This window comes from Bos mutus, chromosome 23 (assembly GCF_027580195.1).
Source record: "Bos mutus isolate GX-2022 chromosome 23, NWIPB_WYAK_1.1, whole genome shotgun sequence".
NCBI lineage: Eukaryota > Metazoa > Chordata > Mammalia > Artiodactyla > Bovidae > Bos > Bos mutus.
The window spans coordinates 32,705,512-32,972,743 of record NC_091639.1 but is presented as its reverse complement, the minus strand read 5'-3'; the positions used below and the strand labels follow the sequence as shown (position 1 = coordinate 32,972,743).

The window sequence follows — 267,232 nt, the reverse complement described above, 5'->3', positions numbered from 1 at the left end:
GGGATGCTTGAGTCCTCGGGATGCTGGTGGCTTCGAGGGGGCGGGAGCATCTTTGCCTTTCCCCTGCCCGCAATCCTGTTAATTTACGTGGTGACAGAAATGGTTGTAAGTGATGGGAATATAAAAAACCTGCAAGGCGTTATGTGGGAGATTACGCACCTTGGCAAAAGCAACCGACGAAGTCCCGGCTCCCATAGAAGCCACACCACGGCCAACAATTTACTTTCTAGTTTGCCTCTTTTGCAGAAGTTGAAATTGAGGATGGGGAACTGCGGAATAGGGGCGATTCGGGAGCGAGAATCAAACCCAAAGCAGGCATCCGAGTAAAATTGTCGCCGTCTCAACCAGAACACTTATCGGGAACGTCGCTCACCGCTAGGGGTCCACATCGTGACAGCTAGGAGGCCTGGAGAGTTTTTGCAAGCGATTTGGAACCCTCCAGTGTGCGACCAGAATTTTCCTGGACACTTGGGTGCAGTGGTAGTCCCTGTATACTACTAAGTACAAAAGTTAAAAAATGAAGAAAAGCAATGGTCAAAATATGAAAGAAAAATGTTGACGCTAAATTGAACTCTTCAAAATAAAGTACTAATGGCTTGAAAGTTTTCCTCTATTAACTAGAAACACAAAGCCTGAAATTGGTATGAAAATCAGGTTTCTGTTTGCAAAGAAGAGGCAAGACAAAGAAAAAATTACTTACAAAAGATTTCCTTTTTTTTTTTTTGATAGAGCTGTGGGGCTTGTGCGATCTAAATTTCCTGACCAGGGGTTGAACCCTGGCCTGGCAATGAAAGCGCTAAGCCCTAACCACTGGACTGCCAGGGCATTCCCTAAGATTCTCATTTTCTAATTTATATTTTTCATATTAAATTTAGAGTCTGTCCAATTTCACATATTTGTATAATGGCATTTGCTTACCTCATAGCTTAGTAAAATTAAAATAAATTTTTACTAATTGATTTCTCTCACACCCATCTTTCTTTACTCAACATTACTTGCTTGCTCCCTATAGGCATTTGAATTTTCATTTGCTGACTTCGGATTTTGTGGCCTAAAGAGGCCTTCATCATGTCAAGATTCTTAATATATTCTTCCATATTTATTAACACTTTTAATGATTTTGTTTCCCATATTCAGTTTACATGGAATTTTATATATGAACCCTTGCATAGTCCATTAAATTAAATCTGAGATTATTTTTCACAGATGGATAGCTGATTTTGTTTGAAACATAAGTTGGGATTATCTGTATACTGGGAAGTCATCATGAGGGAATGCTGCTGCTGCTGCTGCTAGGTCGCATCAGTCATGTCCGACTCTGTGCGACCCTATAGGTGGCAGACCACCAGTTCCCCCTTCCCTGGGATTCTCCAGGCAAGAACACTGGAGTGGGTTGCCATTTCCTTCTCCAATGTGTGAAAGTGAAAAGTGAAAGTGAAGTCGCTCAGTCGTGTCCGATTCTTAGCGACCCCATGGGCTGCAGGCTACCAGGCTCCTCCGTCCATGGGATTTTCCAGGGAAGAGTACGGGAGTGGGGTGCCATTGCCTTCTCTGTATGAGGGAATGAGTTATCAGCTAATGAATGAACGCTGTCAAATGCCAGTTATCCACATCTCAATCCAGTTCTGTTGTTTTCTTTTAACTGTGTAATGTGACAGTAAAGAGCTTTCTTTAATGTGATTTCTCTGTGAAAAGAAAACTACCAGGATTGATGGTAGTAAAAGAAGTAAAAATAAAGCAATCTGAGAAAGTGATGGCTCTTAGGCAGAAAATATGAGTTATGTACAAGGTTTCTGAGCAGTCTAAAAACATATTTCATAACATGTGCGACAGAGACCTGCAATCAAAGATTTAGATACACTAGCTCAGCAGGTAAAAGTCCTATCAGAGAAGGGTGATGGCCTCTGTAAGTGAGGCTGCCATGTAAAATGTCCTGGAAATTGGTGTTAGTCATCTGTGAATGGTAAAGAACCTGCCAATGCAGGAGATGCTGGAAACGCCAGTTTGATCCCTGTGTTGGGAAGATCCCCTGGAGGAGGAAATGGCAACTCACTCTAGTATATTCTTGCCCTACAGTTTGTTGGGTTGCAAACAGTCGGATGCAACTGGGTGACTGAGCACTCGTGCACCATATCTGGGGCTCCTCTCATGCTTAACACCAAAAAAAGAATGCTTCCTTCCCCATTTCAAAAACGGGAGTCTTATGACTATTTCTAGTCACTACAGCTGTAAATGCAAGCACCTTGTATCGCCTCTGGGAAATCAAGAAAGAGTAGTTATAAAATGCTTTTTCTTTCCTTGCTGTGGAACTGAAGAAGCTACGTGCTCCAGAAAGTACAGCCTGTCAGCCTGGGTCCTAAGTGACTGTGTGGAGCAGAGTACCAATTAAAACTCTGCCAGAGGTGTACACTCGGTCTTTACTATTCTGTGTATGAATTTTGGTTACCCATTGCTTTTGGTGTGATCTAAGCAAATATGAAGAAAATGTGAATAGGTGTTTATAGCTCATTGGAGTCGATATATGCTAAATCAGGGATAGGTACACTGTATCAACTTTTCCTCTTCAATCCTTCTCTAATATTGAATAATTATTTTTATCAGGGGAGCTGGCCCCCAGGGTTAATAATTGGAAAACTCCCTTGCCTCCTCTTCACACCTGCCCTAAATATAATTCAACTCTTAACTTCATTCGAGCTAAAGGTTTGCCCCTCCTCTAGCTTTTGCCTGCTTCACGTGTGAGTCTTGCTGTGTGCCAAGGTGTGCCAAGTTTCTCCACATTCCTGGGCTTTACTCGTCAGAGTTTACTCCTGTCTTGCTGGCCAACTGCTATTTCTGAACCCCTCCCCCAGGGTTTGGTATAAGAGGAGAAGAGCTTAGGGGAAAGGGCCACAGCTTTTCCCAATTGGGGCAGGATGCTGTTATCTTCAAAAGTTGGTTCTCTGTGGACTTGGAGGACTCACAAAAGTTGGCTCTTTCTCTCTTGTGTGTGTCACTGTTGTGGGCTTTTTTTTTAGCTCTCTTACTGGGACCTAGGCAATGTCTCTCCTCTGGTTAACTGCCTATGACTCCTCTCTCCCCGCCCCCAAGTTCATGGCCTTCTGCAGGTTCTGTAAAATATACTCTCCTGAAGTTCATTTCCTCTCAGAGCATCCTTCATGGGAAGGACCTTTTTAATGACTCCAAGTCATTTCCTTCTAGGTATACTTGTCCACAGGACAACTCATGCATCTTTGCCCTACTGGCAAGAGCAGTGCAGCTCACTCTCCATGCAACCCACCTTACTCACCATCCCAGGAAAGCTGGTCAGCCAGCATTTTGCATATGGACTTCCTCAGGTGGGAGTTAGGACATGAGTCCCTGTGGACTTTCTAAATCCAGGAGATCTAAGCCAAACATTCTGCAAGGTGCTAGTGGAGGTCTCTATCTCACTTGGCTCTGTGTGTGTGTGTGTGTCTGTGTGTGTGTTAGTCGCTCAGTCATATCCAACTCTTTGTGACCCCGTGGGCCATAGCCCACTAGGCTCCTCTGTCCTTGGAATTCTCCAGGCAAGAATACTGGAGTGGGTACCCATTCCCTTCTCCATGGGATCTTCCCGACCCAGGGGTCAAACCCAGGTCTCCCACATTATGGGCAGATTCTTCACGGTCTGAGCCACCAGGGAAGTCCCCACTTGGATTTAGGCAAAAGGGAAAAACCCCCCTCTACCTCCCCACAATTCTAATTCCCTTATATTAATTCAGTGTGGATAATTATTAATAGTAATGCTGGCAGATGGGTTCACAGTCTCATCCCATCTCCCTTTGAAGTGGATGGGAGAAGAGGTTGCCTGGCATCTATTGTGTTGCTTTCTGCCTTTGAGACCTTTGCTGAAACTCCAGAGACAACAGGGAGCATCTAACTAACATCCTGTCACAACTCCTGTCTGTCGTCAATTCAAGAAACTCTTATTAGGACTTCCCTGATAGTCCAGAGTTCATCATGAGAAACGCTGGACTGGAAGAAACACAAGCTGGAATCAAGATTGCCGGGAGAAATATCAATAACCTCAGATATGCAGATGACACCACCCTTATGGCAGAAAGTGAAGAGGAACTCAAAAGCCTCTTGATGAAAATGAAAGTGGAGAGTGAAAAAGTTGGCTTAAAGCTCAACATTTAGAAAATGAAGATCATGGCATCCGGTCACATCACTTCATGGGAAATAGATGGGGAAACGGTGGAAATAGTGTCAGACTTTATTTTTGGGGGCTCCAAAATCACTGCAGATGGTGACTGCAGCCATGAAATTAAAAGATGCTTACTCCTTGGAAGGAAAGTTATGACCAACCTAGATGGCGTATTCAAAAGCAGAGACATGACTTTGCCAACAAAGGTCTGTCTAGTCAAGGCTATGGTTTTTCCTGTGGTCATGTATGGATGTGAGAGTTGGACTGTGAAGAAGGCTGAGCACCGAAGAATTGATGCTTTTGAACTGTGGTGTTGGAGAAGACTCTTGAGAGTCCCTTGGACTGCAAGGAGATCCAACCAGTCCATTCTAAAGGAGATCAGCCCTGGGATTTCTTTGGAAGGACTGATGCTAAAGCTGAAACTCCAGTACTTTGGCCACCTCATGCGAAGAGTTGACTCATTGGAAAAGACTGAGCTGGGAGGGATTGGGGGCAGGAGGAAAAGGGGACGACAGAGGATGAGATGGCTGGATGGCATCACTGATTCGATGCACGTGAGTCTGAGTGAACTCTTGGAGTTGGTGATGGACAGGGAGGCCTGGTGTGCTTCGATTCATGGGGTCTCAAAGAGTCGGACACAACTGAGTGACTGAACAGAACTGAACTAATGGTCCAGTGGTTAAGACTCTGCACTTCCAATGCAGGGGGCGCAGTTTCGATCCCTGGTTGGGAAACTAAGATCCACAAGTTGCATGGTGTGGCTAGAAAAAAAAAAGAGAGAAACTCTTTACTAAACTCTTATTAGACAGATGAAAACAGGTTACAGCTTTTACACACACACACACACCCTGTAGCAGACATATAGCAATGATAGATAGAACTTGAAAAGAGTAAAGCGATCTAAGCTTTAAAACATCAACACCTCTGTGAATTTGCTAAAGCCATAGAGCCCATGGGCTCTGAAATAAGTCTGGAAGCAAGGGTAGCAGTCAGAGATTTGTGCCTCTCAGGAGGTGGGGGACCTGGGACGGATTTTCAGCTTGAAGCCAAGGACACCCTTGCAAGCTGAACAAAACTATTGTCAACCTTCTGCTTGGGGCTATAGCCTTATGAAAAGCTGTGTGCTGAGAGGATGGGACAAAAATGTTGACAGTCCTTAGATGAGAACTGAGCCTAGGCACTCCCTGTGAGTGGAATGGCAATAGTGTGATACCCTACATATCAGTAATAATGAAACAGAGCAGGACCCTACGGTCTTTGCCCCCCATGTCCTCTGCCTGCCTTTTGTCTGTGGAAAAACTTAGGCTAAGAGTAAGTTTAATCAGAGAAGTGAGTACATGCAGAAACAAAGGAAAGCAGTCAAAGAAGACCAAATAATAATAATGTACTAATTGAGCATAGTTAAGGACCTTTAGTTCCTCCTCAAGGGCTGTAGTGGAGAAGGCAATGGCAACCCACTCCAGTACTCTTGCCTGGAAAATCCCATGGACAGAGGAGCCTGGTAGGCTGCAGTCCATGGGGTCACTAAGAGTCGGACACGACTGAAGTGACTTAGCAGCAGTAGCAGCAGCAAGGGCTATAGATAATGCTCTGAGCCATATCTATATGGCTTATAGATGATCTGTCTTATAGATATTAAAACAAAAAACACCACAATATTGTAAAGTAATTAGCCTCCAATTAAAATAAATTAATTAATTAAAAAAAAAAAAAAACGGCAAGTGGAAGAAGCTAACTGCATGATAATTAGGCTGTACCCGTGATATAAGCTGCTACAATTCCAAGAATTGGCTTCAAGAAATGGGAACAAATGAACCCTGGAACTGAAGATTAACTGTACCTAAAATAACCAAGATGATGCTGGTAAGACCACCAATGACCAATTTGAAGATGACTATCAGAGCTGACTGTGCTTTGTGTACGTAGCCCCCTCTCCCTGTCTGTAAAAGCTCTTACCCACTGCTTGTGATGGGGGGAGGGGGGCAGTTTGCCTTTGACAGACGTCTGCCCTTCCCCAACAGTTGCTGGCATCTGAAATAAAGCAAACTTTCCCTTCCACCAGCTTGGCCTGTTTATTGGTCTTTGAGTGGGGAGCAGCTAGACCCCACTTTTTGGTAATAATTGTAATTAGAAAGCATGATATTCTGTTAAATATGGTGGATTCAATTCATGCCTTTGTCACTATTAAGTCCCTAAACACCACTCAAGTGACTGTAAAGGATTTTGTTTCTTTTTTAAGATATAATCTCATATATGCAGTGTGGGAGTGTGAGAGATATTGTCCCGTGGGGTTGATTTTAGTCAATGGGAGACATATTATTAGAAATGTAAACTGCTTGCTAACATACAAATAATACAACTTGAGCTTCAAATTTCATAAGATATAGTTTTGTCTTCTCTGTTTCTTTAGCCCTTTTTATTGTCTAAATGACCATATGAAAAGGTGCTAAACAGTTATCAGAGAAGTAAGAAAAGATACAAAACAAATTTCTAAAATAATTAAAACTTAATTAAAATTAAAACTTAAGGGGCATATAGCCATGGGAACTATCATACAGGGTTGATCGGCATGTAAGTTACTATTGCCACTTTGAAACATTGGCGATAATTTTTTCTTTATTTTTTTTTTTTTTTCTATCATGCTGGGTCTTCACTGCTGCATGGGTTTTCTCTAGTGGTGAATGGGGACTACTCTCTAGTCGCGGTGCATGGGTTTCTCATTGTGATGGCTTCTCTTGTTGCAGAGCATGGGCTCTGGGCTCTCAAGCTTCAGTAGTTGTGGCTCCTGGGCTCTAGAGCACAGGCTCAATAGCTGTGGCCTGTGGGAAAATGCAGCATGTGGGATCTTCCCGGATCAGGGATCAAACCTGTGTCTCCTGCATTGGCAGGTGTATTCTTTACCACTGAGCCACCAGGGAAGCCTGGCAATATTTTTTAAAGTTGAACATATACAGTGTGATCCAGCATTTCCTAAGTATATACCCATGAGAAATATCCACATATGTGCATCAAAAAGATAAGAAAAAGTTCTGGAAATGAATTGTGGTGATAGTTGTACAATATTGTGAATGTACTTAATGCCACTGGATTTTATATTTAAAAATGAATAAAAGGGGAAATATGTATGTTTTACCACAATAAAAATGACACACAAAAGTGTTCTCATGGAATTATTTATAGTAGTAAATATTTCAACTGTAGATTGAATACTGTAGAATTTCAACTGTAGTAGATTCATACAATGGAATACCATATACCAGTGGAAAAGAAGACTATCACTAGGTGCAGCTATATGGATTTCACAGATACAGTGTTGTACTAAAGAAGGCCACACACACAAAAATACAAATTACATGGTTTTATTTTATTTATTTATTTTATTTCAAAAAGTAAACAAAATGAATTATGGTATTTGAAGTCCAGGTAGTGGTTACATGAGGGCAGTTTCTGGAACCTTTTCTATTTCTTGATTTAGATGTATTCATTTTGTGATAATTCATCAAGCTATACACTTAGGATTTTTGCAGTTTTCTGTATGTTCAGTTCAGTTCAGTCGCTCAGTCATGTCCAACTCTTTGCGACCCCATGAATCGAAGCACACCAGGCCTCCCTGTCCATCACCAACTCCCAGAGTTCACTCAGACTCACATCCATCGAGTCAGTGATGCCATCCAGCCATCTCATCCTCTGTCGTCATCCCCTTCTCCTCCTGCCCCCAATCCCTCCCAGCATCAGAGTCTTTTCCAATGAGTCAACTCTTGGCATGAGGTGGCCAAAGTACTGGAGTTTCAGCTTTAGCATCATTCCTTCCAAAGAAATTCCACAGCTGATCTCCTTCAGAATGGACTGGCTGGATCTCCTTGCAGTCCAAGGGACTCTCAAGAGTCTTCTCCAACACCACAGTTCAAAAGCATCAATTCTTTGGTGCTCAGCTTTCTTCACAGTCCAATTCTCACATCCATACATGACCACAGGAAAAACCATAGCCTTGACTAGACAGACCTTTGTTGGCAAAGTCACGTCTCTGCTTCTCAATATGCTGTCTAGGTTGGTCATAACTTTCCTTCCAAGGAGTAAGCGTCTTTTAATTTCATGGCTGCAGTCACCATCTGCAGTGATTTTGGAGCCCAAAAAATAAAGTCTGACACTGTTTCCCCATCTATTTCCCATGAAACGATGGGACCGGAGGCCATGATCTTCGTTTTCTGAATGTTGAGCTTTAAGCCAACTTTTTCACTCTCCACTTTCACTTTCATCAAGAGGCTTTTTAGTTCCTCTTCACTTTCTGCCATAAGGGTGGTGTCATCTGCATATCTGAGGTTATTGATATTTCTCCCAGGAATCTTGATTCCAGCTTGTGCTTCTTTCTGTATGTTAGGGAGAGGGATAGATTGGGTGTTTGAAGCTGATAGATGCAAACTGTTGTATTTAGAATGGATAAACAACAAGTCCTAATGTATAGCACAGGGAACTATATTCAATATTCTGTGATAAACCATGATAAAAAGAATATTAAATATGTATGTATATATATATATTTTTTTAAAGCTGGAATCTCTGGAGTCCATCTACTCTGACTCCTTCAGAGCTTGATTGTATGTTGATCCAACCCTCTTAAAACTGGTCTTCCAAAATGCAAATGAACTTTCCTGATACCATATTCTCCTTTGGTAGTATTTCAGCTAAGTATCGGAAAAATCCAACCAGGTTCACCATTCCTGTGACATATAAGGCTGGAGAAAACAATGAAACTGTCCTGCCCTCCCCCCTCAAGTTTACATATATGGAAAAGCACACAGATGAAGCTCCCCTCTAGGAAATATTCTCCCAGAAAAACCTAGAAATAAAGTTATTAGTTTTACAGGCAGAAGAAAGCTTTTCCATAGTATGATCTTTAGCAATAGTGGTCCAATAAAATTAAGTGAAATGGTAGATCAAATAGAAACTTGAAGACAAGAAGAAGAGCAGAAGCTGAAAAACAATTATTTTATGGTACTCCTATTACTATTCAAAATTTCTTAAGTTGAAAGGCCAAGTTTGATACAGAACTCTTGGAAATGTTTTTAAATGAATGAAAGTAAAGGAACAAGCAGGAAAAAGTAAATTAAGTGGGAAACAGCTGTTTGAAACAGATCATAATCCTGACACAGCTAATATCCAGTTCTTGGAGGATGCTGGATACAGCATGGAGGTAGATGAGTCACTTGTCCAGAAATTAAATGGCTTGGATCCAGAGGATAAGGAGGATGATCCAAACTACAATCCTGCTGACCAGAGAGTGATTTGACCAACTAGTAAACTATCCTCATCTTAAAGAGGCTTGACTGCCACAGCATCTGTGTCTATGCTGAGGGTGTGTATTGATTTTCTTTTCTTTTTTTCATAAGAAAAAATAATTTTTAGGAAAAAAGTCTTCTGACAGCTTTTATCATTAAGCTTAATAAACTGACCTTAAAATTTCAATCAATCAGTAAAAATAATAAACTCCAGGTAATGATATGCATGCTGAAGTCTTTAAGAGTGAAATGTGCTAATATCTGTCATTTCCTTCCCAGTGAATAAAAAATAAGACCCTTGAAATCAGTAGAAGAAAGGATGAATAAATGGAAAGTTGCACGATAAGGCAGATAAAGTAAAATCTTAACTGTAGAAATTAGGTGTTGAGCATTTGGGTATCACTGTACAATTCTTTCAACTTTTTAAGTGTGAACATTTTCAAAATTATGTAAAAGCCTCACCAGATTGTGAATCACCATATTGTACTTATATAATATTGTACATCAACTATACTTCAATAAATAATGAGTATAGAAACAATTCCTCTGTCCAAAACTTCATTAGATGCAGATAAAGTGATTTAGAGAGAAACATGTATAGCTCTAAATGTTTATATTACAAAAGAAAAGTTAAAAAAATTGCTCAGCTAAGTTTCCAGTTCAAAAAACTAAAGAAAAAAACAAACACAATAACCTTGAAGAAAGAGGAAGAGTGGCAGTAATAAAAATGAAGGCAGAAATTAATTGAATACAACAGAGATGGTAAAAAGACAAAAGATGTTTCTTTAATCGTCTATACCCCAATACAAAATAACAAGTTTAAAATTTTAAAAAAGACAGAAGAAAGTTCTTTGAAATAAACTAATAAAACAAGCAAAACTAGCAGAATTGATTGATCAAGAGAAAAAAGACAGAGGGCAAGAAAACAATCTTAGAAAAGAGGGATTAAAAAAATGGAAAGATTAGCTCAGTTCAGTTCAGTCTCTCAGTCGTGTCCAACTCCTTGCGAACCCATGGACTGTATAGCCTGTTAGGTTCCTCTCTGTCCATGGGATTTACCAGGCAAAAATACAGGAGTGGGTAACCACTCCCTTCTCCAGGGGATCTCCTGCACCCAGGGATTGAACCCCAGTTTCCTGCATTGCAGGCAGATTCTTTATTGTCTGAGCCACCAAGGATGATGGATAAGTTATAGCCTGGCTATCACTAACCCTCACAGTGCCTTTGTGAGAATTAGGAAAAGGTTTCGCCTGCGGGGCTTCTCTGATAGCTCAGTCAGTAAAGAATCCGCCTGCAATGCAGGGACCTGGGTTAGGAAGATCATAGGGTCGCAAAGAATCAGACACGACTGAGCAACTTCCACTTCGCCTGTGGGTGGCTGTAACCCTAACCTAGGGCTTGCCACTTGGAAAGCTGGATGCAGGCTGCTCCCACTCACTCCTTGTCCAGATAAGCTCGTGCAGAAAACCACCTACACAACCATATTGTCCGTAGTGGATCAGTTTGAAAAGCTATGAAGCAATATGAAGAACTTTGTGCCAATTAATCTGACAATTTACACAAATGATTAGTTCCCATTAAAAATGCAATTTACCCAATATATCAAGGAGACATAGACAACCTGAATAAACCTATAACCATTAAAGAAATTAAAGCAGTAGTTATAAGATCTGCTTATAAAAAGAGCTAAACTTTCCCCCCCTATATTCTAGCATAATTAAACATCACTGGAATCATCTCTTCGCTAAAAGATAGATGTGATGCAGCTGTGAAACCATCTGGTTTTGGCGCTCTCTTTAAGGTTAAATTTGTAACTATCGTCCTGATATCTTTGGTGATAACTTCTCTTTTCCTTTTCTGTTTCTTCATAGGTCAGTTTCAGTAACATTTTTTCTTTAAAATATCCATTTCCTCTAGTTGTTCACATTTGTTGCCATATAGTTGCAAGTAACTTTCAACCTCTTTTGTGTTTGTGAGTGTATCTCTTTTCTTATTCCTAACCTCCACATTTTTGCTCTCTTTTTTTTCCCCCTAGCCAGCCTGGTGGGCTACAGTCCATGGGGTCACTAAGAGTCAGACACGATTGAGTGACTTCACTTTCACTTTTCACTTTCATGCATTGGAGAAGGAAATGGCAACCCCCTCTAGTGTTCTTGCCTGGAGAATCCCAGGGACAGGGGAGCCTGGTGGGCTGCCGTCTATGGGGTCACACAGAGTCGGACACGACTGAAGCGACTTAGCAGCAGCAGCAGCCTTTGACTGTGTGGATCACAATAAACTGTGGAAAATTCTGAAAGAGATGGGAATACCAGACCACCTGACCTGCCTCTTGAGAAACCTATATGCAGGTCAGGAAGCAACTGTTATAACTGGACATGGAACAACAGACTGGTTCCAAATAGGAAAAGGAGTATGTCAAGGCTGTATATTGTCACCCTGCTTATTTAACTTATATGCAGAGTACATCATGAGAAATGCTGGGCTGGAAGAAGCACAAGCGGGAATCAAGATTGCCGGGAGAAATATCAATAACCTCAGATATGCAGATGACACCACCCTTATGGCAGAAAGTGAAGAGGAACTCAAAAGCCTCTTGATGAAAGTGAAAGAGGAGAGTGAAAAAGTTGACTTAAAGCTCAACATTCAGAAAACTAAGATCATGCATGGGAAATAGATGGGGAAACAGTGGAAACAGTGTCAGACTTTATTTTTTGGGCTCCAAAATCACTGCAGATGGTGACTGCAGCCATGAAATTAAAAGACACTTACTCTTTGGAAGGAAAGTTATGATCAACCTAGACAGCATATTCAAAAGCAGAGACATGACTTTGCCAACAAAGGTCTGTCTAGTCAAGGCTATGGTTTTTCCAGTAGTCATGTATGGATGTGAGAGCTGGACTGTGAAGAAAGCTGAGCACCAAAGAATTGATGCTTTTGAACTGTGGTGTTGAAGAAGACTCTTGAGAGTCCCTTGGACTGCAAGGAGATCCAACCAGTCCATTCTGAAGATCAGCCGTGGGTTTTCTCTGGAAGGACTGATGCTAAAGCTGAAACTCCAGTACTTTGGCCACCTCATTCAAAGAGTTGACTCATTGGAAGAGACTCTGATGCTGGGAGGGATTGGGGGCAGGAGGAGAAGGGGATGACAGAGGATGAGATTGCTGGCTGGCATCACCGACTCGATGGACATGAGTTTGGGTGAACTCCCGGAGTTGGTGATGGACAGGGAGGCCTGGCGTGCTGCGATTCATGGGGTCCCAAAGAGTCGGACACGATTGAGCAACTGAACTGAACTGAAAGTAATTAACTTGATTTGTATACACATGCACACATACACACATACACAAACATTCTCTAGACCTAACTGTCTTTTCTGTAACATCTCAGAAACCATGATGTGTTAAGAATAACAACATTAAACTAATTGTATGCACAGGGGTAAATAAGCCTGAAGGATCTTACCCTTGCAATAACAAAGAGTTTTCCTATAGAAATTCCAATTTAAAGTGTTATTCTGTCATTTAAATAAATCTTGATTTAAGACTGTAAACCTGAGTTAATCTAGCTTATTTTTAGCACACTTGGTATCTATCCCAATAATAAACTAGCTATTTAGCCTAGTAACAGATAGGTATTCCCTGAGGCTTCCTTCGTGGCCCAGCAGTAATGGAAACTGCTTGCTGATGCAGGAGACACAGGTTCCATCCCTGGGTCAGGAAAATCCCCTGGAGAAGGAAACAGCAGCCCACTCCAGTATTCTTGCCTGGGAAACCCCACGGACAGAGGAGCCTTGTGGGCTACAGTCCATGGGGTCGCAAGAGAGTTGGACACGACTTAGTGACTAAACAACAATTCCCTGAGGCTAGCCATGTTTCCTAATTAATCCTCATTTCAATTTTTATTGCTTTTCTTCTTGTTGTTGGGTTTTTTTCTTATTTTGTATTTCTTACACATTTTTATTTTGGAAAAAAGTGAAAATTGTACAAATTGTAGAGCTTTTCCTGTTTGTGAGCAATTTGAGAGTAAATTGCTATTACCCACCGCTCCTGAATACTTTAGCAGATGTTTTCCAAAATAAGGACATTCTCTTACATAACTCCAATTCAAAACAAATTAGCATTGATACATAAATACCATTTAATTCTCAGGCTCCTTTCCAGAGTCTCTAGTTATCCCCCAAAGATCCAGATCTAAATTATACACCATATTTTGTTGTCCTATCTCTTTAGTCTTATCCATCAAGAACAGTTCTTCACTCTTTGCTTGACATTCCTAACCCTGACATTTTAAAAGATTACAAGTCTGTTATTTCATATCCATCAGTTTGGCTTTGCTGAAGTTTCCTCGTGATTGGGTTCAGATTATGCATCTTTGGTTGGAATGATGTAAAAGATGGAATGTTGTAAAAGAGACGAAGCATTTCTCTCATTGCATCCTCTCAGGTGGGGCAAGATTTCAAACATTCCCTTCCAGTACTGATAATGTCTGCTTCTGTTGCTTGATTAAGGTAGTGTCTACCAGGAATCTCCACTGTGAAGTTATTTTTTTTTTTTTTAGTAATTAGTATTTTGTGGAGAGGTATTTGAAATTGTAAATATCCTATTCCTCATTGTACATTCAATTCATTTACATCACTATAGACTTGTGGTTTCCTATTCTAGTCCATGAACGATAATCTGTTACTATCATTATCTCCATTAACTCATGAATGATTAAACAAAATGTAGTATACACATACAATAGAATGTTATTTGGCAATAAAAAGGAATGAAGTTTTGATATATGCCACAGCATGGATAAACTTTAAAAATATTATTTTATGAAATAACGCAGACACAAAAGGACACATATTATATGATTCCATTTACTTTAAATGTCCAGAGTAGGCTGATCAATAGCAACATCAAGATTACTGATCATCAGAGACTGAGGAGAAGGAGAAACAGGGAGTGACTACTATTAGGTTTATGGCTTCTTTTTAGGGGGATGAAAGTCTCTGGAATTAGTGCTGATGTTTGCACAACTCTGTGGATATACTAAAACCATTGAATTGTAAACTTTAAAATAGGTGAATTTTACGGTATGTGAATTATATTTTGATAAAGTTGTTATTTTGAAAAATAAAGTCAATCTGCCCTTTTTCACAGGAGATTGTAAGGGAAACTGCCTGTTTAAACTCTTACTGCTAAGCAGGAAAAAAGTTCCTTTCCTCAAAATTTATACCCTCAATCTTAGCCCTTTAATCTATAAAAAACACCTACAATTTGTTGGGAGAAAAATAAAGACCTCAGTAGAAAAATAAGCAAAATATATGAATGGGCAGTTCACGAAAGAGCAATATAATTGCCCCCAAAATGAGTAAAACCACTAAAAGATGATCATCAACACACATTGGATTGTGGTTTTGTGATCATTAAAAGAAACAAGCATTTTCAGTACCAGATTCCTTCCTGTCTTTATACTCATTTTCTCCACAATTCCCTATAATTGGCTTCTACCTCTACACTTGACTGGAAATGCCCTTGGTCTCAAGACGTCTCTCTCTATCCGAATACTATACACTATTACTCTCCCTAGAACTTGCCACAGCTCTTGGCCTCTAGCCTTTCCTTCCTCAAGCGCTCCTCCCAGGCTTCTTCAAGTGTCATGCCTGCTGCCCTGGGCCACTTCTTCATCTCTTAACTAATCAGCCCCTTCCTTTTTCTGCCCTCTAGCTTCAGCCAACTGTAAGTGGACACTTCTATCAGGGCAGGTGGGTGGGTGAAGGCTGCTCAGCATCTGAGAATGTCCAATCTAATAAATCTTCTATGAAGCAGACCCTACGTTTCACTACAGAAGCTGAAAATGCCAGATACTTGCTCTCCCAGCCCCCTCTGGAAGCTGAGTGCTGGCCTTGACCTAGGCTGGGTCAAACAGACACAGCTATTTCAGACTTTGACTCTGGAGTTATTGGTGGAAAGCGGCAGAGTCAATGGAACAGTGTTCCTGGCAGCAGCAGCTTCCCGTTTCTATGGCAGAGGTGGCAACAGCGCCAAGCTCAGCCTGATGGTGTCAACAGTGTGAGGTGTGACATCTAGTGGACAGTGGTGTCCTCACCAGACACCATTTATGGAGTGGTTTTGGCTGTGGTGATAGCTGTTTAGGCTCTGAGCCTGGTTTTCCAGCTTTCCCAGTGATTCTATGAGCTATTTTAGCTTAACTTAAAATCAGAGTCTATTTCCATTGCTTGCAACAGAGAACTCTGACAAATATAGCTTTGTAGAAAGCTGTCCTCGGTTCTCTCTTTTTCTACCCCACCTAAACCCACAGTTTTCTCTATATTTTCTGAGTTTCTATTGCATTATTAAAGAATCTGTGCAATTTAGCACATTAAAATTTGCTGTACTTAAAATTTTCATTTTCATATGTTGTTTATGTATATTTATAAACCTTGTTGAGCCTTTAAATTAAGTCTCTCCAACCACATCATGAACCATGAGAACAATTAAAGGTGAATAATACTATAGCCTTACGTATTTGCTGATGGGAATGGGACAAACTAAAGGTAGAGTGGTGAATGGCTGACAGGCCCAATGTTCTTGAGTAGTTGAAAGGAAAAGAGATCTTTCTTTCTTTTTTTTATTTTTTGGACCACACCATTTTTCTGTGGGATCTTAGTTCCCCAACCAGCGATTGAACCAGGGCCCTCAGCAATACCAACCACAGGACCACCAGGGAATTCCCAAAATGAGATCTAGTACTCAAGTCAAGGGTTTGATACCTGGATCGGGAAGATCCTCTGGAGAAGGAAATAGCAACCTACTCCAGTATTTTTCCCTGGGAAATCCCACAGACAAAGGAGCCTGGTGGGCTACAGTCCATGGGGTCGCAGAAGAGTTGGACATGACTTAGCAACTAAACAACAATAGCTCGAGTCAAGGAGTTGGCCTTGGGAGCAGAGGAGGAGGGCAAGCAGAGTGTATGGGTATAGATACTGTCAGTGGGTAGATGGTTGGTGGTTGCCTTCATTTTCTCTGTAGATTAGGAAGCAGTGTCATCAGCGGAGAATGAGAAGGGGAGAAAGTGTAGGAGGTTGGAGAAGTCACAGGACTGTCGTTCAGGATTGCAGTCTGGGGAATAAAGCAACCTCTCAAGAGGTTCACAGTATGGATAATTTTAAGAGACTCAGTTTCCAGATGCTCAATTTACAAATGTTCTCTTCCTAAAATTGATCTGTTTTCTTAACCTTGATGCTGAGAAAGACTGAGGGCAGAAGAAGAAGGGGGCAACAGAGGATGAGACGATTGGATGGCATCATTGACTCAATGGACTTGAGTCTGAGCAAACTCTGGGAGATGGTGAAGGACAGAGAAGCCTGGCGTGCTGCAGTCCATGGGGTTGCAAACAGTCAGACACAACTTAGCGACTTAACAACAACAATAAGATGCCACCTGCCCTTCTTTCTGCCCCTTCTGATGTCTGTGTCAGAAGCTTTCTCTATCTCTTTATACTTTAATAAAACTTTATTACACAAAAGCTCTGAATGATCAAGCCTCGTCACTGGCCCCAGATTAAATTCTCCTCTGGAGGCCAAGAATTCCGGCATCTTTTGTGGTTCAGCAGCAACCTTTCATTTTGGGGGCTTGTCCAGGATTCTTCCACTCCAGCACTCTTGCCTGGAAACTCCCATGGACGGAGGAGCCTGGTAGGCTGCGGTCCATGGGGTCGCTGAGAGTCAGATACGACTGAGCGACTTCACTTTCCCTTTTCACTTTCATGCACTGGAGAAGGAAATGGCAACCCACTCCAGTGTTCTTGCCTGCCGCACAGAGTCGGACACGACTGAAGTGACTTAGCAGCAGCAGCAGCCAGGATTCTTCAGAACAAGGTAAGGATGCTTGAAACTCTAGTTCTTTGTTCTCCTAGCGAACATGTTTTCTGCTGTACTTTACTAACTCTACAGTGTGCTTGTGTGAATGTATGACACGCCCTGTGAGAAGCAAGTGAAGGAGCCCTGCTTTGCAGTTCCACGGTGACCTCATACAGCTTATGGCAGAAACCCTGTCAGGGGTTTATACCAACCTGCCAATGGGCTTGCCTGGTGGCTCAGATGGTAAAGCGTCTGTCTATAAGTGGAAGACCTGTGTTCAATCTCTGGGTCAGGAAGGTCTCTTGGAGAAAGAAATAGCAACCCACTCCAGTATTTTTGCCTGGAAAACCCCATGGATGGAGGATCCTGGTAGGCTACAGTCCATGGGGTCGCAGAGTCAGACACAACTAAGTGACTTCACTTTCTTTCTGCCCTTCCTCAACTGCCCTTCACCCATTTTACAGAACTCATATTTCTCACTGGCCCAAATCTCCCCAAAGTTAGGCAGTGTGACACAGTGATTATGACTTCCAACTCAGATTTCCTTGAGTTCAATCTCAGATCTGCTATTTATCAACTGTCGTAGCCAGTCTCCAAGACAGCTTGATTCCTGATATTCCTACCCTTGAGTTGTGCTGTACCTCACTGAATCAGGTCTGGTCCATGTGGTTAATGTATGACTATGGAGGCTAGGTCATAAAAGGGCATTGCATCTTCTACCTTGTTCTTTTGAATGGCTTGCTCTTGGTAAAGCCAATGAGGCAATCATGCTGCTGCTGCTGCTGCTAAGTCACTTCAGTCATGTCCGACTCTGTGCAACCCCATAGACGGCAGCCCACCAGGCTCCCCTGTCCCTGGGATTCTCCAGGCAAGAACACTGGAGTGGGTTGCCATTTCCTTCTCCAATGCATGAAAGTGAAAGTGAAGTCGCTCAGTCGTGTCTGACTCTTAGCGACCCCATGGACTGCAGGCTACCAGGCTCCTCCGTCCATGGGATTTTCCAGGCAAGAGTATTGGAGTGGGGTGCCACTGCCTTCTCCAAATGAGGCAATCATGAGGACACTCAAGCAGCCATAGGAGAGGTCCATGTGGAGAGAAACTGAGACCTCTGGCTAACAGGCAGCACCCACTCACCCACGATGTGAGTGAACTGCCCTGCAAACAGAACCATCCTGCAAACAGATTCCCTCATTCCAATAGAGCATTTAGCTACAAGAACCCCAGATAATATCTGCCTGAAATTGAATAAACGACTCCCTAGGCAGAATCTCCCAGTCAAGCCATTGTTGAATTCCTGGCTCACAGAAACTGTGAAAGATAATAAATATTTCTTGTTGTTTTAAGTCACTACATTTGAGGGTAATTTTTTCCCTCTTTCTGGATTTTTTGTGGGGAGGGGGTTGTTGTAGTTGTTTTGGCACACCTGGGGAGGGAACTGGCATTTAGTTTAACCACTCAACCGCAAGGACTAATTTTTACACAGCTGTAGGTAACTGCTGGAGAAGGAAATGGCAACCCATTTGAGTATTCTTGCCTGGAGAATCCCATGGACAGAAGAGCCTGGCGGGCTACAGTCCATGGGGTCGCAAAGAGTCGGAGATAACTGAGCAACTTATCACAGATAACTGTAGGGCAGATTACTCGACCTAGCCTCAGTTTCCTCATGTGTAAAATAAGAATGATAACACAACAGAACCTGATTCAGGATTGTTATGAGTGTTAAATGAGTTAATGTTTGTAAAGTGCTTAAAACAAAACTGTAAAATGTACAGATTTCTTAAGTTAAAATATATATAGTCTGTTCAACACAGCACTAATACTGGAAGATCTACATAGTTCAGTAAGGCAAGAAAAGGGAGTAAAAGGTGTACAGACAGGAAAGGAAGAGATAAAACTCTTTCTATTTGCAGATGACACAATATCTACATAGAAGATCTCAGGGAATCTACAAAACCCCTCAGATCAGATCAGATCAGATCAGTCGCTCAATTGTGTCTGACTCTTTGCGACCCCATGAATCGCAGCACACCAGGCCTCCCTGTCCAGCACCAACTCCCAGAGTTCACTCAGACTCACGTCCATCGAGTCAGTGATGCCATCCAGCCATCTCAACCTCTGTTGTCCCCTTCTCCTCCTGCCCCCAATCCCTCCCAGCATCAGAGTCTTTTCCAATGAGACAACTCTTCACATGAGGTGGCCAAAGTACTGGAGTTTCAGCTTTAGCATCAGTCCTTCCAAAGAAATCCCAGGGCTGATCTCCTTCAGAATGGACTGGTTGGATTTCCTTGCAGTCCAAGGGACTCTCAGGAGTCTTCTCCAACACCACAGTTCAAAAGCATCAATTCTTCGGCACTCAGCCTTCTTCACAGTCCAACTCTCACATCCATACATGACTGCAGGAAAAACCATAGCCTTGACTAGACGGACCTTTGTTGGCAAAGTAATGTCTCTGTTTTTGAATATGCTATCTAGGTTGGTCGTAACTTTCCTTCCAAGGAGTAAGCGTCTTTTAATTTCATGGCTGCAGTCACCATCTGCAGTGATTTTGGAGCCCAAAAAATAAAGTCTGACACTGTTTCCACTGTTTCCCCATCTATTTCCCACGAAGTGATGGGACCGGATGCCATGATCTTCATTTTCTGAATGTTGAGCTTTAAGCCAACTTTTTCACTCTCCACTTTCACTTTCATCAAGAGGCTTTTTAGTTCCTCTTCACTTTCTGCCATAAGGGTGGTGTCATCTGTATATCTGAGTTTTAAGATATAAGGTAATTGCACAAAATTCTGTTGCACTTCTATAATCTAGCAATGAACATATAGAAACAAAATTTTAAATACAACACAATTTGCAATCACTCAAAAAAATTAAATAGGTGTAAGTCTAACATAACATGTACAGGACTTGTATGCTAAATACTCTAAAACACTGATGACAGAGATCAAAGAAGATCTAAATGAATGGAGAGATGTACTGTTTTCATGGGTTGGAAGACTTAACATAGTAAAGATGTCAATTCTTCCCAAACTGGTATACAAGTTTAACATAATTCTCACCAAAAAGCAAATATTTTTTAATGTATACAAGAGTATTTTAAAACTCATATGGAAAGGCAAAGGAATTAGAATAGTTAAAATAATTTTGAAAAAGAAGAATAAGTGGAAGGAATCACTCTACTTCAAGACTTATTATATAGCCACAGTTATCAAGAATGTGTGGTATCAACAGGACAGTCTTTTTCTAAAGGCTTTCTTTTACTATATATTTATATATAGGAGAAGAAAATGGCAACCCGCTCCAGTATTCTTGCCTGGAGAATTCCATGGACACTGGAGCCTGGCGGGCTACAGTTCATGGGCTTGCAAAGAATTAGACATGACTGAGCACAAGCGCACGCGCACACACACACACATATACATACATGCATATATATATATGTATATATTTTGGCCTTGCCAAGCAGCATGCAGGACTTTAGTTCCCTAACCAGGGACTGAGCCCACATCGTCCTGTAGTGGAATCACAGAGTCTTAACCACTGGACCACCAGGGAAGTCCAGAAGGACAGTCTTTCAACAAACGATGCTGGAGCAACTGGATATACATAGGCAAAAAAGTAAAAATTGAATCTCAATCTAAATCTCACACCTTAAACCAAAATTGACTCAAAATGTATCACAGATTTAAAAGTAGAACATGAAATTAATAAACTTCTAGAAGAAAGGAGAAAATCTTTGGGTCCTAGGGCCTGGAGAAGAGTTGTTAAACTTGATACCAAAAACGTGCTCCACAAAGAAAAAAGATCGATAAATTGGAATTCATCAATTTAAAAACTTTTGCTCTGTGAAAAGCCGTCGAGAAAATGAGAAAACAAGCTGTGGTTTGCAAACCACATATCTTACAAAAATACTATCTAAAATATACAACTAGCTGACTCATTTGAAAAGACCCTGATGCTGGAAAAGATTGAAGGCGGGAGGAGAAGGGGACGACAGAGGATGAGATGGTTGGATGGCATCACTGACTCAATGGACATGGGTTTGAGTAAACTCCGGGAGTTGCTGATGGACAGGGAGGCCTGGCACGCTGCAGTCCATGGGGTCAGAAAGAGTCGGACATGAGTGAGTGACTGAACTGAACTGTACAGTAAAAAACAAATAACCCACTAGAAAGTGGGCAGAAAGCATGACGAACTATTTCACCAAAGAGGAAATACAGGTGACAAATAGTATATCAGAAAAAATGTTCAACATCACTAGCCAACAAGGAAATGCAAATTAAGACTATAATGAGAGGAGAGGGAATTCCCTGGTGGTTCAGTGGTTGGGACTCCACCCTTCCACTGCAGGGGTCAAGGGTTCCTTGTTTAGGGAACTAAGATCCTCCAAGCCACACAATGTGACCAAAAAAAAAAAAAAAATTGGGCCTATTAAAACAGATAATTTTTTTAAATGATGATTCCCAACGCCTTGATGATGCAGAGAAACTGAATTTCCAAATGCCTCATACATTGTTAATGAGAAAATAAAATGGTATAGTCACTCTGGAAAATAGTTTGGCAGTTATTCAAAAAAACAAAGCATGTATTTACCGTATAACAGAGGCTTCCCAGGTAGGGCAGTGGTAAAGAATTCACCTGCCAAAGCTGCAGACACAGGAGACAAGGGTTTGATCCCTGGGTCAGGAAGATCCCCTGGAGTAGGCAATGGCAACCCACTGAAGTATTCTTGCTTGGAAAACTCCATGGACAGAGGAGTCTGGCAGGCTGCAGTCCACGGGGTCGCAGAGTGGGATACGACTAGCGACTGAACACACATGTATACACACACACACACATCATACAACACAGCAATCACACTCCTATATGTTTATCCCTCCCAAATAGCAATTTCTACCCACGTAAAACTGAGGCATGAACGTTCATAGCAGCTTCATTTGCAGTAGCCAAAAACTGAAAACAACTCAGATGTCCCCCTGTAGGCGAATGGTAAAACAAGCTATGGTATATCCATATCATGGAGTACTACTCAACATTAAAAAGGAACAAATGATACATGAAACAGCTTGGGTGGATCTCAAGGGCATTATACTGAATGAAAAAGAAGACCATCTCCAAATGTCACATGATTTCATTTGTATAACATTCTCAAAATGACAAAATTACAGAGGTAGAAAGTTAATTACCAGAAATTAAGGACAGCAATTGGGGGTGCAGTGACTATAAAGAGTATCAGGAGAGAGATCTTTTTGGTAAGTAAGTAGTTTTGTATCTTGGTTGCAAAGCTGGTTACGCAAATCTACACTTGATAAAATGATATGAAACTTTACATGCATATAGTACCAATCTGTTTCCTGGTTTTGATATTGTACCATAGTTATGTAAAATGTAGCCATGGGGGTGGGAGAACTGAATGAAGGATACAGGGGATTTCTCTGTACATCCTTTGCAACGTCTTGTGAATCTATAATTATTTCAAAATAAAAAATTGAAAAAAATCCAACAGAAAAACGTGATTTAATTCCCTAGTGTGTAAAACTTTGTGGAACAAGAACAAAAGCATCCTGTTTACTCAGGGTTCTAGGTTGGACTTGCTGCCTCTTTCTGACTTATACAGTAGGCGCTATGTATCCACATATGCCAAACCCCAGATACAGATGGCTGAGGGCACAATGCCATTTTATACCAGGGACTTGGGCCTCCTTGGGTTTTAGAATCCATGGAGATCCTGGAACCAATGCCCTGCAGATGAGAGAGATGATTGTATATGTTTCTGTCGTGGGCAAGCATGATTACAAACAGGATATTTTGGCCCATGATGAGGTGTTCTAAATTCAGATATGTTGTGGAGTGTGGTTGCACAGATGGTAATTTTTACCCACCCATCTCCCCTCTTCTGCTCCCTGACTACCATCAGAGACCCTTCAGAGTGGAGGTCCTGTGAGAACAGAACAAAGAGAAAGTAGGTAAGAAACACAGCAGATGACGTCACCTTATTTCATTCAAGAGTAAATTCATGGCAAGAGGGCATATATTCTCAATTTATTTAGCATTAAACTTTGGAGTCCATCAAGGCTGTATATTGTCACCCTGCTTATTTAACATCTATGCAGAGTACATCATGAGAAACGCTGGGCTGGAAGAAGCACAAGCTGGAATCAAGATTGCTGGGAGAAATATCAATAACCTCAGATATGCAGATGACACCACCCTTATGGCAGAAAGTGAAGAGGAACTCAAAAGCCTCTTGATGAAAGTGAAAGAGGAGAGTGAAAAAGTTGACTTAAAGCTCAACATTCAGAAAACTAAGATCATAGCATCCGGTCCCATCACTTCATGGGAAATAGATGGGGAAACAGTGGAAACAGTGGCAGACTTTATTTTTGGGGGCTCCAAAATCACTGCAGATGGTGACTGCAGCCATGAAATTAAAAGACGCTTACTCCTTGGAAGGAAAGTTACGACCAACCCAGATAGCATATTCAGAAACAGAGACATGACTTTGCCAACAAAGGTCTGTCTAGTCAAGGCTATGGTTTTTCCGGTTGTCATGTATGGATGTGAGAGTTGGACTGTGAAGAAAGCTGAGTGTCAAAGAATTGATGCTTTTGAACTGTGGTGTTGGAGAAGACTCTTGAGAGTCCCTTGGACTGCAAGGAGATCCAACCAGTCCATTCTGAAGATCAGCCCTGGGATTTCTTTGGAAGGACTGATGCTAAAGCTGAAACTCCAGTACTTTGGCCACCTCATGTGAAGAGTTGACTCATTGGAAAAGACTCTGATGCTGGGAGGGATTGGGGGCAGGAAGAAAAGGGGATGACAGAGGATGAGATGGCTGGATGGCATCACCGACTCAATGGACGTGAGTCTGAGTGAACTCCGGGAGTTGATGATGGACAGGGAGGGCTGGCGTGCTGCGATTCATGGGGTCGAAAAGAGTCGGACATGACTGAGCGACTGAACTGAAACTTTGGAGTGAGGGTGTTGTCATCACAGGGCCATTACTAATCTGTTTATTTGTTTAAGATGCATTGATTTTTATTTATTCTATTTTTGGCTGTGCAGGATCTTCATTGCTGTGCTTGGGCTTTCTCTAGTTGGGGCAAGCTGGGGCTCCTCTCTAGCTGCAGCGTGCGGACTTCTCAACATGGTGGCTTCTCGTGCTGTGGAGCGTGAGCTCTAGGTGCCGAGGCTTCACTAGTGGCGGCTCATGGGCTCTAGAGAGTGAGGGCGCAGTAGCTGTGGTGCACAGGCTTAGTTGCCCTTTCGGCATGTGGAATCTTCCCGGACCAGGGACCCAGCCCGTGTCCCTGCATTGACAGGTGGATTTTTACCCACTGGACCACCAGCGAAGCCCAATTAACTTGCTGATTTTAATTGGAAGGTGAAGTATTTGACAAAGGGAACTGACTTTGCCAGTGTATTGAATGAGTTTAAAAGTACACTACAAGATCTGGAACCAAAAAAATGTATGTTTCAAATGTGTCAGGGAATTCCCCAGCAGTCCAGTGGTTAGGACTTCATGCATTCACTGCCAAGGACCCATATATAAAGATAAATATACATATATATATATATAAAGATAAACATATTGTAATGTAAATATTTAAATTGTTCAGTATATTATGATGATTTTACATCTTAAAAAAAAAAGACTATCTTGCTGGGAGAAACCACCCCAGCAAGATAACAACTTGCCTGGGCTTCCCTGGTGGCTCAGTGGTCACGAATTCACCTTCAACTCAGGAAACCCAGGTTCGATCCCTGGGTCAGGAAGATCTGCTGGAGAAGGAAATGGCAACCCACTCCAGTATTCTTGCCTTGGAAAATCCCATAGCAGAGGAACCTGGGAGGCCACAGTCCCTGGGATTGCAAAAGAGTCAGACGTGACTTGGCAACTAAACAACAACAAGTAACTTGCTTACCAGCACGCCTTTCATTGCAAACCAACTAATCCAGGGTCTATATCCCCAGTTACCTTCTTATCTAACTCTCACACACCAAAGCAATATTTCCCCTACCCTAAATTATGTCAGGTCTAAAGGCCAGCTAACTGGAGACTAATCTACAGCTTACAGCACACCAAAATTGTTCAAACTTGCCAATCTTAAACTGTTTCTCTTGCTCTTCCTTGCCTTTCCTGTGCAAGTCCCTATAAGGGCCATGGATATGCTTGGCCCTCCCTCCTGTTCAACATTAGAGCCACCAGGGAAGCCCCCTATTATCCATCAGGGAAATGCCAATTAAAACCGAAATGAGATACCATCTCACACCCATTAGTATGGCAAAAATAAAAAAAGAGAGAAAATAACAAATGTTGGCCAGGATGTGAGGAAATGGGAAATTTTAGACACTAGGAATGTAAAATGGTACAGCAACTTTGGAAAACAATTTATCAGTTTTTTAAAAAGATAAACATAAATTTACCATAAGACTTAGCGATGTCATAATTAGGTATTTACCCTAGAGAAATGAAGGGGCTTCCCAGGTGGCAGTAGTGGCAAAAACACCCTCCTGCCAGTGCAGGAGACATAAGAGACCAGGGTTGGATCCCTGGGTCAGGAAGATCGCCTGGAGGAGGGCATGGCAACCCACTCCAGTATTCTTGCCTGGAGAATCCCATGGACAGAGGAGCCTGGCAGGCTACCGTTCATACGGTCATAAAGAGTCAGACACAACTTAAGTGACTTAGCACGCATGCAGACTAGAGAAATGAAAACCAATGTTCACACAAACACTTTTACAGGAATATTTATATTAGTGTTATTCATAATAGCCAAAACTGGAAACAGCCCAGATTTCTTCCAGCAGATGAACAGATGTACAAAATGTGATCTATTCATTCAATGTAATACTATTCAGGAATCAAAAGGAAAGAACTGGGGTGCAAGATTGGTTCAATATCTGAAAAGCAACTAATGTAATACATTCTACCAATTGAATAAAAAACAAAATTTACATGATCATCTCAATAGACAAAAGATGTATTTTACAAAACCCAACACCCTTTCGTCATAAAAAACTCAACAAATTAGGAATAGAAACTTCTTCAGCCTGATAAGGGACATCTATGAAAAATAAACAGCCAACATCATACTTAGTGGTGAAAGACTGAATGCTTTCCTCCTAAGATCAGGAAGAAGACAAGATATCTAATCTCACCACTTCTAGTTAACATGGTAATGGAGGCTCTACCCAGGCTGATTTAGGCAAGAAAAAGAAATAAAAGGTGGGAGGCATAGTTCTTGAGGCTCTAGTCTGCTGTACTCCCCCTTTGCCTGACAAGGAAATGGAACGACTGTTTCTTTCTCCTCCATAACTCTGTCTCCATATTTCTGTTTGGCATCGGAACACAGCGAGCAAAGATTTTGACATCATTTTGCCTAATAGACCTCCGCCATCCTCTAAAGGAAAGCGACCTTACAATAACAAACCTGCTTTTTGGTATATCATAACTTCCTTGATCCCGCTTCATTTGGCCAATAAAAGTCTCATTTTGTACAGCCCCTCGGAGTGTGTTTCTGTCTGCTAGGTTGGATGCTGCCTGATTCATGAATTGTGGAATAAAGCCAGGAAGATATTTTTAAAAGAAAAAAAGGCATCCACATTGGAAAAGAAATAAGCAACACTATTTCTATTTACAGATGACATCATCTTGTATATAAGAAATCCACTAGAAATTATTATAACTAATAAAAAGTTCAGCAAGGTTACAGGACACAAGATCACTATAAAAAATCAATTTTATTTTTATACTCCTGTACAGAACAATCCAGATGAAAGTAAATATCTATGAAAAAGTAAAATAGGCCAGTCTCAAAAAGACAAATATTGTATGATTCCACTTACATGAAATACCTAGACTAGTTAAATTCGTTGAAACAAAAAGAATGGTGGTTGCCAGGGTTTGGAGAGAGGGGTAGAATGAAGAGTTAATATTTAATGGGTCTAGAGTTTCAGTTTGAGAAGATGGAAAATGTACTGTCACTGGTTAATGATTATGTAAGGGAATGTATTTAATACTCCTGAACTATACACTTAACACATTTAAAATGTGTTAACATAACTTTTATGTTGTGTTTATTTTATCACAATAAAAAGAAAAAACGAATGAAGTACAGACACACGCTACAACAATTTGTAAACATTATGCTAAGCGAAAGAAACCAATCACAGAAGTCCACAGAGGAAGTTCCCTGGTGGTGCAGTGGTTAGGACTTGGTGTTTTCATCACTGTGGCCCCAGGCTCAATCCCTGGACACGGAACCAAGATCCCACGAGCTGCATAGCCAAAAAACCCCCAAAGTCCACATATTATATGACTGCATTCACATGAAAATTCCCTGGTGACTCAGATGTTAAAGAATCTGCCTGCAATGCAGGAGACCTGGAAGATGCCCTGGAGAAGGGCATGGCAACCCACTCCAGTATTCTTGCCTGGAGAATTCCATGGACAGAGGAGCCTGGCAGGACACAGTCCATGGAGTTGCAAAGAGTCAGACACAGCTGAGTGACTAACACACACACATTTACATGGAAGGCTAAAATAAGGAAATCTATAGAGACAGGCTAGGACTAGAAATGAGGGGGGTGAGGGGAAATAAAAGACTGATAGCTAAGGGGCATACATGCTAAGTCACTTCAGTTGTGTCCAGCGCTGTGCTACCCTATGGACTGTCCCTCCAGACTCCTCTGTCCATGAGATTCTCCAGACAAGAATACTGGAATGGGTTGCCATGCCCTCCTCCAAGGGGTCTTCTCCACCCAGGGATCCAACCTGAGGCTCTTACATTTCCTGTACTGGCAGGCAGGTTCTTTACTACTAGCGCCACTTGGGAAGCCCGATAGCTAAGGTACAAGGTTTCTTTCTTTTAACTGTGCTGGACAGCTTGCAGGATATTAGTTCCCCGACCAGGGATTGAACCTGGGGCCACCACCCGAGTGAAAGTGCCACGGGACCAGCAGGGAACTCCTACAAGGTTTCTGTTTGAGGTGATGAAAATATTTTAAAATTGACTGTGATAATGGTTGAACATATCTATGAATACACACTAAATACCATTGAAGTGGGTGGATTATCTCTCACTAGAGCTGTTTTTAAGCCAACTTTTTCACTTTCCACTTTCACTTTCATCAAGAGGCTTTTCAGTTCCTCTTCACTTTCTGCCATAAAGAACTAAGATCATGGCATCTGGTCCCATCACTTCATGGGAAATAGATGGGGAAACAGTGGGAACAGTGTCAGACTTTATTTTTTTGGGCTCCAAAATCTCGGCAGATGGTGACTGCAGCCATGAAATTAAAAGATGCTTACTCTTTGGAAGGAAAGTTATGACCAACCTAGATACAATATTGAAAAGCAGAGTCATTACTTTGCCAACAAAGGTCTGTCTATTCAAGGCTATGGTTTTTCCTGCAGTCATGTATGGATGTGAGAGTTGGACTGTGAAGAAGGCTGAGTGCCGAAGAATTGATGCTTTTGAACTGTGGTGTTGGAGAAGACTCCTGAGAGTCCCTTGGACTGCAAGGAAATCCAACCAGTCCATTCTGAAGGAGATCAGCCCTGGGATTTCTTTGGAAGGACTGATGCTAAAGCTGAAACTCCAGTACTTTGGCCACCTCATGTGAAGAGTTGACTCATTGGAAAAGACTCTGATGCTGGGAGGGATTGGGGGCAGGAGGAGAAGGGGACAACAGAGGATGAGATGGCTGGATGGCATCACCAACTCAATGGACGTGAGTCTGAGTGAACTCCGGGAGTTGGTGATGGACAGGGAGGCCTGGCGTGCTGTGATTCATGGGGTCACAAAGAGTCAGACACGACTGAGCGACTGAACTGAACTGAACTGAGAGCTATTTTTTAAAAAAAGAGAAACAAACTATTGATTTATGCTACAACATTGGTGAATCTCAAAAACATTGTTCTAGGGACTTCTGTGGTGGCCCAGTGGCTAAGACTCTGGGCTCCCAATGCAGGGGGCCTGGGTTTGATCCCTGGTCAGGGAATTAGATTCCACGTGCTACAGCTAAAGATCCCACATGCCTTAAAGAAGTTTGAAGATTCCAAGTGCCACAACCAAGGCCCAGGGCAGCCAAATAAATAAATTAAAAATGAAACAAAACAAAAAAACATTGTGCTAGGTGAAAGAAGTCAGACAGAAAAGGCCACTTGTTATATGACGCCATTTGTATGAAAGGTGGTTTGGGGGAAAGAAAAGCAGACGACAGGTTGTTTTGGAGAAAGAAAAGCAGACGACAGGTGGTGTGGGTAGGCCTAGTTCCTGTTCCCTTCCCAGCCTTAAGACTAGAACCGCTCCAGGGGACCACTCACACGGTGACCTGGCAGTGAGATGATGTGGGCAGAACAAAGCCTGGGTGTGTCCGGGGCCTTGCCCAGGTTCAGTCTTAACCACACTTGCCCTCTTGCCCTCCAGCAAATTATCTTGCTTGCAAAGTGCAGGCAGAAAAGAGAAAGTGAGCCAAGAGGGGACTAGCAAGACCGAGCTTGGTGGTGGTGGTGGTTTAGTCACTAAGTCATGTCTGACTCTTGTGACTCCACGGACTGGAGCCCACCAGGCTCCTCTGTCCATGGGATTTCCCAGGCCAGAATACTGGAGCAGACTGACATTTCCGTCTCCAGGGGATCTTCCCAACAGGGATTGAACCCAGGCCTCCTGTATTGCAGGCGCATTCTTTACCGACTGAGCCACCAGGGAAGCCCCCACAACAAAACCTACCGCCTTGGAAAATAAACACCTAGGAGAACTCTTCTTCACTCCTCAGAGCTCCTCCACTGCCCTCCTTTCCCTGCCCCTCTCCCAGGCACTCAGCTGCCTTTGCCCACCGCCACTCCCACCAGCTCCAGGAGGGTCTGGTGTGCTCAGCTTACATCAGTCGCAAAACTGAAGTCAGTTTTCAAAGTTGTAGAGTCTTTCTTTGGCCATTCAGGTCTCAGAAAAGTTGGTCATCCTTCCACTCTGTGGACTGCAAATCTAGTGACCAATGATTTCCTCCTCTCCCTCTTCAGCTCTCCTCTTGTTACCTAGCTGTTACTCCAATAGTTCCCCAAAGTGGAGGGAAGGGGACAAAATTGTACCTTTGGCCTCATTTTTAGAAACCATGGTGTAAAATTTCTCCAGAAAACTGGGTGGAACTAAGAGGCTGAATTTATATATATATATATATAAAATTTCTTTTGGCTGTGCTAGGTCTTCGTTGCTGTGTGTGGGCTTTCTCTAGTTGCAGCAAGCAGAGACTACTCTCAAGTCGCGATGTGCCAGCTTCTCATTGCGGTGACTTCTCTTGTTGTGGAGCATGGGCTCTAGGGTGCACGGGCTCAATAGTTGTGGCAGATTCTTAACCACAGGGAAGTCTGCCAAACGATATTAATTGGAGGAATTATTGGTTTCAAATTATCTTTCCTTCTCTATCTGCTGCTGCTGCTAAGTCACTTCAGTCGTGTCCGACTCTGTGCGACCCCATAGACAACCCACCAGGCTCCGCTGTCCCTGGGATTCTCCACGCAAGAACACTGGAGTGGGTTGCCATTTCCTTCTCCAATGCATGAAAGTGGAAAGTGAAAGTGAAGTCACTCAGTCGTGTCCTACTCGTAGCAACCCCATGGGCTGCAGCCTACCAGGCTCCTTCATCCATGGGATTTTCCAGGCAAGAGTACTGGAGTGGGTGCCATCGCCTTCTTCATTCCTCCTCTATCTGGGAAAATGTAAATTGCTTGTTTGTGGCAGTCAGAAAGGATCCTATTGGTTGTATGACTCCTTGGCCAAAATTCTTACTGAAAATTAGGACCCTGGAGGGTTATGAAAATGAGGGGACTACACTCTGCACTACCTTCTCTGGATGGTCAGTGGGAACTAGAGCCTTTCAGATGTTCTTGAGCACCAAGCTGGCCATGGCTGGCAGTGGAAGGTGGTAAAGGAGGAGGAGTCATCTTTAACAGAAATGCCTCTAATGTTAACTGCCCCTCTATTCAGAAGTGGCCTCTCTAAACAGCCCTCCTGTCCTCTGATTCTTAGATTCTCCACAGTTAACTTCACACAAGCCTGCTCATACCCATGCAATGAAAAACACTTACCTTTGTCTAGGATGACATATTTGTTTACAGTGACTAATGTAAACTTGCCTGTAGCTCTGTAGTATTGTTTTGCTGTGTCCTGTATTTCTTGTAACTACATAATTATAGTCCATGTCTTGATCAATTCAAGTTAAGATTTTTTTGGCAAAAGTATTTTATTTTTGATAAGGAGGCACACAACTTCTGGGTATCTCTCCTTTTGTGAGTTAGCAGCCATTGATGATCAATGCCTAAATGATACATAAATTATTAGGGGGTGTGAAATGCACACCTTCACATCTTAATTTGTAAAAATAGGACCATTAATTTCACTTAAAATTTTTTATTAATTTATAGTTGACTTACAGTGTTGTGTTAGGAGCATTAATTTCTGACATTAGAGATTCTAGGCTTCTCATTGAGATTAAAAGGGATAATCTTAGTTATCTGTTGAGCTACTTTTCTTTGGGTGCCGCACATACTTGTTTGAGGTATTTACCAATACCATGCCCCTTAAGTGAAAGTCGCTGAATCCTGTCCGGCTCTGCCATCGGATGGACTATACAGTCCATGGAATTCTCTAGGCCAGAATTCTGGAGTGGGTAGCCGTTCCCTTCTCCAGGGGATCTTCCCAACCCAAGGATCAAACCCAGGTCTCCCACATTGCAGGTGGCTTCTTTACCAGCTGAGCCACCAGGGAATGCCCCTTAAACAAATAATAAAACTAAGATACAGAAGTAACCTGCCCAGGATCACGCTTCTAAATGTTGGTGGGCTCAGGATTCAAGCTCAGTTTCGTTGAACTATCAAACTTAATGTTTTTCCACTGCTTCCTTAAAAGATTCATTTCTTGTGTTACTACTCTAAGCAAGACACTTGCCCAGCAGCACTCCAAATTATTCAACTCTGTCAACATTACTTTGGTAGTGATATTATTGCCCCCTTTTAATGATAAAGAAGCTGAGGTTCACAGAGGTTAGGTAACTTCCCTAAGGCCATCAGCCTTGGTGTAAGGAAGGAAATGGTTTAAGTGTCCCTAAGTGGCGCGGGTTCCATCCCTGTGTCTGGAAAATCCCCTGGGGAAGGAAATGGCAACCCACTCCAGTATTCTTGCCTGGGAAATCCCACGGACTGAGGGGCCTGGAAGGCTACAGTTCATAGTGTCGCGAAGAGTCGGACACGACTTAGGGACTAAACAACAACAAAAAGTGGCACGTAGCTCGCCCGTCTAGCTTCGCATGGCTGGAAGCTTTCAGAATTACTATGAAATGCATGTGCCTGCTAGTAAACAGTAAACAGATGGGAGCGAGTACTCCAAGTGAGAGAGTATGGCTGACGCTGCACTAGAGCTGAGATCAGTCCATTTGCAAGTGAGGCAGCAGAAGCGCACGTAAACAGCAGTATAACCGTGAGACCTGCATCAGTGCGCCTCGTTACAGAGAACACCACAGAAAGTGGGGCGCACGCGCACAGAAGTCCTGAGAATGGGAAGGTCGGTGCGCACTTTGGAAGGTCATCCCGCCTCTAGGGGGTGCCAAGCGAGCCTGGACAGGGTCCCACGTCGGCCGCAGGCTCTTTCGCTTCCACCAGTGTTCGGGATTTCAGGATCGGGTGGAAAACAGCTTTCTCAAGTTAAACGTTCCGGATCTCTGGGGATGGGGACACAAGGAGTGGTGAAAAGCGGAACCCCGCTAGCGGACCAGTACAGAAAGCCGCCAGCTTCTGGGAGCCAAAGCAACTCGCTTTCTACCGCTGAGGTAACGCAAGAACTGCCGGAGTCCAGATTCCAGACTGAAGCAAGGGAAGGTCCCGGGGGTTCGTGGGCGGGGTTGGAGGCGGCGAGGTCCGTCAGGGGTCGCGCTGTCACTCTGGCTCCACCCCGCTTCCTGGTCGGCGTCCCGCCCCCTCGGGTGCAGGTTCCCAGCCTGAGCTGGGTCCTTGGGAACGCGGATTTCCCTCCTTCTGGAAGGGACCTTCCCTCCCTCCACCCTCTGCTCTCCCCGCAGGTGAGGCCTCGATGGAGAGGTTCCTGGCCCGGTTGTGCGGCACCAGCGCGTTGCAGCCGCTCCCGGTGTGGGAGGGGGACACCACCGGCCACTGCTTCACACAGCTGGTGCTCAGCGCCCTGCCCCACGCGCTCCTGGCCGTGCTCAGTGCTTGCCACTGGGGCCACCCGAGGTGAGTAGAGACAGGTGCAGACATCTGTCCGTATGTGCCTGCAGACTTCACTCGAAACCCACGTCTCCGCGGAAGTGTAACCGAAATAGTGAGATCTCTAGGGAAAAAGGAGAATAAAATGTGGGCATTACCACTTTGCAGCATTGTGTCTGTTTGAGGGCAAGTTAACCTGTTTTCCCTGCGCCTCATAGCACTGTTAAGAAACTTAAATTAGATAATGCATTTAAGTATATAGTGCAGAGTCTGGCACATTTTTAAAGGCCCAATGCATGGTAGCAATTATCACTTTTGTAGATTGTCAGATGCCCAACCACAGTTGTCACGAATTGGAGACGAAAGTGGGTGAACAGTGTTTTTAAGCCAAAAAGGTTAATGTGTGCTGAAGTTGTTAGACCAGTTTCTCACCCCTGCCATCTAGGAAACTTCAGTGTTTCTAGGCCAAGAAAAGCATAGGTACTCATCTGGAGAGGAAGTGGTAGGTAGAAGAGAAGAGCAAAATTAGAACCTTAATCCTTCCTCCAAATGGGGCTATAAGATGCAGGTGCTGAACTCACCTTGATTTTGTGCTTAGTTCCTGTATAGCTGGATATGGTAAAATTAATCTCACTCTGGCTACTGATTAAGGCAGGAGGAAAGTCTAACTTGTCTAGTCCAACGGACAAATGCGTCCTTACTTAAGATGAGTTACAGGGATGGCGAATCCCTTCCTTGGGTAGCTTCAGATCTGCTTGGTCTTGGAGGAATCCTGATTTGTCCCTTATGCAGAGACAAAAGTCTGGAGATGGCACAGAGGGAGACCGACTGTGCTGAGACAAGTATCTTTTTAAAATGGGCATAGTCCCTTCAGAACTCACGGTGTAAGGAAAAGGCAAGAAAGACCAATATGTAATCCATAGAAATTATGTTTATCTCACTTCACCTAACAGACTCTTTGCAAGTTGCTCAAATGGGTAAGAGAGATCCAGAATCTCAGACAGAAAAGAATCTCAGAGGGCTTTGGGTCCAGACTCCTTACTGCTCACTGTGCTGATGAGAAAAATGAGATGCAGAGAAGCGGCTTGCCCATGTTCATAAACCTGGTTAATGACCAGGCTTGGAGCCAGTGTACCAGCCTCCAAGGGCTCACAATGTTTCTTATTCTGTCCCCGCATCTTAAGAAATAGAATTATGAAAGATTGACTTTTACTCAAATATAAACCCTTTTGTATAACTGTGATCACTGGACTTTTTAAAGGAAACTCCAAACATTTCACTCTACAATTAAAATTTTCAGTCACCCAGCCCTGCCAACAACAAAGGGAGTGTTTTTTAATGCAAATAGTTCACTCTTTTGTTTATTAAAAACATTTTTTGCAAACCAAGAAGATACAGACAAAACTCAAAAGATGTTTTTCTTCAGCTAATGGAGCTGTAAAAATGATCCACACCATTTTCTACAACCATTAGAGAGACAGAGAGTGGAATATCCTGAGGCTTCAGCAAGTTTAAGCTATACTAATAGAGTATAGAGGCTGTGTGTAAGTCAAATTTTTATTCATCTAATAGTGCTTCAGGTGAATTTAAGGGCTCTTTTTCAGTTAAGTTGAGTTGCTCAGTCATGTTTGACTCTTTGCGACCCATGGACTGCAGCATGCCAGGCTTCCCTGTCCATCACCAACTCCTGGAGCTTGCTCAAACTCACGTCCATCAAGTCGGTGATGCCATCCAACCATCTCATCCTCTGTCATCCCCTTCTCCTCCTGCCTTCAGTCTTTCCCAGCATCAGGGTCTTTTCCAGTGAGTCGGCTCTTCGCATCAGGTGGCCAAAGTATTAGAGCTTCAGCATCAGCATCAGTCCTTCCGATGAATATTCAGGACTGATTTCCTTAGGATGGACTGGTTTGATCCCCTTCTTGTCCAAGGGACTCTCAAGAGTCTTTTCCAACACCGCAGTTCAAAAGCATCAATTCTTCGGCACTCAGCTTTCTTCACAGTCCAACTCTCACATCCATACATGACTACTGGAAAAACCATAGCTTTGACTAGACAGACCTTTGTGGGCAAAGTGATATCTCTGCTTTTTTATACGTTGTCTAGGTTTGTCATAGTTTTTCTTCCAAGGAGCAAGCGTCTTTTAATTTCATGGCTGCAAAAGGGCTCTTTTGAGTAGATACTTTTGTAAAAGTGAAAACTCACCCCTTAGAGGTTATCTGTAGGAAATTTAGGTTGAGGTGAGGTGTGTGTGTGTGTTTTATTTGTTTGTTTTATAATTAGGGTCTTCATGTTCAGTACAACCTTAACTCAGAACTGTTTTTATTTCTGTGGTGAAAGAATGATCAGAAATGGTAGAGAAATGAGAAAATGGATTAGGTTAATCCAGGAAGATTTCCTGGGAGAAAAGACCATGAGTTCCAGGATAAAATGGGATGAAAATAAGGTATACAAGGCAGGAAAGGGAATTGATTCCCTCCGTGAGTGAGTTGCTGGAGGTCTCTCTGGGCCCTAAGTCAGCTGTGATGTGCCTTCTTTTCTCTTTCCCCCCTTTGTCCCCAGGTATCCAGATTACACTCCACGCTGCAGTCCCGGCTGGCGCCTCCGACTCACAACCTCTGTCCTGCTCGCCGTCTTTCCACTGCTCGACCTGCTTCCAGTCATTTTGCCACCAGGGGCAGGCCCAGGGCCCACAGGGCTCGAGGTGCTGGCAGGGGGCGTGGCGGCTATGGCCTGGATCAGCCACAGCCTGGCCCTGTGGGTGTTGGTTCATACCCCATATGGCCACTCCCGGGGGCCCCTGGCCTTGGCTCTGGCTGCCTTCCTGCCAGCCCCGGCCCTGGTGCTGACCCTGCTGTGGCACTGCCAGCGAGGCACACTCCTGCCTCCACTTCTCGCAGGGCCCCTCTCCCGCCTGTGTCTCCTCATCCTGCAGCTGGCTGCTCTCTTGGCCTATGGACTGGGCTGGGCAGTCCCTGGGCAGCCACGGGAACCCTGGGCCCATGAGCCCCTCCTCTCTGAGGGCCAGGAGCCCGAGGTGGCTGAAGATGGGGAGAGCTGGCTGTCCCGCTTTTCCTACGCCTGGCTGGCACCGTTGCTGGCCCGCGGGGCCCGGGGAGAGCTCCGGCAGCCCCAGGACACTTGCCGCCTCCCCCACAGGCTGCACCCAACCTACCTAGCCCGTGTCTTCCAGGCGCAATGGCAGGAGGGGGCCCGGCTGTGGAGGACCCTGCATGGGGCCTTTGGGCACTGCTACCTGGCTCTTGGGCTGCTCAAGTTGGTGGGGACCATGCTGGGGTTCTCAGGGCCCTTGTTGCTGTCCCTCCTGGTGGGCTTCCTGGAGGAGGGGCGAGAGCCACTAAGCCATGGCCTGCTATATGCCCTGGGGCTTACCGGAGGAGCTGTTCTGGGAGCTGTGCTGCAGAATCAGTATGGGTATGAGGTTCGGAAGGTGGCTCTTCAGGCACGGGGTGCTGTGCTGAACATCCTGTACCGAAAGGCTTTACAACTGGGGCCCAGACGCCCTCCTGCCGGGGAGGTCCTGAACTTACTAGGCACTGACTCTGAGCGGCTGCTCAACTTTGCTGGGAGCTTTCATGAGGCCTGGGGCCTGCCCCTGCAACTGGCCATCACCCTCTATCTGCTGCACCAGCAGGTGGGTGTGGCCTTCGTGGGTGGTCTGATCCTGGCGCTGCTGCTGGTACCTGTCAACAAAGTGATTGCCACCCGCATCATGGCCAGCAACCAGGAGATGCTACAGCACAAAGACGCACGAGTTAAGGTGAGGGGCTGCCTGGGGTCCCTCAGCCATCCAGAGACCCCACCCAGCCTTCTGGTGCCCAGGTCTCCCATGCACAGTACCTGAGAGAGTGAGTGTGTGCTCTAAAAGTTAGGAGCTCAGACTAGAGAAAGACAGATGGGGTTCACATCCTGATTCTACCACTTACTAGTTCAATCACATCAGACAAGTCACTTCACCTCGTTGAGACTCCCGTTTCCTCATCTGTGAAATGAGGGTAATCATAGCTTGCCTCATAGCACAGTTGGGAGGATTGTGCAAGATGCTGCTCATCACAGTGCCAGTTACAAAGTAAACACTAAGTTAATGTGGCCTGTTAGTAATATAGTATTAGCTTCTGCAGCCCTAATTGCAACCCTGAGAGAGGTGGGAACTGAGCTGTCTGGGCCCAAATGGGATTTTAGTGTTAGAGCCAGGATCCAAGTCTCCAGCCTCCTCCTCATCTCAGGTATGGAGTGCCCCATAGCCGCATGTGGAGGCCTAGGAGAACCCCAGCTGCCTCTTCGGGATGGGCTATGGGGAAAGGAGCAGCTGTCTCCCCTGCCTGGGCCAACTCTAGGTGTGAGGGTCTGGCTGAGTCAGTTCTGGAATGTACAGTGATTGTGGTACCTTTTCAGAGGGGATGATGTGCTTTGGGTCCATATAGCATAGTTGTCCATCTCTCACTGGCATAGCTCCAAGTGCTAATGGTGAGGGGGTGTCCCTGATAGCTGGTATGGCATGGTCTTTTCCCCTACCCATGACAGCTACTGACCAGTCTCTAGGGCCTCCTTGGAAGGCTCCCAGTACCTCCCTGGCTTGCAGTCTGGAGATGTTTGAATGTTAGGATCCAAGGAGCTTCTCTGGCCCTAGCCTATCTTACTTGGGTCTATCAGCCTGCCCAACCCTGGGCTGTGGTGTGTACTTCTACAGAAATGGTTCCTATACCCAAGCTGTTGATCAGCCCCTGAAACCCACATCTTCTGGCTTTGGGAATGGTTCTTTGTCCCTCATCTAATGGATGGAGTGCTTTTACCCCAGTGTGGTGACCTCCCCCCACTGCCCCTGTACTTTCCACCACTTCATCTTCTAAGAAGGTGGGGGATTCCAGCTCCAGCCTGCCCCCAGCTGGGGCATAGGGGAGCTCCAAGTCCTTGACATCCCGTGCCAGGAGCCTGGGGGAGGCTGGGCAGAGGAGAACGCACGTGAGCAGCATCTCCACTTCTCACTGCTCTCTTGTCCCTGTCCCTAGCTCGTGACAGAGCTGCTGAGTGGCATGCGTGTCATCAAGTTCTTCGGGTGGGAGCAGGCGCTGGGGACCCGCGTGGAGGCCTGCCGAGCTCGAGAGCTGGGGCGACTCCGGGTCATCAAGTACCTGGATGCAGCCTGTGTGTACCTCTGGGCTGCCCTGCCGGTCGTCATCTCCATTGTCATCTTTATCACCTATGTCCTCATGGGGCACCAGCTCACTGCCACCAAGGTGAGGGCCAGAAATGGGGGGATGGCTGCAGGGAGATGTGAGACGGAAGCAGCAGCAGAGAGACTGCAATGCAGTGGGGGGTGGGCCAGGGCCCTCGTGCTGCTGGGAAGGAGGAGTGGAGGGTCCCTGTCTGCCTTCTTCCCCTACTGAAGGAAAGTTCTCTGAAGGGACCTTTCATCTGGGGCCTCGGATATATGACCCTTCCCTCTGCAAAGGAATTACTTCTTTTCCCCACCTCTTCCTCCCCAACTTCTGGTTAGGTCCCCTTAGCCTCATTCTGATGGCCCTGGGGGAAAAACTCATGATCCTGTGCAGGATGGATCGAATGCTGGGTCTAGCCGGGAGATGTTGCCCCTTAGAAATTCTGAGAAGGTCTCATGAGCGTGAGTTGGGCATGTGTGTTTATCAGGGAGTGACCTGGGTCCCTGGAGGATATCTGGGATTTCTGATATTCTTGGAGTGGCCACCTCTACCATCTATAACCCAAATATCAGCCAGCTAAGCCCTCAGTTCTGTTGCTGCCTGTTCTCCCCTCCACAGACCTGTTTGCAGGGCCACCTATAGAGCAGGCCTTCAGATAATTCCTAAGCTTTAGGTGATGCTTCAACCCCTCCCCCCCCCCACCTCTGACCCCACTTAGGTGTTCACCGCCCTGGCATTGGTGCGCATGCTCATTCTTCCCCTCAACAACTTCCCTTGGGTGATCAATGGCCTCCTTGAGGCCAAAGTGTCCCTGGACCGGATCCAGCGTTTCCTCGACCTTCCCAACCATGACCCCCAGGCCTACTACAGCCCAGGTAATGGGAAGCTAGTGGGCAGAACCTGGCACAGGGGAGCAGAGATCTGTAGCCCCTCAGTTGCGGTACACAGATGCTGCCAAGAGAAGCCAGAGGAGAAGAGTCTAGGTGGGGCAGGTGGTCATTTCCCCGGGGTGAATCCTCAGACCAAGACTGAGGCCAAACTATCCCTGGGCAGGTAGGTTGTGGACTAGAAGCCCAAGGTAAGTGGCTTCTTCCTTGTACAGATCCCCCAACAGAGCCATCTACAGCCCTGGAGCTACACGAAGCTCTGTTCTCCTGGGACCCAGTTGGAACCAGCCAGGAGACCTTCATCAGTCACCTCGAAGTGAAAAAGGTTCGTTGGTCAAACGCCCTAGGAGAGTCTCCAGACTAAAGAAAGACAGGGAAGCTCAGTGACGGATAGACAAGGACAGAACCAGTCATAGCAGCCCCCACTGTGGCTCTTATTACCAAGGGGAAGACCAGAGAGGTCTTGGTGGGCAGGCTTGAATTGGAGAGGTGAAGAGATTTTATCTCAGGATGTCATTTTTCTAACACTTAGCTGCTTCAGAGCTGTCACATCCATCCCTGGTCACCAGACCGCTCATGTCCACCTAGTCCAGACCAGCAATTGCATTTATCTCTCTCTGTCCTGCAGGGGCTGTCAAGTTCAGAACAGACCCCATAACTTGTCCAGCATCTTCCCCAGGCTGGGGAGCCCCAGCAGCCCCTTCTCAGAAGGATGTTGCAAATGGTTTAGATAATCCTCTGTTTAGGCTGGTGAAAAGGCATCACACCCTGTGACTCACACCGGGGCACACATCGTCAAAGGAGCACTTGTAAGAACGTTCCTGGCAAGACGGCAACTCCTGCTCACCAAGTCCTAAGTTTTCACTCTCCCCTGACCTGTGTCCAACCCTTTGCCCCACAGCTCAACCCGGTGTTCTCCAGCGGTTCCTGAACCGCCTCAACCACATTTGGCTCACATTTCTGGCTTGGGCTACATGTTTTGTTTTTTGTCTTAGTTCGGGCAAGACAAGGCTGGAATTTTTCAAAGGAATTTTACTAACGTGTCAGTTGGGGCTTTTTTGGACTTAAGTCATAGAAACCCGCTGGAGCTAGCTTAAGCCAACAAGAATTAGTAAGATGGATATAGAGATGAATTGCAAAATCCACAGTCAAGCGCCTGGACAGATCTCGGCAGCAGCTCGGAGCCAGGCCTCGACTTGCCAAGCTGGTCCTTCTGTTCGCTCCTTCTAAATCTGCCTCCTTCCCTCTCTGTGGATCTGCTCTCCCCCAAACAGAAGTAGACCTGCAGAGAGCCCTTCCACTTACAGGCCCTGGACAGAAGGAGGGGGGTTCCCAGGGATAGGTCTCAGATTGGTCTGGTAGCCACTCAAAGACAGGCTCACCCTGGCTGCCGGGGTGGGGCACCACAGACAGCTGCTAGGATCCCGCCTTTTTTCTAGAGAAGGAATTTTTTCCTTTGTGAACCCACTCCAGTATTCTTGCCTGGGAAATCCCACTGACAAAGAAGCCTGGCAGGCTACAGTCCATGGGATCCCAAAGAGGGGGAGATGACTGAACATACAGACATACACACAGATAGCTCCATGAATGTATGTTACAGCCAAGCAAGGAAGGGAGCACAGAAAATTTTAAACTGCAGGTCACAGAAATGGGCATCTGTGTAAACATTGCTTTTTGCCCTGAGCCTTTAGAAGTCTGGCTGCAGTGGGCTTAGCCAGCCCATTATGCAGGCCCCAGAGCCTGCAGTCCTTCCTTCCCCTGTACCCATCCTGAGTTGCCTGTCTCAGTGCTTTCCTGGAAAGTTCAAGGGCAATTTTCCTCCCATCTCTCTGGCACACTGTTCCTCTCCAGAGGCTCTTCACACAGTGAAACTGTTGCTTCTCTGAGTGGAGAATAAAACACCCTGCTCCCCTGGGGCCAGCATCGCATCAATCACTGAGGCACACCTCAGTCTGTGGGCCGGGGAAATCTTTCCCCTCAGGCTTAACTGGGGCCTAGAGAGAAACCTCCATGCGGTGACTGGCAGCCCAGGACCTCTGGACAGAGGCCTGACACTCATGCATGTGGCTTCCTCGCAGGGAATGCTGGTGGGCATCGTGGGGAAGGTGGGCTGCGGGAAGAGCTCGCTGCTGGCTGCCATCACCGGAGAGCTGCACAGGTAAGCAAGTGCTGGCACCCCCGTCCTTAGTTCTGCCCTTTGCCAGCGCCTCCCTGGCCCCTGCTACGTTTTAGGGGCCAGAGATGCCCAGATGAGCAAGACCTGGTCCCTTTCTTGGGAGAGTTTCCAGTCTGGAAAGGGAAAGGCAGTCGAGAGTAGGTTCTCATAACCATCACTGGAGAAGGCAATGGCAACCCACTCCAGTGTTCTTGCCTGGAGAATCCCAGGCACGGAGAAGCCTGGTGGGCTGCTGTCTATGGGGTCGCACAGTCAGACATGACTGAAGTGACTTAGCAGCAGCAGCAGCATAACCATCACTGCAGAGTGTTAGAAGTACTGTAACAGTGAGTGAAGGAATAAATGGAAACACCTTAAATCAGCTGCTCTCAGAGAGTGTGTAGGAAGGGGTCCAGAGAGGAACAGGAGTGAGCGAGGGCCTACTTGTTTCACTGTGAGAGTGAACGCGTGCGGGGCGCTGGCCACACTCTTTTCTGAGCACCTTGACCTTGACAGCTCTTTGACTGCAGTCAAAGAGCAATTTCTGCCCTACCGGTCCACAGGGGGCCTCCAGCCTCCTCAGGACCCCTTGATCTCAGTGGCTGCCAATCTAGAGAGTCATGTGACGTGAAGGGGGCCCCCCGTGCAAAAGACAGCCATCAGGAGAGGCTTCTGAGAGGCAGGGGCTGGGCCGGGAGGGGACCAGCAGGGAGCCGGCCCCCCACACTGCTGGCCTTGGTCTCTGCAGGCTCCGAGGGCAGGTGGCAGTGTGGGGGCTGTCCAAAGGCTTCGGCCTGGCCACCCAGGAACCCTGGATCCAGTTTGCCACCATCCGAGACAACATTCTCTTTGGGAAGACGTTTGACGCCCAGCTGTACAAGGAAGTGCTAGAGGCCTGCGCCCTCGATGAGGACCTCAGTGTGAGTGCCTGGCCACCCGCTTCCCCATGTCCCTGACACCGCAGGTCAGAGACTTGCTTCTCTGGGAAGGGGTTGCTTGTGCTCAGGCGTCATTTACCCAGGACTGGCCGCCAGGCTATGGTCCTCGCAGAGTGTCCCACGTCTGCGCAGCACCTGGCAAGGGTGGGGGCTGGTGACCAGGTGCTCCACACAGCAGCCGGGGGAACTCTGAGGGTCTCTGAGACTATGGGCGGGTTTCCCATGAGGTTTAGCTCTCTGTAGATCTGGCTAATGGTTCTGATTCAAGAGGCCTTCCCCTACCTCCTCCTGGAAGAGTCAAGGTCATTCTAGAGAAGTCTGGCAAGGCACTAGAATCCCTACATCCAGAATGCTGAATTTAGGGGGAATGAGAGTCCAGCTTTGTCCCCTGACTTTTTCTCCGCAGGACTGTAGTCAGCACCACCCTGTCCAGGTAGATGTGGAACATCCCTGGAAAGGAAGACCTTTGACTGACCGTGGGACATCCTCTGTCCACTTCTCATTTGCTTCTACCTTGGAGACATTTCTCGCATGTCTCCTGGGTGCAGGGAACTGCTCTGAGCGCTAAGAGGTGAATCACAAAGCTTTTCCCTCAGGGAAGCCACTGTCTGGTAGACCACAAGTGTTTCCTCTGGCATGAGGACCCCTTAGCAAAGGAGACCACTCCCCAGGCCACAGGGAGGTTCAGGTACCTTCCTCCTCTAAAAGCCTAGGGAAGTTTCACTTTGAATTTGCCCATCTTCATCCTTGCCTGTGAAAAAGGCAGGGTAGTGAGTGTGACTACCTGTAGTCAGGGTAGTGCGTGTGGTTAAGAATCTGCATTCGTGTCCTGCCCTTTACTTGCTATGGAATGACCTTGGACAGCGTATGTACCCTGAGCTTTGGTCTTACCTGTGAAATGAGATAGTATCAACATCATAAGGTTGTTGTGGGGTTGGGTGAGAGGATGCATGTAAACTGCTCAGCACATAGAACGTGTTCAACAGGGGGTTCCCTGGCCGTGCAGTGTTCAAGGCTCTGTGCTTCTACTGCAGGAGACACAGGTTCGATCCCTGGTTGGGGAACTAAGATCTCTCATGCCACAAGGGATGGCCAAAATAGAAAAATAGAAAGTGTCCAACAAATGCTTGGTGTTGCTGGAGTTGAGGTTTGCCCCCTCTGGCTCCGACACCCCAAAGTTAAGTTCAGTCTCCTCAAACTCCCTGGCTCTCTCACCCCCGCCATTTCTTCCCAATGGAGGGATGGGAAATGGGGCAGAAGGTACTGGGAGCTCACTGACCAACACTGGGAGGCCTGTCCTGTCAGATTCTGCCTGCTGGGGACCAGACGGAGGTGGGGGAGAAAGGCGTGACCCTCAGCGGGGGACAGCGGGCCCGCATTGCCCTGGCTCGTGCTGTCTACCAGGTAAGTTGAAGACAGAGGTGTCTGGAGCCTCAGGACTCTGAAGCTTGGCTGGGGGGTTGGGGGGTGGTGTGGAGATATTTCCATCAGCATCCGGTTTCTTCCTTCCCTCCTCCATGCTGCTAAGGTATTGGTCCTTTGGCCATCCCATCCTCCTTTTGCTGATTCAAGGCAGCATTAAAGACCCTTTGGAAAGCATTATGTGGCCTGAGGCACTAGAACCCAGCACAGTTGAGCATTTGGCCTCACTTTACTGGAGGCAAATCCACCCTCTGGTCTCACTTCCTTCTTTACTGCTTTAGGGGTAGCCCCCAGAGTTCCCCTCAACCCTCCTGCCTGACGGCCTCAAGATCACATGCTTGGAGAGGTCTGGGTTCTGGCCAGAGGACCTGGTGCCCAAGGTGTCCCCACCCCCCTCCCCAGGAAAAGGAGCTATACCTCCTCGACGACCCTCTGGCCGCCGTGGATGCAGACGTGGCCACCCACCTGCTGCACAGGTGCATCCTGGGAGCGCTGAGCCACACCACGCGGCTGCTGTGCACCCACCGCACCGAGTACCTGGAGCGGGCTGACATGGTGCTGCTGCTGGAGGCTGGGCGCCTCGTCCGGGCCGGTAACGTGGGCCACCAGGCCGGGCGGGAGCCGGGCTGAGTGAGGGAGCCACCTGCCAGGGTGCGACAGATGGATCACCAAGGGGAGACTCGGCCACCCGCCCCATGTGTGTCCTGGGTCCCCCTCATCCTTCTGTCTGACGGGAGGCCCTCTCCTGCCATCACAGAACTGGTGTGAAGGACAGAGAGCAGGAGGGAAAGGGGCCATGGATCTGGGACTGGGGGCTTGGGGAAACCTAGAGGCCCAGGATCTCTGAGGGCAGTCTGATGTCCTCAGAGAAGAGAGAGTCAGGTTTAGAATAGTCATTTTATTTAAAAACAGATACACGGAAACTCTGATGGGTTATTATCCAGAGGAACGTGACCATCTGCAGGTTCACTAGATAGAAGCAGGAGGAAATGAAGCTCCGGCAGTGTTAGGAGTTGCAGGAAGTATGAGGAGAAAGCCCAGCGGTAGTGAGAGGACTGGGTGCTCACAGGTGGCCATAACTGTCCTCCCAGGGGTGGACGTTTTCTGTCTCTGCTGATCCAGACACAGAGGGAGGGCCGAACTTGACGGTTCTGCTCAGGGTCTGGGGGTCCAGGGCAGAGGCCTGCTAGGGGAGGTCAGGTAGGGCTTCCAAAGAGCATGGAAGGTAGACTGGCTGACACGTTTAGAAACACGTAGACCCCTCCTAATCTCTCCTGCTGCCTTCCAGGGCCTCCCTCTGAGATCCTGCCATTGGTACAAGCTGCCCCCAGAGCCTGGGCTGAGGATGGACAAGAGTCTGACCCAGGTATGGTCTGGGGGTGAGAGGAAAGAGTCTGCTCTTCCCCACCACGCTTGTGGAGACAGGTTTCTAGGAAGCTTGCCTGCCCTTGAAAACACTGAGGTTTTCGGCTATCATCCTATAAGCTGAATTTCCCACCCCCACACAACCCGCCACCTCTCCGATCCTCGCAGCCACAGCCTCGTCCATGGAGAACCCAAAGAAGACAAAGGAGGGGCTGGAGGTGGAGGAGAGCGCATCTGGCCAGCTGCGACAGGAGGAAAGCAAGAAGGAGGGCGCCGTGGCCTTCCATGTGTACCGCGCGTACTGGAGGGCCGTGGGCTGGGGCATGGCTCTTGCCATCCTCTTCTCTCTGCTCCTCATGCAAGGTAGGAGTCATCTCTGCAGGCCTTCATTCCCCTACCAGCCCTGTTGCCTAGGTCCCTGTCACTCCCCTCACCTTGTGCTAATCGTGACAAAGCCCAGAGGCTCACCAGGTGTGGGCAGCAGCTGGGACCAGAGGCACATCCCTAATTCTGAGAGTCCCGGTGATTGGCGAGGGGCAGGGAGGGTGGGCTCCGTAGCCATCTTCTGACCTGCCCGCAAGGCTGACTTCCCATTCTGCAGATTCAAGATCACGCTCTCCCCAGAGCCGAAGGGTGATGGGCCCAGGAAAGACGCGTGCACTAGTGAGGACACGGTGGTGGCAAGGTCGGGAGGGCTGGGGGCCAAGGAGGGTAGAAACCAGAGTCGAGGGCAGAACAGGGTGTCTGAATGGAACGAGGAAGGTGAGTCTGTCCGGCAGCTTTCTCTCTCCCATCCCCCAGCCACCAGGAACGCAGCCGACTGGTGGCTCTCCCACTGGATCTCTGAGCTGAAGGCAGCCAAGAATAGCTCCCAGGAGGCGCTGGCCCCCACCAGGCTGGGCTCCATGGGGCCGCTGTCCGCCCAGCTGCTCCTCTTCTCCCCCGGGAGCCTCTGGTGAGTGGCTGGGCCCCAGGTCTGGGGCTCTCATTGGTTCCTGGGCAGGGAGTGAGCTGGGGGCTGGCGTTACAGGGCCTGTGTCTTCTGGAAGGTGGGGAGAGGTGGCGTGGGGGCAGGGAAGGGAACCCTGAGTGGCCCCACTTTTGGTTACCCACAGCCCCCTCCCCACCACCCAGCACCTCAGTGTTCCCACTGCCCAAAGCTGCCCCCAACGGCTCCTCAGACCTCCGTTTCTACCTCACTGTGTACGCGACCATCGCTGGTGTCAACTCCCTCTGCACCCTTCTCCGGGCCGTGCTCTTCGCGGCAGGCACCCTCCAAGCGGCCGCCACCCTGCATCGCCGCCTCCTGGGTCGAGTCCTCATGGTGAGGTGATAGGAGGGTGAAGGTGGCCTCAGGGGGCCCTCCCAGTACCTGGCTCCATCGGGGGGCCCATCCCATCCCCCAGTCCTCAGGAGAAATCAGCTCCTCTCAGATGGGTGCAGCACTTGACACCTTGAGACCTGAAGAGACGAGAGCAGAGCAGCTGCTGGGTTCAAACCCAGTTACTTAAGCCTATGGCTTTCTCCTCTGTAACATGAGGAGAAGAGACTCTTCCTGAGTCACTTCCAGTTGAACTTCAAGCTCAGAGGACTGAGTTAACCACCCTTAGTTCACGTGAGGTCCCTTTTGCATTTTATTTATTGATCCATCTCTTTTTATCTGCAAACCTTGTTTCCATTTCCCCTCCTTTCCTTGATAAACAACCTTGTGAGGTATGTTTAGTATGTATCTTTTTGTTTGCCTTTTTACAAAATGGCTATATTTTGTGCCCAGGTAGTTTTATAAATGCCTGGAAAATCCCATGGGCAGAGGAGCCTGGAGGGCTGCAGTCCATGGGGTCGCGAAGAGTCAGACACGACTGGGAGGCTTCACTTTCACTTTTCACTTTCATTCATTGGAGAAGGAATGGCAACCCACTCCAGTGTTCTTGCCTGGGGAATCCCAGGGACAGAGGAGCCTGGTGGGCTGCCATCTATGGGGTTGCACAGAGTCGGACACGACTGAAGCGACTTAGCAGCAGCAGCAACAGTTTTATAAATGACATTCTTTTCTTACAGTTTTTATTTAGAGCTCATTTTAAGATCCATGCCTGTTGCTGTGTGTATATATTGTCTGTTGCTTGCTCTATAGTACATTATGAGGATTCATCAGTACATGGAAAGTACTTAGCATAGTGCCTGGCATATACTGAGTGCTCAATTAGCAATTATTATTATTAACCATGTTGTTATTATTGCAAAGCTCTTTTTTGTCTGGTATCTTATTAGGGCCTCCTTATAACCCTGTGAAATGAATACTGTTATCCCCTTTCTACAGATGAGGAAACAGGCTCTGAGGGTGTATGTGACCTGGGCAAGCTAGTCCTGTGACGTGGGCAAGCGAGTCCTGTGGCCATGAACCCAGGACTGTGTGGGTCTTTCCCTTGCTTCTCAGGGAGCAGCTGCCCACTGTCTGCCCACATCTTCAGGCTGTGAAGGAATTGATTTTATCATAAGCTGACATTAGGGGTGACATTTGCAAGTCCCTTTGACCTAGTTCCTTGCCTTAAGATAGGACTGTTCTCCCAGTAAAGGCAGAGAGTTGGGAGACAGGGAAGGCAGGGAAAGGAAAAGGATTGTCTTTGAGACGGCACCTCCCAGTAATGAGTAGTCTAAATAGCTCCTGAGCCCCTGCTCCATGAAAGGCAGACTCCCCTGAGCCTCTGACTGCCTGTGCAGTCAGCTCCAGGATGTGTGGTTCCATTGCCGTCCCCCTTTTGGAGATGAGGGATGGGGGCCTTGAGGAGAGGAAACCCCCTTGGCGGGGTCTCACATCTGGTAAGCAGCAGGGCTGGAATCAAGGAGCAGTCTGACTCCAAAGCCTGAGCCCTTGCCATGAGACAGCATTGACTTGACCGCTGTCCTCACCACTCTGTCCAGCCATGGGCAGTCAGGGTGTTCTTCCTGACCTCGAAATCGTACTCATGGCCTGAAGTCTCCATCTTCTGGAATGGGATTAGCTCCCTGCCCTCGAAAGCGGAGTAGGCATGTGTAGCACAGAGGTGGAGAAGGCAATGACACCCCACTCCAGTCCTCTTGCCTGGAAGATCCCATGGACGAAGGAGCCTCGTAGGCTGCAGTCCATGAGGTTGCAAAGAATTGGACACGACTGAGTGACTTCAGTTTCACTTTTCACTTTCATGCATTGGAGAAGGAAATGGTAACCCACTCTAGTATTCTTGCCTGGAGAATCCCAGGGACAGAGGAGCCTGGTAAGAGGCTGTCTGTGGGGTTGCACAGAGTCGGACACAACTGAAGCGATTTAGCAGCAGCAGCACAGAGGTAGGGAGTGGCCAGCCTAGGACACCAGCCAGAGGGACAGACAGCCTCAGGGTCCCCACCAGCCAGAGGGACAGACAGCCTCTATCATGCCCACCCTGGGGTATTGTTCTAAGCTCTTCCATTCCCTCCTCAGTGCCCTGAACTCTGGGAACACTTTACTGCTTTCCTGTTCTCTACCTTGGGCCTCTCCCCTCAGCCCACCTTCCCTGGGCATGGCCTCCGAGGCTTTTCTGCCTTGTCCTACCCTGGCCCAATCACATCTCTTCTCCCAGGCTCCAGTGACTTTCTTCGACTCCACGCCCACGGGCCGGGTCCTCAACCGCTTCTCCTCTGACGTGGCCTGTGCAGATGACAGCCTGCCCTTCATCCTCAACATCCTGCTGGCCAACGCGGCAGGCCTGCTGGGGCTCCTGGCTGTGCTGGGCTTCAGCCTGCCCTGGCTGCTGCTGCTGCTGCCGCCTCTGAGCATCATCTACTATCGCGTGCAGAGCCACTACAGGGCCTCCTCGCGGGAGCTGCGGCGTCTGGGCAGCCTCAGCCTGTCTCCCCTCTACACCCACCTGGCCGACACCTTGGCCGGCCTCCCTGTGCTCCGGGCCGCCGGGGCCACCTACAGGTGTGTGAGTGCCTCTTCCAGCCAGAGCCACAGGCGTGAGATGCTGGGATGGTCAGAGGGAGTGAAGTTGGGGTGGGGTGGTCGTGGATCTCAGGTCTCCTGAGAAGAGAAAGGTGGGTGATGGCACTAGGGGAGAGAGGAAGGAAACGGAAAAAACAGGTTAGTGAGGCCAAGAAGGCCCCCGTGAAAGAGTGCACTGGTTCCTCCGTAGCCCTGAGGCAAGGCCTGTGGGCGTGCGGGTCAGCGCCAAGGAGGGGGTGTCCTGCAGGGAGGAAGTCTGGGCGGGCCAATGCAGCCACAGCATGGCCTCCTCCAGGTTTGAGGAGGAGAACCAGAGACTCCTGGAGCTCAACCAGAGGTGCCAGTTTGCTGCCAGTGCCACGATGCAGTGGTTGGACATCCGGCTACAGCTCATGGGGGCCGCAGTAGTCAGCGCCATCGCGGGCATCGCTCTGGTGCAGCACCAGCAGGGCCTCGCCAACCCAGGTGCCACCCCAGGGCCCTGCGGTCTCACCTCAGAAGCCTGTTATTCCTCATCCCCCTCGACTACCATGACATCTCCCTTTACTGCCAAGGATTTTCACCTCTTGACCAGGGTTCCCTGTGAGGATATGTTGTCATTCTCAAGACCCCCATTTCAGAGTTGGGGACGCTGAGTCTCGAGGAGTCCCTTGCCGGGTGGTGGTGGATCTGGGGCTAAACAGGTCTTCTGATCACCACCCGTGCCTGCTCGCCCCATCCTCAGCGCCTAGTACCCCACCCCAGTCCACCTGCCTTCTCCCGTCCCCCTGCGCAGCCTCTCCAGGCCCACCCACTGCCTTGCATCCAGCCTCCCGTGGGCCTGGCCTGGCTCCTGCATCTTCTTGCTTCAGTGCTAGCTTCCTTCACATGCCCACGGTCCACAGCTCAGGGTTCGCCCATTCTGCCCACCCCCTCCCTACACGCACCCCAGTGTCCAGGCCTCCCCTAGCGCTCTGTCCTCTGTCCCCTCCCCCAGGACTGGTGGGCCTGTCGCTGTCCTATGCCCTGTCCCTGACGGGCCTGCTCTCAGGGTTAGTGAGCAGCTTCACACAGACAGAAGCCATGCTGGTGAGTGTCGAGCGGCTGGAGGAGTACTCCTGTGACCTGCCCCAGGAGCCCCGGGGCCAGCGGCCACAGGTAGCCCCAGCCTGGGTGCTGGCACCCTGAAGGCCCCCCAGTTCCTCTCCTTGTGCCCCTCACCAACTTTTCTCCACTGTAGTGTCCCTTGTGATCTCCCCATTCTACATGCCCATCCCCCATCCCTCCTAACTCCCCACCTCTCCTCTCACACCATCCGTCCCTCCCTTCCACTCTCCAACCTGTCCCTCTACCCTTTCCCCCCGTCTCACCCGTCTCCCGCCTTCTCCCATGCACGGACCCTACCAGCTAGGCATCAGCTGGCTGAGCCAGGGGAGCGTGGAGTTCCAGGATGTGGTGCTGGTGTACCGGCCAGGGCTGCCCAACGCCCTGGATGGGGTGACCTTCCGCGTGCAGCCTGGAGAGAAGCTGGGCATCGTGGGCCGCACGGGCTCCGGCAAGTCTTCCCTGTTGTTGGTGCTTTTCCGGCTGCTAGAGCCCAGTTCTGGGCGAGTGCTTCTGGACGGCATGGACACCAGCCAGCTGGAGCTGGCCGAGCTCAGGTGTGGGGAAGTGAGAAGAGGGGACACGGCCACTGGCAGGGAGAGGAAGGCCCAGCCAGGAAGGCTTTATATAAACCCAGCAGCCAGGGTGGATCAGGTGGTGAGACAGAGGGTGGGACAAGCAGGCTAGAATAGTGAGCTCCCTGCACTCAGGCCTGGATTCAAAGCTGTGGCCTTAAGGCTTTCACCTTCCCAGCTTCAGCTTGGACTTCCAGCACACGATGCCTTCCACTTTAGACCACTGGTCACTATCTCCTGAATCAGAGCCTCCCAGGTGCCGTGCCCTGGGGCTTGGGACAGCTGGTGACCTGGGCCAGTAGCCCCTAGCCACAAGTGGCCTCATCTGGAGCCAAACATCCCCCCGACCACATTACTCTTATCATTTTCTCTTAGTTCCATGACATGGGAAAAGGTAGGGGGAAGCGCTATCCTCAAGCAATTACTGACCCCAGGCCCTGGCCCTTCTCTCCTAACCTGTGCCGGCCTCCCCTTATGGCTTGACCAGAGAGCTCCTCAGGACCCGATTTGAGGCCTGCTTTCAAGCTGGACGCGTGCCCTACCCAGTCACACTCTCTGGCCGTTCCTTGCCATCCACTCCTGTCCCACGACACTGGCATCAGTGCCACACAGTTTGGCTTATGCTTGTTCTGTTTTTGCCCCTCAGGCCTTTGGTTTCCTTGGTGTTCCTCGTAGCACCAGCACAATCCTAGGTTCATGCCTGACCAAGCAGGGAGCAGGATGGGGGTTTTAATCAAGTCTTACCCCACGCTCTCCTGAAGGGCTGGACCTATAACTGAGACCTGTGCTGGGAGCAGAAGTGGTCACATCTCGAGTCTCAACCCCTGTCCCCCCAGATCCCAGCTGGCGATCATCCCGCAGGAGCCCTTTTTGTTCAGTGGGACCGTGCGGGAAAACCTGGACCCCCGGGGTCTGTATGAGGATGGGGCCCTATGGCAGGCACTGGAGCAGTGCCACCTGAGTGAGGCGATCGAGTCTATGGGTGAGTGTCCTGTCCTTCGTGGTGGTGGGAGGAGTGAGCAGAGAGGGGCTGGAGGAGGCTTGGAACCCTGGGGTAAAGATGCTGTGCTTCACAGGTGGTCTGGATGGTGAGCTGGGCGAGGGGGGCCGGCGCTTATCTCTGGGGCAGAGGCAGCTGCTGTGTCTGGCCAGGGCTCTCCTCACAGATGCTAAGGTAAGACAAGAAGGAGGGCCATTTGAGAGGGCCAGGAAGAAGGCAGGGGACAGGTGAGGGCTGAGGAAGTAGACTAAGGAGAGGTCTCAAAGGACCAAATTCATTTTCCTTTTAGAGCTGGAGGTGGGGAGCCGTGGGCTGGCCTGGGCCAGACCAGGAGGTGGGGGCTGGAGGCTTGGGTAGCAGCCTCGGCTAACCCTCTTCTCCACTCTCCTCCCTAACCCTCCCCACACACTCCAGATCTTGTGCATTGACGAGGCCACAGCAAGCGTGGACCAGAAGACAGACCAGCTACTCCAGCAAACCATCAGCAAACGGTTTGCCAACAAGACAGTGCTGACCATCGCCCACAGGTGTGTGGCATCCAGAGTGAGAATCTAAATCAGGGGTGTCATGGACCCAGAGCCCAGCTTCCTTTCAGGGACCCCGGGAGTCAGGGCTCCGGAAATTCCAACCCCTGTGACTCTCAGTTCCTCATTCTCTAGGCTTCCACCAGGCTCCTTGGAGTGCTCGGTCTCAGGGAACATGCAGCCCCTCCCCTAGCACAGAGCCCGCCCCGGGGGCTGAAGCCTGTGGGGCAGGGGGGCGCTGTGCAGGGGGGAAGAGGAGGAAAAGGAGGTCAGCCTTCTGTAGGGTGCTGTCTTCCATCCCCGCATTGACCACTCCCTCCCGTGCAGGCTCAACACGATCCTGAACTCCGACCGGGTGCTGGTGCTGCATGCAGGGAGGGTGGCGGAGCTGGGCTCCCCTGCCGCCCTGTGCACTCAGCCCCACTCGCTGTTCCAGCAGCTGTTGCAGAGCAGCCCGCGGGGAGTGCGCTCCTCCCCGTGAGGGCCCGGCCCCCACTGCCGATGGTTTACACTCCTCCATGTCTCTACCTCTCCCCCTCCTCCACAGAGAGGAAAGGGCGCCCTGGGCTCCTCTTCACAAGCCACTCCTTGTGCAGGCAGAGTCCCATGGCTTCCCCAGAGGCAGGCCTCTGCTCTGGCGCTCTGGCATCTGGGACTCCAGGCAGACTTTTTCTGGCAAAGGAGCCCACATACACGTCCATTGTTTTATTTGATAAAATTCCCATTTTTACATTCTGTGTATTAAAAAAATAATATTTGTGGCATGAGGCTGAGGTCCCTCAGTGTGTGTACCCTAGCTGAGGAGTGGCGAGAAAGGGCCACTCCAGTCCAAGCGCCCTAGGAGGTGAAGGAGGGGCCCAGAAAGCTCCCACTTCTGTCACAGAGCGGTGGTCTTCCCAGGCTCGGGGGGCAGGTCAGGCGGCAGAGGGAGCCCCGCGGGCAGCATGCTAACCTGACACTCCTGGTCCTGGCGTGCTGGGGCGTAGTGTGGGGCAGGGTAGCAGCAGGGTCCAGGGGGACAGAAGCCCCGGCGCCAGGCCCTCAGGGTCAGCAACACCGTGGACAGGACCAGGGCGGCAGTGACGGCCCCAAACACCACCACGGCCACCAGGCTGGGCTCGCCCAGCCCGGCCTCCTGTCGCCGCACCACCTCCTTCACGGAGATGCGCAGCAGCCCGGCGCCCGCGCTGTGAGGGATGGGCCCCGTGGCGGGTACAAGCACAGCCAAGGTGGGCCCTGGGGGGCTGTCCGCTGTGGCGGCAGGACCCGGGACCGGTAAGACTAGCTCACAAGTCTTGCCACCATAGCCGCTGGGGCAGAGACAGTCAAAGTCGTGGACCCGGTCCCGACAGCGGGCCCCTCTGTGGCAGGGGCGGCTGGCACAGTCATCCAGGTTGATGGTGCAGAAGCGCCCGGTGAAGCCCTCGGGGCAGAGGCAGGAGAAGCGGTTGATGCCGTCCAGGCACGTCGCGCCGTTAGCACAGGGCCGCATCAGACAGTCATCCACATTCACCTCGCAGCGGGCACCCATGAAGCCTGCCAGGCAGCGGCAGGTGAAGTTGAGGGCAAAGCCCTGGTCGTCCTGGCACTGCCCACCGTTCCGGCACGGGGAGCTGGTGGGGGAGGCAGGGAGGGTGTTTTATCAACTGCCACCTGCAGGGTAGACCAGGTCGACATCCGGATCCCTGCTCCCACCACCCCTCTCTAGCTCTGTCCCCTCGAGCCACTCTCTCTGAGCCTCAAATGCCTCCTTTAAAAATGGGGTCAGAGCAGTACCTGGCTTCCCAGGTTGTGAGGGTTAAATGAGATGATCGAGGTCAAGCAGGTAGCAGAGGGCCTGACCCAGAGTCAAGACCAAGGCGAGTGTACTGTTTGTGTCCTCTTAGACCCTTAGACCCGAGGCGGGAATGAGGACAAATCCAGCCCCACAGGCTGTCTCCTCATTCACCATGAGGCCTAGTCTGCCGTGTGGGACAACTTCAGGGGCTGCACGCCAGCTTTCCTGGGAGGATGAGGGGGGTCCTAGGCCCACAGCCTCCCCAACCAGGGAAGTCACGCAGTGATGTGTTACACCTCCAGCCTGTCAATTTTTGTCGTTGGAGAAATGGTTCAGATGGTGTCAAAAAAGCTGAGAAGCCCTTGGGATACTCTGGCAGACTGGGGTTTTATCCTCGAGTGTCCCCATGTGGGACTTTAGACCCTCAGCCCTAACACTGCCCCGCCACCCCCCTCCACAGTCCTTTCTCCTCTGTCGCCAGATTCTCACCTAACCAGGGGGCCAGCACTCACCCTGCCTGCTCACAGGGTCCAGCCTTGCGCTCACAATCACGCCCGTGGAAGCCTGGTGGGCACACACAATGGTAATCACCGCCCCCGTCATACACGCACTGGCCTCCGTTCCGGCAGGGGGACTGCGTGGTACAGATGTGTTCATCTGCAGAGGAGACCGGGAGGGCTCTGGGACAGCCCCTCGCACGTGGCACCCAGACCTGCCCAGGCCCCACCCAGAGCTCTGTGGGGGTGGCTCATACACAGTCCCAACCTGGGCGGAAAACAACACTGCATTTGGAGTCAGGAGGCGCCTGGTCCTAGCCCTGTCAGTGTTTCAACTTGCCTTTGGGTGAGTTGTATTTCATTTGTGGATCTCAGTTGCCTCATCTGTGATATGAGAACAGTTTCCTGCAGGTGTCTTACCTACCACAGAGGGTTGTGTTGAGAACCAGTTCAGATAACAGATAGGTATAAAGTCTACAACTATAAAATACTACAGGCTTCCCTTGTGGCTCAGCTGGTAAAGAATCCGCCTGCAGTGTGGGAGACCCGGGTTCGATTCCTGGGTTGGGAAGATCCTGTGGAGAAGGGAAAGGCTACCCACTCCAGTATTCTGGCCTGGAGATTTCCTGGGACTGTATATAAAATACTACATATTTGAGGGTTTGAGCCAGACACAAGAGGCACTCAATAAATAAGGATGGATGTTCCTCCCAAGACACGTGGGGCCCCCAGTCCAACAGCTGCCCTCTCTACTCCCCTACCTTTGTCACAGAACTTGCCTGCCCAGCCAGTGTGACAGATGCACTGCCAGGGCTGGTGGCAGGTACCGTGCTGGCAGCCAGGCATTCTCACACAGCGCTCACAGTGCAGCCCCTCCCAGCCTGGGTCACACCTGACGGGGGGAAGCACAGGGTCAGGGCTCTGGGTGGAAGGAGGTGAAGACAGGGAGGAGGCAAGCTCAGAGTTTCCAGGAAACAGGAGACAAACAGGACAGCCCCTAAGGGAAAGCAGGCCTATCCTGGGTGGATAGAGAGCTGTGCCGGGTCACCACGCCACCAGGCACCAGCGTTGCCGTTCTGGTTGTGCAGTCTGTCTATCCTTTCCAAGCCTCAGTTTTCTCATCTGTAACCTGGGGTGACACCTGGCAGGGGTGGGTTGAGGAAGAAATGAAGATGAGGGACTTCCCTGGTGGTCCATTGGTTAATCCACCTGCCAATGAAGGGGACACAGGTTCAATCCCTGGCCCAGGAAGATCCCACAGGATGAGGAGCAACTAAGCCCATATGCCGCAAACTGAGCCCACGCACCCTAGAGCCCGTGCTCCCCAGCAAGAGAAGACACCTCAATGAGAAGCCTGAGGACTGTGATGAAGAGTAGCCCCTACTTGAGGCAACTAGAGAAAGTCCATGTGCAGCCTGAAGACCCTGCACAGCCAACAACAAAAATAATCATTTTAAAAAAGAAAAGACATTAAGATGATGTCTGTTAAGTGCCCCTAGCACCGTTTCTGGTATATCTGAGGTGCTTAGAAACATTTTTGAAAGAAGAGTGACCTTGAAAAGTCACCAGGACCATCTTCCTACGCTGATTCCAGGGCAAGGCCTGCTTCAGAGAGTCCCCAACACCCCCAGCCCCTCCAGCAGCTTGCCTGTCAGCTCATGTTTTTACATCCAGACACACTTTCCTCCTGCTGCGGGATTTACCCGACCCCTACCCCAGTGTGTCAGTTACTTAAATTCATCAAAGAAAGACCCCCTTGAACAAGTCCATCTCCCCAGCAACCCTGGCAAAGCCTTTCTTTTCCAGGCTGAGCCAATTCTCCGTCTGTCTTATCTTTATCTCCTCCTTTTTGCCTCATGGCTCCCACTCTCCACTCTCCCTTAAGCTTCAGATCTTTCTCCTGGTATCTTGAAGAGGAAAGTTTTAGAGTTCCTGGATCAGACTTGGGAGAGTAAAGTGGGGAGCCGTAGTTAGAAGACGCAAAGGAGAGGCAAGGCAAAGAGGAAGAGGGAAGGGTTGGGCACGGTGCCCGGCTGCCCATATGCCCTGTGTGCCACAGCTTTGAAGGGATGGGGAGGGCCTTAGACGTTCTGGGTCAAGCTTGGGGCTTGACTCGATTGTGAATATGGAGGCCTAGGAAATGGGGAGCAAAAGATTTGGGACCACCGTGCTCCAAGGAGAGGTACCTGCAAGAGCCGTCAGGCGCGCAGCAGCCGTGAGCCAGGTCACAGAGGGAGCTGCAGTCATTGCCTGCAAGAGATTGATGTGGGAGGGGTGAGCCCGGGGGTCAGGGTTCGGCTGCCTGAGATGCCGGGCCAGGGAAAGGACGCAGGGTCCTGGTAACTGGAGGGGCCCAGCTCTGGGGCAAGGTAGAATAGAGACTAATCGCATTCCAAAGGGAAGTAAGTCCTGGGTGTTGCCAAGCCCGCGGTCGGAGCGGCTTGCAGTGCCATCTCTGGCCGGCAGAGGTCAACGTGCGAGCGAGGGACGGCCGGACAGGGCCGCGACCACATCCCCAGGGGGAGCGCTCACCTCTGGCAGGCTTTACGGGTGCCCCCAGGATGCACAACAGGCAAACGAGATGTAGGCAGCGGCAGCCGCTGGGCATGGTCAGCGCCGGCCCCGGGACGGACAGACGGATGGATCGCCGGACGTGCGGACACCTGTGGGATGGCATGGGTTGAGAGACGGCCGGACGTGGAGACAGCGGCAAGGATTTCGGTTTGGTTCCGAGTGACAGGAGCCAAGGGGGAGAGGGGCGTCCAGACGGGAGAAAAAGGGTGGGGGGAGTAGTGCAGCGAAAGGGCGGGGGCGAGGAAGGTGTGAGCAGGCGAGGGGATTGGAGACAGAAACGCGGAGCCGGCTACGTGGGAAGGAGGTGAAGGATGGACAGCGCGAGAGAAGCAGGACGCGGGAAGGGCCGGGGCTGGGAACGCAATCGGGACGGAGCGGTACTGGGGTACCGCCGAGAGGTGACACGGGGACCCGGCGGCGCGCAGTCTCTGCTCCCGCCTCTGACTCCCCGCGTCCCCCTCCAGTCTCCGCCGCGGCGCGGGGCCTCGGATACCCAGCGCGCCCTCAGCCCGGCTCGTCCCGCGGTCCTCACCTCGGGCTGGGAGACTGCGCGCCTCGGGGCGCAGAGCGAGGCGGGATCCGACGGACTCCGCCGAAGGGCCAGACCAGACCCGGGCGCGGGGCCGCCCCTAGCGGGTTGCGTGGCCGGGCGCCCAGGCGGCTGCCATGCGAGCCGAGCGCTGGGGAATCTGGGCCTCGAGGCGACCCGGAGAGGCTGCGGCGGCTCCTCGCACGCGCTCAGGCCGCCTGCCAGGGGCGGCGTGTGCCGGCGGAGCCCGCCTCCCCGCTCCGCTCCCAGGCTGCCGCCGCCGGCCCGCCCCCCACCCGCCCGCGCCCGGCGCCCCCACCCCCAGCGGTCACCCCTTCCTCGGGGCCTCGCGCTCCCCTGGGCCCCCGCCCGCCGCAGTCACCCGACCTCTCCGAACCTCGCCCTCTCCGCTGAAAGGAGGAAATTACGGGAGGCTAAATGGGAGCCGACTGTAAAGGGTCGGCCAAGTGTGCGCAGCCGTTATTCTCCATCTCGCATCTCCGCCTTCGCGACCCGAGCAGCTCACCCCGCGCCCCACCTCTGCTCTCCCCAGTCCGCCGCCCATCACGCCTCTCAGATAAATCTCGCGCACGCTCAGGGCACACGACGCTCCCGGCCCTCCTCCTGTCACCAGCCCACGCCTCCTCCATTTGTAAATCCTACATCACCTGCTTAATCTGTCTGCTACTCTCCTCCTCCCCGCCGTCCGCTTCTTTCTCCCCTCGTGGCCATCAACAGCCTTCCAGGGTCGATCCCTGCCTGGGTATTAGCGTGGCCCACTCACCCACCCCTCCATCCCTCCTCCCGCCAGGTGTGTCTTTGCTATCTCTTTGCGTTCCGCTACCACTACTGGGAAGGTTCCGTGCACTGGGAACGCCCCCGGCTCTGTGTGCGCCCCAAGTTCCCTCCGCTGTACCCCGGACCACCTCCATTCTTGACCTCAGGCTGATCGTCGACTGCCCAAACCCAGAGCTAGACTGAGTGTTTTGTAGAGGGAGTGAGGAAGCTCTGTGTCTCCAGGCTAATGGCTCAGAGACCTCTGTCCCGGGAAAGGACGGGAAACCGTTTCTTGTTTGCCCAAGGCAAGAGAGCAGAAATCAGGACCACCTGTCCCCACCTCTAGTCCTTCAAATCAAGATTTTATTTCACCATCCTTAAATTCGTGGTAAGAAGTAGTCCCTAACCCGTGCAGAGCAGCTTTCTACAGACAACCCCCACAGGTCGGAGCCCCTGAACTAATTTTTCTTGCATTCTTCATTGAACGTAGCCACACCCACCCCATCTGCCTAGCCATCTTCCCCGAAACGCTGATCACCTCTTTCTTTCCTCTAGAGCTTTCTAAATTTGAGTTGAACAATGCCATAGCTCTGACCATATGTTTTACTATTTTTTTTTTACTGAAAAATTGCAAACAACCTATACTGTCCAAAATGATTGTAAACAAATTATGGTATACCAACACACTATGTGACTATTGAAAGTCACCTTTGGGAAGTCTAAAGACTTTTAAAATCTAAGAATAGATTAGGTGGAGGGAAAAAAGCAAGAAACAGAATGTGTCTCAATGTTGGCAGTGATTTTTTTCCCCCAGATGATGGAATTACAGGTAATTTTTTCTTACTGATGCTTTTCAACATTTCTCTTTTCCCCACAATGAGCATGTTTAACTTTTTCTTATTGTAAATGAAATTCAATAACATTAAAGAACTTTTAGAATAAAGTAAAAATTTGGGGAATTTCCTGGCGGTCCAGTGGTTAGGATTCGGCACTTTCACTGTCCTGTCCCCAGTTCAATCCCTGGTTGAGGAACTAAGATCCTCAACCTGTGCAGCCAAGCTTCTCTGTGCAGCCAAGAAATAAATGAATAAAATAAAAATTTAAAAAAGTCACCCATGGTCTTATTTGCTTGATAAAACCACTGTTGTTGTTTGACTCCTTTTCCTATCCAGCTGTTTTTACCCAGAACCTGTAATGTTATATCCTGTTTTTTTTTTTTTTTTTTTGACGCATCATATATCAATAGTTTTCAAAAGCTACACTATGGATACAATGTATAAAAATACAACTAATGAGAACCTACTTTACAGCACAGGGAACTCTACTCAGTGCTCTCTGGTGACTAACTGGCAAGGAAATCCAAAAAAGAGGGAATATGTGTGTAGCTGATTCACTTTGATGTACAACAGAAACAAACACAACATTTTAAGGCAACTATAGGCCAATGAAAATTTGTTAAATAAATTAAAAGCATAATTTTTATGGCTCCATGATAGCCTGTAAAATAGATACACACTAATTTATTTAATCTGGTATTCCCAGGTGGCGCAGTGGTAAGGAATCTGCCTGCCAATGCAGGAGACACAAGAGACACAGGTTCAATCCCTGGGTCAGGAAGATCCCCTGGAGTAGGAAATGGCAACCTGCTCCAGCCTGAAAAATTCCATGGACAGAGGAGCCTGGCGGGCTACAGTCCATGAGGTCGCAAAGAGTCAGACTCAACTGAGTGACTGAGCACACACAATTTATTTAACCTAGCCTTCATTACTAGATACTTAGGTTGTATTTACTTTTCACCATTATAGATTCATTCAACAAATATTTACTGAGCACCTATCTGCTACTAGAGAATCCCATGGACAGAGGATCCTGGCAGGCTACAGTCCATAAGGTCGCAAAGAGTCAGACACAACTGAAGCGACTTAGCACACAGCACTCATGCAGCACGTATGTGCTACTATTCCATGCCAGACATCATCCTAGACACTGAGCTACAGCTCCAAGATAAAAAGCAGTGCTACAAATTTTCATATAGTTTTTTTCCATCTTTTAGATTCCTTCCTTAAGATGGAGTCTGAATTGATGAGTGACTGAGTCAAAGAATTTGTGAAAAATAAAGAGTTGCTTTCCATGAATGAAATTCACTGGCAATCACTGATGAAACAATAAAGATATCTGAAGCTTTGGAAGTTGATGGCATCAGATTGTATCACTTACTACGTGTTTGAAGATTTTAGCACCTGGCATGTCACTCTCTTCACCCTTCCTTCTGCCAAACTCTTGGTGATTTTTTTTAAAGACTTTTTTTTTATGTGGATCATATTTAAAGTCTTTATTGAATTTGTTACACTACTGCTTCTGTTTTATGTTTTGGTTTTTTGGCCTTGAGGCATGTTGGATCTTATCTCCCCAACCAGGGATCGAGGCTGTACTCCTTGCATTGGAAGATGAAGTCTTAGCCACTGGACCACTAGGGCAGTCCCTCTTGGTGATTCTTGATTCAGTACCACATAGACAAATTTTCCAGTAAGTGTGATAGTCTATTTGCAAAGATGGCCACTACACTTCCTCCTGTCCCACATGACCTTTAGCAATGATTTTGCTGCTCCTCCCAGCAAAAGATGGAAGCCTACTTCTCAGGCTCTTGAATCTGAACTGGTCTTAGGACTTGTTTTGACTAATAGAATATGGTGGAAGTGACGTTATATGAGTCCCCAGAATCTGGGTCCCAAAAACTGTTGCAGCTTCTGTTTGCTCCCTTAGAAAACTTCCAATATCATGTAAAGAAGTTCAGTCTGGCATGCTGGAAGACAAGAAGCCCCATGAAGGAGACCTGAGATGCCCTGGTCAATATCCACAATATAGGAGGTCCTGTTAACTGCTTCAGTCAAGCTTCCAGATGACTCTAGCTCATGAATGAGCCCTGGCAAGACTAACAAGAACTGCTCAGCAGAGTCCAGCCATATTACCAGATAAACAGTGGATGAGCAATTAAATGGTGGGTGTTTTAAGCCACTCTCTTTTGGGATGTTGTTACTATAGCAATGCTGTTGTTCAGTCGCTCAGTCATGTCCAACTCTTTGTGACCCCATAGACTGCAGCACGCCAGGCTTCCCTGTCTTTCACCATTTCCCAGAGCTTGTTCAAACTCATGTCCATTGAGTCGGTGATACCATCCAACCACCTCATTCTCTATTGTCCCCTTCTCCTCCTGCCTTCAATCTTTCCCAGCAGCAGAGTCTTTTCCAAGGAGTCTACTCTTCACAACAGGTGGCCAAACTGATAAAACCAGCTTCCCATTTCCTTGATTTCTTCCTCTCCACCAATAAGAAGGATGTTCCCACCCAAACCTTGTTACTACCAATTGTTTCACACAGTCCGTAATTTTAAGTATTACACTTTCCTATAACCAGATCCTCTCTTTGCAGCCCATAGTACCTGGACTCAAACAAGCACTTTTGATATTTAGGTTGTGTTTACTTTTTTTTGCCATTATAAATGCATTCAACAGGGACTTCCCTGGTGGTCCAATGGTTAAGAATCCACCTACCAGTGCAGGGAACATGGGTTCAGTCCCTGGTCTAGGAAGATTCCACATGCCAGCAGGGCAACTAAGCCCATGTGCCACAACTACAGAAGCCTTTGTGCTCTAGAGCCTGTGCTCTGCAATAAGAGAAGCCACTGCTATGAGAAGTTCGAGCACCGAAATGAAGAGTAGCCCCCACTCGCTGCAACTAGAGAAAGCCCACTCGTAGCAACGAAGACCCAGTGCAGCCCCAAATAAATAAATTAATATTTTAAAAATACATGCATTCAACAAATATTGAATTTGGATCTGTTGATTTGGGATCACTCATAAGGGCTACATTACAACTTTAGTGGGCCCTAAACACTTCGCCTGCATAAGCCTCTTCCTCCATGAAAGAATATTAAACGTTATATTTTATGATTGCCTTGGTATCAAGATAAATTTAATCCAGGCTGGATTCATTATTATTTTTATTATATTCACTTTTTTCTTCTGATTTTACAGAAGAAAAATTAAATTAAAATATTTTGTGGGCCCCTGAAAGTATTGCAGGCCTTTGGCACTGTGCCTCCTGTGGATACGACTCAAGCCACTTAGCAGCAGCAGCAGCTCCTGTGGATAAGCTGGCCCTGTCTCTCATCCATTGATCTCACCTTCTTTTCAGCAGCCCCTACCCCCATCACAGCCGCCCTTCCCTCCTTACCCAGCTTTGATTCCACGATCTATCATGATAATCAGCACCTTGTCTATACCAACTCTCTGGCCCCTCTCTCCCATCATATTCATCTGGTAAAACCCCACCATGGTATGTTCTACAGCCAACACCCAAGCAGCTGAATGTGGCTGAAAATAACACATATCTAGGCTGTCTGGTGTCACTTAATTTCGTATCCTCAAGCACTCTTTGTGTTGAACACTCATGCTTCTGCTTTTCCCCAGTGCTGTGCACTCTCAGCCTCCTCGATGGTTATTTTTACTTTCTCCTTTCTCCTCCAACTGCCAACCCCTCGGTTCCTCCTCCCCCTGCTGGTGGTCTCGCTTCCAACTTCACGAAGAAAATAGAAGCAGCCTGAAGAGAATTTCCACATGCTTCCTCCGCCTACCTGCATCTGTCTCCGTATACTCACATCTGTTACCATTGATGCGATGCCAGTTCTCTTACACAGGTGAACCCCTCCCTCCACCTGGGCACTAGTTCCCCATCCCTTCTTACCTGTGTCCCTCAGGGGCCCCAGCAGTTCTCCTCATCCCCTCTGCATAATCAGTCTGCTCTCTGTGAGCTCATTTTCATCATCCTGTCTCCCATCTTAAAATAAATGTTGTTGTTCAGTGACCAAGTCAAGTCCTACTCTTTTTGACCCCATGGACTGCAGCACTGCAGGTTTCCCCATCCCTCACCATCTCCCGAAGTTTGGCCAAGTTCACGTCCATTGAATCAGTGATGCCATCCAGCCATCTCATCCTCTGTTGCCCTCTTCTCCTGTTTTCTATCTCTCCCAGCATCAGGGTCTTTTTCCCAAGGAGTTAGCAACCTCCCTCCATTCCATATTCTCTTGCAGCTATGTTTTTTTGGCTCCTCTTTACTGAAAACTCTTCAAAAACATTTGTCAACACCTACAGTCTTCACCTCATTTCCCCCATTTTCTCTTGGACCCACGCTCGCCCTCCACTCCACCAGAATTCCCCTTGTCAAGGTCACTGATTCTATCGCCATTGCCAAACCCAATGGTTGTTTCTCAGTCCTCATCTTGGTGGCTCTGTGAGCTGCATTGGACATGGTGGTTCCCCAGGCCTCTAGGGCTGATCTCACAAGATTTTCTACCTACCGCAATGGTTGCCCCTCCTCAGTCTCCTTTGCTTCATCTTTCTAATTTCTTCCGCAGCCCCAGGGCTCCATCCTCAGACCTCTTCTCTTTTCCAGCTGCAGCTACTCCTTTCATGATCTCATCCAGCCTAATGACTTTAAATACTAGCTGTAAGCTAATCACTCCCAAGTTTATATTTCCAACTTAAGATGGATCCTTAAAATCCAGACTCATGTATCCAACTGCCTGCTCGATTGACATCTCCAGCTGGGATTCTCCAATAGGTGACTCAGAGTTGGCATTTCCAAAGACGGAGTCCTGATTTCAGCCCCAGATGGCTTCCTATGTCGGTCTCACCTGTATCAGTGAATGGCCAAGTGTTTTAGGCTAAAATCCTTGGCATCATACTTAACTCTCTTCATTCTCTCACATCCCATGTCCTGCAAATCCTGTTGACTCTGCCTTCAACTGAGAATTTGTTCGCTTTCCACAATCTGACCTCTAACACTTGGGTCAAGCACCACTATTTACCTCCTGGATGACTGTGACAGCTTCCTAATGGGTCTTCTATTATCGTGTAGCAGCCATGGTGATCCTGGTAAAGTGGAAGCTGGCTAAATGCCATGTGGTTTCTAAATTGAATCTTGAAACAGAAAAACAAATCATTAGTGGAAAAACTGGTGAAGTCTGGATAAAGTCTGGAGTTTAGTTTGCACAAAGTACCAGTGCTGGCTTCACAATTTTTAAACAATAGTTTTATTTATTTATTTTGGGCTGTCCTGGGTCTTCATTGCTGCACAGGCTTTTCTCTTGTTGCAGCCAGTGGGGACTATTCTCTAGCTGTGGTGAGCAGGCTTCTCATTGTTGTGGCTTCTTTTGTTTCAGAGCACAGGCTGCAGAGGTTGTAGGCTTCAGCAGCTGGGGCATATGGGCTCAGTAGTTGTGGCTCTTGGGCTCTAGAGCACCGGCTCAACAGCTGTGGTACACAGGCTTAGTTGCCATGCAGCTTGTGGGATCTTCCTGGACCAGGGATCAAACCTGTGTCTCCTGCGCTGGCAGGGGGATTCTTTACCACTGAGCCACTGGGGAAGCCCTGACTTCATAGTTTTGACAAATGTACCACAATACTGTATAATGTTAATACTAGGATAAACTGGGTGAATGCTATATGGGAACTCGCTTTACAATTGTCCTGTAAATTGCAAATTACTCAAAATAAAAAGTTTGGGTTTTTTTGGTCATGTCCTGAAGCATGTGGGATCTTAGTTCCCCAACCAGATATTGAACCCACATCCCCTGCATGGGAAGTGTGGAGTCTTAACCACTGGACTGCCAGGGAAGTCCTTAAAAAGTTTATTTAAAAGGTAGAGGTCAGATTGTCACATCTCTGCTCAAACCCTTCCAATGGATCTCATCTGACCTTGTCCCCTACATTCCCCATCCTTGCTCTGCTCCAGCTAAATTGGCCTCTGTGTTGATCTTTGAACACATCAAGCATGTTCTCTGCCTCAGGACCTTTGCACTAGCTGATCCTTCTGCCTGTAATGCTCTTACTCAGATATTTTCATAGTTCACTCCCTCATTTCATTCAGTCCTCTGTTCAAATTTCATTTTAGCAAAGAGGCCCTCCCCAGTTACACTATAGAATAACCCCGTTTCTACCCCAGGCATATTTCCATTCCCCTACTTAATTTTTCTCCATAATTCTTATCCCCACCTGGCCTATATATCTATTAGCATGTTTATATATTGGCTGGCTCCTTCCATTAGATTATAAACTCTGTGAGGGCAAGGACTTTGATTTTCTTTTTTCTTTTTTGGCTGCACCTTGTGACATGCGGAATCTTAGTTCCCCGACCAGGGATTGAACCTGTGCTCCCTGCAGTGGAAGCATGGAGTCCTACCCATTGGACCACCAGGGAAGTCCATCACAGCCCTGCTCTTATCCTTGTGAAAACTGATTGGTATGGGCTATCTGGTGCTAATCAACCCTTGGCTTTGATTTCTGCTTCACAGTACAACTTAGTGGCTACTCTTTGGAAGACTTTGGGAACACTTAGGCTAAAAAACGTGATGACTTTGGGGTTCTCCTAAGCCTGCCTGATTAGTGAGTGGCCTGTTTTAGAAGGGTGCTAGTAGACATCTGAGGTTCATTTCTGGCTTTGATCCCAGACCCCACCAGTAACTATTGCTTTAGAATACCCAATCTTCCAACCTTCTGGATTCCCCACTTTCCGGAGCATTTCCTTTCTGAGTACCAGACAGTCAACCTCTCCTCCAGGGCCCCCAACCATGTGGATTCATCTTTCTTGGCCTTCCCACCTATCACCTTGGGGCAGGTCCCCAAGTCCCCTTCCTCTCTCCCTAACTTCCTTTCAAACCAAAAGTTTTGTATATTACCAACACCAAATGAAGACGCAGAGACAAGAGAATGTGGAACAAGAGGAAAGCCTCATTTATTTGCACATTCATGGACCCACCCACAGATATTTCTCTTTCTCCCTGGCAGAGCCTAGCATGTGGTCAGGAGCTGGGAAAGGACCCCACACACTCAGTAAGCATCAGTCAAATGTGTGCATGAATTAATACGAATGAAAACAGATACTGGGCCTTGACCTCAAGTAGCTGACAGTCTAGTAGGGCAGGCACACCCACTCCATGTAAACAGGGGTCCGGGTGCACCTGCAGGGTTAAGACCTCGTGGAGACCCAGGGGCATGCAGGCCTGACCCTTGTCCTCACCAGGTAAGGGACAATCATCTGCCTGCTTGTTCCGTCCTGTCACGGCTTCCCCAAGCCAGTTCTGGCCAGTCCACCAAGCCGGGGCTGCAGAGGGAAGCTGGGTTGGTGCAGGTAGGGAGTCAGGCATGTTTGTGTAGTCCCACCCTTCGCTGGGGCTTTCTGCCAGCCCAGGGCCCTGCACAAATGCCCTCCCCCTCTGGCTGCTTCCTGTCCTCCACCCCTACCTCTCCCTCAGAGCAGGAGTGGAGGCAGCTGCTCAAGGCCTGAAAACTAAACCAGCTATTGTGCCCCTCCTTTTGGCTTTGTTTGACTGTGGGGGAGGGGGAAGGGAGGGCTTATTATGTGCCTCAGGGGCTGGAGTGCCAAGACTCAGGCCCCAGATGCCATGCTTGGGGTATCTGGGATACCTGCTCAGGGAAAGGGAGGAAGCTGAACTACGGTTGATGCTGACTGTGGGCTTCGGGGTTAGTTGAGAAGTGGCAGAGAGGGATGCTTTGCCTGCTGATGAGCTAAGTGCAGTCACAGGGCTCATGTCCACATGTCAAGAGAGGGGATGCCTCTATTTGGAGCCATGAGAGTGTGCAGTTCCTGTGCACAAGTCTGGAAGGACAAGAGGCTCACCCACATCTAGAACTATGAGTGTAAAGCTCAGTGGCACCAAGTGTTCACACAGCACCCAGTGCCCATGATGGGTGGGGGAGGCGATAGCCCAGGCAGGTCCTGCTCTAGCCCCTCCAGCAGCTGCTAAAGGAGCCATCCCCAGAGTTTTCCTTGAAGGCTCTGGGAGCTGGGCCCCTCTTTTCACATTTCATGTAGAAGCCCCAATCACTTGATCTGTAGGACAGCATACACGTTTGAGGCCGAGTGTCAATGCACACCTGGGATGGATGGAAGCCCTTGTGATTTGGCAAAGAGACAGGGGGTGGCAGAACTACCCAGCTGATGGGTCAGAATGAAGTAAGGCCTAATGAATGGGCCCCAGTGTGGTCCAGAAATGGAGATAAGCTATTGCTTCCGCACCTTTTTGAGCTTGCCCAGGACTCAAAACCGAAGTCTGAGAAGGGAAGCATTTGCCTGAAGTCTGAATGTGGGAAATAAGCCCTGCCCTTAAGGAGTCCCAGCCTTGGAGCTGACTATGGTGGGACTCCACCAGAAGCCAGAACACAAAACTCAGTATCATATAAAGATGTATGGGTTGTGTATTTAAAAATAACTTTTTACTGGAAATGTTTTTATTGTGGTAAAATATTTATGACATTTTCCATTTTAGCCAACTTTTTTTTAAAGATTAGTGGTTGGTTGCTGGTAGAAGTGGGAGTGGGGGAGATGAATAAACAGAGCACAGAAATTTTTTTATTAAAAAAAAATATATATATATTTATTTGGCTGTGCCAGATCTTAGTTGCAACACACAGGAACTTTAGTTGTGCATATGAGCTCCTAGTTATGGCATGTGGGATCTAGTTCCCTGACCAGGCATTGAACCCGGGCCCCTTGCATTGGGAGCTCAGAGGCTTAGCCACTGGACCACCAGGGAGGTCCCTTTAGCTAATTTTAAGCGTACAGTTCAGTGGCATTAACAATGATCGCCAACATTCACCTTGTTGTACAATCACCACTATCCAGGTCCAGAATTTTTCATCTTCCCAAACTGAAACTCGGTACCCATTAAACACTAACTCCCCTATTCCCCAGCACCTGGCAACCACCGTTCTATTTTCAGTCTCTAAGAACCTGAATACGCTAGGCCTCTCCTAAGAGTGGAATCATGGAGTGTTCGTCCTTTTGTGACTGATTTATTGTACATATTGCAGTGTCTTCAAGGTGCATCTGTGTTGTAGCATGTGTCAGAATTTCCTTTTAATGGCTAAAAAGTACTCCATTGTATGTATATGCCACATTTTGTTAATCCATTTGTCCTTTACAATTGGGTTGCTTCCACCTTTTGGCTGTTGTCATAATCCTGCCATGCATAGCATCATTCTATATATCAGTATAGAAATATTTGTTTGAGTTCCTGCCTTATCTTTAACAGTTAAGAGGCTTTAAGAATATTAAAGAACGCAAGATCCTATCCAGTTTCAAGGTCTTTAAAATTACATTTCTTAGACTTACATCAAATTCAACATCCAGAGATAGGAAAAAAGACATTTAAATGTAATAAAAGCGTATCCACCAGGGTGGCAGCTGTGGTATTCTATTAATAGATAGAAGAATTATGAAATGTGTATAACTTAAATCTAGGGAAGCAGACTAAGTTATGACCTCTTGAGGTTTTGAAAGCATTGTCAGAAAAAACATGTAAATGGAGTTCAGCATGTCTAATCAGGTCACAAACAAGACGACAGCCTCCTAAACTATTAGTAGATAAAGTCAGTTGCAACTCAAATGACTGAATATGGTTTAAGGCCCTGCAAGCTAACATAACAGGGACTTCCCATGATGGTGGCCCAGTGGCTAAGACCCCATGCTCCCAATGTAGGGGGCCTGGGTTTGAACCTTGGTCAGGGGACCAGATCCCACATACCCCAACTAAGAGTTTGCATGCCACAGCGAAGATGGAAGATCTTGCATGCTGCCAACTAAGACTCGGTGCAGCCAAATAAATAAACATTTTTTAAAAAGCCACACACACTTGTTCATTTGCACACCCACAAAGAGAGGAGTGATGATGTCAACCAGTTCCTTCATAGTAAAAATAACTTTATCTTGCTTATGCTAAAAGTTAAAAACTCTGGAGGACTGTGACTTCTTTTCTTTTCAAAGACATGTTTATGTTTACTGCCACTTTCCCTGCTTACAAACTATAAACTTAAATAGTTTTTCAGGTTTATTTACACTAAATTTGTTTACCTGACAGTTCACGGACTTTCCTCTCCCTATGGATCCCAAGACAATTTCGGGAAAGGTAGAGAGACGATCTTTCTTTTCTCTTTCTTCCTTCAGGCAGATTCCTTTCAGAAAACAGTAAAAGTCATTTCAAAATAATCTGTTGTGGTCTTATATCACAACAAATGTCACATTTTGAAAGTACTGTATGGGTAATTTTAAAATTATTTTTAAAGAAATATGTATTTATTTGGCTGTGCTGGGTCTCAGTTGCAGCCTGTGGGATCTTCCATCTTTCCTGTGCCATGCAAACTCTTAGTTGTGGCAAGTGAGATTTAGGTCCTTGATCAGGGATCAAACCCAGGCCCCCGGCATTGGGAGGAAGGAGCCTTAGCCACTGAACCACAAGGAAGTCCCTGTATGGGCAATTTAAAGGGAAACATGCAGAAATGTGGCTTCCCAGGTGGCTTAGTGGTAAAGAATCTACCTGCAATTCAGGAGACGCGGGTTCGAACCCTGGGTCAGGAAGATCCCCTGGAGAAGGAAATGGCAACCCACTCCAGTATTCTTGCCGGGAAAATCCCATGGACAGAGGAGCCCGGAGAGCTATGGTCCACAGGGTCTCACAGAGTCAGACACGACTGGGTGACTGAGCACACACACATGCAGGAATGTACAATGATGTATGGCAAAAACCACCACAATATTGTAAAGTAATTAGCCTCCAATTAAATAATAAAAAAAGAAATGTACAATGATTGGGAACCCTTATTTGAAAAGCTCTGCAAGAACCAATATAATTGATTCATTTAGTATAAGTTTATTAAATTAATAACAATACAAAGTTGGATGGGATTGAAAAACATAGACAGGATGAGAAATAAGGATGGCTGACCTCTCCTTCCAGGGGCCTGGGAATCTCTGCTGAGGTTTTATTTGTTGTGTTGTTCAAGGAGTGAGTGCTTGAGGCCAGTTCCACCAAGGGACAAATCCGACTCCCAACCCTCGAGCCCAGGGAAAGGGGACACCTCTCCACTCTGAAATGTTGATGAGCTGTGGAGGGGAGAAGGACAGGGGAGCAGATGGAATTCCTGGACAATTGTTCCGGCTGTCACCAGAGAAGACAGGCAGGAGGCAGCACGGATAATTTACAGAGGAACAGATGCCTAGGCTCCTCTAGCACCATCTGGCCAAAAGAGGCCTGGGCTTGGGGTGGATATTATCTTTAGATCTGAGTAAACTCCTCAGCCTCCGGCCCATCCTATTTCCTCAACCTAAACTGGAGCTTTCCCAGGAGAGCTCTATTCCCTGAGGACCTTGCTCCGGAGTTCTACCTGGCTCTCATCCTGCTCCCTCCCTTCCTTCCTGAGTCTGGATTCTGTCTTCACTCCCATACCGGATGTGGCCAAGTCTGGCCTTGGGGACCTGTACCTTCCATTTATGCATTCTCTATTTTATAGTATTTTCAACCTCTTCTCCCCATCACTACATTCCAAAATTCCTCCATCACTTCTTTCCATGCCATTTATGCATTCCACAAACATTTATTGTGAGGAGTTTCCTGGTGGTCCAGTGGTTAGGGCTCCATGGTTCCAATGTAGGGGGCACAGGTTCGATCCCTGGTCAGAGAACTAAAATGCTGCATGCCATGCAGTGCAGCCAAATAAAATAAATAAAATAGACATTTATTGAGTATCTACTATGCCAGGCATTATTTTAGATCCTGGGGATACAGTAATGAATGAGAGAAAGTTCTTGAGCTCTGGAGTTTGCAGTATAGTGGGAGATGATCAACAAAGAAAAATATGTCAGATAATAGTAGGCAGGGTAAGGGAGCAGTAGTAGTAGTAGTGTGGTGTAGTAGTGTGTTGTAGTGTTCAGTTCAGTCGCTCAGTCGTGTCCGACTCTTTGCGACCCCATGAATTGGTGTAGTGTTAGTCACTCAATTATGTCTGATTCTTTGCAACCCCATGGACTGTAGCTCACCAGGCTCCTCTGTCCACAGGATTCTCCAGGCAAGAATATTGGAGTGGGTTGCCATGCCCTTCTCCAGGGGATCTTCCCAACCCAAGGATTGAACCCCAGTCTCTTGCATTGCAGGCATATTCTTTACCATCTGAGCTACAGGGAAGCCCCAAGCAGGGAGTGATTGGGGATATTGTCTTAGACAGAGTGGCCAGGGAAGGCTTCTCTGAGGTGGTAACATTTGAGCAGAGACACAAATGGGTGGGACTGTCTGGAAGTAGCCCATCACAGGCACAGGGAACAGTAAACCGAAAAGTCCTGAGGCAGATATATGCTTAGCACATGGGATGTTATGTTATTTATTTGTTACACATTTATTGTGAGTCACACACCTGCCAGGGTGTGAAGATATAATCAGATTCAGGCTTTGCCCTGAAGGAGCAGCAAGTTTAGCAAGGGACACAAAGTGCAAATAAATAATTACAGCATAGGGTAGCTACAATGAAGTGTAAGTGGCTACAAGAAGTGAAGTCGCTCAGTCGTGTCCGACTCTTTGCGACCCCATGGACTGTAGACTACCAGGCTCCTCCGTCCATAGGATTTTCCAGGCAAGAGTACTGGAATGGGTTGCCATTTCCTTCTAGTGGTTAGAGATAACCAGCAAAAGAGCACCAAATCCAATCTAGGAAATTGGGGAAGGCTTCCTGGAGGAGGTGATAATCTGATTTGAGGGCTGAAGGAAGAGCAGGAATTCACAGTGCAAGGGGAGGAGAGGACTTGCAATGGCGAACAGGAAATCCCAGGCAGAGGTGGAAGATGAGGCTGGTGAAGGGGCGAAGAAGCTAGGTCTTGCCTATTTCCACGTGACAAGCTGAGAAGCTGCCTTTTACCCTTTGAGTGATGGGGAACCATTGCTACAACTCTCACTACATTTTTGTGCTGTTTTCCTCCCATTGTTTTTTGTTTTTCTTTTTGAATACCAGAGTCTTTCCCCACCCTTCTCGCTATCTCCCTACTCCTGACAAGACACCGCCTTCCTTGTGCAGCCAGCCCACAAAATCCTGCTTTTACAGGATCCGCGGCTTTCCTCCGGGTCCCGCGCCCCAGTGCCCCAGTCGGAGGCCACACCCCATGGCCACGCCCCCGATGACGCGCGGCGCCTGGTGCGTGGGGATTCCCGCGGCCGTGGCCACTACCCGGCCTGCCCCGCGGCAAGATGGCGGTCTGAAGGCAGTGGGCAGCGGCAGAAAGTTTGTTGTGGGATTGGATTAGTCGGGCTGGGAGTCTATACTTGTAGGGGGTCGTGAGGATGCCAACGGGGAGTTGGGGCGGAGGGAGTAGCTCTGGGGTTGAGAAGAGGAAGTGGAGTGGTGGAAGGTTGGAGGCAGAGAAAAAAATGAGATAGGGATGGAGGGGAGGGGGCCTAGATTCCAGTGGTAGCCTTGGGGGAGGGGATTCCAGGCGGGGAGCTTGAAGTAGGTGTGCAGGGAGGGAGAAGCAGCGTCACGAGTTGGAGCCGAACTTCTTAGCCAAGAGTAAAAAGCCCGGAGCGTGGAGTGGAGGCCCTAGCGCAGGCTGGTGGGAGAGGAAAAGGGGTCTTTTCCATGGAGGAGAATAGTAGGGAACGGAGGAAGAGAGACCTGAAGCAAAGAGGGAACTAAAGCCAAACAAATGGCCCTCTTCTAGACTTAGATCAGCCTTTCCACAGTTCTTATAGCAGCATCTGCCCCAATTTCAGCTGAAGACTCAGGGGCCCCAGGGATTGGAAGAAATCACAGTGCCTGCTTGGAAAGAAGAAGAGGTAGCGACTTGCCCCAGCTCAACCCCAGAGCGGGTAAGGTGGCCTCCGTTGACAGGCTGGCATGCTCCCTGGAAGCAGGATGCATGGGCTCCGAGTGATGCTGAAAATCATTTATTTTGAGAAGGGCGCTCTTCTCTAGAGGCTGCCTTTTGCCTGTGGTCCCTAAGTTAGTCTTCTGCTTAGATCTCACGCTGATTTGTTGAGAGTTGGGTGTAGTACTGAGCCTTGTATGCCTTCACCTGTGCAGGCGAACGTGGGCAAGAGCCTAGAGATCAGACTGAAAATATTTTAACACATCCCTGTCACAAGCAGTTTCCTTCACGGTCACTGTATTTTCTTTGATCTCCCCATCACATCTTCAGTTTGGTCTCCTGCCCAAAGTGGAGATTTGTGGGTGACAGATGGTGGGCAGCCATAAGAAAACAAACTTCTGGTTGGTGTCCATTAACCATTTAGGCACCTGCTGTCACCGATTCCTGAATTCATTCTTGCCACATGTCTGCCTCTTTTGATCTTTTCTTTTGGTAAGAAGGGCTCATTTATTTGGGCCCGTGTTATTTGGGGATGTGGATTTGGTGCCTAGGTTGGGTCAGAGGAGTGAGGCAGGTAGGTTGGGATTAGGGAGGAGAAACCCAGATCAGTTTATAGTAAGAGGTCAGGCTGACTGGTACAAAGCTCTGCACATGTTTTTCACATCATTCTGTTCCTGAGACCCCTGATATTTGAGAGTTGCTTTACAACCTGGAGCAGTGTGATGCAAGGAAAGGCTTGTAGAACTTGCCTTTTTCTCTTCTGGTAGTTTTTTTCTTCTTTCTTTATATCTTCCTATCAAACGACATTAAAAAATATATATATATATATATATATATATATATATATATATTTTAAGTTTTGGGACTTCCCTGGTGATGCAGTGGTTAAAATTCCATGCTTCCAATGCAGGGGTCATGGGTTTGATCCCTGGTTGGGGAACTTAGGACCCACAGGCTATGTGGTGTGGCAAAAAAACAAAATCAGTTTTATTAGCAAAACTAACCATGGCTTGAGAGATAGTGGATTTGGGTTTGAGGAAAGAGAACAGGTTTGGAGGCACAGAGCGCAGTGAGTATGGTTCCCACTTCTTTGATGCCCTTTGGTTATGCCTAAGCCAGAATTAGGAGCATGCTTCTTACTGGAACCTGCTCCAGTAAGAAGGTTCCATGCTTGGATCAGCAAGTCTGATTTGATCTAGGACTCCTTACTAACCATCTTCTGCTCCCTACTCTCAACCCATCCATGCCCCCAAAAGTCTCACTCCAGGCAGACCAGCCTAAGTCACTGTCACTAGACTAACTTCAGTACCTTCAGGTATCTGAAGAACTGGTGTTGTTATTGAGCTGTGACTTCATTTCTAGAAGGTTGAAAAACTTCTCTTTCTGAGAACAATTTGTGGATGCCTCTAGAAGATTGTAACCAGCAAGGACAGTGTGGTGAGCCAGCACAGAGATTAAGAGCACTGACTCTGGAGCTAGATTGCCTGTCCAAATCTAGACTTTGCCATTTGTGACTCTGTGACCTTTAGATATTGCACAGCTCTCTGCCTCAGCTTTCTCATCAATCAAATGGAGATGGTTGGAGTACCTATCTAATAGAGTTGTGCGAAGGTCAAATAAGTTAGTACATTAGTGTATTTAGAACAGTGCCTGACATTCAGTATATATATTTGTTGTTATTATGCTGGCCAGATCTCAGCCCTAATTTCTGCTTCATGATTGAACTTGATGTCTCTCTGTGGCAGACCTGTACTGGTTTGAGCTGCTCTCCTGATGTGAGAAGAGGATAGTATAGATTTTACGTATAGTGAGAATATCCTCATTAAGCTATTTAAAGTGATATTAAAATACCAGTCATTTCCTTGGCAGAACACATTTGAAACTGTGAGGCTGTAGAATGATCAATTTACCATCGAGTGATGAAGATAATAATAGTGCTTACTGAGCACGTTCTGTATGCTTGGCACTTTTGTAAGTGGATTAGTAGTTTAATACTGTTAGTATCCCCATCTTACAGAAGAGTAAATAGAGGTGCAGCATTGTTAAGTGATTTGCTCAGCATCACCCAGATAGTAAGTGGCAGAGCTGGGATTTGAAGCTAGGCAATGAGGCTTAAGCAGTTGAGCTTTTTTTTTTTTTTTTGCATTTGGTATGAAGTTAACTTTTAAATATGCCTTCTGGCAATTTCTGTCTCTTGTTTGCTTGTCATGATGGTTAGATGTGAACCCATATTGTAGTAAACATTTTTCTGATTGTTTAAAAAATGTTTTAGGAGTTGAGCTCTTATCTCAGCTCTCCTCTTCCTCTCAGAGTTAATAACCCTTGCAGGCACTGGTGGGATTTCCCTGGTGGCTCAATGGTAAAAAATCTGCCTGTGACGGAAGAGACCTGGGTTTGATCCCTGGGTCAGGAAGAACCCTGGAGGAGGGCATGGCAACCCACTCCAGTATTCTTGTCTGGAGAATCCCATGGGCAGAGAAGCCTGGTGGGCTGCAGTCCATAGGGTTGAAAAAAGTCAGACACGACTCAAGTGACTTAGCACACACACACGGACTGGTGTGGGAGTGCCCTGTGCCATGTTCGCCCAATCTAAACTCTGTCATCATGATTCAACTTGGTGACTGCTCTTTGGAAAACTTTGAGCTGGCTGGGGTGAGCAGACAGAATGACATCGAGATCCATTCTTAGCATGCATTGACTGTGTCGGTGTTTGTGTTACTGACACGAACCGTTGAAGGAACCATAGTGTTAAACTCATAGACAGTCTGCTTGCATCTTTCTTTAAAAAATAGCAAACTACAAAAGGGGAAAACTATGTTATTAACGTGAGAGGAAGTTGGAAAATAAATGTGCTTCTGCTGAAGCTTGTGTTGTAGAGGAAGGCCCTGGTGCCACGCCCAGGTCTCTTTCCTTTAAGCCAGGCAGGAGGCAGAGTGTGTGTAAGGACTGACTGATGACTGGCTTTCCTTTGCCCAGTATTTAAGACTCACCCTTTCCCTCCTTCTGAGTCATGCCCTGTCTATTTAACACATGCCCTCAGGGCCCATCTTTTTCTTTAGTAAATGACTCTTCACTCTGCCATCAGGGCAGGCACACGCCTGGGCTCATGGTGTCGGGGGCTCCGGACCTAGGACTTGCCCCATGATGAAACTTTCTGTCTGTTGTAGCATAGCACATGTGCTTTTAAGAGCATCTGTCAGTCTCTGCTCCCCTCCTCCATCAACAGAGGAGCCACAGGCCTCAGGATGGTGTGCTTTATCTTGATTTGCGCTGCAGTCAGCATGCTGAAACGTGTTATCTCTGTACAGTACATGTTTGTGTTTTGGTAGTTCTCTGACTTCCTAGATTCGGGTCACATTTTAGCAAATGATTGAACTTCAGGGTGAAGGCTGATGGATTTTAAGCCAGTTCTCCCCTGTTACCATTCTCTTTTTGTTGTTGTCTAAATCAGTTTGTTCTCATAACACCCAGTATTCATTTGTTATCTTTGAATCAAATTCCTTCACCTCCTTTTCGCTATCATATTTTGAGTGCCAAGTCCTATGAGTAAACTGGGTCTTCATTTCTCCAGTAGGATTCAGCCTCTTAACAGCTCTTTAAAAAAAAAAAATTATTTTTAAAATTTATTATTAGTTTTGGTTGCACTGGGTCTTTGTTGCTTTGCAAGGGCTTTCTCTAGTTGCGGGGAGCGGGGGCTACTTTTCGTTTTGGTGCATGGGCTTCTCATTGCGGTGGCTTCTGTTGTTGTGGGACACGGGCTTAGTTGCACTGTGGCATGTGGAATCTTCTCAGATCAGGGATTGAACCCATGTCCTCTGCATTGGCAGGCAGATTCTTATCCACTGTACCACCAGGGAAATCCCTTAACAGCTCTTTAAACTTACCTTGTTCTCTAGCTTCTGGGTCTTTGTACACGTTGGTTGTGCTGCATTCCAGACTCCCTTTTCCTTCTTTATTGCTCCTGTGGTCTCATTTTAAATGTCACTTCCTTTGGGATCCCACTGCTCTTTACTGTCCTGTGCTTACTTCTGTTTTAACACTTGGGCTGTATTGTAATTGCCTGTTTATTTGTCTGACTCTCACAAGACTGTAAGTGCCCTGAGAACAGACACTGTCTTACTCACTGTTGTATTCTGGCATTTGGGATAGTGCAGGGTAAAAATCCCATGGATGGAGGAACCTGGAAGGCTGCAGTCCATGGGGCCGCTGAGGGTCGGACATGACTGAGCGACTTCACTTTCACTTTTCACTTTCATGCATTGGAGAAGGAAATGGCAACCCACTCCAGTGTTCTTGCCTGGAGAATCCCAGAGAAGAGGGAGCCTGGTGGGCTGCCGTCTATGGGGTCACACAGAGTCGGACACGACTGAAGTGACTTAGCAGCAGCAGGGTGCGTAAGAGATGCTTTATAATGCTGTGGTGCATATACAATGAAAGAAATGTGACGGGCAGTCTCTCCCTACTCTATCTTCCATGCTGCTGTAAAAATTTACTTTCCTATAAAACACATACTGCCTCTTCCCTTTAGGCCGTGGTTTCTCTCTTGTTTGGGATAGAGTCCACAGTCTTCAGCCTTGTGTACCAGAAGGCTCAAACTCAACTCTCTAGCCTGAGTTACTGCCGCTCTGTTTCATCTGTCCTGTGTTTCCTTGCTCCTGAGTTTCCTACTGCTCCGGAACCTTTTCTGAACATTTGTTTACTTTTTTCTTCTCACTTGTGCATTTCAGTCTCTGCATCGTGCTCACCTTTGTCTCTCAAACTCTGCTGACCTCTTGAGACCCAGCTTCTCTTCCACCCTGGTTGAGAAGACTTCTCTGTTTTCCTTTCTTCCTCTCGGTCCCTACAGCACTTTGAACCTCTGTCCTGACACTTGTCTACCTGTTTACCTGTCTATCTCTTTCACTGAGCAACAAAAAAAGGTGAGATTGGGGAACAGTGTCAGTGTGCAAAGGAAGTTTGTTGAGGCTTCTTCCCATCTTTTACGTTGAAATGACTCCTTTGATGGATTGTGACAAGCATGTGAAATTAACAATGACTTTGGTAGATACAGGTAGGAGTGAGTAGGTGGCGGATTTGTTATGTAGTTAAGGCCGGAGATGACTAAATGGGGTGGGTTTTTGCTGCTGTTGTTCTTCTATTAAACTTTTATTTTGTATTGAAGTATGGCCAGTTAAAATGTTAGGATAGTTTCATGTGGACAGCAAAGGGACTCGGCCGTACATGTGCATGTATTGGATGGGGTGTTTGAGGTTCCGTGTTCCCTGGTATTTTGTGGACTGAAAAAATGTTGGGTGAAGCTGGTGGTCTATGCTTTGAGAAAGCCAGACTTCTTGTCCCAGTTTTTTTTTTTTTTTTGGGGGGTCACAGAACAGGCTTATGAACTCAGGTGCTCCCCAGAAATGGGGTGGAAGGCTGAGGGTCGCTGTCCATTCTTTGACTTTTTGTTTTCAGTATAGCTGATGGGAATAATTCTTCAGCACCAGTTCTGAACAAGCGCCAGAGAAGTTTGTTTCCAGAAGTCTAGACCTCTTAATTGTATAATGCCGGGCCGCACTCCAGTGGGAGTTTGCAATCACAGGAAGATTCGTCTGGATTCTTGGGAGGGCAACCTTTCTGTCTGGTGTTTAACTCCCTGCCCCAGCCAGATGCCTCTCCTGTTTGCTCTCAGAGCACTCACCACACTGTGATGCAGGGGGGCTGTTAACCTGTCTCTCCCCACCCAGGGGTCTTTCTTAGGGGCAAGGTCATTTATTGAAGGCTGAGCGTTTAGTTAGCCCAACATAGGAGGTGCTGAGCAGTCCTATTCCCAGTCTAGTCCTTTCTTAGACTAAAGCAGATAAAGTCTATCTGGTGAAACTCTTCGAACTCTCAGGAAGGAAGGTCCTGCATAAACAAAAGGTGAATGTATTAACAGTCACATTACTAATTATTTTCCAGAGTTGAGTTAATGTGGTTGAATGATCTAGGTGCTTGGCTTCAGCTGTCTCCCTCTTCAGCCTTATATTCTAACCGCACATTCCTAAGCCAGCCAGAAGGAGTTGAGAGAGGCACTGGAGTACACACAGGTGTATTTTCTTGCTTAATTAGCATCTTAAAAAGGCTTTGGCTGCCGGCACCCTCTTTGTTATTCATCGAGCTCCTTTTAGTGCCTGCAGTCACCTGCTGGCTTTTCTGTGGTATCGCTGGTCCTCCCTTGGTGTGCTCCCCGCTCACAGCCAAGACATCTTGGTACAGCCTTGTTCACGCCTAGAAGAACCACAGGGATGAAACCAGTAGTTAGAGGTGGACTGAAGGAGTTTTCCCTGGGCTCTGCCCCTCATCCCTTGGTGTGGGGTGCGCACTGCAATGTGGCCCGTCTTCATGATGGCATCTTGGCAGGAGTGATAAGCTGTGTTGTACGTTAAGCAGGTTTGAGAGGAGATCAGATGAGCCAGCTGGACTGGATTGTGTTGTGTGCTTTTAGGTCTCAGAGGGACTGCGTCTGGTGAGGGTCCGTGAGTAGAAGAGTGAGACTTTCTTTGTTCGGTCTATCTTGTAAGTGCCAACTGTCTACTTGGTGACGTTTGGGATCTATCAAGGACACGGCCCCCTATTTGTGAAGCACTTTTATGTTCTCATAATAAACTGGCAGAGAACTCCCAGATGGGGGGACTGCCTTGCGGAGAGTCAGCCTAGACCCGAAAGCCCTGGGCTTCCATTAAGCTAACCAGCGGGATAGAACTCTGCACTTATCCCCTTGGGTGCTGAGCAGTGGCCTCTTTGCCCCTTTCCAGGTGAGCCAGATGGGGAATTCGGTCTCAGATGTCTTTGAGGGTCTTTACATCCGGGCAGAATTGTCATCGTTTTCCTTGGCTCCCGGGAGAAGACAGCTTTCCAGGCTTTGAACTGGAATTGGAAATGGAGGGTTCTGTCCCCTGTGTCTGTGGCCTTGGGCAGATCTCTTGTCCTCTGTGTCACTTCAGAATGGGAGAACGCCACCTGTTCTGTGGGCCTCACTAAGCTACAAGGATTGAAGGAAATACAGCTGAAGGGAAAGCACTTCTGGGAGGGTACAGCACAGGGCAGATGGAGTGATTTTGTCCGTTTGTCAAGGAACAGTGCATTGTCATCATAAACATGGTGTGTTACCTCGTTGAAAATACCAACCGTACAGAAAAATCTACAAAATTTAAAGCAAAAAGACCTTCCCTTTCTTCCCCTACTGCTCCTGTCTAAGCCCTTTCCCAAAGACAGGGAATACTGTTAACCATTTATCCTGTATCCTTCTGATCATTCTAATGTATTAATACTTCCAGACATTCCCTATCATGTATTGCCTGTAAAATAAACACAACTTAATAGTAATACATATTGTTCTTCAGCTTGTTCTGCCCTCCTAACAATTAACCCTGGGTGGGGCAGGGAGGGGGGAATTAGTCCCTGCTGGAGCCTTCAGCCTCCAGTCCAGCTTGGTGTGTTCCTGGGGGGCTGGCTGGCTCCTTGGGAGGGTTGGAGCAGCTTTCCCAGAGGTTCTTGCCACAGCAGACACCCTGCTTATCTCTGAGGGATTGTCTTTTATGCTGGGATGAAGTTTTCTGGTAGGAGAGCCCTGGAGTGGGAATCAGGATGGGTGTGGGCGTGATGTGGGCACCAGCACCCCTGGCTCGCATGTGTCTCTCTCTCTCACTCTTCTTTCATCTCTGGCTGGGAAGGGCGGAGACTTACCTGATTTCTCAACCCCTGCTGTCTGAAACCTTGGATTAACCAGGTCACTTGCTGCTCCCCATTTGGAAAACAAACCAGACCCAGCTGGTGCGTGTTTGTTTATTTATTAGCATGTCTGTGTCGAGGATTCAGAAAGTAGTCGCCCATGGCCACGCTTCCTTGCTAGTCCAGGGAAGAGATCAGAGCCCGCAGGAAGAGTTGGCATCTTCTCTGCTAGATGGCTAGCTTACTCTTCCTGGTCAGGCTTCGGCCTTTTGACCTCCAGGGCTATCAGAGCAAGGCCGGGAGCCCAGCAAGGGGGCAGTTGGGAAGCCTGTTGGAGGCTTCTCTTGCTTGTGTTCAGCGTTGGCCTGGGCTTGGGAGAAGCCAGGCCTATGTGTGGGGCCTGGGTGGTCTCTGTTTTCCCCTTCCTACCCCGAGTCATCTCATCATCAGACTGCGTGGGGGTCGTTCTCCTGCTTTTTCCCTGCCAGCCCTTCTCCATCAATCACAGCCAGTATTTGCTGATGTCTGTGCTGTAACTTTCCTGTCCTGCCTCCCCAGGGGTCGCATCTTGGCCAGGGCAGGGGGTCTCTGGGACTCCGCTGCTGTGGCACATTTGCCTGGAGATCTCTAAGCCAGGGTGTGTCACTTTCCCTGGGTGATTCTGGAGGCTTCAGGGAAGAGTGTTCCCTGGGCTAGCTGTGTGAGAACCTTAGCCTTTCTGGGCTTTGCCATTCTGAGGGGGTGGGGAGGCCCTCTCAGGGTCTGGGGAGTCTGACTGTGGCCTTGCCCTTACCCTTGCCCCATGGGTCCCTTTGGGGCCAGCTCCCTGGGAAACACCACCCCTGGCCCTTTCTGCAGCTGAAAGGTGGCAGTGTGTCACCCGTTCCCTGGGCTGGCATGGCTCCGGGCCGGGCACACACTGCCCCATTGTGCTGTGCTTTCCACGCAGCTCTTGTTGCAACCTCCGGTCCCTGGGCCAGTTCTCTCCCAGCGCCTTTCCTCAGAGCCCGTGGGAGGGGGTGTGGTGGACTCTGCTGGCACGGGCTTGGGCGAGGTGGCAGCTGCAGCTGTGGGTGGCTTTGTTCTTAGAAGCAGCTCTCAGGGCTGTGGTCCAGCCTGGCAGCAGTGTTCCGGGAATAGGTGAGACAGGAGAGCTGCCCCCTGGTAGCAGTGCCCCCTTCCACCACGGCAATGCTCTCTTTCTGTTGACAGCTGGAGAGCCTTGCTCCCTGGGGTCACCAGCCAGGCTCACTGCTTGGCAGGGTGGGTGTTGTGCTTGCATGTGGCCTGCCTTCCAGAGGGGAGAGGCCCTGCAGGGTCTGGCGGTAAGTCCGGAGGAGCGTCCCTGTCGGGAGAGGGCAGTGTGTACCCTCGGGCATCCTGCAGCCTGGCATTCCTTCTGCTCTCTTTGCAGCTCCGGAGTTGGGCTGCTCACAGACCAAGCTGTCTGTTTGTATGGAGTGCCTGGAGGGCGTCTGCCACGAGTCTGGTGCTAACCGTGCTAACCAGGAGAGCTGGCTGGTTGGGGAGAAGACACTAACCCTGTGAGTCTGACCCGGGCCAGCTAACCCACCCTGAAGGTGCCTCCAGCCACGCCTCTCGTCTCCCTTCCTGCCCCTGGCCTCCTCCCCTCTGCTTACACCGAGCCATCTCCTCTGCGCGCTTGTCCTTACCACTGGGTTCCCTCCGTTTGCCCGGTCTCCTTGCCGTAGGTGGGGCTGTGCACAGGTGCCTGTCCACCTGCCAGCCGGCTGCTGGGCTCTGCCCCCATTCCTCCCCTCAGTCAGTATGTGCCTCTCAGTTCTCCCTTAGAACAGCATGTCTCTTTAATCTGCTTTTAGCACCATGGAGTTTGAGAGCATCCCTCAGCTACCGTGCTGCTGGTTTCATGCCTCAGAGACAGATGGAAGGAGAGTAGGAAGGGAATTTTCTGCTAGACTGGATAGTTTCCTCCCTTTATCAAGAGGGGAAGATGATGGAAATTCCTGTGGCAGTCCAGTGGTTAGGGCTCAGTGCTGTCACTGCCGAGGACCCAGGTTCAATCCCTGGTCAGGGAACTAAGATCCCTCATGGACATAGCCAGAAGGAAAAAGGAGAAGATGATATCCCCATTATTCCCATCCCAGGATAAGATTTGAAACTGCAGGTTCTTCTTGGGGACTGGGAGGTTGAGGAAAACCTTGACCTGCCTGTGAGAAATGGCCTGGACAGAGGAGTGAAGCTCTGTCTGAAAGTTGGAGCCCAGAACCGGATACCCATCTGAGATGTAGCTCCCGTTGGTGACCATTGCTCTGGGAGGTGGAGTGGGAGGAGTTGGTTCCCCCACCGCCTTCCACCTCTGGAGCTTCAGGTGGACTTTAACCAAAAAGAGCTGGGAAGGGCGCCTTAGTCAGAGGGGGCAGGACCTGGCTCTGGACTCCACAGTGGGCCTGAGGGAGGCATTGGCCTCAGCTTGCCATGGAGAAGTTCCCAACAGGCTCCCTCCTCCCTCCAGGCTGGGAAAGAAGGGGCGTCCAGAGGTTGCAGGAAGGCTGACTGCGCGGGGCGCCCTGGTGGTCTGCACAGGTAACTAGACAGACCCTGTCTGCCGCCTCTGGGGGCAGTGCCCGGGGAGGGGGGCGGAGTGTGGTGGGCTAGATAGGGGGACCTGAGACCTGGAGGCCCTCTAAGCCGCCTCTGTTTCCCCTGAGCCAGGAGGCAGAGGGCAGGAAGCTGCCAGTGCCCACAGAGTGGGAGTGTGTAAACAAGAGACGGTGTAGGGGCTCCGCGGATGGTGTGGACCCTGAATAGAGAGTTAGCAAGCTGGAGGGAAAGGTTGAGGGCGGGAGGAGAAGGGGACGACAGAGGATGAGATGGTTGGATAGCGTCACCAACTCAATGGACATGAGTTTGAGCAAACTCTGGGAGATGGTGACAGACAGGGAAGCCTGGCGTGCTGCAGTCCATGGGGTCACAAAGAGTCGGACATGACTGAGCTACTGAGCAGCAGCACCCTAGAGGGGCCTGTGGCTTGGCTCTGACGAGGAGAGCAGAAGGGGCGAGGAGTGGCAGGTTGCTTCTTCCCAAGGGGCGAGCATGGGACGAAGGTCAAGTGCTGCTTCTGATCTGGGGACTTCTGAGCGCTCCGTTTGGTTGGGGGTTGGTTTGCTTGGCTCATCATCAGGAATCTTCAGCCGCTTTCCTCCTGTCAAGTGTTGGCTTGAACAAGAGGCCCGGTGGATAGACTTGAGGTATTTGCTCTGGTGGGAGCCAGGTAAGCTCTCACAGGCCACCAGCACTAGTTCTGAGACCTCAGGATGACTCTGGGGAGGAATATTCCCACCCATTCTGGTTTTTTAAATACCTGTAGTCTATTCCGCTTAGAGTGGGCAGGGGGCCAGGTTAGGGCCGCAGGCAGCATGTCCCAAAAGGGTGACGTTGTGCTTTCCCAGAGGGGTGGCAGGCCTGCCTGGGGGAGGGGCAATGGGGCTGGTCTGGGCACAGACTGGCATCTTCCAGCCTTGTCATCGGCCCAGAGGAGAGCCTGCCCGGGCCCCACCCGTGTTCTGCTGGCTGCTTGCCTGCCACGCGCCCAGGATCGCTCAGGGCTTTGCTCAGGTATCTCGGGAACAGCTGTGCCGGAAACTGGGGGCCAGGGCTGGGAGGACTGAACCCAGGCTGCCTCAGTAGGATCAGCTCTCTGTGCGGCTGTTCACTGACAGTCAAGGGGGAGAGGAGCCATCCTGATTAGGGGTGGGCATGGGAGGGGTCCTTATGGGCAGTCTCCGGACCCCCTGCTGGCCCCCCTGGTTAGGGGGCTGGCCCTTGCACGGTGGAGGCTTGTGTTTCTTGGTCCTTAGTTGGAGCCAGAGCCCGGATTTCAGAGGCCTGAGAAGCAGTTGGACCTGCACTGTGGAGTGTGTCTTGCCCCCCACCCCAACCCCGCGAGGCACAGCTTCCTCCAGGCCTGCAGGGTTCAGAGACCACTTCACAGCTGAGGACCATTCCCACAGGGGAGGCGCTCGTCCCTGTGACCACATGCTCCTGTTTAGTGGTTCACCAGGGGGCTTTAGGAAGGGCCCATATTTGGGTTTATTATTAATTTATATCCTGCTGGGGTAAGGCAGCATACAACACAGCTGGGGTATTCTGAAAAGGGGCCAGTTTTCCTTTCATTTTAAAAGCAGCAATGATTGCTACCTTCCATTTGACTTTCTTTGGGTGAATTATGAAAGAAGAGCATTAGTTAATGATTTTTGTGATGTGTATGCCTTCCCTGATTCAGAAGATTGGGTTCATTGGCCCCTCAGCGTCCTTCACTTGCTTGATTTCAGTGACAGCTGGGGACAGAGACATCAGTAAGTACAGAAATGCTGAGCCCAGATAAACTGCTGGGGTCATCATTTCTTAAAGAGAATGTGGGTGATGGAAGTCGTGGAGGCAGGCGGTTTCTTTGGGTAGGCAGCTGAACTGTGTAGGGGCAGGGGTGTGGTGCAGAACTTGGGGGCTAGAAGAGACCTGGGGTGCAGGGGAGGGCAGAGTTTGAGCCACACCTGTTTTGGATTCAGTTGTCTGCCTCTGCTCGGCCAGTGTCGAGGGGGTAACCTCTGAGCCCTGAGCAGAGAGAAAGCTGGATGCTGGGAGCTCCCTTCCTCTCCTGCACCTTTGGCTTTGCCCTGGGCCTTGGGCAGACGCACAGATGGGACGGCAGAGGGAAGTAAGGGGGTGTCCTTGGCTCTTGGAATCGAACCTTTCACTGTTGCCTCTGCGGGTGTTTGCAGGGAGGAGGAGAAAGGATAGTGGTTTGGAGAGAATCAGATTCTGAAGAGGGCTCCTCCTCCTCCTGCTCCGTCTCCAGCAGCATCAGGACTGACTTCGGGGGGACCCCTGGTCATATCCACACACGTTCATTGTCCACACAGGGGAGCGAGTCGGAGAGCTGTCCCCTGGTTCGAGAGAGGAGCCGCCAGCTCCTGGCATATATTGCTCCTTATATCTGCCTCTGATACACGCTTTGCTCAGCTGTTCAGTGGGTTCAGAGCACAGGTTCACTGTGCGTGCCGAGTCCCATTTCTAATGAAAGTAGACTTTGTTCTCTGGAGGCAGCTAATCATGCCCGTGGGCTGTAATCAGGGAGAAGGTATTTAATACAGGGCAGGCGGCAACAGGGGCCTGCGCCGACTGGCAGATTGCAACATGGCAATTACAAGGCTATCACCCCCTCACTCCACCCCTCAGATACGGTGGAGTCCTCTGAGCTGCTCCTGAGTGAGTGAAGAATGAATACTCTGCAGGAGAGGGAGGAGGAGGCAGGGTTAGGGGGGGTGGGGGCGGTGAGGAGAGCTGCTTTCCTTTCACCTCGCCTCCGTGACGCTGCGGGGGTGTCTCCCTTGACAGTGCCTGCAGGTGCAGCCCCGAGAGCCCCAGACCAGGTCAGCCGGGGGGATTGACTCAGGTCTCAGCCTTTCTCCCAGAAGGGCTTCCCTCATAACTCAGCTGGTAGAGAATCTACCTGCAATGCAGGAGACCCCGGTTTGATTCCTGGGTTGGGAATATCCCCCGGAGAAGGGATAGGCTACCCACTCCAGTATTCTGGTCTAGAGAATGCCGTGGACTGTATAGTCCATGGGGGTCGCAAAGAGTCGGACACCACCGAGCCACTTTCACTTTCACTTTTCTCCCAGAGCACGGCTGTTGTCGCACAAACCCAGCCTGAGATGAGGTAGCCCACATCCTGAGTCTTCTGCTTCCAGTTCCTTGAAGCTCAGGTAGTTTGTGGTGAGGGGTGGGAGTGGGATTCTTCCTTGTCAGTTTCTAGACTTTCTAGAAGAGCCTTCTCGTGGAGGTGCCCTGGAGCCAGCGCAGCATCCAGAGGCTAAGAGACCGGGCTGTCTGCCCGCTCCTCGTGGCCTGTGGCCCATTTGGACTTATCCAGCCTTCCCTGGGGGACTCTTTTTCTTGCTGTGGGATTAGGAGTCGACCTCGGGTTGAAACACTCCAAAGCAGCTTGGAGATCTTTGGGTGAAGGCCGTGTGCCAGGGAGGCAGCCTCTAGGAGCTGGGTCTTCCTGGAGGGGCCGCTCCGCTGCTTTGTAGCCAGCCCCTCCTCTCCTCCTGTGACCCTGTTGCCCGGCTGCTGCTCCCTGTGTTCTCCAGTAGGCCTGGCGTTGCGCTCACCCCTGGGGCTGACCTTCCCTGCAGTGCCAGCGTCCTGCCAGGCCTGTGTGTGCCTGTTCAGTGCTGGAACTGTGGTCCCCTCCAGGCTGGATCTGAGGCCCTTAGCAGACCTCAGGAGTTGGGACCAGGGCCCCAGCATGCACTGGAATTTAGGGATGTGGGGCAGGGAGTGGCATGGAGTCTCCCTCCTGGACTTGTGTTGGGATCGCTGAGGCTCCCTGGTGGACTGTCCTCCCTAGCAGGGTGTGGCCTTCTGCCTCCCCAGTCAGGAGCCATGTCCCTCCCTGTGACTCTGATATGTATGAAAAGAGCGGACTCTGGCTGGGGAAAAGAACCTCCAAAACCACTGTCGTTCATCTGAGAGTCCTAGTCTGCACTTTGACCCGTCTCACTGCTAGCCACATCCATGCTACCTGTCCCCTCAGCAGGCCAGATTGTCTGTGCATGAAAGCCCCAGGAATATGTGCTGTGGGGCCGTGAGGTTGAGACAGGGCAGGATGAGCTCGTAGGACATGTGACAGCTCGAGCTGGGGCAGCGGGGCATGGAGGGAGGCTGCTGCGTCTCCTCACGGGTAGGATGACTAGATACCCGGGCACGGTATTGTCCTCCGCCCACCGCCCACACCAGTGTCCCAGGGCTTGGAGGGCAGTGTGGGTGCTGGCAGGAATAGGGAAGGTGGGGGAAGGCAGATGCCGGCTCTGGACTTCATGGGCACTCCTGGCTACCAGTATCTCTCACTCCTGTGGTCTGACTCTTCCTTTTCTAACATATATACCGCCCCCCCCCAACTTAGACCCTCTGAGTATCAGAATCCAGGTACCCGTGCTGGCTTGGCACTTTCTGGGCCTGTTCCCCAGGCCAGAAGAGCTTCCACCCAGGGCCCCACTGAAGGGGTAGCCCCAGGGAACTGTGGGGGTGACTTGTTTGCTCCCCCACACCTCAGGAATGTGCTGTCCCTTCAGGCCTGCCCAGATTCCTGAACAGGGAGTCAGCCCGACACAGCCCGCTGTGTGTGCCCTGTGGGGACACGCTCTGCCTCGCCATCAAAGGGCTGGAGGTTGGCGGCTCGTGCCTGCTGCCACACCCCAGAACCCCACGCCAGAGGCCAGGCTGCCCAGACAGAGAGGGGAGGCCACTCCTCTTCCCGCCCTCCCCACCCCCTCACCATGCCTCCTGCCTCAGGCCCTGTTGGAATGTGACAGGAGTTGTGGCCAGGGCATGTCCCAACAGCGGGAACACACGCTTCAGCCCGCAAGGCTTCCCTCAGCCCCCAGCTCTGGTTAGGTGGATGGCGGAGGCAGGACTGCTGATGTCCGGAAGGCCACCTGAGGTTGCTGCCTCCACTGGTCCCTGTGGTAGCTGCTGCCCCCATGCTGCAGCCCAGCTCATTACAGGTCGGGGAGAGGTCGGAACCCCAAGGACTTGGAGGGGACCTCACAGGCCACTCATTCCAGCCACCTCTCTGCAGATGAGAGACAAGCTTATCCAGTGAGGCAGGGACTTACCCAGGGCCACATCGTGTGTCAGAAGCAGCACTGAGCCCGGAAGCCAGGTGTCTCAGCTCCCCAGACTGGGGCTTCCTACACAGGCTTTCCCAGCCTGGGCAAATCAACACTGTGCCGATAATGCCTTGTCGTGGGAGGCTGCACTGTGCTTCATAGGATGTTAGCAGCAGGCCTGGCCTCTACACATTAGATGCCAGTACCACCCACCCCTGGTGTGACAAGCAAAAATGCCTTCAGATATTTGCCAGATACCAGGGGTGGGGAAAGGAGGAGGCCGGGGAAGACCCAAATCACCCTGGTTGAGAACCGTCATTGCTCTAAAATGCTGCCTTTTCCAGTTCTCTCTCCTGGACCTTCCCCTCCTCTTGCAGTCTGTTTGGGCTCCTCTGGAATCATTGCTAGGAGCTTTTTTTTTTTCCCCCAGCATCTTCTTGGGCCTCTCCTAGGCTTTTTCCTGGTGTTTTCTTCTGCAACCCATGTCCCCCAAATCTCTGAGTTGTTGTTTCTAGACTCTGAGAGGCCCTGGAGATGAACAGGAGAGATACAGGGTAGGATAGGGACAAGACAGCACCAGGCCTTTTCTGGAATCAGGCGTGTGGTAAGCCAAGAGCATGGCCACACAGACACACCTGTGTCTCCCTGGGCCCGGGATGCCGTTCATGCAGAGCCCAGTGCTTCCACTCTGGTCCCGCCTCCATGGCTCTCCTGCGTAGCTCTCCTGGGGGCACTGACAGACAGGCCTTGACACCTGGTTTCTGTTTTCTTCCCATCTCCGGTTTCAGGAGCTGTTGGCCAGAGGAAGTGGCTGGGCCGTGGGATGCAGAGAGCCACAGGCTGACTCCCGGACAGCGGAACAGAGAGTGCTGCCGACGGACAGACGGTATGTTCGCAGTGAGGCCTGCGCCCCCCACTGGGCCCCCTCCTGGGGAGGCTGGCAGGTGAGGGGGCAGCAGGTGGCCCCTTTTGGTGGGGGCTGGTGAAGAGAGCGCTGGAGGCCAGAGAGGCTTGACTTTCAGGGCCCCCAAACCTGGTGACACCCCGCCCTGAGGGGTCCAGGCTGGGCATACATCTCAAGCCCTTACTTTCTGCTCACAGTTTGCTTTAAAGCTAACATTAGTCGAGCATCTGAGTGCCAGCTTCTGTTGTTAGTGCTTTCCATAATCATTACAACAACCCTATGAAATTGGTTGTTGAAGTGAAACTTAACCCAGTTTGGAATTGAGGAAACTGGTTTTTGGAGAGTCGCTCTTCCCTCTGCGGCGGCCCTCCCACGCCCGCAGGGGCCAGGGGTGGGTCACTCCTCCGGCCCAACCCGTGTGCCCTGCGCCCAGGCCCTGGGCCCTGCCTTTCCCCTCATGTAATCCCACTGGCCCTGGACGCCTCTCCTGTTCACCATTGACCCACAGGCAGTGGCACACCAGAGCTGAGCACTTCAGATAACCCTGGGAGTGGCCCAGGCCTGTCTGCCTGCCTGGTGGCTCCTACCTGTCCCCTTTTTCCCTCAATTCAGAGGCCTCTTGCCACGTCTCTGAGCCTCCTCCCTCCTTATTTCCCTCAGCAGGTTGAACAGCTCTCATCTCCCAGAATGACCAGTGCAGCCCCTGCTAAGAAGCCCTATCGTAAGGCACCACCCGAGCATCGTGAGCTGCGGCTGGAAAGTCCTGGCTCCCGGCCCGAGCAGGAGGTCAGCAAGAGTGGTCCCCCTGCCCCAGCTGGCAGCTGCAGACCTCTGAGGCGGGGCCTGGCTGTCCTGAGGGGGCATCTGGTTCCCCCAGTTGGGGTGCGAGTGTGGCGTTGCTGGTACCCGCTTGGGCTCTCAGCTGCCACCATGCTCGTGGGGGCCATGCAGACCAATGGGGGATGGCTGTGACACGTTCACACATCCAGGAGCCCCAGAGTCTGTAGTGCAGCCTAAATGATCTGTGCAGTATTATTCTTGGTGTGGGAGGCCGCCCATCAGACAAAGGTGTCTGACCTGCCCGGAGCCGGGGACTCTGGCCCTCCACTGGCGGAGCAGAGCTGTGCAACCTGCGGCCCCTCTGGGCACCTTTAGGGAGCTCCAGCTGCTTGCCCTCAGCCTAGCTGTTCTCCACTGTCCCCGAAAGGCTGACCTTCGTCCAGCTTTGTTTTGTCTGGCTGACATTTATCAAATATGTGCTCCCTGCTAGGGACCACATTAGATACTTAGGAGGCCTTCTTCAGGCAACCGCCAAACATTCTCCAGATCTGTGTTCCTCTCTCGTTAAGCTCTTGCAGGAAGAGGAGAGTTTATTCTCCTTGATACTGTGTCTCTACCCTGTTGAAGTTCATGGAGCACATTTGGAGAACTTGAGAGATGGCCAGCGTGTGCCAAGCGCCCAGGGCAGAAGTGCCATCCACGACTTGCCCATTTTGAATTTAGGAAACATTAAAAGGCCAGATACTGTGCGAGGTGCCGCCCTCTGGGCACTCCCCCCAGTTTTGTAGATGTGGTCTCTAGGGTTCAACAAGATTAATGAAACCAGTCCAGGTGTCAGTGGCTCCCAGGTCCATAGTCTGGGCCATGCACCTCATTGTCCTGCCTGCGATGAGCGTCCTGAAGCTGTGAGGCCAATCAAATGCCACTCGACATTTCCCTCCTGCCGTTGCGCAGGCTCGCTCTGCCTTTTGGTTGGCTGAGTTCTGGCCCTTGGGCTCGTGACCCATGTGGGGGCTTGAGGAAGATGCTGCAGGAGGGAGAAAGCAGGACGAGACGCTTCACTCCCCTCCGTCTGGGTTACCCCAGAGGCTGTCCTGCACTCATGCCTCCCAGGGGGCCCGCAGGGCTTCATCAGAGCTCTGGACTCTACTCCATCCCACCTGGCTTTGTCACTTCCCTGGAAAGTCTTCAGCCTTGCCTACAGGGCCCGCTAGGAGCCCAGTGAAGAGCTGAGAGGCTCTTTAGCCCAGGGAGAGGTGGCATGGCCTCTAGGACTCAGAGGGCTTGGAGCTGGTGTGGGGAACGGCAGGGTTGGAGTCTGGTGGCATGGGCGAGGGTAGTCTCGGCTGGTCCAGAAGTTACTAGACGGCCCCATCTCTGGGGGGCCCTGCAGCCCACTTGTGCCAGACACGTATGCTGCAGACATGACCCTCTCTGGGGCTGTTTGGAGCTGTTTGGAGGCGGTGGGAGTGAGCGGGAGGCAAGTGGTCCGGAGCCGAGCCTCAGGCTTCTGTTTTTTTGTGCACAGGAGCCGCTGACTGACGCGGAGAGGATGAAGTGAGTACCTGCTGCCCAAGAGCCTCCCTGCCTCAGCTCGGTCCCCTCAGCCCCAGGCTGTTGGTACCATTGGGCTTTTCCTTGGATTAGGTAGAGGTACAAGTTGGGGGATTTTAGGGACTCTGGAAGGCAGCTTGACGTTTGGATATTAGTCCTGGAAAAACATCTGTTTGATGAGAACCTGGCATTGGGGAGGCGAGTGCCTCTGAGGGGCTGCTCGGGCGAGTCCCAGCTCCCGCCTCCCGTGCCAGCTGTCTCTTACAGCCTTTTCCGTCAGCCCCGTGAGGCCTCTGCAGAGCAGGGCCCTCCTGGGCTGGGTTTCCACAAGTTGAATAATGGAGCAGCTTGACTGTGCAGTGGAGAAACCGGAGCTGGGGGCCGGCTGGCTTGGGTTGTAACTAGAGACAAATGGCAACTGTGGCCCCTGCAGTTCTGTCTTCTCCAGTGAGGGGGGCCGACTGTCCCCCTCCATCCCCTCTGCTTCCCCCACCCTCCAGGCCCAGCCGTGTTCTCAGGGCCAACAGGCCTGTGGGATACGCTTCCCTGGACTCCTGTCACCCCTACTTCCTTCTGAATCCAGCCTGGGACTCCAGGGTGGCCCTAGCACCTCTGATGCCCCTCTGCCCTTGAACCCTCACCCTCCCAGGCTTTTGCAGCAGGAAAACGAGGAGCTTCGCCGGCGCCTGGCCTCAGCCACCAGGCGCACTGAGGCTCTGGAGCGCGAGCTGGAGATCGGGCAGGACTGCCTGGAGTTGGAGTTGGGCCAGAGCCGGGAGGAGCTGGACAAGTTTAAGGACAAGTTCCGCAGGTGTGGGACCGGGGGCTGGGACATGCATGCATGCATCTCCCCGTTCACAGGGGGTTGTTAGCCAGGCGTGGCCTCAGAGGTGATCCAATTCTGATGCGAAAACTGAAGTTCTGGGAGGGGCACCTGCCCAAGATCCACATCAAGAAGGGACTGAGCAGGGTCTGAAGAGCGGCATCTTGACCCGGAGGTCTGCCTTGTGTTTCTCTACAGGCTGCAGAACAGCTACACGGCTTCCCAGAGGACCAACCAGGAGCTGGAGGACAAGCTGCACACGCTGGTAATCTGTCCAGGAGGGCAGCTTGGCTAGCGCTGCACTCACAGCACAGCACGGGGCTAGGACTTGCCAGGGGGCCCCCCGTCCTGCCCTGGGCTCGGGAGGGGGCGGCTGTGGTGGGGAGGGGCCTGCCACGTGCTGTGCGAGTCAGGGTCGTCTTAACGCTCACACTGTTTCTCTTCTCTCGTCTTCCCCTCATGCTGCCACCGTTGCTGCTGTACTCTTCTCTCAGGCCTCTCTTAGCCACAGCTGGATTTTTGCAGTTGCGTCTGAGTTTGTGTGTTTTCTCCCTTGCCCTTGCCTCCTCCTCAGCTGAGATCTGGGATGGCTGGGGTCTGCCCCTTGCCCTCTGCCCATTCCTTTCCTGTCCTCATGGGAGGCCTGGTCAGCAGTCAGTGCCTCGCTCCTGGGGGCAGGTGGGGAGCCTGCTCTTGGCTTGGGCAGAGGTACTGATTGATGTCACCACTGAACACTCATGGCCTCTCAGCTGCAGTGGCAGCCAGCCCCGCCGCTTGGAGGAAGGGGGCCTGTGGATCCAGTCCCTGAGCTGAAGATCAGAAGACTGTAGCTCCCTCCCTGCTTGACTAGATAATCTCCCAGGCGCCCCCAGCTGCCACCCAGCCCCGTTCTGTGCCCAGCCTCCTCCCTCTCACCCAATGGCCTGATCCTGGAAACAGCTACATGCAGCATAGGCCTGAGCCCCTGGGTTTGCAGTTCTTGTCTCTCAGGGTAGAAGCTCCTTCCCCTGGTGTGTAGAGCCCCTTGTGCACCCTCCAAGGCTGGGCAGCTCTTAGATTGCTCTGGGCCTGGGCAACTGTCGGTCATGCTCAGAAAGCCCCTGCCCCACAGCCCGCCTGCATTGCAGGAGAAGTGTCCAGTCTCCTTCTGTCTGTCCATCATCTGTCTCTACTTCATGTGCCTTGGCTGCCCTAGCACCTGTGGCTTCCTGTGTCTCTGGGCTGGGAGGAGGGGAGGAAGAGCTGGCTGGGGCCTGGGCTGGGTTCACTGTGAGTCTTGTGCCTCAGATCAAGAAGGCTGAGATGGACAGGAAGACGCTGGACTGGGAGATTGTGGAGCTGACCAACAAGCTGCTGGATGCCAGGAACACCATCAACAAGCTGGAGGAGCTCAATGTACGGCATCTTGGGGCCTCCCTGCCTGTGCCACTGTGTCCCCACCCCACTCCCCGGGCGGGGCTGGGCGCTGAGCTGCATCTGTGTCTGCAGGAGCGGTACCGGCTGGACTGCAACCTGGCCGTGCAGCTGCTCAAGTGCAACAAGTCCCACTTCCGTAACCACAAGTTTGCCGATGTGAGTAGCGGGTCCTCCTAGCCAGTACCCGTCCACCCTTTCTAGGACCCTTCCAGCTCCAGTTTCTACGCCTCTCTGTCCTGTCCTTGCACCTCTGGCTCCCCGCCTTTCTGCTTTGCCTTCCCCTCGCCTTCCTGTTTCCCCTCAAGCCAGGCAGCTCAGCCTCTGGTTGGTGTCCTGCATGCTCTCAAGGGCCATCACTAGGGGCAGGGTGAGGACTGGCCCTATGGGTATTTCTGGAACAGAGATGGGGAGAGGGTCTCAGTTTCCAGATCTGATGCAGGAAGGAGGGGGATGCCAGAAGTATGGGCCATAAGATAATTGAGAGAGCCCCTTGCTCCAAGGGGAAGCTCTAGACCCCAGAGCTCCAGCCTAGGGCTGACAGGGTCGACAGAAGGAGTGGGCCTTAGCACCAGTTCTGGGGTCACATCCTGGCTGTGTTGATCAAAAGCTTCAAGTCATTTCACTGCAAAATGAGGACATACCTCGGTGTGCTGTGAGAACAGGTGATAGCAAAGTGCCCAGCACACTGTGAGGAGGGAGCCTTGCACATGGCAGCCTTTATTTTTGCCCTGAAGCAAGCTGTCTTAGGCTGGGATCCTTCATGTCTCTTTCCTTTTCTCGTTCCTGTACCCCAGCTGCCCTGTGAGCTACAGGATATGGTTCGGAAACACCTGCACAGTGGTCAGGAGGCCGCCAGCCCCGGGCCTGCCCCCAGCCTGGCCCCTGGGGCTGTGGTGCCCACCTCGGTCATTGCCCGCGTGCTGGAGAAGCCGGAGTCTCTCCTGCTCAATTCGGCCCAGTCAGGCAGCACCGGGCACCCCTTGGCTGAGGATGTCTTCGTGCATGTGGATATGAGTGGGGGTGACCCGGGTGACTCAGCTAGCCCCCCAGCCCCGAGCAGCCCCAGCCCCCAACCCAACGGGGAGTGCCATTCCCTGGGCACTGCCGGGGGCTCCCCAGAGGAGGAGCTGCCCCTGCCGGCCTTTGAGAAGCTGAGCCCCTACCCAACCCCATCTCCGCCACATCCACTGTATCCTGGCCGCAGGGTGATTGAGTTTTCTGAGGATAAGGTGCGGATCCCCCGCAACAGCCCCCTGCCCAACTGCACATATGCCACTCGCCAGGCCATCTCCCTGAGCCTGGTGGAGGAGGGCAGTGAGCGGGCCCGCCCCAGCCCGGTGCCTAGCAGCCCTGCCTCAGCCCAGGCCTCCCCCCAGCACCAGCCCCGGCCTGCCCCGCCGGCGCTCAGTGCCCCGGCCAGCTCTGCCAGCTCTGAGGAGGACCTGCTGGCCAGCTGGCAGCGGGCGTTTGTGGACCGCACTCCGCCCCCGGCCGCTGTGGCCCAGCGCACGGCCTTCGGCCGGGATGCACTCCCTGAGCTGCAGCGCCACTTCGCCCTTGGGCCCGCTGGTGGAGATGAGGTGCAGGCACCATCATCCCCACCTGGTGAAAGCGGGCTTCTGCTGCTGCCCGAAGCTGACCCTGGCTTTCCCAGGGAAGAGGACGAGGAAGAGCTGAATCTGCCTGTCAGCCCAGCGGAGGAGCGCCAGAGCCTGCTGCCCAGCGATGCTGGCACTGAGGAGGGGCCCAGCGCACCTCGCGCTGAGGGCAGGGTGTGGGCACTGCCCAGCCCCAGCCGCCCCCAGCGCAGCCCCAAGAGGATGGGGGTGCACCACCTGCACCGCAAGGACAGCCTGACGCAGGCCCAGGAGCAGGGCACCCTGCTCCACTAGCGCCTGGCTCGCCTTCCGCCGCTGCTGCACTGGGACTGCAGGGCGCCCCTGCCCTTGCAGCTCAGGGTCTCCGCCCAGCCCAGGCCTTTGGCCTCTGCTCCTTGCGTGAACAGGGTCAGGCCACACCAGGCCTTTCAGCTGCATTGACTGTAACTGGCACCAGCTGGCCTCGTGGTTTTTCCCTCCTGGAATATTTATTTTCCAATGGTAACGTGCAGCTGGGGCTCATGACCTTCCAGTCAGCCCAAATCGGTCTGTTCTGGGTCGCTGGGGCGTTTATTACATCAGTGTTCATCCTCCATCCTCTTTTCATAGCCACCAGTTTTTTTTTCCCCCCCGAGTGTAGGGGGTCATTGGGATTATTAACCTCTAAGTTCTAGTTTTTGACCTGTTTCCCTCTCCTTCAATCCTCTGCACGAGCTGTTGCCTTCAAGGGGCCTAGCACAGCAGGCCCTCGGGGGTGCGGGAGAGGACTGACTCAGGGCTCCTCAGATGTTCCTCCTCCCTCTGGAAGGGAGTAGAGGGTGGGATTCAGGGGCCTTAAACTGGGCTCTCGGTGAAGCCTAGCCCCGCTCCCAACCTTGGCTCTAGACTGTTACTCCCAGCACTGGGAAATTTTCACATCGGTAACTATTTTAAAATTAAATAAAACTATTTTACTGGAATGGCCTCATTTGTATCACTGACCTTCCTTTTCCAGTCTTCTCCCCATTCTTGGGTATCCCCAGTCCTAGTCATGTCCTAGTCTTTGCTCCTGACTCCCCCTGCCTCCCTCTGCCTGGGGCTTCCTTGGCCACAGAGCATCAGGCAGGGAGAGAGTGTCCCTCAATTAACCTTGGCAGGGCTCTTGAGTCTCCTTGGGGTAGGGTTCAGCCAAGTTTTGGGGGCGCTTTACTTCACTTATGGTCCTTACAGGGCCTGTGTAAGGTGTCACCCCAAAAACCCAAGTCCTAGAAGTCAGAGACCTGAGCCAGTGAGACATTTGGGGCCAGTGGATACTGCCTAGAACTTGGGCCATGGGGTAGCACTGCCACCTAGTGATGTCTAGAGGTATTTGCAATTCCTGCCCTACTGCCAGCCCCCAGTGACCAGAGCCACACACCAGGTTATAGAGTTCATAAAATCTCTTCCGAGCCAGCGGGCTGCAGCCAGAGCTGCCAACAAGTCCAGAAGCATTGCCTTGGGTTCCAGTGCCCCCGAGGATTTTGTTGAGTCACAGCCTCCAGAGCCTCCCACCACACCGCCAGGAGCTGCCAGAGCCCCAGGCACCACCCCCCATCCCCAAGCCCCAGGGTCTGACCCTGACATCTGGGGCAAAGTGCTGGAGACACAGATGTAATGATGCGCAGAAACAGAGAGTCACATCTCAGTCTCAGCCAACAGACTGTCCCCTAGTCCTGATGTCATTAGCACCATCTGAGAGCTGGGATCTGTGGAAAGCGGAGGGGTGTTCAGACCGCCGTGCATCCCTCCTCTGGGGACCACAAACAAGTGGCCTAAGTTCCCCACCCCGTCTCCCTGGTCTCAAGCCTCCGATCAAGCCCTGGGGGATCTTACCACTGGGGCCCGTCCAGGAGCTGCTGCTCCTCTGGTGGGCAGCAGGCTCCCGGGCTCGCTCTCGTTCCTGGGTGTCACCAGGCCCTCCTGCCACCTCCTCCTCCTCCTCCCCCTCAGAGAGGAGGTCACAGATCTGCTGCTGCAGCTCCGGGCTAATGCTGTTCTCGGCCAACACCAGACTCCGCAGAGCTGTAGGGTAATTTTCTACCATGTCCAGCAGGGTCTGTGGTGGGGAAGAATATGGAAAAGGATGAATGCAGTTAACGTGGCTCCTCAGGCTCCAAGCTGCCACCCCTTTGGTATGTCCACAGGATGTATGTTGAGGCTAACCTCAACCTCTGGTCCATCCCCCAACATGAAGACTTCTCACCTGAGCTGACTGGTTGGTGAGCCCTGTGCCCTCCAAGTCTAGGACCTCTAAGGTGCGGCTGGAGGCCACAGCTACAGCCAGCATCCCTGCCACGTGGTCACCTGGGGAGACAGCACACACACACACTCACCTGCAGTCATTTGTGGGCCTGCTAACTCTGCCACAGCCTCCCCATCACCCTAAACACCTGAGATCCCACCCCAAGCCAGGAAAGGCTGGCAATTGGTAGATGGCCAGGAGGGGAGCATTGTGACTGGCTAGTAAATGGATGAAGCCAGCCAGGCCCTGGGGGTGGTGATGGATGCTCTGATCTAACTGTTGGTCAGCTGGTCCTGCACACCGGTGGCTCCTGTACTTCCACCCACAACCCCCTTTTTCCTTTGCTTCTCCAGTGTAGTGGTTACCATGGCAACTGATGATCCCAGGTTCTTGGAGGTGGGGTGAGGGGCGTGCTGAGAATCAAAAGGGACTTTTGTGAGCCTCACCCAGGGGGTTGTAGTCCAGATTGAGGACGCGGACCTGGGAGCTGTGGGCCACGGCAATGGCGAGGCGGCTCCAGCCCTTAGGGGTGATGCCGGGGTTAGCGCTCAGTGTCAGCTCCTTCAGGCCTGGGCAGTCACAGTGAGAAGCCAGGATGGGGAAGGTCAGGCCCTTCCCCAACCCCTCCCCCACCTGGGGATCTTTGGGGTGTCCCTAGTGACTGAGAGCCACGCCACCCCCTCCACAGAGCTTCAGGGACATTAGAGCCCCATGCCCTTCCTGCCTGCTGTAGCCTGGATTCCTGGGTCTCCATTCCTGCTCAGCTCCAACCCTCCCTCCTTGAGAGGATCTGAAAAACATTCTCACCCACACAGTTAGAGCCCTCTTCTCCGGGCCAGGCCCCTTCCCCTCTGCACTTAGTTTTTCGCTTTTCATCAAGGCCACATCAGCCCTTGCCCCCAGCAGGGCCCCTGCTCACCAGACTTGGCCCCGTCAGGCGGGAGGAGGCCACAGATGAGGTTGATGGCTTCATCACCCAGCATGCAGTCCCCCAGGTCCAGTGCCACGAGGGCAGGGTGGAGGGCCAGGGCTGGATTCAACAAGGCCAGACCTGCATCTGTCAGAGGGCTCCCATGCAGGCTTGGAGGGTAAGAGCAGAGAGCAAAGGTTACTGCCAACGTCAGCCCTGTCTGTAAGGGGGAAGGGGCACCCTCCCTGATGGTGAGCCCTAGAGGTGAGAAGGACATTCGGTCACAGCACATGGGAGAGGCCCTGGGAAGGAAGAAAGTTCTAGATTCTGAAAGAATGCAGTTAGAAGAGGAATGTGGCTTCTTTTTGTGGGCAGGGACTAGGCTCCAGATCAGAACACAGAGAAGGGGCATGTGGGGATGGTATTTTGGACAGAATGTATGGGCAGGGATCTAGTCCTCAGGGGAGGATTTCTTCTCTGGGGACAGAGCAGCTGCCCTGGAGAAGCCACTGGGGTGATCGGGTTGGGAGGTACATGGACCCTGCCAGGAAGAGGGTGGGTATCCTGTCTCACTTGGGGTGAGGCTCGTGTCACAGTCTGGAGATGAAGCAGGAGCTTGGAGGGTGTGGTGGCGGTATGGTCAGAGAGAAGAGGTGCCTGAATAAGGGGTGAGAAGGTAGGTCAAGTGCAAAGACAGGTACAAGGTGTGGGAAGGAAGGAACAGGAGGTGGCAAGAGGAGTGCGAGGAAGGGGTGTGGTGCCCAGGACCCCCTTTCGAGAGAGCACACTCACAAGAGGGACTGGATGGAGCGGTTGGTCCGCAGCGCCTCCGCCAGCTGCTTGATGCGGCTGGGGCTGGACACGACGCCCAGGTTAAGGTTGAGCTGCGCCAGGGACGTGGCCCCGGCCAGGGCCCGGCAGATTCGGCCGAAGTCGCGGTCGCAGAGACGGCAGCCGCGCAGTGAGAGCAGGCGCACGGCGTTGTCGCGCAGGCCGCGGCAGATGTCCCGCACCTCGGCGCCTGACAGAGGCTCCCCCGAAATCTGGATGGAGCTGGGCAGCATCGTACCCACGGCTGGGCGGCCGGGGCCGGGGCCCGGGCCGCGGCCGAGGTTGGCGGGGCCGCGGGAGGGGTCGGGGCTGGGGTCGGGGCCCGGGCTGGGGTCGCGGACGCAGAGGGGGTAGCGGGGGCGGCAGAGGCGCAGGAGGCGGCGGCGGCGGTGGGGGTGGCGGGGGGCGGCGGCGGCGGCGGCGGCGGAGAGGAGCGCCGGGGCCGGGGCCGGCCGGGATTGCGAAGCCGCCGAGGTCGCCGGCCGGGCTGAGACCGCGCGGCGCTGGAGCTGGGACGGATCTTGTGGTCCGTGTCTGGGCGACGGGCCGTGGGGCGCGTTCCGGGGTCGGGCGGGCGCTGCTCCGCGCTGGTCCTCGTCCCTCGCGGTTGTGGCGGCGGCTCAGGGACCTCAGCTTAGGACGCGCGGGACCAGTCTCCGCTCGGAGGCCGCATCTGCTCTCTCCCTTCCTCCAGCCCCGCTCCCCCTACCGCCTCGTAGGGAGAGCCCGAGGCGGGCAGGCCGGCGGGCCGGCAGGCTGGCAGCGGGCGGCGGGCTGCAGCTTCGGCTGAAGCTGCTGAGCCGGAGCGGGCGGCGGGTTCCCATGGCAACGGTCGCGTCACCACCGCTCGCCCCGCCCCCTGCCCGGCCTAGGCCACGCGGGCCCGCGAGGTTTGCGCACACCCGGCGTTCAGGTGGGGACGCCCGTCCCCTGGGTGTGGGGCCAGACGACAGGTGGAGAGTAGGTAGCTGGGTGGAAGCCTGGGTCGGGCAGGGGATGGGGAGAGGAGAATAGAGGCACGTCACGTGGAGATGGCGTTTGGACTATTAGTGTACTGGGTCCTTTTGCTCATTTTTCCGTCGTGCCTTCGCCGGGATCCAAGGCACGCCTCTCTCCCCGCCGCCTACCGGCTCCGCCATCCAGTTTCGAGGTCCCTAGGGCCCTTTAATCTGCGCCTCGCCCCGCCCGCGCGACGAGAGGCGCCGCGTGCGTGGGGATTCCAGCCGCGTGCCCCTTGCCATGATGGCTGCGGCGCAGCTGCGGCCCCCGGGGTCCTGTCCTGGCTGAGACGGCCTGAGTTGACAGGCCCAGTGGAACCCTCAAAGGGTCCTTGGAGCAGGTGAGCCGCAGGTAGATGCAAGGTGCTGGTGCGGCTTCTTTCCCAGGTGATCAGGGCGCTGCTGGTGCTGACATTCTCAGTACCCGTGGAGACTGGAGTGGCCAAAATGAAAGGGGTGCCAGGATGGCCGCCTGGAATGGCTTTGTGGCCGTGGAGGGTGGCTGGAGCTTTCAGTAAGGGCACACTGCTTAACACAGGCAGTGCACTTACAACTTGGTCCACTGGTAACAGTGTATCCTGTATGGTCACATAGGGCAAACCCTAGGCATGTTTCTTAGTTCCCTTATTAGAAAGGAGAAATGCTGACCCAGATTTACTAGGGTAATGAATTTTTAAAAAATGAATCATACACGATGCACGATACTGGATGCTTGGGGCTAGGGCACTGGGATGACCCAGAGGGATGGTATGGGGAGGGAGGAGGGAGGAGGGTTCAGGATGGGGAACACATGTATACCTGTGGCAGATTCATTTTGATATTTGGCAAAACTAATACAATTATGTAAAGTTAAAAAAAAAAAAAAAAAAAAAAAAAAAAATCATACAAAGTAGTGAAGGGAGGCCAATGATGCTGTTCCTTCCATTAACCACCCTAAGTAACTCCTGAGGTGGAACAGATGAAACAGCTAGTGGGGGTGGATGTGCTGTGTTTGGGGTGGTTGTTGCTTTTAAGAGGAAAGACTACGAGAACTGAAGAAAGCTTTATTGCTCTGGCCCCATATAACCAGGGCAAAGCCAACTCTGACTTCAGATGTGAGCTCCCACAGGAACATTATCCTTACACAATGACCCAGGTGCCAAAGGACCTTGTCATGACATGGGGATGCATCTGGAAATTTGTGTCCAATTGTCACTGCTCCATAAGCATCCCAAGAGTAACACGGAGCCCAGAGTCAAGTTGGGTGCACTGTTCCATCAGATTCATGGTTCTTGAGCTAAGGCCTCCGTGATGCTGCATGGATTCTCATTCCCTCTGCCTCAGGGACAAGCAGTCTTCAATGTAGTCGATGCAGTCTGGACTGTCGCACTTGATTAATATTTTTGGCTACGCCATGTGGCCTGTGGGATCTTAGTTCCCTGACCAGGGACTGAACCCATGCCCCCTGCAGTGGAAGTGCAGAGTCTTAACCACTGGTCTGCCAGGGGAAGTCCCTGGGCTGTCTGACTTTCATTCTGCTGCAGAGGCTATACTTAAGGGAGGGACATGTGACATGACCACCACTGACGGAACAGGGAAGTGCACAGGAAGGAGGGTGGCAGGGAGGACCACTGAAGGGGTAGCTGCAGGCCCAGACTTCAATCAATATTTTAATTACCAAGTCTATATTTAGCAAGACAACTTGGGAGAGAGAAAGAGGAAGGAAGGGGTAGGTGGTGAGAGGGCCTCTGAGGAGCTGACCCACTTTCTGCACTGGCTGCAGAGCCCTGCAGTCCTGGCCAGGAGTTCCTGGCCTTGTGCCCCCAGAAGCCCGACAGGCATCGAGGAGATACTTAAGTGGCTACAGCTCTGTGGCAGCTGCAGACCCCATCAAAGAGACACACGTCATCAGTACTGTCCTTTAATCTTCCTCCGCTTCACCGCTGGGGGAAAGGGGCCGGCCGGGGATTTCAGGTGGGGTCAGTGTGACTGCAGGGTCACGGCGACAGCCCTGGCTGTGGCGTTGAGCACGGTGGTGGGAAGCCTGGCAGCAGGGAGTGCGGCAGGGATGTCTCTGGGGACCCTCTGTATGGGCGGGATGTTGGGGCCCTCCAGCGTGTCCAGGATCCCTGAAAGGAGGAGGATGCAAAGTGAGTGAGGGTTGGCAGGGTCCTGCCCTAGGCAGCTATCCTTCCCCTCCCTGCAGCCAGGCCCTCCTGTCACTCACCCTCTACCACCTTGTGGTAGGCAAAATGCAGATAGAGTAGGAAGAGCATGTGCAGGGTAGCCAGGGTGCCACAGAGGAGCAGCCGTTGTGTGGGGCCCACGGTCCGTGACACCAACACTGCCACCTTGGGCAACAGGAATAGAGCTCAGAGGCCTGCTCCAAGCAAGTGATGTGAGGAAGCCACTCTTACCCAGAGCAGAAACTTTGTGGGATTGGACTTGAGCTTTGAGCTGTTTTCCCAACTCCCTGGTAGGGCAGCCCACCCCTAGAAACCTCCTGCCCAGCTTACCATGCGCAGGGTGGACAACCCACCCACCAGCAGCCAGAAGAGGTAGAAGAGGGCATGGAGGTGGATGTTATAGGTGATGAACAGGACAATGCAGTGTCCGAAGAGGCCGTAGCCCTAGGAAGGAGGATGGTGGAGAGGAAAGTCGCTCAGACTGAGCTGGCCTCGTGGGGACCTTGAAAAATAAATGGTCCACTGGCCAACTCACCCCATTCCAGACCCTGGGGCCCTAGGACAGCTGCAGACCAGAGCCTGGTTACTCTTTTAGATCACACTTGCCCACCACTGTGCTAGACTCCTTACCAGCAGTGCCAGCATCTGGAGCATGGTGATCTGTGCATTGCACAGGTAGGCGAGGAAGTAAATGAAGGACGAGACGCCTAGCCAGTAGCCGAAGCAGGTGCCAATGGCTGTGCCCATCAGGGTGCCCTCCCGCTGTGGGGTGAAGGCTCTAATTAGTTCTGTGAGGCCTCTGGTCTCAGTCTCGCCCAGGGCCTCCTCCCTCAGGGCCTGCTTCTATCCACCATGTCTCTGTGGGCAGCTTTCAACTCATTTCAGTCACCCCCCACAAAGTCCTCTGTCCTGCTTACGATAATGGTGTCAGATGTCTTCATCCCGTGGAGGAGGATGGCCACCAGCGTGAAGACAAGCATGAGAGGTCCGTAGAGCTCACCTGCGATTTTCTGTCAATATACCAACTCATTCAGGCTGGGGGGTACAATGGCTCTTCTGTTGATGTCTTCCCGGGCTTTGCCTGGTGGCCCCACCCTCTGCCCCAGTTCCTCCCCCGGCTCTTTCAGACATGCTACACACCCCTACTCACCTGGGGGAAGCTGACCATCTTGATAGGGATCATGGATTCCAGGAGCCTGGGAGGGGAGAGGAAAGAGGAGAGCAGATGAGAGCAGAGGCAGCACTAGGCCATGAGGTTCTGGAAAGCCTGATTCTTACTCATCTCGCTACCTGAAGAGAACACGCTGGATGGTAAGGAAGAAGAGGGTAGTAAAGACAGATGAACGAGGAAATCACTACCCTGCCCTGAAAATGCTTCCAGGAAGAACAGCCCTGACACTGTGCCGACTGATGCAGCAGCAACATGGAGAATCCTTAGGGCCCCCTGGGCCTTTGGGAGAGCTTGACCATTTACCTATGTGACCTGTTCCCCTTTAAAAGACATGCAAACCTCAGCAGAGATGTAAAGATAAACCCCTGGGAAATGTTTAGAAGGAAAAGTTGTCACTTGTGAGAACCAGGGTGCCTCCTACCTCTTCCTACTTATCATCCCTCCAGATACCACTGAGCATTTTCTTGAGAAATATATTTGAAGTGGTATTAAAATTCCAGGCAAGACAAACAGAAGTACCAAAACCTTCCCCACTTCTTAAGTGACTCACTAGTAGTACCTTAGATCTTGACTGGATTTTACTTGTGAGGAAGCTGCCCTGTCCAACCCTCCAGCCAACCCTGGGTCAGGGGTCCCTCCTGGGTGTGTCCCTTCATGGCAAATGAGTGCTTGAGGGCTGCCCTTGAGTTACGCATCCCATCTTGTGTCTAAGGCTCCCAGACACAACTACTACAGCACCTGATGCACAGCCAAAGCTTAGTAAATACTTGCTAAGTGGTAGTGGGTATTTGATAAGCACTAGTTGAATTAAAGGATGAACAAAGAACCAAGCCAAGATTAAATCCAGTTCTTGAAGTCATTCAACAACTATGTACTGATATTCAGATTCAGAGGCTGTTCTGGTCCTGAGAATTAAGAAGTAAACAAAACAGAGCCTGCTTCTGAGGAAGTCTTTGGAAAGAGAGACCCAGGAATAGGGAAGTATAGCACTGCTGAAATGTTACCTGTTGGCAGTGCAGAGCCCTACTGGAGCACCAGGACAGGACACACTGGGAATGGGGAGCAAAGGAAGTGACATTTGAGCCAAGCTTTGAGGGAAGAGGAATAGTTTATTAGATGGAGAAGAGGAGGAAGGCAGTGTGTTGTCACCACACCCTGTTCTATGACAAGAGGTATGGTGTGGCTGGGTCATGACGAGGGGAGTCTAAGGGTTTGATGTCCGGTTGTAGTTTGGATGTTAGGAGGGCAGTTTCTGTCAGGAGGAGGAGCCTCACCTGCTTCGCACCTGGGCCGGCTCCACATCAAAGTAGGGTCTCAGGATGTCGATGTTGGCATACAAGCTGAAGGCTCTGGAAGCTTGTCTCTTCCCTGCCTGCCACATCTATAGCAAGGAAGATGGGTGGAGTGGAAGGGTTCTGTCAAACTCTTGGCTCTATGCTCTGTTACTTATTTTTTATCTGATTTCAACATGGTTTGAACTGGACAACCTGGGGTGAACTTTGCCAACTCTAGAACCAGAGGTCTCCTGGGTATACTTTTCCACCTGTCAGGGAGCCAATTGTGCTTACCTGATCAGCCACCTGCCGGCTCAGCTGTCCCTTAAAGCCCTTCATCCCCAGGAACTCCCCATCCTCTTCTTCAGCGGCAGCTGCATCAGCATCCACTTCTTCCTCACGCAGGCGCTGATGCAGCTCACCCATATCCTCGAAGCTGGAGCCCGAGGTATCATCCATATTCTCCATGTCAATCACTGCTGAGCCCCCACCCTGTGAAGACAACAGATCCTAGAGTGCAGGACCTTTCTGCTTCATCCAGTTAAGTCCTTCTTTGTTCACCACAAGGTTTGGGGCTAGGAGACAGGACTTGAAATCACCACAGATGATGCCACTCTCCTCCCCTTATTTGGTCTCAGAACCCCTGCTTGTTTGGTTCTCTGTTCTAGTCTGGGGAACCTAGTCCCTGTCTTTTATACACGGCTTTTTCCTACCTTCCCTACCAAGGCCCCAAAAGGCTGCAAAGTGCCCATTTCCTTCACCTCTCCCAACCCCAAATCAAGGCTATGCGCACAAAGTGTGGTTTTGGCTAGTGAATCCCATCCACCCCCAAGTCCACTCCCGCCTCCCGCCATGCCTGACTCCGACTGAGTTTCTTTAACTTGTAGAAAGCAAGAGCAATTGGGCCTAGATACCTAAGGCCCCTGGCTGGAGTACCAGTCTGGACCTTTAAGATCAGCCAGCACTAGTCCCACTGCCTTTCTTGTGCACGAAGACTCAAAAAAGAGAAAAAGTGTTGCAAATGGACCAGACTTCCAGGCTCTGAGGGAGAGTCCCCACATGACTTCAGGACGGCTGCCGGCCCTGGGGCTGCGGGCAGCCGGAGCCGTGGGGCCATTACCTGGATGTTTTCTTCGAACCCTCCCCATTCCGGGCCGACCCCGTTTCGGGCGCCGCCAGTCGGCGCGGCTGGAGTTGCCATGTCCCTCGAGGGCTCCCGTCGCTGAAGCCCGCGCTTGTCCCGCGCGCGGAGGAGGAGTGGGAGAGACGTGGGCCTGAGAAAGGGACAGGTCTAGGGACAAGAAAGAAAGGTACGATGGGTCGGAACGCAAAAAAAGAGAAACCCGGATGTTTGGCTCAAACTGACTTCCGGTAGCTGGGGACGTGGACGGAGGCAAGGCACAGTCTCGCGATATTTAAGATTCTAGGAGGTGGTGCGTTGCTACAGAAACAGAGGCGGACGACTAGTGCGCACGCATCAGTTAGGTACTCTGGTCGCGTGGAGGAGTTGAAGATGGCGGCGGCCCAGGCTGTGGAGGAAATGAGGACCCGCGTGGTTCTAGGGGAGTTCGGGGTTCGCAATGTAAGTCTTGTGGCCTTCAGCTCGGGAGCAGAGTGAATCAGGGATGAGTTGGGGTCAGGGTGGGGACGGGCTTGGCCTCGCTGCCCCTTCGCGGACATTCTCGTCTCTGTTTGCTCTAGGTTCATACCACTGACTTTCCCGGTAACTATTCAGGCTACGATGATGCCTGGGACCAGGACCGCTTTGAGAAGGTAGGTGGAGCTGGAACTGTGGGATCGGACTTTGTGATATGAGCAACCTGTACCTTAGAAGCTGTTCTTGTAATTTCCAAGGCGCAGCAGCAAAGGGCAGCTTGCGGCAAGCTGCAGAGAGCGGTAGCTGGAAGCAGGGTCTTAGTTTTCCCCACCGGTAGTCCTAACCACGACCACAGGAGCCAGCAGTTAGGGCTAGAGTCTCTAGTACCTTGTCTGCCTAGTCAAGAACGAATTCAGGCGAGAAGGTAGAAGGTACAGAGTAAAGTACGAAGTTTATTGAAAAGAAAAGTACATGTAGAAAGGCACACGGGCAGGATCCTCCCATGGGGTACACACTCATCTCTCAGCCAAGATGAATCTGGAAGTGAAGGCTTCCGGAAAGAGCAAGACTCATTATGGCCTGAATTATCCTCTGACTTTTGACCTCAAGTAGCTTTTCTGCACTTGTGATGTATCTTCCTTATCCTAAAAAGAGGGAAGCGGAGATCCCTTAATCCTTACTCAGACGAGGGATTTTGCATTGCTTTGTTCTTGATATAATTATTTCTTCAAGATGTTTACAAGAGACAAAGACTGTTTATTCTGTTTCTGTTGTTTCTTCTGTTTCTGGAGGGCAAACAGGAGGCTGAGAGTAAATTCCTCAATGGGAGTCCGTCTGTCTCCTACCATACTTGTGATGTGGGACAGGCTAAATTAAAGGTCCAGGTTCTTATTCTACTTGTCCAAAGGAATTTGGACAGGGAGTACAAAAAAAAGTCACACAGAGAAACTGAGGTGTAGAGAGAACAAAGAAGCAATTTATAAGGAGAAGGGAAAGTAGGCACTCACAGAAGAATACGGGTGTCCACACGAGTGAGGAGCCCACCCGAGGGTCTTTCTAGCCCCCCTCCTTTAATTCCTTGAATGGGTGCAGGTTTCTTTGTTGTTGTTCAGTTGTGTCTGACTCTTTGTGACCCCAGGGACTGCAGCACGCCAAGCTTCCCTGTCGTTCTGTATCTCCTGGAGTTTGCTCAAACTCATGTCCATTGAGTCAGTGATACCATCCAACCATCCTATCCTCTGTCGCCCCTTCTCCTCTTGCCCTCAGTCTTTCCCAGCATCACTCGTTTGCAATGAGTCAGCTCTTGGCATTACGTGGCCAAAGTATTGGAGCTTCAGCTTCAGCCTCAGTCCTTCAGTGAATATTCAGGGTTGATTTCTTTTAGGATTGACTGGTTTGATAGTTTGATCTCCTTGTTGTCTAAGGGACTCTCAAGAGTCTTCTCCAGAACCACAATTCGAAGGTATCAATTCTTTGGCACTCAACCATCTCTCACATCCATGCATGACTACTGGAAAAACCATAGCTGTGACTATATGGACCTTTGTCAGCAAAGTGATGTCTCTGCTTTTTAATGTGCTGTCTAGCTTTGTCATAGCTTTTCTTCCAAGGAGCAAGTGTCTTTCAAGGCTGTAGTCACTGTCCACAGTGACTTTGGAGCCCAAGAAAATGAAGTCTGTCACTGTTTCCATTTTTTCCCCATTTGTTTGTTATGAAATGATAGGATCAGATGCCATGATCTTAGTTTTTTGAATGTTGAGTTTTAAGCCCGCTTTTTCACTCTCCTCTTTCACCTTCATCAAGAGGCTCTTTAGTTCCTCTTCAGTTTCTGCCGTCAGGATGGTGTCACCTACATAACTGAGGTTATTGATATTTCTCCTGGCAATCTTGACTGCAGCTTGTGCTTCAGCCAGTACTCTGCATGTAAGTTATATAAGTTAAATAAGCAGGGTGACAATACACAGCCTTGATGTACTCCTTCCCCAATTTTGAACCAGTCCATTGTTCCATCTCCATTTCTAACTGTTGCTTCCTGATCTGCATACAGGTTTTTCAGGAGGCAGGTAATGTGGTCTGGTATTCTCATCTCTCTAATTTTCCACAGTTGTGATCCACACAGTCAAAGGCTTTAGTCATTGAAGCAGAAGTAAATGTTTTTCTGGACTTCTCTTGCTTTTTCTATGATCCAGAGGATGTTGGCAATTTGATCTCTTGTTCCTCTACCTTTTCTAAATCCAGCTTGAACATCTGGAAGTTCTTGGTTCACTACTGTTGAAGCCTAGCTTGGGGAATTTTGAGCATAGTCTTGCTGGCATGTGAAACGAGCTCAGTTGTGCAGTAGTTTGGACATTCTTTGGCATTCCTCTTCTTTGGGATTGGAATGAAAACTGACCTTTTCAAGTCTTGTGGTCACTGCTTAGTTTTCCAAATTTGCTGGTATATTGAGTGCTGCACTTTAACAGCATCATCTTTTAGGACTTTAAATAGTTCAACTGGAGTTCCATCACCTCCACTAACCTTGTTCATAGTAATGCTTCCTAAGGCCCACTTGACTTCTTTGATTAGGGACAGTCTATTTATTATTGGGAGGATGGGTGGTTTCTTGATTGCACTTTATAACAGCTTCTCTTGTGTGTCTGTCTCCTAAAGCCACCACACTAAGAGCCTTTTTTCCCCTTAATTTTCCCTTAGAGTGAAGCACCAGGTGTGGAAGGTTGTACAGAAGCCTGTGCCTCTTTATTGCGCATGCTTGGCCAAGCTCTGTTGGGTTTCTAGTCAGGGTTTACTATACAGGTGTCACAAAGTTTAATCAAGGCTTAATTCCTATTCCTGATGCCATTCCTCCATGCTTCATCATCTCATTCAGTGCAAAACAAGGAGAGGTGGCTTTGCCTTTTGCCCAGTGTCTGTGTATGATGAGGCCAACATAAACAAATGACTCCAGTGTAATGCAGCAAAGGCAGCTGGAAGCAAGAAAGGATGATGGGGGTGGGTGGAGGTCCAGATTTTTTTGGGGGGGGTATCCCACACAGACACTTAATCCAGAATGGGAATGGGGAGCAGAGGTATGGAAGATTTCCTGAAGGAGATGACATCCAAGTTCAGCCTTGAACAAGGAGCAGAGGCTGAGGAGTGTCCAAGCAGCTCAGTGGTAGGCAAGATTGAAGTGTATTTTAGGCACCAGAGGTGATAGGGAGCTCTGGAAGAGTTCTTAAGCAAGTAGGATCATATCTGCAAGTTTAGAGATAGAGGATTTGAGGCTTGTCCTGTGGGGTGTGCACAATTTGTGACAGTTGCATAGGGAAGTTGAGGCTGAAGGCAGAAATGAAGATTGTGATGATGAAATAGAGCACAGGGGAGATGAAAGGTAAATTTGGTGATTGCTTGGATATGGGCTGTTAGTGGGGGAGTGTAAAATTACTGCTCTGATGCGTGGTGGTCATTTAGCGATGAGAAATCAGTCTAGGGAAGGGGAATGTTGAGGCATACAGTTTCCTGTGAGTGAAGTCCAGCAAACTGATTATATATATATATATATAAAGAGTTGTTCATACAGATAATTGCTGAAACCATGAGCAGGGTTGAGGTCACCCTGCTGCTGCTGCTAAGTCACTTCTCATGTCCGAGTCTGTGTGACCCCATAGACTGCAGCCCACCAGGCTCCCCCATTCCTGGGATTCTCCAGGCAAGAACACTGGAGTGGGTTGCCATTTCCTTCTCCAGTGTGTGAAAGTGAAAGTGAAGTCGCTCAGTCGTGTCAGACTCTTAGCGACCCCATGGACTGCAGCCTACCAGGCTCCTCCTTGTCCATGGGATTTTCTAGGCAAGAGTACTGGAGTGGCTTGCCATTGCCTTCTCATGAGGTCACACTGGAGAGAGAGAAAAACTTGGGAAACAGTAACATTTATATAGTAGGTAGAAGACTGTGAATTTAGAAGGATTGGTCAATGAGGAGGAGAAGATTGATGCTCTGAAATCAAGGCAGCTGAGTTTGGAAACAGGCTTCTCTCAACAATGCCAGGTGTAGCAGAGGTGTATAGTAAGATAAAAATTGAGTAGTGTCAACTGGGTGAGCAGTGTGTGAGCCTGTTCTTAGTAACATAGCCTCTGTGAATGTGGCTGGAAGCCATATTGCAGAAGGTTTTATTTTTTTAAGGAATTTGTAAAAAAGTTTTATTTCTGGTTGTGCTTGGCCTTTGATTCATATGCCTGGGCTTTCTCTGGTTGCAGTGAGTGGGGGCAGCTCTCTAGCTGCAGTGGGAGGGCTTCTTATTGCAGGGGCCTCTCTTCCTGTGGAGCATGGGCTCTAGAGTGCTGGCTCCGTAGTTGTGGTTCATGGGCTTAGTTGCTCCATGGTGCGTGGGATCTTCCTGGACCAGGGATCAAACCCGTGTCCCCTTTGCATTAACAACTGGACCACCAGGGAAGTCCCTGCGGAGGGTTTTAAATGAATGGAAGATAAAAATGAAGGCTTTTCCAAAATCAAATGAAGGATTGGGGGAGAAAGTAAGGTCTAATGAGGGACATCTGGGCAAAGGGAGGTTTTTGAGGGGAATGTCAGGTGGGGGGAGGTATTGCGTGTACAGAAACAGGCTTCATTTAGTGTTTCTCCTATCCCTTTAGAATTTCCGTGTGGATGTGGTACACATGGATGAAAACTCATTGGAGTTTGACATGGTGGGAATCGACGCAGCCATTGCCAATGCGTTTCGGCGCATTCTGTTAGCTGAGGTATCGGTGGGCACGGTGGCAAAGGTGGGGTTTTCGGGGGGCCTCACTTGGGGAATTGTCTCAAGCGGTGTTCTTGCAGTGTTGCTGAGCATTCCTCCTGCTCATTCTTTGTAAACTTTTCATCAAGTATCCTAGGATGAGGTCTCTGTCTCCCTGTATCTGGAGACGGGGGAGTTGATGGGGGGACTGCAGGGTTTCTTTCCTTGGGCAGGTGCCAACCATGGCTGTGGAGAAGGTCCTGGTGTACAACAACACGTCCATCGTCCAGGATGAGATCCTCGCCCACCGCCTGGGCCTCATCCCCATTCATGCCGACCCCCGTCTTTTTGAATATAGGAACCAAGGTGAGGGTTTGAGAAAATGACATTTGGGGAAAAGGGGGGCTGTGCTCCTCTGAAAGAGATTCTGGAATCAGACTGCCAGTGTTTGAATCCTCTATTATCTACCTTGGGACCCTGGGTCCATTACCAATCTTGGGGTGCATCTGTGCTCTTCTCTGTGGGAACACTTACCTTTGCCCTTCCTGTGTTTGCCAAGAGAATGAGAGAAATGTGCCAGGCAGTCGGCGTGGTGCCTGGTGCTGATGTTTCCGTCAGCGCTGTGAGCCCCCCACCTCCCCCCTTTGTGCAGGAGACGAAGGTGGCACAGAGATCGACACCCTGCAGTTCCGGCTGCAGGTCAGGTGCACGCGGAACCCCCACGCTGCTAAAGACTCCTCTGACCCCAATGAGCTCTATGTCAACCACAGAGGTGCGCGCCGGGGGCTGCGGGGGGAGGGGGGCTTGCTCCCTGGTGGGCGCGTTTCAAGGGCTCGGGTGTGATGTGCTCCCCGCAGTGTATACCAGACACATGACGTGGGTGCCTCTGGGGAACCAGGCCGACCTCTTCCCGGAGGGCGCCATCCGCCCGGTGCACGACGACATCCTCATTGCACAGCTGCGGCCTGGCCAGGAGATTGACCTGCTCATGCACTGTGTCAAGGGCATTGGTGAGACCTTTTGACTACACTGTGAGCCATGATCAACTCTGCTGAGATGTTCCCAACAGGCAGAAAGCCGCTGGGCCTTCGCTCAGTAGCTTAGGGAATATGAAGAAGGGTCTCCTCCCAGGCTCTGAGTGCCCTCTTTCCTCCAGGCAAAGATCATGCCAAGTTTTCACCTGTGGCAACAGCCAGTTACAGGCTCCTGCCAGACATCACCCTGCTGGAGCCTGTGGAAGGGGAGGCGGCGGAAGAGCTGAGCCGCTGCTTCTCACCTGGTGTTATTGAGGTGCAGGAGATCCAAGGTACAGGATTTGGGATGCTGTGTAAGCCCGGCCCTAAAGCATATTTCCTTTGAAGGTAGCAGAGAGAAATTCAAGTTGTGGGCTCATGTATTTATAATATGGTTTGTTTTCATTAGGTAAAAAGGTGGCCAGAGTTGCCAATCCCCGGCTAGATACGTTTAGCAGGGAAGTCTTCCGGAATGAGAAGCTAAAGAAGGTTGTACGGCTTGCGCGTGTTCGAGACCATTTTATCTGTGAGTTTCAAGTTGAGGGTGGGGCGGCAGTGGTTCTTTGGTGCTGCAGTTTGCTGGAGGTCAGATGTGGAATCTAGCAGTGTGTGTAAGGCGCGTTTCTCTCTGGTCCCCAGTTTCTGTTGAGTCCACAGGGGTGTTGCCACCAGACGTGCTGGTGAGTGAAGCCATCAAGGTGCTGATGGGGAAGTGTCAGCGGTTCCTGGACGAACTGGATGCGGTTCAGATGGACTAAGGCCACGCTGGATGGTATGGCCGGGATTGGATATTCCTGAGGCAAGCTGGACACTTCAGGTTCTGCCCTGCCCCTGCAGGACTGCTGCTGAGAGCCCAGAGAGACTAGGGGGCCTGGGTTTTCTTGGGACAATTCCAGCTTTATTTCAGTCAATACATTTTGTTAAATGTGCCACAAAATGTGACTTTTATGCCTTTGTAAGGCCTTGGTGTAAATAAATTCACATCCAGACAAAAATCCTTTTCTTGGAGACAGCTTCTTCAGTTTCCATCCAGAAACATGGGGCCCTCAGAAGAGGGCCTCAGAAGAGATTTGGCATTATTTAGCAGTTAGGAATTTTGGCCTCAGACATGACTGCAGGTCAGGGCCAAGTACCTCTGAAGCCCCAGGAGAATGCCAAATGGGGGCACAAGCAGACCACAGAAAAACAGTACGTGCTGCTCACCTATTTCCTGGATAGGAAGAGGTGAGGACGTTCCTGAGAGAAGAGGCTGTTCCATGGCAGTCAAGTCAGAGAGCCATCGAGACACAGGCAGGAAGAGCAGTCCTCTTTGGACAGCCCCTCTGGGTTAGGTCCAGCGGCCACCAGTGGCGACACTTGAGGGTGCAAGGACTACCTGGTCTACATGTCACGGAGAGAAATCCTCCGGCTGGCGTGCTATTCTTAGTTCGGAGGGCGGGCCTGGTGGAGAGGTCTCCTAGTCAGTTCCTCCTGTCCAACCCCCTTGGCAAGATGCTCGTGAAGAACAGCGACCCTGGAGTGTGTCACTGGTTTGAAAAAGGCAGATTGGGGCCCTTTCTGTATGAAACTGAGATTTTTACTGACATGCAGATGTGCTTCAGTTAAATGTTTCTACAAAAAAGTTATATAAACAATAGAAAACTTCTAGCATGAAGTCACTGGATGTTAAAAATATTACAACACAATAAATACAACTATACCCTCCACAGCCCCACCACAGAGAAGAGTGGGCAGCTGGTAAATCTGGAGGGAAACATGCGGAGATGGCCTTCACAGTGGACAGGAAGCCCAAAGCACCACCCAGGAAGAGGGGACGGACTCAGCCTGTGCCACAGAGGGTGCTACGTGGACGCCAAGTCTTTTCCAGCTTCACCTCTTTCTGCCCCCGCCTGACCTGGGGCCACATCAGCTAAGAGCTGCAGCTTCAGTCCATGCTCTCACTGAAAAGCCTGGTCAGTGGATTGGGCTGATGCCAGGCCTGTGGGGAGCTCGTGAACACTGTGTAGATTAACTTGATTCCCACACCCCTGTCCCCTCTGCTTATAGGGCCATCCAGTGATGTCTAGAACAGACTGGAGACTCACAATATAGGCTCTGATGGGAAGGCATGTTTTTTTCTTCTGGAAATGGCCCATGAGGGAAGTGACCAGGACCCGAAAAAGACCATGAGATTTTTGAAGGCACCTGGACTCAGCTAGTCCTAGGAGAGCAGACCAGTGGCTAGCTGCTTGTCACAGATATAGCCTAGTTGGTCTGGATTTATCCTTGAATGCCAGTGACATCACATGACACTAGATAGGGTACTGTGGCTCTTGTGTCTGAGTGGACCCTGGGGGCTGGGGAAACAACACTGAGGATTCGTGGCGGGACAAAACATGTGAGCTCTAAGGGATGTTAGAGCACTACAGACCCTGGCCCAGCCCTGGCCCCTGAAGGGACGAATGTTTGATACTGTACCCAGAGCTTAGCAGTGGCTCAGACCACGGAACCCCTCAGGTGACCAGATTCTTGCTCAAAACAAAGTGGCAACTGGCCAAATTCAGTTCAGCACCTGACCCAGATACGCCCCTGGAGAATGGGGAAGGCTCTTGTCAGCCCAGCAGCAAGGGGGCTCAGTGGAACTCGCAACAACCCAGGAAAAACTCTGGCACAAGTAGTTCAGGGCTGAGCCCTTGCCGCAAGCCTGGCTGGCTGCAGCATTGGGTGCAGCGCCCCTAGTTACCACTCTGCACAGGTGTATGGCTGCCTGGGAGCAGGAGGGCTTGGGGAGAAGGGCCGCTCTGCTCTAGCTTCTCTTTCTGGGAAAAGGCAAAACTCCAAAGAGGATGGGAGATACCTGGGAAATCTAGACAGAATGGTGTAAGCCCTGACTCCCTCTCTTGATACTTGAGCACAATGACTTCCGGCCCTAAACAGGGCCCGCTCTCTCCAGCTCCAGCCCTGGATCTCTCTCCAGGCTGACGACGGTGGAAAGTGAGGTGGCAGTGGAGAGGGGCCTAGAGATCAGCTACACAGGGGAAGAAGAGATGACAATAAAGGTTGAGGAAGGATGCGCAACAGCTTGATTTAGGGTTCAAAGATGGTGGCCAGGCCGCCCTCCTCGTCCAGTGCATCTGTCTCCGGCATTGGCTTTGGTTTTTTGAAAAGTGAGGGAAGATTCTTAATGTGAACTTCTTTCCGGAATTGCTCGCCCAGGGGTTTCTGTGGAAGACAGAAAGAACTAATGCTGGGGCTCGAGTAGTGGGTTACTTTAGGGCTTATCTTACCATAATGGGCAGGACCACAGCTGGCTTCTGAGGCGACTGCAAAGGTGGTTGGGAGCACTAAGGAAAATGTGAGACCTACCCCAATGCACCCAGCAATGAGGCGCTTGAATTGGTCCTTCCGGCGCTTGTCAGCCACTTTCTGCAGAGAGGGGTTCAACAACTTGCAGTCAAACTGGTCCAGACAGTCCTTCTGAATTTCTGGAATCTGCTCCATCACAGCTCTTATCTCCAGGTACCTGGGCCGCTGAGAAGTAGGGATAAACCCACTCAATGGCATGGGTCTGGGCCCTGCCACACCCACGTCTCGGGCAGCACTAGCAACTTGACAACTGCCTGCGTTGAGTTTATTAAGGCCCAAGTGACTGGAAGCGGCCTGTGAGGAATCAAGCTGCAGCCATCCTGCCTGAAGGCTTTCTCCACTCACCAGCGCCTCATATATCTGGAAGGCCAGGTGGACCAGGGAAGCCATGCAGCCGTCGTGCTGCCCATGTGTCTGTAAGCCCTTCAGCACGCTGGTGAACAGCCATGTAACAGCATCTGCGAGCAGTGTCCCTGACAGCACCTGGGGAGACAGCTGTGCTCAGGGTGAAGGGGGACTCTCTGAAGGCCCCAGCACTCCAGTTCGCCCAACTGAGTCAATCCCCATGACCCCAACGTTTCATAAGGGGTGAGAAGGAGGGATGAGGAACCATACTTGTTTGAGGAGAGGCCAGCAGAGCTGTGTGGTCGTCCTCTGGCAGGACAGAGTGTCCTTCCAGGCCAGGGAGTTGAAGGCCGTAATCAATAGCGCTGTACAAACATCCTAAGGGAAAAGGATGAAGGAATACAATGAGAACTCAAGCACAGTGTTCTCTGTTATGCATCAGGGGTTAGCGTTTCACTAGGTAAGCAGGAAAATGACAAAAGCAGCTACTGAAGAGATGTGAGTTTATTTCTGCTATGTCTATCAGGCCATCAAAAACAGGAACCAATCAGTATAGAAAAGAAAACCTGTGCAGGAAGGAGACAGAACCCAGGCTCGGGGAAGCTGAACACCGGGGCCTGGTGGCGCTGTGCCTGGGTGTTTATCTGAGCCTTGACCCACGCCAGCATGGTAACACCGGGGCCTTGTGCCTTTACCATATGAAGAAATATTACCAAGATACCCTCCTGGTGGTACCAGAAAGTGAGTAAAGTGGATGCAGGCTGCCCAGCAGGGCAAGGAGAGAACCTCAACTGCCCCTCCACCCACCTCATGCTTCATCAGGCATTTCCCCAGGTCTGTAAGCTCCGCCATGGCCGAAGGGGCTACCTCTGTGGCCATCATCTCTTCATCTGTAAGCAGAGAGCAGAATGTTAAGGTTCATCCTTTCAGAACAGAGGCTGTCCTTTCTGACAGAAGCCTGGAGTAAAGCAGAGTGAGGATCCTGGGCTGACTAGTGGTTCTAGGTACTAGGACATCCCCTTAGGCTCACGAGAGGGTGTAGAAGCCTGGCCCATGGCAGATCTAGGGATACACCTAACTATATACTTGCAAAACAATTTTTTCTGGACAGTTACTTAAAAAGCCACAAATGCTGAGGCTCTTTTATCATTGAACCAATATTTGAGCACCCACTGTAGCAGACACTGATTTACGTACTGGGGATATAACAGAAATAGGACAAAATCCCTACTTACTGGGGATATAATAGGACAAAATCCCTTCCTTGTTGAGAGTTAAGTTCTAGTGAGGGAGAGAAGTAATTGATAAAATATAAGTAAAACATGATGTCAGGTAGTGATCAGTGCTGGTAAGGCAGAGCAGAGGAGGAGACCAGAGGCTGGCGTTGCTGTTTTTGATAAGATAGTCATAAAAGACACCCCTCAGAGGTGACATCTGAGCAGAGACCTGAATAAAAGCAACAATATACTGGGATGGTCCAGCATATAGTTAGGAGAACAATCATTCTGGATGGATTGATCCAGAATCTGGATAGAGGGATCACAAGTGCAGAGGCTCTGTGGGGGGATGGTGCTGGGAGAACACAGCAAGGGGGCCAGTACAGGGGAAAGCTACATGTATGTGTACAAAGTCTCCTCCACACCAGTCTGCTAGGGACATGTTTTCTATGGGAACTGACCTGGTTACAAAAGTAACAGTATTGAGGAGAAGGAGCTTAAAGGCTGACCTCCAAGGGCTGCAACAGCCTCACTTACCATCTCCATCTGCAGGGGGAGCAGCAGTGTGGTCAGCACCTTTCTTTGAAACACAGCACACAGCTAAAGCAAGAAAGCAGGGTTACTGGGCTGATCACCACCAGACAACAGCCATCTCAGGCCAGTGGATCCCAAACTGTCTCTGGGCAGGCGAGGACGGGGGAAGGTAGAGGACCGTCCAGGCACAAAGTCGGCTTCACCAATAGAAACCAAAGCATCTGACCAGACCGTGTTCTGGTCCCTCTTCAAGTTCAATCAACTGGAGGGAAATTACAGAATGACCTAAGAGTAACTGACTGGGAGTGGAGGTCTCATAGGTATAACTGGTGTACTATGGATGTCAAACAAATGAACTAACCAAAAAGTAAAAAATGTAATCACCTGCATGTCCAAGAATTAAAAGTTTCCCCGTTTGACAAAGCTAGGAAGTTACTCCTACCGTTCATCCAAATCCCTCCTGCTATTTGAACCATTTGTTTATGTACTGGCCTTAGTATGAACAACTACGATTCAGTTCACAATTCACAACACGTCTTTAAGTTGACTTAAAGGCTACCTAGTCTCTATTTAGTTCATTATTTCTTATCAGTCTGTCCGTGTTGCTGCAAACATGTAGGTGAGTGACCAGCTGTTTTTCCAGAAAAAGGCCCGTCTTCGACCCCTGGTTCCCACGCCACTTACTGATCAGGTCCATGACTTCTCGGGTTAACATCCTCACCAGTTGTTCCTCCAGCATCTCTTGCGACTCTGGGTTTTCATCTGTCGTCTCATCTTCTCCACTGCACAAAATCAGGGACCAAGGCTCATGGGAATGCAAAAGCAGCAGTGACCCTAGCCAGGCCCTCTGTGCCCACTTCCTCCTCTGACTTCCCTGGTCGACATTCCACTCGGACGTTAGGAATGGGCAGCAGTGGACTTCCAGTGGTTAAGAATCCACCTGCCAACCCAGGGGACATGGGTTCGCTCCCTGGTCTGGGAAGAGCCCACATGCCACAGGGCAACTAAGCCCATGTGTCACAACTACTGAGCCTACACACCCTAGAGCCCAGGCTCCACAAGAGAAGCCACTGCAATGAGAAGCCCAGGCACCGTAACAAAGGGTGACCCCTGCTCTCCACAGCTGCAGAAAGCCTGTATGCAGCAGCAGTGATCACTGAGGGGCATTATTATAATGCTTGTGACTATCCAGTTGGCTCGAGGGGACTCGATCAAAATCCTAAGTGGTAAGAATGTCTCAGCATTCACCTAAGGCAGCTGAAGGTATCCCCAACGAAAGCTTGAGCTGAGTCTGCCTGTGAGAGAAAGGCCATCTACTGTTTCGGCTGAGCGTAACTATAACCCACTATTTTAGCCCTGGGATGGTAGAACCCTTCCTTCTACCATTTAGGCTGAGCATGACTAACTATAACCCAGTACTCTTCTAGACCTGGGATGGTAGAATCCTTCCTACCCTATGGCTGCCTTCTCTCACCCCAAACCTGGCTGCCAGCTCATCCATCAAGGAGAAGAGATACTCCCTTACCAAAGCAGGCTCCTCTGGTTGATGACTTGCCATTTTTGGGAAAGCCTCTGGGAAAACAAAACAGAAATAAGCACTACACTGGGGGCAAGGCTGGAAAAGATAATATCTAAGGCCCACTCAGTGGTTAGAATTAGCTGAGGATGAGTCCAGGTAACAATTGCAGAGCCTTAGGAAATCTCATAAGGTTAAAAAACCAGATATGGTTTCTGTAACCTCTCCCAAGGTGGCTCAGTGGTAAAGAATCCACCTGACAATGCAGGAAACATGGATTTGATCCCTGGTCTGGGAAGATCCCCTGAAGAAGGAAATGGCAGCCCATTCCAGTGTTCTTGCCTGGAAAATCCCACGGACAGAGGAGCCTGGCGGGCTACAGTCCATGGGGTTGAAGAGTGTTAGACATGACTCAGCAATGGAACAACATCCCCTCCCAAACCCGAGTGAAGGGCAGCATATCAAACATTTCTTTGCTTGGCAAGGATCAAGAGCATTTTAGAAATCCTGAGTCTCTTCTGGATGCACCAAATTCTCTGCCCAGCTGGTCTCCTTGCTTAATTCGAGTTGGGGAAACAATTCCAGAGGAGCACTCTGCTGACCACCTCTCCTCAGTTAACAGGAGGACAGGAGCAGAACCTGAGTCTGCATGTGCTCGGTGGGCAATGGGACCAGTTTAGTTCTTGGGTGAGCTGCTCTATCCAGTGCAGGGTGGGGGTGGGGGGCAGGGTGGGGCAGATGTGCAGCTGTCCTGGCAGGGTGAGCAGACGACACTTCTGGGAGCTCTTAGCTTGTGAGACTCACAAGAGGCCACCCACTCTAAGAGGTCTTTGTGCTACCCTTTCCTGACTGATCTCTTACCACGTGGAGGTAGGTGAAAAGAGGTCCAAGGATGGGAGACACCAGGGCTTCATAGTGCTCCGGGGGACAGAAGAGCACCAGAGGCTTCACAAAGACCCATGCCGACGCAGGTTAAGGAGCCTTAGCATACGAGCGCATACCCTGTTGTTCTGAAGCACGGCTCCCCTGTGAGGCTGGAACTACAATAGCTCTCCTTCACCACTCTCCTTATATTGTCACTTCAGGAAAGAAAGACACTCCCCAAAACAAATGAAAACAGAGAATCCGAATGAGAATGCAGTATAAGAGTGTCTTCAAAGAGAGGCACCCGACAAAGTACAGAAAAGGGATAAGAGCTTCATCCTCCATCTTTCTAAGCAGTGGGAAGGTAAAGATATCTCTAAGGAGAAAGAGCTTTCAAGACCCCCTGACTGCTTTCAGGTTTTCCCTGCTGTTTACTTCAATCTTCTTGTCTTTTTAATGTGGTTACTGTATACTGAATAGAAATGACTCCATCTGTTTCACGCAGCTCAGCTCTGCCTCCTCTAGTGCCTGTGAACAGTTCCTGTCTTAACCTTCTAGCCCTTTGGGGGTTTTCCAGGGACTTTCGAAAGGATATGAAGCATGGGTCTGAGTCGGTAGTCAGGAATATTGTTCAAGTTGACAAAGGCGGAGCTGAGGAGCTGGGTGGCCAGGTGCTCCACAGTGTAGAAGTCCTGCTGCATGGAAGGGCCTGCCTTCCCGAGGATGTGGAAACTGCAAGGGAAAATCATGGGCAAAATCAAATCCATGATCTGTCACCACCATCCCTGACTCCCCTGGGAATCTCTTGTCTACGAGAAGACTTCTCAGCTAGAAAAGCAATTGACTGTATTTCCTTCTTAAGAGAACTTCAGTTTAATCACCATCCTTTGAAGATGTGGACTTAATCTTCTATCAGAAGTGAAAATATCAGCCCCCACCACTTTTAAGGAAACTTGTTGACAGCAGAGCCAGTTACCCCCTACCCCTGATGCCACAACCAGGACCCCAGGCCACCAAACATGGCCGCCACCTTCTAGTGTCCCACGGAAAGTGGGCTATGAGTAGTGAGGTCTGAGAACATGCATCCCCATCTTCTACTCTGATCTCATCATCATATGCACTGGAAATAGACAAGGTGGGCATTAAAATATCAAGTCATGGCTAGGATTAAAGGCACATGTGACAATTAAAAAAAAAGAAAAAGGAGGAAATCAGCCTGTTCATTTTGATTTGACACTAGAATCATCAGTCAAATTTTGTCGTCATATTACCTGTACACTAGAACGCTGGATCAGATGTAAAACCCAAGGCCATTCCTACACATGGCATGTCTAGGAGAAGAACATGAAAAGGCAGCATGGGTTCCTTACCAGTTTTCATAGAGGGTGCAGAAGAAACGCTGCATTCTTTCCAAGACCGTTTTATAGACAGGAGAGTCATTCAGTTCCAGGAGAGGCTGAGGTAATCCTACAGACAAAGATGGGTCAGGAACCTGCTGCTCCACTGCCGAGGGCTCTCAGCCTACCAGCACCCTCCGCAGGCAGAGGTGGTTTGGGGAGTGGGGGGTGGGGTGGGGTGCTATAAATGCAAAGCAGCTAACCAAGTCTTCTACCAGCAGGAGACGCTAACAGCTTCCCTGAAGGGACTGTTACATTGCCTTTGCAGGCAAAGGTGAAAGCCATTTAAATGTCCAGGTGTGAAGACTCCAACTTTCGCCTGGGTTTCTCCAGATGGAACTTGTACCGAAGCACACAATGACAGCCTCAAATGATCTCTCCATAAAGCACCTGGAATGTACCCCTTCCCTTTTAAGTCACAGAATCTCTTTTTCAAGCAAAAATTTATGCAAAGGGTCGAGATGTATAGCAGATCAAAATGAAGCCCATTTATCTCAAAGAGCTGCCGTCGAAGATCTGTACTTCTAATCAGAGGCAATTTTGTTTCCAGCCTTGCTTCTGCCTGGCAGCTGCCAGAGGGAATTGTTTACCCATTCTACTATGTTTTGGTCAGTCATATATTTCTACAGCACCAGTTCTTGGCTTACTTTGAATAACGGAAGTGGGATGGAAGAGGAATAGGCGGTGAAGCAAAACCTACTTTTTTTACTAACAGTAAGACATTTCTTGGATGTTCTACCTTCACTGGTGTCTGAAACAGGGAGCTTAAATAGTGGGGCCAAAGGAAATGGCCCAGGATCATTTAGGTCAAAACAGATGGGCCCTGGAAAGGGAAACCAACAGTCTTCTTGTCATTAAGTCACGGCTGAGGCATGCGCATTAGATTGCTTAATCATGGCCAGGCCCAGGCAGAGGTGACAGCCGGGGCAAGAAACACTGGGGGGCTGTGATGGAGAGCCAGCCCGAACTTTCAGAGATCAGCACACAGTTTAGACAACTCTGTTGTCTGCAGTTCCAACTTCTAACTGATCACCCTGCTCTGTGTTCCAGCCACACGAGTCGCCTCCCCTTCCCTGGATGTACTGAGCTCTCTGCCTAATGCCTGGGGATCGGGATCTGCCATTCTTGTCTGCTTAGAATGCTCAGCATCTCCTTTTGCCCCCCGTCTGGTTGGTTCCTGTGCATCCTAAGTCTCCACTCAGAGGCAATCTTGTGACTCCTCTCCACGACTGGGTTGGGTTTTCCAATAAACCCTCTCTCCCAGTCACTTTCCTACACAGCACGTATCATAATTATGATTGTAAAGTCATTTCCTAATGGGAAATACGAGTTAAAGCAACATTCTGATAAAGGCGAAACCTGACTTAGAAACGATTCCTTTAAAATTTTAATAATAAATATAGTATTTTACTGATTGAAGCTATTTAAGCTTAATTGTTTTATTACTTTTCCCCTTCCCCCTGCCCTCCATACAAAAGACAGGAAAGTAAGCTAATATGCTTCAGGGCAAAAAAACCATGGTTTATTTACAATCTAAACGCTCTAACATGTACCACCAGCTGGTAGCTAAAGCGGAGGAGGGGTTAATGTGGGTTGTGTATGCTTCTGGAGACCTCTGCATGTTAAGATAATGAAGTGAATGCGTTTGTTTCCAGAGAGCCTGGAGGAATTCCATATGTGCATTTCTGAACAAACTAGTGGTCCAGGTACTGCCAGGTGAGGAGAAAGGGACACAAGGCACACTGAAGCTGCATTAGGGATAAGCTGAACTTCAAGAAAAAAAAAGGTTCAATTTCTTACCTAAAATAGCAGATTTTTCCACTTCAAGCATATCCAGAGCCCTTGTGAAAGGTTCTGCCATTTTGGCTAGCATTTCTGGTGCGTATAACGTATTGTGAGTTCTGAAAAAAATAAGAATGCTGTGTGAACTTTCTTAGCCTGCTGCAGAAGGAAAGAGTGGATTTTACCTTATAATTCAATGATGTTGCATTTCCACACAGACATCTTCCTGTCAGCACTATTCTTGGTAGAAGAATTTAAATGTTTCCCTGGAGAAGGGGTTAGACTTGAAGCTATTAAGTTTATCTGTATGGTATACAACACCTAACAGCAATCGACCACAAGAATCGAATTCTGAGAGAGCTGGACAACATCTCAGTCTAAAGCTGGAAAACAAAATTCTTTCAAATCTGAGACAGTGCCTGGGCGCTCTGTTTTCAGACTGCCAGTGACTAAGGATGAAATGTCAGAGGCATTGTGGTGCAGGACCACAGGCGGGAACAGACAGCAGGTAGTAATATACCCCCATCTTTAGGATTTTTTGTCTCTCATCCAGCAGGGTGGACCCAACAATGTTCTGACAGCTGTTTAGCCTCCTAGAGGCGCATCGCAATTCCTAACGTGAGCATTTCTTCCTCACCAAAAATGACTCACCTGAATAGTTATACTTTGTTAGAGTACGGACCTGATCTGTCTTCCACAGCAACGGCACCCCTGAACACGATAGCCAGAGAGCAAAGCTACCTATTTTTCTTTCAAAGGTTAATTATAAAAATTTCAAATGTACAGAAAATTCTAGAATATAAAATGGACCAGGCAGATTAAATATTTAAGAGGAACACTGAGGGACTTCCCTGGTGGTCCAGTGGTTAGGAAGCCATTGTTCATTGCAGGGGACCCGGGTTCGGATGTGATGTGCTCCATCCCGTATGTGATGGAGCAACTAAGCCTGAGCATAACTAGAGTCTGTGTGCCACAACCGAGATTCTACACGCTGCGACTAGGGGACCTAACACACCCACATAGATAAACAAATAGGTAACTTTTAAAAAGATGGACATGATTATTTTAGACCACACTTATTCTTTGAAAACCTTCAATAATTTTTAAAAAACCTAACCACATGCATTCATCACTACACTCCTTTAAACTGCTTTTTTGTGACTGGCTTATTCCACTTAGCATTAAGTCAAGGTTTACCCATATTGTAGCATGTTGCAAAAACTCCCTCCTTTTTAAGGCTGAATGATATTCCATTGTAAAGATCACATTTTGCTTACCTACTCATCCACTGATGGAACATTCTGGTTGCTTCCACGTTTTATGTAGCTATTGGGAGTAATGCTGCTATGAACATGGGTGTATAAATAGTTCTTTATGACCCATTTTTAATTCTTTTGACTATATACCTTGAGCTGGAATTGCTGCTTAATATGGTAATTGTTTCCAATTTTTAATTGTTTAATTACATTTTTTTGGTGGGGGGTGCTGCACTGCAGGATCTTAGTTCTCTGATCAGGGATTGAAACTGGCCCCCCTGCAGTGGAAGCAGAGTCCTAACCAGCGGACTACCAGGGACTCCCACTATTTTTAATTTTTGAGGAACTGCCAAGCTGTTTTCCACAGCAGCTGTACTATTTTACATTCCTACCAACAGTGTAAAAGAGTCCCAATTTCCCCACATCCTTCCTAACACTTATTTTCTGATTTTTGGATAGCTGCCATCCTAATGGGTGTGAGGTTTCTTTATTTTAGTTTTGATTTGCATTTCCCTAATGACTAAAGCCTTTGACTGTGTGGATCACAATAAACTGTGGAAAATTCTGAGAGAGATGGAAATACCAGACCACCTGACCTGCCTCTTGAGAAACCTACATGCAGGTCAGGAAGCAATAGTTAGAACTGGACATGGAACAATAGACTGGTTCCAAATAGGAAAAGGAGTACGTCAAAGCTGTATATTGTCACCCTGCTTATTTAACTTATATGCAGAGTACATCATGAGAAACACTGGGCTGGAAGAAGCACACGCTGGAATCAAGGTTGCCGGGAGAAATATCAATAGCCTCAGATATGCAGATGACACCACCCTTATGGCAGAAAGTGAAGAGGAACTAAAAAGCCTCTTGATAAAAGTGAAAATGGAGAGTGAAAAAGTTGGCTTAAAGCTCAACATTTAGAAAACGAAGATCATGGCATCCGGTCCCATCACTTCATGGGAAATAGACGGGGAAACAGTGGAAACTGTCAGATTTTATTTTTTTGGGCTCCAAAAATCACTGCAGATGGTGACTGCAGCCATGAAATTAAAAGACGCTTACTCCTCGGAAGGAAAGTTATGACCAACCTAGATAGCATATTCAAAAGCAGAGACATTACTTTGCCAACAAAGGTCTGTCTAGTCAAGGCTATGGTTTTTCCTGTGGTCATGTATGGATGTGAGAGTTGGACTTGAAGAAGGCTGAGTGCCGAAGAACTGACGCTTTTGAACTGTGGTGTTGGAGAAGAGTCTTGAGAGTCCCTTGGACTGCAAGGAGATCCAACCAGTCCATTCTAAAGGAGATCAGTCCTGGGTGTTCTTTGGAAGGACTGAAGCTAAAGCTGAAACTCCAGTACTTTGGCCACCTCATGTCAAGAGTTGACTCATTGGAAAAGACTCTGATGCTGGGAGGGATTGGGGGCAGGAAGAGAAGGGGACGACAGAGGATGAGATGGCTGGATGGCATCACCGACTTGATGGATATGAGTTTGAGTGAACTCTGGGAGTTGGTGATGGACAGGGAGGCCTGGCGTGCTGCAATTCATGGGGTCGCAAAGAGTCGGACACAACTGAGCGACTGAACTGAACGGAATGACTAAAGATGTTCAGCATCTTTTCATGGCCATATTGGCCGTTTGTATATCTTCTTTAGAGACATGTCTAAATGGCAACCCACTCCAGTGTTCTTGCCTGGAGAATCCCAGGGACAGGGGAGCGTGGTGGGCTGCTGTCTATGGGGTCGCGCAGAGTCAGACACGACTGAAACGACTTAGCAGCAGCAGCAGCAGCAGCAGAGACATGTCTAGTCAAGCCTTTTGAGCATTTTCATGAGATTATCTGTTTCCATATGTCTACCCTTCTCAGTGGGCTTCTCAGGTGGCTCAATGGTAAAGAATAGGCCTGCCAAGCAGGAGATGCAGGTTAAATCTCTGTGTTGGGAAGATCCCCTGGAGGAGGAAATGGCAACCCACTCCAGTATTCTTGCCTGGAAAATCCCATGGACAGGGGAGCATGGCGGGCTACAGTCCATAGCATCGCAGAGTCAGTCGGATACAACTTAGTGACTAAAACACCATCACTATCCTTTCTCAGTTACAAACTATTTTGACTTCTCTAGCTCTGCAATAAGTTTTGAAATTGAGACATCTGAGTCTCCCAATTTGGTGCTTCTTTTTCAAAACTGTTTTGGCTTTTGGGGGCTCCTTGCAATTCCATATGAATCTGAGGATCAGCTTTCTGCAAAACAAAACACTGCTGGAAATTTGTTTGTTTGCCGTTCAGCCTGGGGGACCTTATTTCCTTGACCAGAGATCAAACCTGTGTCCCCTGCAGTAGAGGAGATGCAGTCCTGACCACTGGACTGCCAGGGAATTCCCACTTTTGGAATTTCAATAGGGACTGCATTCAACATTCAGATGGCTTTGGGTAATATTCCATCTTAATGAACTTGAGTCTTCCAATCCATGAATACAGGGTGCCTTTCCCTTTAGGTCATCTTTAATTCCAGGAATGGTTTTTAGTTTACAGAATATGTCTTTCATATCCCTTGGTTAAATTTATTCCTAGATACTTTATTCTTCTGAATGCTATTACAAATGTAATTAAGTTCTTAATTTCCTTTGGGGATCATTCATTGCTGGTGTATAAAAACACAACTGATTTTTGTATGTTGATCTTGTATTCTATAACTTGGCTGAATTTATTTATTGGCAATAGTAGTTTTTGTTTTGTTTTGGGGTTTTCTGGTGTTTTTTTGGGATCTTCCATGAAATGGGAGGCTCATCATTTGTGCATAGAGATAGTTTTGCTTCTTTTCCCATCTGGACGCCATTATTTCTCTTTCTTATCTAACTGCTTCTGGTACACAATGTTAAACAACAGCGGTGAGAGTGGACATCCTTCTCATGTTCCTGATGACAGAGAAAACCTTTACATCTTTCACCACTGAGTATTAACGTAAGCTATGGATTTTTCGTAAAAATCATTTTCATGTTGAGAAAGTTTCCTTCTAGTCCTAGTTTGCTGTTGCAAAACAACACTGTTGACAGGGTGTTGGATTTATCATGAGAGGGTGTCGGATTTTGTCAAATGCCTTTTCTATCTCAACTAAGATGATCAACTGGCTCGCCCCCTTTTTCTATTAATATGGTATACTATGCTGATATATTTTCTTAAGTTGAACGACTTCTCACTAAGGAGGTGGCACCATGGTACTGCACTTCTAACTCACATGCAGTGGAAGAAGGACTCAGTACATACTGCTCTGGTATCTCTGACTCCAGATCATGTGTTCATAAGCAGGGTGTCCAACAAGCCCTAGTAATAGTCAGATTCCTAAAATATCGCCTTTCCTGACACACATGCAAGTTAGAGCACTATGCTTCCACTATTAAGAGGAACTAATCATTGTTTGGCAAAGAAAAAGACAAGCAATAAAAATCTTAAGTTGTGCATGATCTGTACCTATCTGAAATATTCTTATTATCATCAGCTAAGGATGTAGCCATCATACCACAGGTATATATTATTCAGCCACAATAGAGGAGAAAATCTTGCTCTCTGGAACATGATGGACCTTGAGGGCATTATGTACATGAAATACACCAGACACTAAAAGACAAATAGAGTATGATATTACATATGGAATCAAAAAACCCAAACACATAGAAACAGAGCCAGTTTGATGGGTGCCAGATGGAGACGGGGGTGGGGAAAATGGGTGAAGGTGGTCGGAGGCACAAACTTCGGTTAAAAAGATGAGCATGCTCTGCAGAGGCGATATATACACACAGCGACCACAGCTAACAATGCTGTGTTATGTGTTTGAAAGAGAGATCTTACAAAAGAGATCACAGAAGGGGAAAAAACGCGGTGAGGTGATGAAGGTAACTAAATCTACTGTGGTAACATTTCAAAAGGTATACATATATCAAACAAACAAACAAAAAAGTATAATCACTAGGCTAACCAGGGCTTCCCACATACAAAGATTTCAATAAAACATTGCAGATATATGGAAACAATGTAACAAACTTCAAGTTTATCAGAAAACTTGTTATTCTAACAGATAGCGAATGATAATGAACCTTTTGAGAACCAGAAAATTCTATCCCCCACATCTATCTTCCATCCAATCCACTAAGAACAACACTGTCCGGTGGAAATAAAATGTAAGCCACGTAAGCCATTTAAAGTTTTCTAGCCAGCCAAACTTGAAAAGTGAAAAGAAATAGCTTAAATTAATTATATTGTTATTTAACCTGACACATAAAAAGATCATCATTTCAGTGTTAGCAATATAAAAATTAATGAGGTATTTAAATTTTTTGTACTAAATTTCTGAAATGTGGTGTGTATCTTCATACCTACAGTTTATCTCAATTCAGACAAGCCATATTTTAAGTGCTCAGCTGCCAGCTGTGTGGCTAATGGCTACCACACTGGACAGTGCAGCTCTAACACCTTTGATTATCAGTTGATAAGGAATTAAAACAGGAATTTTCCAACAAGGAGTTAATACAGAAACTGGCAGAAATGAAAATTAGGACAACTTTTGAAAACTATCTGATTCACTCTATGAAAGCTGAAAATACGAACACCTTATAAACCAGGAACTCCATTCCTTTATGTAGGATTCTATTCCTACCCAACACAAAAAGATATTTGTAAGAACATTAATAGTCATAAATGTTCTTTGTAATAAAAAAAGGATTTATTACATTCTTTGTAATAAAAAAAAATGCTGGTAACTACCCAAAAGTCCACCAGCACTAAGTGGATCAATGAGTTAGAGCATACTCACACAATGGAACACCACACCAGCCATGGAAACGGACAAGCCGCAACTACACACGATAACACGGATGCCCCCACGAACGTTGACACTGAGCAAGAGAAGCCAAGACACAAAGACTGCGTGCTTCTGACTCCATTTATTAAAGCTCCCAAAACCAGATAAAGTGTTAGTTAGAAGTCAGAACAGTGGTCACCCTTGAGGGGCAGAGAAGGACTGAGAGGCACTGGGTAAGGCTGTTTATTGATGTAGGTGCTGATTACATGGAGGTGTCCACTTTGTCAAAATTCATCTGCCTGCACTCACAATTCGTGTCCTTTTCTTATGTGTATCTGTACCATTAACATTATACTTCAAGATAAAATTTATTACAAAAATAAGGCGAAACTTTTAACAGCTCCAGAGGCACACTTCTCAAGCAATCTCGCTACTTTGTAACTACAGTCAACATTTTTCAAATACCTTTTGATTGACTTCAGGATTTTCCAAAAGCACTGAACTCTCTGACAACTGTCTTGTTTCCTTGCCCGACCAGGGGTGCACCCTGTTTTCAAGTCTAGGTTCCTACCACAGGGACTCTGGCCACAGGCCTGAGAAGTCAGTGAGTCTCCTGCCGCCTGACTTCATCACCTTCTTATTTCTCTAAGCTATAGAAGATGCTTCTGGTCTTAGAAACATATATATGGTAACAAACCTTTCCTTGACTAAATATTCTACTACCCTCTCAACTTGCAAGCCATACTTCTTTGAAATCTCTTTTCTCCTTTTGAAATCAGAACAAAATATTATCTATTTCCACAGACATGTCCATAATGACAACTTGTTCAGACACTCCAGCCCTCCAATTTGGTCAACATTAACTTAAAACCTTGGATTCTGTTGCCAGCAGAGCATCCCTAAGACATGAGTAATTTGGTCTGCCCAATTGCGACTGTGGTCTTACACCACAGGGTAAGAGGCCAAAACGCAGCGGAACAGAGCTCTCACCTGAACTCAGAAACACTCTAAGATGTAAAAAAGCAATCACATTTTGCTTTGGTCAGTAAGAACTGCTTCTCTCCAGAAGCTCTCTTGCGCTGAAGAGACTATTCTTGGATCATCAAACATATATCAAGTAATCAGTAAGTCTAGATTTTGTGTGTCTGGGGTGAAACCCTAATTCTACATTTTAACCAAGCTCTCAGGTGACTGCTGATGCTGCTGGTCTGAGGACTCAGCTTTGAGAAATAAAAACTGAGGACCCTGCCGTGGAAGAGGTGCCATGCCTTCCTTTGGCATGACTGGTCCAGTTGAGAGCATAGTCACTACTAATAAATCCAGATGAGCTCATGTGAACATCTAACCCAGAAAAGCACCACCACAGAAAGCAACTGCCCCGCTCCCAATGAACAATTCCCTTAGCGGCAACATTTTAGACTAAAGAAAACTTGGTAGGGAATGAAGTTTAAAGAAGTAAAAGAACTCAGGGGGCGCTCAAAATGAGAAAAGCCATTTTGAGATTAGAACCCATGGATGTGTTCACTTGGAACGCAGGACTTAGACAAGGGAGAGCCAATGTTATTTTTAAAAAAGAAAAGCCCTTCCAGAAAGAACCAAGACTTAATCTCTCATTTACCACCAAATGGTCTGAAGAAATATAAACAAATTAAGCTTTGGAGATTTGTCAGGTAAAGAGTCTTAAATACAACAGAGAAAAACCCTTAGTCTGACTCACCTTATAAGGGCAAGCAAATTGTCAAGAAGTTTCAGGATCTGTTCTGTGCAGGGGTTACGGAATATTGGGTTCCCAGTGGGTGTATAAGCCACCACAAATCCCCCAGCTTTGGCCTCTTCTAGGTCAGTGGGCCAGCAAGTTCGTTTCATAACACCCAGGATGCTATAAACACAAAAGCTCATCTACAGAAAAACAGAAGATGAGAAGTAAACATAAAAGGGGAAGAAAAGACCACAGTGCTATTAGATCTTTGCAAGATTATGGGGAAAGTGATACAAAAGTTGGAGAGAAGGAAAGATACTCCCCACCCCCCACCATTCTTGTTTCTTTCTTTAAGGTCAAGTCCAAAAGGGACCCATTCAATGCCGTCTTCAAGACCAGTGGTAGGTTCCAGAAGCATCCCTTTCACGAGGATGTCCTAGAGGCTGTGGTGACTCTCCTGAGGACCCAAAGGTGGCCTGGACATGCTTCAGATGAGATTGGGCACATTCGGGGTGGAATGGCGGTAGGCTGGACATGCTTCAAAACTGTGTTTACCCTAACAACATTTCATACTGGTTTTGAGTGGGTCTTGCACCCTCGAGTTTAGGCCTTCATAGGTTTGCCTTAATCCTCACTCATAGTACTTTCTAGCAACTGACAACTTGCCAGGTTAACTAATAAGACTTTTTGCCATAATGGAGCCAGGCACAATGCTCATTTGAAAAGCAAAGAACTGGAAAATCTCAGGTTTGCAAGTCAGGCCACCATTTAGGACTTTACGCTGTGTTGTGTTTTTGTGCCCAGTCATGTCCAATTCTTTGCAACCCCACAGACTATAGCCTGCCAGGCTTCTCTGTCCACAGAACTTTTCGGGCAAGAATACTGGAATGGGTTTCCATTTCCTTTTCCAGGGGATCTTCCCGACCCAAAGACCGAACTTGTGTCTCCTGCATTGGCAGGCGGATTCTGTAGCACTGTATCACCTGGGAAGCCCAGGAGTTTACATGCCAGAGAGCAAAGGCACGGAGAACCCACCCTGCTGACCAAGTTCTGACCTGCTTCCTCATTACACCTTTAGTCCTCTGAGCTACTTAGATATCCTTAAAATCAAAATAACGGCTTCATAAAAAGACCACCAGCTCTGTTGTGAGAACTAACTCAAGAATTCAAGACCAAAGAAAAGAAAGGAGACATTCAGGAAAGCGGAGGCTCCCAGATTTTTCAGTCGTATACAAAAAATCTCCACAAACCTGGATGAATGACAATACCCTACTTCTATCCAAGGCTAACACACCTTCCCACTCCCAGGAGAAGCTTACTTACTCGTGCTCGGTTTAAGCCACAGGGATCCTCCAGGCCCGGGTCACAGTTTTTCCGATCGGCGCCCACGTAGGCAATAAAAGCATCGACATCTGAGAGCACTCTACAGGTCGGCAGGGGAAAGACAAGTTACACCGTGATTCTAACCAAGGACAGTTACTTCCTCAAGAGATAATAAGCTGTATTACTTGAACCCCAAAGAGCAGTTGTTACAGTGAGAGGAGTCTAATCATATTCATTGTCAGCTGTCATGTGAGGATTTATTAAACTTCTCTTCCGCCTTCTAAATGTGACCAGTGACACTTGAGGAATCACAGAGGATGCAAACTTGAAGATGCTGTGTGGGCACAGAGGGCATCCGTGCAGCTCCTACTTGCAAGGCCCCCACCAGCTGTTCCCACTCCTTTACATGTGCTGGGGCTGCAGCCTGACACCACAGCAGACCTCCCTCTGGGGCCTCCTGCCCCCCCCGCCCCATCCATCTTTATTCATTTCCTCTCTGTTCCACTACCTCTGCAGAGCAAGGTGGTATTTTCAGCACTTCACTCCAAGACTGCCTTTAGATACCCTCACGCATCACCGGGAGCAATGAGAATAAACAAGCCATGACGCACATCGCAGCGTACTGCTGTCTGACACCTCCATATCCTATGCCCAACCCCAGGCTCAGCTCTTGGTAAGAGCGCGGGTGCTCAAATGCAGTGAAGGTCACGAGCAAAGGCTCTCCTCTACCTGTGCATGTTTTCAGAAAGCCAGATGCTGGCTACAGGTGCCATCAGCTCCTCAAGAAACACCTTCTGACGCTCGTAGCTCTTGAACTGGTTGCTGATGAGAACCAGGGCTTCCATGAGGGCACACTTCTCCATCTGTGTCAGGAGCAGCTCGTTGGAGAGGAGCTGCTTCACGTGGTTGTACAGCATGTCGAAACTGGGCTGTATATCACAGAGAGAAAAAGCCAGAGGCGGTGAAGGTCTGATTCTCAGTGAGTGTGGGTCACTCAAGGAAGGTAAAATGAGGACGAAGACATCCCCAGAATAGTCAGGCCAGTGAGACTGTCATTTGATAACTTAATTACAACACTCTTCTTTTGCCTGAACAGGCAAGGCAACGTAGGCTTCAGTATTTGGGGAACTGTGCTTTCCTCGTCTATAACCAGGAAAACCATCTGTCTCTCTTTTTTTTTTTTCCATATTAACTTTTATAGTATCTTCATGGACAAAGAAAAGGAAAGTATATCCATTTGAAGGCAGAGTTCCAAAGAATAGCAAGAAGAGATAAGAAAGACTTCCTCAGCGAGTAATGCAAAGAAGTAGAGGAAAACAATAAAATGGGAAACACTAGAGATCTCTTCAAGAAAATCAGACATACCTAGGGAACACTTCATGTAAAGACGGGCTTGATAAAGGACAGAAATGGTATGGACCTAACAGAAGCAGAAGATATCAAGAAGAGGTGGCAAGAATACACAGAAGAACTGTACAAAAAAGATCTTCACGACCCAGATAATCACAATGGTGTGATCACTCATCTAGAGCCAGACATCCTGGAATGCGAAGTCAAGTGGGCCTTAGGAAGCATCGCTACGAATGAAGCTAGTGGAGGTGATGGAATTCCAGTTGAGCTATTTCAAATCCTGAAAAGATGATGCTGTGAAAGTGCTGCACTCAATACGTCAGCAAAATTGGAAAACTCAGGAGTGGCCACAGGACTGGAAAGGCCAGTTTTCATACCAATCCCAAAGAAAGGCAATGCCAAAGAATGCTCAAACTACTGCACAATTGCACTCATCTCACACGCTAGTAAAGTAATGCTCAAAATTCTCCAAGCCAGGCTTCAGCAATACATGAACCGTGAACTTCCAGATGTTCAAGCTGGTTTTAGAAAAGGCAGAGGAACCAGAGACCAAATTGCCAACATCCACTGGATCACTGAAAACGCAAGAGAGTTCCAGAAAAACATCTATTTCTGCTTTATTGACTATGCCAAAGCCTTTGACTGTGTGGATCACAATAAACTGTGTAAAATTCTGAAAGAGATGGGAATACCAGACTACCTGACCTACCTCTTGAGAAACCTGTATGCAGGTCAGGAAGCAACAGTTAGAACTGGACATGGAACAACAGACTGGTTCCAAATAGGAAAAGGAGTACATCAAGGCTGTATATTGTCACCCCGCTTATTTAACTTATACGCAGACTACATCATGAGAAACGCTGGGCTGGAAGAAGCACAAGCTGGAATCAAGATTGCCAAGACAAATATCAATAACCTCAGATATGTAGATGACACCACCCTTATGGCAGAAAGTGAAGAGGAACTAAACAGCCTCTTGATGAAAGTGCAAGTGGAGAGTGAAAAAGTTGGCTTAAAGCTCAACATTCAGAAAACTAAGATCATGGCATCCAGTCCCATCACTTCATGGCAAATAGATGGGGAAACAGTGAGAGACTTTATATTTTTGGGTTCCAAAATCACTGCAGATGGTGATTGCAGCCATGAAATTAAAAGACGCTTACTCCTTGGAAGGAAAGTTATGACCAACCTAGATAGCATATTCAAAAGCAGAGACATTACTTTGTCAACAAAGGTCCATCTAGTCAAGGCTATGGTTTTTCCAGTGGTCATGTATGGATGTGAGAGTTGGACTATAAAGAAAGCTGAGCACCAAAGAAATCGATGCTTTTGAACTGTGGTGTTGGAGAAGACTCTTGAGGGTCCCTTGGACTGCAAGGAGATCCAACCAGTCCATCCTAAAGGAGATCAGTCCCAGGTGTTCATCAGAAGGACTGATATTGAAGCTGAAACTCCAATACTTTGGCCACCTGATGTGAAGAGCTGACTCACTGGAAAGACCCTGATGCTGGGAAAGACTGAGGGCAGGAGGAGAAGGGGACGACAGAGGATGAGATGGCTGGATGGCATCACTGACTCAATGGACATGAGTTTGAGTGAACTCCGGGAGTTGGTGATGGACAGGGAGACCTGGCGTGCTGCGGTTCATGGGGTTGCAAGGAGTAGGACACGACTGAGCGACTGAACTATGGACAAAGATCAGTTTGTTTTATATAGCATCTGCCTACAATGCGGGAGACCCGGGTTCGATCCCTGGGTTGGGAAGATCCACTGGAGAAGGAAATGGCAACCCACTCCAGTATTCTTGCCTGGAAAATCCCACGGACAGAGGAGCCTGGCAGGCTACAGTCCACTGTCCATGGGATCGCAAAGAGTCGGACACGACTGAGCGACTTCCCTTCACTTCACTTCTTCATATAACTACATAAAGCAAATAAAAAGGTGGGGGGAGAGGGAAAGAAAAGTGACAGACAGACATAACTACTGTGTATTCAGAGAAGAAATTTTTGGTTAATTGTTATCTGAAGCAGTGCTAAACTTCTTAGAGAAACCCTCCAAAAAAGGTTAGGGTTTGCACCTGGCTTCTCTCAAGACTTGCATACTACTTGGCATGGTGGTTAAGAACATCACATAGTATGGTAAAGAGGTGTACAATGACAGGGACACTCCCACACGGAAGAGAACCATTGTTTTGAGACAATACGTTTGCATATTTAACTCCACTGAGAAGGAGGAGGGGCCTACCAGGTGGTGCAGTGGGAAAGAATCTGCCTACCATGCAGTAGACACAGGTCAATCCCCGGGTCGGGAAGATGCCCTGGAGAAGGAGATGGCAACCCACTCCAGTATTCCTGCTTGGGAAACCCCACGGACAGAGGAGCCTGGCGGGCTACAGTCCATGCAGTCACAAAGCGCTGGATACAACTCAGTGACTAAACATCACCACCACCGCCACAGCATGAGAGGAAGAAGACACCAAGTCCAGAAAACATATACTAATACTTTTTCTTAGCAAAGCTGAAGTTCCTAGTTTTCCCCTTATGTGAGGTATAATTAGGGGCGGATTTACAGGGAAATGTACGCAAACTGGGCATGTGTCAGTGGCTCCTTGACCACAGTCAGGGCTTACCAGCACGAGCTGGGGGTAGTCACGACACATCTTGATGATGGAGGAACACGCGTGTCTCCTTACATTCCTCACCGCCCGGGTCCTGGGAGCCTGGGAAGAGATACTCGATCAACTTCGAGCCACTTTAAATATAATTTACAGATGCTGCAGAGAATCGTGTAAGTATCTCCTTCAGAGGCAAACACAACTTTTGTAGCTACAGGAACATAATGAAATGACATTCATACTTAGCATGAATGAACCCACACGTTTACTGCCTGCCCTGGAGTGTCCTAGTGCCCAACACCACATTATATGACTATCTGTCTCCTGCCTTTATTAACCCTTTTTGCTTATATTTGTAGGTTGAATGAATGGTCTTACCTTACTTTCTTCAACAATTTCAAAAGTGACAGATGAAAACAGCTAAGGGAAAGAAAAAAGGTCATTCATCAGTACCAAATGCATAAAGTATTTAAAAATAATAGTTATAAAAATTTCAACAAAATCCCCAAAGTGCGAGTAATATGGTAGCAAAAGGGTTTTCAACTGGCTTTACAAAGTTTCAGGTGTTCCCTTCCTCAGATAACTGAAGAGCTTGATAGTCGTAATTTTGCCATCAAATATTTTACAAATAAAAAGTTCACAGAACCCCTGAACAATCCAGGCCATCACCCAAACACTTGGCCAGGGTAACATCACTCCACTTTTTATTAAAAGTTGAGTGGTCTACTCTCCCTGATTCCATTTCACAACTTCCCACTGAATCCAGTGTGGTGGAACTGCTGCCCTAGTCACTGTGATGGAGTACTCTAACAAAGGTCTGATCGAGGAACTCAATGGACATTTTCCAATTCTTAAGAGAATTTCTGCAGCAACAAATGAGTCTGTTTTGAAGTCTGAAGTTCTTCTGGACTTGGTAACACATTTTCTCTCTGGTCATCCCTTTCTTCTTCTTTGAGGGCTCCTCCCTCGATGGTGATCACCAGCATTCTCTGCTTAAGGCCATGTCCAACTCCACATACATCTCCTTTGCTAAGGTTTCATCTCCACTGTGGAGGAGGGCATGGCAACCCACTCCAATATTCTTGCTTGGAGAATCCCCATGGACAGAGGAGCCTGGTGGGCCGCAGTCCATGGGGTCGCGAAGAGTCAGACACGACTGAGTCACTAAGCACACAGACTGTCTATACTGTTGGCATTTCTATCACGGCTATGCCTTAATTTTATCTCGTTAATTCTCTGAGTCTAGACTTAATCTCAATTAGCCAATTTGGTGTGACACATCTCCACCTAGAAACTGTATGTATACTTCAAACCTAGTCTTGCAAAACAGAGCTCACCCCTTCTTTTCCTTACTCCTACCCTCCTCCTGGTCCAATACTCTCACTCAGGTGGGACTCCAACTCTCACTAATCACCTAAACTGGACCCCAGAAACTTTCCTCTTACACATCTCCTCCCAACCTGCCAGCACACACTGACACCTCCTCCTTCAGGTACTCCTCCATTTCCCAGTGCACACGTCTACTAACTGCAATGCCACGGAGGTACCACACCTGTCTGTGTGCGTTTTCTCTCCAAACAGAGAGGTGCTTATGGACAAGGCTTTCCTTCTAGCACGGTTCCTGCTCCACCGTAAGTACAGAGTAAATATTTGATAATTGAATAAACAACTGTTTTTTAGCTTATCTCATATATTTATACAAACAATTACAAAAATAATTAGCTTAGAAATGGCAAAATAAAGTTTACAAAGGAGGGGGAGTTTACCTTAGAGAAGACCTGGGGCAGGAACTCTGGTCTGTAGGTGACAAATGGAAACAGTGCTGAGACGTTAGTGAGGACACAGGACAGGATGAGGGGGTCCTTGGTGTCAAAGTTCAGAACCATCTGCAATAGCTCTACTCCATCAGTAACAGGAATTTCCTGGATACAGACATTAAAGGAGGTTGCAAGAACTGAAACTGCTTCTGTTAAATTTCCTTCACACTCTATAATTACGGCCGCCAAATATGGTTTTATATACTGCTTCTTAACCCTTAAAACAATCTAAGCATTACACCATGTTATTAAAATTTTCATAAATGATGCCGCCATTATTAGGGCTGCAGCATCACCTACTACTGGAAACCGAACAAACTCAGAAAGCCATCATTTCTAATTGAAGTGATGTAAAAGCAGATGAAGTCAATGATCCTAACATCTAATTTGTTAATATGCCATTTATGTGAAAAAGCAATAAATCTCACTTATCGTCAAAGGACTCAGATTCGACAACTAACCTAGAACACACTAGGTTAAGATGAAGTGAAGTCGCTCAGTCATGTCCAACTCTTTGTGATCCCGTGGACTGTAGCCTACCAGGCTCCTCCGTCCATGGGATTCTCCAGGCGAGAATACTGGAGTGGGTTGCCATTTCCTTCTCCAGGGGATCTTCCAGACCCAGGGATTGAACCCAGGTCTCCCGCATTGCAGGTAGACGCTTTAATCTCTGAGCCACCAGGGAAGCAGGTTAAAATGATTACCCCTCAAACAAGTGATCCAATTATTTTAATCTAATTAATGTAGTTAATACAGTATATGCTGTTATCCAGATAATTATATAATTCCCTTTAACACTATAAGAGATGGGTGATAGGTGACATCAAGTATAGAAAAGCAAGATCTACTTAATCAGATTACTTAGCAAACAGGGACGCAGATCAGCCATCATGAATTTCTGGCCGATCTGCCATAAACTGAAAAGGTAATTACCATAAATCCTAATGATAATTATCTCTCCAGATTTTCCGATTCAAGGCTTCTATCTATTCAAGGCCTCCCTGTAATTGTTATCCTGCTTGTGGTTTACTGTACTATCAGGCTTATCTTATTATGTAAAAATGAACACTAAACCCTGCAGGGCTTAAGAGTCAGAGAGACCTACCTGGTCCCAACTCTGCTATTTCTTAACTATTTGACCTTGAATACATTATTCACCTTCTCTGAATCTCAGTTTCCTCTTCTGTGAGATGCACATTCACATATTTTCCTATCTCCCTACCAGCTTTAAAAAGATCAAAATTATTATGCAACCAGCATGGGAAACAAGCACTTACTTCTTTGTCTAGCGTTCGAAACATCTGGTTGATCACACTTTCCAAAAAAAAGGTCATGGCTTCCCACTGCACAAATGATGGTGAGAATATGGAGCAGAGGCTGCTTTCTCCAGTTCCAGCTGTGGGAGAAGAGGATTTTAAAGACACATACACACATACACACACACAAGCACTATAGGATCACAGAAGACATCGAGCCAGTGGGGCCTCAGAAACCACTAGGTAATTTCACAGTTGAAGGAACAGGATAATCTAACCCTGCTCAGCCAGGGAAAAGAAAACGATGAAAAGCAGAAAGGGGTCCTTATCCTGCTTCCACCTCTAAAAATGAGCTATCTAGATTTACCTCTGTGAGCCTTGTCTGCAAAACCAGTTTGACTACTGAATGAGAATATACACATAATCATCAAAACCAGTGCCTGGCCAATTAGACAATTGAGAAATATTAATTTCCCCTTCCTTCCCCTTTATAATCTGTCCATGGGAATCTAAATAAAGATATCTAAACCATAAGGAATCCCTCCAACAAGGAACTGATAATTAAGATACAAAACTCTGCTTCACATCCAGCAGTCTCATGACAACTACAAGGGCTGTGTGCAGATAATGGTGCCCCCTCCAATTTCACAAGTATCATCGAAGCACATCACTCAAACAGCACGGCACAGGCCAAAGGAATCCCAAATTACTTTTCCTGCTGCTGCACAGTGCTCACATTTACTAGCTTCATCTTGCTACACAACCTGTTCAGGCCTCCGTGAATACTGAAGCTACTAATAGATACCAGGGACCTTCAGAATACATTGCGAATACACAAAACTGAATGTCCCATGAACGTCAAGTACCTAGTGTACTTGCTAACTGATCATAGCATGGAGCTTTTCCAAAGCAGTGACTTAAACCCTTCCCTTAAAACCCTCTCGCCCCCCGCATGCATTCATAAGATGACAGACAGCAGATACAGAAAAGTTACCTGCCCTACGCTTTTGGGTAGGGGGGGCTTATTTTGATTTTACATAAAGTGACATTTCCCAAAGACTTGGAGGGGAGTTGAGCAATATGGGAAACCCCTGCACTGCTCCTGCTGAACATAACAAGCCATTCTTTTCCAGTTTAAGAGAAATGCTATGCAAAAACTTTGTTGAATAGCTTTAAAAAGTTAGGTTGAGACATGTTGTTAAGACGGTGCCTGAGGTGAAGTAGTAAAATGAACAATAAACAACTGGTTGACTCTGTTAGAAAGGAAAAATGAAGGCAAAACTGACAGGGTCATGGTTTTCCCTAATTAAAACAGAATTACAATCTGCATTACATCTGTCTTCTCTGTGTTTTCCAATGAAAAGGCTCACTCTCTAGGATGGGAATAGGCAGTGAGCAAAGCTATTTCTGAACACTACTATCATAATGTATTGATATAGATGGGGCTCAGAGGTTTATTTCTATGCAGTTTTGATAAAATACTTCACTAATGTTTGGGGGGAGAAAACAAAAAAAGTCTTACAGTTCATGGAGCCAGGGTCAATAGAAGTTGAGAGCTGATACTTCAGCCACTCCCCAGCCATCTGGAAGCTAGTCTTGGGATCCAAACGACATGCTAACCTTATTACCTCTCCTTGTTGGGCCCGAGAGGCTGCCAAGAGAAAGACATGAAGCAAGGATCAGAGTATCATAGATACTTAGGTAACGTTTATTCATTCATGCACCCCAAGAGAAAAATAATCAAAAAGATTCTGTTTTGAAGAAAGAATCTAACAAATGTTCACTAAAGCTTTGTTAACAAATCTAGAAATTTTCCAAAATAAATTCTAAGAAGCTGTCACACCAGCTAAATCCTCTAAGCGGCAAACCAAACAGAAACTCCCCTTTCTGTTGGAATTAAAACATCAAGTTGGTACAAATGTAAAATGGTATGACTGCTGAAGAAAATGGTCTGGCAATTCTCCAAAACATTAAACATGGAATTACCATATGATCTGGTAATTCCCTTCCTAGGTATATACCCTAGAAAACCAAAAATATACGTTAACTTAAAAACTTGTACACAAATGTTACAACATGATTCTTAAAGCCAAGAAGTGAAAACAACTCAAGTATCTATCAGCCTATCAACGGATCAATAAAATGTGGTATATTCATATAATGAAATATTATTGGCAATAAAAGAAATGATAAACATTACATGATCAAAGTACTGATAAACATTACAGTATAGATTAATTGTTAATATATTACACTAAGAGAAAGACAGCAGTTATCAAGACAATACACTGTATGATTCCATTTATATCAGATGCTCAGAATAGGTTAAATAAAGAAAAATAAATGGGTGGTTTTCCAGACGGATACAAGGGTCGGGAGATGACTGCTAATGGTTACAGGGTTTCGTGAGATCAAAAAACATCTTAATATGGACTGTGGCTGTAAAACTGAAAATACACAAAAAAACCTCCACTGCATTGTATACTATAAATGGGTGAACTGTATGATTAATGAATGATCTCAGAAAAGTTGTTATTGAAAAAAGATGGGGAGAGGAAGTGTGGAACCAAGCTATAGAAAACCTAGAACAGAATTAGGAATTGTGAGCTTTCCTTCTCTCTTTTAGAAAAAAAGACCTACAAAGTAACATGGTATTTAATTCTAATATATTAAAAAAATCAAAGTGCCTTACATATGGTTACCATCTCTAAACATCAATGTCCAAAGAAAGTGTGCATGTGCGTATTTTAAGAGAGAACACCAAGCCTGGAATGAGTGCAATCCCAGCGCCCTCTGCCAATGTGTAACTGGAGATTAAACAGACTGCTGTCCACACTTGGGGAGGGGGCACTTCCCAGGTGGCTAAGTGGTAAAGAATCCACCTGCCAAGCAGGAGACATGGGTTTGATCCCTGGGTTGGGAAGATGCCCTGGAGAAGGAAATGGCAACCCACTCCAGTATTCTTGCCTGGGAATCCCATGGACAGAGGAGCCTGGCGGGCTATAGTCCACGTGGTCGCAAAAGAGTCAGACACACGACCTGGTGACTAAACAATGACAACAACATCCAGACTTGGGGCTCTATAACATAGAACCCTGGCTCATGCACCATGACTCAACGCTAGATGCCATGCTGAGACTGCTGGGAAAAATTTCAGGACAGTTCACTCACAGTTGAAGAAAGCATTGAAGTCCTCATCGCTATCAAAATCAAATCGAGAGTATTCACAGCTAGGGCTGTCAGTTTTAGAAGGAAAGCCCATCTGGAAACAGAAAGATAATTGGGGGAGGGAATGAAAATGGACCCACTGAAAGAGTTTTCAATTTTAGGAGCTCAGAGATCTTTCATTTAAGAAGAGCTAAGGGTTTACATGAGTTCAGGGTTTTATGATAAATAACTGCTTCTGTTCTACACCAAGTCCACAATTTGTTCCCAGTTGGAATAGTCCTGGGAGTTGCAGAAAGAGAACAGTTTTATTTGATACTCTCTTTCAAGTTTCTTATGGAAAATTAAATTCTGAAATCAGTTTAAGGTCTTAGAGTATAAAAATGTCTCAAAATAAAGTGCGAATACAGCAAACAATAAGTAGAATTGAGACTATTTGTCTTCTTAGATGTTGAACCCTGGGAATAAGCATGGGACTTTGTGTTTCATTCAAAAAGTACCAAGGACCACGACGGCAGAGATCTGGAACACAGTGCTCTACCTGAATCCCTTGAGGAAATAAGAGAATCCTTGAAGGGGTCCCATTCTCTGATGTTATAAATCAAGAATAAGTATCTGTCAGTTGCCAAGAGCCTCGAGGAGACCTCCGCGTGTTCATAAGCAACTCTCGACTGAGGGAGTGAGCAATCTGCTTCCACTCTCCCTTTCTTCTCATTCACATTCCTGACTCTCATTTGGCCTTCAGAGAGTCAGATATTCACTTCCTTTGGGCATCGCCCTGACTCCACCCTCCATTCTGCTTTTAGCTTCTGAAAAGCAGTGACCACATTTTATGGTCACCGTCACTGCTCTCATCCTACCACTTCTTTTTCCTAGCACTCGGCTCAACACTTGGCACCTAAGTGCTCGCAAATATCAAAGAGTAGACACAGTAGTGAGTAGACATAGTAATGAGTTTTCTTTTTAAGGAATCAAAGACTAATATGCCTAAGGAAAGGATCTCAGTGACCAACACAGGGCTGTCAGTGGTGCCATCTAAGTCTTAAGATGTGTATTCACCTACATTCCACTTTAGGGTCCCACTGCATACCTTGACCAAGTTAGTCATAGAAGCACGCAGATATTTTGGTATTATTGCTAATAGTAAAGGGTCTCGGGATAGGATCTCATGTCGAAAGAGGGCTCCCCAAGTCATCTGAGTTGAAGAGCGCAAAAACTAAAGGAAAAAAAGAAAAACAGTCGGTTTAAGGATTTAAGTTTTATATAACCAAGACTATTACTTAGCTCAGCAATTATCCACTGTATTTTTCCATGGAAATTAAGTTCTGTAATACTTTGACTGAAACTGTCCATACTGGAGTACGTCAGCAATGACTGGTCACTACGGACCATACAGTAAAAGTAAGACAGGCTGTGGGTCACGCGCAATACCCAGAGAATGAGCTGAACTCTACCACTTTTATGCAAGAAAGCAGACAGACACCTCAGGATGATACTACAAGGAAAATCTTGGATTGGATGAAAATTTTGTAATAACACAATTAATCAAACCTTTTTATTTAAAGTATGCTTAGTAGCAAATTACCTGAGAAACACCTCACATCTGATTGAGCATTATCAGAATGGTATTACCTGAGGGGGTAATTGCTGATCTAGACTGCAAAAGCTAACTTGGGAAGAAGATGCAGCAATTCTCTTAATGAAATCCCACTAAAGTAATTCCCCAGGATCTTAAGAGTCACATTTTATATGTGAGCTGCTAATTATTTCAGGTCATAGCACTTGATTTTAATTTACTAAAATTTTGATTAGTTATTGCCATAAAGTTTACCTGACTTGGATGAGTTGTGAAAGCAAGAAAAGATTCCAGGTATTTTCCAAAGTTTGCTGGTATTTCTACATCAGAATCCACACCCTGTAGGACAAAAAGGCCGCTATATTAATAATGCTGATGGGGAGGTCAGGGTGGAGAGTGGAGTAAGACAACTTATATCCTCAAAACTTTCAGTTTTGAAAGGACTTTATTATACTTCCTTGTGGCCTAAGGAAGACATCATTTCAAGGGCAAAACCCCAGAAAAGCTGCTCAATCATCATTAAAGTCTATTGGTTCGGTGGTTAAGAATCCACCTGCCAGTGCAGGGGACACAGGTTCGATCCCTGGTCCAAGAAGATTCTACATGCCTCAGGGCAACTAAACCCGTGCACCACAACTACTGAGCCCACTCGCCTAGAGCCTGTGCTCTGCAACAAGAGGAGCCACCGCAATGAAGAGTAGCCTGCTCACCACTACTGGAGAAGACCCTTGCACAGCAATGAAGACCCAGCACAGCCACAAGTAAATGAATAAAAATTAAAAAAAAAAAAAAAAGAATATTCATTTCAGAAATCACTTATTTCTTCAGACCTGGTCTAGTCACATATCTGTGACTCAACCGATTAAATAATCCCTCGATGGTACACATCTTATGCCTGAAACTTCTATCCCCTCAAGCCATTCAAGCCACCAAAAAAGGCACTGATATCAAGTACAAAAGTCTGTACCAACATTCGATCTTTGAACATGTAAGGGAGTTATTTTCAGGTCAATCAGACTAAAGATTTTTTTTAAATGATTCAATAATATATCCTTTAATTTGGGAAAAGGGTTCTTTATTCGAATCCATGTTTCATGATCTAATAGGACTTTTTAAAGGGTAAGGCAACAGGTAGACTAAAGTTTTACAAGTACCAAAATGAAGAGAAGCAACACTGATTTTATGGAATAACAGATGTGAACATTTACTATAAATATTAATAACTGACATTAAATAAATCTCTATCATTCAAATTCAACTAAGATAATTTAATCTACAGAATTATAAGAAATAATTTGTAGGGCAATGTTCCCTCAGGCTAAAGTCAAGGACACGTGTTACCCCTTACACAAATACAACTTTCTAAATCCTGTCCTCAGATGGCCTTGAAACGCTCCAGAAAGTGCTCACCAACAATGCACACAGCTGATTGCCCAGGGCACGCAGCACCTGACAGAGTCTCTTCAGGAAGACATAGTGTTTTTCGACTAAGCCTCCTCCATCAGCGGTCCTGTGAGATGAGAGGACAGTGAGATCAGCAGCACATCAAGAGCACCACAGATATTCCCCTGGAATAGACTGTATATGGTCTGTGCTCCAGTATTCAAATTTCAGGTGATTGTTACTGTTGGAAAAAAAAAAAAAAAATCAACCCCCAGACCTCCAACCAAATGCTGAAAGATCGATGAGGAAGAGGGTTCAATGCAATCTCATCCTTTAAGAGGCACCCTAATTTGGGGTATTATATGGTACTGGGGTATTTTGGAATAGTAATGTAAACTCTAAGCATGACTCCACAAAACAATGCATATAAGAAACTGCATGAAAAGACAGCAATACCTAGGAAGGACTCGGATCCCTAGGGAAGCATGTAGTAACTTCTTAAACCACTGACAAAATCAAAAGGACTATACTCAAGAGAGTGAGGGACTTCCCTGGTGCTACAGCAGATGGGAATCCACCTGCCAAGGCGGGGGACAAAGGTTCAATCCCTGGTCTGGAAGATTCCATACGGTACAAAGCAACAAGAGAACCACTGAGATGAGAAGCCTGTGCGTTGCGATGAAGAGTAGCCCCTGCTTGCCACAACCAGAGAAAGCCCACACACAGCAATGAAGGTCCAAGTACGGCCAAGGACAAATACACAATAAATAATTATTACAGAGACAGAATGAAAAGATTAGTGATAGGCTGGGCGAAAATATTTACAAAAGACACATTCGATAAAGACTATTATACAATATACACAAGAACTCTTAAAACCCAATAAAAAAACTCTGATTAAAAAATGGGCCAACAGACACCTGATCAAAGAAGATACTCAGATTAGAAATAAACATATGAAAAGAAGCTCCCCATCAAACTGCTATCAGGGAATTGCAAATACAAAAATGAGATAGCACTACACACCTATCAGAATGGCCAAAATTTGTAACTCTGAGAACACCAAATGCTGGGGAGGATAAAGAGCAACAGGAACTCTTATTCATTGCTGGTGGGAATGCAAAATAGTTCAGGCACTTTGGAAGACACTTTGACAGTTTCTTATAAAACTAAACATACTCTTACCATATGATTCAGTAATCACACTCCTTGGTAACTATCCAAAGGAGCTGAAGACATCTCTATACAAAAATCTACATATAGATATTCACAGAAGCCTTATTCCTGATTGCAAAAACTTGGAAGCAACCAAGATGCTCTTTAGTAGGAGAACGGATAAACTTTGGTACATCCACACAATAGAATATTATTCAGTGGTAAAAAGGAATGAGCTGACAAGTCATCAAAGACATGGAGGAACTCTAAATACATGATCCCGAGTGAAAAAAACAACTTGCAAAGGCAGCACACAAGGAAATCAACCCCGAATATTCACTGGACAGCCTGATGCTGAAGCTGAAACTCCAATACTTTGGCCACCTGATGCAAAGAGCCAACTCATTAGAAAAGATCCTGATGCTGGGAAAGACTGAAGGCAGGAGGAAAAGGGGATGACAGAGGGTGAGATGGTTGGATGGCATCACCAACTCGATGGATATGAGTTTGAGAAAGATCTAGGAGTTGGTGAAGGACAGGGAAGCCTGGTGTGCTGCAGTCTATGGGGTTGCAAAGAGTTGGATATGACTCGGTGACTGAACAACAATACAACATCCTAGAAAAGGCAAAATTATGGAGAAAGTAAAAAGGTCAGTGGTTGCCAGGGATTGGGGTGGGAGAGGAAAGAACGGGCAGAGCATAGAAGATTTTAAGGGCACTATAATGATAACGCTGAAGCCCACAGCATGTACCCATAAAAGGTAGAACACAATATGTGTAACATGCTGTATAACACACTGTGTGTCATTGTAAGTTCCTCATCCGTTGTAACATCTGTCAGATCATAGGAAAAATAAGAGAGTTCCAGAAAACACCTACTCCTGCTTTATTGACTACGCCAGAGACTTTGACTGTGTGGATCACGACAAACTGTGGAAAAATCTGAAAGAGATGGGAATACCAGACCACCTTACCTGCCTCCTGAGAAACCTGTACGTAGGTCAAGAAGCAACAGTTAGAACCGGACATGGAACAAACAGACTGGTTCCAAATTGGGAAAGGAGTATGTCAAGGCTGTATATTGTCACCCTGCTTATTTAACTCATATGCAGAGTACATCAAGTGAAATGTTGGGCTGGATGAAGCACAAGCTGGAGTCAAGACTGACGGGAAAAATATCAATAACCTCAGAAATGCAGATGACATCACCCTTCTGGCAGAAAGCAAAGAGACACTAAAGAGCCTCTTGATGAAGGTGAAAGAGGAGTGAAAAAGCTGGCTTAAAACTCAACATTCAAAAACTGAAGATCATGGCATCCAGTCCCATCACTTCATGGTAAATAGATGGGGAAACAATGGAAACAGTGAGAGACTTTATTTTCTTGGGCTCCAAAATCCCTGCAGATGGTGACTGCAGCCATGAAATTAAAAGATGCTTGCTCCTCAGAAGAAAAGCTTTGACAAACCTAGACAGCATATTAAAAAGCAGGACATTACTTTGCCGACAAATGTCCATGTAGTTCAAGCTATGGTTTTTCCAGTAGTTGTGTATAAGCTGAGCACCGAAGAATTGATGCTTTTGAACTGTGGTGTTGGAGAAGACTCTTGAGAGTCCCTTGGACTGCAAGGAGATCCAACCAGTCAATCCTATGGGAAATCAGTCCTGAATATTCATTAGAAGGACTGATGCTGAAGCTGAAACTCCAATACTCTGGCTACCTGATGCGAAGAACAGACTCATCTGAAAAGACCCTGATGCTGGGAAAGATTGAGGGCAGGAGGAGAAAGGGAAGACAGAGGATGAGATGGTTGGACGGCATCATGACTCAATGGACATGAGTTTGAGCAAGCTCCAGGAGTTGGTGATGGACAGGGAGGCCTGGCGTGCTGCAGTCCATGGGGTCACAAAGAGTTGGACACGACTGAAAGACTGAACTCAACTGAAGTTCATCAACTCTAACAAATGTATCACTGCTGTGGGGGGAGGTCTATAATGGAGAGGCTGTGCATGTGTGGGGGCAGGGAGCATATGGGAAATCTCTGTACCTTCCCCTGAATTTTTCTGTGAACCTTAAACTGCTCAAAAAACAAAGTCTTTTTTTAAAAGACTGTATTAAAAACATTAACTTGGTGTCTCATTTCTCCAAGTCATTTAGTTCAGATGAATAATCACTTAGGTGCTATTTTAGAGTGCAAATAGCTCTTTAAATTAAAAAGAAAATTTTTATTTAGTGGCAAAACCTGACCTAAAATGATGTAGCACAATTCACACTCACAAGAATTAATCAGGACTGGTGTGGACAGCAGCCATGGAGGCAGTACACTATAATGCAAAAAGCATGGGCCTCGGGGTAAGAAAGACCTAGGTAGGTGCTAGTGATGCTGAAAGGCAGTGTGGCACCTGGTTTCTGGTGCTGGCTCTGAAGTCTGACCACCTGGTTTGAATTACAGCTTTACTAACCAGTACCAGTGGCACTAATGGAGATGGGATACCTCAGTGGGAATGTCATAATCTTTAGGGAACTAAGAAATGGGACTTGGAAACAGTAACTAAAGTGGCTACCCAAAAGACACATTATTCATTTAATTAACAAGCCTCCTTAAAAACAGACCTGTAGTATCCACAGGAAAGAAAGCCATCATAAAATCTGTGTTAGAATGGACAGTGAGAGAGTTCAACTAATACATATGTGTCTCACATCTTTTCATTTGTCCTTGGCACCAAAAGTGAAGAGTATGGAAGAAAACTGGGTGTTGTGACAGTTTGAACTACTTATAATACACAGTTCTATCTGACTCTTGGGTAAGAAACACATATCAGGAAATGCTTTAATATTTTCCAGAGCAATTAGAAGAAAATAAGCACAAGCCATTATTTCAGGACCTAGAATGTGTTTACAGGTTGGTGGAATATGAGTGGGTGCTAAATCAACAGCCACAATTTATTTCTAGCAGAAGGTCTTCAAAAAGGCTAAACAGTCCCTTTAAGGGTGCCTGATTTTTCTTCTAAAAACAGGGAATTCCTGGTGGTCCTGTGATTAAGAATCTGCCTTCCAACGCAGGGGACATGGGTTCCATTCCTGGTTGGAGAACTAAGATCCCACATGCCAACTAAGCCTGCATACCTGGACTAGAGAGCCCACATACATTGCAGCCAGAGAAGCCTGCACACTGCAATGAAGATGCAGCATAGCCAACACACACACACACAGACACAGACATGGCAAAATAAACCATAAGAACTTCACACTGTCCTTAGAATAAAGCTCAAACTTAAAACAAAACCCAAAAAAACAGTTGACTGACTGCTAACAGATAGGAACTTTGGATATATCTAAATAAGATACAAAAATGACAAAGAAATTAGAAATCACATAGAAAAGTAGACACTCACTGTGCAGCGGAGAGTATATAATGCATGGCAACATCTCCAAATAAGACCATCAAGGGCTTCCGGTCTTCCAACTTGCCCTAGACCCAATTTTAGGGAAACACAGGTAATACAAACTATGTTACTAAAGACTTCTAAGTACTAACAACTTCTACGGCTATACTGACTTCCTAATTTTCACATAGCCCTGGGGCTAACTGAACACTGGAAAAAGGTCAACTCTTTAAATTGAAATCTGGATAAGACATATTTTAAAATGTGTTGGTGCTCCAATTAAATAGATGAATAAAAATTAAATATGCTGGGTAATTATGATGATATGAAAACAAATTACATCTAAACATAACATTCTTCATGGAGAAAAGTCATGATCTCATTTGTTAGCTAAATCAGCTATAAAGTCAGTTAAGTCACCTTCTACAATTCTTTGACATAACACTGTGAGTTTTAACATGACATATATACAGTTTTTCAAATGTGAAGCACCAAAACCCACAAATGTTTCAAGACCCATGTAGCCCTATACATCTCTGTATATCCTGCCAGTGGATTCCTAGAATACCGGCAAACTGTTGTGCAAAAGGCTTGAGTCAAGTAAAAGAAACAAAACACCTAACCCTTTAAATGCCTTTCACCACAGCATGGAGTGGAGCACACACAGGCATCCCTCAGAGGCTGAGGATCCAAGTCAGCCTGAAGTGGCAACTTACTTTCCTGCTGACCGCGATGAGAAGACACTCAGCTGCCCCCAGCTGAAGCTCCTGTTCGTTCAGGAGCAGGCACAGCACCTCCAGGAGTTTGCAGTTCTCAGCAGTAACGTGACTCATGGGCACCCAGTCAATGTAGCCTGCCAGAGTGTTCAGCGCCGCGACTCCTACTCGACAGTTTGCTTGGGCCTGCATGAAAAGAAGTAACTCTTAACCGTTAAGTCCTCACTAACAGGCAAGAAAGCTGTGGTTATACCCAACCTCCTTCTGTTTTCTAATTCTAAAAAGAAAACAATGGAAAAAAATTGCTCACACAACAGTTATTGATAGGCAACTAAAAGGTTTTTTCTGATACACAATCATTTCTCAGACAATGGCGCCTCAATGTCCGTCAATAAGACCACACTGGCATGTGTGGTCATTTTATGTCCTTCAAGCAATCTCAGATATTATAATTTTAACTCCCTTTCACCATAGCTAAGTGATGAAATAAACCAAGGCTGAAGGAATTCCCTGGTGGTCCAGTGGTTAAAACTCTGGAGTTCGATGCTGAGGGCATGGGCTTGATCCCTGGTAGGGGAACTGAAGCTCCTACAAGCCGCACAGCATGGCCAAAAACAAAACAAAACAAGGCTGAGGTCACCCTCCACCAGGTGTATGCATCCCCGTGTGCTCCACAGAGAGCTCTTACCTTTGACTCCTGAGAATTATCTGTCTTCTGAAAGAAAAGAAGTATAAGGATCGCAATGTTTTTAATGAACAAAAGGCTGTGTAATAACTTCCCACCCCCATAATCTAGGCCCTCAAACAACGATTTTCAAATAGACTCAACTTTTAATTTTGGAACAGAAGACAACTTTACTAAGAACACATAACTGATATTCTCCAGAGGAGGACAGGTTATTTTAGTTTTAGTAATAAGACAGAAGGTTAATATTTAAAGAGCTTACATAAATTTATTAGAACATTAAGATCCAAAAAGACAGTTTCAAAGCGCAGTTTACAAAGAAATACAACTAACAAATGAACAATGGAAGCAGGCTTCATTGCTACTGATGAAAAGAAACAGTTAAAATTTAAGTATTAGCGATTTTTCCATACTAAAATAGACACAAATTATAACTGGCAAAGGTATACTGAAATGATGTAATGTTAGCGGAAAAAAGCAAGAAGCAAAATTAAAATGAGTAGTACAATTTATGACCATGTATATATGGACATAACTGTAGGAAAACCACATATACAAAGAATATTAAATGCTAAATAGACCAAAATAATGTCTGTTCAGTAAATTAAACAATTTATAATTTTATAAGCAGGAGTAGCAACTCCTGAAGTACTTGAAAACTTACCACCATCAGCATCAGAAAAGATTTGTTTTATAATTCTTTTTTTCAACTTTCAAAAGGTATTTTTTCTAACAAAGAACAAGTATTAAGCCTTCACCAGCGGAGATCAAGGACGGGTGTTAATGGGACAGAGATGAGTAGTACAATTTCACCAGTAGTACCAGTAGTACCTTTCACCAGTATCTACTGATGCTGCCCGAGAAGGAAAAGGGATCCAGGCAGCAAAAGCCCAGGCCAGCCTTGACCCTCTACTCCCACAAGCCTGCATTCCCATTCGGATCCTATTCTGCCCCTGGAACGAGTGCAGGGCCAGGGGACAGACAGGGAGAGTGAGCCTACACATCCCATCCTAGTTCACCATTCAGCCTACTGCCCAGGGCAGGGGAAAGGATGGAAGCAGAGAAGGAACTACGAGCCAATAAGAAGCTGCAGGTATGAGAAACGTCCCTGGGTATGCTCTGGTCCTGGGAGCCTGGTTTAACAGATGGAGAAAACAGAAACTGAGGCTAACGAAAAACACCAGTGGATGTTTTTCTAACTTGTGTCACCCTGCTCTAGCATACTGGCTAGATGTCTAGGGCATCAAAGCATTCATAATTTGTTCATTTCTCTTAGGGATTAAATCTCCTAGGGGAAATAAAAATAATACCTCTTTCACCCTCAATACACATAGGTTTTTTCAATTAAAATACTTTTGATATTTTCTTTTGAAAAATCCTGGGGAGGTATTTTGGGGGAAAGAGTCCATTCTAGTAAAAAGGATGGGGCTTGAATTCCCCACAATCATTAATCAGGGGATCTTCAATAATTACTCTCTGAAAATTGGTTTCTTTATCCATAATATGGAGACAATAGTTTTCGACTCGGGGTTGTTTTTGAGGATTAAGTAACATGTAAAGCATGAAAAAGTATACAGCATAATATTAGATACTCATTGTGTCTCCCTACCCTGACAGCTAACAATACTTTGTCTTATCATTTGTGTTAGTATTCCAGAGCTCTCAAAATAAACTTTAGGAAGCTGCTGAAGGCAGAAAAAATAATGAATCTTAATGAATGCTATTTGTGTGAAATAAACATGTATGAGGAGTCTAGATTAGGGTTCTGAAACCTCAATCCTATTGACATTTTGGGTCAGATAATTCTTTATTATGGAAAACTGTTCTGGGCACTACAGGATCTTCAGCAGCATGCCTGGCCTCTACCCACTAGATGTCAGCAGCAGCCCCTAGGTGTGACAACCTGGATGGCAAAACTGCCCTCCCACTGAGAACCACTGTACTAAACTTTAAAAAATTTAGCTTCATTTTTACACTATCTCAGGAATTTTCTTACTAAAAAGGGAATTATTTTTTCTAGTATGTTCGGAACTCACTGACTTGAACCTCCTAGAAAATTAATTCCAGTTTTTCCTGTCATCTTTCTGTTTTGCTTATAAAATAGCCTTTTCTTTTACTGACCTGAACACCCTAATTCCTTGCTGCAGGATTAACTTCAAAACACACACAAACCCACTCATATCAGAAAACAGAACTTGATGAAAGGTGGGGGGTATAACCGGTATCCCTTACCACTTGTTGGTACTTGTTTACATTTTCTTGAAGTGTGTTAAGGAGAAAACTGAAGATTCTTTCCATGTTCTGGGTTAATGTTTGCTGGATATCCCTTCGTCTTTGAGGGGGTAGTGTCTGAAAGGTCACTACATCCTCTGCCAGCCGCAAAAGAATGAACATCACTAATTCAGTCTGCGTTTCCTACACCAACAGAAAGAAGGTAGTTAAATATGCTTTTTTTAAAATTGGGGTATGTATAGTTGATTTACAATATTGTGAAAACGTTGTGCATCATAAATATGACCCAAGGCTCTTTTCTGCTGACAGGACAGACAAACCAGAAAAACTCAGAAGAGCAAACAAAAACAAAACCCTGAATTGATACAGCTGTACTGCATACCCCTTGTTTGGAAAGAGTGTCCAGTTCTACTAGCATGTCAGGCCAGTGCTGTGGCCACTCCCGCTTGATCATTTCTACTACAATTCGAGACAGAACATCTTTAATATGGTTCTCCTCTTCCAAAATGTTCAGTGTTCCCTGCAAAAGAATAAGTGACATCAAGAGGTTTGCAAGACTGAATTCAAAGGAAAAAACTGGGCTGTAAGAGTGTAGAAAACTTAGGAGCAGGCCTACTTTCAAACTAAACCAACCAACCTGTTCTTCATGTCTGAGTCACCTGTCCTGCATTCTCACTGATCATTCTTCCCTCTTAAAGCTTAACAGAGGGTTGCATCAGCTAATAAAATGGCTGTCACATGGAGCAAGGAAGACATCACTGTTCTTTACAAACTGAAGAGACTTTCTTATTGTTTCATTTTGTATGAGGGCCAGAGTAGAAGAGTATGGAAATAAGGAATACATTGAAAGGCTGATAAAGTGAGAGATTCAGGAGCAACTGAATATTTTCCTAACAGTTCTAGGTTTAGAAGACACAGGAAGACCATTATTGGGACTCTCTTCTCAAGTCTGGTATCAAGTTTAATGGATTAAGATTTCTATCACATCTCCCCAGAACTAACAAAATATAAATTCTAGGTAGCTCAGTTAATAATTTTGAAGGGAGTTTTTTTTTCTATCAAAGACACTAGACTCTGGGGATGAAAAGGACATGAATTCCCCTTTTCATGTCCTTTGTTAAAAAGAACATAAAGGCTGTGGATTCTAAATGTGTTTGTACAGTTATAGTCGAACTCCCAAAATAAACTCATTTAGCCTATTTTTTTATTGCTAGTAACATAAAATAATTCAGTTTAAAATAAAAGGAAACAGCAAAGTGCAATCTAATCTATAACTGATTAATCTAAGACTTTTATTCATTTGTTAAAAATGTTTACTTATCTCTACCCTGTCTTCATAATTTAAAAAATAGAAGTCAACACATAAAGGATTAATTAAACCAAGTAAATGGGATGAACTGTGACTTCCAGTGATGCTGGTTCTTTTTAATTTGAAGGTAACATTTAATATTATATAAATATTTAATATTATGTAGAACCCGTGAATTGTTACACAAATGCTACACTGGAAAAGTCACACTTTGTCTAAACTATCTCGTAAACCCAAGTCTTCCAATCAACCATTCCTTACATTTGCGATCAGCTCCATGACACTGTTCTTCAGATAGACCTTCTCCAATCGAGACATGTTGTTCCATCGAAACCTGGCCACCAAAATGTATAAAGTCAACAGAGCAACATTAGAAGCCTTCTCTTCAGGAGAGATTAGCTTTGATTCCTATGTTAAAATTATGCTGGTGATTTTACTCAGAAATTCTACTGTGGATTTTGTATCCTTCAAAAAATGGACAGAAACAGTCCACATTTAATCAAAATGCTAAAAGCAAAAAGAGTTAAATATAGACAGTGACCCATTAATTAGAATTCAGGTAGGATCTGTGCAGCTGAGCTTTCCCCCTTGATTTTATTGACAGACCATAAGCAAATACGTCTCTGGGACAACTACAACAATGTAGTTGGTTTTCAGAAACTAGAATCTGATAGTACTGACTCCCTTTCTAGACTTGCTTTGTTCAGTCACTAAGTTGTGTCTGACTCTTTGCAACTCCACGGACTGCAGCACACCAGGTTTCCCTGTCCTTCATCTCCGGCAGTTTGCTCATATTCACGCCCACTGAGTCAGTGATGCTATCTAACTATTTTAGGCTTAGAAGGTAATAACAGCACAATTCCAGAAAAACTGTGACTAAATCTTAAAAGCTGATGGATTCTTCAGATACACAGTAGGGGTAGGAGACTCAAGTTAGAACAGGTTTTTAGTTATTCTCATATAATCCTGGTTAGAATCCTGCCATGCACACTCAAAACTTAAGGAAAAATAAATTAAAGGCAGTGTCTTTCTAGTGTCTAATCAGGTATTTATTTACCTGTACACCACATTATTATAAAAAGACTCTGAGATTGGTGGGCATATATTAGGAGCTCAATAAATGCTAAGTGATGTGAGCTAATATTTGCAGAGTGCTTAGTATGTACCATGCACTTTACACAGATGAAGAAACTAGGGAAAGGTTAAGTTCTGTATGAGAGCTCCCAATAGGCTGTGATGACCTCTAGGAAGCATTCCTTTCTGCCTGGGGATTGCTCTTTTCTACTCACCTAAAGACTATCTCTAAGAGTTATATAAGAAATAAAGATTTGCTCTCTCACATACTTGACAACGTGTTCCAGGATCTGAAGGCCAAAATGTCTGACGATGGCAATTTGTGTTTTCTCAGCCAACCGCAAACCACAGGGGACACAGACAGGGCACTTTTCTTTAAACTCCTCACAAAACTGAAAAAAAGAAAAGTTAGTGTTTCCCTTAGGAGCCAAGAGAAAGTGGGACTAGGAAAAAAAACAGAACTCCAACCTGAGCTATTGTTTTAAGTGGCAAAATTTAGATAAATATTATATAAAGGATTATTTTCACTTTGATAGTTCCAGTGCAATGGCCAATTAGTGTTGGAAAAAATAAATAATGTGACCTATATGAGTAAAAAACTGTTAGAGATAAACCCGTGAAGCACATGGGGGTGAAATGACAATTACTAGGGTTAAAAACCTTTGGTTGGGGGAGGAATAAAGCAAATGTGGAAAAGTCTTTACAACTGCTGAGTTTAGGTGATAGGTATACCCAAGATCATTACAGCATTCTACTTATGTTATTTCATATGAGTTTAGGTGATAGGTATACACAAGATCATTATAGCATTCTACTTATGCTATTTCATAGTAAAACAACAAACAGAACCCAAATACTTCTGATTCCAAATCCTATGGCATACATCTATACATTGTAAAACTTCCTCCAAGTGATGTTCACTCTACTTCATGAAGTTACATCTCTTAAAACACACACAGTACTGTTCCAGTGGTCATTTCTCATTGCCCACATACATTGTTTGATGGGGGAATAAACTCAAATCGTATTAGCATCCCCATTTGTTTTGTGTTAGCTTTCCTAATTTACACAAGAAGCAGTCTCAGTAGTAGAGAATCTGGCAGTCAAGAAAACTACTTTCAGGAAACCAAAAACCCCTTGCTAAAATGCAAAATAAGTGGTAGAAGTTCAGCTTTGCGCAAAATAGTCTAAGAATATCACACAGTAAAAAACATGGGGGTGGGGGGTTGAGAATTAAGCCAGAAATATCCAAGACACAGAAGCGGGTTAGGGAGAAGTGTAGGGATGTAAGTAAAAGGGCACTAGAGAGGCTGGAGCTCGGTTAGGGCGAGTCAGGAGAGTGTGTCAGCAGGAAAACGTTTAGTGAGGGAGACTATAAAGAATGTGGCCGATGTTGGGGACGGGTTGGACACGTGCTCCACGGGAAGGAGATGGGATGCAGGAATGTGGGGGTTAGGGGAATAAAGTGGGTTCAGCCAGCTGTGGAGGGGATCGTGGTGCGAAGAAGAGTAAACAGAAGCGGGGAGAGGGGGAGGAGAGGGCAGTGGGGAGTGTCGGTGAGAAGAGATGGCTAGAAGCAGGGACCAGAGCGTCCCGGGAAAAGGGTAGGCGCGGCGAGCAAAGAAGGCGGGGAGTGGGAAGAGGCGCGGAGAGCTGCAAGGGGGAGGGCCCCCCGGGGTTGGGACCGAGGTCCAGGGGCCGCGTGGGCGGGAGACGGCCAGCGTCGTGGGCTGCGCCGGGACTGCTGAGGCTGGGGGAGGGTCTCGGGGCAAGCCCGGGTGGCCAGAACTCAGGTACCTTGAGGGCTTCTAGCCGGTAACGCTGGGTGGAGCTGGGGTCCATCATGATCGTCACCGCTTTCACCAGCTGCTCGCACAGCGCGTTCACTCGATCCATCGCCATGAGTAGTGCCACGCACCACGAGCGCGCAGCACCGCAGTCCTGGGAGCACGAGGCACGGACGGCTCCGTTGGCGGGACCACACGATGGTACCGGGCCGCGGCGGGCCGAGGCGGGGCAGTGAAGAGCAGGAGGAGGAGCGTGAGCCGCCGAAGATCCAGCCGGGAAAGAGCCGGCGCTGCGCACGCGCCCGACGTGCCAGTGCGCATGCGCCCGCGGAAGTGGCGGCTCCCTTATGACGGTTGCTCCTTGGTGGGCGGAGCGAGAGATTTTGGGGCCGCGGTACGCAGGCGCGTCAACGGTCCCCGGCGGCGCGCGCGCTGTGCGATTGTCAGGAAGGCGGTGTGCCGGTTGTGCTAGCCAAGGCTGGACCCGCCCGTCTGTGCTGGCAGCTGCCTAGGCAAGAGCCGTCTGCGACTCTCGGTTCTTTTCTCCGTCGTCCCGGGGAACAAATCTGCCTCGAAACCGTTCCCAGAAAGCGGACAAATATTCAAGACCGCTTTAACGTCCTTCCAGTGGACACTTAGCCCAGTCTCGACGGCGTCCGCGGGTGGCGGTTTTGCCAAGTGTCGTCACATTGGTAAGAGAATTTAGAACCGTTCGGTATCTCTGTTTTTAGACTTTTCATGTTGCCTTGGCTATTGGTTGTATAATATAGCAGTGATTGAGGACAACATTGGACCGAAATTTCAATGAAGTAGAAAGCGTTGCTTACAGAAAAGGCCCTCGTATTGCCTTTTAAGAGAATTTTTCTTGTGGGGAAAAATGGTAGCTCTTAAACTTCCCTCTTCACTTGTACTTGTTTTCCTTGGCTGTGTTATCACCTGATAGGCACTAAATGTGTTGTGTACAGATCTTGGTAAATCGAGATCGTTAAAGATGAGGAATTGCAAATACCGAAGGTTTGTACAGTTTTGGTCATTTGAGGTGTTTGGTCATTTGAGGTGTAGCCTAATCCTTATTCCCAAAGGAAAGTTTTAACATAGAGTGTGTTTCACTTTTTATCTTTAAAAAGCTGTTGCTTTCTCCAGCAAAATACGTAAACTGAAAACTAAAACAGTTAAAATCTAAATATCCGTTTTTGGTGTTTGAATATTTAGGAAATGTTTGCTGTACTTAAATCACTGCTCCCTGTTCCTACTCCACTTCTAGTATTTGTATCTAATATGGTACCTAGGGGTGTGTCCGTGAGACAATGCATTTACTATTTTTAATCCAATGTAAGTCTGTGTGTGTATATGTGTGTGTGTGAGAGAGAGGCATTGCATTTACTGTTTTTAATCCGATGTAAGTCTGTGTGTGTGTGTGAGACAATGCATTTACTATTTTTAATCCAATGTAAATCTGTGTGTGTATGAGACAATGCATTTGCTATTTTTTAATCAATATTAATCTATTCAAAGACTACACAAAAGCCACTTCAGGGCAAAGTGATTTCTGGTATGGTATGGTTTAAAGTATTACATTCTGCCTGTTTTCAGTGAGTGGAATTTGTAAGGAATTAATACCTTGACTCGGGGAAAGCAATGGCACCCCACTGCAGTACTCTTGCCTGGAGAATCCCATGGACGGAGGAGCCTGGTAGGCTGCAGTCCATGGGGTCGTTAAGAGTCGGACACGACTGAGCAACTTCAGTTTCACTTTTCACTTTCATGCATTGGAGAAGGAAATGGCAACCCACTCCAGTGTTCTTGCCTGGAGAATCCCAGGGATGGGGAGCCTGGTGGGCTGCCGTCTATGGGGTTGCACAGAGTCTGGACACGACTGAAGGGACTTAACAGCAACAACAGCAATGCCTTGACTACTCTGATTTTTTGAAGTCATCATTTTTACCCCTAATCTTTCAGCTTTGTAGTAGCATGACACTTTTTTCAAGGTGAATGTTAATTTTTGACACTTAAAAAAAAAATACAGTTGAGTGCCTACTCAACTGTAAAACCTGTGTTCTTTCATATTTAAATCATGAATTACTGGTATCTCCACAAATATCTTGTTTACGTTAGGTCAGTGGTTTCCAATCTCTGCTGCGCATTAGAGAAGACTTTTAAAAATTGCGATGCCCATGTCACACCCATACTGATTAAGTTAGATGTCTGGTAGTAGAAGCCAGAAATCAATAGTGTTTAAAGGTTCCTAGGTTATTCCAATCTGTAGTAAAGTTTGAGAGCCACTGCTTTCGTTTACTAAAGGCTTCTTTCAGATTTCTAACAATGTTAAATGAAAACATTAGCCTCTGTCAACAGTTTATAAGGTTCTTTCAATCTAGCATCCATACCTTTACATATGTCTGTCTACAAATAGTGTGTAGTATTTTTTTCTTTTTTTTTGTCTTCTTTTTGTCTTCAAAAGTTGAACATGAATAGATAGAAAATCAGTATCAGAACACTACAAAGTAATTGTTACAGGCCAGATCCACTGATGGGTGCTCAGAAGTTCAAAATTTGAAGAGAAACAGGGTATGTGCATAGTCTCAAAGTATCTCTTCTAAGAAAGGAAAAAATAGTAACTTTACAGTGAGAAACCTAGCAAACACTGTCAATATTCAATGATACGTTTACCATCACTAGTATTAAGACATAGTGACATCATGTACCTCCAAACATGATACATGACTTGAGAAAAGCAGAACACTTCCACAATGTTCTTGCCTGGAATGTATAACCTCAATCTTATCAAGAGAAAACATCAGGGCTTCCCTGATGGCTCCGTTGTAATGAAGCTACCTGCCAATGCAGGAGACACAGGTTTGATCCCTGACCCAGGAAGATCCCACATGCCTCAGAGCAATTAGGCTGGTGTTCTAGAGCCCAGGAGTTGCTGCTTCTAAAGTCCACACACCTAGAGGCTGTTCTACGCAACAAGAGAAGCACTGCAGTGCGAAGCCTGTGCATTGCAACTAGACAGTAGCCCCCACTCACAACAACTAGAGAAGAGCACAAGCAACAGTGAAGACCCGGCACAGCCAAAATAAATACAATTTTTTTAAAAGAATTTATTTAAAAAAAGGGGGGACAACATCAGACAAACCTAAATTGAGAGATGTTCTCAAAGCAACTGAGTAGTTCCCTTTGAAACTGTCAAGGTCATGAGAAACATGAAATGGCACTGATTGGAGAAGACTAAGGAGATGTGATGACTAAGACTGGATCTTAAGCTGGATTCTGGAGCCAAAAATAGACATTAATGGGAGTAACTGGTAAAATTCAAGTAAAGTTTGTAGTGTGAATATTATACTAATGTTCATTTTTTAGTTTCGATAATTGTGCTGTGTAAAATGTAGCATTAGGGGAAACTGGGTATGGGAGAACCCTACTATGTTTGCTACTTTTCTGTAAGTATAAAAGTTTTTCAAAATAAAGAGTTTTAAAATGCACAGGAATGCTTTGATACTATATATTATTTTGTGCTTCTCTTTACCCTGAACTTACATTTGAAATTTGTCTGTCCATTAGATTAACTGTTGGCTTTATCCCACCACTGATGTACACTGTAATTTGCATTTGTACATGCAGTTTGCATTGATGTACATGTAATTTGCATTTCCCTATGCCTAATGACATTGAAAAGGCAGAGGAACCAGAGATCAAATTGCCAACATCCGCTGGCAATGGAAAAAGCAAGAGAGTTCCAGAAAAACATCAATTTCTGCTTTATTGACTATGCCAAAGCCTTTGACTGTGTGGATCACAATCAACTGTGGAAAATTCTGAAAGAGATGGGAATACCAGACCACCTGATCTGCCTCTTGAGAAATTTGTATGCAGGTCAGGAAGCAACAGTTAGAACTGGACATGGAACAACAGACTGGTTCCAAATAGGAAAAGGAGTACGTCAAGGCTGTATATCGTCACCCTGTTTATTTAACTTATGTGCAGAGTACATCATGAGAAACGCTGGACTGGAAGAAACACAAGCTGGAATCAAGATTGCCGGGAGAAATATCAGTAACCTCAGATATGCAGATGACACCACCCTTATGGCAGAAAGTGAAGAGGAACTAAACAGCCTCTTGATGAAAGTGAAAGTGGAGAGTGAAAAAGTTGGCTTAAAGCTCAACATTGAGAAAACAAAGATCATGGCATCCTGTCCCATCACTTGATGGGAAATAGATGGGGAAACAGTGGAAACAGTGTCAGACTTTATTTTTTGGGCTCCAAAATCACTGCAGATGGTGACTGCAGCCATGAAATTAAAAGACGCTTACTCCTTGGAGGGAAGGTTATGACCAACCTAGATGGCATATTCAAAAGCAGAGACATTACTTTGCCAACAAAGTTCGTCTAGTCAAGGCTATGGTTTTTCCTGTGGTCATGTATGGATGTGAGAGTTGGACTGTGAAGAAGGCTGAGCGCCGAAGAATTGATGCTTTTGAACTGTGGTGTTGGAGAAGACTCTTGAGAGTCCCTTGGACTGCAAGGAGATCCAACCAGTCCATTCTGAAGGAGATCAGCCCTGGGATTTCTTTGGAAGGAATGATGCTAAAGCTGAAACTCCCGTACTTTGGCCACCTCATGCGAAGGGTTGACTCATTGGAAAAGACTCTGATGCTGGGAGGGATTGGGGGCAAGAGGAGAAGGGGACGACAGAGGATGAGATGGCTGGATACACAGTGATACACTGACTCGATGGACTGAGTCTGAGTGAACTCTGGGAGTTGGTGATGGACAGGGAGGCCTGGCGTGCTGCGATTCTTGGGGTTGCAAAGAGTCGGACACGACTGAGCGACTGATCTGAATGACATTGAGCCCATTTTCATGTGCCTGTTGACTATCTGAATATCTTCTGTAAAGTGTTCAGTTCTTTGGGGGGGGAAATGGGTATTTTTTAAAGCTTTTAATGTTATTATCCTTCTAAACTTGTATCAATTTGTTATTCTCCTGCCAGCAGTATATGAAAATGCCTGTTTCATTCTTGTTAGTTTCCATGCTCCCATGCTTATGGTAATTCGACAATGAAAGAATGGAAATACAGCTTTCTTTGGTGATTTAGATTCAATATCCTTTCTAACTGTTCATAATATATTGTCTTACAGGAAAATGACTGATGGAAGAGACCGGGTAGTTGCTCTAGTGGACATGGACTGTTTTTTCGTTCAAGTGGAACAGCGGCAAAATCCTCATTTGAGGAATAAACCTTGTGCAGTTGTACAGTACACATCATGGAAGGGTGGTGGGTATGTATCATAGTTATTCTTATAACTCTAAACTACGGTTTTAATTTCTGAGAATACATGGCACTATGCTAGGTCCTGTTTTTGAGAGTTCTGAACTGCTGTGTTTGAGAATGAATAGTAGTATCAGTGGGACTTCCCTGGCAGTCCAGAGGTTAAGACTGCACTCCAGAGGGTATGGGTTCCATCCCTGGTCAGGGAACTAAGATCCCATATGCTGTTGTGTGGCCAAAAAGTTTAAAAAAAATAATAGTAGCATCAGTGGCCAAAAAGTTTCTACCATTATGTTTATAACCTAGTTGTCATGAAATTTTATGATCATGTGAAATTGTTATGATCATGTAATATTTTTGCTCCATGGCCAAAAAATAGTAGCATCTGTGATCAAAAAGTTTCTATTATGTTTTAACCTATTCATCATGCTGAATTTTAATTACTTTTGCTTATGATCATGTCATGTTTTTGCTCCCCCTTTTTTCCTAACCTTAGAATAGTTGCAGTAAGTTATGAAGCTCGTGCATTTGGGGTCACTAGAAACATGTGGGCAGATGATGCTAAGAAGTTATGTCCAGATCTTCTACTGGCACAAATTCGTGAGCTCCATGGAAAAGCTAACCTCACCAAGTAAGAAGAGAAGATGGTTTAAGGGGAGTGGAGGAGTTGGAATCATTTCATGAGGCTAGGAACTGATGTTTTCTAATTTGTTTTGTGTAAATCACATCTGAAAAGGTTCCAGTCAGCCAACTTTTCAGTGTGAAATGAAAACAGATTTTAATATTATATTTTAGGACAGTTGAGAATCATTATTACCTATAATGATATCTACCCTTAATACCTTTTCAGTTCCTTAAATGTTTAAAAATTGGTTATTGTAATTAAAACTTAATACCAGTTCCCATGTTCTCAGGCCAAAACTGTGAAATTTTTCATTGGCAGTGTCTCTTAAATTTCACATCGTTATAAAGTAAATTCTAGTATTATCTACCCCACCCCTCCCCACTCATTCCTACATACACACACAGATGAGGGGCAAGTTTAGAGAGGTTAAATAATTTAATTTCACACAGCTAAGAAGTAGAAGACAGGATTCAACTTTTTTTCAGATCCCCATGTTCTCACAGTACACTATACTGTGTGTGGTGGTGTGTGTAGGGATCATGCTTTGACTTGGGACTTGAGATATTCCTGAATTCACCTATCAGAAGTCTAAAAGTGAGTGTCATAGCCAACCTCGCATTGGAATTACTGCCAGAAAAGAAGACAGATTTAACTGAAGATTAATACTATTACTCTAAAGTAGAATTAATTTAGCTAATGGACATATGTTACATTGCATTGAATAGAATTTTATGCTGGCTGGGAAAGACAGTGTCATGTCCCAGAAATATAGTTGACTTCACAGTGTGATTTTGAAAAGCCACATGCCACCAACTTTATACTGGATCATTTATTTTACCCTTAAAATCTTCATCAAGTAACGAACAAAGGCAGTTTTAAAAAATTTAAGAATATGTTTATAGACCAGAAAGTTATTAAGACCTGGATAATTTAAAATTATTTTAATAGTTAACTTGAGATGCCACATTATAAAAATAAAAATATGATTTGCAGAAACATATATATATGTATATATACACACTAAGTTTTTCAAGTATTTGTAAAAATACCTTGGAGTAATTTATTCAAGTCTGTGAAGGAACACCAGCTACTGCAAAAGAGCATCCTTTCCTTGGTCTGTATGTATGTGAGTATATTATGCTGTCATGCTCTTAGGTACCGGGATGCCAGTATGGAAGTGATGGAGGTAATGTCTCGTTTTGCTGTAATGGAACGTGGCAGCATTGATGAGGCTTATCTAGACCTGACCAGTGCTGTGCAAGAGAGACTACAAAAGCTCCAAAATCAGCCTATCTCAGCAGACTTGTTGCCAACCACCTGCATTGAAGGGTTTCCCCAAGGGCCTACAACAACAGAAGGGACTGTTGAGAAAGGTACTTCCATAGCATCAGTATTGCTTCTGCTTCCTGCCTTTGGAACCTGCTTTGCTTGGTCACACTGCTCCTCCTTGGATTCAATGAAAGGAAACTTAACCTACAACGGGAATGAATCTCAAGGACTCACATGGAAGGATATACAAATTCTCTTATCTTTCCAGGTATATGGATATTGAGAAGCTGTGAAATCTGTAAAATCAAGTTTCTCCTTAAGCATAACTAGGGCAGGTTAAAGTTATCAGTAGAAGGCTGACTGAGCACTTCCATTATTTGTAGGTTAATGTATAACTTGGTTCATAAGAAGGGTGAGCTTTTTAAAGGGGACCTCAAAAACGGAGTTGAGCTACTCACAGGATGATGTCATCAGTGAGCTGCTCAAGGCCTCTTATTTTATTTGACTTATTTTACTCCTTTTCCCTTCATAGTGATTCCCCTCACTCCCTTCCTACCCCACAAACCCTCTGGCATTCACTTACATAGATCTTCTTAAACATGTATATGTCTTTACAAATTGTACAGTAGTGTTGCTTTGTTTTAATTGTTTATTTAGTTATTTTATTTGATAATTATCATTTTTTCATTTATTTTTTTGAAGTGTAGTCAATTTACTATTAGTTTCAGGTGTACAACATAGTGATTCAATATTTTTATAGATTATATTCCATTTAAAGTTATTATAAAATAATGACTATATTTCCCTGTGCTGTATCTATTTATTTTATACACAATAGTTTGTAACTCTGAAACCCCTGCCTCTAACTTGCCCCTTCTCCTTCCCTTTCCTCACGGTAACAACTAGTTTGTTCTCTATATCTGAGTCTGTTACAGTTTTGTTGTATTCATTTGTTTATATTTTAGATTCCACATATAAGTGATAACATACAGTATTTGTCTTTCTTTGACTCAATGTGTGCTATTAAAACTTGTGCTTTTATATAATGTGTCCTTTTAAAACTTGTGCTAGAGTTTTAAAAGCACACATTATATAAGTGAAAAGATGTTCAACATCAATAATTAGTAGAGAAATGCAAATCAGAAATACAATGAGGTATCCCTCATACCAGTCAGAAGGGCCATCATCCAAAAAATCTCCAAATAAAAATGCTGGAGAGGATGTGGAGAAAAGGGAATCCTTGTACACTGTTGGTGGGAATGTAAATTGGTACAGCCACTATGGAAAACAGTTTTGGAGGTTCCTTAAAAAACCAGAAATAGAACTACCATATAACCCATCAATCCCACTTCTGGAGTATATACCCAGAGAAAACCATAATTCAAAAAGATACATGCACCCTAGTGTTCATTGCAGCACTATTTACAATAGCCAGGACATGGAAGCAACTTAAATGCCCATCAGTAAAGGAATGCATAAAGAAGATGTGGTACATATATGCAATGGAGTATTACTCAGCCATAAAAAAGAAGAAAATAATGCCATTTGTAGCAGCATGGATGGACCTAGAGATTGTCATACTGAGTGAAGTAAGACAGACAAATACATGATATGTGAAATTTTTTAAAAATTGATTTTTTTGTGTGTGAAATAAAAAAAAAAAAGAGGTACAAATGAACTTATCTACAAAACAGAAGTAGAGTCGATGTAGAAAACAAACTTGTGGTTACCAGGGGATAAGGAAGGGAGGAATAAGTTGGGAGATTGTAACTGACATATATACACTACTATATATAAAATTGGAGAAGGCAGTGGCACCCCACTCCAGTACTCTTGCCTGGAAAATCCCATGGATGGAGGGGCCTGGTGGGCTGCAGTCCATGGGGTCGCTAAGAGTCAGGCACAACTGAGCGACTTCCCTTTCACTTTTCACTTTCATGCATTGGAGAAGGAAATGGCAACCCACCCCAGTATTCTTGCCTGGAGAATCCAGGGACAGAGGAGCCTAGTGGGCTGCCGTCTATGGGGTCACACAGAGTCGGACACGACTGAAGTGACTTAGCATTAGCATATATAAAATAGATGACAAGAATGTGCTGTGTAGCACAGGGAACTCTACTTAGTACTCTGTTATGGCCTATATGGAAGAAAAATCAAAAAAAGAGAGTGGATATAGGTATTGATACATGTGTAACTGATTCACTTTGCTGTATACCTGAAACTAATATAACTTTGTACATCACCTATACTCCAATAAATTTTTTTAAAAAAGATGCAGTTGAGTATAAACTGCATTAATTTGCCATGAAACAATGTTAAAAGAAAAACTTGTGCTTCTTAATTACAAGATCATGTTATGGTACTATAGATCTCATTCTTTTTAATTTTCTTTCATTGGTGGTTTTACAGATCTATCCATGTAGCTGTATTTATCTGTAATTGATTGCTTTTTAAAAAATCATTTATTTTTGGGGGGGCGCTGGGTCTTCATTGCTGTGCGGGCTTTTCTCTAATTGCAGCGAGCGGGGGCTGCTCTCTAGTTGTGGTGCATGAGCTTCTCAGTGAAGAGGCTTCTCCTGTTGTGGAGAGTGGGCTCTAGGGTGCACAGGCCTCAGTAGTTGGGGCATGTGGGCTCAGTGGTTGCGGCTTCCTGGCTCTAGACCACAGGCTCAGTAGTTGTGGTGCATGGGCTTAGTTGCTCTGCAGCATGTGGGATCTTCCTGGGCCAGGGATCAAACCCATGTCCCCTGCATTGGCAGGCAGATTCTTTACCACTGAGCCACCAGGGAAGCCCAGTTGATTGCTTTTAATTGCAGCACAATGTATGGTATGGATCTACTGTGTTTACAGACCCTTCTGTTTATATGATGAATGTCCTTATTAGTCCTCTTTTGGACCTATGCAAGGGTTTCTCTTGAGTATTTTCAGGAGTGGACTGCTAGATCATAGGGTATACACATATACTTAGTTTCACTAAATATTGCCAAATTGGTTTCCAGAATTGCTGTAACAATTTGCCTGACCCCTGACAGTACATAAGAGTTCCCATTTCCTCCCTATCCTCACCAGAAATTGGTATTACCTGATATTTTAAAATGTAATGGCTACAAAGGTGTACTTTATATTGGGGCTTGTTTTAACTTATATTTCTCAATTTACTAATTGAAGTTGAGCTTTTTTTCATATACTTGTTAGCCAGTTGAGTTTCTTCTTTTATGAGTTTGCTTATTTATAATCACCCAATTTTCCATTGGATTTCCTGCCCTTTTTGTCAGGGGAGAAGTCTCCTTCTGTATCCTAATTGTTGGTTCCTTGTCTGTTTTTGACACTTCAAACATCTTTTCCCAGGTCTGTCATCCATTAACTTTATTTATACTGTACTTTGTTGAACAAATTCTTTTAGTCCTTCCATTTTTCACCTTATGGTTTGTGCATTTTAAATCTCATTTTAGACATTCATTTCTCCCAGATGTTCCTGAAGACATTTTTCTACATTTTCTTCAATTTGCCTTATAGCTTATTTTTAGGTATTTCAACTATATGGGGTTTACCATTTTATTTGATTTAAAGTAGGAAGCCACCTTAATTATTAATCTTTTAGTGAGTCAGTTTTCCCAACAGTTATTTATTAATAATCCATTTTTCTCAACTTCTCATATATCAGTGTTTGTAGAATAGCCCATTAGGGTCTCCTTTTGCTTCAGAAACACATTGTTTTTATTAGTTTGTGGTATGTTATAATATTTGATAAGGACTCCCCTCTACTTTTGTTTTTCAAAATTGTCTTGGCTATTTATGGACTTTTATTGTTTGGTATATGTTTTAGAATGCATTAGTTGAATTCCTCAAGAAATTCTGGAAGTTACATTGAATTCACATTTTTATTTATTTTTTAAACATATTTATTTAGTTAGGTGCACTGGGTCTTAGTTGCAACATGTAGGATCTAGTTCCCTGACCAGGGATCAAACCTGGGTCCCCTGAATTGGGAGCTCAGAGTCTTAGCCACTGGACTACCTGGGAAGCCCCTGAATTCACATTTTTAGAAAGGATAGTATCTTAATGTTAAATTATCCCATCTATAAACATTTCACCATTTTTTTAGGTCTTCACTTATGTACCTTTTAGTGATTTTTATTTATTTTTTAAAATGCATTTTGTTGAAATGTAGTTTTTTAAAATTTTTGACTGGGCTGGGTTTGTTACTGTGTGGGCTCTTTAGTTGTGGCCAGTTGGGGCTACTCTACAGTTGCGGAACACAGGCTTCTTCTTGTGGTAGCTTCTCTTGTTACAGAGCACAGGATCTAAGGCGCGTGGGCTTCAGTAGTTGTGGTTCCTAGACTCTAGAGCACAGGCTCAGTAGTTGTGGCACATGGTCCTAGCTGCTTCTGACCAACCAGGGATTGAACTTGTGTCTCCCACATTGCCAGGCAGATTGTTCACTAAGCTACCAGGGAAGCCCTGTTGAAGTATAGTTGATTTACAGTGTGTTAATTTCTGCCATACAGCAAAGTGATTCTTTAAGACACACACACACACACACATATATATATATATATATATAATTCTTTTTCATATTTTTTCCATCATAGTTTATCACAGGATATTGATATAGTTCTCTGTGCTTTACAAAAGGACTGTGTTGTTTATCCATTCTATGTATTGTAATAGTTTGTATCTGCTAATTGCAAACTCCCAGTGCATCCCTCCCTGCCGCCCTTGGCAACCACAGGTCTGTTCTCTGTTTTGTAAGTCTGTTTCTGTTTTATAGACAGTTCATTTGTGTCCTACTTTAGACTCCACATACCTTTTAGTAATTTTTAAATTACGATTTTTATCATATAATTATGATTATTTCTGCTTCTTCTGAAATCTGGAATCCAGTAGGTTTCCCTTTTTCTTTCTCATCTAAACCTTGATATACATAAAGTGTGTAAATTAAGTGTATACTTGACTGATTTTCACAAAGTAAACCCACTTGTATAAACAGAACCCAGATCAAAAAACATCAGAACTCTAGAAGCCGCATTTGCTTGCGCTCCCAGTCATTCTCTGTCCCTCTCCCCTCTGTCCTATATAACAACTGTCCTGATTTCTATTTAACTTATTTTTGAAGTTTCTAAAATTGAAATTATGCAGTACATACTTGAGTCTGGCTTCATTCGTTCAATATTGTCTTTGTGAGAGTCATCCATTCTGTTGTATATAGTTGGGTTTGTGTAGTATTACATTGTATGAATATACCACAATTTACCCATGGATATTTTGTGGGTTTTTTTTTCCAGTTTTGGACCACTAATAACAGAGTTGCTATGAATATTTTTGTAAATATCTTTTGGTGAACAAATGTATACATCCTGTTGAGCATGTGACTGACGTGCTCAGTTGTGGGGTTTGCCTGTATTCACCTTTAGTTTGTCTGCACTCAGTGTTAGTAGATACCCCCAAAAGTTTTCCAGAATGGTTGTACTGATTTATAATTCTACTAGCAGTATATGAGAGTTCTAGTTGTGCCACATCTTTGCTAACCTTTGCTTTTTTCTCTTTTGTGTTTTAACCATTTTGATAATCGTGATATCGTATATGGTGATGTCATATTATGGTTTTAGTTTGCATGTTCCTGATGTTAATGAAATTGAGCACCTTTTTGTAAGTGATGACCATTCTTTCATGAAGTGTCGGTTTAAATACTTGCCCATTTTTCTTGGTTGTCTTATCTCATTCATCTATAGGACTTCTTTATGTATTCTGGATATGAATCATTATCAAATATATATACTGCAGCATCTTATGGCTTGTGGCTTTTCTCTTTTTAAAAATTTTTTGGCCATGCCAAGTGACATGCAGGATCTTAGTTACCTGCCCAGGGATTGAATCTGTGCCCCCTGTAGTGAAAGTCCAGAACCTTAACCACTGGACTGCCAGGGAAGTCTCAAGACTTCTTCTTTTTTTGAGGAAGGCCTGTATTGCTATGAACTTCCTTCTTGAGACTCCTTTTGCTGTATCTCAGATTTTGTATGGTTGTGTTTTGTTTTTATAATACTTAAAATAATTTGTTGTTTAAGTTTTTTTTAAGACTGTATGCCCTTTTAGACCTGTTGAAAGCTATGGACCCTTGTCTCAGAAAAATAGATACCTACATATAAGACAATTTTGCATGCAGTTTTCAGGAGATTTGCAGACCCTCTCAAAACCTACATAGTTCAGAATAAGAACTATTTATTACATATTACATTGGTTTTGTGGGAGGCAACTCATTGTTGAAGAGCTCTCTGGTGAAGATGATGGTGCATACCTTTGTTGGTGGTCAAATGTTACTTCAACTCAAATGGTTGTTCTATACCTATCTTTATTATGTTTTTCTATAAAATGCCGGTGTTTTAAAGAAGTCTTACTTCTGTATGAGGAAATAAAAGGTATTTGTATTATGAAGGAACAAGTTGCTTTATTGTGTCCAGTTTAAATTTTAAGCTTCCAGATGCAGTGATAACATCTTATTATTTAGAGTGTTCAGAATAATACAATGTCTAGGAAATGATTTACGGTGATATTTCATATCATACTCCTGAGTCTTCACATGATGTGTGTAGCCAGAAAAAATCTGATAACAGAAATTAGCTGATCTAAGTGTATATAATCTCCCAGAAATTATTTTTCATGAATATGACATATATTTCAAAGCTAGGAAAAGAATCCAGGTGTCTGATGTTTTGGTACTAAAGTTCCCATTCAGCTTTACCATCCTGCCTCTTAATGGGTCCTATTTACCCATTTGCAACTTTGGGTTTTCTGTTTCTGAAATAGTTGTGTGTGTGTGAAGTTTAAGTAGTATGATTACTTAAAAATAATACTCAGAAATTCCCAGAGTGAAAACTTTCCCTTTGGGGCCTCTTTGTAACTGGTTTGTGTTAGCTAAAGAACTCCTTTGTTTTCTCCTTTGCTTCCTCTTAATTCATTTCTTTCTAAGCAAATATTGAACATGTGAATGTGTATAACAAGAAACAGTTGTGTAGCTGTATTAATATAAAAAAATTATAAATCAACTGTCAGGGACTTCCCTGGCAGTCCGTGGTTAAGACTCCATGCTTACATTGCAGGGGCTATGGGTTCTATCCCCTGGCCCATGTGCTGCCCAGCTCAGCCAAAAAGAAACAAAAAGAAGATAAAAATAAATTAATATTTAAAAATTAAAAAAAAAAATCAGCTGCCAAAGTTGAGAGCTATAGGAGTTAGGATAGACTCCTTGCAGGCTTTGAAGAAGGAAGCTGCCATATTGCAAGAGGGCCTTTGGAGAAGCCCCCATGTCTGTGCTTTGAGAGCTACCCTCTGCTGACAGCAAGCAAGAAAGGAGGACCTCAGTCCTACAGCCACAAGATGATAAATTCTGTGAACAACCAGAGGGAGCTTGAAAGTTAAAGTATTAGTTGCTCAGTCGCGTCCAACTCTTTGCGACTCCATGAACTGTAGCCCTCCAGGCTCCTCTATCCATGGAATTCTCCAGGCCAGAATAAGTAGCCATTCCCTTCTCCAGGACATCTTTCCGACCCAGGGATCAAACTGGTCTCCTGCATTGCAGGCAGATTCTATACCATCTGAGCCACCAGAGCTTGGAAGGTACTAAGCTCATGGCACAGAAGAAGGTACACCAGTTATTAGTATAAGGACTTCTCTTTTGTATTAATAGTTATGGATCCTAGAGTTGTGGACCATAGCTAGAGTTTATCAGTTTAATCCTGAAGTTTTGGCACAAATTACCAGTGCTCACTCTTATGACAGTTCTAGTCACCATTGTATTAGAGGTTCAAGATGATGCAGTCAGTACAGGAAAAGAAATAAAAGATGTGAAAGAAGAGTGAAATAGGAGACATGGCCATGTTTATAGAAAATCCTAAGGAATCTACCCTCCCCCCACTCCCACTAAAAGAACCTAGAATAATTGAGTCTAGTAGGGTTGCAGGGGACAAAGTCAATGTGCAAGAATTTGTAATACTTCTATATATTAAAATGGGAAGTTAAAATTTAAAAAGCAATGGCATTTTTGCAATAGCATTAAAACCATGAAATTATTAGAAATACATCTAACAATATATGTGGAAAAAACAGTTCAAGATAGATGCAGGTCAAGCCCCAAGCTGATCTACAGATTCATTGCATTTTCACCAAAATCCCAGCAGGATTTTATAGAAATTGACAAATTGATTCCAAAATTTATATGGAAACACAAAGGATGAGGAATACTCAATTTTAGAAAAAACTAATTTGTAAAACTTAACACTACCTGATTTTAAGAGCTAACTCTAAATTTATGGGTACTTCCTAGTGATCCAGTGGTTAAGACTTTGTGCTTCCAAGCAGGGGATACGGGTTTGATCCCTGGTATGGCCAAAAACAAAACAAAAGTTAAGGTGGCACAGGCAAGAATGGAAGAAATACGAATAAAATAGAGTGAGTTGCAGTGGATATGCGGAATATGGTGAAGTGGCCTTGGTAACTAGATAACTGCAATTGTGTTAGTTGCTCAGTCTTGTCCGAGTCTTTGCGACCCTGTGGACTGCAGTCCACCAGGCTCCTCTGTTCATGGGATTCTCCAGGCAAGAATACTGGAGTGGGTTGGCATTTCCTTCTCCATAGATAACTACAATAAAGGGGAGTAAAAGAAAAGAAGTCAATATTAGATTTTAAACCTTTAAGAGAAACAGGAAGTTGTTTGGGAAAGAGAACCTTTGAGGAGGAAGATATAAAGATTGACTTTAGTAGCATTTTGTTTGATACTTTAATGAAAAATTCAAAAATTTAATGAAAAATTTTCTGTAGGGAGGTAGAAATAAGGGATTAAAGTTTAAGAATTTGGGGAAGGAGCTTAAGATTTGCGTGTACTCAGCATAAGCAAATTGAAACGTAAGCCAGTACCAGTTCACCAAGAGAAAAGGTATCTACGGAGAAGAATGTTGCTCAGTATCCACAGTTAGGGCGTTAGAGGAGGAAGACGGGTTAGCAAAGCAGAGAAACAGCAGTTGGAAAATCCTTCTATGTGCTCCTCTTCCTCCTCCTCATATATATGAGCCTTTATTCTACCTCTTCGAGACACTCTGTATTTTCTTGCCTTGTTCATAGCTCATTTGTGTGTGTGTGCTCAGTCGTGTCCGACTCTTTGCAACCCTTTGGACTGCAGCCTGCCAGGCTTCTCTGTCCATGGGATTTTTCAGGCAAGAATATTGGAGTGAGTTGCCATTTTCTGCTCCAGAGGATCTTCCTAACTCAGGGACCAAACCCATATTTCCCACATCACCTGTGTCTCCTGCACTGCAGGCAGATTCTTTAACATTGAGCCATCAGGGAAGCCCTCACTTCAGCCTCTTTAAACCAGCGTGTATATTTCTTAACTTTCTTGTTACATAATGCTTATGCTTTTAAAATGCTTTTCCAAAACTGACTAGTCCTAAATTGGATAATAAGATATTTTCAAGGCCGTAAGTACAAAGCTACATCTAATTTAAATACTTTGTCAAGAGAATAAATCTAGTGGTGCTGATTAGATTTAAGCTATTCAACTGGAACCAGCCTCTAAAAATACAGAAGTGCTAACTTAAGTTTATACTGAAGCGTGAGATAATTCTGAATAATTTCTAATTGAGTAACTTAATAGAATTCTTGGTGGCATGCAAGGGAAGTTGGAGGAAGAAAGTTCAAAACTGGAGAGAGAAAACAGAAGTACTTTTAAATCATTGCTCATAAAAGATAATACAAAATATTTGTTGGTTATTGGAGCTTATAAGGTTCAGCCTAGGCTGGAAATTAAGGCTGCTGGACTTGGTATGAGAAATTGATCTCTGTTGTGATACTGAGTAGTCTTCTAAAAACATATCTAAAGTACCTGAAATCTAAGCATTTCTGCATTAGATAACACAAATAAAACCCTGATTTTAAAAAAATGTCTACCTGTGACCTCTCAACTTTTTCAGAGGAAAGGCGAAAACAAGGCTTATTGCAATGGCTTGATTCTCTTCAGACTGAAAGCACCAGCTCTCCAGACCTACAGCTCACTATGGGAGCAGTGATTGTGGAAGAAATGCGAGCAGCCATCGAGAGGCAGACTGGTTTTCAGTGTTCTGCTGGGATTTCACACAATAAGGTGAAGGCTAATAGTAGATTTCAAAGAGAAACATAGATATATCTGCAGTTAAACACAGGGATAGAAACAAACACAAACTTAAAAAAACAACAACAATAAAACATAGACGGGATAGATACGAGTGGAGCATTTAAGATTTTTTTTATGTGGACTATTTAATAGTCTTAATAGTGTTTCTGTTTTATGTTTTTCTTTTTTTGACTTTGAGGTATGTAGGATCTTAACTCCCTGACCAGGGATCAAACCCACATTCCCTGTGTTGGAAGAAGTCTTAACCACTGGACCTCTAAGGGAAGGAAGTCCCTGCATGGGGCATTTAAACCATTACACATCTTTGAAATGGGTTCCTCTTTAAACTTCACATTGAAGACAAAAACCTAAGTAATTCTTCAACGTGAGAATTGACATTGCACATGTACTTGCCTAAGAAACAGGCTGAAAATTTTGCTGGAAATGGCTATTTACATAGTTGTAGCCACAATATTTCCTTAATGATTGAACTATCCAAAGAAAGGAGGAAGCGGGAATTCCTTGGTGATCCAGTGGTTAGAACTCAGCTGGGGAACTTTCACTGCCCAGGGCCTGGGTTCAATCCCTGGTTGGGGGAACTAAGATCCTACAAGCCAGGCAGTGTAGCCAAAAAAAGAGACTAGTCTTTTTATTTTATATATGAACTTATTCCTTATCTTTTCACTTGCTGAATATTCTAGTATTATCTCACTTCTTCTGTGGTGTGACCTAGGTATTCTCTGCTTTTTTCTATTCTAATTAAAGTACAGTTTGGCCTTGGGATCTTCATCATCTTTGATCTAGGCTTAGTCATAGGATGGTAGCTGATTTTCCCTGGTTACTACCTTCTCTCCCTTCCTCAAGAAGTGGAAAGTTCAGCACTGTGCAGCTTGCAGGATCTTAGTTCCCTGACCAGGAATTGAACCCAGGCCCTCAGCAGTGAAAGCACTGAGTCTTAACCACTGGACCACCAGGGAATTTCCAAGGAGAGGAAAGTTGCCAAATTACCCAGTAGAGTTTTGGGTGGGGGGGGTTTCCTGATTAGGTGGAGGGAGAGGAAACAAAAATCTCAATGTAGTAATTTAAACTAAATATGACCTAGTAGAAGTTTCAGAGAATTTCTCCCATGAATGTGAAGTGATTTTATATTTTTTCCTACCAATTATAATTTGTGAAATGATACCACTGAAGTACCTTATTCTTTGAAAAGACTTCTCATGGGTGTTTTTCATTTTGAAGTCTTATTTAGTATGAGATGTTTGCTATTGGATGATGATTTTGAGCCCAGTCTTTGTCACAGATACTAAATGATGGTAATCTGTATTAAACTGGGACTGAAAATGGACTGACCATTAATCAAGAAATGTCTGTCTCTAAGTGGGGTAGGGCAAAATGAGTTTGTTTCAGCATTTTCATATGGACACACTAAGAAATGCCTCTTAAGTCTCTTCTGTAGCTTCTTTGTTCTTTACCCTCTTGAAGTAGGAGAACCTTAAGGAACAGATGGGTGGAAAAAACTACTAAAGAAAAACAGAATGGAAGATGTGGGAAGAACAATGAGGATAATGATAGTGGGTCATGTTTTCCACTGTGGATGTTGTTGGACACCCAGGTTTGGAGATGTCTTGAGTTTCTGGTTCTGTTTTTGTTTTTAATGTGGAAACCACTAGTTACAGCCCTTAAGCTGTGCCTTGTGTGTGAATGTGGGTATGTGTGTATATTAATATTCACCGTGTGTGGGTATTGACAGTAATGAGGTTTTTATGCTTCCCATGCTCCAGGTTCTGGCAAAACTGGCCTGTGGATTAAACAAGCCCAACCGGCAGACCCTGGTCTCACACGGGTCAGTCCCACAACTCTTCAACCAAGTGCCTATTAGCAAAATGTAAGTATTCAGGGAGCACCTCAGATTTCACTCCTCTATCTATGTGAAGGCCCTCTCTAGTTGTAGTTTCTTCTGTTCCTTAAGAATTGGAGCCAAGGAAAACAGGTACCATGGAGACAGGAGGGAGATAACAGAAAATTTTGCAAACACACTGAGATTTCTTTTCTTAATGAACCTTCAATTCTGGATTATCTGTGGAAGATAATTAATCCTGAATTTTAAAAAATGAACTGATTTTTAGCCATACGTTTAACTTCCTTTTAGGTTTTTTATTAAAACCTATTACTAAATAATAAATAGGAATTTTAATTCTTTCCTTTTTTCTAATATCGTAGCAAGCCATTTAGGGCTACTGAATTGTTCCCAAATAAAATTAATAACTAGGCTGTGCGTACCAATTGTGTGTCCTTGACCAAGGGCTTATAATATTATTGAAGGGACAAGATATAACTGTTCAAAGCAATAATGAAAGTTCCGTAATCAAGAGTGTATGGAACTGCTAAATGAATTGTACAGGGAGTCACCAAAGTTCATAAAAGTCATCTGAGAAGGACTTATAAAAAGGGCACGGGATTTTGTTTTCAGATTTGGCACAATTTGGAGTCAGATGAGAATATAAGAGAAATACCAATTTGGAGAATGTTTTGAACACAAAAAAGGAGAAAGTATAAGGTATTTTCAGTGAACGGGACATGACCTAGGACCATATTGAGGAAAATAAGTAATGGAAAAAGGACTGAACAGATAGGTTAAGGACAGATTATTAGACATCTCAAAGGCTAGGTTGAAGAATTACTATATTCTTAAATACAAAAGGTTTTAGCTATTGAAGGGGTTTGTTTTGGGAGGTGGAATTTGAATCCATAAATGGGACAGTAGACCCTGTACAATTGAAAAGTTTATATAGTTGATTTGATAACCACTTAATGAATTGGCCCTTGTGTTTATGCTCCGGTTACTCCTATTCCTAGGCCCTAACTCCCAGAGTATTGAATTCCCAGTCATCTAGTCTTATTCTAGAAAATCAATAATTTACAGAACCACTGTGTGTTATCATTTTCCCTGAATCTTGGAGAGCTGCTTACACAGACAAAATATTTTATATCTACTGCTAACCAGATATTGATGATGTTACAAATTTATTGTCTTTTGTTGTTAGCCGTAATCTTGGAGGAAAACTAGGGGCCTCTGTCATTGAAATCCTGGGGGTAGAATACATGGGAGAGCTGACCCAGTTCTCTGAACCCCAGCTCCAGAGTCATTTTGGGGAGAGGAATGGGTAAGTGATTCCTGATACTGTTCAGTCATAACTTTTATGGATATGTTAAATTCAAATGTAGACAAAAGCATCAGGTAAAATCTAGACCTATTAGGTTAACATTCACTCCTTGAGGTAACTGCACTGATCCTTTTGCTTTAAAATATTAGATCACTATAGCCTATCAGTCTAGTTTTTTTTTCCCCATGTACCTAACTAATTAGGTTGGTAGAAAGGAAGTCTTACTTTGAAGCTTGGTTACATACGTGTACAAAGATGCTGTTATTCCTTTAAGATCCTTGTATTTAGGCTTAGTAAGTACCAAAAAAGCTTGGGGATGTAAAATCCTGTAGCTTGGTTGGTACTTTTCCAAAAATATAAATGATGACTTGACCTTAGAAAGCATAATCAGTATTCTTCTCCTGAGTAGTTTATCGTACTGGAATTCATGGGGAAGGGCAAGATTCTGTGATGTACTTAATTTTGAATAGATTTTTCCTTTTTCATGAAAGGGATAAAAGGTTTAGTATACTATAGGTATTTTGTTTTAACAAAAATAGTCATTTGCTTTCACCTTAAACTTTTGTGTTGGTTTTATTAGATCTTGGCTATATGCCATGTGCCGGGGGATTGAACATGATCCAGTTAAACCCAGGCCAATAACCAAAACCCTTGGCTGCAGCAAGAACTTCCCAGGAAAAACAGCTCTGTCTACTCGGGATCAGGTGGGCAGACATTCCTGACAGAACATTGTCTCTTTTAAGGGAACTGGTGGGTAGGTTTTGGTAGCTGTGAAAACTTAGATGGAACCTTTATGCTGTAAAATATGCAGGAAACAGAAGGGGTTTTGTGTTGAAAATTGATGAGTTTCACTTGGGATTTTTATTATTTCTTTTCCTTTCTTCCTTTCTTCATCTAAAAAGAACTAGAATGGAACTAACTGAAGTTTGAAATGGAATTACTCATTTTTTGGTAGATGAAAACTTAGGAAGCCAGGATATTGTGCCTCTGGTTTGTGTCTTTTTTTCTCAGAGCTGGAACATGCCTTAAGTTTACCTGATAGCATGCCAGCAAGAAAAGAAAGTGAAAACTCTTAGATTAGGGCAGGTCAGAGTTCTGAAGATTTCTATCATCTGGTGATCCTTATGGGGGAGACTTTTTTGCACACTTCCATTTTGGGGAGAACTGAACAAAACGACCATTTTTGCATGCAGAGTTGCTTAAGTCATGTCTGAGTCTTTGCGACCCTATGGAGTATAGCCGGCCAGGCTCCTTTGTCCAAGGGATTCTCCAGGCAATAATACTGGAGAGGGTTGCCATGCCTCCAGTATCTTCCCAACCCAGGGATCAAACCCATGTCTCTTAGGTCTCCTGCACTGGCAGGCGGGTTCTTTACCACTAGCGCTACCTGAGAGTTCTATAATAAACCTAGAGTCTTTAAATGAAAGTTTAAAATCTCAATACTTTTTTTAGGTGCAATGGTGGCTTTTGCAATTAGCCCAGGAACTAGAGGAGAGACTCATCAAGGACCGAAATGCTGTAAGATTTTCTTTATTGCTTGGGTGAGCTTTGGGATATAAATATCAGTATGGAGTAGAAAGATGATACAAAAAGATACCAGCTAGAAAATGTTAAGAAATCTTTTATCTTTTCCCATAAAACTGCCGTAAAACTCAATATGATTTTCAAAAACCTCGATCTGTGAACTGCTGACTAGATCTGTGAAGACCTGACTACTCCTGTCTCCCTCATTACCATTTGCTTTTACATTTTTGTATATTATCTAAATCCCACTCCAACTCTGAATACACAATGGATCTTCATCAGAGTACAGAACTGTTAAGGAGGACATTTAGGGATTGGACTGTAAATTATTCAGCTTTAACACAGTCCATGTGACAAAGAAGTATTCAGTTCTAGAGACAGAGTCTTAAGGCAAAGATTAAACATATGATTAGTTTATCTTCTCTCTTTAAAAAAACTGATACATATATATATTTATATACCATAAAATTCACCCATTTACAGTATAAAGTTCAGTAGTTTTCATATATTTCAGAGTTCAACTATTCCATAATCAATTTAAGGACATTTCCATAACCCAAAAAGAAATCTTGTACCTGTATTAGTGGGTACTAATCCTGTATTAGTGGATACTAATAGTTATTCTGCAAGCCCTAGGCAATTCTAGTCTGCTTTCTGTCTGTATAGATTTACTATTCTGGACATTTCATATCTGTGCAATAATCTTATATGTGGCCGTTTGTGACTGGCTTGAAATCTTTAACATGTTTCCAAGGTTTATTCATATTGTAGCATCTATCAGTCCTTTATTCCTTTTTATGACAATAATATTCTACTGAATGGATATACCACATTTTATTTATCAATTCATCAGTGAATGGATATTTGAGTTGTTTCCACTTTTTGGCTATTATAAGTAATGTTGCTGTGAACATTCATGTACAGATTTCTCTGTAGACATGTTTTCCCTTCCCTCGTATATATACACCTAGGAGTAGAATACTGAGTCACATGGTAACTCTGTTAGCACATGAGGCTGTTGCTGCACTATTTTATACTCCCAGCAATGTAAGAGGCTTGTGATTTCTCTATATCTTTATTCTTTAGTCGCTAGGTATAAAGTGGTTTTCAGGTGCGTATTGACTATTTTCTGATTTTATTTGGAGAAATACCCGTTGAGATCCTTTGCCATTTTTGAAATGAGCTGTCTCTTTATATTGAGTTTTAAAACTTCTGTGTGTGTTCTGGATACAAATCCCTTGTCAAATATATAATATATAAATATTTTCTCCCATTCTGTGGATTTTCTTTTCATTTTCCTGATGGTATTGCTTGATGTGTCCTCTCCTGTTGAAACATCAACTGTATACTGTCAGGAATCATCTGTAATTAACTGTCTGCCCCTTTTTAGTGGAATTGGTGGTAAATGTTCTTTGGTTGTTTTGGTTTAGTCACTAAGTCATGTCCAACTTTGCAACACATGGACAGTAGCATGCCAGGCTCCTCTGTCCTCCACTACCTCCCAGAGTTTGCTCAAATTCATCTCCATTGAGTCAGTGATGCTATCTTAACCATCTCATCCTCTGCCACCCTCCTCTGCTTTTGCCTTCAAGCTTTCCCAGCATCAGGGTCTTTTCCAATGAGTCAACTCTTTGCATTAGGTGGCCAAAGTATTGGAGCTTCAGCTTTAGCATCAGTACTTCCAATGAATATTCAGGATTGATTTCCTTTAGGATTGACTGGTTTGATCTCTCTTGCTGTCCAAGGAACTCTCAAGAGTCTTCTCCAGCACCACAATTCAAAAGTATCAATTCTTCATTGCTTAGCCTTCTTTATGGTCCAACTCTCACATCTCTACATGACTACTGGAAAAACCATAGTCTTGACTATACAGATCTTTTGTTAGCAAAGTCATGTCTCTGCTTTTTAATATGCTGTCTAGGTTGGTCATAGCTTTCCTTCCAGGAAGCAAGCATCTTTGAATTTCATGGCAGCAATCACCATCTGCAGTGATTTTGGAGCCCAAGAAAATAAAATCTATCACTGCTTCCACTTTTTACTCATCTATTTCCCATGAAGTGATGGGACCGGATGCCATGATTTTAGTTTTTTGAATGTTGAGTTTTAAGCCAACTTTTTGCACTCTCTTCTTTCACCCTCATCAAGAGGCTCTTTAGTTCCTCTTCACTTTCTGCCATTAGAGTGGTATCATCTGCATATGTTGTTGATATTTCTCCCAGCAATCTTGATTCCAGCTTGTGCTTCATCCAGCCTGGCATTTCGCATGATGTACTTTGCATAGAAGAAGGGTGACAATATACAGCCTTGATGTACTCCTTTCCCAATTTGGAACCAGTCCATTGTTCCATGTCTGGTTTTAACTGTTGTTTCTTGACCTGCATACAGATTTCACGGGAGGCAGGTAAGGTGGTCTGGTATTCCCATCTCTGGAAGAATTTTCTAGTTTGTTTTGATCTACACAGTCTAAGCTTTAGCGTAGTCAGTGAAGCAGAAGTAGATGTTTTTTCTGGAATTCCCTTGCTTTTTCTGTGATCTAACAAAGGTTGGCAATTTGGTCTTTGTTCTTCGGTAGGTAACATAAAGAGGTTGTGCTATGGGCTTATTTGATGTTGCCCACTAGGTGTCGCTCCGTTCTCATCTCTCTATCCTCTGATAGTCTGACCTCATGTCCTGTCATTTCCCCCTCACGTACTCCACTAACAGCCTCCACTCTGCTGGCCTCTTCCCTGTTTATTTAACACACCAAGTAAATTTCACCTTCACTTCCTCCCCAGTTCCTCTATCATATCAGCAGCCTCCATCACTCTCTGCCTTACTCTGCTTCACTTTGTAGTCATTTCTATTACAAGCCTACTTGTTTATTATATGTAGCTCCTACTACAAGATAAGATCCTCCAGAGCCTGGACTTTATTTTGTTCTCTCCTTTATCTCTCGATAGTGCCTGATACAGTTATAGTTAACTGGTTTTAGTCAACAAGGACTTTTTTGTAGTTGCGAATTTATATTCTCTCGAGATACATACAAACCTGAATAAGCTGTATTTACAAAATGCACAAAAATACAAAATGTTATTTTTACCTAAAGGTTTATTTGTCTTAAGTATATTTCTTCTCACTGGAATCTTGATTTTGAGGGGTCCCTGTGTATATTTGTCACCTTATTGCCTCTTGGCCTTACTTTCTTAGTTTGCTTTGCATCAACAGGATTCATATACTTAGATTTCACTGAAAAGTGAGTCAGTGATCTTGCTTTCTAGAGGCAAGCTCACTACCTGTGTATCTTCTATAGATGGGCTGTAAGGAGGTGATAGTAGAAACTTCTCTTCTTGAGCATGAGAGCATCAGAGGGGTTAAGAAGAGATCCACTACTCAATCCTGACCCCCTTTCAATGACTTACATGAACTCTTCCTTCAGTCACAGAATATAGTACTATAGACCTTTGTGTAATCTTCCTGCATGGATACTACAAAAGAACATTTAGGAGAAACCATTTTCATTTATTCTGTCAAATATCCTAGATATTCTAATACTCTATCACCCAAATTATGTCTTCTCCAGTTACTTATATCATATATATATATATATATATATATTATATATAACAGCACAAATATTTTAAAAATTAAACCCTATTTCCAAACCATTATGCCACCCTGCTTCTTTTCTCTCACACAGTTCAGTATTAGAATCCAGCTGCTCAAGGTAACTTTAGTTCTGTTTCAATCCTTTACACCCACAGAACGACAGGGTGGCCACTCAGCTGGTAGTGAGCATGCGCATACAAGGAGACAGGCGTCTGAGCAGCTTGCGACGCTGTTGTGCCCTCACCCACTATGATGCTCACAAGATGAGCCATGATGCATTTGCTACCATCAGGAACTGTAACACTTCAGGAACCCAGACTGAGTGGTGAGTTTACTTCTAGCTCATCTTCGTTTGAGACTCATACCCTGTCTTTATTTAAAATTAGTATATAAGCTTTCCAGTTAGGGTAGGTTCTTTGTAGCAGGACCTGTTATAGAGAGGGGTGGTCATGCATTAAGGGAGAGAACACATTAGAAATGCCAGAAACATGGTTCAGCCTCTTTGTCTACATTTGGTGCCTTCCAGTGCCCAGGGATAGGTTTGAGAGGCAGACTGAACCAATACTACCCTTTCTGATACTAATTTGTTATAGTCAGGGAATGACCAGTTCTACTTGGGAATGCAGAACAAGTTTCAGAGAACTTCTGTCTTAACTGTCTGATTATTGTATTTTAAAATCATCCTTCTTGATAATGAAAATGACCTGTATTCACCAGTAATCTCTATCTCACATCCCAACTCAGTTACAAGCACCACTGGTGTAATACCAAATGTCATAATAATAAATTTCACTTCAGCTGGCCATTAAAAATAATCAGCTCTATACAGGAGTGTGTTCATTTACTGTTCAGATAGTAATGATTTTTTCAGTATTGGAATCCTATTTAACATAGCCTCTTAAATTGTAAAAGTATTCCAAATTCACAAGGTAAATATATTAATAATATGTGAGAAAGATAAACTGGTTGTTTAATATAGATCTACATTAGAGATTATAAAAAGAAAAGTTTAGTTAGCCATCTTAAGTTATTGCTTATCTGAATATATTACTCTCTAAAGTTAAGAGTCTTTGTAATACTTAGAAGACTTACTTGAAGAATACTTACTTCTTGGTATACTTGTTATTTACAAAGACTAACAAGTAAATTATTCTAAGTAAAGAATGAAGACTGTATTTATTTTCAAATATTGAGTGATTTTACTGAACCAAATGATAATTGTGATACTATGTTCACATTAAACCTTATCAACTGACAGATTATAACATTTCACCAAGAGTATAAAATATTATATTGGCAGGGAAGCATAATAGTATCTGATTATAAGACTGTCTCAAAGCATGAAAGAGAATAGTGAGATACTGTCATAATAATCTTAAAATAGCATTTACCCTTTACCTCATTGAGGGACTAAATCTGTATATAAAAGCACATTTTCATCTTCTGAAATTCAACTTATGTGAAAATTTATTTGGATAATGAGATATAATGAGGAACTTTATGACAAATTTCTTGAAGTATTTCTAGAAATTTCTAGTATTTCTGAGACTAGGCTAGGTAATCAAAAGCAGTTGTGAAATTTCATTCTCTAGATAAATTCCAGAGTTGAAAATCAAGAGTTCAGGTTCTGTTTAAAAACTGCATAGAGCATTTTTTTTCAAGTCTTTCCAGTCTAAATATTTTTAAACTTTTTTGTAGCTCTAGATAGTGTCTTGCCTCACCCGTGAATTTCAGCAGCTGTGCAGCAGTATCATGAAAACAGTAAACCCACTTGTCAGGGGAGCCAACTTACACATCCTGCTTACTGGGTGTTCACCAAAGCCAGTGGTTCTCAGGGTGTGGTCCTAGACCGCCACATCAGCATCACCTGAGAACTTGTTAGAATGGCAGATTCTGCACCCATCCCAGGTCCGCTGAATCTGTATTAACCCAATATACCCCAAAGTTTGAGATAGTGATAATTTCCTTTTGTGGCAGAACCAGAGTCCCAGTCATTTAGAAACTTAATGTGTCACCTGCGGCTAATCTATTTTTTCACTTTCTATACAGGGCCCCTCCCCTTATAATGCTTTTCCTCTGTGCTACCAAATTCTGTTCCTCTACCCCTTCACCTGGCCCAGACATCACCACCTTCTTGGGCAGTGACCCAAGTTCTCTGCCGAAAGTGCCAATCACCAGTTCAGAAGCCAAGACCCAGGGAAGTGGCCCAGCAGTGACAACCCCTAAGAAGGCAACGACTTCTCTGGAATCGTTCTTCCAGAAAGCTGCAGAAAAGCAGAAAGTCAAAGAAGCTTCACTTTCTTCTACTGCCACTACACAGGCCCCCGTGAGCCCATCATCCAAGCCCTCATTACCTTTCCAAAGCAGTCATACTATGGGAACCGAGCCCTTCTTTAAGCAGAAAAGTCTGCTTCTAAAGCAGAAGCAGCTCACTAATCCTTCAGTTTTCTTCCCTTCACAGAAGCCACAGTCCAGTCCTAAAGAGTTACCAAACTGTTTTCCAACAGAGAATCCAGATTGTGCCCCTGACTGTGAAAAGATGTTGAAGCTAGGATCCCCCAAAACAACTCCCACAGAGATGGATTTGGCCCAGAACAGCCTCAGCAGCCTTGCTTCTTTAACTTCCACATCTGCTCTGGAGGTGGCTCAGAAGGCAACTATGACCTCCAGTTTTCTGGCTGCTGAGGACCAAGTGCCCTGCGAGAAGTGTGGCTCTCTGGTACCTGTGTGGGACATGCCAGAACACTCAGACTATCACTTTGCATTGGAGTTACAGAACTCCTTTTTGCAGCCCCACTCCTCAAACCCGCAGGTTGTTCCTGCCAGTTCTCCTCAAAGCAAAAGAAATCCCAAGAGCCCTCTGGCCTCAAATAATAAACGGCCCAGGCCTGAGGGCATGCAGACACTGGAATCATTTTTTAAGCCATTAACACACTAGTGCTGCCCTCAGGCTTGCAGCAGGGTGGTAATATTTTATCTGTAACCTGGGAGGTGGGAATAAGTTCACTTCTCAAGACTTATAACTTCATGAAATTTTTAATAAGAAAAATAATCCAGATCTTGAGTTAAGGCTCCCATCTCTTTGTAGGCATGGATTCAAATCCTATTGCTGATAAGGATGTAAAAACTCATTTTTCAGATCATAACTGTTTTTTTAATTGTTAGTCTTTCACTTTTCACTTTCATGCATTGGAGAAGGAAATGGCAACCCGCTCCAGTGTTCCTGCCTGGAGAATCCCAGGGACGGGGGAGCCTGATGGGCTGCCGTCTATGGGGTCTCACAGAGTCGGACACGACTGAAGCGACTCAGCAGCAGCAGCAGGGAAGCAGTGTCAGTTTAGAATGCCTGAGCCTTGGAGCCTAAGAGATCTGGTTCCAAACCTGGCTTTGCCTCTTAGAATATGTCCTCAAGCAAGTCACCTTGTCCAGGACCTTGTTACTCCCAGTGTGATTTTGAGGACCAGCAGCAACACAAAGGAATGTGTTCTCCAGCCTCATCCCCACCCCTGCTGAATCTGTGTATTAATGAACTTGAGAAATGAATTTGATCGAGAAAATAACTGTCCTCTGGGCAATGTCATTTCCTTAGACCCTAAATACACATTTAAGAGGGAAGTGCTTGAGCCTTCAGGGTCACTGCCCTGTTCAGCTCTTTCCTATTGAAGTGTGAATATTTATTTAGCTTAAGGTTTTAAATGAATTATTGTAGCTTTTTGCACTTGTCTGTTTATATTACTGTATACTTACTTTGCTTATGTGTGTGGCTGTCAGCTGTGGCTTTTCTGATGTGGGACATGTTGATTACACAGAGAAGCCAACCAAAGGTCAACTGAGTGATGAGGGCATAAGGTACATGTACTCAAACCAGTACTTTTAGGCTTATTTTAGCTTATTTATAAATTGGGGACCTACAGTTTGAAGGGGGAACATTTGAAAACCACTGTGTCTAGCAAATTAGTTCTTCCTCCAAAAATACTTTCCACTTTTGTGTTAAGTATCTAATAAAAGACAGTACTTACCATGTACATGGCTCTTCCTTACCAGATCTGTAGATTTCTTCAAGGCAAGACTTCTTCACAGAGACTTCCCTGGTGGTCCAGTGGCTAAGACTCCCGTGCTCCCAATGCAGGGGGCCCAGGGTTCAATCCCTGGTCAGGGAACTAGATCCCACATGCTGCAGCTAAAGATCCCACAGGCAGCAATGAAGACCCAGTGCAACCAAATAAATATTTAAAATGGGAAGAAAAAAAAAAGAATTCTTCACAGTGCTTTGCACACAATAGGTCCTTGATATTCACTGGATGAATACAGAGTGAAAATTTTAGGGTTAGGGGAACTAACACTAAAAATGTACAGACTACTATACACTTTTTCATCCTTCTCAGTGCTGTATCAATGCAGAGTGCCTCACTAGTTTGTGGAGATGTCTCAGTATCATTTTCTAAAACTTCCTTTCTTAATCTAGGGAGAAGTTTGAAAAGAAATCTCCTTTGGGTGCTGTACAGATCAAGTTGAACAAATTGTTAACACTTCAGTAGACAGGAAGAAGTCATACAGAAAAGCACTGTGGTAGAAACTTTGGTTCCAGTGGCCTTCTAGAGGCCAGGAGCGGTCCTGGGGGGAGGGGAGAGGGAGCACTAGTGAAGAACCAACAAGGCCACACCGGAGGCACACCTTGGTTTCTTGGGGATGCAGACAGATGTGCAAGGGCCAGTGTTGGGCAAGACCTGTAGTACCTTCATGGTGACTGCAGCCTTCCCTCATAGCAGTTTATGAGCAGCTGTACGGAAGGAAGTAAAGGGTTTTTAGTTCCCAACACCAGTAGGAAGTTCTTCAACCACAGGCTTCTTAGTAGCCAGTTAAACCAGCGATATTTAAAAAGCAGCCAAGGGACTGTGCTTCCCCTGCAGGGGGTGCAGATTTGATCCCTGGTGTCAGGGAACAGATGCTTCATGCTGTGCAGTGTGGCCAAAAAGGGCAGCGAAGCCTGAATGGTAGGGAGGCTCACTTTAATACTCTGAAGGCAGAATACCCCTGGGACCATAGGCCACGTTTATTATTAAATTTCTTTTGCAAGGATCAGTACTGCAAATGTAGTCCCTGTTTTTTGCATTGGACTTTAACCTTGAGCCATATTTCTCCACCCAGAGAATGTGGTAGTCAGGTACTCTGAACACAAACAGGAAGAAGACAGGTTTCAGTGGGTAGCCTTCAGCTCCAAAAAGTCAGTTTAGACTATAATATGAACCTCACTACACTTTGCATTGCTAGGAAGAGTGAGGATCAGATTGCCATGTCTCTTAAGTTCTACCCATCACTACATAGCTGGCATGCTTATCTCTAAATCTCTGATGGGGCAGTCATCAGCCTCCTTATGTAACCCTGTGACCATGAGCAAGTGGCCAGCCCCTCAAGTACAGGGTGGGTACCTGTCTTAGCTGGAAAGGTGACAGTTTGACTTTCTATTCTGCTCAAAGAACTATGCAAACCAAGCCAGCATACTTAAGTCACAGCACTGGGACACTGACCGCAAGTGGGGGAGAGGAAAGGACGCAGGGTGAACACGAGGCCGGATGGGTTCTTTCCCCCCATTAGGGCTTAGCAGCATAAGGGTTTTGCTTTTCTCTGATCCTCGAGAGGAATTCAGCTCTGGAAGATGAGCCTGGGGCTTAAACATAAGCACGGTGTGTTCAATAAAACATTTTTATTCTGTACAATATATATATGTGTATTTAAATATATATATGTATGTATGTGTATATATATATATATACACGCAGAGAAACCTCAACCAAATCCCTGAGTCCATGGGAACCCAGGACACTAACAAAGGGAAAGGAGGGAATCCATGCCCTAAGGAGTAGGAAATATGGCAACATCTTTCCCTTTCCTCCAGGTTCCCTGCAACAGAGGGAAAGGGATGCTCACTGCAAACTACTAAAACAAGAGAGGACTTACATGGGGCCAGAGGGCAGGTGAGGGTGTGGGACGGGGAGCTGTGGTCGGGGAAAGTAAAACATACTGGTTGATCCAGCATTAAAATCAACAGATCACTGCGGAGGCAGGGACAAGACTGACTGACATGCAGCTGACCCTCGGTTGGCCAAGTCTTAGCTTGGCGGCCCCACACCTGGGCCAGCACAACAAATAGCACCTGTGGGGCCTTTGAGAGGAGAAACGGGGGACGTGGCCCTTGAATGAAGAAGGGAAGGGGGAGAAAGCTGAGGAGCTGGCCTTGTGTCTTGGCACAGGGTGGGAGCTCTGCCTTCACTGTCCCTGTGCCTTTTCTTCAGACCCTGGGCCACCTGATGGCCCGGAGCAGAGGTCTTTTGTCCACAGTCAAGTAGAGGTGGGCAACTTACATGGCCTTGAGAAGAGGTATAGAAAAAGGAGAGCTTTCGAGGACCACCCCCAGCAGTTGTGACAATTCCTGACGTGCAAGAACCACACCAGTGGATCATGCCCAGTCCTGACAGTGGGGCCGGTGTGGCAGTGGTCAGCTCCCTCCGGTAGACAGGCCGCAGGGTTGCCAAGCTTGATGAGCCAACCAGGTGAACACTAGGCTACTGAGCACTGCCCTGAATTCTCCTGTCTTCTTCCTCACGACTGACTGCCCCTCCCTGGTCATACCTAGATTGGCATGTCTCCAGAAAAGGTGGCAGGGAGCAGGCAGTGGAGAGCACCCCCTCTCTCTAGCCTACTAACACACAGCCGCCAACGTGGGGGGCAGCATGGCCGGAAGTCACCTTTTGTATTGTAGGGACAGCAGAAGAGCTGTGCCCGCTTGGAGTTCAGAAGCCCATGTTGGCCTGGGCCTCTCCTGCTGCAATGGCTTGCACATCGGTGACATGGCCGATGCCCTTGGTGACACCCTCCCGGAACAGCAGCTTGGCGCCCACCTTCAGGTACTCTGGGTGTTTCAGGAAGCGGAAACGTACCACTGCCTTCTCCCCTGTCCGCAGCTTGTCCTGCAGCAGATACACGGTCACTGGCCCTGGACCATGCCTCTTGTCTCTACTAGTCTTGGCCCTCCACCCTCGAGGGTTGAGCAGGCATCTACCCACCCCAAGTGGGGCTTTGTCCCCTTGGAGGGATAAGGGAGGTCTCTGAGTCTGGGGACAGGCTTCCCTCCTTTCTGGACGCAGGAGAATTCTGACTGTTCCCTGGGAAAACGGGGGCATGGCTGGGTCCCCTCACCTTGGCATGGATCTTCTCCACCACTGCTGTCTGGCGTACGTTGCCCACATGAACTGTCACCTGGAAGCCTCGCCGGAAGGTGGTGGCATGGAACAGCAGGACTATCTCTGCCTCGAACACTGAGCAGATGGTGGGATTCATCTCTGGGCTCACCATCACCATGCCCTGGGGAGGCAGAGCCCTCACACTCAGGAAGGGCAGACCTCACATTAGTGTCTCCTCCCTGGCCGCCCTCACACCCTTTACAGCTTCCTCTAGGACTTCAAACACAAAGACCTCAGAAGACTGAAAACCCGACTGAAAACCCTTCTCTTTAAGGAGCCCTCCCTTACCCACCTGTGTCCTCTAACCCTTCTAATGCTTGGTATTTTCAGAGTCCTAGACACTAGGGCTGTGACACAATGATTCACATTTAGCGATCTGTGCTTTGTGAGTATCCTAAGCCTTCTCCATACCCAGACAGTGTCTGTCCATACCCGGACAGCCCTCTTGGGTTAGAGACCATGTTCCCTCTGAGTTCCCCTGAAGCACCTTTGATGCTTCTCCTTCAAGCAGCCAGCCTCCCAGGCACTTTTCTTTGTGTTTTCTCTCCAACCCACCCTTCCACCTCACCTTGCGAAGGAGAGATCTGTCAAAGTCTCCGAGGGCCAGCGTAGCGGCCTGACCAGCTCGCAGCACACGACAGGCAGAGCGGTTGCGTTGGATGCTGCAAACTCTGAGCTCCAGGAAGCAGCCGTCATCCGTGGGGCCCACCACCAGCTGGTCCCCCTCACGGCAAATCCCACTGCAGCCCAGAGGGCAGGAGGCACAGCGTCAGCCTAAGCCCCACATATACTTTTCTACTAGGTCATTCCCTTCTGAGTCCCTCAAGTGGGGGAGAAAGACCCCAAATTGTGACTCAAAGCTAAGGAGATGACTGCCTTGCCCCAGTCCAGACTGAAGGCTCACACCAGCAGAGCCTGGCAGACAGGGACCTCCTGGCTTAATACTGACCACCTGATTCCTGAAAGAGCAATCATGCCCTTGGGCAGAGTTTCAGGGGACCTTGTTTCCCTGGTGGCAATGAAGTCAGCTGAATGCACTCTAGGTGTCTTCGTGGGGTCAAGACTCAGACTTCCCCCTGCAGAGGCCTGAAGGATCCTAAGAAGTGGCAAGTTTCTTCCCTTATAAGCCAATTTATGGGCTTTCTCCATCTCTGATGGCGAAAGCCTCATCTACAAACAAGCACATCTGTTCACCGCCAGGGTGGCCTGTGAGCTATGATGTTTTCAGGTCCTTGGGTGTGTAAGGGCTGAGTGGGGTAGATAACAAGAAAGGCAATTCACCTGGAAAGCGTCCCTCCAACAACTGTGCCCACTTCTGGTACCGTGTAGATTTCATCCACCTGAAGCCAAAGAAGATTCTATCAAGGGCTGGCAGCTCTAAAACCTCAAAACAGACTCTGGGCTCAGGATTAGTCCCTCCTAGTTCCCTGGCTGACTGCCTGTCCAGATGGCCAATTACCTGGAACTCTGTCAGCTGCTGCATGAGCTCCTCCTGCTCTTTGCTATTGGTGAGTGGAGGCAAAATATTCAGAAAGACTTTGAGCAGGTCCAGGCTTTCTCCAGACACGCTGGACAGTGTGAAGATAGGGGTGATGCTGTAGAGGGAGGCAGAAAATGGGCAGATGAGGAAAGTTCCAAATAGGAGGCAGTGGCTGGAGCCCCTACATGGAAAGGCAAGCCTCTCTCAGAGTGGACAGGGGCTGCCCTCTCCTATCTGGTAACCATTTCAGGAGCTTGGGGCCTCTCTCTATGAGTTTGGCACGTGAGACCCATCTCAGAGCCCAGGGAGATGGCAAACGTCTGGCACAGCACTTTGCCTCTAGGCTTCCAGGGGTCAGCAAAGCTGGTTGGGGGAAGGATCCAGCCTTCAGCAAAGACTCCCTCCCACAATCCCAACCTGGAAAACCACAGAACTGAGCCGGAACTGGTCTGGTCTGTAGGGAAGGGGAGGGGTACCCTGTGCTCCGGGGCCCTGTGGCGGCCTTCCCTGAGGATTCTGGAGTGGGAAAGCCTTACTTGGGGGACTGGGCAAACTGCTGTGCAGCAGTAACGGCATCGTCCTCAGAGGTGACCAGCATGGGAACCTTGTGGCAGCCAGGCTGCTTGAGGACCCGCTCTAGCTGGCGTACTGTCCTCTCCACGGTGGTCTTGGCACACAGGTCCACCTTGCTGACCACGATGAAGAAGGGCACTTTCAGGGCCAGTGCCAGCCCCAGGTGTTCCCGTGTGGTGCCAGCTGCTCAGAGAAGGCGGGCGGGAGAGTCAGGATGCGGGAAGGGGGAGAGAGCAAGAGGAGAGGTGGTCTGGCTCCCAGATGTGTAGGGGCCCGGGGAGAAGAGTGACCCCGCCCCTGCACCGACGCCTCTTACCGATCCCAGTGTTTGCACTGACGAGGAGCAGGGCGCAGTCGGGGCAGTAGGAGGTGAGGCCGAAGATGGTGGTGTGCAGGTACTTGTGGTGGCCTGCCAGGTCGATGAAGGTGATCATCTTGGAGCTGCTCTCACAGATCTCTTCTGCCGTCCGTGAGTCACTGTAATTCACCACCTGGCCCAGAGCCCCGGGCTCTCAGTGCCCCCGGCCAGCCTCCCCAACCCTGCAAGATCTGCCAGGACCTAAACCAGTCCCTGGGTAACCCTGCCTCTTAACCCTGAGCCCCACTGAGGATTTAGTTCAGTTGATTCCCTGTTTGTTTTCTAGGGAGGTCACAGTGGGTTCAGTGTCCTCGGGCCTTCCTTCATCTACACTACTCCACAGTCTCCACACTCTGCCCTCACTCTGTCCTTCACCACTACCATCCCATCCTCAGAGTCTGGTCCCACTGGGTCCCGGTGATTGCATGCACCTCTCCCTTGCTGTTAAAGCCCAGGATCTCAAAGCTGATGCTGGAGGTCCGGCCGGATTGAATCTCATGCAGGTGGCGGAAAAGGTTGAGCCGAGCCCGGCCCCGCCCATTGTCCAGCTCTCCCTGGGTCAGGACTCCAAGCAGAGTTGACTTCCCTGAGTCCACATTCCCCAGGACGGCCACACGGAGGTCCAGGAACTGCAGATGAATTGTCAGAGGTCAGGTTCCAACCCCTCACCTCTGTCCACTGAAAGGTCAAAAGCAGCTGCAGGGACTTCCCCGGCGGTGTGGTGGGTAAGAATCTGCCTGCCAATGCAGGAGACATGGTTGATCCCTGGTCCAGAAAGACTGCACGTGCAGGGGAGCAACAAAGCCCAGGAGCCACAACTACTGTAGCCTGTGCACCTAGAGCCGGTGCTCCGCAACGAGAAGCCACCAGGATGAGAAGCCCATGCACCACAATGGAGAGTAGCCCCTGCTCACCAACTAGAGAAAGCCGGTGCACACCAACAAAGACCCAGTCCAACCAGAAAAAAAAGGCATAGGCAGTCTCTGGGGACCAAATCTCAGAGTCCCAGGCCAGGGAAGAGTCTGCCACCAGAGGACCTTCCCAGGGAGCAGGGCTGTGAGAAACAGGAAGGGGTGGGGACCCACCTGTTGGTTGTCAGGAACCTTTCGTACTAGCACCTCGGTGATCTTCCGGGGTGTGTCGCTATCATAGTCCACTTCTCGCTCCCGGAGAACAGTGATGTCTGCCCCGACTCTGTCACAGCAAGGCCACAGCTGCCACATCTCACCTGTACTCCCCATCCCCCTGGACCCATGGCCTTCTCATACTTCCCCCAGAGCTCCGAACACCTTACTCCACTTCCTACCTGCCTCAATCTATCCTGCATCCACAGCTCCCTTGACACAAATGAACCTTAAGTCAAGGGGCAAAAAGCCTGGGTCCAGGGCAGAGGACCCCAGAAAACTAACCCTCCCCACTTCAGCCCTTTGTCCAGAGAAGGCAGGTCCTGGGGATTTAGGGAAAGGAGGACCAAAGGGAAGCATACTTCTCTGCCATCCGGTGCAGGGTCTTGAGGGAAGCCCGCATCTCCTCCTCAGCCAGCCCCACCAGCAGCCCATTGTCCTCTACCCCAATCTGGTAGACGGCCTCACCACGGCCCTCCTGGAGCCGCCACTTCATCTGGGTCACCAGGTGCTCAAAACGATACTGGGATGGATTCACCAGCTTCAGCTTAGGGCAGGTGAAGTATCACGAGAAGAAAAAGTCAGAGATGTTCCTCCTGACCCCACAGGTTCCCCATCTGTCCTGCTGCAAGGACCAGGGCCTTCCCTTCCCTCTTAACCACCCTCATCCCTGACCTCCTCGGACAGCGCGTCCTCTTCCAACAGAATGAGGTACAGAGCCCTTACTCTGAACCACATCTTTAAATGACTGCTGCTGCTAAGTCGCTTTTCAGTGTGTCCGACTCTGCACGACCCCATAAACGGCAGCCCACCAGGCTCCCCCATCCCTGGGATTCTCCAGGCAAGAACACTGGAGTGGGTTGCCATTTCCTTCTCCAATGCATGAAAGTGAAAAGTGAAAGTGAAGTCCCTCAGTTGTGTCTGACTCTTAGCGACCCCATGGACTGCAGCAGTATAGAGCATAAAGTTAGAAGGATCATAGAAAATCATCCCACACCAAGGACAACATGCCCCTCCCCAGCCTAAGACTCACTTTATATTCGATGTTTCCATCTTCAGCCTGAAAAGAAACAGGGAGCTGTTACCACACACTGTCCAGACCTAACCCTTACTTCCCCGATTCCCACTGGGGTTCAGGCAGCTAACTTATGAGAGCAGGAAGCTTGAGCTGCACTTTTTTAGGTGTCTGTCAAAGGTCATGGCAGACTAGCCCTGTACTCAGTTCCAGGGTGACCTCTCTGAAGGAAAGGCCTCCAAGAACACAGTCAGTCATCCATCTAAGCCAGGAACAGAACCCTGAGTCCCTCTTTTTTGGATCACTGGCAGCATGCTCTTCTTAGATGTAGGATCACCCTCTTTCCTTCCTTCTAGGGCCTCAAATTGCTGTTCCCATGTCTGTGTCTTCTCCATGTCCAGGCTGTGGAGGCCGTTCTTTGCCACTGGTCTGAGACACCATTTCCTTCCTGCCCGCCCCTCAGCTGATGACACCAAGAGTAAGAGGTTGCAAGAGGTTTTGGAGCAGTGCCAGAGGGTGAGCTCAGCACTGGTCACTACAAACCCAGTGAGAGAGGAGCCAGGTGAAGGAAGAGTCAAGTCTCCAAAGTTGCGGTTGAGATGAAGAAACTCAGAAAAGATAATGAAGGAGGCAGACACCACAAACCAGACCACTGTGGCCTTTCCCTTTCTGCCCCCTAGTCCTCGCGCCCCAGCTGAGGTGAAATCTTGAGTCCATCACACCACCCCCTCCCCTTCCCTATATCAGATGACCCAACACAGAAGTATCCTATTGCCCGAGCCTTCCCCTCTCAGGTGCAAAAGGATATGAGATTTGCCTGTCCTGCCAGTCCTGTATTTCTGCACTCCTCCTCCCTGGCCATTTCGTTTTCCTTCTCCCCTTCCTGTCATCATTCCATCCCTTCAAGGCTCTTTGACTCTCAGGCTCTTATAGGTCTTCACCGATAATCGCATGGGAGTGTAAAGGAGACCTTTCCCCATCAACAGAGACCTTCCTTTTTATCATTTTGCTGGACATGAAAAATTAGAATGAGTGGCTTCAGAATACTGATACAAGGATGATGGTCTAGGCTAAAGTTTCTCAAAGTGTGGTCCCAGGACCAGCAGCATTCGCATCACCTGGGAACTTGTAAGAAATACAGATTATCAGGGACACCTTTGACCTACTGAATCAGAAATTCTAGGGGTGCAGCAGGTGATTCTCTAACGTGCTCAAGTTTGACAACCACTGGATGAGGCTCTTCTCCTGTGTCCTCCTTTTCTATAGAGGGACAAAGTAGCAATTATTGTCTGCCTTAGGGAATAGCTGGAGCAGGAAGGTGGAGGCTGTGCACACTTCCTCGTAGGACAGGCAAAGGGCGGGAGGACTTAGCCTGAGTGTTCTCTGCTTGTGTTTGTGTGTGTGGAGAGGGAGGGAACATATTGCTCTTTTCCCGGTACTCCTCTCCTCCCTGGAACAAGTTTAGAAAACTCTAACTCCTCACTTCCCGGGATGCAGTCTCCTTTCCTTCAGTTGCACAGGAAAAGGGCTTGGGCATTCTACTCTGCTCTTCCCAAGGGATGCGGATGGGACCGCCTTTCCCCACTTCACCTGGAGTTACTTAGATGAGAGTGGGGAGATTCCCGCCGCCCTCCCAACTCTTCCTCCCCAGGGTCCTAACACAGGAATGGAGGCCCAGTCTTTCTGTCCCTCCTCCCTGGGGTCCTTGGACCGGAAAAAACGGTTCTCCTCTTCTCAGGGGTCTATGACACCGGAAGGGGGTACTATTTCTCTCTGTCCCGCCTTCCTGGAGTCCCGGTACCGGAAGGAGTGGTTACCTCTGACCCCGCCACTTATCAGGTGCTCACCTCGGGGGGCAGGTACGGGGGGTTGTTTGCTTTGCTCCCTCTGTTCCTTCCGTTCTTTTTCTTCCCCTTCGGGCCACCGCAGCTGCTGCCGCCGCCGGCGCCCCTAGCCTTGAGGGTTCCGCCCACGGCCGGGCCCCCTCCGGGCCGGCAGCAGCCGCCGAACAGCTCCGATACCCGCGAGTCCATCCGCCGCTGCCGCCAGCCCCCCGCCCGGCCCCTCCCCCCCGCCGCCACCGCCGCCGCCGCCGCCGCGGACTCAGCCGCCGCCGCCGCGCCTACTGCCACGGCCGAGTCGGGCCAGCCAGAGGAGAGCGGGGTGGGGCCCTGGGCAGGCCACGCCCCCGCATCCCCTGGCCTCCGGGTCGCGTCAGAAACAACCGCGGAGCACCATGGGATATAGAGTCCTTAGGCCTAGGAGCTCCCTGGAAAGAGTTCGCCGCAGCCCTACAACTCCCAGGAGGCATCGCGGCGCAAGGGGCCGCGGGTGGCTTCTAGGCGTAGGCAAGGAGCGCGGCTTTGCGCGCAAAGGCCTAAGGGAGCTGTAGTCTGGTTCCAGTCTCCGAGAGCTGAGCGGGTCTTTTCCAGGGGCCTGGAGGTGGGGCAGTCACTGGAGTCGGGGGAGCTTACATAGAATCTAGCCTTGTAGGCGCTTCTGGATTTGGCCCCTTAACGCGATCGCAGACAAGATGTTTTGGACCTGGAGAGCTGAAGAATTCAGGGCGACTTGTCCCTCCAGCCTACTGGCTCCGCCCATGCCTCAGTTTCTCCCTCAATGGCATGCGTGCCTTCTGGGTGAGTCAGGACCAATGCCAGGGCGGAGGCGGATGGTGATTAGCCTAATTATGGCTTTTATTGTTACGATGATTATGCCACCTTTACACAGTGGTCACTGCTTTATTACCGGGCTGGCACCCTCCGGGGGCTGGTTTTAGCAGCCCGAGACACCGCGGTAGCCCCGACACGAGGCCTGAATCTATAAACCAGCCCTGCCCTGCAGCGAGTGCCCGCAGCGAGTATTACCCCTCCCCTTTATTTTGAAGCAGAACCAATCCGGGAGAACCGAGTTTGGTTTTAAAACAACCAGGGCGTGTAGGAGGGGCCTGGCCCCTACTTGGGCGGGGCTGGGGCTCGGGTTACGTCAACCGCTGCGAGGGCGGGGGAAGTTGCCTGGAATAGAAACTTGGCAAAGGGCCCAGGGGACTGCTGACTTTTGACTTTCTTGCCAAGCTGTCAACTCTCTTGCTCTTTAGGGCTCTTGCAGTCAGCAAAGAGTAAACACATTCAGTGACATAAACCAGTGTACAACACACTAGATAGGCAGAGTGGAGAAGCAGTTGGTGTTGCTGAGCTGGGAGTCAGGACGCCAGAGTTCAGTTCCCAGCCCCGTGGCTATCTCGTGACTCACCACTCACCCATTGTATGTCCACTTCCCCTCTCTTCATAAACAGCGAGATCCTCAAACGCAGCCTAGAGATAAACCCTTCCCTGCAGACCTCAGTTTTCCTTGGAAAATTAGCACCAGTGGCTTACCTCTGGTGATCCTTGCAGAGGTTCAGACCTGCTGGAGTCCATGGCTTTCTCCCCAGGACCACAAGGAGGAAGGCAGGTTACTGATCAGGTAGATGCTGTCCACGTGGCATAACTCCCCAAACCGGTGAAAGCAGAAGGACCAAAATCTGCAAAAGGGCTTAGCAGACCCAACCAATTATGGGTCCTTCAAGCTGTGACTTCTGTATCCTGTTCAGCTAAAGGAAGATTATGTTGCAGACAGCCAGGGACACAACCCCACCAGGAAAACTGCTACTTAGGGGCTGAGTGAGACAGCTGAAGAAAGATGAGGATTGGAAGCGAGAGCTAAGACTATTCCTCCAACATTATCACCACCACCACCACCACCACTGGGCTCTCTTGATAACCAGGGTCTGCTGCAGTCACCTGATAACACTTGTACTCTCATCATCACAGATCTTTCAGCTGTCCCCCACACAGTTTCACTTCATTCTTTCCAATTCCCTTCTTTTAAGAGATGGAGTGGGATAGCCCATTCTGATATCCGATCTTATACCACCTGGCTTACCGCAGACAGGAGTAAAGGCTGGCAGAGGAGAAGGAGGAGCAGGGAATTCTGCCCAGGAGGAGATCAGGGTCCTGGGAGATGGAAGGTGATATGTGTGTTTAGTTTCCTGGAAGGGTTGCTTATGAGGTGCTTATGAGGTGGTTGCCTGTGGGGTAAATAATGGATGTACACACGCAGACTTTTTTCCTGGTACATAATTAGTCATTCATTCTTTATGTATAGTATCTTTACATACATTTTAAAGTCAGATTTAGCAATTCTTTATATTTTCTTGGTTTTGTGTCATGTCTAGGCCAACCCCACTCCTAAATTATGAATAATTCTCCAGTATTTTTTTCTAGGAGTTTTGAGGTTTATTTCTATGTTTATATGTTTAATTGATTTGGAATGTATCTTTATGTAGAATGTATAATGGGAACTAATTTTTCCCCCTCCTAAATGCATAGGGAGTTGTTTGAAATTATTTGCTTCGAAGAGTCAGCCTCATCATTGCTGAGACCTATATACATATTGATACATTAATCTGTTTCTTGACTCTCTTCCGTTTTGTTTATTCCTAAGCCAATACCACAGTATTTTAATCATTATGCTTTTTATGGAGTGTTTTGATCGCTGGTTCCTGTTTCCGGAAACACACTTGTTCTCTTGGTCTCTATCACCTAACACTTGTCTATTTTTATTACTACTTCCCTGGATATTGAAAAGCAGATATTACTTTGCCAGCAAAGGTCTGTCTAGTCAGGGCTATGGTTTTCCCAGTGGTCATGTATGGATGTGAGAGTTGGACTGTGAAGAAAGCTGAGCACCGAAGAATTGATGCTTTAGAACCATGGTGTTGGAGAAGACTCCTGAGAGTCCCTTGGACTACAAGGAGATCAGCCCTGGATGTTCTTTGGAAGGAACAATGCTAAAGCTGAAGCTCCAGTACTTTGGCCACCTCATGCGAAGAGTTGACTCATTGGAAAAGACTCTGATGCTGGGAGGGATTGGGGGCAGGAGGAGAAGGGGACGACAGAGGATGAGATGGCTGGATGGCATCACCAACTCGATGGAAGTGGGTTTGAGTGAACTCCGGGTGTTGGTGATGGACAGGCTTGCTGTGATTCATGGGGTCACAAAGAGTCGGACACGACTGAGCAACTGAACTGAACTGAACTGGCTACTCCTCAGTCTCCTCCATAGACCCTTTTTGTTTCTGCTCATCCCCAAACATTAGTGTCTTCAGGATCCTTGCTCATTTTCATTGTATACAACCTCCCTGCTGATGACTTTCACATACATATTTCTGCTCCTCATGGTGTCCCTAAATTATCTCTTCACTGTCCAATGGAACAACAAACTCAACCTATCAAAAATGGAACTCATCTTTTCTCCTTACCCATTCCCAATAAAATTGGCCTTCCTCTGGTGTTCCCTCCCTCATTGAATGGCACAACTGGCCATAGAGTTGCTGAAGTAAAAAGTCTGCTTTTTTTTTTTTTTGCTTATCTTCTGGACAGTCTCTCACTCTCCCTCCTCTTCCTGGGATCAACCACCTTACTCGCTGGACCTCCTAAATATCTATAGGGTTCACCCAGTTCTCTCCACCCCACTGTGACTACCCTAGTTCAGGCCTCTCTCACCATGTACTTGGGTATTCCAATTGCTAGCTCTGACTGGTATCTGTGCCTCCTCCTTTGTCCTCTCTGTAATCTAATCTCCACACTGCAGCCAGTGTAGAGGTTAAATTTTTCAGTATAAAATGTAAATATAACCATGTCACTCTCCTACTTAAACCTTTCAAACGTTCCTCCATCCCCTTACAGGAACAAGTTCAAACTTTTTAATATGGCTTAGAAAGCCTTCCTTACTATGATTTGGCTTCTGTTTGTCTACCACAGCTTTAATACTTCTTAAGCCGAACTCTTTTTATTTCTTGAATTGAGGATGCTCTTGTATCTCAAGGTCTTGTTAAAAAAAACAAAATTCAACTGAAGATTTGAAGATCTAATTGGCTTTATTTAACAATTCATGAATCAGGAAGTATCTCATCCAGTAAATAAAAGGCACTCTGAGGGGCTGTACAAAATGCAAGACTTTTATAGAAATGGAGGCAGGATAATGAGGTTATTAGCAAAAGAAAGGGGAATTCCATTTAGGGGGAATGTTGGGGGACTTATCTTGCAGATTACCTCACTAGCGCTGAAATGCCAGACTGGTTAGTTTAAAATTCCACACCAGGAGAAGCTGAAACTCCTACTAGATTAGGAAATGAGTCTTGGTGAGATTTAGCAGAAGTGAATCCATTTGGGCCTTGTTTGTTTTTAACAGTCTCCAGGACCACCAGACCCTCCTCTTTACCTTTACTCATCTTAAAGATCAATTTCCTCTTGGACCATTCCTCACTCCCACCTCCTCTAGGTTAGGCGCTCCTGTTCTCCGCGTCCACTGCCCTTGTACACCTTACTGTATAATTCATCACACTGCATTGAATCTATAGGCACTGAACCCCTTGAGGACCCCTCCAGTCGCTGGCTTCTTCGCCGCAGAGACTCCAGCACCTAGGACAGGGCCTGACACGAACTAGGTGCGTAGCGAATAGAGGACGCAGGGAAGAATGGATGCGGGTGAGTGGGTGTCCTCGGAAGGCAGCGCCAAGTGGTTGAGAACCCGCGGTTTCTCTGTGGGAGGAGGGCTCGACGGACTCGCCGAAGGGTGTTAGGAGGGCTCCGCTCCGCTCCTTAACAGGGCTCAATTTCCCACCCAGAGAAGCCTCTGCCGCACAGTCGCGGCGCCCCTCCCACTTCCGGGCCAGCAGAACAGGAAGTGGAGGCGCGGGCTTCCCATGAAGCACCGCGGGGCGCCTATTCAAACCGAATGGAGAACGGGAAGGAGGTCGTGATGGCGGCCCCGGAGCCGGAAGTGCAGCCCCCGGCTACAGTCCCTGGTAAGGTATAGAGTCCGGAGCTCGAGGAGTTTGTTTTCCTCCCTGCCACGGCTCCCTCCAGTCATTTAGCACGTAGTCGTTTCACTAGCCCGTGTTCCTTGTCCCCATTTCCCGTCGTCCCTCCCAGCTCTGACTCGGCCCCTTTGACTCCATCGCCCCCGCGGCCCTGGATTCCATTGGTTCATTCTCCTCTTTCTTTGCGACGTGTTCTGGGCCCTGCTTGACACCGCTTTCTCTCAACTCATTTTCCCATATCAGGGCCTCTGCTTTCTGAGCAGATCTCCAGTCGCTGTCTCCGAAATTCCCGCCACCCGGTCCCTCCAAATCCTGCAGTCTCTTACTTGGACAACTGGGATCTGGAACCTGCGAGCAGCCTCCCAGAGGGGAGTTTGCGGAGGGAATCCGCGTGTGTAGGCGTGTGGCCTCAGCTGTGGTGGCTGATGTCGCCACAAGGGATGGGAAGACTGATTTTGGCCTCTTAACTTTTTCTCATCTAAGCTCTAATCAGGCCGGACCCTGTTTAGCTTTGGAGAACAGAGGAGATCGGGCTTCAGGGTGCTATGTCCATAGACCTTTTAAGTTTTTCGTTTTTCTCTCTTGTCCCTCTGTGCACCTACTAGATTTGGAGTGGTGTGAGAAGTCGGAGGAAACTCAGGACCCCCAGATAGAACTACTTGAGACCACCTCCACCCAGGAACCTCCCAACCCTTTGGAGCCCTTTCGTCCCAGAGACTGCATGGTGCCAGTGGTGTTTCCTGGGCCTGTGAGCCAGGAAGGCTGCTGTCGCTTTACTTGTGAGCTTCTAAAACATATCATGTACCAACGCCAGCAACTACCTCTGCCCTACGAACAGCTTAAGCACTTCTACCGAAAACCTTTTCCCCAGGTAGGCAAAAGCTTTGGGAGAAAATTGGTGAGTGAACTTTGTGGCTATTAGATGGTGGCAGGTAAAAAGGGTGGTTAAAGGAACCTTCACGCATGTCAGCATAAGCAGCTGTAAAGGATGTTTCAGCCCTATGGCTTCAGTCCTTTCCCACTCTAGTCTGGGTAGTCAAAGCTTTCCTGCTTTTTCTCTTGTTTTCTTTTTCTGAAACTCCTATTGTGTGTTACATTTGAACTTCATGAATGATCCTCTCATTTTAGTGTATTTTTCTCTCCAAATCCTCTTTTCTTAGTTTCTGTTATACTTTTCTTCCTTGAGTTTATATTCTTACACTTAAAGTAATTTTTTGGCAGTCACAGTCTTAAGAACTTTGTCTTAAAATTTTTATTTTTTAAATTTATTTTGACTGTGCTGGGCCTTATTTGCAACCTGCAAGCATCCCTGAACAGGGATGGAACCCGGACCCCTGCATTGGGAGCTCACAGTCTTACCCACTGGACCACCAGGGAAGTCCCACATGTTCCTTTTTAATTATATCCTGTTTCCTGTCTGTATGAACTTCTCTTACTTGTGAGTGTTAATTACTGTGTTTTTGAAGTTTTCCTCTGTCCCTTGCACTGTCTCTGTGTCTTCCAGATTCCTTTCCTATTTATTTGTTTTGGTCTCTTTCACAGTTGAGGCTTTTATTTGGTGTCTGAATATTTAAGAATAAGTCATTGAAAGTTCTGTGTGCGTGGCTGGCCCTGTGAGCTAGCTGATAGACTTAAAGGACACTGGGTGGGAACGAAGTGGTAATGATAAAGGGAAAGATGATTATTTGCTCTAATAAAGGTGATTTTGGAGTTATCTTTCAGTTATACATGGTAAACTGAACACGTTTATTTGTGCTTCCACCTGATACACTACTCATGAGAGGAAAAAGGAAGGAAGAAAAGAGAGAAAGAACACTTCCAAAACATTGTGTTTGGGTGGGCAGGCCATCTAAGGGTCCTGGGCTTCCCAGGTGGCACTAGTGGTAAAGAGTCTGCCTGCCAATGCAGGAGACATGAGAGATGCAGTTTTGATCCCTGAGTTGGGAAGATCCCCTGGAGTGGAATGGCAGCCCACTCTAGTATTCTTGCCTGGAGCATCCCATGGACAGAGGAGCCTGGCAGGCCACAGTCCATAGGGTCACAAAGAGCTGGACATGACTGAAGTGACTTAGCACGCATGCACGCCTAGGGTCCTTGCACAGGTGTTCACTCAGTCCCCATGTGTTCATTTTTGTGTTCTGTGGTGCTTAAGTGAACAACTCCTAGGCCTTTTATGGACTTCTTCAGTGTGGTTTTGCTTCTCAGGGGAGTCCCCTCTGACAGCACTTGGTATTCAGCTCTCTTGAGTGCTTCCTGCTTTCTCTCTTCCAAAAATTTGTTGTTGTCTTTAGCCACTGCCATCTATTTTTTAGTTATTTTTGCCACTGGGAGTCCTCTTTCTCTCCCCTCCCTTCCTGCTTCCCTCCCCTCTTTCTTCCTCCCTCCCACCCACTCTTTCATTTCCTTCCTCCCTTCCATCAGCTTGCCATGTTTTTTTTTTTAATTTATTTTTTATTGAAGGATAATTGTTTTACAGAATTTTGCTATTTTCTGTCAAACCTCAACATGAATGCCATGTTTAACTGGAGGATGAACTCCAGAATTTATGAGACCAAATAATCCTTGGTGGGTTTTTTTTTGTTTTTTTTTTGCTGAATAATTGCCAAGCACAGGCTGTCTAGTTGCCCTGTGGCATGTGGGAATCTTAGTTTCCTAAGCAGGAATCAAGCTCTCCTCCTGTGCGTTAGAATGTGGGTTCTAACTACTGGACCACTAGGGAAGTCCGCAGTCCTCAGTCTTGCCATTATTTTCAGCACAGCAAAAGCTTACTACCTGCCATGCCACCACATGAGTATTTTAGTGTTTTAGTTGCTAATTTCTGGATGCTTCAGTACACTGTCTTTGCTGTTCTGAGTGCGGAAGAATTATAATTTTGTACAAAGAATCTGTTTTCCTTTTGATACATTTCCCTGTGATAAAACCCAGGGTCTTGAGTGTGGCGGTTCACTGAACTGGAGTTCCAGTCCTGTGAGTCTGCTCTGTCCCAGCATGGTTCTTCAAAGGGCATTAGCTTTCGTCTATCTTGCAGACCTTCTCTGTCACCATTCTTTGTCCTCACAGGCAGAGGACGTGGTGAAGAAGAAACCTCGGGCCACTGCTGAGGTGAGCAGCAGGAAATGCCAGCAAACCCTGGCAGAACTGGAGAGTGTCCTCAGCCACCTGGAGGGACTCTTTGCCCGGACACTAGTCCCTCGAGTGCTGATCCTCCTTGGGGGCAATGCCCTCAGCCCCAAGGAGTTCTATGAGCTTGACTTGTCCCGATTAGCCCCCAACAGCATGGACCCGAGCCTGAGCACGGCAGCTTGTTTGCGCCGCCTCTTCCGAGCCATTTTCCTGGCTGATGCCTTCAGTGAGCTGCAGGTCCCTCCACTCATGGGCACCATCGTCATGGCACAGGGTCACCGCGACTGTGGAGAAGATTGGTTTCGACCCAAGCTCAACTACAGAGTGCCCAGCCGGGGCCACAAGCTGACTGTGACCTTGTCCTGTGGCCGACCCGCCATCCCAGCTACAACCTGGGAGGATTACATTTGGTTCCAGGCCCCAGTGACACTGAAAGGCTTCCACGAATGAATGGGAATGCTCATCGTGCACACAATGGCTAAATTATCTTCCCCTGGTGGCGCCACGTCACCCATCTGCTTGGAGCTAGTTAATTCCTGGTGAGAGAAAGGTTCTGTCCTTCTGGCTGCCTGCCCCCCTTAGACTTTCTGGTGGACTGATGGTATGGCTGGAGTTGTAATCATCATTGAACAAGCATCTCTTTGAATCACAGGCTGATTTTCCCAGAGGGTGCTGGGTCAGGTGTTTCTTTTGGGGGCTGGAAAGCAAACATGGGCCCACAGACAGGCTCCCTCCCCTCCCCTCCCCACCCCACCCATGGGGTGGGGTGGGGAGGTGACCCTTTTTAGCTTTTTGCTGTGGCTTTTTAGAATTTTTAACAGGGACATAATGTGGATGTGACTCATGGACTTAAATATATTATAAAATGAATGGATTCATATTAAATTTTCCTGAAACATTTTTGGCTTAAAGAGGCTTAAGGCTAGAGTAATCTCCTTTGGTCTCTTAGGCTTCAGCCTTCCATGATTTCTTTTTTTGTAATAGTTCTTTCTCTTCATTATTCCTGGGCCAATATGGGAAGTTAAATGACTTGGCCAAGGTTCTTTAACAGTTTGATAGCAGAGTTGGGACCAAGAATCCTCATCAGCTAACTCCTAGCCCGATGTTCTTTGCTTGCCCCATGTTGGGTTCTGTGACCCTTAAGAGTATGTGTACCCAAAGCAGAGGTCACACAGCGGGAGGGACCTGAGAAAAGAAAACCAAGAGAGTCTTTGTAAAGCCTGATTGAACCATAGGCTAAGACACCGGGTCTGCCCTGTAGAGTTACTTCCGTGAGGCCAAATATCCCTTCTGGAATCCACCCTGCTATCTCCACTGCAGTTGCATGGTGGCTGCTGGCAGTGACTGTTGGCAGTATTGTCCTTGTGCCATCCCTGCCCTCCTGCCTGTGGCCATTCCTCCTCAGCTGCATCTGTGGCTTGGCCATCCTGATCCTTACTGTTATCCTCTCCAGCTTGGTGCTGTCCTGACCACTGAGCACTGATGGTCTTTGTCCCTGAGAACATCTACTTATTTTCTGGAAGCAAGTTGAAGGCAGAATCCTCACCCTGCTGGTGGTGGGGATAGGTGTGTGGTGTATGTGTGTGTGTACAATATATACTATTTTTTATACTTTAAGAAAACATGGGAAATAGTTTATATTTTATAGTAGGTTTTAAGCACTTTACATAATCTAATCTAATAACCTTACAGATTTCATAATATTGTCTGTGTCTTATAGATGAGGCTTGGGGAGACTGAATAACTTGCATAAGTGTTGAAACCTGGATTCAGACCCAGTCCAGCTGACTCCAGAGGCTGAGTGCTTTACACTGTGCTGTGCATTCTGTGTGATTTTACTCTGAGATGATTAAACAGGGTTTGCCCTGCTGAATTTGGAAGCATTGGAAAGCTGTGGGACTTCATCTCTGGCTTCAGATTGTGTTTCCTGATGTGGAACCTGCCACTTACTGGTGCTAAGTAAATACAGAATCAATGCAAACAAAAGGTTTGAGTTCTTTTCTGTGCTGTGTCCACTTGAAGCATACTCCGCCAGCTTGGACTCGCCACTGTTTTTGTGTCTGATAGTACCTTACAGAAGAGGAACAGGGCCATGTCTCCCACTCGGAAAGGGACAGGCTGAGGGGTCGACTTAAAGGGAGGGAGAATTTTAAAGAAGGGAGTTATAAACTTTTGAGGTGGAAGACATTAAGGCAAGTCTGATCCCTCAAGTCCTACTTTAAAAAACCTTCACAAACAATGTCTAGACAGTCAAAACAAAGTTAATTATCCAGGTAATTTAGACACTTCTTGGCTTGGCATTGGGGCACAGGTCATTCTGATTTCATTAATCTGCTCCAAAGGAATCCAGAAATTAAAAGATCAGTTTGTCAACAAATATCATCTTCCCTGACAACAAGCCTCCTGAGGCACCTGTTTATCTCTTTTAACCTTGGCTGGGCACTCCAGAGATGCATGTGAAGAAATCCTATCTAGCCCAGGGAGTGAAGAGCCCCAGCTTCAGTGGGTCAGGCCTTTCATCTGTTGCTACCATTTGAACCTAAAAGCAGTAGGCGTGGGACCTGAGGTAGGTAATTGTAGGTGGTAGGGAACGTGTAGCTGTTGATGTTGTATATGAAAATGTTGATCGGGAAGTGTAGTCCATAAACTCACATTTTGTAACCTTTTTTGCACCCTCCTTTCCCAGGGTGTGGCCCTATATGGTCCCCCATTGCCTAGCCAGCCCCTCCCTACCCCCACACACTGGAGTCCTAACCATTGGACCTCTGGGGAATCCCCACTCCCCCTTCTAGGTCTTTGCCACTTAGCTGAAACAATCCTATGAAAGGGAAAAATCAAGAGCCATCTGTGAAGACTGAAGACAGTGGAATAGATGGATCCCATTCTGTAAGACCTGGTTCTGGGGGGAATTGATTGTCTTGGGAATTTAGAGCCAGGAAGATCTTAAATTCTTTTCTTAGGGAATTCTGAGGCCAAGAAAGGACACGAATGGAGTGAAATAATATAGCTAGTCTTACTGTTGTTTTTCTTCCCAAGCCCCCATTGCGTATGTTATACAATGAGGACTCAATAAATGTCGACTGTGTGGAGGGGTTTTAGAGGAAGCAAAAAAGCCCTGGAATTGGGCTAAATTGGGACCTCCAACCTACCACTGTATCCTGCTTATTCTGGGGTAAAACCATGCCGTTGCCGTGACAACTGAACACCTCCCATCACCCAGTGGGGAAAGGAAGCAGGAGGGAGTGAGTGTACGCCCAGGCTTTTCGGAAGCGCTCCGTGGCAAGAAGGGCTGGCTGGCGGGCGGCCCCAGAAGGCTAGCCTGCCGAAGGTCAGGTGGGTGAAATCCTGCTTCCGGTAGGGTGGGGGGGCGGAGCTTTGGGTCTCCATGGACACGGCTTCTCCTAGCAACCTGGCGGGCGTTGAGCAGAGCTGCCGGCGCGATGGACGCAGAAAGCCTCTTGCTGGCCCTGGAGTTGGCGTCTGGCAGTGGGCAGGGCCTTAGCCCGGACCGTCGGGCCTCGCTACTCACTTCTCTCATGCTGGTTAAACGTGACTACCGCTTCGATAGGGTCCTCTTCTGGGGCCGCATCCTCGGCCTCGTCGCCGATTACTACATCGCTCAGGGGGTGAGCGAGGACCAGCTCGCACCGCGCAAGACCCTGTACAGGTGGAGAGGGCGCCCCGACTGGCCAAGGCCGCAGGGGGATACTGAGGGGAGGGCTACCGGGCCGGGAAGGGGCGAGTGGGAGGTAGGACCTAAAGGGGCGGGTTCCAGAAAGGGAGCGGGTGAGATCTGAGAGAGCAGCCCCAGGAGGACACCTGGGGAGAGGCGCCAGAGAAACTTAGAGGCTGATGATGGCTTAATAATGGAAGCGGGGCAAGATGAAAGCTTCCGGAGAATGAAAACCCAGAGTAGAAGCCCTGTGGTGGACCTAGGTTTCCGAAGAGAAAATTTGGAGGAGGGTCCAAACTAAAGTTTGGCTTTAGTTTGGAGAAGGGTCAGAAGCCTTGAGGGGTAGCGGGGAGCTCTTTGAAAATGGGTCCTGAAGCATTTGGGGTGGAGGTGTTGGCTCATAGGAGGCACTCCAGGAAGTAGTGAATAAATGTGGAATGGAAGGGAAGGGATTTAGAACTGAGGCGATTTTCCTGGACACTCCATTTAGGACCATCCACCCTCCTTTTGACTACCCCGTTGATGGGGAGCTCCCCATCTTACAAGCGTTCTGTTCAGGCTGAAAAAAGTTGGAGACTTCATTTATCTATCCATGCAGCAATCCAACATTGACTGAATTTTTCCGTGCTAGACCTGGGGTTAAAAAGATGGCTAAGACTCTCCCTATCTCCAATTTATTCACACCCAGCAATTACAGCAAAGCATCTGAAAACTAAGACAGAGGTGTACACGAAGGGGAGGCAGGGTGTGACATTCTCCTGGAGAGCATCTTTTTTTTTTTTTTTTTTTTGCCTTCAAGATCTCAGCTTTAAGATCTTATTTATTCCTTTTGCATTTTTTGGTAAATTATTTTAATTGGAGGCTTATTACTTTACAATGTTGTAGTGTTTTTTGCCATACATTCACATGAATCAGCCATGGGTGTACATGTATCCCCCATCCTGAACCCCCCCCCCCAACCTCCCTCCCCATTCCATCCCTCTGGGTTGTCCCAGTGCACCAGCCCTGAGCACCCTCAGGCATCGAACCTGGACTGGCGATCTGTTTCACATATGGTAGTATGCATGTTTCAATGCTATTCGGAGAGCAATTTTAAATAAGATTACTGAGATCTGAGATCTGACCTGGAGTTCTCCAGGAAGGAGCTGGGGAAAGGCATGCCAGTCAGAGGGAAAAACTGCAAACTTGCTGGCTGGAGCTCACTTGGGGTGTTTGGGAGAACAGAGGGTAGGCAACCAGGACAGTGGCAGCCTAGGGTGTTGGTTGTCCATAGGCTATGCAGAGCCACTGAGGGCCTTCAATCAAGAAGAGCCTGCTCAGACCTGAGTGGGCAGAAGGGTCTGGAAGTGGGCGAGCATTTGGATGTCTGTTGCAGACTGAAAGGAGGAAGGAATGGAGGGGTGGGGTTGGAAAGATTTCAGTGGTAGAAGTGGCAGGACTTGCGAATAAATGGGGAAAGGTGAAGAGGAGATAAAGGTTGACCTTTCCTTCCATCTCAGGCAGCTGGGTGAGGGCTGATGCCATGCACTGGGAAGAATTCAGGAGGTACTAGGGGAGGCCCAGCGAGTTTGGTGTCAGGTGCCGTGGGGCAGAGTGGTAAGGAAGCATGTTAAAGTACAGAGCTGGAGTCCAAAAGAAAAATTTGGACTGAAGACAGAGATTTGAACCTCACTGTATTCCAATAAGTTTTTATTTCTCCAGCACCTAGTATGTGCTAGGCATTGATCTAGACATGGGGAATGCAGTGCTAAAGTCCTTGTCTTCATGGAGTTTACATTTTAGTGTGTGTGCAGAGGGGAGGGAAGGCAGACAATAAACACACACACATATACTGCATACGCTCAGCATTGGTGCTAAGTGCTAAGGGAGACACGGAATACAGGGTGGGGCACTATTATAAAAAGGGAGATCTGGGATGGCCTCTCTCAGGAGGTAACATTTGAGAGGAGACCTGAGGCAACTGAGTGAGCTATGTGTTTATCTGAGGGAAAAGCATTCCAGGCAAGTGCAGAGGTCCGGAGGCAGGTGTGTCTTTAGTGTACTTGTGGGATTCTGTAGAGGCTAGTGTGTCTAGAGAGGAGTGAGTGAGGGGGACCACTGCACAGCATGAGGTCAGAGAGGCCGAGACAGTCGTGCAGGGCCCTGTGAGTGCTTGGCTCAGTGGGAAGTCACTGGGAGAGTCTGCACAGAGTCACGGTCTGGCTTAGGTTTTCCCAGTTGGGTGGGGACCAGACCAAAGCGGGAGCAGGTACGAATATGGGGAGACCAGTTAGGAAGCTGCTGTGATATTGGGCGAGAGTAGGTGGTGGCTTGGATGAGGGTGGAAGCAGTGGAGGTGGTGAGAGGTGACTGGATTCGGGGTGTCCACTAGGGAGTAGCTGGGGTTCTGGGAGTCAGGTAGGTGAGACTGTGGAGACAAAAGAGGGGTAAGAATAGATCCTTGGAAACACTTAAGGCACTGGAGAGGAGGAAGGGGAGGTGTCAAAGGAAGCAGACATGGAAATGCACGTGTTGGCTTGTAGGTCCCATGGCTGGCCTTCAGAGCAGTTTCTTGGGGTCCCAGGGGTGGAATCCTGGTGCAGTGGTCAGAGTGAAAGCGGGGTGGGGAGGAAGGGCTCTGGCAGGGCAAAATGTTCTTGATTATGGTCCAGAGTTGGGGAAGAGGAGGGGGGGGCAGGAAAGGGGCATTTCCCAGAGGGGCATGGATTTGAGGACTGTTAATTTTATAAAGCTGGGGCATCTTCATGTTGTGAAGGAGCCAGTGGAGAGTGAAGCGGGGAAACAGAGCAGGATGGGGATGTAGGCACTGGGTGGATGAGGGAGGAGTGGGCGGACACCCCTCCTGGGAGGGTGTGAGAAAGAAGTGACGGGGCTGGCGATGCCCCTGAAGCTCTCAGAGGAGGAGAGCTCCCAGAGCCTGGGCCGGGAGAAGCGTGGGGGAGATGGCTGTGTGTCAGCTCAGCAGGTAGGCTGAGCATGGCTGTGGGCCCTCTGGAGCAGAGGGATCTGAAATTAAGGCAATTCAGCTTCCAGAAACTCATCTGTGGTCTCACAATCCAGCTATGTAGGAAGATGCTCTTGGAATCTTGGCAGACTGAAGCTTTTAAGAAATTAAGTTGTATGTCATCACATATGGCGTGGGGTACACCACAGGCTCTTGCAGCTTCTAAGGGGGAAAGATGTGACTCCCAACAGCCTTTCTTGGGCCTCAGCCCTTCGGGAGAAGGGGCAGGGGCAGGATGCTGGAAGGAGAGGAGTTAGAATTGGGGTCATGTGGATGTTGTTGGCAGCCTGAACTGCATGGAGTGGAGCCTCCTGCCTCCCGCCACAAAGGAGATGGAGACACAGACGTCTGTGGTGAAGGGTCGCTTCATGGGGGACCCCTCCCATGAGTACGAACACACTGAGCTGCAGAAGGTGAACGAGGGGGAGAAGGTCTTTGAAGAAGAAGTAGTGGTGAGTGAAGATGAGAGGAGGAGGGCCTGAACACAAGGGGCTGGGCTGGTGGACACTGTGGTGGCGGCAAGCACGGTCATCACCACAGCCACTGGGGCCACCGGGCCTGGGGCGCTGGGTGTGCTCGGCCCTGGGCCTCCGTGCCGGCCCCCTCGCTCCATCCTTGTGGCCCTGGGACGCTGGTGCATTGCCTCCAGGGGGTGGAGAGGAGGAAACCTCTGTTAAGTCACCTGCCCAGGGTCACATCACTCCTGAATGATGACAAGGTGGCAAGGGGATGGGCAGCCGAGTCTTGGGACAGCTGGGTTATGGGGCCGGGGCTAGGAAGAAGCGGGCTGTGCATTGCTCTGGGATCAGGGGATGTGCACAGGTGCTTATATTTTTGTATAGATTTGTATTTTACTAGATAACACATTCAAGCTGCCCAGGTGGCACTAGTGGTAAAGAACATGCCTGCCAATGCAGGAGACATAAGAGATGCAGGTCCAATCCCTGGGTTGGGAAGATCCTCTGGAGAAGGGCATGGTAACCCACTCCACAATTCCTGCCTTGGAAACCCCATGGACAGAGGAGCCTGGCGGGCTACAGTTGATAGGTTTGCAAAGAGTCGACACGACTGAAGAGACTTAGCACACACACACACACACACATGAAGATAATACATTCACTTGAAACTGTTAGCGATTACTTTTAGGAGATAGGATTATGAGTGGTTTTAATTTTCTTAGGTATATTATAAAATATCTCCATATTACCCAGATATTATACAGTAAGCATGACAGGTTTTATATTTTAAAACAGCAAAATAAGCAACATTAAAATATGGGATTGCATGGTTGGAAAATAACCCAATTTCTGAAAGTGACAAACCTGTGATTCAAAATCCAACCTTTGCCCTTGAACGTGGGTGAGGCCAGATGCCTGGGTCTAGGTCTGTGATGCTTCAGCTGCAACACCCTGCCTGCTGGACAAACTCTACAGCCTCTGTTTTCTCTTCTGTAGAATTGAGACTTGTACAGGTTAAATGAGGTGCCATTTTTTTTTTTGGCCTTGCCATGAGGGTTGCGGGATCTTAGTTCCCTAACCAGGGATTGAACCCACGTCCTCTGCATTGGAAGCACAGACTCTTAACCACTAGACTGCCAGGGAATTCCCAAGGTGATGTATTTAAAGCACCCAGCCTAGACACTTATTAGTTCCCATCTCCTCCTTTGTAAACAATTCCAATCAGCAGCCCAGGGGAAATACGTGGCTGAATGACTCTGGGGTCTCCCAGTGACCTTTTCCCTGTCAAGTGCTATTTTCTCCCAAACATCTCTATGAAGTCCTTTTGTTTGGGTTGGGGTTGCCCTTGATACTGATTCTAACCAAATTTCATCTGTGTAAACATGTTACAGTATGGGGTGATGTTTGAGAAATGATGTTAAGTCAAAGAGCAGGACAAGAAACTATATAAACTGTAATTCTAACTTTCCTTTGAATATAGGCATAGGAAAAAAAGAATAGAAGGGATTATACCAATGTGTTATCAGCGATTACCTTCAGCAAGTGGGATTAGGAATGGCTTTAATTTTCTTAGGTATATTATAAAATACTTCTATATCACCCAGATGTTCTACAGTCAGCATGATAGCTTTTATATTTTAAAAAGGCAAAATAGGCAACATGATGACAGAATGGTTTGTTTCTGGACCGGTATATAAAACACTGTTAATGGTGTCTGCTCCCAGTGAGAGCAACTGGGGGACCAGGAATGAGATGAGGCACTGCTTTTTATTATTTTTTAAAAAAAGTTTTAAATATCGTACTCACCAGCAGTACGTATTACCAATTTAAGAAAGGACGGGAGGGAGGGAAGGCAGGCAAGGGCTTCACTCATGGTGAATTTCCATGCACCTGGCATCTCTGTGTGATGACCCAGGTCAGATGGACATGCAGAGGGCCCTTGCACAAGGCGTGACTGACTGGGCACAGCACCCCAGCGGGATAACTTGTCTCCTGTCTCCTCAGGTCCAGATCAAGGAAGAGACGCGCTTGGTGTCCGTTATTGACCAGATCGACAAGGCTGTGGCTGTCATCCCCCGAGGTGCCCTCTTTAAGACCCCTTTTGGACCTATCAATGTCAATCGGACCTTTGAAGGTAAGTTCTCTTCCTGAGCACAGTCAGACACATGTCTGGGAGTCCAGGGGAACCTACCTGTTTTCTCAGAGAAGGAATAACTGTTGCCACATCACTTGGGAGGAACTGCCGAATGTCGTTACTGGACCCTGACTCTTTTATGCCTGAGTTGAGTGTCTGGCCACCTGGGTTTGGGGGTGTGTGCGGGGCTGGGCTACCCACATTTCCCCACGCTCCTCCCCCGTAGTCTGTTCTCATCGCAGGGGCCGAGCCGAGTTCTGGCTGAGAGAATGCTGGTCCCTTTCCGCCCTTCAGTTCCCCATCAGTAGCTGACTGAACCCTCTGCAAGCCCCTCCTTGTGGTCTCCAGTCAGAGAGGGAAGGGACTGTGGAGCTTGGGGATGACCATCCCTTCCTACCTGCTGCCCCTTTGTAGGACTGTCCTTGTCTGAAGCCAAGAAGCTGAGTTCTTACTTCCACTTCAGGGAGCCTGTTGAGCTGAAGAACAAGACCTTGCTGGAGAAGGCTGAGCTCGACCCGTCCCTAGACTTCATGGACTCTTTGGAGCACGACATCCCCAAAGGTAACAGCCTTTGGTTACTTGGAGGACATTGGATATACCCCCAGGTCAGAACAGTGGGCCATACCACCTGCCATTCCCTCTAAAGAGTGGGACCCACGGCCTGGGTGGGAACTGGGAGTTCAATATGGGGCCTTGAGTAGGAGGTTCCTCCAGGGCCCAATACAGGGCTCAGCTCCAAATGTTTGCAGACAAAAGGATTGTCTTCCAGGTGCTTCCACAGACAGGAAGTCTCTCTTGATTTTTATATCAATCTTGAATGAAGGCAAGTTGGGAATTTCCCCCCATCAAAACATCCCTGAAAACACTAGCCGTATATACATCTTCACGGTTGGTTTTGGGGTTAGATCCAGTGCTTGGCACATAGCTGGTGCTCGGGGAGTAGGTGCCAACTGGCCTGCAGAGGACCACCTGCAAAGGAAATGAGTTCTGTACGTCTGCTCCTGCTAAGTGTGCTTTTAAATCATAAAACATACAACTTCAGAGGCCTTCTCGTGTTTCAGGGCCCACCTGGCTCAGGCACACAGCCGGCAGTTGGTGGGGGTCAGAAACCCCAGTTCCTCCCTGGGCTCCACCAGTAGAGATGAGCACATCCTTGGAAGATGCTCTTGCTGGGCTCTGCATCCCAGGACAGGTGCCAGGCTCTGGGCATTCAGGGGCCACACCTTAGGCACTGTCTCAGTACCCCTGCTTTTTTCCCTCCCCATGCTTGGTGTTCTGAGAGCTGGAGGGATCTGTTGTTGATGATGGCAAAGACAATGATACTAGGAACTACTCATAAAGGCAACGACACTGCTTACTGCATGGCAGGCACTGTACCCAGTCTTTCCCATGCCTCATTTTTTTTTCTTAGTTCATTTTAATCTTCACAGCTGATCTGTTAGATACTATTATATCATTATCCCCATTTTACAGATGAAAAAAAAACGGAGGCTCAGAGTTAAATCCAAGGACACAGTATGTGTTAAAGCATTAGACTCCAAGGCTCTGGCCTTAACTGTGGTGTCAAGCAGATGGTGTTTTCAGTGGATGATGGGAATCGCAGGACAGTAGTCACCCCCATCACTAGGGGGAAACATTTCTGAGGAGCAATGAGCAACCCAGTTGGGCTGGAACTCAGGGTAGAGGTGGGACCGCAGTAGTCGTTAAACACAAGGGCTCTGGAACCAGAAAGCCTGTGTTGGAACCCTGAATCTGCTGTGTACTACCTGGTCACCTCAGACAACTCCCTCAATTTCCTTGTGCCTCAATTTTTAAAAGGGGAAAATTGATATTTTCTACCTCATTGGGTTGTTATGGAAATTAAATGAAATAACAACACATATACAAAACATTTATGATAGTGCTTAAGACATTAAGGACTCAAGTAAAAATCAATAAGTATTACTGATACTGTTTTCAGTAGCAAAAAGCCTTAGAGGGGGTTGGGCAGGCTAGGGAGGGCCCAGAGGGCCAAAGGGTAGGATGGTTTAGTTGCTCAGCTGTGTCCGACTCTTTGTGACCCTATGGACTGTGGCCCGCCAGGCTCCTCTGTCCATGGGATTTCCCAGGCAAGGATACTGGAGTGGGTCACCATTTCCTGCTCCAGGGGATCTTCCTGACCCAGGGATCAAACTCACAACTCCTGCATTGCAGGGAGATTCTTTACCACTGAGCCACCTGGGAAGCCCTAGGAGTAGACCAAGGCAGGAGGAGCTGCAGATCTGCGATAACAAGGCAGTGGCAATGAGCAGATGCAGAGGGGCAAGCCAGGGCTCTGGAGGCCGTTTTGGGGCTACTGCAGTGCCCCGGGGGCCGGGCCATGGGTCACAGGTGGCTAAGGGCTGCCAGCAAAGAGTGGCTACGCTGGCCTCCACCACACGGGGGCACCAGAGTCAAGCCTCCCTGAACATAGACTGGGGGTCCCAGACCTGGCAGGGAGATGGTTATAGAGGGTGAGAATTTCTTAACCATCACACTTTCCAGATTCCCAGTACCTCCTCCAACTCTGTGCTCCCCACCTGACTAGGGGCTGGAGGGGACTGCACATCCTTGGTTGGTAAAGGGAGTTAGGAACACTGTGGTGGTGGGACCCAGTGCCAGGGCCTGCGTGGCTGACTGAGAAAAGTCCTCTCAGCACCCCTAATCTGGGGGCAGCAGTCCCTCCCCAATTTGGAGCATGGCTGGAAAGCTCTGCCCAGTGCGGACTTCTCAGCCACGGCAGCAGGGAGCCCAGGGCCAGTGGATGAGGCTCTCCCTTCAGAGTGCTGGGTGACTGTGGAGGGCGAGGGGTGGAACAAGGGGGCCTCCTCCCCACCCCCCGCTCCCCCAGAACCTAGACTTCTTGTACTTACAGTGGGCCTCAGGGCTGAGAGATCAACTGATGATTTGACACCCCAGTTCCTCCCCGAACGCTGCCTGTCCTTAGTGCTGGAGCCTTAGGAGTGAGGGACTCCCGGAGTCTCCTGTGTCGGAGGGCTGGAGGGGAGAGATGCTCCTGGCCTGACTTTGGGAAACTCCACAGTTCTGGGCCTCCAGCTCCTCTCCTCCCACAGCCACCACCAGAAAGCCTGCAGGAAGTCTGGCCGGGTTTTACTTAGGATGGTTTGGTGGGGCCCATGGTATGGCGATGGAAATATGGCTGGCTGGGGAGAGCAGACACTCTGACTCTACTCCCAGACTCCTTGCAATATCTGCCCCTGAAAGAGCAGAAGGAGCTGCTGGGAGGCTGCCCCACCAGGCAGACAGTAGCCAGAATGGCTGGGTTGCTAAGTGAAGCAAAGTCCCAACGATGAGTTCCCTGGGGCACCAGTACTGGCGGGAAGGATGGGATCTGCCCAGATAGGATCAGCTTCCTTTCTGGGTCTGAGGCAACTGTTGAGGGGAACCCTATATCACCTGTGAGCAGGAATGGGTCAGGCAGTCCCTGGGACTCCTGCTCTCTGTGGCCACATGGATTGGCCAGGCACTCAGCAGCTGGTCCCTGGACCACCCTCGGCTGGAGAGAGGATGTAAGAACGTTGCCTGGAGCCACTTGTGACCTCCCGAGCTGTCCCACTGTGCCATGGGGTCTGTGGAGTTCTGTGGGAGTAGGGCTTTGGCAGCAGAAGCATCCTTCTGGCAGACGCAGGGCAAAAGCCAAGAGTTCACTGAGCTTGGGCTGCTGGTAGGTGAGACACGGAACACTAAGTCAGGATGCCAGATTTCTGGGCAGTACTCTGCTGTTCAACGCTCCTTAACCGTCTATGCTGTCAGCAAATAGTCACTGAGCAGCTAGTACGTCCCAGGGACAGGGGATGCTGCCGAGAACAAGGCACCATCTGTGCCTCACAGGCATTTGGGAAGATCAAACGAAACAGAGGATGGGAAGTGGCAAGGTAGAACAGCAGGTGCCGCATAGGTGTCCTGGGAAGCAGAGCACGCGGGTGGAGGGCAGAGCGGCTCTCTCTGGGCTGGAGCAGAGATCTCAGGGACTGCCAGCTACAAAGCAGCGAGGGCTCCAGCACAGTGCCCAGAGTAGGCAGCAGAGGGCAGCAAGGGGCCTGCCTGCCTGGAAAGCAGCTTTTAGTAAGTGATGGCTGGGAAGAGGTGGGGGACAGGGGAGACAGCATTGGAGAGGGTGGGCAACGCGGGGTCTGGGATCAGCCCTCTCGGAGGGGTATGCAGGTGGCACCTCCCTTCCAGCCCAGTGGAGGTTCAGGTGACAGGTGCTCGGCCTTCTGCACCAAGGGGCTTGGCCTTGCCTATCAGTAAGACTGGGAACTCTTTGGCGTGTCCCCGCCCCCACCCCCTCCCATGTGCTGTGGCCCTGGTGTCGGGGAGTAGTTGCTCTGAGAAGGGGCCTGGGGCCATTTGTGTGTGTGTGAGACAAGTTGTGCGGTGCTGGTCTGAGTGGATTTAAGCCATTTACCGCCCCTGGACAGCCCTGAACTCCAGCCTGGTCCAGTCTCCTCCTCCAACTTAATCTCAGAACTTGGCTGCCTTTCTTTCTGGAGGGCAGGGGAATGTAACTATGATGAGCATCTCCCAGCCTGAGCTTCCCACGCTGGCAAGGTGAGTGAGACCCCAAGGCCCAGGAAGATTCCTGCTCATGCAGGAGGCCCCATTCCTGGTTTACCAGCTTGTATCCCACCACATCCTCAGAAAAGAGAGCTTGTGGAGAAGACTGGCTGCCAGGGGGCTGGAGGGAAGGTCTGGGGAGACAGGAGACAGCATGGGCTGCTTCCCCTAGAGTCCCAGTGGTGGCGGCTGGCTGGGCCCAGCCTTGCCAGCAGCTGCAGTAATAAAAGTGGGTGAAGGTGAAGCAAGAGCCTGGCTTCCCAGGTAGATGCTACGTGACTCCTGGCACGTTGAGAGTATGTTTCCTGGGCGACAAGCTGAGCCAGGGACAAGCAAAGGACAGAAGTGTGACAGGAATGCAAGGGAGGGAGGAAGTAGTGTCACTGGCTGGCCAGCCCTGCACACACCACTTCTGTACTCTGCCAGCGCCCTGGGCCTGCATGGCACAGATCCCCAACCCTGGTGGGGGAACCCTGTTTCTCCTTGCTCTTGCTTGGCCAGTGTAGGGGGAGCCCCTGATGGGCCTGGCCCCTCCCCCACCCACTAGAAGCAAGAGGTGGCCAAGCCCTAGGTGGGCAGGCTGGTACTGGGAAAGCTAGGACCATCCTTGCTCAGGGTATGCCAAAGCACTGGTGACAGGGAACTGCTGAGTGTGTCTGGATGGGGGACTCCAGTTCTTTCTCCAGGGCAGCATTTGCCCCAGGGTGAGGGGGCGGCGGGGCTGTAAGCTGCCTTCTTCGGGTGGTCAGAGCCTGACCTTTTTCAGTTCCAGGGGGCTGTGGCTGTGGACTCCTGGAGCAGAAAGGGACTCCCCAGATGCTGCTGCGGGGACTGGCACAGGGAGCTGACAGGGCTTACCTTCCGGGGGTCTGTGTTCTGGACAGAAGCTGCATACGGTGTACTGGGAACACTTTGTCCTGTCACACCCCTTCTCCTGTTACCCCTAGGCCATCTGTTTTTTGGAATGAATGACTAGCAGAGCAACAGGCTAAGGCTCCAGAAACTGCAGGCAGGTTTATGAGGTGGAACATCTCAGGGATCCAGAGAGGCATGCTGCAGGAGCTGAGGGAGATACTCCCCACTTCTCTGACCACCCCCACCCTCCCAGGCAGTGCCCAGTCAGAGCTCTGGGAACCCAGGGACACTCTTCTTTCTCAATGCTATCTGGCTGGCACTGAGGGGGCCTGGGGGAGTGGGGTCAAGCCTACACTGTGGCTTCTGCTTCATCACCTCACCCTTGGCTGGTGGTGCTTGGTGCAGGCCACCGCACAGTGCCGAGGTGGCCCCTGCGTGGGCACCCCCCAAGCAGGTTAAGGCCACCAGACTACATATACCCCAAAAGCTCTAGCTTTGACCTGGGCAGGTGCTGGAGCCCTGAGACGGGCTGAGCTGCCATCAGGGCAAAGGGTGCCTGGTGGTCAGGTCTCCTGTAATCAGGGTGGCCTCTGGTGGGTGGGGCCTGAGCTCCAAGGCTGCTGGGTGTGGAGTGACCGGGGTAGGCCACGGTTGGAGGCGGCCTGGGGGCAGCGGTGCAGCGGGAGCCAGGCAGCCGGGCTGGGCTGGCAGCTGATGAAGGCCTCGGCGCAGTTCTCAGTGCATCACTGGCTGGTCCAGCACCAAAACCTTCAAAGCATTTGCCTTTCTGGCAGGGGCTGGGGCAGAGCTGCGGCTGGGCTGGGAGAGGCCTCGGCGCAGGGGAATAGAAGCTCCAGATCTGCATCCAGGGGCGATTTTCCCAGGCTCCTTCCTCCCACACAGCGGCTCCCTCCCTTGGTTCTGGAGCTGTATCAGGCCCTTCCCGCCAAGTCCTCGTGGCTGCACGACTCAGCCCCAGGCTGGGCTGCTCCCGTCTGGGGAGCAAAAACCAGGGCAGAACCCAGGACAGACAAAGGCTTATTAGCTGCGGCCCAAGTCCCCTCCCACTAAGGACGGCTCTCAGTCTACCAGCTGCCAGAAAAGGGCTATTGAGCTGGAGGCCTGAAAAGGCCACACTTTTATGTGAGCCTGGGCAAGTCTCATCCATCTCAGAGTTAAGCTGCTGGGCCTGGAGCAAAATTTTGCAAGAGAGGTGAAGCACACCAGGATAGCAGGCCACCAGCGAGCCCGAGTACAGGAAAGAGAGGAGCCTGGTGTCTCCCCGGCCTAGCCCCAACCCCACTCCGCCTGTGCATAGGTGACCCAGCTTCCTCCCCCATGCAACCTGTCACTGGACTTGCTGACAGGAACAAAACGGACTGCTTTGAGTTCCACCTCTTTTCATTTCCTTCGCCCTCCCTCTGGAAGTGGCTTTAATGAGCAGTGAAATGGCTCAAAGGCAATCAGGAGGAGTAAAGCGCCGAGATAATTAAATTGTCTTCCCCTTTCCCAGTGGAACCTTCACGCTCAGGCCTAGCTGCCTGGAGCTGGGGTTTCCGCACCCCCGGTGGGGCTCTGCCCCCACGATGCCCAGGCCTTGTCCTCTGCTGCCTCTTCCCCACCCCCCAGGGTCTTGGAGTGTCCAGATGGAGAGGGGCAACGCCCTGGTGGTGCTGCGCAGCCTGCTCTGGCCCGGCCTCACCTTCTACCACGCTCCTCGCACCAAAAACTATGGCTACATCTACGTGGGCACCGGCGAGAAGAACCTAGACCTGCCCTTCATGCTGTAGGCGGGCCGCCCGTGGGGTGTGCAGAGTCTGAGCAGTATTTTCATAAAGGCGGTGAATCTGGTCGGTCTGTTCTGTGCTGCTTCCCTCCCACCTCCACCTCCATCTGGTGTCCAGGCTGAGGAGAGGCCCAGCTCTAAATAGAGCAAGTGGCAGAGGGCTGGAATGTGCTAACAAGAGAGAATGGTGGGAGGAAACGGCATGGGGGAGGTGACAGCCAGGAGGCCTCTGAGGAGGGCAGCTTTTTGGACTCAGAAGAGAGCTGCACGTAGGCCGGGCAGCCTAACGAAAAGCCAACGGCTGTCAACGAGGAAGGGAACCTGTGTGGCCGTGAGCTCCGCTCGGTGCGCCCACGTGGCCCACCACCAGAGCCCAGTGACTCAATGCACAGTGACTGGCCAGAAACGGGCTGAGCCCCCGCGCTCCCCAAGCAGTGAGCACACACCCAGCGGGGGAGCACAAGCCTGGTTTATAATATTCCTCTGGACAAAGGGCCAGTGCCCCAGCCCTGAGCCCAGGCCAGTCGTGAGACCACTGCAGCTGCGCAGGGTCGCCTGCCCCATCTGCCCCCAGCTCCCAGCACCGTGGTGGTGCAGGTCCCGGGCACTGGAGGAGACCTGCCACCCCCCATGCCATCTGCACTGGAGGAGCCGGGCCGCCCTGGTGGGATGGGGTGGGAGTGCAGGACGAGCTCAGGCTCTCAGGAGGCCCTGCTCTCAGTCAGTGATACAGCACCAAAGGCCTGCCCGTGTAGGAGACGTTGTCCTTCAGGAGGGGGGACCCCACAGCCATGCGAACCTTGTTCCAGCGGTGGCCTTTGTTGTAGATGGGCTTGACGGAGCGGGGAGACCAGCGGGTCAGGTACCTGTTGGGGGAGGATGGGAGGCAGCCATGAGGGCTGGCAGCCCAGGATGCGGCAGAGACCACGGGCACGGGCCCCTTGGGCTGAAGCTGCACTTAGTCAACCAAACACTTTCACCAGCTTTCCTTTCTTGAGGAGAAGGGGCTTTTCCTGGGAGCAACTGCCCAGTGTGCTGTACACAGATGGGCTGGGCTCTGGCGGCCGCATGTGTGTGTGGCCACGTGCTCGCTTGTCTTTATGAGTTGCCAGTGTGTGTGCGTGTATATCTGCTGGGGGAGGAGGCAGAGAAAGAGGCTCCTCAGAGAGCAGATCGGCCCTCTCTGGCCCAGTCGGGAGAGGAGAGGCTGATGTAAGGACTTGGAGGAATCCCTCCCTCTCCCCCACTTGGCTCACTCCGCCACCCCAACCCTCAGGGAACAAGCCTGGGCAGCCACAAACTGGCGGAGGACCCCTGACCCCTGACCCTCAAGCAGGCCATGATGGGAGCCAAGGGTGAGGGCCCATGGGTGCAGACGTAGCCCAGGTTCATGTAATACAAGCGGGGATGGGGAAAGATGGCTGCCGCCCACAGTCCTTTGGCCTCCTTTGGGGATGGCAGGGCCCTGACAGTTCCAGGAAGAGTGGCTCATGCCGGCTAAGACTGGGGTTTACTCTGTTCAGAATGAAATTTGGATCCTATCCAGAGGCCCACCCTTCGTCCTGAAAGCTCAGCCTCCGCAAGGACCAGGATCCTCCCCTGCTTCCACACTAGGTTAGGGCTCAACCCAGTGCCTCTAGAGACCCTCCTCTGAGAAGTTTTAATTAAAAAAATGAATAACGATGGCTGAAAATTTTTAGATAAGAGTGAAAAAGTTAAAAAAAAAAAAAAAAAAGAGTGAAAAAGTGACTGCTAATGTATACATTTCAACTGAGCTCCCCTGGACCTCTATCTCCTGAGTTCTGAGGAAAGGAAAGCTGTAGGGCTGCACGCCACGTGCGAGGTGGGCAGGCAAGGGCTTCCGACGACCACTGGGTGGCTGTCAGCCCCCAGCAGGGAGGTCTCTGTGCAGTGAACTGGCCCCAGAGCCACCTCTGCTGTGGCTGGTGGTGCTGGGACCTAGCAGGGCCCTATGCTGGTGTCTCCCTGGCTTCAGAGCGGGTGAGTGAAGAGGTGGGATGTGGAAGCAGGCTCCTTGGGATTGAAGATCCTGAGGCACACCAGGCTCTCCAGAGTTGCTGCCCTATTGCACTCCTCTGCCCACCCTGTCCCTCCCACCCTGGAGAGACCCTGGGAAGCTGGGCTTCGGCTGGCCCTGGGCCTAATGCCTGTGCCACAAGGAGCAGGCAGCTGCTGTGGAGGGGCTGGGGCCTCCGGTCAGCTCTCTGGGACCACCCCAGCTCTGAGAACCAAGGCTCCCTGCTAATCGAGCTCCTTCCTCCTACCTCTCTGGAAGGGGCAGGGAAGGAGATGGCACGGCTTGACGATCGTCAAGTCCCTAGTTGTAGCCAGGACTCCCTCTCCTCCCCAGGAGGGCCTTTTGCAACCCCACGAGCCCCCACACGCCATCAATCCTGCATCACACTGATGGACACTGCATATACAGGAGGGAGCCTGGCTTTGCTTCAGAGGCTGAGGGCAGGATGGATTGTGTCCTCAGGCCTGCTGCTGTTTCTTAACACGCTGGAGTGGGGGTGTGCTCAACTCCCAAATGGTCCACAGCATAGAAAGACAAGAGGAAGTTAATATGTCCTGTTCCCCCAGGACTGCTGGCAGATGGCCCAGCTGGCAGCGCAGGAGGTGCAGGTGGAGATGGGCAAGGGGCCAGGGTGCTGGCAAGGAGTCAGTGAAGACCCAGCTCTGGCCCTGCACCCCCGGCCCAGCAATCTAGAGCTGGTATCTGCCTGGCCTTCCATCCTCCATTCCTGGGTTCTGTTGGGGATCAGCCTAGGAGGTTTGCTGGGGGTGGGGGATCTTGCTTTGCTCTACCCAAAGAGTGCAGTTCTAGTGACATTAGGACAGGCTGAAGGAGGGGCCATTGATGGGAGAGAACAAGGAACACCAACATCAATTTTACAGACCTGGATCTACTCTCAGTAAGAGAGTACTGTAGATCTATGAGTATTTAGTGTGGTAATGTCAGAGACAGCTGTTTGAGTGTTAGACAGGAACCTGTTCCTACACCAGAGGGGGCCACCCTGCTCAGGCTGAAAGGCAGATTGATTGATTCTAGGATCTAAAGGCCTTTCTCTCCTGTTCCATAAAACCTCAGGATCTCATGGGATGCCATACGCAGCTGAGCAGGTTGTTAACTGTACAACTCTAGGGAGAACATTCACAATCTAGTCTACATGGATGCTGCCTTCAAGTTTTACAGTATATGATCTGATAGCTCTATACGGTGGCCCTACCCCAGAGAGCCCTCCCATTTCTATTTCTAAAGTCTCATTTTGCCCTTTAATAACCCCAGTGCTATTACTGAAAGTTTGTAGAACTGCTCTGACATTCCCATAGCAACCCAGTATGATGTCATAAACAGAGGATTAGCACATTCTAATGCCCAACCAGCAGATCTTCTTACCCTTGTTACCCATGGGCTAAGTGCCCTGCTGGGGAGGGACAAGGAAGGACGCTGAGGCTGGCAGAGGGAGAGTAACAGAGGCGTGCACAGCGGTGGGACTGATGGGGTGGTGGGGTGGCGTTCAGGCTGGAAGGGACGGAGCGCTCCAGCTTTCCTGAGCTGCAGGATGAGCTCCAGGAGCTGGCCTCCCTAGCCCAGGTCTGTGTACCTGTTGAGTCGGGGTCTGGTCTTTGGAACAAATCCTTCAGGAAGCTTGGGCCTGTGATTTGGGAGCAGACCTGAATGGAGGGAAAAGCATTTAAGAGGATGGTCTCTGCACTCCCTCTGCAGCTCTGGGGACTGAACAGAAAGCCCAAGGGGGTAGGAGGCTGGCACTGGGGGGTGAGTATAATGCAGTCTCTGGACACACACTGCCCTTTTAGGAGGGGCTTGGAGGTGTGGAAGGTGTAATGGTGCCCACAGCCCCCTGCCCCCTCTGCCCGAGGGCCCTTTACCTGCTCGGTGGGCCATCTTCACACACTCCTCTATCTTGCGGTGCTCTTCCTGGCACAGCCCAGTGATGCTCCGGGGCAGCATGCCCCCATGTGGCCGGATGAACTGACTGAGCAACAGAACATCCTAGTGGAAACGGAAACAGGAGAGGAGGATCGTGTGGATGGGTGCTGGCTGCCAGGGAGCCAGGGCCAAGTGGCCTGCAGGGTAGGCTGTTGTGGCTGGCATTGTAAGGGGCTGACACCACCCTGAGAAGCGACCTGAGACCATTCCCTCCACACAGAGCTCTGCACTCAGGCCCGCTGCCTCCACTGCAACAAGTTCAATCCCAACTTAGCAAGATTTCCTGGCCCCGTTACCAACCCCAAGAGTTCTCAGCTCCTCTATGAGACAGTCTTCCGACAGACCTGGTGAGAGAAGGGGAACTTTTCAAGAAGGTTAACAAGCTATCATGCACCCACAGTATCTCTCCTGGTGATGAAAGTGTGTTATCCTCTTTGGGTGACGTAGGGGGTATGTTATGTATTTACACACAGGAGGAAAGACCTGTACCATTTCCGCCCCCAAAGTCTACATATGACAGGCTACACACCACAGCCCAGAAGACATGCAGAGAGCCCCTCCACCTTCTGCCATGCCCTCTGAACGAAGCGCCAGGCAGCAATAAGCTGAGGAGGATGAGGTCAAGTTGTAAAGTTAAATCCCACATCTTCTACACCCCCTGTCCCCAGATGTGAATGGATTCCTGGGCTTCCTTTGAACCATCAGACTGCTTTGGATGAGTCAAGGAAATAATGATAAACAAAGCCAGCATCCAGAGAGACCAAGTCCACTCCCAACTCTCACAGGATGGCAGGGGTTAAAGAAAAAGTCTCCCACACCACCCCCAGGGGCCTGATATGCCTGTCTCCACAGTCCTGGTCCTCACACGATTCGCTGCCCTGGCAGGCGCCTCGCTGTATAACTGTAGATTTGCTTTAATCACTGGTCAGCTCCTGGGGGACCCAGGCCCCCAATTCCCACCCCTGTAATCCTCAGAATCTGATGAAAAGAACTTGGACTGGATTATCTGGGGATAATACACGGGGCTCACAGCCCCAGCACTGCCCCCACTGCAGGCTGCCAAGGAGGCTGACAGCTCTCTGCAGCTTAGAGTGGCGCTGTCCTGAGCAGAAAGGGGTGAAAAGGAAAACAACTTCTCCGGCCTTTACCTTGGAGGGGATTGGATTTCTTCTGCTTCATAAACAGAGCCAAGTCCATTTCCTGGAAACGGCTGGTAGGAAGAGTACCCCGCAGTGGTCACGCAGGTGTGGGTTCCCCTCCCCATCCACAGCTGGGATTCTAGGTATGGCCAGGACCCTACAAACTTCCATGTCAAAGAAGCTGAGAGCACTGCCTGTGGCCTGCAAGTTCCCTGTTACTCCAAGTGGCCATCAGCAAAAGGGCGGGGACAGGGTGAAAGAACACCTCCACCCCCGACCCTGGGGTGGCGTGAGGCCAAGGCTCCCAGCCCAGGAGATTAGTTGAGTTGTTCTGTTCAGATCCCATGGGCATGTGGCCTTTCCTGCTCTCACCACCTGACCGGGATCTCTGCCCTTAGTCATCCCATTCCACAGAGGGGTACAGGGACAACGTGCAGGTCAAACTGGCCCAAAGCCTGCATCACCTGAAACCTAAAAATAGGGTGCTTAATGTCACCAGAACTCTGAAGGACAAATATGTATTTCTCCAGGGCTGTGTCCATCCCCCAGGCCTGCCCCATCTCTAGACATGATGCAGAACAGCAGCTGGGACTGGCGGCTCTGCCTGGGTTTCATACCCCAGAGTGCATCCCAGCTCTGCTACTTTCTAGCTGTGTGATCTGAGGCGGGTGCATTAACTTTGCCATGCCTCAAATTGCCTCCTCTGTAAAACAAGGATGAAAACAGTACCTACTTCACCGGGATATTGTGGAAACAAAGTGAATTATGCCCCTACTGTTGTTTGCCCTCATCATCTCTCCGTGAAACGACAGCTCTAGAAGAGCTACAGCAGACAGGGGTTCCTGTAGCTCCAGTGTGGGAAGAGAGTGAAGTGTCCCCAGATCACAGCGAGGACTCTCAAGACACGCCCTCGTTACACAAGGAGGAAAACCAAACCCAGACTCTGATTCTATCCCTTGGGAACACAGCCCTACGAGACTGGGCTCTAGGGCCCTGGTGGTCTGAGCTGCCTGCAACCAGACCAGGAACTGAGTCAGGGACTCTCCACCCTGGCTGCACATTAGAATCACCTGGGGAGCTTTAAAAAATAATGATGGCTGGGCTCCATCCCAGGCCAGCAGAATCATCTAGGCGTGGGGTCTGAGCATTTTTAAAGCTCCCCTGGGACTCATGTATGGCCAGCGTTGAGAGCCGCTGGACACAATGCTTCTGTCTTGGTGGCTCCATGAGATGCCTGTTAAGCCCACGGGGAACAGAAGCTCTGAGACGCGCAGACTCACCTCATAGCTATACTTATGCTTCAGGTTCCAGCGGCAGATGGGGCATTGGCCGGAGGGGTTGGGGGGATTTGGACTTTCCTTGGGAGTCCCTGTGATTCGGCCTTCAATCTAGGAGGCAGAGAAAGAGAGCTGATGAGGGGGGAGAGTTGTGTGGAGACCCTGATCCTTGAGGAACCCCCAAAAGCTGGTGAAGCTTCCTCTCTAGGGGTCTCGGGGGAGCAGCTAATGGGCCTCTCTGCCTGAACACAGCTGCTGGACACTGGGTCTCAGGTGGCCACAGAGCTGGGCTTGGTGACCTGTGAGGGTAACAGAAACTGAACTTAATGCTGGTGGCAAGAGAAGAGGTGTGTTGTATCTGCTGAGTGCTAGCTTTCCATCCTCAAAAAGACAAAAGCTCCAGAACTTTATGCTTCCTTCTCCCTGCTTTGGGAAAAAGTAATCCATGCACATGGTAAAAAGTTTCAAACTGCACAGGGATGTGGAGTCCAGAGGAAGTCTCACCCCTTATCCCGCATATCGTTCTTAGCAGAAACTGCAGTTTCCAGCTCTAACAGAGGTAAGTGTACACCAGTGATTCTCAACCAGGCACGATTTGGCCTCCCAGGGGACACCAGACAAGGAAACAATTCTGATGGTCGCCACGGGGGTGGGGTGGGGTGGGGTGGGGTGGGGATGGGTCCCTAGCCCCTAGCAGGGAAGCTGCTAATAAGCATCCTATGACAGACAGGACAGGCCCCCACAGCAGAGAACCAGCCCGTCTAGAACACCAGCAGTGCTGGGCTAAAAAACCTGGTCTAGGCCTACACGAGCAGACAACTGTGTGCATGCCCCTCCTCCCTCTAAAAACACAGAGCAGGGGACACAGTCCCCTGGCTGCCTCCTCTCAGCACTCTGGATGCCACCTTTCACACCCCACTTGGGCCACGTGTGAAGTGACCTCCGCCATGGCTGCTGTGTCCTGTGACACAGCCTTGGAGAGACTAAGCGCAATAAACCAGTGACCTGGGCGTCAGCTCCAATTGCAGGAGGGGGAGGTTAGACAGCCTTGCTGATTGAGGCCACGGATTATGAGAGTGAGGCTGGGCCAGGTCTGAGAGGCTTTGGGAGGGAAGCAACTCTCCCAGGGGAGAAGTGGCAAAAGGCAAAGGAGCTGGCTGCGCAGGGTGCTGTTACTACTGCCTTTCCGGCAATGCCACCCCAGCGATGCCAGAAATGGAGCCAAGAGCTCGGGAAAATGGGCAGATGTATGGAAGGTCTTGGGAGGGGGTCAAAGTGGGCCTGGGCAGGGAGAGCTAACATTTACACACTCCCCACTACAGGCCTGGCTCTGTGCTGGTAATGGTCCACATGGATCATCTAACTCCACAGCCTAGTGAGGGCAGATTCATGATCTTATTTTACTGATGAAGAAGTGAGACTCTGGACAATGAGTAACACCCAAAGTCAGCCATGGCACTGCCTCTTCAGGCATGGCTAGGCTCCCTCCCCAAGGGCTCTCATGGGACCACATGCCTCTGAGTTCGTTCCACAAATAGCAAATTCATGCCCCGCAGGAAAAACACTCTGCACACACAGAAATCCAATGAGTTTCTCTCCACCAGCATGGAGTTTACAGGGTGAACACTTGTTTCAGTCTGGGATAAGCGAACTATTCTTAAAGGGATGGGAGTCCCTTGAAAGAACTGCCTTGAGGTCTTAACCTCAAGTACAAAGATTGAGGGGGAGCCTTCTGGGGAAGACCCAAAGAGGGAACCCTAAGGGCTTGTCCTGGGGATAAGAAGGCCTTGGGGAGGGCCGTGCATGGCTAGCTGCCAGAGGGTTAAATCCCTGGTTGACATGGAAGCCACAGAGGCTTCTGGGAACTCTGTGGAGTGGTTGAGGATTTCTTGGGAGGCACAGAAGGCCATGTGAAAACAACGTTGTCTTTTAGGGATTATAGGATAATCTAGGCCCCATGACTCCCTGAGGAAGGGAGGTGAGATGGGCCCAGTGTGGGTGGGGGTTGGGGGAGGAGTAGAAGGAGTGAAAAGCCGTCTAGCTTTCTCACCACCAGATGAGCTGGGGCGCCAGTTATGAGCCCAGGGCCCAGAAAGTGTCCCCTTCGCACTGCCTCACTGAAGGCGTAGCTTAGTCATTCTAGGCAGAAAGGAAAGAGACAGATCCAGGCTCCTGGCCCCGGGTCAACTTACTCTCTCTAGCCTTGCCATTGCCTTAGTTTCCCCTTTGGAAAACTGACTTATCGCCACCAAAAAACACAGCAGCAAATACTTCTGAGCCCGTGTCATACAAAAGGCCACTCTAATCAAGTAACAGACGCTTCAGTCCAACACAGCGACTGTTCCTGATTAACCACACTCCCGCACACGGGTTAAAAATAGGGGATGCGGGATTTATGGTCACAGAGGGAGCAGATCCTGAGGTCAGTCCAGTTGGGGCTCCTACCCTCTCTCAGAGGAGCAGCCAGGCAGCTCCAAGTGGTACAGAGATTAGAAGTGGCCAGCTCGACAATACTTACTATAGTCGTCTTCCCTTCTTGGATCTCCACCACTACAGAGATAAAGGGGAAAAATTAGGTCAGCCATTTAATAAGGAACAGGGAGTTTTAAATAATAGCTCAAACCTTACACACGAAGGAAGATGAAGCGCTCTGTCTGCACCTGCCACGGCCCCCACTCGGAAGTGTGCAGGATTTGCTGCCCAGGGCCAGGCTCTGTGCCCTGCAGGCTGTGCACAGCAGTGCTAAGTCGCTTCAGTCATGTCCGACTCTTTGCAGCCCCATGGACTGTTGCCCACCAGGCTCCTCTGTCCATGGGGATTCTCCAAGCAAGAATACTGGAGTGGGTTGCCATTTCTCCTCCAGGGGACCTTCCTGACGCAGGGACTGAACCCATGTCTCCTGTGGCTCCTGCACTGCATGCAGATTCTTTACTGCTGAGCCACTGGGGAAGCCCATAACGTAGGGGCTTCTGCAAAGCAGGAGACCCCAATTTGATTCCTGGGTTGGGAAGATCTGCTGGAGAAGGGATAGGCTACCCACTCCAGTATTCTTGGGCTTCCCTGGTGGCTCAGCTGGTAAAGAATCCGCCTGCAATGTGGGAGACCTGGGTTCGATCCCTGGGTTGGGAAGATCCCCTGGAGAAGGGAAAGGCTACCTACCCACTCTAGCATTCTGACCTGGAGAATTCTATGGACTGTATAGTCCATGGGGTCACAAAGAGTCAGACACGACTGAGTAACTTGCACTCTCACTTCTCCTGCAGGCTGGGTGGGGGCAAATCCAGATACCCATATCATATCACCTCTCTGAGATTAAGGGTCTTCCCACTGTTTCTGCCTTTCTAAGCCAAGATTTATCTTGGTTCCATCCAAGGTACTTGGCAAGATCTTGCCCTATTGTGGCTAGCAATCATGGCTTAAGAGCTGAGGGGTTGGGGGTGGACAGAGGCCATAAAAAGACCTTCAAAAGTACCCATTGTATGTGTTCTCTCATGAAGAGAAACCAGACAAATGTGGTTCCTGACCTTGACCAGTCTGAATCTAAGATGCAGCACCCAGGGGCCCCACAATGGGTAATAATGAGATCAATTCACTCTGAGAACATCTTGAGAGCCTTGTGTTAAAAACCTGTACAAAGGCAGCTATCTCTCCTCCCTGCAGGGATGCATTTTGTTATCCACACTGGAGAGGGAAGAGTGACAGGAACGATGGGCCTGCAGGTACGGGGTTGGGGTCAGGGCAGAATTTCAAAAAGAGGACTGCAGAGTCATCCTGAGAGGGACTCCCTCAGCTCTTCGCCTATTTAGGAGTGAGGCAGTCAGAAAAGAACTCAAGGGCAAAACAATTTCATTGCATGCATGTCAGGCTGTACTTATGTCCTCTTATTTAACCAGGATGCAGAAAGACAACTTCAACAATATCCTAAGGGAGAACCAAGCTCATAACCCACATTTGGCAAATAAAATCAAACAGAAGGTTCTTGGAGATTCTCACATGGTCGCCCAGTTTCTTCAGAAACAGAGAAGCCGTGGCTTTCAGCACAGGAACTGGCACACTGCAGATGCTCCATAAATGCTAGGGAGCAAAATGCTGGTCGTGATGCCCTTCTGACTGCTAATTACTGTAATAGAAAATGTGAGTGCACACAGCTATAGCTAGGCTGAAAATTGTCTCCCCAAATGCTAAAACCATATTTTAACAGCAGCTTGGCTACCACAATTAGTTCTACTCAGCTCTGGTCAAGGAAAGAAGCAGTACAGATTAGAAAGAACCTAAGGTTAACTTTGTGAATCTAATGAAAGTTACGGACCTCGCCCTAGAAACATGTCTCTCGGTGTACACACAATTAGACATGGATTACAAGAAGCTCGCAGACCCCTGCAGCTATGTACCTAAATGGTAAGACTGGTTTTCCCTCAGTGGTGGCAGGAGGTGATTTTCTAAAGTTTCTAAAATAAACATGTACTTCTTTTGCAATAAAAAATATGCAGTAAAAACACAGAGGCTAAGGGAAAAAAAGTGAGGCAATTCGAACCCACCCGGAGGCCCACGGCAGCATCTGTGATCACTGAGCTCTGTGACTGACACCAAACTGGACCCAGACTGCCTGGAACTATCCCCCATTCGTTTTCTGGGCATGGCCATTCATAAAGACCCATTACTCCAAACAACCAAACTGAGAGCCCTTCAACTGCGACTCCACACACACAAGGGAGTGACAACTGGCCAGAAAGGCCCCGAGGCTTTCTCCAGAGAACACTACAGTTACTAATCAACTCAAAGACAAACTAAGCTCTCCCTAAGAGAAAATGCGTCACCCCATGCACGGATCTACTTGTTCCCAAGAAGCCAGCCTAAACGGGATGTGGGTGAGACTCAACCTGGTACTCAGTCTGGAGGCCAGCATGTCTGCAGGGGGATGGTCACTGCGCTGCGTCAGCTTACAAGAGCATCGGGGCAGGAGGGCCGAGCCCTAGCCCAGCTGGGCACCCAGGAAACTTTGCAAATCTGCAAAAACCAAGCTGGAAGAGGGACGGAGGGTGACCCAGTCTGAGCAATGGCAGGTGAGGGGGGCAGCACAGGTTTTTATGAATCCCAATAGGAAACAAAAGGAGACCTACTCCGGAATCACTTGAGTCGGCGTGAGATCAGTGCCCTGAAGTGAAGCGGACCAACATGTGCTTCCCCTCTCCGTGGAGGCACTTGGGTCCTAACCATGAGGTAAACAAGTCGAGCAAAACACACATCACTCCTGGCAAAGAACCAAACCCTGAAGTCATCCCACTGGCCCCTGGAAGAGAGATCAAAGTCCATGGCAAGCTCCACTATTCATAAGCTCCCCACACAGCAACTCTGAGCCAGTGAATCATCTCACTATAAGTTAGCGGGTAAAACAATAGGCAGATGCTTATCTCATAGAGATGATTTGTCAAACAAGGAGGAATGACTTGAGAACTCATATGGAACTGAGACTGATCAGGGCAGTATCTCAGTGCAGGGGCTGAGGGCCCACTGGAGCCTGAAGCCCTAGTAGATTTCAGGCCTCTCAAAACAGAGATAGGAATCAAAACAGTATTGCTTTTCAGCATGCATACAAAAACATGTCAAAACCAAACAAAACCTGAGATCCATTTTGTCCCTGGCCTCCTCTCCATTCAAGAGAAGTGGGGGTGGTTAAGAAAAGCTGGACTAACAGGAGACCATTAGTCACTGACTGAAAACTTGTTTAGAAAAAGATGGAATTGCCCTTGTGTTCTGAGATCTGGCTGGATTAAGTAAACTAAAGAAGCAGTTTTCTAAACCAAGATTAAGGGCCAAGATCTTACACATCAAATAATCTGTGCCACAGGAGGCAAGGCATTTGCTGAGCAACCGTGGAGTGTACGACTGGGCTCCACCCACTGTGGAGAGCTCCCCCCTAAGAGGAGACACAGGCTTTGCCCTAGAGGAGAAAAGAGAACTAAACCAAGCATGGGAACTTCACTCTAATAAAGTCCATGCCTCATAAAGAGGTCCTTTGAGTACTTTAGTAAATACTCGCCTAGGATGGAGTCCAAGATAACTGAATTGTAAGTCTAGAGCAAACAGCATCACGGTGAGATTGCAGTGAGGCAAAAAGACCTTGATGGCCACACAGACAGAGAGAACTGTGGCGGGATAAAGGCCCACCTGTTTAGTAAAGAAGGAAGTGAGGGGAGATGAATGACAAGGGCTGGAGGGAACTGCTGCAGGAAGTGCCCAGAGGACCGACGTCCTTCTTGGAAAGGCTCCATGGAAAGCGAGTCCCAAGCAGAGCACAAAGGGATGGAGTAACTGAATGGCAAGGTGGCTACAGGGCAGCACCAACAATCTTACATAGCATGCTTGGCAAGTGTGGCCATTCACTGCTTTTCTCAAACCCCTTCCTCCCTCAAGTACTGCTCCCTTCTGCTCATCTTTAACTCCGCCACAAAAGTTTTCTGATTCTCTCACCACCTACCCTTTCCTTTTCCCTTGGACCTGAGGGAACTTCCCTCTGCACTATCCTTCAAACGAGGAGTCTCACTGCTACACAAAAATCTCTTTCCACTAGCAGGTTACTCTGGACCACGTCTTTTGAATTCTTTAAAGCCCCCAACTTGCTCACTTCTATCTCAAAGCTTTTAGTTACAGGGCTGTCCATCCTGCAAGGCACATCCTTTTCTGAAATGCTAGGTCCTCCAGAAAGCTCCCTTAGCTAACTGGAAAAGAAGAAAAACATTCCCTTCAGCTTTTACTTCTTTCAACACACTCTGCTCTGAGGATCTGCCAGATCATTATTGTTCATTTAGAAAGTCATATGTGTTTATTACTCTTGTTTTAAACGCTTTCCTTCACAAGGGCTCTAAGAGTGACAAGGCAGGAACAAGGTCTTATCTCTGCTAGGTCTCACGGTGTCAATCATGAAATCAACTCCAGCAAGTTAACTGATAACAGCTTTTAGGGAAGGAGGGAGCCGCCAGGAAGCCCTGCCGTGGAGTCCCAAGGTGGTGTCACTGGTGGAGAGGGAAGATTGCTGGCCCTACTCTGACTCCAGCACTTACTAGCTGTGTGATGCTGGGCACAGCTACTGAACACCTCTGGACCAGATTTCTTCATTTGTAAAAATGCCAGAAATATCCACCTTTAAAGGTTGTTGAGAAGACTGAAAAGTGTATGTGGAAAACCTAGCAGAGTGCTTGCAGCAAGCACTTAGTAAACCACTATTTCCATTTTTTGCCTTCCCTTAAGTCTTGCTTCTTCCATAATCATCTTTTTTGGTTCTGTATGTCCTTCTGGTCAAAGATCAGACCAGGCTTTCTCAACAGCAGCAGGACTGGTATTTCAGGCCAGGCGGTTCTTTGTTGTGGGGGGCTGTCCTGTGCACAGGAAGATGCTTAGCAGCATCCCTGGCTTCTACCACCACACATCAGGAGCACCAGCTGTGACGACCAAAAATGTCTCTGGACATTGCCAAGTGTTCCTGAGAGAACAAACTGCCCTTGACTGAGAATCACTGCTTCATGCAGAGAGCTTCTACAGGCAGGAGCAGTAGTGCTGAGTGCCCAAGAACTCTGACTAAAATTAGAGTACTATCGTATCAGAAAAGTAGAAATGCTTGAATGTCTTCAGCAAGACGCCAGCTCCCTCTCTGTGACTTTAAATTCTATGTATACAATCAGTTCAGTTCAGTCGCTCAGTAGTGTCCAACTCTTTGCGACCCCATGAATTGCAGCACTCCAGGCCTCCCTGCCCATCACCAACTCCCGGAGTTTACCCAAACTCATGTCCATTGAGTTGGTGATGCCATCCAGCCATCTCATCCTCTGTCGTCCCCTTCTCCTCCTGCCCCCAATCCCTCCCAGCATCAGGGTCTTTTCCAAATGTATACAATATTATTCCTCAAATATACCAGCCAGGACCAGTCAAAATTAGCTATATGTGTAATTCTTTTAGCTTTACACATAATGGATAGAATATCAAGAGAAAGTTGTTGGTGTTGTTTTTAATTTAAAGGCTTTGGAGATAGGTGGTTCTCAAGAAAAGTATAAGCTAAGCTAATGCCTTCAAGTAAGATCACATCAATTCAATTATTTGGCTTTTAGGTCTGACAGTAACACAGAGAAGCTACCAGGTATTCATGGTGAGGAAGACTTGAAATATTCATCTCATCATATAGCCATCTCTCCAACTGAAAAATTCAAATCTCAAATATTCCTTTGTTAAAAAGACAAAACTATTCCTTTTGCTTATCCTCTGGGAACATGGCAAAGAACTGTTTTCAACTTTTAATTTAGAAATGGATATGTGCATTGTAGTTGTTAATGTTTGACACTTGGTAGATGTCATCAAAAATGTTACAGGCATGGAATTCCCTGGTGGCCCAGTGTTTAGGGCTCTGTGCTTTCACTGCAAAGAATCCAAGTTTGATCCCTGGTTGGGGAACTAAGATCCCACAAGCCAAGTGGAGTGGCCAAAAAAAAAAAAAAAAAAAAGCTATGTGCATATGCCTATTTTACAGCATAGGAACACATGAAACAACTTTCCAAGTCCTTTTTACCATCAGCGTGATCTCTTTGGCGTCTTTCTTTATCAATGCATTAGTTCATCTAACGATAAGGAGGCAGTACCTGGATTTTGTTTTTCTTTCTAGCAAATGTTCCATCTTCCCTTCATAGCTAAATTCTTCAAACACCTATTTCTATTTCTTCATTAATTATCTCTTTAATTTTCCCAAACTGGGTTCCTTATCTGCCATTCTACTGAAAACTTACAAAAGACTTTTTCTGAGACAAATCCAATGCTCCCCTTCTTAGGCTTTTTTTTTTTTTTTGGACTTTTATTCTTCCCCTGGTAAAATAATCACCATTTTTCCCTGGATATATCTCAGCTTTAGTTAAAGGATATGCTACTCCAGATCTTAAACACACACACACACACACACACACACACACACACACACACAAAACCACTTCTTTGCACATCACTTATCCTTTCCTGCTTCCAGCAGTGCACAAAGGAAGGTTATGTACTGAAAAGAACTTTCCATTTTCCGCCAGATTCCATCCTTTTATGAGCCTATTAAAGACACACCCCCTTCAGGAAAACTTCCAATTCAGTTTGCTGTTTCCAGTAACCAAATCTCTCTGAACATATGCTTAGTCGCTAAGTCATGTCCATCTCTTTTAGGATCCCGTGGACTGTACCCACCAGGCTCCTCTGTGCATAGGATTTTTCAAGCAAGAATACTGGAGCGGGTTGCTATTTCCTTCTCCAGGGAATCTTCCCAGACCCGGGGATCAAACCCGTGTCTCCTGCATTTCAGGATTCTTTACCCGCTGAGCCATCGAGGAAGCCTCAAATACCTAATACCTAAATTGTATTCATTGGAGAGTATTGAATCATCTCATTAGAACCTAACTTCTCAGGAACCCCTTGACAGTTTGAAGTATAGCACTTCGCCTTCAGTAAGCTCTCAGTTCAATGTCAGGCTGCCTTTCCAGACTAAATGAAAAGCAAAACCACCATCCAGGATATGCCTGTTTCAGCTGTTCAATGGCTTTTCCACATTGCCTTCCACCTCTTAGACTAAGGGTTAGGGCAGTGAAAGCTGCCATCAGATTACAGCATTTCAGATGAGAAACTGGAAAAGGAGGCCCAGAGGAGGGTATCCAGCTGACCTTCCTTGATAGCGCAATAATTCTTTAGTGAAGGAGGCGGCGGTTCGAAGAATATGGAATAGAGAATTAACATCCAGTGCCTATGTGCGTAGGCGCTAAGTCGCTTCAGTCGTGTCCGACTCTTTGTGACCCTATGGACTGTAGCCTGCCAGGCTCCTCCGTCCATAGGATTCTCCAGGCAAGAGTACTGAATTGTCATACCTTCTTCCAGGGGATCTTCCCGATGCAGGGATCGAACCCATGTCTCTTATGTCTCTTGCATTGCCAGGCCCTTAACAAAAAACTTTTCTGAACCCTAGAACAAGTTTCTATTCTGCTCCTAAATAAGCAAGGCTTTCTCTCCGATCTTCACCCCCCTCGCCCCACTCCCCGCCACCACCCATGAGGACACTCACGATGGGTGAGAGATCAAGGAAATAGCATCAGGGTTCCGAAGAAAACTGCTAGCATTCCCGGAGCGCAAACATCTCCGACGTTTCAGAATCGCGCTAAGGAAAGGGAGGGAGGGACGCATGGGGGCAGAAAGAACCAGCCTTCGTTTCTTCTCTTCAACCCTAGGAGGTCACCAGGACCCAGCACTCACCTTCCCTGAACCCGCGGGCTGGTGGCCTAGCCCAGCTGGTCACGGTCGGGCCTGTCAACAGCCCTCTGAGAAACCGTCCACAGCCGGACACCAGCACATTGAGGGCCACCATCTTGAAAACTATCGCTGACCTCTTGTGCACTTCCGCTTCCGGAATGGGGCGCGCGCGCAGCCGCAGTAGTGGGCAGGAAGAGTGAGTCTTGTGAGCGTCTAGCTCCGTCACTCTTGTCAGTTACTTCGATTTCCTCACCTCTCCAGCTCTGAGCAAAGCAGAGTTAATGTGTGAAGCCTGTGCTTCATTTTGAGAGGCTGGGGAGGTTTTTAGCTCCTGTCTGCCAGTCCTCGAAGTCTCCAGGGTCGCTTTCGTTCCCTGGCGGACTTCTGTAAAATTACATGCACTATCTTTATTTCTTTAAAACTTTTTCTTTACAAGTGAGATGTGGATTTTCAGCTCCTTGAGGCTGCGCCTAAGTCTGTACCATAGAAGTTGAAATGGTTAGGACAATGATTCTGGAACATCAGGTATCCCACAGATCTAGGATAGAATACTCGCGCCCCAATCGCACCCTACCCCCGCCCCAGGGTCCCCAAGCTGCGCTCCCCTCACCAAGGGGTCTTTCATTCTGGTAACTTGACGCTGACCTTTTGCCCCAAATCCTGAAAGATGATGCTGTGAAAGTGCTGCACTCAATATGCCAGCAAATTTGGAAAACTCAGCAGTGGCCACAGGACTGGAAAAGGTAAGTTTTCATTCCAATCCCAAAGAAAGGCAATGCCAAAGAATGCTCAAACTACCGCACAATTGCAGTCATCTCACACGCAAGTAACGTAATGCTTGAAATTCTCCAAGCCACGCTTCAGCAGTACGTGAACCATGAACTTCCAGATGTTCAAGCTGGTTTTAGAAAAGGCAGAGGAACCAGAGATCAAATTGCCAACACCCACTGGATCATCAAAAATGCAAGAGAGTTCCAGAAAAACATCTATTTCTGCTTTATTGACTATGCCAAAGCCTTTAACTGTATGGATCACAATAAACTGGAAAATTCTGAAGGAGATGGGAATACCAGACCACCTGACCTGCCTCTTGAGAAACCTGTACACAGGTCAGGAAGCAACAGTTCAAACTGGACATGGAACAACAGACTGGTTCCAAATAGGAAAAGGAGTACGTCAAGGCTGTATATTGTCACCCTGCTTATTTAACTTATATGCAGAGTACATCATGAGAAATGCTGGGCTGGAAGAAGCACAAGCTGGAATCAAGATTGCCGGGAGAAATATCAATAACCTCAGATATGCAGATGACACCACCCTTAGGGCAGAAAGTGAAGAAGAACTAAAGAGCCTCTTGATGAAAGTGAAAGAGGAGAGTGAAAAAGTTGGCCTAAAGCTCAACATTCAGAAAACTAAAATCATGGCATCCGGTCCCATCACTTCATGGCAAATAGATGGGGAAACAGTGGAAACAGTGGCTGACTTTATTTTTCTGGGCTCCAAAATCACTGCAGATGGTGACTGCAGCCATGAAATTAAGAGACACTTACTCCTTGGAAGGAAAGTTATGACCAATCTAGATAGCATATTGAAAAGCAGAGACATTACTTTGCCAACAAAGGTCCGTCTAGTCAAGGCTATGGTTTTTCCAGTGGTCATGTATGGATGTGAGAGTTGGACTGTGAAGAAAACTGAGTGCTAAAGAGTTGATGCTTTTGAACTGTGGTGTTGGAGAAGACTCTTGAGAGTCCCTTGGACTGCAAGGAGATCTAACCAGTCCATCCTAAAAGAGATCAGTCCTGGGTGTTCATTGGAAGGACTGATGTTGAAGCTGAAACTCCAGTACTTTGGCCACCTCATGTGAAGAGTTGACTCATTGGAAAAGACTCTGATGCTGGGAGGGATCGGGGGCAGGAGAAAAAGGGGACGACAGAGGAAGAGATGGTTGGATGACATCACTGACTCAATGGACATGGGTTTGGGTGGACTCTGGGAGTTGGTGATGGACAGGGAGGCCTGATGTGCTGCAGTTCATGGGGTCACAAAGAGTCGCACACGACTGAGCAGCTGAACTGAACTGAACTGAAACTTATTTCTCAGGGCTCAGCTCAAACTTCACTTCCACATTAGTCTTCCTTAACCTCCCTGTCATTGGTTCTCTGCACCAGATATCTCTCCATCTCAGTTGTTGTTTTCTTAGTTAAGTCGTGTCCGACTATTTGACAACATGGACTGTAGTCTTCCAGGTTACTCTATCCATGGGATCACCCAGGCAAGAATACTGGAATGGGTTGCTGTTTCCTTCTCCAGGGGACCTTCACAGACTGGGGATTGACAGGTGGATTCTTTACCACGGAGCCACCAGGGAAGCCCCCTCCATCTTAGTACCCTGTTCAATTATAGTTTTGTATCAATTTGTGTAATATGTGTCTCCCCACCAAACTGTAAGCTCTGTGAAGGCAAGGACATTGGTTTTGTTGTTGACTCTCATGTCTCCAGCATTTAGTACAGTGCTTGACACATAATGAGTGCAATATATATTTGTTGAGTGAATAAGTAGGACCTATTTTCTGCGGCTTTTGTAAAGGTTAGATGAAATAAAAACATAAGTGCTCAATAACCATAATTTATTAATAAGGCAGTTATTGAGATGACTGTGTGCTAGGTACTTTTCACAAGTTTGACATACTTGTCCAGTAATGAAACTTATAGTACCAAAAAGGAAGCTCAGTTTTCTATCTTTTGGATTTGCAGGATGAACAGAATATTCCTCTAGAGCTGTATAAGAAAGGAAAGCCATTTACACCTCAGTTCTTCCACATGGTGGTTAGAATATTATTCTCCACACTTGAAGGGGGATTTTCTAGTTATCCTAGTCTGATTCATACATGGGGAAATAAGGCTTATTAAAAGGCAGAGCACGCTCTCTGATGAGGGGAGGGAAGGAGTCAGTCTTCCAGTTAGGACTCTCACACTGGTGGACTAAGATGATGCAGAGCAGCTGCTGTATGGGGTACTTGAGTGGTATCAACTAAGAGGAAAGAAGGGAAAATGTGGCGCTGGGTTTCCTTAAAACGTCACATTCAGAAAAGACAGGTCCCAGGAAGGAGGAACTTGAGAGAATGGTCAATCTAGGAGGTGAGACAGACACATGGATTAGGAGTGGAGCAGAGAGTTTGGTGCTGTGGTGTTGGAGAAGACTCTTGAGAGTCCCTTGGACTGCAAGGAGATCCAACCAGTCCATTCTAAAGGAGATCAGCCCTGGGTGTTCTTTGGAAGGAATGATGCTAAAGCTGAAACTCCAGTATTTTGGCCACCTCATGCAAAGGGTTGACTCATTGGAAAAGACTCTGATGCTGGGAGGGATTGGGGGCAGGAGGAGAAGGGCACGACAGAGGATGAGATGGCTGGATGGCATCGCTGACTCGATGGACATGAGTCTGAGTGAACTCCGGGAGTTGGTGATGGACAGGGAGGCCTGGCGTGCTGTGATTCATGGGGTCGCAAAGAGTTGGACACAACTGAGCGACTGAACTGAACTGACAGAGTTTGGTGGTGTATATGTCTAGGTGTTCTAGCCAGGGCAGGAAGTCCTCAGCTGTCCTGGTAGCTTCTACTTTCCTTCTGTACAGATGACCTTGAACCGTTCCTGCTTGTACCACACCCCGTGTTTCTTTACGAGTCCCCAACTTCTGGGGATCAACTGGGACCAAGGCAGTAACAGAGCCCCATTCAGGGTTTGTTTTGGACACAGTGATTCAAAAGATTTGAGTATTAACCCTCTCTTTGTTATCATATCCTAATTTAATCAAAGTTTATTAAAAAAATAAACTTGTATTTTCTACAATAAGTAACATGTGGTTATTGTAAAAAATGAAACAATGAAGAGAAAATAAATAGCCATAATCCAGACATAAGCATTATTTGCATTTAGCAAAATGAAATAATACTGTGTGTTTCCTTTGTCTTGTAATGTCTTCTTTTTTTGATTAATCTTTGGCTGCGCTGGGTCTCTGTTTCTTTTTGAGTGGGCTGTTATCTAGTTTCAGTGAGTGGGGTCTAATCTTTATTGTGTTATGAGGGCTTCTCTTTGTGGTGCTTCTCTTGTTGCAAAGCACAGGCTCTAAGCACACAAGTTCAGCAGTTTGGCACATGGACTTAATTGCTCCTTGGCATATGGAATCTTCCCAGAGTAGAAATCAAATCTGGGTCCCCTACATTGGCAGGCAAATTGTTATCCACTGCACTACCATGGAAGTCCATATTTATTTATTTCACTGTGCTGGGTCTTAGTTGCAGTATGTGGACTCTAGTTCCCTGACCAGGGATTGAACCCGGGCCTCCTGCATTGGGAGCACAAAGTCTTAAGTACTGGACCACCAGGGAAGTCCCTTATTTTTTGTGAATCCATTTGTAATTAGTCTCTATGTGAAAAAAGAATTTTGTGAGACCAGATTTTGCTAAGAGACTAGGCTTTACCTAAAAAAAGTTGTTATTGAAGAAAGTATACAAGTTATCTACAATTGATGAATTTCCACACAGGGAACACATTACTCACACCAACAAGTAGAACATTACTAGCATTCTCCTAGTGTCCCCTTACAGACGCTACTCCCTACCCCTCACCAAGGTAATCATTATCCTGACTTTTAACACCATAAATATTTTTCCCCCTGCATTTGAACTTTATAGAAATTGAATCTCATGTAGCATGTACTCTTTTGCATCTACTTTAATCTGCTCACCAATGTCAGGTTTGTGAGATTCACCCACATTTTTATTATACATTGTCATCATCATCCATTCTTATTGCATATAATGTTCCATTGTGATTATGCTACAATTTACTTATCCTTTCTTTTGTTGATAAGGTTTAGATAATTTCCAGTTGGGACTGTTACAAATAGTGATGTGATACACATTCTTCTATATGAGTTTTGGTGAATACAAGGGCAAACTTCTCTTCAGAATATATCTAGGAGTGGAACTGTTGGCTTATAGGGTATGTGTATACTCAGCTTAAGTAGATTCTGTCAAAAAGATTCAGTTTTTTAAATTAAATTTTTAAGTTTTTGGCTGTGTTGGTTCTTTGTTGCTTTGCAAGGGGTTTCTCTAGTTGGTGGCGAGCAGGGGAACTCTTTGTTGAGGTGCGCAGGCTTTTCATTGGGGTGGCTCCTCTTGTTGCAGAGCACAGGCTCTAGGCACATGGGCTTCAGTAGTTGTGGCACATAGACTCAGTAGCTGAGGCTTAAGGGCTCAATAGTTGTGGCCCACGGGCTTAGTTTTTCTGTGGCATGTGGAATCTTCCCTGGCCAGGGATTAAACCCATGTCTCCTGCACTGACAGGCGGATTCTTATCCACTGCATCACCAGGGAAGTCCACACAGTTTTCCATAGTAGTTTTACTGATTATGGTTTTTCCACATCCTTATCAAGATTTGATTTTTTTTTTGTACTTTTCATCTTGGCCATTCTGGTGAGTACAGAGTCGGTTCTCATTGTGTATTTAATTTACATTTCTCTGATGCCTAAATGAGGATGAGTCACTTTTCATATACTTACAAGCCATCTAGACGTCCTCTTTTGTAAAGTGTCTGTTCAAGTCTTTGGCCTATTTTATATTGAGTTGTCTTTCTTATTGATTTGCAGAAGTTCTTTATATACTCTGGATACTTGTCCTTTGTTGGATGTATGTATAGCAAATGTCATCTCCCTCTCTTTGGTTGCCTTTTCATTCTTTTACATTGCAGTTGACCTTGAACAATGTACGGGTTAGGCACCAATCTCCATGCAGTTTAAAATCCGAGTATAACTTGTAGTTGGACCTCTGTATACAGGCTTCCTTCTATAGGAGGTTTGTTCATAATCACTGTTCCATATCCATGGAACCAACCAACCAAGGATTGAGTGGTACTATAGTATTTATTATTGAAAAAAATCTGCAAGTGAATGGACCTATGCAATTCAAACCCATGTTGTTAAGGGTCAACTATATTTAAAAAATAATAATTATATTTATTTATGGCTGTGCTGGGTCTTTGATACTCTGTGTCGACTCTCCAGTTGAAGCCAGTGCAGGCTACTCTCTAATTGCAGGTGGATTCTTTACCAGCTGAGCCACAAGGGAAGCCCAAGAATACTGGAGTGGGTAGCCTATCCCTTCTCCAGGGGATCTTCTTGACCCAGGAATCGAACTGGGGTCTCCTGCATTTCAGGCAGATTCTTTACCAACTGAGCTATCAAGGAAGCCCAGTTGCCATGCTCAGGCTTCTCATTGTAGTGGCTTTTCTTGCCGTGGAGCATGACCTCAAGGGCATGCAGGCTTCAGTACCTGCAGCACATGGCTCAATAGCTGTGGCTCCCAGGCTCTAGAACCCAGGCTTAATAGTTGTGGTGCATGGGCTTAGTTGCTCCATATATGGGATCTTCCTGGACCAGGGATTGAACCCGTGTCTCCTGCATTGGCAGGTGGCTTCTTTACCACTGAGCCACCAGGGAAGTCCCAACTGTGTGTGTGTGTGTATATATATATATATATATATATATATATATATATATACCAACTGTATATTTTTTGATAAGCAGTGTTTTTAATTTTAACATCATATAATTTATCAGGTTTCTTTCCTTTGTTGTTGGCTTGTTTGGTTTTTATTCACATTTTTTCCTCATCAAGGTCATGAAGATGTTTTCCTATGTTGTCTTCCACTTTTACATTGGGTCTTAAACTCATCTGGAATTCTTTTATTATGTGGTCTAAGATTGGGATTAAGATTCATTTTTTTCCCCTTGGCGATATTTCCCTGACCTAGCATCATTTATTAAATATATTATAATTTCCCCCACTGCATTTTATCTGATATAGATCTGTTTCTGGAATCTCTGTTTGTCTCTTTTTCTGGTTTTCATTGTCTGGAAGTGCCATTACTTGCTTAGTCAGTCCCCAATTACTAGGCATTTAAGTTGCTTTTTTCCCTGCCTGGTGCTGGGTCCTAGTTGTGGCACACAGGATTTTGTTGCTGCACGCTGGCTCTCAGTTGCAACATAGAGGGTCTAGTTCCCTGGCCAGAGATGGAACCCAGGCCCCCTGCATTGGGAGCGAGGAGTCTTAACCACTGAACCACTAGGTTGTATTTAATTCAGACATATTTTTGAAGACCTATCCCCCTACTCCAAAAATAGCATCTTTTTTTTCATTAGTGAGTTGAGTTCCCAGTTGTTCCCAGTTGAGTAGGTTGTGGCTTTTGTCATTATTGTTTTTTCAAGTACAACTGTACTGTGGGATATAATGGAGTGAGGGCCCTTCTCTGGGGGGCTGCAAAATGGTAGCTGCCACCCAATGGGGAGGTCCTTTCAAGAGTCAGAGGGCTGTTGGCAGATTCACTCTCATGCACGGGAAGGAACTCTTTCCAGCTGCAATAGCAACCCTGGAACAGGCCGCCAAGACGCCTCACTGTGTGCACATGTATGAGAGAAAGGAGGCCGATGAACAACTCCTTATCCTGACACAATCTTCTGTCCACCTCCTCTTCCCAGGAACCCAGCCCCCTTGCTTTCACCCCATTTTCCAAGGAAATCCTCCTTCTTTCCTCTGGGGTTCTTCTTGGACCCTAGATCTTAAACCTGGAGAGAACTCAAGTCCCAAGTAAACTGTCCTAATGAAGACGTTCAGGGAAACATTCATAACAGACGAGCCCAGGAAAATGTTCATTTTGCCAAGAAAAACTTGCAGCAGAGATGATCTGTTTGGTCTCAGTGACTTGCTGCTGGCCAATGGGACAGCCGGCTCAGGTCAGAGCAAAAGCAAGCGTTAGGAAGCCCTGGGTGGGTCAGCCTGTCTATGGCTTCGGGGCTGAGGAAGTCCTGGTCCCAGCTGTAGATGAGTGTGCTTGCTCTTTCAGCCTTCCTCCCACCTCACCCAGGAAGAGGGGGTCAGAGCCAAGAGCCACACAGATGTTCGCTGTGAAGAGGCAGCAGCTGCAAAAAGGCTCAGGAAAGTGGAGAGAACTGATAGGGTAGAGACAACGGTGGGAGGGGGCCGCTTGAGCAACTGGGAGAAAGGGCTGGCAGAGCGAGGGACAAGGGACAGTCCTGTTTGCTTTTCCCTAATTAATGTGGTTTCCTTACAAATCCCCCCGCTGATTCCAGCTGGTCAACTCAAACCATAACAACACGTGGCCTGCCCGGGCCAGGAGCTGAGGCTGCTGGCCTCCCCATGAGGGTCTGGTTTCCTCTGTGGCCGCTGCCCCTCCTCCCCAACTGGCTTTGTGCAGATGAGGGAAGGGACAGCACCCTAGTTGGGGCTGGGGGTGACACCCAGGGACTGCTGGCTTTCAGCTCGCCTGGCTGCTCACCCCGGTTTCCTATGACCTTTAAAAAAGGGCACTTCTCTGCTTGTTTGGGCTGCTGCTTCCAAACAGGTATGGGTGGGGGTGGATGGGGAGACCTTGGACAAAGAACCTCTTGCTCACTGATGGCCTCTCTACCTACAGGTGTGCCCTGATTGACGCAATGGCCCTGGGAACTATCGGGGTGTGTCCCCACTCATTCAGTATTTTCCAGTGTTGTTTCATTTCCTCATTGGGACTTTACTGTGTCCAAGTTATTCATCTTATCCCCTTATTCCTTCTTGGATTCGCTTTGCCAGCAAGTCTCAGCTGAGCAGCTACTATGTACCTTTTGTGAACAAATGATTACATGCCTCAGGGGAACACTTTTCAAGGATAAAAGTTCTTGTCTGATAAATATGTTGTCATAAACTGGATGGTTGACCTGGGCTTGTTTGCTTTCTCTTCCTTCGCCCATCTTCCCTGCAAAAATTCTTAAAAAAATAAAAATAAAACACACATTCAGAAAATGTACATAAAACTTGACTGCACCGTATAATAGATTAATTGTAAAGCAAAACTGGTTTATTTCTATGCTAGATCACTTGGGCATGCTGCCACCCTGATATGGATAGGGGGAGAAATCCAAGAGAAGTGGGATTGGTGGGAAGCAGCTTTAAGCACCCTAGAACCTTTCCGGAAAGTGAGACCAGAGGAAGGCAACCCCAAAATAGAACTGCCAGAGGAGGGAGAGTGGGCCTGCAGCGGCCTTTATGTCCAGTCTTCAGGCCGAGGCCAGGAGACATGCCAAGTGAGTGTATCCTAGTCTGGATCCCCAGCGCTTGGCTGGCATTCACCTCACTCCATCTTCAGCCAGTGGTGGGGGCCAGTGAGACCCGCTCCACTCAGTTGCCACCCAAACCAAGCAAGCCCTCGCTGTGACTGGGCATTTCTGCAGTGGGCTGGATGCTCTATCAGAAAAGGACTTCATGTCCCTGTCTGGCTGAGAAACTCATCAAATTTCTTTCTCCTGGTGCTTCAATTCAGTTCTTGTATAAGGGGAAGGCTTTTAACCGTTTAGAACACTTTGGAATTATTGGCACATTTTTGATGATGGGTATAAAATAACACCTAAGGAGATGCTGTCCCCTGTGTGCACTGGGAACGGCTACAAAAGCAAAAGGACGGAGCTTCAGGCTGAAAAACAGGCTCTCCTCTAACCAACGGGCAACCACGAGTCGGTACTCCTGCTCTCTGGACCTCAGCTTCTCCGTCTGTGAGGAGTCTTGTCTGGTTCTAGGATTCTAGTTCTGTGAACACTTCTATCTTTGTAACCCAGAGTGGTAGAGTTCAGTCTTCAGTCCTCACCCCTCTCTCTGCTCTTTTAGAGTCTCAGCCACTTTCACCCTCAGCTTTCACCTTGAGGCTGATAAGTCCAAAATCCACAACATTGCTTTTTTAAAAATCTTTTGGGCCATGTCAGGGATTGAACCATTGTCCTCTGCATTAGAAGGGAGGAATCTTAACCACAGCAACCCACCTTTGAGCTCCAACCTCTGTCTCCAACTGCCTACAGAAATTTCTATTTAGTTCTTCTGAAGGAGCTTAAATATGCACCCTCTCTAAGCAAGGCCACGTCATGCTCAGTCGCTAAGTCATGTCTGACTCTTTGTGACCCTGTGGACTGTAGCCTGCCAGGCTCCTCTGTCTATGGGATTTTCTAGGCAAGAATACTGGAGTGGGTTGCCATTTCCTTCTCCAAGGGATCTTCTTGACTCAGGGGTTGAACCTGCATCTCCTGCATCTCCTGCATTGGTAGGCAGATTCTTCACCTTTGAGCCACCTGGGAAGCCCAAGGCCATCACAGCCTTTCTCATAAATGCCATCAGGGCTGTTGGTCTCCCTGTGGCTCATATAGTCACCATTGACTGCCTTCATCCAATTTCCAAAGTTTTCATAATTTTCATGAATTTCAAAGTTGTCTCATGATTTCCTCCTCTTCCTTAACATTTAAATTTCCACTATCTTCTAATACCTCAATTTGCCCATCCGTTTCCCCGTCTCCTGTCTACTCTGCTATTTCTGTCTGATTTTCCTAAACACCCCGATCAGTTTCCTACTTGATGGTATCTCATCGCCCACAGCTGCTACCTAAATTTGCATTTTTAAGGAAGATGAAAGTCTGAAAACTGCTGACCAAGGAAATAGAAGGCAATGGCACCCCACTCCAGTACTCTTGCCTGGAAAATCCCATGGACGGAGGAGCCTGTTAGGCTGCAATCCATGGGGTTGCTAAGAGTCGGACACAACTGAGCGACTTCACTTTCACTTTTCACTTTCATGCATTGGAGAAGAAAATGGCAGCCCACTCTAGTATTCTTGCCTGGAGAATCCCAGGGACGGGGGAGCCTGGTGGGCTGCCGTCTATGGGGTCGCACAGAGTTGGACACGACTGAAGTGACTTAGCATAGCAAGGAAATAGAATCCCAGCTCTGAGGCTCGACATGAGGGGCCTTCTGTGATATGCCTCCCCTCCTCTGCCCACTCTTCCTCCCTCTCCTCCCACACAGACTCGCAAAACTTACCTCTGCTCAGGGCTTCCCTGGTGGTCCAGTGGCTTAGACTCCTTACGTCCACTGCAGGGGGCATGGCGTTCAATCCCTGGTTGGGGAACTAGATCCCACATGCTGACACTTAAAGAAGAGATCCTGGGACATCCATGGTCCCAGGTTGGAAATCTGCCTTCCAATGCAGGGGACTCAGGTTCCATCCCTGGTTGGGGAGCTAGGATCCCATTTGCTGTGGGGGCAACTAAGCCCTAGGCCACAATCAGACAGAAGCTGGCCAAAGATCCCTCATGTCACAACTAAGATCCAGTGCAGCCAAATAAATAATTAATATTTTTTAAAAAACCCACCCCTGCTCATTTCCTTCCCTTGTCCACCCCATCATGTTTCTCTTTGGGGATACCCTCCCTCACCTTCTAGTCAGAATCCCCACCTCCTTCAAAGCCTGGCCTACCCCTCACCTGCTTTGTCAGGACTTCCTCCATTTGATCTTTCTGCATTCTCTCTCACCCTTTCCTTCCTGCTGCTCCAGTGTTTGTCTGACTTCTACCTCTGACTCCTTGCTGCTGCTGCTGCTAAGTCGCTTCAGTCGTTTCTGACTCTGTGCGACCCCATAGATGGCAGCCCACCAGGCTCCCCCGTCCCTGGGATTCTCCAGGCAAGAACACTGGAGTGGGTTGCCATTTCCTTCTCCAATGCATGAAAGTGAAAAGTGAAAGTGAAGTCACTCAGTCGTGTCCAACTCTTCGTGACCCCATGGACTGCAGCCTACCAGGCTCCTCCGTCCATGGGATTTTCCAGGCAAGAGTACTGGAGTGGGGTGCTGTTGCCTTCTCTGACTTCTGACTCCTTAGGTACATGCTATTCCACATTAGACAGGACTCTCTGAAATGTAAGTGACAGTCATCCAGTTTGAAGAAGGACATTTCCTACCTTTTATCTTTATCTTTTTAGATTTTTTTTTTTGGCTGCACAGCTTGTGGGATTTTAGCTCCCCGACCAGGGATGGAGGTCCTCAGCAGTGGGAGCCTGGAGTCCTAACCACTGGACCACTAGGGAATTCCCCATTTGCTACCTCTTAGAACCAACCCTGGGTGGAGAAGATTCAGTGGGGCCTCGGGACACCTGGAGCCAGAGACTCAGCCACCACCAGGCTCTTCCCCTCCTGCTCTTGTCTCTGTTTCTCTCTGTACTTTGCCTTAATTCTCTCATCGTTCTCTCCTTGAGAGGCTGCCAGTGGTTCCCAGCCTTGAGGCGGGGATTGAGTCACTAAGATTGGCAGGCCCCAGTGGAACTGTATGGAGAAACTGCAGGAGAGGCAAAAAGGAGTTTCCCCAAAGAAGGGAAAGAGAAAGGGAAAGTACTATAGAGAAAGACCAACACATGGTCACCACTGTGTTAGTTAGAAGTCAGGTCAGCTACACATGGCAGAAAACCCCAAGCAGCAGTGACTATTAGATGATAAGATAGCCAAGGACTCTGAAACCAAGCTCCTTCCAGCTGGTTGCTCTGCCACCTCTCAGTCCTGGATGATGGCTTGAGCTCCAGCCTTTCTGCCTGTATGATCTAGGGAACAGAAAGGAGAAAGAAACAAAGAATGATTTGGGAATTCCTTGATGGTCCAGTGGTTAAGACTCCAAGCTTACTGCTGAGAGCCTAGGTTCAATCCCTGGTGGGGGGGACTAAGATCCCATGAGCTGTGCGGTATGGCCAAAAATAAGTAAATATTTTTTAAAAAAAGATAGTCCAACTTCCTGACATCCTTGAAAATCGCCTTCTGGAAGTTGTACATGCTTTAGCTTACATCTCTTATATTGCCAGAAATAAGTTCTATGGCTATAGCTGAATGGGCTTCTGGGAAATGTCTTAATTCTGAGCAGCCATGTGCACAACTAAGAGTCAGGAGTGCTGTTAAACACAAAGGGAAGGAGAGAATGGATGTCAGAGGACAGTGGATGTGCTGTGACCCTAATCCACCAGGGGCTTTGAGGGGGCATTTCCCACTAATGGGGTGCCCTTTTCTACACTATGGCATTTAAATGGTTGAAAGACAATCCTGGCACCCAAGTCTGTTTGGTCTGATCATCCTTAAGTTCCATTTTTCTCCCCTAAGTTCCAGACCTCAGCGTTCTGGTGTGCAGCTGGGGCTGTCAGTATCCTCCTTAAAATGAGATGCTCTAAGCTGGACCCAGTGTCCCAGATGTTGTGTGACCAGTTACAAGATATAACCGAGCTCTTGGTACCCCCATTTCAACACCCTACATCTGTTAAGGTCCCCAGATTGAGACAGAATGTGCCTGGCCCAAGGGGCTTGTTGTCCTCTAACCTCATGCTCATCCTGGTGTGACACCTCACTCCATAATCTGCTCCTCTGCAGACTTACCCCAAAGCAGGAGGGGCTTCCCAAGCATCTATGCCATCTTGCTCTTGCAAAGCCTTCATGTAATATCTTAACTGTCATTTGGTGGATCTGCTTTCCCCCCCGACTTCTGCCAGGTCAGAAGCTGTGCCCTCTCCACCCTCCATGTCCCCCATGGAGCAGTCTTTTTTTGTCTCCCTTTGGGTAAGTGTATTTTCTTAGATAAAATGCAAGATCTCTCAGAGCAATGGAAACCCACACCCTCACAGATTGGGTTCCTGAGCAGTGGACTCAGAGGCAGAGGTTAGTATGCAGTGGGTGTTCTAGGAGTACTTGGTCGTTCTGCTAAAGGGAAGGAAGGGAGATTGGACAGAGAGAGGGGTCAGGCTGCAGTGGGGCTCAGTGAGCTGCCCCTGCCTCTCACAAAGAGTTCCAATGCTGGGGTGATCCTTCAGGGTGACTCCAGCTGGGACAGGAGGGCCTGATCTTTATATCCTCATGATAATCAACCATCGGAGGTGGGTAATCTCCGCAGAGGTTGGCAGCTCAGGTATTTCTGTCTGCAGCACTCTCAGCAGCTGAAAAAATCGCCCTTTATTCCTGAAGTAGGGACTGGACAACGCCTCATGGAGTCCGTCACTGAGTGGGAGGCCTTCGGGCTTAGAGTTGCCACTGATCAGGCGGGTTGTTTGGGGCCAGTCCATTCATCTGTCTGAGCCTCAGTTTCTCCTCTTGTAAAAACTGATGTCTGGGGAATCACCAGGTGAGGTGGGTGGAGAGTGATTGGATACAGGAGTAGCTCTATTCAAAGGCTTGATTTGAATCCAGAGGCCATGCCCAGGTCCTCCCATAAACCCCCGATCTTATCTTTGTTGCTGTGGACATTATCAGAGGGCATGATCACTTGGGTCCTAGGCCAGGGATGGGCATCTAGGTCAGAAGAGGGCAACTTTAGGGACCAACTGGCAGGAGCCCCTGGGGAGCTCTACCGTGTGGAATGGTCTGATAGGAGGTAGGCAAAAGCTACAAAGTGGTTGTCAGAGACTGAACGTTTGCATGTTCCTCCACCCCAAATTTATAGGTTGGAACCTTAACCTCCAACGTGACTGTATGAGAAGGGAGTCTTTAGGAGTTGATTAGACTTAGATGAGTCCTGAGCGTGAATCCCCAGTGATGGAATTAGCGGCCTCATAAGAAGAGGAGACATCCGAGCTTTCTCTCTGCCTTGTGGGGCTACTGTGAGAACAGGGCCGTCTGCATACCAGGAAGCGAACCCTCACCAAAAATCATAGCTGTTGGTTGGCACCTGGATCTTGGCCTGCCCAGCCTTCAGAGCCATGAGAATGAAATGTCTGGTTTTGAAGCTGTTCAGTCTGTGGTGGTTTGTCACAGCAGCCCATGCTGAGTAGGATAGTGGGAATGGGAGGTGGGGAGGGAGATGACTGAGAAATCCAGGGATTCACGGCTTATAGGCAAGTCACCTGGCTCTCAGGACTGGGTCCACCACTGGCCGTGGCACCTGGGGCATGTCCCTGGGCTTCTCTGGACTCCAGGGACCTCATGTGTGTGTGTTCAGTCTCTACAGTCCGACTTTTTGTGACCCCCATGGACTGTACCCCAGCAGGCTGCTCTGTCCATAGAGTTCTCCAGGCAAGAATACTGGAGTGAATTGCCATGCCCTCCTCCAGGGGATCTTCCTAACCCGGGGATTGAACTCATGTCTCTGTGTCTCCCGCACTGCAGGTGGATTCTTTACCACTCAGCCACCAGAGAAGCCCCCTAGTGACCTCATTGGAAACTGAGAGGTGGGGTGTGAGCCTCTGAGGTCATCTCCGACTTGATGAGCTGAAGTGCATCGTTTGCACCTCCATCCTGGGGCTATGATGGGAGAGAGGCTGGGAGCCAGAGAGCTAAGCTTTCTCTTTCCCTTCACGCTGGCCCTGCTGTCCCTACAGAAGCCACTGCTGGCCCCTCAGGAAGCCTGCCCTTGTGTAGAAGCGGGGTGGGGTGGAGGTTGGAAGCTGCTGTAGGCAGTGAGAAAACTGCAGGGCCAGGAACAGGCAGCCACAGCAGCCCCTCTGCACTGTCCTTCCTGGCTGGTGGCAGCCTCCGGATGAACTTTGAGTCCAACAGTTTCTGGGTGAATTGATTAAAGTCAAGGGTATTACTAATAAAAAAATGTAAACTAGATTTTATCAGTGACACAGATCTCGTGACCACGTGCTGTGTGCTCTTGTGTCTGTGCATGCTGGGAGGGTGGAGATGTCTGTCAAGTTTGGAAAAAGGCCACCTTTTCCTTTGGCTCCATTTCCTTTTGACCCCTGAGAAGACTTTTGGTTCTGTTTAGCACCACAAGCCACCAGGCCTTGGAACGTGAGAACGCAGGGGAGGCAGTGAAGCCAGGCTCTCTGCTCAGTCCTGGGGGTGTTGGAAGGTACCCCGGGCACAGAGTGGGGGCAGGTGTCTTCTCTTTCTCCTTTCTAGCGCATCTGACTTTTCACATTGACCTATGTCCCCGAGACCTTCCTCTCTGAGAAGCTTCACGTGGGCTTGAGTGGAGACCGGGCAACCCATGGGATGCTCTTAGAGGGGCTCTTCCAGGCCAAGTTGGTCCTGGGATCTCCATGGAGACCGTACCCCAAGCCCTTGCCCCTGAAGACCTGTGCATGCCCCCCGCCTCAGGCCTGCAGGCTCCCAGAGCCAAGGGTCTCTGACTGGTGGCAGCAGTCCTGGGAGGCAGGAAAGGGCAAGCAGAGGGAGTTCCTCTTTCTGGAAGGACCTCCCAGTTCCAGAGCAGTCTAGTGACTTGTCCTAAAGTCCGAGTCAATCAAGTGACCTGACATCTAGAAAAAGAGGCGTTGTATTTGCTTTTTCTGGTTGGGATGTGGGAGGGGCTGGAAAAAAATCTTTTAGGCTGGTCAGGTAGTCCTGGGTGGTAGAATATTCCTTGTGGTCCTCCCCACGGTGCCTACTGCTAAGACGTGCCTACTGTGCACCCTACCCACTCCAATCTGCCCAAGGAGCTGGTAAGGGGGAGAGAGCAGAATCCAGAAAGGAAGGAGCGAGAGGCCAGAAGGGGGAGGCCGAAAGGGAGGAAAGGGCTTGGGGACAGAGGGAGCTGGAGAATGACCAAACAAACTGTGTCCTGGAAAACAACTTGTTTCCCCTTTCCAGGCTCCCTGCCTGCCCCGCTGGAGGCGGTGATTTAGAATAACGAGCCATAATTTGATTACGTTCTCTTCCAGCCTCGCAGGGTAAACAAGAATCTCCCGTGGAAGGAAGGGACACGCTGCCCAGGCTCTGGCACACTCCCCAGGGCCTGAACAGGGGTTCCCTCTCCTCCTGGGTGCGCCTGAAACACGTAGTTGAGTGGCTTCATCCCCTCCATTTTCTACCAGGGTTTACATTCTCCGGTGTCTCCTGCCCCTCCTCCCCTTCTTCCTCTTGGCCTGCCCCAGTAAGGTCCTCACCCTGAAGCCTGCATACCGTGTAAATATTTAAACCCATCTATTATTTCCTGTTTATTAGCAGTGTAAATCCTGAGTTCATTCATTGTGCATCTGTCTCCCTGAACCGTCTCAGAAGAAAAGGCCCGAAGGCAGGGCCGTGTGTCCACCCTTCCCTGGGAACAGCCTTGCTCAGGCCTGTGGTCGGGCGTATCACCGATTCTTTAAAAATGCACTTTTACTTTTTCCACATTTAAAAATTGTGGTCAAATACGCATAATATAAAATTTATCATCCTAACCGTTTTTTTTAAGTGTACAGCTCAGGTGTGTACCGAACATTTGTAATGTACCACTGTCGCCACCGTCCATCTCCAGAACTCTCTTCATCTGTGGATGAAATTCTGTACCCATGAAGCACTGATTGCCTGTTCCTCTCTCTCCCCAGCCCCTGGCAACCATCATTCTGTTGGGTTGGCCAAAAAGTTCATTCAACTTTAAGTACAAATAAAAGACACCTTTTCCATTTTCACTTAGAACTGTATTGAACAATGTATTCATTAACTTGAACCAACTTTTTGGCCAAGCCAATTCTTTCTGTCTCCCTGAATTTGACTATTCCAAGTATCTCACATAAGTAGCATCATACACCATTTGTCTTTCCGTGACTGGCTTATTTCGCTTAGCGTAATATCCTCAAGGTGTGTCCACCTTGTGGCATATTGCAGAATTTTCTTCCTTGTTAAGGCTGAATGATATTCTTTTGTATGTATACACCACATTTTGCTTAGCCATTCTTTTCTCGACAGACACTTGGGTTGCTTCCATGTCTGAGCTGTTGTGAATAAGACTGCTTTGAACATGGGTGTACAAATAAGCTTTTTAAAAAAATAATAACAGGCTGGTTCCAAATAGGAAAAGGAGTACGTCAAGGCTGTATATTGTCACCCTGCTTATTTAACTTATATGCAGAGTACATCATGAGAAATGCTGGGCTGGAGGAAGCACAAGCTGGAATCAAGATTGCCGGGAGAAATATCAATAACCTCAGATATGCAGATGACACCACCCTTACGGCAGAAAGTGAAGAGGAACTAAAAAGCCTCTTGATAAAAGTGAAAGAGGAGAGTGAAAAAGTTGGCTTAAAACTCAGCATTCAGAAAACGAAGATCATGGCATCTGGTCCCATCACTTCATGGGAAATAGATGGGGAAACAGTGGGGAAACAGTGGGGAAATAGATGGGGAAACAGTATTTTTCTGGGCTCCAAAATCACTGCAGACGGTGACTGCAGCCATGAAATTAAAAGACGCTTACTCTTTGGAAGGAAAGTTATGACCAACCTAGATAGCATATTGAAAAGCAGAGACATTACTTTGCCAACAAAGGTCCGTCTAGTCAAGGCTATGGTTTTTCCAGTGGTCATGTATGGATGTGAGAGTTGGACTGTGAAGAAGGCTGAGCACCGAAGAATTGATGCTTTTGAACTGTGGTGCTGGAGAAGACTCTTGAGAGTCCCTTGGACTGCAAGGAGATCCAACCAGTCCATTCTGAAGGAGATCAACCCTGGGATTTCTTTGGAAGGAATGATGCTAAAGCTGAAACTCCAGTACTTTGGCCACCTCATGCAAAGGGTTGACTCATTGGAAAAGACTCTGATGCTGGGAGGGATTGGAGGCAGGAGGAGAAGGGGACGACAGAGGATGAGATGGCTGGATGGCATCACTGACTCGATGGACGTGAGTCTGAGTGAACTCTGGGAGTTGGTGCTGGACAGGGAGGCCTGGTGTGCTGCGATTCATGGGGTCGCAAAGAGTTGGATACGACTGAGTGACTGAACTGAACTGAACCTATTATTGATTGCTTACTGTGTGCTTGGGACCACATGGACATAATAACTTAATTGTCACAGGTACCTCCCAGGTGGCAACAATTCTCTCCACAAGGCTCTGGAAAGCCAAGTAACTTTACCCAAGGCGAGGAAAGGGGAGAGTGAGGACCACCATCTGTGTGTGCTCCAGCCACGACCCCTCACTGCACTGTGTTGATGATGGACTTGAAGAAGGAGGCTCAGGGTATGTTACCCACCCTGCTCCCCCAGAAAGGACTGGTGCTTTCCCTGAGTCTCTGCCCAGTTTGAGAATCCATCCTCCAGTTCACAGGATTCAGCCAGGCCCGTTTCTCCCTCTGGGCTGTGCCTTAGCATCCGCTGTGGGGATTTAAAGCAGATGGGCCCCTAGGCATCAGTATTTTTTTTTTTTTTTTTTTTTTTACTGGCCGTCCCTGCAGTGTCTTAGCAGGATCTTAGTGCCCTGACCAGGGATTGAACCTGGGCCCACGGCAGTGAAAGCGCAGAGTCCTAAGCACTGGATGGCCAGGGAAGTCCCCATGCATCAGTCCTCTTTTCAAAATTTTAATATTTTTTGAGGTATAATTGACATGTAACACTATATTCGTTTCGAGTGTACAACATGATGATTTGATATTTGTATATATTGTGAAATGATAGCCACAATATGTCTAGTTAACATCCATCTCCACAGAAAGTGATCATTTTTTTCCTCTAATGAAGACTTTTAAGATCTGCTGTCTTAGCAACTTTCAAACACCCAGGCATCAGTCTTTGAAATAACCTCCCCAAGTGCTTCTCGGTGCCCTCAGGGTTGAGAAGCACTGGGTTAGGAGAGAGGAAGAAGGATAGACACTCCCACCCACTTCAGCCCCTCGGTCTTCCCCTGTGTCCCCACCCCCCGCCAAGGGCCACGAAAGCCCCAAGTCCAGTGGCTCAGAACCTGGGGCTGCCTCCTCCCCTGCCTCTAGAAGTTCTGTGTAGCGAGTGTCCCTCCCGTAAAGGATGGCCTGGATACAGGCCCTGCGGGGGCCGGGATGGACCCATCAAGCCCAGCCAGACTCCAGAATAAAAACAGCTGCTGACAGTCCACAGGCTGCGGCATGTTTGTCACCTCCCTGGGGGTGAAGACAGTGACGTGGAGGGCAGGGGTCAGTTCATCAGCAGCAGGGTGGGGAGTGGAGGGAGTGGGGTGTACTGGGACCCCATAGGGCGGGTCCAGGGACATCATCTTCTCTACCCCCAGGCTGTAGCACAACTCCTTGATGCAAGCCCCACCCACTGCCCCATCTCCCTGAGCGCCTGTTAAATCCAGGGTGGTGTCTGGCCCAGAGGATTTCTGGGTGGGGCTCTGCCCTAAGGTGTCCAGCCTCAGGGGCTGCTTGGTGGGGGCACACTGCGGTGAGCAGACTCTTTCAGCCTGTTCTGGATCTCTTCTTCTGAGCCAGCCTTGAGCCAAGAACTCCAAGGTCCCTCTGGGAGTAGCAGTTGGCTGGCTTGGTTTCCACAGCAACGTGGAAGATGGGGGCAGGGGCACAGCAGAAGGACATCCGCCTTGGGCACTGAAAGACCTGGGTCTGGCCACTGCTGAGCTTCATAACCTTGGGCGGTCACATCTCAGCATCTCTATCTGCATTATAAAGGGGCTGGCCCAGATCCCTGCTTCTCAAACGCACTCCGGGTTGGAATCCTTTGGGAGAGCCTTAAAAACTACCCTTAACTGGATTTCATCCTCAGAGATGCTGCTGATCTAATTGGTATGGGCTGTGGCCTGAGCACTGGGACTTTTATAAGGTCCTTAGTCAGTGTTTGGAGAAGGAAATGGCAACCCACTCCAGTATTCTTGCCTGGAGAATCCCATGGATGGAGGAGCCTGATGGGCTACAGTCCACGGGGTCGCAAAGAGTCGGACACGACTGAACGGCTTCACTTTCACTTTCACCAGTCAGTGTTAGTCGCTCAGTCGTATCTGACTCTTTGCAACCGCGTGGAGGAAGTCCTTCAGTTGTGTCCGACTCTTTGCGACCCCGTGGACTGTAGCCCACCAGGCTCCTCTTACAAGGTTCTTGGAAGATTCTAATTTACACTCAAGTTTGAGAACCACTGTTCCAGATAACTTCTTCCTGACCATGGTCCCATCATGATATCCATAGAGTGAAGTGAAGTATTAATCGTTCAGTCGTGTTTCTGACTCTTTGTGACCACTTGGACCAGAGGGGACTCCAGCTGCCCACCTGTCTGGCTGTCCCTAAGGACTGCATGACTCCAGACCTCTGTGTCAGCAAGAAGTGCTTGTGTCTTTCCAGCTGAAGTTTATTGCCTCATTGGCCCTGCAATGGAGGAAATTCATGTTTTTGTGCTGAAGTCCCAGGCAGTTTACAAAGTTACAGGTTACACATGGGGTATCTTCTTGGTGCATCAATTTCCTAGAAGATATTAGGAGAAAAATTATGATTCACCTTGTAAGTAACTTAAGACATTTAAACATATATACTAACAGATATGTATAGCTATATCCTGGAGTAGAATGCAAAGCTCACATATGTTTGGAGCTAAAAGATTAGATGTCAAAGTCAGGAGGCATTGGCCTGCCATACTCCCTGACTTGAATGACAGTTGGAGGAAAACACTGGAGAAACCTTGAGTCAATCTATGCAGACGAGGAGAAGCATTAACTCCTGACAGTTCAGGAAGGCTACCTGGAGGAGGCAGCATTTCAGGGAGCTTCTTGGAGAGAGGGGAGGAAGAAAGGAACAGGTTGGAAGAAGGGCATGGCTGGAGCTCTATAGAGCCTGCAGCAGGAATATAAGCTCAGACAATGTCTGTCTTGCCCTTGGCTTATAAATTTGAGAAAGTCCCCAAAGATCCCTCCAATACTCACCACTACCCTAGTCCACACCCTTGAGGCCAGATCACTGGCCCTTAGCCGCCTGCCTGGAGCAGCTGGTGCAAGATTGCAACACCAAAGCCCTTGTCTTGGCTTTAGAGGCTGCTGCTGAGTCACTATCACAGAGGTAGCCACTGACCACCCAGGCAGGAGAGCAGCCCAGTTGCCCCAGGGTTCTGCTATTTCCTCCAGCCTATAGGCTCTGGTCTTCCAGCCTTAGGGGCTTCCCTGGTGGCTCAGATGGTAAAGCGTCTGCCTGCAATTCGGGAGACCCAGGTTAGATCCCTGGGTTGGGAAGATCAGCTGGAGAAGGCAATGGCAACCCACTCCAGTACTCTTGGCTGGAAAATCCCATGGATGGAGGAGCCTGGTAGGCTATAGTCCATGGCGTTGCAAAGAGTCAGACATGACTGAGTGACTTCACTTCACTTCCACCCTTAGAGATACCCTTGGCACTGTAAGGTCAGGAACAGGCTTGGGTAAGGAGAAATTCTCTCTCTGTTTCTCCTGTAAAGTCTGTCTGGCAGACTGCCCTTCACCCTTCTCACCCTCTTGCCCTCCCCAGTGGCTTCCAAGAGATTGGGTACAGAGCAGAGAGACCACGGGAGGGGCACTCTGCCCAGTGGTGAGGGTGCCGCAGGGCCTGAGCCCTGGGTCCTCTGTTCTGTAGCCTGGCTATCAGAGAAGGGATCATGAGCCTCAGATGCCACCAGCTTCTTGGCAGAGGGGCTGCTCTTTCTCCTTGGCAACTGGGCCAATGATGCCTGGGGCGCACTGAGCATCCTCTCCAGGCAGGAGGACTGACCTTCGCTTCTGTTCATCCCACCCCAGGGAGGTAGCCCAGAGTACTTGTTGACTACATGGACTATTTGTAAATTTGTTATTTATCTGCCATTGCATACTAAGTGTCCAGACAGTGCCATCCACATAGTAGGTGCTCAGTACGTATTTATAGTATAAATAAAGGGAGCCTGACTCTGCATTTGAATGCCCTTGGTAGATACTGTGGGACTTGCTTCATTCTGTAAAATGATGACAGTCGTAGAACCTACTTCCTAGGACTGACATATATAAAACCTTGAGACAGTCCCCAGTATATGCTAAGCACTCAGTAAGTGTTTGCTGTCATCTTCAATCTCTCACCTTATTTTCCAGTCTCTCCTGCCCCATGAAAGGCTCTCTTTGCTCTCCTCTGAGCTGCTGCTGGAGATGTGGTTGATAGCAATGGGGACCAGCTGGGCCTGGCATTTGCCACCTTTGGGGCCGAGGACAGCATCCAGACCAGCCATGTGTGGGGCTCTCTTCTTTCTCTACCCTTCACATGCCTGCAAAATGTGGTTCGAACACACATCAACGGAGTCTTGCTTGGTGTGAAGGGCAGGAGGGGCCCACAGATCATGAAGTTGACAATCAAGGGTTCCCCCTTCGGATCCCTTTCTTCTTTCCCTGACAGAATGATCTTTCTAAGCCAGAAAGAAGACCCTGTCACGCCCTCGCTTATAGTCCCTCCACGGTTCTCCGTCTCTGGCAGCATAAGCCCAGGACGCGGCAGGGGCCCAAGTAGCTCCCAGCCCTCTGCTCCCCCCGCCTCTCTATCTTGTCTCTAGCTGTTAGTCTTGGGCTCCACAAGCCGGTCACCCCAGACGACCTACCCTCCCCAGCTGGCCCGCAGGCTCCCACAGTATAAAGCATATGCTCTCCAGAGAGAGTCTGGCCTGGCCGCCACACAAATGAGATGGCCTCAGCACTGCCTGGAAAGCCCATCCCCTCCCCTGCTCCCCCGACCTCATTTATTATTTTCTTTCAAGGTTCAGCTCAAACATTAACTCCTTTAAGTAGCCTTGACTGACTCCTGCATCCTTCACGTATTTCCTTCTCAGCGTCTAACTGATGAGGGTGTGTGCTTCCTTTGAACAAGGCACATAAATGCCACTGGTTTCCCCCACTAGATGGGTAACTTTTTCTTTTTCTTTTTTTTGAAGAAGAAGTTCTTTATTTTATTTTGGCCACGCAGCATGTGGGATCTTAGTTCCCCGACCAGGGATGGAACCCACGTCCCCTGCAGTGGAAGGGTGGAGTCTTAACCACCGGCTTGCCTGGGAAGTCCCTGGATGGACGACTTCTTTGCGGGCCAGTATCCCTGGTGCCTAACTTGGGACTTTCAGCGTGGCAAGTCCAGGGAAAACTTGTGGGAGGAGAATGAACAGATTTCTTGGGGTGTGTAATTACTGGTACACATCAAAGCTGAGAGCGGCTGTACCACGGGAGGGTGTGGGCCCTGCTGATGGGTTGGGACGCATTTGGGAGCATGGGTAGTTGGCGGGAAGGCTCAGGCCACTCTGGGCTGGGGTTGGCAGTCTGGGAGCTGGAAGGCCCAGGCTTCTTGTCTGCTGCCCGCTTCCTGGAAGCCTTGTCGGGGCCTCTGTCTGCCAGGCAGGGATTTGGGGTCAGATGGATATTTGTCTCTCTCCTTGTATGAAGGAGCTGTGACGCTCTCACTTTTAACCTCTGGCATGGGTGGCTGCTCCAAGCAGTAGCCACTGAGTGACCTCCAGACACAGACTTCTGCCCTTAGGGCTCTCAGCTCAGGTGTGGATCAGAAGAGGCTGAACACCTTGGAAAGTGATATTATCCAGCCCCTGGCCTCCATGCAGGCCTACACTGAGAGTGGTCCTCCCTTCACTGGAAAAACTTCTGCAGAGGGAGATTCTATAAGGCCTTTTCTCCATCTCTCAACCCCACGCTCTTGCTGGGCTGAGCCTTTCCATCTCATTTGTGTGGTGGTCAGGCCAGCCTCTCTCTGGAGAGCATAAAAACTGTGGTTATTTATTTATCCTGATGATTTTTAAAATTGTATTCATTAATAACCATTTATCATGTCTCTGTGTATGTGCTCAGTTGCTTCAGTCACGTCTGACTCTTTTGCAACCCCATGGACTGCAGCCCGCCAGGCTCCTCTGTCCATGGGATTTCCCAGGCAAGAATACCAGAGTGGACTGTCATGTCCTCCTTCAGGGGATCTTCTTGACCCAGGGATCGAACCTGTGTCTCCTGCATTGTAGGCGGGTTCTTTACTGCTGAGCCACCTGGAAAGCCCTTATCACGTTTCTACTATAGCGAATTTTTATTGAATATTTATAAGGTGCTGAATACACAGATTTTCTGGCTTTTGTTGTTGTTTGGCTGCACGGTGAGGCATTTGGGATCTTTGTTCCTTGACCAGAGATTGAACCCATGTCTCCTGTAGTGGAAGCGTAGATTTGTAACCACTGGACCACGAGGGAAGCCTCGAGACAATTTAAATAGTTGGGGACATAGCTCTGGGTTCCGGAGAAGGCAATGGCAACCCCCTCCAGTACTCTTGCCTGGAAAATCCCATGGACAGAGGAGCCTGGTGGGCTGCAGTCCATGGGGTCACTAAGATTAGGATACGACTGAGTGACTTCACTTTCACTTTTCACTTTCATGCATTGGAGAAGGAAATGGCAACCCACTCCAGTGTTCTTGCCTGGAGAATCCCAGGGACGGGGGAGCCTGGTGGGCTGCTGTCTATGGGGTTGCACAGAGTCGGACACGACTGAAGTGACTTAGCAGCAACAGCAACAGCTCTGGGTTCAGACGGTGGTCAAATCCCAGCTGTGCCATTTGTTAGCTGTGATGTTGGGCACCTTTCTTCATGGCTCTGTGCCTCAGTTTCCTTATCTGTACAATGGGGATAACACAGGGTTGTTGGTAGTTGGTAAGGTTGTGGTAGAGCTTAAGTGAGTTAATGCATGAAAAGCTTTTAGAGGAGCACCTGGCGTGTAGTAAAATGCTCAATTCCCATGAGCTGTGCTTATTACACAGCCGCTGTGTAATAATAATAATACCTTCCTGTTCCAGATCTGGCCCGTATTGCACCCTCCCTGTTTGTCGTTCACATCCACACACTTACCTCACCAGACCAATTCAATCTGACAGACATTTCCTTGCTGTGCTCTCTGTGTGAGGTCTGAGCCGTCCTGTGCCAGGCATTGACAGAGGAACAGATGTGTTAAGTTGGAGTTCCTGCCCTTAGGATGCTGTGAATCCCCTGGACACATGAGGCTGGAGACAGAGGATGAATAAGACAGGTTTCTGCCCCCAAGAAACTCACAGTCCAGATGGGAGGCTGGTGTGGAAACAGACCTGGCTGAAAAATGAAAGGGCCATTGAATATAGAAGCTACAGCCACTTTTTCTGCTTTCTAGGAATGTACTATGTTTCATCTTGAGGAAGTGGTTCTTTTGTGGGGAAAATACAGCAATGGGACCTTTGGGTGAGACAGGCCTGCCCTTGAATAGGTGAAGATGAGGTCAAGAGGGAAAGTTTTGCATATTATCAGATGTTGAGGAAAGTGGCTTCACAGAGGCAACCCAGCAGAGGTTCAGTGGGTGAGGACCAGCAAAGACATCTCTAGGTCGAATGAAATCTCATCTTTTTTATTTTATTTTTTAAATTTTGGCTGTGGCATGCAGCTTGCAGGATCTCAGTTCCCCGACCAGGGGATTAAACCTGGGCCATAGAAGTGAAAGTACAGAATCCTAACCACCAGCCTACCAGGGAACTTCCAATGAACTGTCATCTGGATTTAAAAAATTTATTTTTCCTTGGTAGGTAATATATTTGCATATTTCAAAATTTTAAGTGTATGAAGGTATAAATGATGAAGAGTGTGCCTTTGCCGCTGCCCTCCTCCACTAAGCTTACCACCAGGCTCACGTAACTGCCGGGGGATGAGCTGGGAATCAAAACCTAGGAGTCTGGAGCTTCCGATCTGAAGTCTATGCTCTGAACCTCCCCGTGTTCCCCGGCTTCACAGGTGAGGGGGCAGAGCCCAGAGAGGCAGTCATACTGCAGGTTGATGGCAGAACCTAGGGGGCTAGAAGCCAGGACCGCACTGAGGACCCTTCCGCTAGCACGTTGCCTCAGTTTGCCTGAGGAGCGCAAAGTGGGGCGGGGTGGTGTGGGGGAAGGGTCAGCAGGCGTGTGGTTCTGAGATGGCGGTTTGTTCTGGGCAGTGGTGGTAGGGACAGCCTGGTGCCTGGAGACGGGCTAAACAACCTGCCGTTACAGGCTGACCTGGGCCGTGCCCCAGAGACCCCTGCTGTGGACTCAAGAGATATATCTGACTCTTAGTGCCCTTTCAACTGTGGTTTGTCCACTTGGTGGCTTTTTTGTGACCCAGACTAACGCCTTGCCCTGTCCTCAAGCCCACCAGGTAACTCTCTTTTTCTCCCCAGCTGTCATCAGTAGCATCATTTTACCACATAAGCAGGATTCATCGTATTTTGGGGGTGGGGGACATTTAAAAAAATTTATTTTGACATGTGCACACTGCTATATTTATCTATTATTTATTTATTTTCAGCCGTGCTGAGTCTTCGTTGCTGCACCCGGGCTTTCTCTGCTTGTGGAGAGCGAGGGCTACTCTCTAGCTGCAGCGCACAGGCCTCTCATTGTGGTGGCTTTTCTTGTTGCAGAGCGCAGGATCTAGGTGCGAGGGCTTTCAGTAGTGGCAGCACAGGGGTGCGTTAGTTGTGGCACGCAGGCTTAGTTGCTCCGCAGCATGTGAAATCCTCCCGGACCAGGGATCGAACCCTGTCCCTTGCATTGGCAGGCAGATTCTTACCCACTGCACCACCAGGGAAGTCTGGTGGGGGGTAGTTACTCAAGGAAACAAAGGAACCGCAAGCAGGTGAGAACTGTATATGGTGAGGACTCCATAAATGCTCTCGGTGGTTCCCTGTCCAGGTCTGATGAAAGTGATTTGGGGATCAAGGGTGATGGCATCAAGACTCTCTGACCTCTTTCAGAATGGGGCACTTTCAACAACTGTCCCACTTAGGCTAGGGAGTGCCCCACCTTGCTGTTCCTCGAACCCCCTCTCCCCTCCCTCAGTCACAGCCCCGGCATCTCTCTGCTGCAGTGTTGCGCCCACTGGTGAGTCTGTCTCAGAGAGAGAGATCAACTCCCCTCCAGCTGAAGACTGCGGGCAGGGCAGTGTCTTCCCTGCCCCCACCATGCCCTGCCATGGCTCCGCTCCTGTCGGCCTCTCCCAGGCCCTGTGAGCACCTTGAGAGCATCTCAGCCTCCCAGCCTCTGACATAGAGCCTGGCGCTAGCTGTGTGCTATGTGAGTGCTAAATCGCTTCAGTATTGTCCGACTCTTTGTGACCCCATGTACTGTAGCCACCAGGTTTCCCTGTCCATGGAATTTTCCAGACAAGATTACTGTAAAGGGTTGCCATGCCCTCCTCCAGGAGATCTTCCCAACCCCAGGAATTGAACCCACATCTCCTGCATTGGCAGGTAGGTTCTTTACCACTCAAACCACCTGGGAAGCCACTCATTAAAGCCCATGGCACCAAGAAGTGAGTTCACCAGCCTGCCAGTCTATTTTGAGGAACTCTGTATCTGCCTAGCTTCTCTAAGTCTGGCCCTAGCAGAGTATCCCCTTCCTTCTATCCAGCCTGCTTTTTTTTTTTTTTTTTAAGCCACTTCTTGAGGTGTAATTCACATACCACACAATTCACCCACTTAAAGTGAAAATTCGATGGTTTAGTCTAGTCGCAGAGTTGTGTAACCATCCCCACAAGCAGTTTTAGAACATTTCCATCACTAGCCCACCCATCTTTTGGCTGCACCCATCTTCCTTAGCTTTCAAACACCCACAGTTTTCCTCAACTTAAAAGAAAAAAAGCCTCCCTTGACCCTGCTCTGCACTCTCTGGCCATTGTGCAATATGTTTCCCTCTTTCCGTGACTAAGCTTCTTGAATGAGCGGTTCACACCCACTGCCTTCATTTTCTCAGATTCAATAAACATTTTTTAAAAAGCATCTGTGAGGTACTATGCCAGAAGTTTTCATATACATCATCTCATTTAATCCTCATAAA

General features: G+C 47.8%; 12 protein-coding genes, 1 non-coding gene and 1 pseudogene across 36 annotated transcripts; 7 read left to right on the top strand and 7 right to left on the bottom strand.

Annotated features, from left to right (window-relative positions):
• The first annotated feature begins 8,798 nt into the window (after positions 1-8,798).
• Positions 8,799-9,452, top strand: LOC102271169 (RWD domain-containing protein 1 pseudogene; annotated as a pseudogene).
• Positions 9,453-17,202: 7,750 nt separating this feature from the next.
• On the top strand, positions 17,203-53,336 carry ABCC10 (ATP binding cassette subfamily C member 10). 5 transcript variants are annotated; one of them, XM_070360793.1, is made up of 23 exons: positions 17,203-17,308; positions 32,961-33,112; positions 33,362-33,533; positions 36,066-37,284; positions 38,534-38,761; positions 39,402-39,558; positions 39,786-39,895; positions 41,649-41,728; positions 42,474-42,645; positions 43,969-44,067; positions 44,488-44,677; positions 45,374-45,451; positions 45,619-45,813; positions 46,252-46,405; positions 46,585-46,774; positions 49,044-49,387; positions 49,704-49,873; positions 50,385-50,476; positions 50,795-51,048; positions 51,903-52,048; positions 52,143-52,240; positions 52,481-52,593; positions 52,918-53,336. In XM_070360793.1, exons 3-23 carry the CDS (start codon positions 33,373-33,375, stop codon positions 53,069-53,071), a joined length of 4,404 nt encoding a protein of 1,467 aa, XP_070216894.1. In that variant the 5' UTR covers positions 17,203-17,308; positions 32,961-33,112; positions 33,362-33,372; the 3' UTR covers positions 53,072-53,336. The 5 variants fall into 5 exon arrangements, 3 of the variants coding, with proteins under 3 accessions (XP_070216894.1, XP_005900213.2, XP_070216895.1); XM_005900151.3 differs by having other exon boundaries at positions 50,385-50,545; XM_070360794.1 differs by lacking the exon at positions 52,918-53,336 and adding an exon at positions 52,726-52,911 and having other exon boundaries at positions 50,385-50,545.
• Positions 53,337-53,454: 118 nt separating this feature from the next.
• Positions 53,455-58,520, bottom strand: DLK2 (delta like non-canonical Notch ligand 2). 3 transcript variants are annotated; one of them, XM_070360796.1, is made up of 6 exons: positions 58,355-58,520; positions 57,397-57,527; positions 57,051-57,114; positions 55,626-55,756; positions 54,880-55,024; positions 53,455-54,203 (listed from the first exon to the last, which is right to left on the bottom strand). In XM_070360796.1, exons 2-6 carry the CDS (start codon positions 57,470-57,472, stop codon positions 53,468-53,470), a joined length of 1,152 nt encoding a protein of 383 aa, XP_070216897.1. In that variant the 5' UTR covers positions 57,473-57,527; positions 58,355-58,520; the 3' UTR covers positions 53,455-53,467. The 3 variants fall into 3 exon arrangements, with proteins under 3 accessions (XP_070216897.1, XP_070216896.1, XP_070216898.1); XM_070360795.1 differs by having other exon boundaries at positions 58,365-58,520; XM_070360797.1 differs by lacking the exon at positions 58,355-58,520 and adding an exon at positions 57,971-58,177.
• Positions 58,521-72,787: 14,267 nt separating this feature from the next.
• On the top strand, positions 72,788-96,824 carry TJAP1 (tight junction associated protein 1). Of its 13 annotated transcripts, XM_070360675.1 has the most exons (15): positions 72,788-72,863; positions 73,352-73,447; positions 82,550-82,679; positions 83,630-83,700; positions 85,400-85,472; positions 86,799-86,882; positions 89,579-89,676; positions 90,355-90,480; positions 92,003-92,031; positions 92,678-92,839; positions 93,050-93,116; positions 93,346-93,375; positions 94,139-94,246; positions 94,340-94,423; positions 95,062-96,824. In XM_070360675.1, the coding sequence occupies exons 8-15, from the start codon at positions 90,382-90,384 to the stop codon at positions 96,157-96,159; spliced, it is 1,677 nt and encodes a 558-aa protein (XP_070216776.1). In that variant the 5' UTR covers positions 72,788-72,863; positions 73,352-73,447; positions 82,550-82,679; positions 83,630-83,700; positions 85,400-85,472; positions 86,799-86,882; positions 89,579-89,676; positions 90,355-90,381; the 3' UTR covers positions 96,160-96,824. The 13 variants fall into 13 exon arrangements, with proteins under 13 accessions (XP_070216776.1, XP_070216778.1, XP_070216773.1 ...); XM_070360677.1 differs by lacking the exon at positions 85,400-85,472 and having other exon boundaries at positions 90,358-90,480; XM_070360672.1 differs by lacking the exon at positions 85,400-85,472.
• A 127-nt stretch (positions 96,825-96,951) lies between these two features.
• On the bottom strand, positions 96,952-100,664 carry LRRC73 (leucine rich repeat containing 73). 2 transcript variants are annotated; one of them, XM_070360684.1, is made up of 7 exons: positions 99,828-100,664; positions 99,045-99,205; positions 98,850-98,915; positions 98,572-98,694; positions 98,087-98,187; positions 97,717-97,939; positions 96,952-97,589 (listed from the first exon to the last, which is right to left on the bottom strand). In XM_070360684.1, exons 1-7 carry the CDS (start codon positions 100,097-100,099, stop codon positions 97,519-97,521), a joined length of 1,017 nt encoding a protein of 338 aa, XP_070216785.1. In that variant the 5' UTR covers positions 100,100-100,664; the 3' UTR covers positions 96,952-97,518. The 2 variants fall into 2 exon arrangements, with proteins under 2 accessions (XP_070216785.1, XP_005900162.2); XM_005900100.2 differs by lacking the exon at positions 98,850-98,915.
• Positions 100,665-102,748: 2,084 nt separating this feature from the next.
• On the bottom strand, positions 102,749-106,831 carry YIPF3 (Yip1 domain family member 3). The gene is made up of 9 exons (XM_005900099.3): positions 106,595-106,831; positions 105,769-105,966; positions 105,475-105,581; positions 104,180-104,225; positions 103,947-104,039; positions 103,660-103,791; positions 103,360-103,473; positions 103,071-103,194; positions 102,749-102,972 (listed from the first exon to the last, which is right to left on the bottom strand). The coding sequence occupies exons 1-9, from the start codon at positions 106,673-106,675 to the stop codon at positions 102,824-102,826; spliced, it is 1,044 nt and encodes a 347-aa protein (XP_005900161.1). The 5' UTR covers positions 106,676-106,831; the 3' UTR covers positions 102,749-102,823.
• A 19-nt stretch (positions 106,832-106,850) lies between these two features.
• On the top strand, positions 106,851-114,651 carry POLR1C (RNA polymerase I and III subunit C). Of its 2 annotated transcripts, XM_070361355.1 has the most exons (10): positions 106,851-107,056; positions 107,176-107,247; positions 111,695-111,802; positions 112,014-112,146; positions 112,433-112,552; positions 112,638-112,790; positions 112,937-113,086; positions 113,203-113,319; positions 113,433-113,565; positions 114,503-114,651. In XM_070361355.1, exons 1-9 carry the CDS (start codon positions 106,988-106,990, stop codon positions 113,549-113,551), a joined length of 1,041 nt encoding a protein of 346 aa, XP_070217456.1. In that variant the 5' UTR covers positions 106,851-106,987; the 3' UTR covers positions 113,552-113,565; positions 114,503-114,651. The 2 variants fall into 2 exon arrangements, with proteins under 2 accessions (XP_070217456.1, XP_070217455.1); XM_070361354.1 differs by lacking the exon at positions 114,503-114,651 and having other exon boundaries at positions 113,433-113,739.
• Positions 114,348-158,637, bottom strand: XPO5 (exportin 5). The gene is made up of 32 exons (XM_070361356.1): positions 158,377-158,637; positions 156,850-156,971; positions 155,767-155,839; positions 154,579-154,716; positions 154,197-154,379; positions 151,968-151,994; positions 151,280-151,465; positions 150,573-150,649; positions 146,051-146,150; positions 144,896-144,979; positions 144,155-144,280; positions 143,071-143,161; positions 141,422-141,550; positions 139,921-140,039; positions 138,593-138,748; positions 137,205-137,246; positions 136,842-136,931; positions 133,592-133,791; positions 132,863-132,962; positions 131,558-131,739; positions 123,812-123,912; positions 121,985-122,081; positions 121,196-121,346; positions 120,612-120,695; positions 119,760-119,806; positions 118,919-119,016; positions 118,238-118,300; positions 117,291-117,373; positions 116,754-116,861; positions 116,484-116,621; positions 116,139-116,303; positions 114,348-115,994 (listed from the first exon to the last, which is right to left on the bottom strand). Exons 1-32 carry the CDS (start codon positions 158,479-158,481, stop codon positions 115,860-115,862), a joined length of 3,600 nt encoding a protein of 1,199 aa, XP_070217457.1. The 5' UTR covers positions 158,482-158,637; the 3' UTR covers positions 114,348-115,859.
• A 169-nt stretch (positions 158,638-158,806) lies between these two features.
• On the top strand, positions 158,807-187,974 carry POLH (DNA polymerase eta). Of its 2 annotated transcripts, XM_005900095.3 has the most exons (11): positions 158,807-159,058; positions 163,511-163,651; positions 164,138-164,272; positions 165,422-165,639; positions 175,498-175,667; positions 177,458-177,561; positions 178,721-178,840; positions 179,421-179,544; positions 180,293-180,358; positions 184,105-184,274; positions 185,999-187,974. In XM_005900095.3, exons 2-11 carry the CDS (start codon positions 163,515-163,517, stop codon positions 186,885-186,887), a joined length of 2,133 nt encoding a protein of 710 aa, XP_005900157.1. In that variant the 5' UTR covers positions 158,807-159,058; positions 163,511-163,514; the 3' UTR covers positions 186,888-187,974. The 2 variants fall into 2 exon arrangements, with proteins under 2 accessions (XP_005900157.1, XP_070217453.1); XM_070361352.1 differs by lacking the exons at positions 158,807-159,058; positions 165,422-165,639 and having other exon boundaries at positions 163,512-163,651.
• On the bottom strand, positions 176,581-176,653 carry TRNAE-UUC (transfer RNA glutamic acid (anticodon UUC)). Its single transcript has one exon. It is a non-coding gene; the product is annotated as a tRNA-Glu (tRNA).
• Positions 187,975-188,090: 116 nt separating the features above from the next.
• On the bottom strand, positions 188,091-197,813 carry GTPBP2 (GTP binding protein 2). 2 transcript variants are annotated; one of them, XM_070361353.1, is made up of 12 exons: positions 197,588-197,813; positions 195,759-195,785; positions 195,088-195,272; positions 194,687-194,795; positions 194,033-194,230; positions 193,560-193,734; positions 193,207-193,426; positions 192,650-192,785; positions 192,472-192,530; positions 191,759-191,930; positions 191,147-191,311; positions 188,091-188,729 (listed from the first exon to the last, which is right to left on the bottom strand). In XM_070361353.1, the coding sequence occupies exons 1-12, from the start codon at positions 197,771-197,773 to the stop codon at positions 188,688-188,690; spliced, it is 1,674 nt and encodes a 557-aa protein (XP_070217454.1). In that variant the 5' UTR covers positions 197,774-197,813; the 3' UTR covers positions 188,091-188,687. The 2 variants fall into 2 exon arrangements, with proteins under 2 accessions (XP_070217454.1, XP_005900156.2); XM_005900094.2 differs by lacking the exon at positions 188,091-188,729 and adding an exon at positions 189,635-190,917 and having other exon boundaries at positions 197,588-197,812.
• A 4,649-nt stretch (positions 197,814-202,462) lies between these two features.
• On the top strand, positions 202,463-207,730 carry MAD2L1BP (MAD2L1 binding protein). Its single transcript, XM_005900093.3, has 3 exons — positions 202,463-202,590; positions 203,211-203,476; positions 205,666-207,730. Exons 1-3 carry the CDS (start codon positions 202,521-202,523, stop codon positions 206,176-206,178), a joined length of 849 nt encoding a protein of 282 aa, XP_005900155.2. The 5' UTR covers positions 202,463-202,520; the 3' UTR covers positions 206,179-207,730.
• A 1,417-nt stretch (positions 207,731-209,147) lies between these two features.
• Positions 209,148-222,298, top strand: RSPH9 (radial spoke head component 9). 2 transcript variants are annotated; one of them, XM_005900092.2, is made up of 5 exons: positions 209,148-209,395; positions 212,692-212,857; positions 214,868-214,997; positions 215,412-215,558; positions 222,078-222,298. In XM_005900092.2, the coding sequence occupies exons 1-5, from the start codon at positions 209,169-209,171 to the stop codon at positions 222,236-222,238; spliced, it is 831 nt and encodes a 276-aa protein (XP_005900154.1). In that variant the 5' UTR covers positions 209,148-209,168; the 3' UTR covers positions 222,239-222,298. The 2 variants fall into 2 exon arrangements, with proteins under 2 accessions (XP_005900154.1, XP_070217446.1); XM_070361345.1 differs by lacking the exon at positions 212,692-212,857 and having other exon boundaries at positions 209,148-209,354.
• Positions 222,299-222,685: 387 nt separating this feature from the next.
• On the bottom strand, positions 222,686-239,021 carry MRPS18A (mitochondrial ribosomal protein S18A). The gene is made up of 6 exons (XM_005900090.3): positions 238,887-239,021; positions 231,145-231,176; positions 228,630-228,737; positions 226,150-226,273; positions 225,864-225,933; positions 222,686-223,100 (listed from the first exon to the last, which is right to left on the bottom strand). Exons 1-6 carry the CDS (start codon positions 238,996-238,998, stop codon positions 222,956-222,958), a joined length of 591 nt encoding a protein of 196 aa, XP_005900152.1. The 5' UTR covers positions 238,999-239,021; the 3' UTR covers positions 222,686-222,955.
• Positions 239,022-267,232: the final 28,211 nt, after the last annotated feature.

Bases quoted from the DNA above. Each gene is read 5' to 3' on its own strand.
- MRPS18A (XM_005900090.3), bottom strand. From the start codon at position 238,998: ATGGTGGCCCTCAATGTGCTGGTGTCCGGCTGTGGACGGTTTCTCAGA. The intron at 231,177-238,886 runs GTGAGTGCTGGG...TTATCTCTGTAG, and splicing joins AGCCCGCGGGTTCAGGGAAG to TGGTGGAGATCCAAGAAGGG. The intron at 223,101-225,863 runs GTACACAGACCT...CTCCCCCAACAG, and splicing joins ACCAGACCCCGACTCAACAG to GTACCTGACCCGCTGGTCTC.
- MAD2L1BP (XM_005900093.3), top strand. From the start codon at position 202,521: ATGGAGAACGGGAAGGAGGTCGTGATGGCGGCCCCGGAGCCGGAAGTG. The intron at 202,591-203,210 runs GTAAGGTATAGA...TGCACCTACTAG, and splicing joins GCCCCCGGCTACAGTCCCTG to ATTTGGAGTGGTGTGAGAAG. The intron at 203,477-205,665 runs GTAGGCAAAAGC...TTGTCCTCACAG, and splicing joins ACCGAAAACCTTTTCCCCAG to GCAGAGGACGTGGTGAAGAA.
- POLH (XM_005900095.3), top strand. From the start codon at position 163,515: ATGACTGATGGAAGAGACCGGGTAGTTGCTCTAGTGGACATGGACTGT. The intron at 163,652-164,137 runs GTATGTATCATA...TCCTAACCTTAG, and splicing joins ACATCATGGAAGGGTGGTGG to AATAGTTGCAGTAAGTTATG. The intron at 164,273-165,421 runs GTAAGAAGAGAA...TCATGCTCTTAG, and splicing joins GGAAAAGCTAACCTCACCAA to GTACCGGGATGCCAGTATGG.
- LRRC73 (XM_070360684.1), bottom strand. From the start codon at position 100,099: ATGCTGCCCAGCTCCATCCAGATTTCGGGGGAGCCTCTGTCAGGCGCC. The intron at 99,206-99,827 runs GTGAGTGTGCTC...TTACCCTCCAAG, and splicing joins CGCTCCATCCAGTCCCTCTT to CCTGCATGGGAGCCCTCTGA. The intron at 97,940-98,086 runs GTGAGAAGTCTT...TCCCCACCACAG, and splicing joins TCACCAACCAGTCAGCTCAG to ACCCTGCTGGACATGGTAGA.
- POLR1C (XM_070361355.1), top strand. From the start codon at position 106,988: ATGGCGGCGGCCCAGGCTGTGGAGGAAATGAGGACCCGCGTGGTTCTA. The intron at 112,791-112,936 runs GTGAGACCTTTT...TCTTTCCTCCAG, and splicing joins GCACTGTGTCAAGGGCATTG to GCAAAGATCATGCCAAGTTT. The intron at 113,087-113,202 runs GTACAGGATTTG...TGTTTTCATTAG, and splicing joins TGAGGTGCAGGAGATCCAAG to GTAAAAAGGTGGCCAGAGTT.
- YIPF3 (XM_005900099.3), bottom strand. From the start codon at position 106,675: ATGGCAACTCCAGCCGCGCCGACTGGCGGCGCCCGAAACGGGGTCGGC. The intron at 104,040-104,179 runs GTGAGTAGGGGT...GTATATTGACAG, and splicing joins AGATGGTCAGCTTCCCCCAG to AAAATCGCAGGTGAGCTCTA. The intron at 103,195-103,359 runs GTAAGCTGGGCA...CTGTTGCCCAAG, and splicing joins GGTTGTCCACCCTGCGCATG to GTGGCAGTGTTGGTGTCACG.
- XPO5 (XM_070361356.1), bottom strand. From the start codon at position 158,481: ATGGCGATGGATCGAGTGAACGCGCTGTGCGAGCAGCTGGTGAAAGCG. The intron at 137,247-138,592 runs GTAAACTCCCCC...TCTTTCCCTTAG, and splicing joins TGCCCCAGGTCTTCTCTAAG to CTGTTTTCATCTGTCACTTT. The intron at 136,932-137,204 runs GTAAGACCATTC...ATCTCTTCCCAG, and splicing joins AAATTGTTGAAGAAAGTAAG to GCTCCCAGGACCCGGGCGGT.
- GTPBP2 (XM_005900094.2), bottom strand. From the start codon at position 197,773: ATGGACTCGCGGGTATCGGAGCTGTTCGGCGGCTGCTGCCGGCCCGGA. The intron at 194,231-194,686 runs GTGGGTCCCCAC...ATTCATCTGCAG, and splicing joins AGGTTCCTGACAACCAACAG to TTCCTGGACCTCCGTGTGGC. The intron at 193,427-193,559 runs GTAAGAGGCGTC...TTCTCTGAGCAG, and splicing joins CAGTGCAAACACTGGGATCG to CTGGCACCACACGGGAACAC.
- RSPH9 (XM_005900092.2), top strand. From the start codon at position 209,169: ATGGACGCAGAAAGCCTCTTGCTGGCCCTGGAGTTGGCGTCTGGCAGT. The intron at 209,396-212,691 runs GTGGAGAGGGCG...TGTTGTTGGCAG, and splicing joins CCGCGCAAGACCCTGTACAG to CCTGAACTGCATGGAGTGGA. The intron at 214,998-215,411 runs GTAAGTTCTCTT...GCCCCTTTGTAG, and splicing joins TGTCAATCGGACCTTTGAAG to GACTGTCCTTGTCTGAAGCC.
- DLK2 (XM_070360796.1), bottom strand. From the start codon at position 57,472: ATGCCCAGCGGCTGCCGCTGCCTACATCTCGTTTGCCTGTTGTGCATC. The intron at 57,115-57,396 runs GTGAGCGCTCCC...AATCTCTTGCAG, and splicing joins ACCCGTAAAGCCTGCCAGAG to GCAATGACTGCAGCTCCCTC. The intron at 55,757-57,050 runs GTACCTCTCCTT...TCCCCCCGTCAG, and splicing joins GCGCCTGACGGCTCTTGCAG to GTGTGACCCAGGCTGGGAGG.
- TJAP1 (XM_070360679.1), top strand. From the start codon at position 90,382: ATGACCAGTGCAGCCCCTGCTAAGAAGCCCTATCGTAAGGCACCACCC. The intron at 94,247-94,339 runs GTACGGCATCTT...CTGTGTCTGCAG, and splicing joins ACAAGCTGGAGGAGCTCAAT to GAGCGGTACCGGCTGGACTG. The intron at 94,424-95,061 runs GTGAGTAGCGGG...CCTGTACCCCAG, and splicing joins GTAACCACAAGTTTGCCGAT to CTGCCCTGTGAGCTACAGGA.
- ABCC10 (XM_005900151.3), top strand. From the start codon at position 33,373: ATGGAGAGGTTCCTGGCCCGGTTGTGCGGCACCAGCGCGTTGCAGCCG. The intron at 44,678-45,373 runs GTAACGTGGGCC...GCTGCCTTCCAG, and splicing joins TGGGCGCCTCGTCCGGGCCG to GGCCTCCCTCTGAGATCCTG. The intron at 49,874-50,384 runs GTGCCACCCCAG...CCCCTCCCCCAG, and splicing joins GCAGGGCCTCGCCAACCCAG to GACTGGTGGGCCTGTCGCTG.